The sequence below is a fragment of the Acanthochromis polyacanthus genome, chromosome 3 (genome assembly GCF_021347895.1).
Source record: "Acanthochromis polyacanthus isolate Apoly-LR-REF ecotype Palm Island chromosome 3, KAUST_Apoly_ChrSc, whole genome shotgun sequence".
Classification (NCBI taxonomy): domain Eukaryota; kingdom Metazoa; phylum Chordata; class Actinopteri; family Pomacentridae; genus Acanthochromis; species Acanthochromis polyacanthus.
In genome coordinates, this window is record NC_067115.1 from 3,507,006 (window position 1) to 3,715,405 (window position 208,400).

A 208,400-nucleotide genomic window follows, 5' to 3' on the forward strand; every position below is an offset into this window, starting at 1 on the left:
GAGGCGGTCTTTCTCTCTTCTTCTCTGGTCATTCAAGAATCTACAAGATGAATTACAAGTTAGACAGGCAGCACATGCAGGACATTCAAGGAATAAGAATTTCAGTTTCAGCATTAAGAAGATTTTTTATTATTTTATTTAGCTTTTTTTTCTGACAGCTGCAAAGTGACTAATTTCTATCAGCACCTCTGCACATTTGGGACACAATCGGCTCTGCAATTACTATGCTAATTTTAATAGGTAGGAGCTCGAAATAGCGTCCTTTTTTGGCTTTGTGTTGTTCAGCTGATAATATGTCTCCTACAGAGTATGGCGGCTTGAATCATTTTCAGTCCAATAACTGCTGCATTTTCCATCTCACTACATGATGAGTCTCCTCCCCCTGACAAGCCAGAAATCTGCCCTGAAGGCTTGGAAATAATAGCCCAAGTCCTGTGATCGGATTTTTTTCTCTCTAAATTAATCAAATGTGACATTATTAAAATGACATTATAAGAACTGGTCTTTATTCTCTGTGTGTTATCAGAACTCACTCCATCTGTTTCACATTCTCTCTGTATTGTCTTGCACGGTGTCAGTTCATGTGAATCTTGGCCTTTTATTATCTGTTGGCTCACTCATATTTCATTTGTCATCTATATGAAACTACACGAGGAAGCGTGATTTTTTCTGAATGTCTTCAGAAAGAAAACTACCCCTCATCCCTCCTAAACCTGTGTTTGCATGAGTCTTACCATTTAGAGCAGGCAGCAGGGCTTGTTAAGCCGCATTTCATAATAACGGTGCATTTTGTAATAAACGCCCAAAATGTAATAACTTTGTCGTTTCATTTCGTAATAAACTGCCGCATTTTGTAATAAACTGACCCAACGTATTTTGTCTCTCTCTCTCTACCCCTCTCCCTCTTTCTCTCTCTTCCTCTTTGTCTCTCTCTCTCCCATTAATAATAAATGTAATCATATAAATGTAACCATATACACAGTATGTGTTGCTGTACCTTGATGACGATCAGCAGGTAGCACAGGCAGATGACCAGCAGGGGGCGGAAGAAGGCAACAGTGCACGTGTACACAATAAGTCTTCCACACTTCTGCTGGTTCAGGCCACACGATACTGCCATTCCCATCATCCTACAGCACATCTGCAAACACCACCACTGGCAGCACCACCACAAAGGACCCTGTCCAGACTGTGCCACTGATAGCCTTGGCCACATGGGGGCACCGCCACCAAGAGGACCGGATGGGGTGCACCACTGCCAAGTATCGGTCCACTGACATCACAGTCAGACAGAAGATGCTGTTAAACTGGTTGATGGCATCCACTGTCATGACCACACGGCACATTAGAGATCCAAAGGGCCACGAGAGCAAAGCGTTCTGCGCTGCCAAGAAGGGCAGACCCAGCATAAAAAGCTCATCTGCAATGGCATTGAGGATGTAGATGTTTGTGACTGACTCATTCTTAGTGTAGTTGATGACAACATGGATAACCAGAGTGTTCCCCACCAAACCAACAACACAGACTATCCCATAAATAAGAGGGATGAAGATTCCAGCCAGACCAGGGAGGGATCCAGGCTTAGTTTTAGTGCAGTTTGGGCAAGTGGCGTTAAAGAGTAAAGAACCATTGGCTGGGTTGAGACTGAGAAGCGGTTCAGAGGTAGTGGACAGAAGCAGGAAATGGGAGTAGGGGGGAACAGAGTTGTTACTCCAGACAGCTGTAGGGGCTTCCTGAGGCAGCAAAGAAACCTGTGTGGCCTGGATGAGCTCCATTGTGGTGTTAAGGCATGTGAGACTTCAGACATTGGTGAGATCCAATCAGTGACAGGTCAGCAGACCTATGAAGAAAAGCAACATCAGTAAATTTTGTACATTTCATGCACAGAGGCAATCTGAAGGGCCTAATACAATAAAGGTGTAGACTGACATTTGACGAACTACAATCACTATTTTTTTCGTCAAAACTTTGACAGAGTTGAAGTGAAAGATTCTTAGAATTGTTAGGTAGGTAGGGGATGGAAACAAGGAGGCAATTAGCATAGCTTAGCAAAAAGACACACTGGAATGGGAAACAGACAGTCAGGTTCTTTCCAGAGTAGAATAATGTCTTTACTGAACCTCAGTAGAGCTGCATCATGTTTGTTTAATTTGTGACAATTTAAAGGAATGACTTTTTGCTCTGTTGGCAAAGGTTGGATCAATAATATTTGCATTCTCATATCCATGCAAGATAAATCTATATCCAGAGACGGTATAAGACAGACGTAGTGACTGTGATGTCACCCATTGGTTTAGAAGTTGTTCCACATTTGACATCTTTGACTGAAGCCTAGTATCTAGTGGATACACCATTGTCTGCAATTACAGCATTCAGCCTGTGTTGCTAGATCTTAATCAGCCTGGTACATCTGGATGCTGCAGTTTCACCCCATTCTTCTTTGCAAAACTGTCGGGCTGCAAGGAGATCATAAGAAAACAGCCTTTATCAAGTCCAGCCACAAATTTCCGCTTAGATTGAGATCTGAGCTCTGTCTCGGCGGCTCCAGAATTCCCCTTGTTGTCTTTAAGCCATTTCCGTGTACCTTTGGCTGTATGATACGGGTCACTGTCTTGCTGGAAAACAAGTCTTCTCTCAACTCGTAGTTCTGTTGCAGACTGCATCAGGTTGTCCTCCAGGAGTTCTCTATACACTGCTGCATTCATAAATAAATTCTGCTGAACAACATCTCTAACCTGTTAGAAATGGTTAGCTGACTCTGAAGAAAAGTTTAAACACAAGGAGCTGCGGTTTGTGGGGTTTATTGCTGGACAATATCTTGGATGGAATCAATGATTTCTTGGAGGCAGGCAACCAGCAAAAGTGCTAAGTGGTAGTTAAGTGTTATAAGGCTGTTAAAACAATAAAATAAAATGGTAGGACACTGAAAACAGGTTTTAAGTATAGCCACAGTCCTCTTGTCTGTAGCCTCACTTTCTCATATATCTTTACTGTCAGCTCTCTTGAATGATCATATTTGCATTTTGACATTTGTCAGATAGAACTTTTTAAGCCCGGCACAGAATTTTCCCCCAGGAAACTGAGCTCTCGTCTATGGGATCATTATTTTTAGACTCAAGTTGTTTTTTCTCACTTGATGTTTAGTGTCATGGTTTCGGTTAAAGTACATGCTTTTACAGACATGTGTAGAGCTTCTCCTCCAGGGTGACAAGTCCCTCCATGTCTAATGTATGATTGATGGAATGAAATGAAGCGATGGTAAAGCAATACATTTAGCTGCAACGACTAAAGATTGTTTGAAAGGAATGTATTTGTAAAATGTCATTGAGAAATGTTATCGGGTAGAATGAGGGCTTAATCATACATGAACACATTCTGCAGGAGATAGGTCTGCATATTTGCCCAGGTCAAAACCCAAGATGGGACATAACTACCAGATTCTAGATTGTTGTTTTAACCTGAAATGTACTCCAAGGTAAATATTCACATCTCACAATACAGGCATGGAGAAAGTCAAGCTCAACATTTGTTAAAAAATGAGACTTGAAGTTGTTCTTCCACAGAATGACTCTACAAAGAACAATTTGTGCTCTCAGGTTTTCATAATAGATGTCTCAATATGTCACGTTTTAGTTTTTCATGTTTATTTGAGAAATGTTCCTCCATTATTCTACTAAAAAAGGTTAAATAGTCCAAATACTCACAACTTCACTGTTGTGTTTCACCTCCTTACTCTCGGTCTCACTTCCAGCTGATAAATGTAAAACGTACAGGTTTGAATTTCAGAAATGTTTGTCATAATGTCTCTTGGATTTTCTCTAGTGTTGTACAAAGTGGCTTTAAAATTAGTCTGGGACATCTACACTTACTGTTTATTTGTTCTACTCCAAATGGTCTGTATTTGGTCAGATGGGATTTAAACTGGAGATATTTACTCACTTGCTGAAGCAAAAGGATTAAAGGGGAAACAGTCAGGGTAAGAATAAGCATAATCCAATACTAGCATGGCTATTAAACGATCAAAAACGGTCCACAAGCTGTCAGCATTTTTTTCTTTCCTAATCCTTTTTATTATTAAATTATTAAGCACTCATTCACCTTATATGAACAAAGACTGGACATGAATAGCTCCTGTGTCAGAGCTCCATCTGATTGAGCTCTATGCAAAGTGAGTGAGGCGGAGTCGATTTGTAACAGTATCAGCTTCGTGGTTTGTGTGTGAAATGGACAAAGCAAATGTCTTATTTGTATGAATGAGATTGTAGAAAAGGTGAGTCCTGGTCAGATAGGAAAAAAAACGGATACTTTCTGAAACAATTATTGTCACAGGACTTTGGTGAAAAGCCGACATGTACTCATACCTCCAAAGATACATCGTATTCAGAGATTTACAGATGAAGCGACAAGTGTTTGGAACACAATAATAGTGGATATTCTGTGGTGCTTTTGGAATTCTTTTTACCTGCTGTGAGCTTCAGCAACACAACCTACATTCAAACTCAACAATTTAGTAACTGATGTCTAAACAATACATTTCCTAACGGGCACCTTTTAAACATCAGTTCCCATGCTGCTACAGCTGTGACTTCACTGAAATGACACATTTTCAGACACCCTTTCTGATTTAAAACCAAGCCTCAATTGAGCTTTAACCTCTGTCACATTGCAGTGCCGATTAACCTCTCACACAGACAGAGGACCTCATGAGAGATGGTAAACATGCCTTTGAATGAATTTCAATAGCTGACTTTCCTGAAAGCGGTGCTGTTCTACTGACAGCATTGTTGACTGTGTAGGAGAGGCCTCTTCATGATTACAAGGTTGATAGTGGGGATGGAGAGATGTTTTCTCCTCACTGAAATCCTGAGTGATGCCGCTTCACACAAACAAGCTGCTCATTATATTAAGAGGCCACAAGGTCACCATTAAAACAAACGTGTGTTTGGTAAACAAATGAATTCATCCTGATTGCTCAAAGGGCCACTGATTGCTGTTACGCTCGATACGTGCAACTGGTTTTTGTTTTTACACTTTCATTTTTAAAGAGTAGCTTAAAGAGCTTCACCCACTTTATCTGCATATTTAAGAAATGCAACAGAGGAAGCAGTGACTGTAGGAGGTAAGGACTGGAGGTTATGTGGGGTGTGATGTGGAATGTCAGGGCACCCAGGGGAGACTGACTGGCCACCACTGAGTGTAGCATGGAGAGACAGGGCTGCTGCTATTAATACTCAAAACAGTCAATTAGACAATGTACAAATAGGGTTTAAAGTATTGCTTACTTGCCACTGTCAAGGACAAGCCAGACAACCAAAGTTTCAAGTCCAATCAGACAGTTACAATCAAGATCTGAACAGAAAAAGCAGGTTTTATTTCTCCACCTACATATTTTCCACAGTGAGAACACCTGATCATCACATCTGATGACGATGCCACGCAAAACCACAACTGCCAAGCACAGTTGTGCCCCTAATAATGGAAAATATGAGTACAGACACACACAGTTGGCTTTTGGATAAGCATTCACACACTGGAGGCTGAAATCCACTCCTGCACTATATGCAGCCATACGAAGAGGAAACTGATAAATACACTGATCTGCCACAATGTCCAAACCACCTGGCTGATATTGTAGAGTTCCCCTCCTCATGCTGGAAAAAATGGTTCATGGACACATTACAGCTTGAGGGTGTTCTGTGGTGTCAGATAGTGAACTGACGTCTCACTGTAAAACATTATGTTTCAAAATTTAGATATATTCCCTAAATTGTTTACCACTAATTGGTCTTTGTTACTTCCGGTCCTGTGTGGCCTCTGCTGATCATTCTGACTCTGGTGCAATTGTTATCCTCAGCATTAGATGTGTTGGGGTTGGAGTGAGGATTAACACCAATTTTTGCATCGTCAAAGGAGGTCGCTGTTGTTGGAGGGCAGTGTTTGGCCTGCAGCAGTGTTTCGGTGGATGTAACATCCATATGAATGTAGGACCCAAGGTTTCCCAGCGGAACATTCAGTTGGAACATAATGATCAGTGTTACTGTCTCGACCTGTCGGTGGTTTTAATGTTATGGCTGATCAATGTATCCAATGCTAGTGCATTTTTGGTTGTCTCAGATAAATGTGACATTTCAATGTGAATCATAATTAGGCCTGTCACAATTATTACAAAACCATCTGATCGAAATCATCTGAGCTGACAACGATCCTTCTGCATAATGGTCTAAATTGTTTCCATTCACCTGCATAAAATATTTTGTATTTGTTGAGAGATTTTTCACAAATTAGCTTCACCCCCACATCAGACCATTACATCCTCACAGACCTTTGCATTAACATTGTTTCTTTCTTTGGTTCTTCCTCAAAGAGGACAATTCAGTGCCATAAGCTTCATCATATATTTTGATAAAGAAGTCACATACATACATAGAACAATGTGTCTTGTGGGAAATCAGTAGATTACATGTATGTATGCACTTTTTATTTAGCTGACAAATGATAGAATCTTTTTTTTTAGAACAAGAGAAGATCGGTGGAACAGAGATACACCATCAGTTAATTGTTTATCCATCAGTCTTATTCCCTGAGGCAGTCTCCTTCCTCTCTTGCTGTTCAATTAACGGATTTGCAGGGTTTAGATCCACATGTCTGCCTTTACACGTCTCACTAAGACCAATGATGAGAGCTCACAGATTGGCCGGATGCTGATCAATACTTTCACAAGCTCCACATGCAGATAAAGACAAGACAAACGAACGTCACAGAACCATTTTGAATATAGTTTGCACATATGCGTAGACACGTGGATAAACATAGGGCTCACATTCACACAGTCACATGAGTCATTTAGCCCTGAATGAGGGATTAGAGACTTTACAGCATCCACAGTGTACACAAAGTGGATTTTTGGGAAGGTATACGCTACTTTCGAGTGTATTCCTGTTGACATGTTATACCACCGTCCTCCTAAACTCAATATTAGCAGCGATTATGTCCTCCTCCCACACAGCATGCAGAACACCGGCAGACCGTATGAATTCATGCCAAATTGTCCAGATGAACAGAACACACTAAAAAGCTTTGAAAGCAGCAGAGTGGACCAATTAAATAAAAAGCTCACGTTTCCCCCAGCAGACTGAGAGAGAAGCAGAGAGAAAAAAAGGGTCATGGGAGGCTGAGTATTCTTTTCTGTTTCACTGCAGTCCATTAATTTCAGCAGTGTGCCTCCAATTACAGGTGCAAGCTCAAACAGATAAAAGATTGGGGAAATTTAAACACTGGATCAACAGCGAGCACTGCAGCTGGTTTCTTATCAGACTGGAGTGAAGGGGACTCCCTCCTTCCACTTCTGTTTTTTTCCCTCTCCCATCTTCCCTCCTGCCCTCTTTATACCTCTTCTCATTTCTCCACCTCTTCTTGTTTCATTTCTCTCCTCTTTTATTAAGTCTTACAGTTAATCAGTTTTCTTTCACTCTTCTCTCTCTATGCTTCTCACGTCTCATATTTACCTTTCCTGCCTTTTTTCCCAGCTTTTATCCATCTCTCCACTCCTTCTCCTGGTCCCTTACTTCTAGTGATTCCCAACATGTGATCCCTCAAAGCAACTAACTGCCATAATGTTAACATGAAGAGGGATTTTTTCTGCACAGATTGTTGAAGTTAAATGATTTTTAGAGTCCCCGTCCAGTGATATAGAAGGAAAAGGTCCTTTTGTGACCCTGAAATTATCTTGGGGCTCCCAAAACCACATTATTCCTTCATCTCCACTTCCTTTTTCTCACGTGTACAGTGACTTATTTACACAGGAGTGGCAGAAAATGTGAAGGGCAATTTTCTTCATTTTTTGATCAGCAGCATGACTAAAACTAATCCTATCCAAACAAAGCAATATCTGACATATTGTTTAAGTGAAATATATTTTATTTCACTACTAAAGTTATCCAGAGAATAGCAACGTTTCTCTCAGATATGTGAATACAAATACCTCTGTGTAAAATTCAAATGAAAGTCTCTGTCCTGATAAGAAAACGGCAAAAGGAAAGATTTTACTGAGTAAATACCATAACTCAACGTCTCATTTCATCGCCATCAGTTAGTTCAGTATCATTGTCTGACAGTTTGAAATTAAAATGAGCGAGACAGAACACACAGCAGAGGCAGCCATCACAGTTTTGATAAAGACAAAGAATTTCCTTACCAGCATCCACTCAGTGGGTTTTCACCAGCGCCGTGTAGTCCTGCTCTCATTCAGCCCGATCTCACGAGGATTCGTGAAACTGTCACGTAAGTTTTAGTTTCGGTTTCGTGCGCACCAACACGATTTCGTCATGTTTTTCGTGCCGCTCACCACGAAATGCGCGCCAATGTATTTTAAACGGCGGACTTTTCGTGCCACTCAGAACGTATTTCAAAAGAATGTGTATATTATATTTTTAATGTAAAACCGTGGCGAATCCAACGCTATATTTTGCATGACATCGTTCCTAAACATAACCCTAACCATAACCTAACCATAACCTAACCATAAGCCGGTGGTACACTTACCAATTTGCATAGGAATTTCAAGAATGTCCGGCGGCCGGCGGCCGCAAACGCGATCACACAAGCAGTATATGCCGATGGACAGCTTAGATCGTCATGAATCCGCCGGTATAAACCACTTTCAGATGTGATTACCACAGCGAAAAACATTTCGTGGTGAGCGGCACGAAAAACATGACGAAATCGTGTTGGTGCGCACGAAACCGAAACTAAAACTTACGTGACAGTTTCACGAATCCCCGTGAGACCGGGTTGTCTCATTACATGTCACAGACTGTCTCGGTGGTCGCAGAGCTGCGTCTGTGCGCTCAGAGCGCATGATGAGCCTCCACCCTCCATCCCTGTGCGCACACTGCCAGGACCCTCATTGGCGAAACGCACTCCAGCTGTCACCACCTCCCCTTTACTCTAACACTGATTCTGGAGAGAATTACTGATGGGTTGGAAAAACCTGTTTATTTTATTTCTGCTCCCTCTAGGACCTGGAGCCCCAACTGCAGGGTCTCCTCTCTCAGAAACCGAAACTATGGTGAAGTATGTAGCTGCAAATCAGCTTATGAGATAAATGTTTCCAAACCAGCCATCAGAATATTTTACACCAGTAAATATTTGCAGAAGGTGAGCAGATGAAGGATGTAATTACAGTCATGAACAAAGGTTTACATCCACCTGTACAGACCATGTATACCAGAGCAGTCTCCTGTAACCTTTAATTTTCAAAGATGGGACCATTGAATCACATGCATCTTTGTCACAAAAACAAAACAGAAATCAAACAAACAAAAATGAAAACAATGGTACATTTTATTTCTTTTATAGATTTATTAAAGGTCTTCTAAAATATGACAGAAATTTTGAAGCAGTAGTTCCCCTAGTAACAAAACATCTCCAGAGCATAATACTACCACCACCATGCTTGGCAGTAAGCTTGGTGTTGTTGGGGTTAAAAGCCTCACCATCTCTCCTTTAAACATCTTTGCAATCATTGACACTGAGAGAGATTGAGACTTTAAATCCAACCTCAAAACCCACCTGATCAAACAAGCCTACTTACTTTTACCTCCTTTCCTTCTTCTCCTTCTGTTGTTTTAAAATTGCTAAATTTTCTTCTCTTAAATTTTAAGAAAAATTCTTGCGTTTTATACTGTACATTTGAAAGTGTTTTATCTGTGTTTCCTCTGTATGGTGACCTGAGTGTTCTCAAATGCACTTATAAATAAATTGTGTTATTATTATTATTGTGTCCAAAGTACTCAGTTTTTGCTTCAGCTCACCATAGAGGTCTTCTAGAGAACTCTGAAAAGCATTTTTCTTTGTCTGTGTGATCAGGAGAAAACTTCACTTGAACTTTACGGTGCCGTGTCTGCAGATCTGTTTTTTGGTGATTCTTGGTTGACTCTTGACCTTCTTGTCTCTCAGCAGTAGGTTGTGGCATGTGTTTTCCTCCTGATGGTAGCAGTGACATCACTGTACCATGCATGTCTCCTTAAAGCAGTTGTTACAGATGATTCTGTAATCTGTAGCTGCTTTGAAATGACTCCATGTGACTTTTCTTGACATGTTTAAGACATGATTTGCTTTTTCAGACCTTTTCTGAGCTCCTCAGACTTGCCCATGCTAGAATTTGTGGCTGAGTCTATTCAGTATTTCAAATGGGTTCGATTTAAATTTCCTCAGAGAATTCAGCAGCTGTAGTTATTCGTAATCACTCATGCCACCAAGAAAATTTGATTAATGCAATTTTTTTGGCATCACCAGAACTGATAATTTAAGTTCCTGTGTATATATTTTTCTTGTGGCAGATTTTGTCATCTTTCCAGAAGATGCATTGTATATCGCAGAAAATTCAGTTGTAGGAGTCAGTGGAAACTCAAGGCTGCCATGACACACATGGTCTTTACAAGTGCATATAAACCTTTGCTCCTGAGTGTACCTTTGAAACTAAATCTGACAATATGTACTGTAAATGTGTACACAGACCATACCCTAGTCACTGTAAGATTTTTTTTCTGTAAAATTACAGTTAAATACTGGCAACTGTGGTCACCATTCTATTGTATTTTTACAGTGGGACTGTGGTATTTCATTTAAACATTTAATTACTGAATAATTAAGTACAGTAGAATATGAGGTTTACTGTTTATTGCTATAACTAGACTTTCCATTATAATGGTGTATTTACCACGATAACCAACATTACCTTTAAATGTACTTACCTGAGAATTGTAACATTTTCTTCTTTGAATTCTATGAACACCATATACTGCAGACATACACAATAAATAACATTTTCTGCAAACAAACATTCAAGGAACGTTCTCTAAAGGATCCAAGAATGTTTGTGCTTTCTTGAATGTGGCTTTAATAGTTATGATTCAGTATTGTGTTAACACAATAATGTACACATTTTACACAGTGGGTGTGTATGGGACTGGGAGAAGGGTCTTGCACCATTTTCGCACTTTATTATATCATTGCTGTGTACTGTATGACGATACTTTGACTTATTGACAGAACAAGAAGATCTTGATCCTGACAACTTTGTACAACTACAGAAGGAAAAAAAAAACTTGTGCATTGCAGGGCGGGGTAAACTTCACAACCCCTCAAAACTTTGCATAGAGTTTCATGGCCAATGGGTTTGCTTTGATAAACTTTCATGAGGGTATTGGAGGCTCGTAGACCAATAGGACATCGTGAACACATTTAAAAAGGCACCGCTGTTACTGTAGTTCAGTCATTGGAGGATCAGTGACAGAGATGGCTCGTCTCACCTTTCTTCTCCTTCTCCTGTGGGTCGGTGGGTACTCAGCTGTTGTTTACAATCTACTTTAAATGCATTACAGTTTACTGTGTCACTTGTTTATTTTGGGAATGCCATCATCATTCTTTCTGAGATACTATGTATGTGTCTGTATATTTATGGAAAAATTACATAACATGTTAGATTAAATCAGTATTTTTAGGGGTTTTTTCTTTGAGGCCTATAGTGTTGTTCTGGGAGTGGGACTTTTTGTTGTCTTTCCAGAGTTTGTTTGCAGGTTAATATATTCATACTGACTGCATGTAATAACCAGAGGTACATTTATTATTGATTGTAAATATCTTCAAACTGTTGGGGTCCCTGCTGGACACTCACTTGTTTAATCCCCTGAAAGTAAATGTGCTGCTTTCTGAGTACAAACAACTTCTGATCTTATTCAAAGTCACCTGGTGGAGGACTTTCTCTTTCAGGTGTTGCAGTGAGCACAGTGGTAGATCTGCAGAAGAGAATCATCAGAGGTACACCATGTGATCGTCCGTACCACGTCAAACTTAGAATGACTTTTCCTAATGGGACTTCCAACTTGTGTGGAGGCTCTCTGATCAGTGAACGGTGGATTCTGACTGCAGCTCACTGCTTAAAGCCAGGAAGGTAAGAAACTCACATTATTACTGAGAATTCTGTAGCAACTGAACATAAATTCTATCTGGTATCTATGTTTTAGTGTTCTTGATGAGATAAACTATAATGACAGAAAAACTGGAATTGTATTGATGTGATTAAGCTGCATGTGTTTACTGTCTAATGTTTATCTTTAACTTCTACCCACATGTAGGACCATATTTGCATTTTTAGGTGTAGGTGCTGCTGCTCAAAGAGTAGAAATCACAGAAGATCCTGTGATCTACACCGACAACAACAACAGAGAACATGACCTCATGCTGCTGCAGCTACCTGAAAACCTAAACCTAAACCCTGACATTAAGCCTGTACCCCTTCCTCGCTGTAGAAATCAACCCAGAATGTGAGTTGTGGGTTTTTCTGCATAAAATGATGTGAAGCTGTTTATCCACAGGTGTAACAGATACAGACAACTAGAGCACTGCTGTAGAAAAGAACATTCTGCATTCGAGGTTTGTTTTGGATGAAAGAAAACATCTATGAGCCTTTTCTCAACATTTGTTCCAGGGCTGGGAAACACAGCAGGACAAATAAGACAACAATGTTTCCTAGAAATTAGGTTCAGTTTCAAAGTCAGACTCAGTGTCTTGATTTCAATGCATTTTGTAAAATGCTTAATATAATATATGACCTAATCCTTTTGCTTTCATTGTTTTTCTTGTGTGATAGTGATCGTCATCATAGTGTTGAGATAGCAGGACATGGTCCCACCGTTGCGGACTGGAATAATAATAATCAAAGGAGTGAGATGGTTTTGTCATTTTTTGTTCTACTTTTCATATATTAACTTAATAGTCAACCATACAAATGCTTCTTCTGCTTCCAATGTATTTTATGGAAATATTTTAAAATGATTTTTTATGTTGATTTCTCTAGTACCTGATGAAGTACCAGATCTCCACTGTGCAGACATCCCAGTTGTTGACTGTACAAACCACAGACATTATTTGCAGACAAATTTCCCAAACTTTTACCAAGACCATGGGTACCAAGACTGGTTCTGTGGCCAAAGCCCTAGAGTGGATATATGTCTTGTGAGTTTTGATAATTTTCAGATACATTAATGTCTCAGTAAATAGGGAAAAACTAAGCATATTTCTCTCTCTTCCAGGGAGACTCTGGTGGAGGAGTGGTGTATAAAAAGAAGATCTATGGTGTCATTTCTTTTACTGGAAATGGTGGCTTTGCATGTGCTCAACCAGCTGCTTTCATGAACCTCTGCAATCAAGAATACTTAAGATGGATAAAAGACACGATTAAAAAGCCAAAAAAAAGTGTGGTCTATTGTGTGGGTTAGGATAAACATTAAACTGAAGCTTAATCCTGAATATAATGCTTGGATCCAAAGAGCTATTGCCTGACAAAAAGCTTTAAGGTGTGACCAACTGTAAACAGACTGAAATGCTTTCATCATATATATGTTGCTTTAGATTCCATCTTTGCAAGAACTGTTTTGCTAATTTATCTTTCTGCACAGTAGAATTTGGTGGTCAAAGGTCAAAGGCTGAGTAGAGTCGAGTAAAATGCCAAAGAGGATAAAATGATGAAAAAGTCAACTCCACTGTGACATCTCAGTGTTCTGTGGAAACACTTTTATGATCTTTATTCAATGCCTTAACTTTGGAGCAGCAGCAGACATGGTGGTCATATTTCACATTTGATCATATATTGAATTGTTGTCACTGATCCTTGATGTCCATTTAAACTCTGGTGATTGTAGAGATCTTCTCTGCTGCCAGGTTGAAGATTTGTGTGAAGCATTTACACATTAGTAATTCTAGCTTCTTCTGCAGCCATGTTCATGTTTAAAGGCTTAAGTCTGTTTTAAAGCTGTCAACACACTGATATTAGATTTGATGGAGAAATACTGAATCTAATAATTCTGCATTCAGCCTAAATAAAAATGTATCTGCAAAAAAAAGTGTCTCAAATCCTTCATGAAGAAATTCACAGGTTGTATTTTGTTGTATGTTGTAAAAATAATGTTTAACTTGTCAGCTGCAAAACATTTCTATGTGAAGCTACAGTTTGATGTCAAAGTGGTGAAAATAGTTTTAAAGAAATGTGCCCTTACTGACATCACATTAAACTGTGCTAGAAACATACACCATAAAAATGTATGCTTTTAACAGTTTTAACTGTAATTTTCAAAATTCAGTGTTATTTTATAGATTTTTCCTGTTTTGTTAAATTACAGATAATTGTGAGTAAAATCACAGAAAAGCGCACTAATTTACATGTTGAAAGTAAAAAACTATAAAAAAAACAGGCTGCACAATTTTAATTGTAAATCTGTAAAAAAAAAAAAAAAAAAAGGTCTCACATTTTACAGACATTTTCCATTGTTTGAAAGAAAAAAAATAAACTTAGGATGTAATGATTCTGACACTGATTGATAATGAAATGTGAAAGTCAAATCTGACAAATGTAGTGTACTGAGGAGCAGAACATTCCAGAGAAACACACAAAGATCCAAAGATCTCAAAGCTGTAAATTTGATAAGACACCAGTTTAGAAGACAGTTAACCTAAAATCCACCTGCAAATGGAACATCTGCCAATCATAGAATAGAATAGAATAGAACAGCCACTTTACTGACCAGAACATACACTAGTTGGTGCACATCAGACTGAAATTTCGATGCAAAAAGCTCTCCATCGGACTGATAAAAAAATTGTTTTATAAAAAACAATTTCAATATATACATGTAAAAAATGATATAAATATCCATATAAATATGTATGTATAAATACACACAAACACACATTTTACAAACAAAATGTCAGCAATGAAACAATCGGACTGACACTGAAGGACTTGTGTCCATTTTGTTTTCCTCCTCACTTCTGTTGTGAAGATGACTTGACTGTTGGTCTTCGTCTTGTGTTTCACCTGAAACACTCAATATGACTGTGGATATAACTGTGGGATTCTATATTTTCCTGCTAGTTCCTGAAATCTGCTTTTAATTCTTGTCCTGAGGTCATTCAGGTCAGCAGCAGCATGACTCTGAGAACAACATACAGTGGTATGCAAAAGTTTGGGCGCCCCTGATAATGTTCAAGATTTTCCTTTATAAATCACTGGTTGTTCAGATCAGCAATTTCAGTTAAATACATCATATAGCCGACGAACACAGTGATATATGAGAAGTGAAATGAAGTTTATAGGATTTACAGAAAGTGAGAAATAATTATTTAAACAAAAGTAGACAGGTGCATAAATTTGGGCACCCCAACAGAAAAATTACATCAATATTTAGTGGATCCTCCTTTTGCAGAAATAACAGCCTCTAAACGCTTCCTATAGCTTCCAATGAGGGTCTGAAATCTGGTTGAAGGTATTTTTGACCATTCTTCTTTACAAAACATCTCCAGTTCAGTCAGGTTTGATGGTTTCCGAGCATGGACAGCCCGCTTTAAATCACACCACAGATTTTCAATAATATTCAGGTCTGGGGACTGAGATGGCCATTCCAGAACGTTCTACTTGTTCCTCTGCATGAATGCCTGAGTAGAATTTGAGCATATCTAAATGCTCTATATTTTATATCTAAAATATAACACAAACCTTCAAGGAGCAAAGATGTAATACAACACACAAACCACTTTAACTGTTTTAAAAGCATATTCTTTCAACACCAAGGCTTCTCCTGTTGTGGCCACTCACACACAAGCTAGAAACCAGTAAAATTAAGTGATTCTTTTCTATTAAGACATTTTAAAGGCACCTCAGTCCAGTGGGTAATTCTTTTTAACATTAAAAATTTAATCCTGGGTTCATGATAAACACTTCAAAGCTAGATCTTAAATTGTTAGCCATCTGTGAGTGTGTGGTTATAAATCCATGCAGCACTTTATAAGCATGGTGTCTAAATTTACTATAATGTTTTAACCTTTTTCTGTCATCACTTACGTAATTTTGTCAAAAATCTGCCTGACGTGTTTCGACAGAGCCTTCCGTCTTTGTCAGAGGTGTCAGATGCAGTTAAAAACCAGCTGATGTTCACTGGGGCGGTGCCAATATGTCAAATTTTGACAGGTCGACACCGCCCCCCCCCCACTGTCCCCTCGCCACTGGAGGATGTCGCTCCATGTGTGCGAAAGTAGGAAGGCCCCCTCATCCCGGTTCATGACCATTTCGGCCCGTTTCCTGATCTCCACTGCCTCCAGCGGTGTGTGTGTGTGTGTCTGACACACACACACACATATACATACCCATATTACAAACAAAATGTCAGCTATGAAACAGTTGGACTGACAGTGAATGACTTGTTGCCATGTTGTTTTTCTCCTCACTTCTGTTGTGAAGATGACTTGACTGTTGGTCTTCCTCTTGTGTTTTGACTGAAATCTTGAAGTTTAATCTGCATGTCAGGATGAAAAGTCAAAATGATTCAAGGTGGTAACTGTGAGATTGTATCTTGTCCATTTAGTTCCTGAAATCTGCTTTTAGTTTACAAAGATCAACAAAAGCATCTTTTTAAAGCTATTTCTCACTCAAAGCAAGACCTTGTCCCTTAAACATAGACATAAATTAAAGAACATTCTGTGAAAATCCCCTTTTTGCTCAAAAGATTCAAATTATTTGTCACAGAGACTTGTACAAATGCCACACAAAGACTGTACTGTTTGTCGCTATGCTTTATGTTTTTATGCTGAAAGATAAATCATCTCCAAGTCTCAGGTGGCTGCACTCTGAAGCAGGTTTTCTTCAAGGATCCCTCACTATTTACCTGCATTGATCCTTTCCTCTGTCCCTTCCAGTGTCCCTGTCCATACTGCTGACCAGTACCACCATAGAATGATGATGCCACCACCATGTTTCACTGCAGGGATGGTAGACCAGATGATGAGCAGTGTCTCGTTACTGAAATCCAGATTATTTCCCTTTCCATTGATCTCCTTTCCTGAATATTCAGTTGAAGCAGATTCTTAAAAAGTCCAGGTACTTCCAGAGTTCTATTTAACAATAACCAAGACCAGCTAAAGGTTTTGAAGGAGTTTCACAGCTTTGATCTAATCTTTGTCTCTGCCTAATTTTGTCATAAAGATCTACAGTCCCTTTTCTTCAGAAAAAGTTTGTTTTTTCTGCAATAAAATGTCAGTTATGGGACATAATATTCACAGGTGTAGGACTTTCTAAAGTATGTCCAGTCTGTTGAGTTCGTCACAGGTGGATTCCAGTCAAGCTCTACGTGACCAATAAAGCAAAAAGACATCTGAATAAAGAAATAAGTGAGGTGTTCTAAATACTTGATGAATCGACTGAACAGAGAATGGTTGACATGTCTTTGACTGAACGTCATGTCCTAAAGAACTGGACTGAACATCTGTGGTTGGACATGAAAACAGATCACAGTTCAGACTTTGAAGGAGGTCACTTCACACTGACCTTTCTCTAAGCCAAGTACTTTCTTTGATTTTTTTTGTCTGAAGTTTGTGTACGAGGTATATATCCAGTAGTGTAGCAGACCCTCAACAAGACTGACCTAAAAAAATCCAGATGTTGTTTATGTCACAGCTCCTGTTCAATGTCTGCCTTGATTTGTAAAGTTTGTGGTTTTAATGTGTCAAATGCAGTGCATTTTCATGTGGTGTGTGTTTTTACATTTTATCTGCATGAACTTCCTATGTAATCAATTCAATAATGGACAGCTAGCGCTGACTGAATTTAATTCCCCAGCTGGTAGGGCAGCGCTGACTATTTAACTGCAGCAGGACGACAGAAGGGCCAGGGGAAGCACGGACATGGGGAGCCCTCCAGGATACTCAAGAAATACAGAGGCTTGATACAACGCCCGCGAACAGCTAAGTAAAGGAAAGCTATCAAGCCTGAGCCCACGCTGGCGTGTGTATGGTTCTGCTTTGCTGGCATGGTTGGCTACTGCGGCTGCGGTGTCCTCCTTCCTTATTTTCAGGTCTGCAGATGCGAGGAGGACAGGACGAACCGCATTGAGTTGACCGGGAATACGCAGGAGCAGGGCGTGAGGGACGGCCAGGAACTAGACCGAGCAGCGCAGCAGCAAGGCGGAGCAGCGCAAGCCATAGATATACATAGAAAGGCTAGATAGCTTACAGACGCTGTGAGCCAATGAGGGCTGACGTCGCTACGCGGCGGCCATCTTACCTAGGGGCTGCCGGCTCACTGATAACATTAATGCCTATGGAGCATGTACTGTTTAATTAACCAGAGCTTGCTCACTTTACAACTGATTTTTAAACGGTTTGATTTGTTATAAACGCCAGAGATGTAGTTATGTTATTGCATATTTACGGATAATTATAACCATGGACTTTCATATTAAATTAAAAAAGTAGATAGTAGAGCATTACCTGCCATGGCTGCACACATACACACAGTGAAATTAAATCCTCAGTGTTTATGTTAAACATTTAATAGTTTGACATTTTATATTTCTAATGAATACATATATTAAATAAAAGGGGTAAGTTGACCCACATGATATTTTAAACTTAAACTGAACAAATAAAGTATGTACATTATATGAATTGTGATTCATATTGGTTCAATTTACCCCAAGGCTTTTGGTTCATCTTGCCCCATGGCCATCGTTTTGATAAAACCTAATTAATTTAATGATTCAGAAAGATCTTTTGCTAAATGATTCACATAGTTCTATACATTGAATATCACTAACATGCATAATGTATAAGTTTAGACCTGGGTCCATTTGCTTTAGCATAAAAATAATTATATATATGTATATTTCACTAATGAAACAGCTTTCAAGTCATGTTAAAACGAAGGAGTAATTATGTCTTTCCCACCTGTATAGAATTAATTCCAGGTTACATTGTAATAGTCCAAGTGGTTCACATGTCTCATTCACAACCTCTTGTTTCTTATCTAGCTAATACCCAACCGCATCCACACAAATTGTCATTTAGACAAAATATGTTGTTGTCACAAAATTATTATTGGTCTCATGGAAACCTGTATAATAATTGAAACTCCCAGATTGCAGAATTGCAAATGGCTGTAACAAACACACAAATATGCAGCGATTTTCGAAAAGAAAAACTGCAATTTCCACAGGTCTGCATGGCCTGAATCATAGCCACGTTAATAAGGTTTTTAATAAACCAAACCGTTTGTAAATCCTTCAAGTTAAGTGTATTTTTGTTTGTGTAGGTCTCTCACCTTCCATCCACTACTATAGAGCACTCCAGAAAAGTCCCCCTAGGTAAGATGGCCGACCGGTGACGTAACCGGCAAAAGTCCCATCAGCCATCTAGCCTTTCTATGGCTGTGTCCGAAATCGCATACTAACGTACTACTCATACTAAATGTGACGTCAAAATAAGTATGTAGTGTGTTCACATTGGATAGTGTGAATAGATTGAGTACGCGAGAAATACCCGGATGTATACTATGTCCGGAAAATTTTTAAGTATGCGCGGTGACCACACTAGTCATACTCAACCGCCCCATAATGCTTTGCGAGCTACCCACCGAAATGCAAGCCTCTGCGGGATATGTGGCCGGACCGCGGCAATTTTTATTTTATTTTATGTGGTTAAGTAGTCATCCTAATGACCCCACAGATTTGAGAAATAGGCGTTTTCTGACCAACGTTTTAAATTTGTCAGACGCCTCACAACGTACTACTGAATGCTAGCAGCTAGTTGCAGCAGCTCGCTTTGCATACAGAACAAGTAGCAGCTACCTCCAGTAGCCTGCAGCTGCAATTGAAACGATTCGCATAATCTGGCTAATAACTGCATGAGGAGTGCCGGCTTGAAATTACCACATTAATTATGCGACTGTTTGTTAGCGTAAAATCGACCTGAAGCCGGCATTCAGCCGAGATATTTGATAGCCGTACTTCCGGTTTTTGTTGTCGGAGGTTTGAAATGCATTATGGGAAACGTAGTAGTATACTACAGTGTGAACGGTCGGCATTCTAATCATACTTCTAGTACATAGTATACAGTATATACTCATTGAGAATGTAGTATGTAGTACGTTAGTATGCCATTTCGGACACAGCCTATGTATATCTATGGCGCAAGCAGAAACGAGGGGCGCGGTATGGAGGCCCAACTGTGCCACACAATGAGCATCATGTTAGCTATGGATCATTAAGTGACTTTCTTTATATTTTTTGGACTTTTTAGCATCTTTTAACTGAGTTTTTCGGTTTTATTTGCTTTTATTATATCTTGGTTTCAGAAATAAAATATATCTTAACCCTTTAAGTGCCAAAGTCGCAATATTGCGACAAACAACATTGCTGAACACAACAAGCCATAGCTTCAAATATAGTGCCTCATGTAGTTACTACTTTATACCAGGAGATGGCGGACATCCTGAACTTCAATCTGAGCATCATTTGTGGGCGTGTTTTCATTCAAAGTTTAATCTTGGTTTTAGAAATAAAATATATCTTAAATTAAACAAATGTTGCACTCTATTCTTTTTAACAGTGGAAACCCAATATATTGCTAGTGTTCTTTTAGCATCACCTGAACGGGTGACATATCATTGTTTGCTTTTGCTGCTTCTGTCAGCTATGAAACAGTTGGACTGACAGTGAATGACTTGTGCCCATTTTGTTTTCCTCCTCACTTCTGTTATGAAGATGACTTGACTGTTGGTCTTCCTCTTGTGTTTGGACTGAAATCTTGAAGTTTTATCTGCATGTCAAGATGAAAAGCCAAAATGACACAAGGTGGTAACTGTGAGATTGTATATTTTCCAGTGAGTTCATGAAATCTGCTTTTAATTCTTGTCCTGTGGTCATGCAGGTCAGCAGCAGCATGATGCTGTCTTCTGAGAACAACATACTGTAAATCTAAAATATAACACAAACCTTCAAGGAGCAATGATGCTATACAACACACAAAACATTTTTACAAAGATCAACAAAAGCTTCTTTTTAAAGCTGTGTCTCACTCAAAGTAAGGCCTTGTCCCTTAAACAAAGACATAAATCAAAGAACATTCTGTGAAAATCCCCTTTTTGCTCAAAAGATTCAAATTATTTGCCACAGAGACCTGTACAAATGCCACACAAAGATTGTACTGTTTGTCGCTGTGCTTTATGTTTTTATGCTGAAAGATAAATCATCTCCAAGTCTCAGGTGGCTGCACTCTGAAGCAGGTTTTCTTCAAGGATCCCTCACTATTTACCTGCATTGATCCTTTCCTCTGTCCCTTCCAGTGTCCCTGTCCATACTGCTGACCAGTACCACCATAGAATGATGATGCCACCACCATGTTTCACTGCAGGGATGGTAGACCAGATGATGAGCAGTGTCTAGTTACTGAAATTCAGATCATTTCCTTTTCCATTGATCTCCTTTCCTGAATATTCAGTTGAAGCAGATTCTTAAAAAGTCCAGGTACTTCCAGAGTTCTATTTAACAATAACCAAGACCAGTTAAAGGTTTTGAAGGAGTTTCACAGCTTTGATCTAATCTTTGTCTCTGCCTATTGTTGTCATAAAGATCTGCAGTCCCTTTTCTTCAGAACTAGTTTGTTATTCTGGCATACAATATCAGTTATGGGACATAATATTACAGGTGTAGGACTTTCTGATATAAGTTTGTCACAGGTGGATTCCAGTCAAGCGCTACAGGACAATTAAAGCAAAAAGAAAAGATCTAACCATGATTTACAATAACATGACGCATTAATAAGAAATAATAAGTGAGGTGTTCTGAATACTTTCTGAATCGACTGAACAGAGAATGGTTGACGTGTGTCTGATTGTGCTACATGTCCTAAAGAACACAAGTGAACATCTATGGTTGGACATGAAAACAGATCACAGTTCAGACTTTGAAGGAGGTCACTTCACACTGACCTTTCTCTGAGCCAGTTCATTGTGTCTGAGATTTGTGAACGAGATACAGTATATACCCAATATGTAGTGTAGCAGACCTTTAACCAGACTGACCTGAAAGAAATACAGATGTTGTTTATATCATTGTTTGCTTTTGCTGCTTCTGTCAAAATGTCAGCTATGAAACAGTTGGACTGACAGTGAATGACTTGTTACCATGTTGTTTTTCTCCTCACTTCTGTTGTGAAGATGACTTGACTGTTGGTCTTCCTCTTGTGTTTGGACTGAAATCTTGAAGTTTAATCTGCATGTCAGGATGAAAAGTCAAAACAGCACAAGGTGGTAACTATGAGATTGTATATTTTCCAGCAAGTTCCTGAAATCTGCTTTTAATTCTTGTCCTGAGGTCATTCAGGTCAGCAGCAGCATGATGTTGTCTTCTGAAAACAACATATTTCTGAAGTATAACACAAACCTCCAAGGAGCAAAGATGTTATACAACACACAAAACACTTTTAAAAGTGTATTCTTTCAGTACCAAGGTGTGTGTTTTTTGTTTTTTGCAGTAAAATTGCCCATGGTGTTCTCCTGTTGTGCCCACTCACACACAAGCTGTTAACCAGTAAAACTAAGTGATTCCTTTCTATTGTAAAGATTTTCTTTTGCAATGATCAACAGAAGCCTCGATTGAAAGACATTTTGAAGGTACCTCAATGCCTCAAATGTACCTCAAATGGAAACTAACTGTTTTCCTATCAGTAGTTTGATGCACAGAATGACCAAGCAGATCTTGAAACAATGCAACTGCACAACTTTGTGCATCTAATAAAAAAAAAAGCCCTCATGCAATGCAGGGTGGGGCACATTTGACAAGTCGTCAAAGCTTTGCACAAGGGTGGAGAATTTTGTGGCCAATGGGGTTGCTTTGATAAACTTTCATGAGGGTATTGGTGGCTCGTAGACCAATAGGACAACGTGAACACATTTAAAAAGGCACCGCTGTTACTGTAGTTCAGTCATTGGAGGATCAGTGACAGAGATGGCTCGTCTCACCTTTCTCCTTCTCCTGTGGGTCGGTGGGTACTCAACTGTTGTTAACAATCTACTTTAAAGGCATTACAGTTTACTGTGTCACTTGTTTATTATTATAATGTGACCACCATTCTTTCTGGACTACTATGTATGTGTCTGTATATTTATGGAAAAATTACATAACATGTTAGATTAAATCAGTATTTTTAGGGGTTTTTTCTTTGAGGCCTATAGTGTTGTTCTGGGAGTGGGACTTTTTGTTGTCTTTTTGTTTGGAGGTTAATATATTCATACTGACTGCATGTAATAACCAGAGGTACATTTATTATTAATGGTAAATATCTTCAAACTGTTGGGGTCCCTGCTGGACACTCACTTGTTTAATCCCCTGAAAGTAAATGTGCTGCTTTCTGAGTACAAACAACTTCTGATCTTATTCAAAGTCACCTGGTGGAGGACTTTCTCTTTCAGGTGTTGCAGTGAGCACAGTGGTAGATCTGCAGAAGAGAATCATCAGAGGTACACCATGTGATCGTCCGTACCATGTCAGACTTAGAGGAGTTGCTCCTAACGGGGCTTCCAACTTGTGTGGAGGCTCTCTGATCAGTGAACGGTGGATTCTGACTGCTGCTCACTGCCTCAAGCCAGGAAGGTAAGAAACTCACATTATTACTGAGAATTCTGTAGCAACTGAACATAAATTCTATCTGGTATCCATGTTTTAGTGTTCTTGATGAGGTAAACTAAAATGACAGAAAAACTGGAATTGTATTGATGTGCAGTGATTAAGCTGTATGTGTTTACTGTGTAATGTTTGTCTTTAACTTCTACCCACATGTAGGACCATGTTTGCATATTTAGGTGCAGGTGCTGCTGTTCGACCAGTCCAAATCACAGCAAATCCTGAGATCTACCGCGACAACCGCAACAGACAACATGACCTCATGCTGCTGCAGCTACCTGGAAACTCTGGCATTCAGCCTGTACCCCTTCCTCGTTGTGGAACTCAACCCAGAATGTGAGTTGTGGGTTTTTCTGCATAAAATGATATGAAGCTGTTTATCCACAGGTGTAACAGATACAAACAACTAGAGCACTGCTGTAGAAAAGAACATTCTGCATTCATGAGGTTTGTTTTGGATGAAAGAAAACATCTATGAGCCTTTTCTCAGCATTTGTTCCAGGGCTGGGAAACACAGCAGGACAAATAAGACAACAATGTTTCCTAGAAATTAGGTTCAGTTTCAAAGTCAGACTCAATGTCTTGATTGCAATGCATTTTACAAAATGCTTAAAGCTCGTGTCCAGAGTTTGAATCGCAGCGTCTCCCAAAACACTGTTGGTCCCACCCTTCCTCTGATTTCGCCCCTTTATTTGTGCACGCGCGCAAATAAAGAGGGGTGCCCGGAGTGCTGCAGCATCTTGCCTGTTTTGCCGTTTTCCACTCTTCTACATTTAGTACATTTAGTAAATAATAAAGGAATTACGTTAGAATGCTGTATTGAGTCTAACTTGTCCTAATACCAAAATAACATGAATCTGCTAGGACGAACGAGTAAAGTTTCAATATGTGATTACACTCGTGTATCCCTCTGGATGACGTTGTTTATCAAACTTAGTGCATTTACACGTGTATATGTGTTACATTGTTTATTTATTTCTATCTAGAGTTCAGAATTGCATGACTCCTCTGACGAAGAGTATGTCCCAGACGCCCCAACATCTTCCTCCAGAGGTCGGGCATCTAAACGAAGCCGTCAGCCGGGCTATGGAGGCCGTGGTCGGGGAGCGACGCGAGCACCCCGAGCCAAAAAACGTCCTGCAGTCTCTTGGCCTGACAAGCCGTGGGATTGGTAACTTTTCTGGAAGTTGCTGATCCCTGATGCTCTCTCCTCCACAAGCAAAACAAATGTGCGCGCGGTTGCGTAGTGCGTAGCTCGCCCACCTCTGCATGGACGTGCTTGCTGTGCGCGTAACCGTTGATTGACAGCATGACAAAGCGGAAGATCGAACTTGATTGGTCGGCAGCGACCGGCGCTTTTTGGAATAACATGGGGGTCTATGAGAGGAAGGCGGAGCTCAGGAATAAATTTTCATATCGCGTCATACTAACATTATATTATAGTATCGAACTAGACTAACACATTTAAGCTTTGTTAAACAATGATACATAAATTGAAAACAAACGGAAACTCCGGACACGAGCTTTAATATAATATATGACCTAACCCTTTTGCTTTAATTGTTTTTCTTGTGTGATAGTTCTGAGACTGTGGAGATACAAGGACATGCTGCCATCGTTGCGGGCCGGAATAATCAAAGGAGTGAGATGGTTTTGCAATTTTTGTTCTACTTTTCATATATATATATATATATATATATATATATGTATCTTAACTTAATAGTCAAACATACAAAAAGCACATACATGTACTGTATTAAAACCTCTTCTGCTTCCAATGTATTTTATGGAAATATTTTAAAATGATTTTTATGTTGATTTCTCTAGTACCTGCTGAAGTACCAGATCTCCACTGTGCAGACATCCCAGTTGTTGACTGTACAAACTTCAGACGTGGTTTGCAGAGAAGTGCCCCTAACTTTTACCAAAACCATGGGTACCAAGACTGGTTCTGTGGTCAAAGCCCTACAGTGGATATATGTGCTGTGAGTTCTGATAATTTTCAGATACATATATATCTCAGTAAATACGGAAAAACTAAGCATATTTCTCTCACTTCCAGGGAGACTCTGGTGGAGGAGTGGTGTATCAAGGCAAGATCTACGGTGTCATTTCTTTTACTGGAAATGGTGGCACAGCATGTGCTGCACCAGCTGCTTTCATGAACCTCTGCAATCCTGAGTACAATGCTTGGATCGCTAGGATCCGAACAACTGGATAAAAAGCTTTAAGGTGTGGCTAACTGTAAACAGACTAAAATGCTGTCATGATATATATATATAGCTTTAGATTGCTCATTTGTCTTTCTGCACAGTACAATTTGGTGGTCAGAGGTCAAAGTCGAGTAAAATGCCAAAGAGGATAAAATGATGAAAAAGTCAACTCCACTGTGACATCTCAGTGTTCTGCGGAAACACTTTTATGATCTTTATTCAATGCCTTAACTTTGGAGCAGCAGCAGACATGGTGGTCATATTTCACATTTGATCATATATTGAATTGTTGTCACTGATCCTTGATGTCCATTTAAACTCTGGTGATTGTAGAGATCTTCTCTGCTGCCAGGTTGAAGATTTGTGTGAAGCATTTACACATTAGTAATTCTAGCTTCTTCTGCAGCCATTTTCACACTTGAAGGCTTAAGTCTAATAATTCTGCATTCAGCTTAAATAAAAAATGTATCTGCAAAAAAAGTGTCTCAAATCCTTCATGAAAAATTCACAGGTTGTATTTCGTTGCAACCCGGTCTCACAAAGATTCGTGAAACTGTCACATAAATTAATCTATGGTTTCGTGCGCACCAACACGATTTTCTCATGTTTTTCGTGCTGCATACAACGAAATTCAAACCAGTGTATTTCAAGCGGAGGATATTTCGTGCCACTCAGAACGTATTTCAAACTAATGTGCTACAACCGGAAAAACGACTGCAACGACGGGTTTAATTTTATTTTCATATCTGAATATTAATCACACCCAGTGGTGTAGTCTACGTGATACACAGATATACGCCGTATACCCACTATAAATTTTCCAAATTTCCATATACCCACTTAAAAATGCTCAAAGATACGTATACCCAGGGGTGTAAACACGCAGGTATACGCCTTATACCCACTAGAAAAGGTCCTGAATTTCCATATAACCCTTTAAAAATGCGCAAACATACAGTGTCTTGTGAAAGTATTCGGCCCCCTTGAACTTTTCAACCTTTCGCCACATTTCAGGCTTCAAACATAAAGATATAAAATTTTCATTTTTTGTCAAGAATCAACAACAAGTGGGACACAATCGTGAAGTGGAATGAAATTTATTGGATATTTTATACTTTTTTAACAAATAAAAAACTGAAAAGTGGGGTGTGCAATATTATTCGGCCCCTTTACTTTCAGTGCAGCAAACTCACTCCAGAAGTTCAGTGAGGATCTCTGAATGATCCAATGTTGTCCTAAATGACTGATGATGATAAATAGAATCCACCTGTGTGTAATCAAGTCTCCGTATAAATGCACCTGCTCTGTGATAGTCTCAGGGTTCTGTTTAAGGTGCAGAGAGCATCATGAAGACCAAGGAACACACCAGGCAGGTCCCAGATACTGTTGTGGAGAAGTTTAAAGCCGGATTTGGATACAAAAAGATTTCCCAAGCTTTAAACATCTCAAAGAGCACTGTGCAAGCAATCATATTGAAATGGAAGGAGTATCAGACCACTGCAAATCTACCAAGACCCGGCCGTCCCTCTAAACTTTCACCTCGAACAAGGAGAAGACTGATCAGAGATGCAGCCAAGAGGCCCATGATCACTCTGGATGAACTGCAGAGATCTACAGCTGAGGTGGGAGAGTCTGTCCATAGGACAACAATCAGTCGTACACTGCACAAATCTGGCCTTTATGGAAGAGTGGCAAGAAGAAAGCCATTTCTCAAAGATATCCATAAAAAGTCTGGTTTGAAGTTTGCCACAAGCCACCTGGGAGACACACCAAACATGTGGAAGAAGGTGCTCTGGTCAGATGAAACCAAAATGGAACTTTTTGGCCACAATTCAAAACGATATGTTTGGCGTAAAAGCAACACAGCTCATCACCCTGAACACACCATCCCCACTGTCAAACATGGTGGTGGCAGCCTCATGGTTTGGGCCTGCTTTTCTTCAGCAGGGACAGGGAAGATGGTTAAAATTGATGGGAAGATGAATGGAGCCAAATACAGGAGCATTCTGGAAGAAAACCTGTTGGAGTCTGCAAAAGACCTGAGACTGGGACGGAGATTTATCTTCCAACAGGACAATGATCCAAAACATAAAGCCAAATCTACAATGGAATGGTTCACAAATAAACATATCCAGGTGTTAGAATGGCCAAGTCAAAGTCCAGACCTGAATCCAATGGAGAATCTGTGGGCAGAGCTGAAGACTGCTGTTCACAAACGCTCTCCATCCAACCTCACTGAGCTCGAGCTGTTTTGCAAGGAAGAATGGGCAAGAATTTCAGTCTCTTGATGTGCAAAACAGATATGACATACCCCAAGCGACTTGCAGCTGTAATTGCAGCAAAAGGTGGCGCTACAAAGTATTAATGCAAGGGGGCTGAATAATAACCTGGCAATAGCCAGATTAATAATTGTGTAGTACTTGATAGTACTCCACAATATCAATCTGGGACCGCTCCATGTAAATCCGTTCGGAGGAAAGTGGCACGGATTGGACAATGCAACAGTATGTCCCGCCTCTGACAGGTTTGTTTTTAGCCAATCGCGGCAAACTTTAATATCGTCATCGGGTTGCGCGCAGGTGCTATGGTGTGGTCAAAGTAAAACTGACTTAATAGCAGCATCTACAGGATCGCAGTGTTTCCCCTCCTATATGTCGTCGTCACACCCGGATATCCCGCCCCACACACGAATACTGCTGTGTGATTGGCCCGAACCAATTTGGTGCTGTACGAAAAGTGAAGGCAGGAGCGGAGCAAGATGGTTTCTTGAGAGATTTGTGAACTCACAAATATCGCGAGAAATCAACTTGCTGGCAAGGTTAGCCGAATAATATTGCACGCCCCACTTTTCAGGTTTTTATTTGTTAAAAAAGTTTAAAATACCCAATAAATTTCATTCCACTTCACGATTGTGTCCCACTTGTTGTTGATTCTTGACAAAACATTACAATTTTATATCTTTATGTTTGAAGCCTGAAATGTGGCGAAAGGTTGAAAATTTCAAGGGGGCCGAATACTTTCACAAGGCACTGTACAAACAAATCCTCAACCAGTGAGCTGCTGAATAACTCGACTGCTGTTAACCTCAGCTGTGTTACAGATTCCTTCCTTCTTAAATATGCATTAAAAGACAGCAAAATAATCATCTGATAACTCAGTGCTGAGCTGGTGCAGTTATATTTGTAATAACCTGTAAATGAAGTATGTGAAAACAGCACAGAGCATTAGACATTGACGTTGTGCGTTCACTTGCTGTAGCTCTGCTGAACATACTAAATCTTTGAATTGAACTAAGCAGTTTGAATCAACAGATTCAAACTCTGCAGGTTATGAAGGCCTGCATGCTGCTGACTTAAGTACCAGTCTGTCAGTGTGTATCAAGGCAGAAAAGTAGAGTAGAAAAGATTCAGGGGTTGCTTTTGTTTGTTTTTTTTGCCAGCACTGTTTGATTCAGTGAGCTGGATCTCGTAGCATTTCTGCATCACTTTCAACACAATGGAAAAGCGCATACATTCTTTAAGTCTCTTAAGTCTCTGTCTCAAACTAACAGATTATTGAGACTCACCAGCTGAAGTTCAGTTTGTTGCCTACAGATGTTTGCAGGAGAATCTTCTCTGAGTTTGTAGAGAGGATCAGTCACAATCTGACTGCAAGTCACACTGCATACTTTACTTCAGATATTTGAGCAGTCCCTCACAGTCATAGTATTTGTAACATTGCAGCCATCCTTTGTGTTCTGAGCTCCATCACAGTTATCAGAATATCTTCATTTTACTGTCTGTAAAATAGCAGTTAGATTATCTTCACACATTTACAGAATTTACAGTGTTCAGAATATCATAAACTAAACTTTTAGCAATTTGAACAGTTTAATATGCTGCTGTTGGGTTAGATTTCTTCCTTTATTTATGAGTGCATTATTATGCATTATGTTACTTCATGCACTGTCCAGTCTCATGCGTATGACAAATATTGCATGGGATATTTGCCTTGCATAATGGCCTTAAGATAATAACATGTATGCATATACATGTTTATCAGTAATTTAAGCAAAAATAAATAGTATGGAGATGGACCACTCTGACCTCTCCTCTGTTATTACTCAGCTAGCCACACAAGCACACACTGCTTCCTGCATTGTCTCTGAATGTTCACATTAGCCAACATTAGGTGGGTCATTTCACCTCATAGTTCTGAATAAAAGTCAAAAATCCTCTGAGTGACATACAGTAAAAAGTGTAAAAAGTAATTCAGCGCAGTGGGCTCACAATGCAAAACAACAATTACACAGATCATAGTTCATCTTACTTATTTCTCTGCTGTCGCTTCACAAAGGACAAAGCTGCTGATAAGTGACCATGACTTTGCATAAATGTGTAGAGTGTTGCAGCCAATAGGGTTTGATAAGGACTCAGGATGTGACTGGTGGCTTTGCAGGGGTCATTTGTTAACAGAAAGTTCTGCCATTACAGAGAGAACCACAGCAATGACGTGCCCGACGCTGCTTCTTTTATGTCTGTGTATCTGTGAGTATTCACCTATTTTATATGTCTATATCTAAATATACGTATATATAAATATATATTGAGATTTAATTCCTATTTCTTACTGTGGTTGCTGTTAATTGACCTGTAGGGTGAGGTTATAAAATGATGTAACACACTTAGCTGCATCAAACCTTTAAGAGGCTCTGTGGAATACTCCAACAGTAGATCTGTGCAGTATTTTATTCAACAGGTGCACATGCATGTCTTTGAGCAAGCAGATTATGCAATGTAGAAAGCTGCCAGTTAGAAAACATGTATGAACAATGACGAAAGCAGATGTTTTATGAGGAAAGAAATACATGTACCAGGTATATATTTTGGAGATTAAGACTGAATGTAGTCAGTAAATGTGTTTACAGGAAAATCTCACATGGAACTTATCAGCTGGAGAAGCGCTTTAAAGGGACATGTCAGAACCAGCTTATAACTACAGATGCTATAGAGACACCACATGGAAACTGCAAGGACTGTTACTGGTCAGCTTGGACTGGATGTGGTTTCTCCAGTAACTTTGTAATAGTGAAGAAGTTGTTTTAGGATCCAACAATTTCAACTGTGATCTTAGCTCCATGTGTATAAAAAATGACAAATAGCAGTTACTGGATTCAACTGCAGTTCTATGAGCACTAAGACATGAATGCATTGAAAGGGCAGAAAAGTGGCACTAGTTGTCCTCTGAGTTTACCAACCGCATTGAGATCTACATAGTTGTTTCAGCTCCTGTCAACAGTATCAGTTCTGCAGTAGGTACTTTTTTCTCTCCCAAAAATGTAAATGAAAAGTCTGGAGCACTTACGAAGGTTTGCTCTTCCCACCCCGTTCTTGAACTTCTTCATCACATTTGTTCATGTGATGACACTCATTTAGCTGATGTGGATGTCTGATGCTGAGCTTCAGATCAAAACCTACATTTACAACAGAAATGCTGGTTAACTTTTATCTCAAACATAAAATGACCTTTATAATGACTTTCTCAGGAGAGTCGTGACTCTGTTTCCATAAGTTGTAAATTATTACTAATTATAATTCTCCTATGGCCAGTATAATAGCTTCCACAAGAATTTGCATGACCTATGGAAGTCTTCGAGAGTCTACACATGCTTGTTCAGGTTCATTGTGTGGATACCGACTGACTGTGTATGTATGGAGACCTAAAGGCTATCCCCAACCCTGTGTCCAGACGGACTAGAAAGTAGTTTAACGACTGCACAGTTGTGGTATCTGCAGCTGTCCTCAACGGAGTTTAATCAAGTCTAAATACAAACTCCTTTTTTCTGTTTTACTGAGACTAGATTAGGAATATTCCACTGAAGACAAACAGCCACTGTTCTTTCTCACAGTCACCTGGTCCTCTTTCAGGTGTTGCAGTGAGCACGATGGTGGATCTGCAGAAGAGAATCATCGGAGGTCATGAATGTGAGCGTCCGTACCACGTCAGACTCAGAGGAGTTGCTGTTAACAGATCTTCCAGCTTGTGTGGAGGATCTCTGATCAGTGAACGGTGGATTCTGACTGCAGCTCACTGTGTGGAGCCAGGAAGGTAAGAAAATGACAGTATTACCGAGAATTCTGTAGCAGCTGAACCTACATTATATCTGGTGTTTATGTTTTAATGTTCTTGATGAGGTAAAATATGTTGAGAGGAAAATCTGAATTGCACTGACCTGCAGGGATTAAGCTGTATGTGTTTACTGTCTCATGTTTATCTTTGTAGGACCATATTTGCAGATTTTGGTGTCCTGTTAGATGGTGCTGCTCAAGAAGTACAAATCACTGCAAATCCTGTGATCTACACCGACAAAGACAACAACAACAACCACAGACAACATGACCTCATGCTGCTGCAGCTACCTGGAAACTCTAACATTCAGCCTGTAGCTCTTCCTGACTGTGGAGATCAACCTGGAATGTGAGTTGTGTGTTTTTCTGCAGAAAAGTGGTTTGAAGCTGTATTATAATAGATACTGACAACTTGAGCACTGCTGTAAAATAGAACATTCTACATTCCTGTGGTTTGTTTTGGATGAAAGAAAACATCTAAGATCCTTTGGCTGATAGTTGGGCCTTTCCTGAATGTTTGCAGTTAATTTTAGGGAATGCTTAATATAATATGATCCTTCTGCTCTCATTGCTCTTCTTGGTGTGATTTTGCAGAGTTGAGATTGCAGGCCATGCTGCCACCTGTGGAGGCCCGAATGACAGAAGGAGTGAGATGATTTTAAATTTTTTGTTCTATTTTCATAAATAATTAATAAATATTGAAAAAATATATGTATTTTCTTTGTTACCAAAACTGCTTTGTTCTTTACTTAATAGCCAAACATACAAACATTCATGTACTGTTGCTATTAAAAGCTCTTCTAACTGCTTCCAATGTAGTTTGTGGAAATATTTTAAAACTATTTTTCATGTCGCCTTCTTTAGAACCTGGTAGGTCACCAACTCTCCACTGTACAAACATCCAAGTTGTTGACTGTGAAGACCTCAAACGCACTTTGCTGGAAAAAGCCCAAAAGGTTTATCAAGTCAAGATGTACCAACACTGGTTCTGTGGCCAAAGCCCTGGAGTGGATATTTGTTATGTGAGTTGGCATTGGAGTTTTGACCATCTTCATACATACATTAATAACTCAGTAAATAAGGAAAAAACTAAGCATATCTCTCTCTCTTCCAGGGAGACTCTGGGGGAGGAGTGGTGTATAAAGACAAGATTTACGGTGTCATTTCTTTTCTTGGAGATCCTCACTATGTCTGTAGGAAAGCAGCTGCTTTCATGGACCTCTGCAATCCTGAATATGCAGCTTGGATTAACAGAACTATTGCCTGACAACAAAGCTTGAAGGTGTGACTAACTGTAAACAGACTGAAATGCCAATGCAGATCCCTCTCTCAGGAATACGATTTATCAGTCACACCTAGAGAAAATGTTATCACCTGGTGGTAACGTCCACTTGTATGGACCCAGGAAGAAACTGATTACAATTTGGAGGTCAGAGGTCAAAGGTCAAAGGCTGAGTAAAGTCGAGAAAAAATGCAAAATGATGATGAAGTGATGGCAATTTATATGTACAAGGTCAGAAGTCAACTCCACTGTGACATCTTAACGTTCAGTGGAAGCACTTTTATGGTCTTTATTCAACAGCTGAACTCCAGAGCAGCAGCAGACATGGTGGTCATATTTCACATTTGGTCCTGTATTGAATTGGTGTCCCTGATCCTTGATGCCCACTTAAAGTCTGGTGATTGTAGAGATCTTCTCTGCTGGCGGGCTGAAGATTTGTGTGAAGCATTTGTGCATTAGCATTTCTAGCTTCTTCTGCAGCAATGTTCATATTTAAAGGCTTAAGTCTGTTTTAAAGCTGTCAACATAATGATTAGATTTGATGGAGAAATACTGAATCTAATAATTCTGCATTCAGCCTAAATAAAAAATGTGTGTATAAAAAAAGTCTGCCAAATCCTTCATATAATATCACAGGACATCACCTCATGGCAGCAGTCCAGAAGATGCTGTGTGTCAAAATAAACTAAAACAATAACGTTTAACTTTTCAGCTGCAAGACTTTCTTTTGCAAAGCTACAGTTTAATCTCAAAGTGAAAAAAATAGTTTTAAAAAATGCCCCCTTGCTGAGGGCACATTAAAATGTGGTGCACAAAAACTGCCAGAAACATCCATCCATCCATCCTTTATACACCGCTTTATCCTCACTAGGGTCATGGGGGGTTCTGGAGTCTATTCCAGCTGACTCGGGTGAAGGCAGGGGACACCCTGGACAGGTCACCAGTCTGTCACAGGGCTACATATACAGACACACAAGCACACTCACATTCACACCTGCGGGCAATTTAGAGTAACCAATTACCCTCAGCATATTTTTGGAGTGTGGGAGGAAGCCGGAGTACCTGGAGAAAACCCACGCATGCACAGGGAGAACATGCAAACTCCATGCATAAAGATCTCGGGAAAGCCGGGACGCGAACCAGAGAAGTTCTTGCTGCAAGGCGAAAGTGCTAACCACTACTCTACTGGCATCACAACAGCATCCAACAAATTATGTTGCCTTTCTGTGGCGCCCTCTGTTGCCTGTTATAGATTACTGCATATTGGGTTGTCTCGTTCAGTTTACCCTGCAACAGACTGGCAACCTGTCCAGGGTGTCCCCTGCCTTCACCCGAGTCAGCTGGGATCGGCTCCAGCCCACAATCACGTGACTACCGAGAGCGAGGCCTTGTTACGTCACATCGCGATGTTTCGCGGGAATTTTGAAGGGGTGGGACATTTCAATCTTAAAGGCATAGGGGTCTGATTCACTCCTCAAATTGTGGGTTTTTGAGAGGAGGAGATTACACTAGCGCATTTGTCATTTTGACAGAAGCTAAGGAGAGTAAGGATTTAGTTGGAATTTAGTTTAGATATATCTAGTTGCATTAAATACATTAAATAACACACAGATACATATGCATAGATTCACTCATACACACACACAGATTCACACATGCACAACACACATTCATTCATAGACACACACTACACATATATGCACACAAACATACATTTTATAACGTTTTAAAACATTTATTGCAAGTACAAAGCAGTGTGAGAAGCAGTCCTGAGGCTTTTCCAGTTCTTTCCACTTAGATGCAGTTCTGACACATGACCAGCAGATGTCACTCTTCTGGTTGTGTCAAATGCTTGTGTCATTCTTGAAGCAGATGTGTCAAAGTGGTTCATTGCTTCATGAAGCTTCAGTTTCACCATCACTTGGTGGGACATTTCAATCTGACCAGGTCTTAAAAGGCATAAGGGTCTGATTCACTGCTCAAATTGTGGGTTTTTGAGAGGAGGAGATTACGCTAGTGCATTTACCATTTGTCATTTTGAGAGAAGTTAGGGAGAGTATACATTTAGTTAGAATTTAGTTTAGATATATCTAGTTGCATTAAATACATGAAATAACACACAGATACATATGCATAGATTCACACATACACAACACACATGCATTCATAGAAACACACGACACATATATGCACACAAACATACACATATAAATGGAACATTAGATGAGAAGAACTGATATTTAAATACTGAGACAGCATAGACAGTTACTTTTTCTGCATTAATACCGATTTTGTTTTAGGCAGAGAAGAAAATTCACTACTTTTTAGCAGGGATATTTTCTTGTAGTACTCTCTACTTTAGGTGTAGTGAGACAACATGATGGTCCAGGCAATGTAAAGAAACTAGATAAATGGTAAATGGTTGTATTTATATAGTGCTTTTATCCAAAGCGCTTTACATGATACATCACATTCACACACACATTCACACACTGATGGCGGGAGCTTCCGTGCAAGGCGCTAACCACGACCCACCAGGAGCAATTAGGAGTAAGGTGTCTTGCTCAGGGACACCTCGACACGAGCTCAACGGGCCAGGGGGTTGAACCGCAACCCTCCGGTTGTGAGATGGCCACATTACCCACTGAGCTAAGAATTTGTCAGTGTGCTGTAATGTATAGTAAATTCTGTATTTCCTGTATTTAAGGCTTATAGACTTAGGTCAAACCCCTGACAGTCAAGCTATTTTGCAAGAGCACCTTGTTCTTTTTGTTTTTTCTCAGTATTACGATGTTGTATTGTCAGCCATGTTGTCAGAGCTTTGGTGAAGTACCAAAGCCAAGTGTAATCTGCTGGCAGTGGGCTAAATAAATGTTTACAGGTGATATTGGTAAGTAATTCAAAGTGAAATAAAACCTAGTGTTGTATGCAATCATGTCAGTTGAACTACTGCATAATACTCCAGTTTGTAATATGTACATGAATGTAACTGTTGTCACGTGTTCACCAAGAAATACTTGAAACCAATGAAAAACACTCTTCTGCCTTCTTTCAAACCACTGTCCTTCCTAAAGAAATAAGAATTTTAATGATGTTTGTTCACTTTAAACACTTTCAGGTTCCAACAAGACTAAAGCAGATTGCGGTGCTCATCTCTGAAACCGACAGACCAACGCTGCCCTCTAGAGGTAAAAACACTACAGTATGAAATCACAGCAAAAAGAGGAGGGTGTTAGAAAATGTTTTTTTTATTCATTTCAAAAAAATAAAGTCACACAATGGGGAACCTTGTACTACCCAGCTTTTATGCAGTTACCAATGGTACAGATTGGGATGGCAGCGTTCACAATATGTAATATGTTGAAACACTGGGTGTGTGTTTTAAAACAAATTTCACAGTAATTTCAGATGCAATTTTACATCCATCCATTGATCTGTTCATTCTTCCACTCATCTGTCAGTCCACCCTTACTCAGGTACAATGTCTCCTATCCACTTCAGGTAGGGCGGGTTGCCCTGGTCAATAGGCAGGCTGATGACTTCAGCCACCTCATAAGGATGGTTAGAACTGGAGAGGACAATAGAAGTTACGAGTCAACCGAGTGCACAGACAGAGCAGGTAAAAATGAGTCTTCAACTCACACTCATCCACTGCAGAAAGGTGATCAATATAATGCCATTAAGCTGAAGTAAGGTGTATTTTGGCCAAAGATTAAAATGAAACTTACCGGACGTATTCGGCAAGAGCAGGCACCTTGGAACTTCTCGTTTTGATCATCTAGATGAGGAGAGAATTCATCAGACACTTGATGATTCACATTCTGAGTTTTAGGACATTAATGCTCATGACTTTTGACAGGTCTGATCCTCGAAGTCTGTCTCGACCCCCTTCTGCTCAATCACCTTTCCAAGCGATGCACACGATGGATGAGCAAGCTAGCATTGGCCACAGTTCAAAACAGTGTGACGTGTGAGTGAAGGATGTAAGACGCTATCATTACATAATCTGTCACCTCATTGAATCTCAGCAGACATATGATGTCATCAGCGATCTAAACCTAACCCTGTATAAAATTTAACAAGTGAAATGGACAAAAGATATAAGAATTTGAAAATAAGTAGCATCTAACAATCTTTTCTGAAATCAAAGCATTTAAGGTTTCCAAACTTAATGAGCCTTGACATCACTAACGTACCACTGTGGAAAGCTACAGTCCACAAAGAGCAGTACTGCCATTAATTTCTGTCTCTTCACACACTTTTAACAATCAATTGTAAGTTTAAGGACAGTCAGTGTGAACAAGCCATTTACTGAAACACCACTCATTGCTGAGAATGTGAGCTTCAGGGCTGACTCATTCAACAGAGAGTAAATAAAGAGGAGGGATGCCAGATTCTCATCTTTTTACACACTTCTATTTACACATCTTGTTAATATCTGTTATAATCCAAGAATTAGAAAAGTGTAGCCCTTCTATAGTCTTATTTGTTTAAGGTTGGTTCAGTTGTTGTCCTAAGTCTTTTATGTCTAAAACTGCAACTGTGTGTAAATTAGGTTATTTAGTAAAGAATAAAAAAGTATTTTTTAAATCAGTGACACTGTTGCTAAACTTGCACTATTATCTACAGTTGCTAGAGGCAGTCACACGTCCTCCCTTTCTGCACACTTTACTGCATCATAAATTAATTTTAAATGAATGTAAATGTTGTTTCTCCCATCTTTCCACAGTCAATAACATATGACAAAAAAAACCCAAGCATTTTATGCAAATTTATGAATACAAAACCCTCAAATCTTCAACTTATAAAAGTATTTTGATCCTTAATTCAGTATTTTGTAGAAGTGTGTCCATTACAGCTGTGCATGCTTTGGACACTTTGTTCAGCCAATCCTTTCAAGAACCTCCTCTAATCAGAGTAGATGGGCAGTGTCTGTGAGCTACCAGCTTCAGCAGGGCCGCTTATGGACAGTCAGAGATCTGTTCTGAAACACCTCCAGGATTGTCTTAGCTGTATGCTTTGGTTCGCTGTAGTGCTGAAAGATAAATAATCTCCTCGGTCTCAGGTGGATGAAGCAGGTTTTCATCAAAGACCCTCTGCCTTTGGCTGCATTCATCCTTTCAGCATCAAGTGGATTGACATGCTTTTTCCTCGGAGTGTCTTCCATCTGGCTTCTTTAGCATCAAGACCCAAGTGATGAAGTGTTGATGAGACGGTCATCTTTCCAGCAGGTTTTCCCAACTCAGAGGATTTCTCAGCCTCTATTATTGAGACTGTTGCAATCTTTTGTTGATCAAGGACTTATTTCTTGATTACTCGGTTTCACCAGATGGCCAACTGTAACTATGAAGAGTCCTGGTGGTTCCAAACTCATTCCATTTCACAGTTATTGAGGTCAATGTGCTCTTGAAACACTCAAAGCTTTAGAAACAGCTGCATATTGGCGCACAGGTGCATGCTTGGATAAGACGTCATCCCAGAAGTAAACAGACAGTTTCTTGGACTTCATGGCTTTGTTTTTGTCCTCACTGGTGTGTGCCTTTCTATTTCCAATCAGTTTGCCAAATGTGAAGCCTATTCACATCTCAAGGATTATGAATTTGACCACACTGTGAACTGTAACAGCAAAGGGTCTGAATACCTTGTAAATGACAGATTTCCGTTTTTGATTTTTAAAAAATGTGCAAAAAAAGTTTCATTATAGTCTACAACTGATGGGGGGAAAAAATCCATGTAATGGCATTAATAGTAACAGAGGTAGCTGTCGCCACAACAAGTAAGTTGGAATAGTACTAGCAGTGATCATACTTGTTCCATCGTTGTAAAAATAGGATTTAGCTGCATTTCAAATTAAATTTCACAGTGGACAATTACAAGAATTGGTCAGCACTCACCAGAAGCACTTCATTGTCCTCCTCAATCTTCCCCTGCCATTCATATCTGAAAACAACATGATTTCAGATGTAAAGCCGAAGTAGCGCATTTCAAATTCTGCTAAAAACAACCTGTGAATACTGAGATAACCGACACAGTCCAGTATAACATTACGCTGAAAAATGGCCATGTCAGAACTTACATAGATTTAATTGCTGGGACAACGTTGACACAAGCAGCTAGCTTTCTTTCCACAATACCCCTATGAGATAGAAGAACAAAATGAATCAAACACAACTGAAAAAAAACTGTCAAAAATGCTGAACCCTTTTGACTTCAAATGAATTCTAATCAAGCAGGACATCACACTTTCACTTTGTCAATTATTGTATAGAGATGTTAAAAAGATAAACAACAATAATCTAAAAAAGACAACCGTCTTGCTGAATAAACCACCTGGCCAAATCTTTAGCAACTGTGTCGTTTGGACAGGTGACGAAGGCGGCACAGTGTGTGCCCGACGTGTACGTCTCAGATGCCATGGAGAACGCCCTCAGTCCAACAGTCCTCAGCACTTGGAACATAAACACACTCAGCAGTATTGTCTGGAAGGAGAGACCACATGAGAAGATTAAACCCAACCCACAACAGGGCAACAACGGGTACGAATGACATTAAAACAAGGCATGGAATTTAACAAACATGCACAAACATCCCCACGTGAAATAAAGATTTGAGTCAGAGGCATGCACTCACCAAAATCAAAGCTTTAAAGGATCCACCTTGCAGCGTCTCAGCACTGGGCAGTCCAATGCGCATTGCCTAAGCCAGTGAAACACACAATGGTTAGTCAGTAGATTGAAGCATGGCTACAGAGGGACACAGATGTAAGGAAGCATGTTTGTTTGGTGCAGACCACTGTAAAAACCACATTAGCATTTTTACATTTGTTATGTAACTCATGAATTACCCATATCATCGTCACCTTCAGAACAATCACAATAAAATCTTTCAGTCTGCTGTGTCGGGCATGTATACTGATGTTTAAAAAAAAAGCAAAACTACAGAACCTGAAAGTGATAAGGGAGTCATGTTAATGCGTGAAATTAGGACTTTGAGGGTGTGGACCACAATAAAACATGTTGGCACAAATATGAAAGCAGTATTTCCATCAAATTCCATTGGGAAGACATACAGCTCACATGTTTCTGACTATGTCCACTACACACAAGCGTGCGCGCACACACACACTAATATATGATATATGATCATTTAACTGAACTTCAGCATGGGTGAACAAACTGTAGAAATTCAGCTATTTCTTCTCAATGAATCGTTGTTTGCACTAACTATGAAACTGTGCGGTCCACTGGTGAGTTCAGCCAGTAGTTAGCATGCAGCAGCACTAGCGTTAGCCGTTAGTCGTTGTGGTTTAGCGACCAAAACACTGAAAGAGCAACACTGCAAGACAAACTGGAACTGCTGGAGAAGTTTTTTAGTGTACTTGGGAACAACAGGACCTACTATGGGTATTTTTTTCGGAACTTACCTTCTGACAGCTGCCTCCCTCTGTGGAAGCGTAAGTGTTCCAAGACGGTTTTGATCCCTGCTTCAGCACGCCCACAATCACGTGACTATCGACAGCGAGGCCTCGTTACGTCACATCGCGCTGTTTCGCGCAAATTTTGAAGGGGTGAGACATTTCGGCTGAATCCCAAACCGCCCCCTCCACACTATCCCTACACACTACCCCTCCGTTTGCGCGTTCCCGCGGAGGGTCCTCCATATTAAGGGCCATCCCAAACCGCGTAGTGCGGAGGGAGAGTGGACTGTTCAGCCCTTAAATAGCGAGTCTGCATCGATGCTCACTCTGGACAACTTTTTCAGGAAGTGCAACGTCGAAATGGAGGAGGAAACAAACATATTGATGTGAGTTCCACATGCGTCCTTTATTTCTCCCACGCCTTTTTCACACTGACAGAACATCACAAAAAGAGTGGTGTAAAAAGATAAAACAAAAGAAACAAATCTTCTTCTCTGCTGACGTTTGATTTAATTGTGCACCCCCTGACACCTTAAAATTTGAACACAACTGACAGAATTCATTTATTCATTTGTTGTATTTGAAATGCCAGATAATAGGATTGGAAAACATGTGAGTGAAAAACAAGTGGGATGCTTTCGTCTTCTGGAAGCAGCAGCGATCCTTGTTAGTTGCAACCTGTGCCACAGCGCTACAGCCATGCACAGTAGGCGTCTTTGTGTTACCATGGCGATGACGTCTTCCGTTCTCCGGTGAGGCGACAGGGCATCCCATTCCTGACGATCGTATTTATACCCTCCCTCTTCAATAATAGGTGCCCTCCACAGCGGCGAGTGTGACTTCTTTTGGAGTGACACTCGGTCGTGGAGGGGGAGTGTGTAGGGTTCTTCTTCTTCTTCTTCTTCTTCTTCTTCTTCTTCTTCTTCTTCTTCTTCTTCTTCTTCTTCTTCTTCTTCTTCTTCTTCTTCTTGTTTTACGGCGATTGGCATCCAGCTTCTTGGTGCATTACCGCCACCTTCTGTTCCGCAGTGTGGACCAGGCAGTAGACTTGCAGACTTTCCTTTACCCGACCTAGCTCAAACTATCATATCTACAAACACCAAACAAAACACACACACACACACACACACACACACACACACACACACACACACACACACAAAAAAAAACAACTTCTAACTTGCACTCTCCCTATTTTAGAGGCAGTCATTTGTTTTTAACCTTTGGTTCATCGAGCTCAAGGGGAGAAGATTGGACTCTGTTCAGACAAGGGGATTGTGAACTTATTTGTATTGTGAATAATAACTATATATATATATATATATATATATATATATATTCCTGGTTGTCTATTTTCTCTTAAGCTTGGCGTCAGGTTTTACAACTAGGAAATTAACAAATATTTTTGGGTAAATTGTTAAAATTCTATACTAGCAATTAGTAAACTTTTTAAAGCACTGTAGCCATAAATATCACAACCACAAAATCAGACTTTTTCTTAAGTTTTCTTATTGATATTATTTGTAGTTATACATTTTTTTCATTATACATGATAACAAAAAAACACCTTAATTTCCCCACTTTTTTGGTTAGCTTGTTTGTTTTTTTTTCTTTAAAATATCAACATTTTACTACTTTAGTTGATATTCTGAGACGATGAAACGCTGATCAACTAGAGGGCAGCAAAGTGTAGGGCAGTGAAAGAATTGATTCAACTTACTGGGACATTTTAGCTTCAAGAGTTTTATTGTGTGGTTTAAAAAAAAGTAAATATGAAACATCCTACTTAAAGTTGCAAAGCATTTTGCTATATATATACACATACAAGAGATTCTTTTAACAGTGGCTTTCTTATTGCTACTCTTCCTCACATAAAGCTTTGGCTTTTGGAGAACAGGCAGCTATTCTGTTGTTTGCACAGTCTTGCTCATCTCTGCTGCTGAAGCTTGTGGCTCATTGGTGGAGTCATGGCTGTCTTGATGGCCTCCGTCACTAGTCTGTCTTGGATGGCCACTCATGCATTTCTTTTTAATGAAATCGACTGTAGACATTCAGCAACTTGTACATTTTCCTGTATCCATCTCCAGACATATTCCTTGCGTTAACCTTTTCACTTCGTGTTCTTTTGTCTTCACGGTGCAGTCACATCCAGGAGCCAGGTCACTAATTCTGAGACTTCTAGCACCAAATGGTTGCACTTATCTTGGATTAGGTGAGTTAATTACTTATGCCACCACATTTAATATTTTTCTTTAATTGACACTACTTTGCAAGGGTTAACCTTCCGACATAAAATAGCCTTTTTTTGTTCAAATTCTGGTCCCAACAGCCAACTTAAAATTACCATGATATAATGTTGAAAAGCAATTAAAGAGGGACACTTCCAATGGGGTGAATAATTTTTATACGTATGTACTTGCATTGATATATTTTTTTTTTTTAGTCAGCTACAGCAAGTGAAAAGAATAAGCTAGGGAGAGAAGGGAAGTAAACTTTAAGTTAAAGCAAAAGGGTAAAATAATGCATCAACAGAAGTTGTAAGAGTACCAGAGCACTATTCAAATCTATATAATTAGGTAAATATATCCCTGTCCAACCATTTAAATCAAACAATATTAATCCAGCTTTAACTGTGTTGACAATTATTTTAGTCATACTGAATAATGCAGCTGCATAAATATATGGACAAAATCTGAATTAAACAGATCTTAATAAATATTTTGACATTATTTTCTGACATAAATGACAGGTTTGCAACACCTGAATTGTTACGCTTTACTAATCAAAGTGCCCTGCTCTACCAGAAAACTACAGTTTACACAAGGAATGACAAGATAATTTTTACATTTCGATCGCACAGGGAGCTATCAACACAAGGACTAAATTGGGTTTGAAAAATAAAATACAAAAAAATCCACCTTAGCTGATGTAAAAGGTCTTTATAAAGTGACCTGAAATAACCTTATACGGGACCCTTGGAACATCTTTGCGTCTTTGTTTTACTCCACACACACTCGCATACATACAGCTCATGTATCATTTTTATGGAAAGAAATGTTTGTTTGGTTTTTTAACCTTGCTACATTTGATTTAAGGTATATGAAAGATCTGATTCACTTTAGTCACCTATAATATGGGACAGTGGTTAAAAATATGACCAAAGTTTTCTACAAGACCTGAGGTCACCAGATTCTCCAAGCAGTATGAGATAGAGATGGATATATAGATAGAATTATGCTAAATTGCTATGGAAAGCATGTAATTTGCACAAACACCGCGTAGTCTAACATCAACAGAATTATTACACATGCAGTGGCAGGAGACAACCATATGATGGCAGCTCTTGGACAGCAGACAGGACAGAAAATATCGTTTATCATCAGCTCTAGTAGTTACAACACACATCTACCATAAATCAGTTCTCATCAACAGAGTGCCAGAAATGCCTGTGATTGTGCCCACAAATGATGTTTGCTCTGTGTGTGCGTTTGTGTTATTCCTGTGCACAAGACAGAGAGCCACACTGTTTGATAATATCCACCACCTCCTTCACACTCTCCTGTCTTCACCCTCATCCTTAATAAAAAAATGAGACAAGCATGTCACACCTCCTAATATCCACACGCGCACACTCACACATGCGCACGCTCTTGACACGTGCACTCGGAACAAGACGGATTGAGCTGTAGCTGATGTGAGAGCTCTACCAGGAACGAACAGACGCGCATAAAGACGAAGCGAGAAGCATTAGAAGAGCTTGTCAAGCTTTTGCGAGAGCAATGAGGAGCGATGGAAGGAGGAGGGATATGTTGGTGGTGGTAGTGGGAGGGGGGGGGCTTGTTCCCATGGAAACTGTGCAGTCAGCACATCTGTACGTGTTATGCGCTGTCCTCTCTCATTGGCATCCTGCAGCCTCTCCCCACCACAGCTGGACATGACAGCATGCGCTCACATGTAGAGGACGCACACACATGCAAATACGTACAACTGCTTGCCCTGACCCCGTTGCCATGGTGACAATGGGGCTCAACTCATGGGATGTTATCTTAGTATATGAATCAATGCATATGTATGTCTGTGAGACCGAGGCCAGACATGCACACAAGTTGCTAGTGGCATCAGGCAAGTGTCTTGTCTGTTTCTTCACCAGATTTCATCCTTTTTTTTTTTCCCTCTTTCTCTTCTTCAACCTCTCTTTCTCTCCCTCTGCTCCTGTCTTTCTCCTTCTCTCCCTCTGTCTCTCGCCCCCTCTCCCTGGAAGCATGAGGAGAATCAATATGTTTTCAATTTGCAGCAGAGCCTTCCTCCTCTGCATTTTAATCAGGCTCCACTGGCCCTTTAACTTCCACAAAGAGAGAGACAGAGGGAAACGGAGAGAGACAAGAAGTGGGTAAAGGCGCACTTCAGCCAAAGGACATTTCAATATGCAACTAAGATGACAACTTAAGAACCAGTGGAGCATGTCCTGAAGAACATTTCTTTGCAGTCTCACTACAGGACATATGAGACGGACCCCTATAGAAAGCAGAAGTCTGGATGTCACATCCGGGCTGTCTGCTGTTCCACTGCAAGTTCTGTAAAACCAGCACAACGTCTCATTGGATGATCTATTCTCTAGTCTTTCTGAAAAGTGAAATGTGTGTTAGTGCTGCTTAGTCCAAATTGTCCATTCACAAACCCATACACCCTCTGAAATGTTTTGTGTGTGTTCTGTGCATTGACAAGGTGTCACTTTATCCCCAAAATCAAGTTTTAAATGAATCATGAGGCATCCGTGATTACAATTTTATGAGCACTGCCAAATTATTAAGGATCAAGTCAGATATATTTGAGCTTTTGAAATAGAATTTTGTGACTAAGATTTATGACGTGCGCTGAAGGCATCAGTCTGTCAAGCTGACAAAGTTGAACTCGATAGTGTTGGGCTTTGAAGGGGACGGCTGCTAAAACCAACATGGCAGGTTTTAAACAAACGCACAGTAGAATCATTTTCTCGACGGAGTGTAGAGCTCAAAATACTGTCGAGCAAGGATATGCTGCATTGCTGGGTTTGTTGTAATTGAGTTATCAGAAAGGTTAATGTGATTTGTGCTTTTTATGCGTTTTTTCTTTTTAGTTCTGCAGTGCAACTTGGATGTTCTGGTTCCTATAGATGCATAACAAACATCTGAGTAAAGCATGCTTTCTTGACACTAAAGTCTTTTTTTTCAGTGGATGATATAAAAACTTAATGTGCAGTTTTCAATCAGTTGTCATACTAGCGCAAGATTTGGATAAGTGAAAAGTAGATGAAAACAGTAGTTTGTCCTGTTGGCTCAAGCATGAGCTTTGTGCGTGCGATTGTATATTCTTATACATTCTCATTGTGCTGGTGTTCCCTGTTGCAGTTCTGTCTGGTGTTCATGTATTTGTATGTGACATTATGGTGTTTAAGTTGGTAGTTGCATTACAGCAAAAACAACCTCCAGTGTGACCCTTTCTATTATGTACATTCAGTCTTTATAAGCTCCTGTTGCTGTTTATCACTATAATAAATAGATTTCTCCACAGGGACTGTGGTGCTTGTATGACAGCCATCCTGATCTATTTGGACATATTCCATCTGAATCACTTCTAATGATGCTATGATCTGTTTTTTTTTTTTCATTAAGAAAGTGTAGTAAGTCTACATTTTTTCCACACAGAGATCAGAGAACATCAGTTATACGTCAGTGACTATGTAGCTGGTGAGAATTCAAAGTTTGAATCAAGGATACCTTAACAGTGGATGTTTCTTGCAGACATGGGAGCTTGAAGTCGGGTCCTTTGGATGGAATATAGACTTCTTTATGCTGTACACTTAATGAGGGCATGCATTGGTGTTACTTATGCAACAAAAATGTTATGCTTGCTATGTGTTTAGTCAAATGCTCTCAATTTAAGAGACAGAAATTTTGTCCAAATCAAGAATGAACCATTTCAGTGCTGGCATGAATATACTTGGACTTGTTAAGGACCTCCTCAAATAAAAAATCAAGTTTGTTTTTATTTTACTAGCATGCTTGGTGCAGCTTTGTTTACATGTGAGAAGATGCACTGCCTGGCCAAAATAAGTCCCCACCTGGATTTAACTAGGCGAATAGGTAAGGGCCTTCCATTGGCTAATTACTGCAGTGATGAATACGTTTCAGCTGCAACAACTTCTTTAACCCCAGCTGATGCAGTGAGGAGCTTCTCATTTCTTAGACAACCATGTTGGAAGACATAGCCTGTGGTCATGGAAAAGATATTATTCTCAGGAGGGTCAAATTTTTGGTCTTCATCAAGCAAAGAAAACAACTAAGGAGATTTATGAAATTACTAAAATCAGGTTAAGAACCGTTCAATGCATTATCAAAGCCTGGAAGGATTGTGGTGAACCATCATCTTTGAGGAACAAATGTGGTCTGAGTCCAGATTTACCCTGTTCCAAAGTGATTTGGGCATCAGGGTAAGACGAGAGGCAGACAAAGTGATGAACTCATGGACAGTGCCTATCAGCCTGTAGGGGTTAGGGTTATGACCTGGGGTTGGTCAGGTTCAGCAACATCATGTTCCCAAAGAATGAGATCAGCTGAACATACTGAATGATCAGGTCTTTCTATCAGTGGAGTTTTTCTTCCCTGATGGCATGGGCATGTTTTGAGATGAGGATGCCAGGATTCATGGGGCTCAGATTGAGAATGAGTGGATCAGGGAGCATGAGACGTCATTTTCACACCTGGATTGTCCTCCACAGAGTCCAGACCTCAGCCCCTCTGAGAATCTTTGGGGTGTTCTGGAGAAGACTTTCTCCAACTCTCCCATCATCAATATAAGATCTTGCTGAAAAATGAATGCATCTCTGGACAGAAATAAATGCTGTGAGATTGCAGAAGCCTATTGAAATGATGCCACAGCGAATGGGACCCCTACCCAAAGCTAACGGCTGGCTAACAAAATGATAGAGAGTGAGACTTTTTTGGCTGGGCAGTGTATATTGCAAGAGGAATAAGCAGTCTAAGCCACAGCTGAGAATTTCAACTATGAACCTGAAGTGTACTGATGCCAGGCTCAAAAGCACTGAGTAAGACCTCATACATTACGTGGAGTATGTAGCAAACCTGAAGAACCAATCCTGTCAACAGGCAGAGTGGAGCTTTCTCTGGCATCATTTTCAGTAAGCGTTTTGTTTGATCCAATATTGGCAGTAAACCACTTATTTGCTGTTGCACGATTCATCAAGAACTATCAAAAGCTCAAATATATTGAGTATCTGTATAGTATCATGTTTCATTCATCACTTACTTTTTTGAGTTATAAAAGGAAATGAGCATCTGTTTCAAAGGGTATTTTTGAAGGCACTAAATAATAGCAGAACTGTGAGCAGTAGCACAATTGCTGTAGAGACGATGCCAGTCAAAAGCACAAATCAGAGCAGTAGCAATTTCAAGATTTCTCATTGTTACATTTGTGAAGAAGACATTGTGCCATAACTGTCCCGTTGATCCAAAATTGAAGGAGGACAGATTTAAACTACCGAATATATCAGGTTTCAATAAAGTGTAACTCTATTTTTTTGGAAGCAGAACACATAGCAGAAGTTTAAGCCTGAATGTTGTTTGATGTCTTCGCTAATCTTGTATTTTAATACATTTTTTGTGGTTATTAATAGCAAACTTGCTCATCATTTCTAGAGATGCATCAGCTGGGACAGTTTTGTTCCCAACCAAGCAGTTAAAACACTCCAACTAGAAAATGAATTGATTAATTGAAATAAATTTTCTGGAATCAGGGAGCCCAAAATAATCCACTAGTGAAAGATATTGTCAGAATTTTTAATCGGAAGACGGTGCTTGCATTCACGCAGAAAAACTGGGCGAGTGTGTTACCTCCGTATCATCTGCACTAAGTATCAGTCGACACAAACCATGAAAAGAAAGTCGCTCAAAGTGAAACGTCAAGAAAGAAAAGGCCTGAAAATTGAAAAGCTGAGATGGGGAAAGAAATCTTGATTGAGAGCTTATCAGTCTCTCTCTGTCTCTTCTCCTCTGCCCCCATTAACACTGACTTCTGAGGAGGAAGGGTCGCCCTGGGACCATCCTCACTCACCCAGGAGACAGGAAGAGAGAGAAGTTCACCTCAGTAACAGCAGGGTCTGCGAGACGATACCTTGGAGGACTGAAAATCCACAGCAATTAGCCCGTCTCTCCCTCCTGCCTTCATCATACTCATTCCTGCACTTATCTTCCTATTTAAATACTACCCACGGCTTCCAGATGGAGGCATGCACGTTGTCTGGTGATTGGCTTTTTGACCCACAGTCCTGACCTTGAATGTGAGGCTTTTTGTAGGTCACAAGTGACTCATCATTTGGAAAAATGTTGATTATCTTTCGCAGCATTTTAGCCGTAGTAAGATTATGATTATATATGAAACTTTACAAGTGGATAAGCTGAAAAATCCAGTCACAAAGCTGAAAAACCACAAACAAGTGAATGCATTTGCCCAGACATGACCAAAATACAGAAACGAGAAGTCAAATCACAAGCAGAACAGCACTCCAGTTAGACTGTTGATTCATGCATGAACATTTTGGGTATAAATAAACAAGCATGCACATGGTGAGGAGCAGTCTCCCTTTGTGACTTCCTCATTTTTTGCTTTTGAGGATTCAGAAGCATTCCACAAATACTGAGGGCTGAGTGCAGCATTTTGACCCAAACTCTGAGATCTCTTTTAGTTAAGAAGAGAAAATATGCAAGAAATTAAAGCTGAAAGTTTCTGCATTGACAGCTATACAGATAACTGGGTCATTCTGTGTGTGAAAGTGGAAGGGGCTGAGAGATTTGGGTGAAATACCCTTTAAAAAGCTCTGTGTGTTTTGTGATGAGCGAATTAATTTTGAATAGATGATCAAAGCCGTAGCCGAGCAATTTATGCTATTTCAAAGAGAATGTATTTCGTTTTTGCGAGCACAATGAGCATGTTGCTGTTTAACCCTCTGGTAACAGCTCTTGATAACAGGAAAAGTTATTCTGACCAGGTCAGTTACTGTGAAGAACAAACTGGAAACTGAGAATAAAGCCGCAGCTTGTGAAGTGTAAGATTACAAAAAAATATTAACAGTTCCAGTTCTGTGCTTTGCAGAAATGTAACAGATTCCATGTTCTCTCTGACCCATTTTAATTCAGTGTACAGACTGGCTGTCATCTCAATGCTGGTCTAATTTGTTGAGGGTAATTATAGTAATGTCTGAAAATGAATGTGGATGTGATGTTTATTTAAATGATTTCATTTGAAACGTTTCCACTGTGAATGAGAAAAAAACAAAACGGAAGTGGATCAAATCAACAAAGCGAAAATTTCAGTCTTCCAAAAGTCCAGCTAGTGGATGAAAACTCTAAAGAGCAGTTCAACAAAAAGAACAGATGGACAAACAGATGTGGCTGCATCCAATCTGAGAAGCTTTTTGGTGTTTTGTTTTTTTACATCACTACAGCATGAAGCTCTTTCCATCAGCACTGGCACAAAGTTTCTCATTTTTCTCCCACTGAAAACGGCTTGTCCTCTGTGGAGTGCTGCCACAATGTGAAGGTGCTCTCAAAAATACATTCCAAGCTGAGCACTTTTATTTCTTCTCTCTTCCTCCCTCCACGTTGCTAATTCGCTAACCCACCACCTCTTTCTGTCTGGCTGTGACTTTGCTGGTGGCGCTGGAGCACAGTAGAGGAGGAACTTTCAAAGTAGGCCAGGTTGCAGCAGGTAACGCAGAGTCATTCATGCAAACTGGAAGCTTGTGATGAGAGTGAGAGGAACAGGACACCCTGGCTTACCCTCAGGCAACAAGGGGCGACGAGAGAGGGAAAGAAAGGAGGTAGAGGGAGGATAGAAAAGATATTTGGGAGATAACAAAATTTGTGTTAAAAAGACAAATTTAGAGAGGAGAGATATTACAAACAGGAGATGGAAGACAAGAAAGGAGCTGCATTAGAGTAAATTAGACGTGCAAAAATGAAACTTTTGTGCATGTATCTGCAAGATCTATTAAAAAATACTCAGATCTACATAAATTATATTCGCACTTCAAAACTAAAGCGCCGATCACATGCTTAAGCAGCCGCCCTCTGCACACCGTCACACATTCATACACAAATGTCCAAAAGCATTTGTGTCAGCAGAATTCCATTCAGTTCAACAGCACTGCTGTGATCAATGCAAAATAAAATAATCTTAAGTTGATTTCTGATCAAATTTGACACTTTAATTTGCTCGCTAGACCAGTTGCAAACCTTCTTAACAAGGCTGACCTTTCTAGGAGCGGCAACAAAGTACAAGTTTAATTGTCCATTGGAGGGCAGAGAAGCAAGCTGTAAACACAACATGGACGTATTATCTTATGAAGTTTATGTGGTGAACCTGTAGGAAAAAAGCTGCCCATTTACTCTTCTTTTCCTTTTATCTCTGGTTTGGTCTCTACTAATTTTCCTGAGAGGAAGGGGGGGTAAAATTCCAGCTTTGTCGATGCTACATGCTTCACTATATGCAGAAGCTAGTCTCTTATTTTGTTTGTCTGTTCTCTTCTACACTAAAGGCAGCACCTATTGAGCTTTATGCAGAAACTAGCTTCCTGCAGTGACAGAACACAGAGGCTGAACCAAAACAGTGCTGTGGACCACACAACATAAAACAATAAGGTGAAAGACGGTAAAACATTCCTTAAAAGTGTAGTGTGGTAATATAATGACTCTGGTTACTGGCTTTGGCAGTACTTCTCTGGTTGCCTGAATCACTGGATGTAGATTGCTGGTATTCCTTTCTTTCTCCTCCACTTTCAGACTCTATATGCTACCGTTCTACAATGGAAAGCAACAACAGCCTCCAGGCAGCAACTTGCATGCAAAAGAGTAAAGAAAGTTTGGCAAAGGTTTAGATCATGCAGTAAGACAACCCTGATAGCTTTTGTTGTTAAATTATCCAGTTGAATGACTGCAAATGTTCCTCCAAAACAATGCCACTGCTTTGAGTGAACATCATCACTGCATCCCACCAAAGACCACCGTGATTGGTTAAAAGAAATACAAGCACACCAGAGCTACGTTTTAGTTTTGTTCATTCAGATGACAAAATAATGAGGGGCAGCCAGAGCATTCTGTACAGCACCGTGTCAGTGCTAAACAATGGTCTGGCTGCTTTTCTATGTGGTTTGTAATCAGTCCAGCAGGAATGATTGGGGATAATGTGGTCTTAATGTGCTTGTGAACTAGCTGGAAAGCTTGTTGGATTTTGGTGATTGCAACAAGAAGTGAGAGTTCATCTGCCACTTTCTGTGTAACTGGTCCTGGAAAAATATGTGGTCATGTCCAAAATCTGACCTGTCATCACAAAATGAAAACACATTAGGGTTAAATTGTCCAGCACTGAAAATACAGACATCTATATACATATCAAGCATGAATGCGCTACCGAACTTTGCATTTATACTTTTTTTTTCGGTGCAAAGATTATGAAACTGTATGTGTTGCTGCATTGACTGTGTTCGTTGAAAGTCTTTTCAGAATGAAAATGTCAAAACAGCGGACAAACTGCTTGTGCAGAGTGAGTTCATAAGATGCAGCAACAACAATGCAGTAACAATGGCGTGCTGGTCATGATTAAGGGATTTTCTGTGCCTCTCCTCTCGTCTCTGGCCATCAGTAACCAGAGTGCAGCAGGGACTTGAGGCTGTGGCTGGATGAGAGGAGAGGAGGAGGAGTAGAGTAGAATGTTAAACATGTCCTCTAGACCCCAGAGGAGGAGGAGGGAGGGCGGCCAACATGGCAGACTGTTCTCTCTCTGCCTCTCTCTCTCTTCCTCTATGGCTCTGTCTCTATCCCTCTGTATCACTTTCTTCCTCCCACTCTATCATCTCTTCTTTGGAGGCTTTTTTTCTTCTTTCATTTGGAAACTGTTCATACTTGTCATCCTGTGTTTCTTTATGGATCTCTCAGATTTTGTTTGTCACTCTAATTGTAATTCACTGTGTATGAAATGTTGTTGGGCTTAAGGATGTGCGTCACTAAATGAGGTATTGCTCGTTTGAAACGGGTTCAACCATTTTTTTGTTCTTAATGATTGATAGGGCAATATCATAATAACATGGTGTACTTTCTAGGTTATTTCTGAAACTTAAGCTCAGTCACTTAACAAATTACAACATCTTTTGAACGATGACCTAAAATTGGAACATGCCAATTTTTGGTTATTTGAATGGGACTTTAAAAGTGCAGATGAACTAAATCACTGTTGCTTGTACCTAAAAGACCAAATATGTATATTTTTATTTTCATTGTTTTGCATTAACAACAAACACCAATCAGCCAAAGCAATGTCAGCCGAAGTTACAATGCAGGGTTTTGCTTGGAGACTTTGGGTTCTGGTATTCATGTGGATATGACATAACTAAACTCAGAAGCAACTTGAGGAACACGATAAAGATCCCAGTCTCCAAACACCCGAGAAACCAATCCAATGAAGCCTCTTCAGACTGCATGGGACCAAGCCAGATCCCCAGGGGGCCACACATTGGAACCTACAGGACCCCCAAAATCCGTTTCCAACATCCTAGTATCAAAAATCACAGCGTTTGTTCTGGTGGCATGAGAGAGCCATACACAGTATTAGGCTGCTGGTTTTAATGGTGTTGCTGGTCAGTTTAGTTTGACAGCAGGTGAAGGTCAGCAGCGGGTTTGCTTTGGCTCGACGTTTGAAAACAGGGGAGAGAGTAGGCTGGGCTCTGTCAAAGAGTCGAACAGTTACTGCACCTCTCAAACTCACAACCTACCTTGTTAAGTAACACCATCTTTGTTTAATGCAAGCAAAATCCAAAGTGCAATAATGCAGCGACTTAGTGGAGCAGAACATAAGGTAGCATGCAGAAAATCATGGGACAAAAACATGGACCTGTGCATTATCTGTACCTCATTTAATCTTAGGGTGAAGACAGGCTACACCTTGGACAGGTCACCAGTTCATCACGGGTCTACATATAGAGAAAGACAAACAAGCACAGGGAGAACATACAAGCTCCACAAAGAAATGTCACATGCTCAAATTCAAACCCAGGACCTTCTAGCTACAAGGTGAGAGTGCTGGGACAACAATGAATATGAAACAACAAGCACAATACGTCCCTGTTTGATGCATGCTAACCAGCACAAACAAATGGACATTTTGCGGACCATCGAAAAAGTACACTGGACGTATCATCTCCCACAAATGGTGCCTGTTCAGATTATATTCAGACTAAAGCTGCAGCATTTCACATTTATTTACAGTATCCCCCGGAACCATGCCAAAAAGAATTGTTACTTCAGCAGCAGTAATGTCTCAAACATCATCAGAAACATGCTGGATGGATGTAGACATGAACAGACAGGCTGATCCAGTAGCTACAGTGTGACTCTCATCTTATACATTCACACCAAGACTCCTGAACTGCTCTTTCAGGCCTGCACCGGTGGCAGCCTTGTAGCTAAAGCTCCAGAGAACAACTTTGCATATCAGAGGCTGCAAATGGCAGCGGGAGATAACTGTGAAAAATCTGAACTTTGGTACCTAGAAATCTTGAAATGTTGTGGAATAGGAATGGCACCTCCTCTGTGAGTTAGCCTTTGTGCCGCATAGCCCACAGCTATGTCGCTCCTTTATGTGTAGGATGTGAGCTGCATGCATCGGAAACGTCAGAACTCATCTTATCTGGAAGAATTCTTAGTGTCAGTATGTAATCACTCTCTTTAAGTAAAGGTCTCCCTGCTTATATTCAGCGCAGTTTAAATACATTTCACGATGGGCTCGCTTTTTGCTTAGTTGAAATTATTTCTTAGGATTCCTACTTTAACAGAGGTCTGTGTACCTACATTAAAGGGATTTTCTAACATCACGTCATTCAGGTTATTTCCCATAAGGACTACATCTCAGCCCACGGAATAGCAAACAGCAGCAGAATGTTATTTGTGGCTCTAGAGGACCTCCCCAAAGTTTGAAAAAAACAAAACGAAACACTGATCACATCATCATTATCATCTCGACTTGGCCTTGAGACGATCATTTGTGACTCATCTCTTCCTGTTGTTGAATATCATAGAGATCTGGCATGAACAAATTGCTCAAAATCCCCTCATGCTGGGTTCTGACATTTTTCTCTAATGCAGCCCCTTTTAGTGATTTTTAGATGACTAACACTTCAACATCAAATTACTTTGTAATTTCAGACAAAGTGGCTGTTTTTTCACTTGACCCAGCAGGGTGTTAAGAAACTGTGATATCTGATAAGGTTACTCCGGTGTTCCTTTTTCATTTTTCCTTTAGTTAACCATTCTTGAGAATAAACATCATCTTTTGAAGAAAGGCCAAGAACCGAAGTAACCAAAGCAGTGATCAATTAAAATACATGACGTTGACGTGATGCATCCATGAACAATGCACCAATAAGAGCAAAAATCTGCTTCTTCACCTCTTAGCAGAGAATAAAACGGCAGCCTCCCAGCCAGCCTGGCGCACTGAGTGTCTTTGTGTTTGTGCGTGTGCATCTGTGTCTATATCCCTGGCAATCCCCATGAAAATACCATGTGGCTACAGTGCAGCCTATCACAAGAGGGAGACAGTTGCCGTGTTTCTGGATGCACTGAAGGAGCTGTCCATTTCAGCACCACGGAGAGGCAGCAGTAACCACGGATGCGACTGTTCAAACACAAACAAAACACAATTGCTCAAGCTGCAGAATACATGTAGTGGTCTAACTGAAAATATATATCAATAATCCAGGTATTACGCTACATCTCCACTAACATGCACATTTGCATGCATAACAAAATGATCTTTAGGAACCCAAAGCACCCGTTACCATTTAAGTGAATTAATTCTACTGCATGTGCTGCAGAAGTCTTTGGAACATGTCTTAAAATGCATCTGAGTGGTTGTGACAGCATTAGAATCATTGTCTTTTCGGCGAGGCGATATGAAACATATGACAGAGTCAAGCATACACAGCATGGATCAGTGAGTTTTACAGCCTAACCCATCTATTTCTGTTCAAGCCACCCAGGCCCTTAACTGCTCTGTCAGGTGTTTTACGCTCACCGCTCACCCCTTTCATCATTTGTGTCTCATATCTGCCTCTCACTAGGAATTTAAAATACACATCAGCCTGCTGGAAAATAACACCCTGATGATAATAATTTGACACCTTATTGATCCCTGTCAGAAAATTGTCTCTTCTTTCTTGCCCCCCCCCCCCCCCCCCCCCCATCTAAGAGGGCAGATGTTAGAGGTCACACACAGAGAAGCACCCCTGGGGGTAGTAGGGAGGCCGTGATGCTACAGGACCCTTCAGCAGAGTGCACTTGGATTGCACAACTTTTGAAGCATCAGACACATGTGATGACCACTGACATGGAGCTGTGTCTTACCTACCAATCAATGAGTAAATAACAACATTAAACAATGAAATCTAATCTCAGATTCCTTTAGTAATTTAGGGCAAAAGCACTGCAAAAGTATCTACCTAAATAAAGGATTTGTTCTACATTCAGCTCTTATTTTAACAGTGTCATTGCTAACATTGAGGTCAAAGGATTTCCATTTTTGGGGACCTTCAGGGGCTGAGCGAAGATGGATAAAAGCCGACATCCCACAATGAAAAGGGTATATTTTGAACGATTTGTGGGGATTAAAATGCTCTCTATGTGTATTTAAATAGAGCTTAACTAATTTAGAGTGAGGCTACCTTTGAACCAACACAGATAGTTTGTGTTTTGACTGTGGAGCTACACGGCCTCATAGACCTCTCCAGCTCTTGTTGTTCTCTTATGTGTTTCTTTCTGCTGTTCTTTTCTCTGTCCTGTACCCTCACACAAACCAGTTAAGGCAGATGGCCACCCTTCCTGAGCCTGGTTCAGCTTGAGTTTCCTTCCTCTTGACTGGAAGTTTCTTCTCCCCACTGTTGCCAAAGTGCGGTTCAAAGAAACCTCTGGATCTGTTGAGTTTCTGCCTCTAAAATATATTTCAGTAAGGTCTTGATCTTACAAGCTTGATCTTATGTTTAAGTGCCTTGAGATGGCGTATGAATGTGTGAACTGGTGTTACAGAACTAAAACTAAATTGAATCAAAGCTTCGACTGTAGAGGATATATTGGCCGTTAAAATTAGAAATGTCTTCTTTAATAAATTGTAATATTTATACAAACTGGGAAATGAGCTATATAACTAGTGAGTTATTTAGGAGACTGCCTCTATAAGAATTAAGTATAAAATGTTATAATTAAGCCACTTTAGAGATTATTTTATTCATTTCAAGCTATTCTGTTTTCAATTGTTCATTTCATTACCAGACTGCAACTGCAATATGAGTAGATTTGTGCTTCTGACTGTTTTATTCTTATTTTATTGACTTTTTAATGCGTATTTTATTACCATTGCGGTTTTATATATATAAATCAGGCCTATTAATGCTGCCTCTGTGTTGAAGTGTTTTGCCGGTAAAGTTGCCTTGAGGGACTCTAAAGAAAATGATTTGACAAACAAGTTGATTGGGCTTTTTTCATCTTGAAGCCAGATAGTTTTTTTGTTTCAAGAATGAAACGCAGAGATTTAGATTCGTTAGGTGAACTGACTTGAAAAAGACATTTTTTGCAGTGCGCTTGTTTTTGCGTAAAGTGCTGCTGCTGCGCACGGAACATCTCTCTCTCTCTCTCTTCCTCGCTCTCTTCCTCGCTCTCTGGCTGTGTCGATTTTTTTCATCCTCTGCTCCTAACCATCATCCACCCCCTCCTCCTCCTCTCCTCTCTCCACTTCTATCTCAGCTCTGCGAAGAAGAAAAACGAGGAAACCAAGGATTGGTGTGTTGCTCGACTTGAAATTTTCTCATTTTTGCGCACATAGCCCCATAACGCCTGACAGCCTCGCCAAAATCGCTGCTTTTTTGATGATTTCTGATCATTTTTATGTGATGACAGTAAACGGCTGTGCGTGTCTGAGCGCTCGTTGTCCTCCGGTTGGCCGTGATATAACAGTCTAGGATCGTTTGGATGCAGGAGGAAGACGCTCTGACGCTCCGGGAAGCTTCGTCCATCCCTCCGTGTCCTCCTCGTTCCTGCGACCGGCTGCATGACCGGTGATGCTCGGCCTCTCCGCCTGGATGCGCCCCTCTCTCCGCGGTGTGCCGTCGGTACCGCTGCCCGTATCCCCCTATAGCAGATTTCCACTGTTGCCGGAGAAAGGTCTAGGGACCACATATGGAAACTGGGGATCAGAATTTTAGGAAAAAGGAAAACTAAGCAGGCTGTCGTTTGATTTTCATAACTTAATATATTTTCTCCTCCTCTTGGCTTAATTTTTATTCTTCTTATTGTTATTATTCTTATTATTATTTGGAGAGGGGGGGTTGATCGTCCCTGGTTGGTTTATTTTCCATCATCTCTTAAGGAATGGCTAGTTTTCATGGCAGTCATGGTACCGGCTGATATTTGCCATTATTTATCATTCTGTCCTTGCTTTTGGGGAAGCGCTTGACTGTGCTGGTTTGAATCTGTTCTTTCATTTCTTTCGGCACATCCGGTCCTGATTTTTCCTCAACATATTCTGGGCCCTGCCTGCCTGTCTGTCTTGCCTGTCTCCCATCACCCTCTTCCCACAGAATACATGTGATAGCCTGATTTTTCAGAAATGCCTGAGATGAACCTCCATAATTCACTGATCCACTGGGTTACATCAAGATAGTCAGCTCTCATCACTGAATTGTGTCATCATCTGTTGGAGGTCTCTGGTTTTGTTTCTATTGGGGGCTATTTTAAAGAAATCAGGCCGCCAACTGTGTTAGTCTTAACCACACTCCACCCCCACCCCCGTGTTTCTTCATCCCTTTTCAGTATGAATTAATTCACACTGCGTGCATGCGGCTGCTCGTCCATGTACAGGTGTGTGAAAGTTTAAGTCTGTGAGCGAGTGTGTGTCTGTGTGTGAGCAGGAGGATGACAGTGTAGGCTGTATGTGGCAGCCAATGTGAGGGGAAAAAGCGCTACATACACATCATTCCATACACCGTTGAAGCTGTGAGGATTGTAATACATGTTACTGCTTTAGTCGGCTCAGAAAGCCAAAACCAGGCCTGAAACAGCCACGGAGAAGCCGAGCGAAATCCTCCATCTTCTCATTATCTCGGCCTTTTTCAGAGTTTGACGTTTAGAGGCCTTCCAACTCAACAAAGTAGGCCTAGATCCCAGACCAGGTCTCTTGTGGGCTCTGCTAGAAGCCTGTGTTTTTAGGTCAACATTTTTTTTTTCCAGAGCAGGACAACTTACTGCCATTTGAGGACTAGAATTTAGGCAGCTGAGGGTTCTGTCGTCACCGCCAAAGTCTGTTTGACCCATCTGTTGGGCCAAACAGACGCAAAGCCACCTCAAATCCTCGACCTTATCTTAATTTTCACCTGTTTGCTGCCCCCACCAAAAACCAACCATACGATTTCCCCCGAGCTCCCCTAATTCCCCCGCCCCCCCAGCGGCCCCCCGCTACCGTCGTCCGCCCGACGCCGCCCACCCCCGTTTTCCGAGCTGGCGTGGCGACGCAAACTCACAAATATTTACTTCCTATACATCAAGAGGAAAGGGGGCCCCCTTTCGTGGAATGCGGCAACATGGGCGTGTTTGACCGCGGAGTTCAGATGCTGCTGACCACGGTGGGGGCCTTCGCCGCCTTCAGCCTCATGACCATCGCCGTAGGGACAGACTACTGGCTGTACTCACGCGGCGTCTGCAAGATCAAGAGCACCAACGAGAACGAGACCAGCAAGAAGAACGAGGAGGTGATGACGCACTCGGGCCTCTGGAGGACCTGCTGCCTGGAAGGTGAGCCGGAGATGCTGAAGAAGCCATACATACATGCAGAGATACACCAACACCACCCCGTTCAGGCACACAAGTGGATCGATGCCGACATGCCCACACACACATTCACACAGTCCTGCATTTGCACTCACATGCCTACACATACGCTCGCATGCCCACACGATTCTGTATGTACTCTGCTCTCTGCATCCATTTCCACACATTCAACGTTCACACGATCTCACATGGACACTGTCTATCTATCCATCCATCTGTCTATCCATCTATCTATCTACTTAGTCCTTTCCTGCAACTTGTGACATCTTCTGTTTTCCTGTGTCGAAACAAATGCAGCTTCTTCCTGAAAGATCATTTGGCTGACACGTCCAGCTGGGTTCATGCTGTCCTCTTGGTTCTGTCGTGGCCAGAGTGTGCAGAATGGTCTTTTAATTGTCCCAGCAGAGAGCAGCTCGGCCCACTTAGCAAACTGCCACACCAGACTACATGGGAGCACACATGGTCCAGCCAGGTGTACAGCCAACTCTAATGGCCACCAGTCCTGCTATAAGTGCATAATTGCTGCCATTTACACTCTGTCTGAATAAAATCAAGCTAAAAATATAAATAAATAAATTCACAAGGTTGTCTTGCCCTCCTCGCTACACTAGCTTCGAGGTGCTGAACTAAAGTGGAGGAAATGAGGAACAAAATCCACAATCCTTTTTCCATAGCTTAAGCTTTGGTAAAAGTGGTGTGAAGCTTCAGTAGTATGATTTTGTCAGTTCAAGAGTTTATTTTACCGTGTTTTCAGTGAAAATTTCGTCTTTTATGCAGGTAGTCGATTGTGTGCTTGTGTTGTTCTTGGTTCCAGTAATATAGTATAGTATAGTATAATAATGTCAGTATATACAAACACAAAACTAAGTTCTTACTCACAGTCTGGTCAGAATCTGGCTGTTGATCATACGAAATTTGTCGAATGTTGGTATGGGTTTTAACATGGAATGCTGGATATGGATTTTGTCCCTACTTTCTGATAGAGAATGGACATAGATCCAGTATAAAGGGAAAAAAGAACACTCATTTCATATACATATACTTGCGTAGTGAGTGTAAAATAAAGATGAAGTTCAAAAAACTCAAAAAGGATGAGCAAGTAAACTTGAATCCTGATTGCACCACATGCAACCTCCGTCAGGCTGAAGACAAATCACTGGGCTCATACCAAGTAATTCAAACGCTTTCGAGTTTTGGACATTTCTGGACAGTTGCATCACTGCGACTGGAAAAAAAAAACCCTGCTATTCTTGTGTGCTAGGGAGCTGAGATGGACAGAACTGCTTTAAACGGTATAAACGTGTCTTTGAAAATAAATGAGAGGGCAAATAGCAGTTGTTCAGAGAGAGATGAAAGCATGTGTGACCTGCATTGCGAGTTTATTTGTGGTCAAAGGAAAATTGCAAAATGTCTCTTTATGTGTGAAAGCATATTTATCGTATGCACGCATATACTCAAACACGCGGTGCATATACATAATTCTGCTTCAGTCACAGAGTACCAGACTGCAGATTCACCTGGTTCACAGGACAAAGCCATGTGCTGATGACACAGACTCGGTGCATTTGTAGGATTTCGCCTGTGACTGACTTGGTGATCCTTCTGTCTGAGTGAGATTGCCACAGCCCTAGCTGCTATTTTCGCTCTATATATCTCCCATATAGCGGTTTCTGATTGTCGTTTTGGGACTTGTATTGTGAATGACTGGAAATTAGCGTCTTAGCAGTGCTTATGATGCAGAATGACATGTTGCTGAGTTGGATTTTTTTCTCTGTAGTGTGATGTGTGTCATAATAAGCACCTGCCTATTACTCATGTGCTGTGTGTGTGTGTGTGTTTGTATGTGGTGTGGATGTTGTGACGTGATTCTCCCTGATTGTGACCTCACGTTGTCACATTGGTCGAGCCACGTAGCCCGATCCTATCACACACCTTGTTGTTCATCTTCACAAGGCCTCAACGTATCATTAAGAGCTATTAGAAGGCCAGTCACCTTAAAGCTTCCACATCAGTAATGCAAAAGCATGTAAGTGAAAAAAAATAGGGAAAACCCCACAGTCTTTACATCAGATCTAACATTACTGACAAACTGGAATTCAAATAAAGCACAACTCCTGCATAATTATGACAAAAATGCAGTTTGATTACCATCTTATCTTTGCCAGGGATCCTGCCATTTGACTTTATGACACAAAATTCTGATCTCATGGCCTAAATTAAGCCACTTCGTTAAAGTTTAAAACACCTTTTCCTCCATTTTAATCTTTGCAGGATCATACAGGTGCTTTTCTATACACTTATCACAGCCCATCATGAGGCAGGTAAAAGTAAACCCTTATGTCAGACAAACAGCTGTTTCCAAAGAAATTACAACAGAACATTCACTGACATTACTTTATTTGCTCTACATTTATTTGCTTAGCTAAGTTCAGTTTTCACATAAGCCCACTGCTGCTGAACAGATTGACACATTTAAGTGGTGTGCTTCTTCCCTTTTCCCTGCAAAATCTGTTTATTGCAAATGACGTCTGATTATTTAAACTTGTTTATCCTAGCATATGCAGCTTTTGTACTACAATATTTTGTTCTTACCAAGTGTGCACCGGTTGGATGAAAAGTTACATCATATAGGCTTTCATGTCTTTTTTTTACCAGCTTTCACAGCATGTCTTGGTTCTATGTGATGCAGGTTACTGCAGCTTTTGAGAAGGACTAGACAAACGAAATACATTAGAACTGGTTACACTTGTCTCCATCAGTTTCAAAATTGATTTAGCTTATTTATGTTTGTCAAGCTTTCTGTTGCCCCTGGCTACATTTTAACATATTGACCCTGTATGGGGTGAAAAGGTGCTTTGTGCGGACATTGTAATGTCTTAGTCATTCCCTTATGCAAGTCTAAGGTAAAGAAAGAAGAAAAAAGGTTCCTTTTCTTTTCAAAAATCAAAAAATAATAAAGTGTGACACATACTTAGACTTTTTTAGAGATGAATCCATTCGGGTAGATAACCTCTACCTAAAACCATATCTACAAGATGTAGTGCCTTTTCATATGAGTTAAACAAGGGCTACAAATGTAAAGAAGCTTCTATAATATGTGATGACCTCTACACACAGTGGAGGTAATAGCAAAAGGCAAGAAGCAGGACATTAGCCTGGCAGTAGGACCTACACGCTGATACATTTCATCATCTGCAGGCACAACTGCAGCAAGAAAAGTAGCCAACAAAGTAGCAGAACTCAAACTAACAGAAATAAATGATTGCTAATGCAAGGTTGTTCATAGATACGTGTCTTATCTGAAAAGTTTTGCTAAACACTGGCTATGCAGCCTCTGGAAGAATCAAGTTCCATCTGATCAGGCTGCCAGCACCGAGGAGCTAACGCCAGCTGTATGCAACCTGTGCAAAAGGGCTGTGAATAGGAGGCAACTGCTGGGTGTCAGCCTCACTCACCCACTTTAGTTTTTCTCATCGACAGAAAACAGGGATTTACTCCTATTGTGCACTTTGTGGTAGTGTTCTTTTCACCTGGCAGCATGAACCACTCTTATCAACGATAACACACAAACAGAAAGCAACTTGTTTCATATCACTGTTTCTGTCTTCTCCTTTGGATTGGCTCATTTCGTGCAGGTGTGATAAACGCTAGCAGTGATCAGCCATGTGTCTACGTTATGTAATCTTTTTTAAGAACAGGTCACGCAAATACATGTATTGCTACTTTCAGTGGTTGGTAGCCGGTCGAGGGACAAAATGTGTTTATCTCGAAGACAGAAAACATTAAAATCTTGGCAGATATCGCAAAATTGTGTCAGATCACCAACACATTTGTCGATGTGAATGCAGCCACGCCAACTCACTCCATGTGATATGCTTATTTTCCTTGCTAAGTGGCTTTACTTTTCACACTCTAAGCTTGCTCGGTGTCCTTGGCACCAGAGACTTGAAATGGTTAAGAGCAGGGAGGAATCTGAGAGAGATTCGGCTTGCTCCGTGTGCTTCGCCTTCAGAGCTACAGTTGCTTTATAGCTGTGTGGTGCAGAGAAAAGAATCAGAGGGAGGAAGAGGAAATTTGGGAGGTGTTGAGAAAGAGGGGAAAAAAAGAACAAGAGAGAGAAAGAGCAGGCAGGCCTGGTTTGCTGTCACACCCCCTCAGGCATCCTGTGCTATCTTTAACACACAGGCCCACGTTCTATCTAACCTATCTTGCCCCTGCTTTTAACATAATACGTCACGGTGTATGATTTTATTTTAATGCTTGGAACATGATGTGCACGATTTGCACATACTCGTGAGTGTCGTCAGAGTGACACGTTACAAAACAGCAAAGTTCACATGTGGGACTTTCTCGTCGGGCCTTCAGCTCTGTATTGCAGATCTGATTATGTGCTCTGCTTTAATGCTCAGGCCTGTACACACATGTGAGAGTGTCTGTGTGTGTGTGTGAAGCGGGCTGTCTCCGAATTGGAGTGCATTACGGCGATGACATTAATTATGCTAATAGCCAACAGCTCCAGTAGCTTTGCCGTGCTGATCGTCAACAGAGCCTCTCCACACTACCTCTTTATCGAAAGCTCCAGCTAGCGATATGCCAGGATATGGAGTAACTCATTACATGGAATCAGATTACAAAAATAATCTGCTGTTACAAAAGAAAAATGCAGACCACCTCTTTATCTAAAGCTCCGGTAAGTGGTTCAGTGGGCGGGGAGCACAAATGACATGTAATCTGGTTACTGAAGTAATCTGATGGGAAGAACAAAAAAAATCATACGATCTCTCATATCAAGCACCAGTCAGACCACTGTTGCAGCAAAACTGCATGTTATCTGATTGCAACAAAACCACCCACTGCTGCTTATCGCACGCTTCATGACTGGATATGTGGAACTTGGAATTATGATTACAAGCAGATTTGGTCAAAAATCACCTGATTATGCACGATCTGGGATCAGTGGGCTCCCAGACAAGAGAAAACTACACACAGACAAATTAAAGGACGTTTTTTAAAGTTATTTTTTGGCCTTTTGTTGATAACTAAGTAGAGAGGCAGACGGGAAAGTAGGGAGAACCTGCAGTAAAGGGCCATGAGCTGGAATCGAACCCAGGCTACCACGTCCGGGACTAAAGCCTCTGTTCATGGGTCACCTGCTGTTTGAGCTATCTGGGTGTCCAATTAAGTTGATTCTGTTCAATTTATAGCCTGCACTTGCACTGGTATAAACTGTTCGAGTGGTTCGTGCAACAGTTTTCCATGCACAAAATTTGACTAAAACAGAATACAATACCCAGTCTGAGACACAGAGCTTTAAATAAACCTCTAAACATATCTTTCCCCTGTGGTCACTAGCTTAGGTCAGAAGAAAGTTTACTTAAGTGGAACACAAGTCAGAAGTAACTAAGAACCACTGGAATGCTGCAGATCTGTGAGACTTTGCTCTCCTATAGTAACTTATAGAAGTAATTTTAAAGAAGGCAAAGGTCAAAGCCATAGTCCTTAAATAAATATGCTAAAATGCATAGCATGCTATTTATGATGGCTTACAGAGGAATGCTGGGTAAGGAAATAAGGGCCATTGTTCTGCCTCTGCACTGAGGCTTGCAAACAGTCAGCATCCAGCAGCGCTCTGTGGGCGTGCTGCTGTTGATACTGTAATAGAAGTGACTGACAGGTCAAGGCAGCTGTCAAACCTCAGCCGTCAATGCGCCGCAGCCACCCAACTCTTGGAAGTTCTCCTCAACAAAGCAATGAAACCTGTATGAAATTATTTTTAGCTTCTTAACTTATTCAAAGAGAAATACTGTTTTTTTCCCATAATAATTTTTGGCCTTGAAAAAGTCTAAACACACCGATTTTGCTACTGTCAGGAGGCACTGACAGGCGCTGTTGTTCCTTCTGCCGTGTTCTTTGGAAAATACCCCTAGAATAGAAATGCACTGTTGCTTTGACAAACATGCCATTTAACTTTAGGTGCTCTGCTTTTTTTTTTTTTTTTTTTACTAGCGGACATCGTAAGACTTTATAACTCGGTTTATCTTGAACTGATTTGAGTAAATTTGCGACATCTCTCCAACTGTTCATTTTTTCAGACATCATTACAGCAGTGCAGCAACTTGGAACTTATTTAGCTTTCTCATTGATGAAAAACTGAAAGGAAATAAAAGCAGAAATCCTCATTCTTTGCATTTCCCTAAATATTCAAATAGTGCCTACAAAGCTGCCTTTCCCAAATGTAGACCCAGTCTGGTAACCACTGACACCTACAGAGCAGCTACTTTAATGTTACAATGTTTAAAGTGTTATAGGGATACATACAAAGACTGGATAGGAAGAGTATGTTCGGCGTCTCTCTTTGTGTCCTAACTTTTCACACTTGCAGTATTATATCTGCTCTTAGTGGCATGCGCTTGTATAACAGTACCCAAAGTCCCGTCTCAGCCACCTGATATCAGCCATCACACGTCTCCTCGGACCCCACACTCTTCCATCCAGCAGCTATCGAGTCTGCTCCAGTTGGATTCACTCAGTGTGCCTGTCATCCTGGACGGATGGCCCCGTGTCGGTGGTCCAGCTGTGGAGGCTGGCTCCGGAGATCCAGCCTGTCGCGGACTTCCATGATGGATCTTGCCCCAGGACAGTCTCTCGTTCCTAGGCACAGACCGGAGCTGCCCTGGGGGCCCCAGCCTTGACAGGTGGAGCTCAGCAGGCTCTAAATGCTGCTATTAATCTCCATCACGGCGGGTTTGAGAGCGAGCGAGGTGTGTGTGACAGGAGATATGTTTCTGGGAATGAGGTGTGAGTGTCTGAGAGTGTACTCTGTGTATGTGTTTGTAGCGCCATTCAATTTTAGCTTTCATCACACTCAAAATCATTTTGCTACTGAAGATATCTGAACCCTTTGAACCTTTAAAAACCTCACCATCCTTAATAATTTCCATCTTGCAGTACTAGCCCAGAATGTCAAAACACAGGGTCCTATGTGTTGTGATGTATTATGTATGACTTGCAAGTTTATGCATGTATATGCCTGTACTCGTCATGTTGGGATCAAACCCTGTTAAAGACCCCCTCCAATGAAATCCCTTTTTTTTCCCCTTGTTAACACATCCATACAGTGTTTTTTTTTTAATGTACTGGAAGACATATCATGCCATGGCTGAGCATTTCCACCTTGAAGCTGCATTACAACGTGACAATCAAAAAAAACACAGATTTGTACATAAAACCTAAGAAACCAGTCCTGTCATCTTGCAGGGTGAGACTTTCTGCATCAGAGGAGAAGAAAAAATGTTCTGAAAAGCTGCAAAAGGAGAAATTTTGAGCTTTTAACATCGGCAACACATTATTAGTGGTTTGATGATATGATCAAGCCTGAAAGCTGAAGAGCAATACATAAAATACATTACCATTCTGATGCATCGACTTAGACGAGACACTTCATTCTTCTTCAGAATCAGTTTATAGTTCAAACATCTATGGCTGACTTTCTCCAATAATACAATTTGTCATTGTGTAGTGCTGAGTAGTTTTACACAGTTTGAGCAGAGTAGAGAGTGAGCAGACATGCTTGAGATGCAGGTCAGCAGTGGTGGAAACGGAAGCAATGGCAAATTTGCACATGATGAGGGGTTCACTCATCGGGTTTAGTTAGGTTTCAGTTTACACGACATTATTGGTTCAGTCTTGGTTTTATTTGTTTTTCCTTTCATGCTAAGTTAAAGGAAAACTGTGGCATTGTTTAAAAGTCAGGCAGCTTGGAAGTCAAGCAGTTGACCTTTTAGGCAAGAACTTTCAAACCTTGTGCAGGTTTGGGGAAAAAATGGAATTAAATGAATAGAAATCACCATTTTGTCCTCAGTGTGTGTGTTTATTTGCATACATGTGTGAGGATCCATTACATGGCATCTGGTATGTTGCCACCATGTACACACTTGTACCCACTTGTACAGTGTATGTGGGATAAATGTTACTATACATACATATATAAGTAATAACACCTACAACTCTGGACCACGCTGGCTTTTCTCAGTATTGTGACACCGCTAAGCTGTGTGTTTACTGTATGTATTGTCCCTGTGAAGTCAAGTATTTACCTTCCAGGAGAGCTATGAGTGACGTCAGGCTTATTCAAATACTCCCACCATGTCAGTAGTTTTTTTTTCTTGTGATTCTATCTTTCTGATGAAATCTAAGTAATACAGCATTGTATAAAAAAACATTTAACCCCGCACTGTGGACAAAATATGAAGAATGGTTTGCAAAAGAATAGTTTAATTCTCATCTCATATCTATTCATAAACTGATTTAGGTGAAAAATTTACTTTCAGACTATCATTTTTTTTGTTTAATATAGGTATACAATTTACACACAATTGACCTTAGAAAGTGAATCCTAATGTTGTACGTATTCCTCCCTTCCTAAATTTCTGTAAATCTGTAGCAGTAGCACAATGCTGGGTGTTTTTACTGGCCTCATTTCTCCCAATGTAAATACAATATCAAACACTATCTCCTTTGATTTTCAGATCTATTTGTAGATTTATGGTTACTTTTTTCACAATATTGTGTATTTTATTTTGAAATTCTGTTGAGAATATTGTATTTTTTAACTCTAATGATAAATGCATAGTAAAATAACATAAAAATGCATATGTATCAGAAAACGTATTGCTGCATGATTTCATGTAGTGAACATCAATTTAATCATTCATATTTTTTAATAGGTATGTTTTTACAGTATGCCTCACTCAATCCCCTGCTAACCTTCTCCTCATTAACTAATTAATGCAGTCGTTCCACCGTCTATTTGTGGCAGCTCTCCTTGTCCTCTTTCACGGCATTGTCGGGTATCTGTGGCCACATGACACTGCGTAACTATGGCGATGCAGCGGTCTGCTGGCAGCACAAGGCCGCCTGTCAAACAGGCATCATGGCCTCTCAATCAAACGGGCTGTTTACGAGCTCTCACACACCACCTGGGACTGACACACACTCCGCTCCGCACCATGGGAGGGCCATCAATCACACATGCACACATAAAACACATTTACATGCAGAAACATGCACAGATACACAGGTGTAGTCAAGACACAAGGACATGCAAGCATTTACAATGTGGTTAATATACAAGGTGAGATTCATACTAATGATCTGTTAGCCAACATATGCGTGGGTGATTGTTGTGTTGTCGTTATGTTTGTATGATTAGATGGAGGTCTAGTAAAAATGTGTTATCATGCTCTGGTAATAAACTCAACAAAGCCTGAAGATAGGTGCTTTCTAGTCAACCACTGAACCTAATTCAGCCAATAAAGGAACATTTTGGTATTTTATTTCTCTTTTCTTGGCTTGTTTGTTTCTGTGGATCTTTTTCTACTTTTCTACAGCAGCAGGCTACACTTCTGTATATACTGTATCTTTTCATTATTCAAACATGTGCATTTACATTAAACATACTTCAAAATACAGTTCTGAAGTAGGCCAGTATACAAAGTAATAGCTACCACTGAGTACAATGAGGTGATGACTGATTTAGTAGCCAGTGTTCTCAAAGGTGTAAAAAATAAAAATTCCGTAGGGCAGGAATTATATTCACATAGTCCACTATTTTTTAGATTCTCCACGTTTAAATTTGACAACTCTTTCTTTTGTTACTCCTATTCAATTTGTATAATTTCATAGTGTAAATCTTGTAACGTACACGCCGAGCGCAGGGTATCAAAAGCCTCCAGTGTTAATCTTAAAATTGCTTTTGAAAGCTGCAGCAGTGTGTCCGGTGGTGTGTTTGTTCTGCTGCAGATGCTGAAGTGTTTCACTAACAGGGTTATGCAACAGGACAGAGCTGTTAGCAGTCTGTGGTGTGACAGGAGGCAAGTGTGCCAGAGCGCTGTAGTATGTGCAGCGCTAGCCACTGACTGTCCTGCATCCAGGATGACTCGAGTGGAAGCCAGTGGAGAAAACGCTGCTCACAATTCAAAAACTGTGGGAGCTGTTTTACAAAGTAAGTTCCTGAATAAATATGAGGCCACAAATAGGCCATGTTATAAACTAGAGCAGTGGCTACCAAACAGAGGTTTGGCCACATGAGGGACTGGACAGTGATTATAGGAAATCTCTTATTGTGCTGGAAGATTTTTTTTTTAATAAAATGCTGCATAGTTTTCCTCTGTATGCTAATAGGAGAAGAGAAAAAAAAACACCCCTCAATTGTTCATCCCCTACAGATAAAGGCAAACTATGACTGCTTCACCTTATTATAAACATCTTATAGTGAACTGTATATAAAGATCTGCATTTTACAGTCCAGTAAACCATGTGCTGTGTTTTAAATGCTTCTGAGAATTTATCCAGATTACAGAACTTCTAGAGCTGGAAAGATATTTTTTTTAAAGCGTTTTCCTTTTGTGACATTGTTGCTTTTATTAGACTGTCAAGTGAGGAGGTAGACAAGAAACATGGGCAAGAGAGGACACGAGTCCTCAGCTGGAACCAACCTGAGGACAGTGCAGTAGGTTGGTATGTGCTGTAACCATCTGACTGCTGAGGCACTTTCACTGAGGAATATGCAACAGAATTTCTCCTTCAGCATTAAAGATGTTCAATTAAAGACCAAAAGGCAACATTTTTGACTAGTAAAATCATAGTTCTGCACACATCCTCTGGCAAAATGTAGCTGGAACAGGTGCTTTTCATTTTGAGGATAGCAAATTTCAGAGTGCAAGAGGGGGCTGGAGCACTCTGCTTAATTCAGTCGTTCATTGTGCAAGCAGACGAATGTTTTAACACTGCTTTGTCTTTATCAGAGTCAAACATTTCTGACTCTCTAATTCTCTTTTCATAGCCAGTCGAGTGTTTTATATGTACTTCTGAAACCTGGAACATTTGAGCTGTGATGACTAAATCCTCTGATTTCTAAAATTGATTCTGTCATTTTAAAAAAAGCACTTTTTTTCTTGTTGGACATAACGGGTTCTAATCACTTGAAGACAGTGGTGCCATCCGACTGCATATATTACCAGCCGACAAAGTATGTTGAAGGCAAATTCATGCTTTCCACATGTCCATGTCGACAAGGGTATATGTGATGGATATTTCATCATTTGAGAGGGGTGGGGTCTGCACAGACTGGACATACACGGAGATTCGCCATCATTCACACTTTTATAATTTAACATAAAAAAGTTGAAGTCATCACTGCTGGACTTCCTTCACTCTCACTTTCCTCTTTGCTAGTCCTACGGGAGGTGCTTTGGTTTGTAAATGCTTGTCATTCCCAAACACGTTGAAACATTCTAAATTCTCCAGAAGTCTTGTGCTACGTTTCACATCACATTGACTCAGCAGTCCAATCTTAAGCTTGCTCAGTTATCCCACAGACATCATACAGTTGCACTCAGTTTTTCAGAAACTTCCAAGGAGTGCTGTATGTTTTTCTTTGCTCAGTGTGAGGGCCTATACAGCAGACAGACGCATACCTACTGTAGTAAGAACAGAGCAACATGCACATGCACTGCTTCCAAAGTCTGCACCAGTCATGCAGAAACCATGAACTGGCATTAAATAGTCCTGTATTACAAGCAAAAACTTGCTACGACTAAGCATGTCATGTGCCGGGCTTCGCTCTAGAGTCATGCATCGTACAGTAGCAACAGTACGTCACGTTCTTTGTTTTACAGTATAGTAGGTTGAGCGCAGTGTAGCAGAGAGCTGTTGGCACCTCCACACAGTCTGTTTAACGCCTGGTGGGAGAGGTGCTGACAGGCCGACTGCTCCCTAATCCTACAGACATCAGGAGCCAAAGGGAATGACCAGGGAGCTCAGTGTGTCTTTGTGTATGTGTGGGCAGGAGCGATATGTATGAAGAGGCTGCACAGATGCACTCCAGAGCTGTCGTAATCATCCTTTAAGTCACATTTGCTGAATGTGTGTGCAGTCACATAGACATACAGAAGAAGGAATGCACACACAGAACATGTTTCTGGGGTCTACTTATTGCTGATCGGCAGATGAATGTCATCAGAGCGTGAGACTCCGCCCACCATCACTCACAGCAGAGCGACAGATTCACCGAGCTGCTCTGAGAGTGAACGCAGGGTAAAGCCGCAATGGAGTTTGTGTTAGTAGTAACATACGGCCACACTGATGGAGTAACAATGCTGTCATCTGTAAGCCACATGACTCATAAACATAGTGCCTGTGTGTATGTGTGTGTGTGTGTGTGTGTGTGTGTGTGTGTGTGCGCTCTCAGTCCCACTTGCCTGTAGAGTGTACAATACATTAACCCATTGATTATCCGATGAGCATGAGAGGGGGAGTAAAACAAGCATACCCCGACACACACAATACAAGACATAAGCACATTTTACACACACATACATACTTAAATTACCTTCACTTGTACACTAAGTAATTGTGTTCTCACTTACATCCAGTGTAGCTAATTGTAGGCTGAAGTATTGCGCAGGTCTTTTGGTGTCAAAATAGGAAGTGAAGCAGGAAAGGCCAGGTTCTTTCCCTGTTGTTAGAACAGCTCTGTTTGTAACAACTGAAAATGCAACTTTTGTGACTTTGCTCAACAGTATGTGGTGTAGTTTGCTTCACATGTCCAGACATGGGCAGTATCTCTTTTCATATTTCTGTTTTTTAACCTCATTCTGACAAACATTTCCATAATCCCCTTGTGTCGCAGGGTGAACATGAAGAGGCAAGTCCGTGAAAATGTGGAGGGATTGTGATTTGCTCATACATGTCTGTTGTACCAGCAGGGCGGAGAGAATAGAATGCTGGATACGATTTTATACATGTAGAAATGATAGATTTTAGTGTAGAACTTGACTTTTATGGTGAGTTTTATGGATTTGGATGTTGTAGGTTTCATGAGAGCTATAATCTGCTGTTTGATGTCTGTTTTTGCAGACTAATTGTGGTTTAAGTTTGTTGAAATCATTACGTTTTTTTAGTTTCTGGCAAAAAAATGTTGTAATGGATACTGATTTCTCTTATATTTCTCTCATATGGAAAGTAAACTTCACCTCACTAATTGTGGCATTAAATTATGGAAGTTAGTGGAATAGAATCCAATTTATTTTGTCTTTTATGGTTTGTAGTTAGTTTGCTGTTGCGTGTCGCCTGACGGTGGGATGTCTGCTTCCACTTGTCATCAGAGGCAGAGTTTAAAGGTCAAACTTGCAAGTCTAAGTGATGCATTACAAACATCCATACATAACATTATGACCACCGGCCTAATATTGTGTTGGTCCCCCTTACGTCGTCAAAAATGCTCTGAACCCGTGGTCCTGGACCAGAGGACCTCTCAGGGTGTCCTATGGGGTCTGGACCAGGACGTTGGCAGTGGATCCTTTGGGTATCTGGGTTGTGCAGTGGGGCCTCTGTGAATCAAACTTAGGAAGTTTGGAGGTCAAATCAACATCTTGGGTGATTGTTATGTTCCCCAAGATGTTCCTGATAGTTTGATGTTTTTACGATGTGGTGGGGTGCATTTTCCTGCAGTTGTAGGCCAGTGACATTTGGGATTGTTATTTGCATGAAGGAGTGTGCTTGTTCTGGGACAACGGTTATTTAGATGTCTGGGTTTTATCAACATGGATGCCAAAATCTAAGGTTTTCCAGCAGAACACCACATAGTATCAATATGATTACTGTTATTCACTTCACCTGTCAGTGGTCATAATGTCATGGCCGATGGGTGCATATGAACAGATGGTACCATAAACTGATGATTTTGACATTCATACATGGACACCAAAGGTCATCCACCTTTGTGGCCTTATTATTACAACAATCTGAAACTGAAGAGTTAGATTATAAAACTATGCATTCTCTTATCTACATTATTACATTTTCAAATGAATAACGATACATCAATATACTAACAAAGATGTAAATGGTCTGCTCTACAGCTGTAATATGATATGTATGCAGTTGCAGATGCTCTATTATGCGACACCATCCAGTAGATTGTTGCACTATCTGGCAGACACCAAAGGTATCCCACACTGGACTGTCTTGTTGTTGTGATTAAGATTGTGTAAGGATGAAATGATCTTTATACGTGTGACCTTGCTGTAGTTCTTTTGGTGCTCCAGCTCCAGGCAGCAAGGTGACACAAAGCTGGTTTTTAATCACCAGCTTCTAACTGAGGTGCACTGAAATTCCCTAAACGCTCCGGATGTACCAGTGTGTTTTCATTCTCAATGGAAGCAATGAACCCGTGGAAACTCCAGCCACTGTCTGTGCTTAAGACAAAACAAATAGCTCCGTAATCTGGTTGCTGGCTGCATTAGAGGCTCCCAGATGTTGTGGCACCGATCTCCACGGCACAGGGTGAAATGCAGCGCAGTGTCGGCTTATGATTCATCAGATCTTTATGGGCAGCAGGATGAGTTTACAGCTGCACGGCAGATGTGCCTAACTCACGTTAACGGTAATAGTGTAACATTAAGCAGGCTACGATGAACTCTGGTGTCTGCTTTTATGACTCGTGGTCTGCTGTATATCCCCAGCGTGTTACGGACTGTATAGTGGTGTGTGAGTCTCAGTGCATCTGGGCATATTTTGGTGATTTTGCTCTCGTTTCGGTGCAGCTGTCAGGATTTCTCGTGCGCAGATACATCAAATATGTTTGAGTCTGCCGTCCTGTGCTTTCTATAATCTAGATTATATTTGTTGGGCCTGACTGGCGGACCTTGACAGTGCATTTTGGCGAGTTCTCACTTCTCCCAGCGGTTCTTTAGAGGTTAAAACTGTAAAGGCCTAGAAAACAAATTTTCACCAACTTAGAGTGTTTTTACATCCAGCCTGTTTGGTGCTATTAGGATATACTCTGGTCTGTTTGCACACAGTTAATGTGGTTGTTCAGGCTGGTGAGAAAGCTGAGAATCAAATCCTGGTTTGGAACAAGCAATCGCACAGAAAAAGTCTGGCTGCAAACAGTCTATGGTGCGGATTGTTTGTGGTGTGAAAGCAAACGGCCCAAACAGAGCATTTTGTGATAGTAGATCTGTGATTTTAGCATACACAAATTCAAAAGCATGAATTAAATGTTTAGGATACTGCCACTGAGTCGATTTGTATAACCACTGAAACTATAAATAATTTTCAATATGATAACATGAGTGAGCATTACTGTCGACAGGGATTTTGTCCTGAACAATCAGACCACCGTTTGTTGTATTTGGATCCCCTGTGGACTTCATCATGTCCATTAAAATGACAGAATAAACCTACAATAAAGATTTTCTACCTGTAACTCGTAATCAGGTATTTCTTTGTGAGGCTTTTATTCCATCAGAGAACATAAGCATACAGCAGAGCAGTCAGACTGACCTGTTGTGTATTTACGGTCCTCTAAAATGAAACTGAACTACAGCTTTGAAAAGAAATATTTCTGTTTCAGCAATATTTTTTTCTCACATGTGGCACATGTACATCTTTTAATTTTTTTTTTTTAGTATTTATAAACTGCTTGCACCAATCAAAATGAGACATCTGAATAAGAATAGACTGTTGTTGGGTTGTTTGGTTACTATCAAACAAATCTGTTCAGTCCACTCCCACCTAGTCATGATGAAGCAGACTGGCTGGTTCTTAACTTATAAGGCAAGGCAAGGCAAATTTATTTATATAGCACATTTCAACAACGAGGCGATTCAAAGCGCTTTACAAAGACATTAAGAACAGAGGATGACAATTATTAAAAGAAAAACAAAAGAAAACATTTATGAAATCATTTAAAAAAAAGTCAGAACAGTAAAGAGATCAAAAACAGAAGTCAGAAAACAAGGGCAATTATTAAAAGAAAAACAGAAGAGTAAAAAGATCAAAAACAAGAGTCAGAAAACAGGGGCTGTTTAAAATAACTGTCTTAAAATAAGAGTTAAAATAACTGTTAAAAGTAACTGTCATAAAATAAGGTTTAAAATAAAATAAGGTTTCAAATAATTTAAAATACTTTAATCAAAAGCAGCTGAGAACAGGTACGTCTTCAGAATGCACTTAAATGTGCTGAGAGTTTCAGCTGATCTACAGTTTTCTGGGAGTTTGTTCCATATATATGGGGCATAGAAGCTGAATGCAGCTTCTCCGTGTTTGGTTTTTACTCTAGGAACTACTAGAAGATCTGATCCAGATGACCTGAGTGGTCTATAAGTAATAACTACAAAGGAAATCTTACAGAACTTTTCATTTAAAATTTCTTGGCCACAAATAGGACAACGGTGCCACTTTTACACATTAAAGTCTGTTTACAGATGTTTGAGAAGAAATGAAAAATGTCATAAAAAGTCCCACTTGTCTTCAGAGGAAAATGACCTCAAGACTTCATATTTGACAATGAAAACACGCATACGTGGATTCAGATTGCTAGATTTGTGACGGCTCCTGATCTCTGATGCTGTTTTCACTCAGCTACATCAGTGAATCATGCAGCCAGTTCGCTATGAAAATTCATCGTCAGAGATTTGTTTGTACATGCGCTAAACCACTTTATTCCGTCCTCAGTGCTTCGGCTCTCAGCATGCCGCAACGATCAGTGTTAACCTCTGAAGCGCAGAGAGGGTAAGTAGGTGGTGATTACTGTAGTTAGCAGGTGAGTGTTTTCCTGAACTGATCCTTCATATCCTCCAGCCTCTCCGACTGCAATGGCACACTTATGTACATGAAGCTAATAGTACAGAGGAAATTGAGGCTGAAGTAATCAAAGTAGACAATTATTCAGCATTAGTAATTTACTCAAATTAGCTTTAGGCTGGTGTGACAACGTAGTATCCGTGGTTTAGCCTTTTAGACATGTACAGAGATCTCTGATGGATCTTTTAAAGGTTTAATATCTAAGAGTTTAAAATTCAATTCAAACATTTCTTTTAAGCAAAAGGCAACTACAGATAATTTGGCTGTGATATAAAACAAATTCAGAGGGACATTTTTGTGTGGTAAAATGGCACATATTCTAGTTAAAAATCGTGGTTGCATGCAAAAAGAACGATTTCCACTCGGGGGTTTGATTCTGCAGCACTGATCGGCCCTGCAGGACTGAACCGGAGAGTCACAGAGAGACGTACAGTGAGTATCCGTAGAGTGAATCAGTTACTGAGACTTTTAACTACTCATTGATCAACTGCAGCTGCTAAATGACCCAGCAAAAGACTGTGCTTGTATTGGGCAGGTGGTGTGGTGTGCTGGTGTGTAAATGTAACAATGAGATGGAGTGTGTGTCGCCAGAACGCCGCTTGTACGCTCATCCATTGTTCTGCCGTTTGTTAAAGTTGCTTTAAATTGTTAAATTGCTTACACCCAATGCAGTCTTATCTATTTCTCCTCAAATAATCCCCTCACAGTGAAGTTAAATGGGCCTTTATTGAATACAAAGAAATGCAGGAAAAAGTGAACTTTAGAGGGGGAAATAATTGTAAGAATTTAAACATTTCGGTGGGATCTTGCCGGACGTTAAGAGGAGGGTTGACAACAATAAATCCTGAGCATCACATTTAGCTGATTGTATCTTAGCTTAACCAATAAAAGCCTTCTTAAGATTAATGGTCTCTATTATAAGAGAGCACTGATCGTGACATGCAGCAGCATAATTTACATGATGTGGAAATAAATACGTGTAACAAGTTAAACACTGTTTACACAAAGGTTAAGAGTGCATTTAAGAATGAGAAAATGACATAAATATGCATCACGGTTCATCAGTGGCAGTGATTATACAGAGCCAGTGTGAGTCAATCATAACTGCTTTGAATATATTTAGTGAGATCAGCTCGTCTTTTTTTGCAACTGATTCAAGCAAAAGGGAAACATACGCCCTGTTTCCAAGTTCAATACAGGTTGAAAGCAGGGCTATAGTTTCCCATGCTTTTTGGCAGATATAGATCCACAGATATGAAAGGAGCAGTCCAAGAATAGCTCGATAAATGAGAACATGCCGATGACTGTGTCTTCGGGTGGACAAGGCAGACCATCCAACTGGAGCGTATGACACGCAATGGTGAGTAAGAGACTTATTAAAACACGCAGTTTACTTGGGACGGACATCGAGTTAACGCTGCGATTTTTGATGTGCAAGCTAGATGTACTTTACTCATGCCAACTGGATGATGACATGGCTGAGATTGTGATTGTGCTGTTTGGAGGGAACGGGGAGCTTCTTCCCTGCAGCACAAACTGTAGCACATGAGTTGAGTCAGAATAAAGTGAAACGATTCAGCAGTTTCCTGAAGCCTCTCAGAGTTCAGGTCAGCGCAGTGACAGCAGCGTGTGGACACAAGATGGCCTCCAGCGAGTCTGCTTGTTTGGTGTTTTGCAACTCCGTTCAGACGTGCTGACCGACAGGTGACACATGCAGAAGCGGCTCTGCTTTGTTCAGTGCAGGTTTGCAGAAACGCTGCGTGCGTGCGTGCGTGCGTGCGTGCGTGCGTGCGTGCGTGCGTGCGTGCGTGCGTGCGTGCGTGCGTGCGTGCGTGTGTGTGTGTGAAGAATACATTTTGGTATGACTATATAAGCGTTATTTTCAAACCTCATTGTGAAATAAGTGTTAAAACACATCGGGACGGCCATCTGCTAACTGTATGATGGAGTGTCAGTTCTTTCACAGCATCACATGTTTACATTAGTGTGTGTTCTGATGCTCCAGACTGTTAGATGTTCTGTCTTTGCAAAGGCTTACTGTTGGATTATGTCCAACAAAATGTGACATGTCTTGAAACATGACACACTAAACAGCTGCCTATTTCCGGAGAAACTGTTTTTAATATTTTTAAAGGTTTCTTTGACAATGAGCGACCAAAAACAGAGATTTTTACACCTCATCCTTGTTCCATTGTCAGGTTGTAGAAAATCTAGAACAGATTTCAGTCAGATTGTATGAATAGCAACAAATCCCAAAGTGAGAGTAAGATGTGGATGTGGGGCTCAAGTCCTAAAAAGCTTTGCACATTTGAAACAAATACTCTGATCTGAGAGTAGAGAGGGAGAACTGCAGGAGGAGGACTGTATACCTTTAAGTTCTGGAGGCTTTTGCTTGTTGTTGTTTTGCTTTTTACCAGATTTCTTCCTATTGCGGCTTTAGAGGTTAAAAAACACTCAACTGTATTGCTGCAAGCCTGTCTCCACTAAATTATGTTCATATACAATTACACTGCATTCTCAGATACGTTTTGAAGTGCAGTTTCATCGTGAAGCAAGCATATTTTCAGACCTGTGATATTTTAGTTGCAGTTAGGAAGAGCCCCTGAAAATTACATACTTTAGTGTCATCTTTGCTCGTTGTTTACCTTCAGTTTTCACTTGCTTTCTGGTTTGGTTTAGGCAGCTTAACTACGTGGTTTTTGGAAAACAAAATCCTCCAAAGCTTCCTTTTCACTTTCTGTTTGGTTAAGTTTAGGAAACAGAACTTCTTGTTAGATTGAGGAAAACATTACCAACAAGTTACAAGGCTAAGTGCTTGTTGCCTGAAAAGAAAGGACAGTGACAAAATGAGCAGAGGATATTTGTCTTATTGCATCTGTGTCCGGTCTGTGACACTAAAATGGTACAAATGGGATCCTTTGCATTCAGTCGTGACAGAGCAGCTAAATGTGAAGAGTTGGGAGTGGAACCAGGCTCCAGCAGCTAATGTTTCTTATCCTCACTGTTTAATCCTGTCTCCCAAGAACAATGTAACTTCCTACACAGCTAAACTGCATTCTCACATTTTGAGGGAAGCCTATTTTCTGCTACATTTCATTTATTTCGAACATATTCCAATACGTTTCTAATCTACATATAGTTTCCATTTATTTTATTGCTTTACTGTTGCTTCTTTTCAGTCAAACTGTCATATATGAGATGGGGTGGGACAAACCAAATGAAGGAGAAGCTTCAAACATGTACTGAAAGGATCACATTTTAACCCAAACCATGATATCTTCCTAAACCTAACCATCTAGTTTAAGTGCGTAAACTTAAGCAAGCATCTTGCCTGTAGTTATCATTCAGAGAACATCAATCAAAGCAGAATATTTTTTTCTAAACCCCAGTATCACAGAGGAAAGTCCTGTCACTGACGTGTGCCTCATGCATCAACCTCCCAAATGTAGACTTTGTGTTTTTTTGTTTTTTTAAAAAACTGGAAGTATCTCCTGTAATGTCATGGATGCAAACATATATTTGCTTCAGAACAAAATCTCATTTCTTTCAAAACATAAATGAGAATGCTGTATAGGAGTATAATGTTGTAGAGGCAGGACTGCATTGCCACTTCCAATCTTTTGTTAACAATTAATTAGTAGGCTGATAATATCTTGAATTGAGGATATTTGTGCTGCTTTGGAAACTCATCTGGCCTGTCAGTGTGGTAGTCCCCATAGAAACTGTTTCCATGTATAAGATTTAGAAGGCAATAACAAACATGAGACCTTTTATGCAAAAAAAAAAGGTGCTAAGATGCAAATCTGACTCGATTTTTAAAGGTTCAGGTGAACACCCTCATGTCCTTGCAACTGTATTTATAAACAGGTCTCTTATTAAATATAATTCATGTCATGATTCTGAAAAAAACTGTGTTGCCTTTGCTGTGGCACTAGCTGGCGTTTTAATATGCTCCTTGTGATATTAAATGAGAATTATCCTGTGAACCTTCAACTGCTGTTGAATTGGTGTTTTGAAGCTGTAGTGAAGCACAGCTACAGGCTGGCCTCTTGGTTTCAAGATATTTATGGAACTAAATAGTTTATGAACTTTTAGGAGGGGCAAATATTTTTGTTTTTGTTTTCCAAGCACTTCGCCCTCACTCCCTCCCTCTGCCCTCGGTTCCTTCCTGCTTCTTGCCAAACGCTCAGGCATTTGTTGAATATTCACAGATAATTTTCGACAACAGAGGAGGCAGGGGCAGGAGGGAAGTAGAAGGAAGAAAGTAAGAGGGAGAAGAAAAAGAACGAACAGAGGAGGTGGAAGAAGAACAAGAAGGGAGAGAGAGAGAGAGAGAGAGAGGGAGGGATGGAGGTGATTTGGCGGATCCAAACTCTCTGCACCCATTGGCTTTTTCTTAAATGAAGAACTGGAGGCGAGAGCTGCAGCGAGGCGCGACTCAGAATACTGGATGCTCCCTCCTCCCCTCCCTCGCTCTCTTTCAAACCCTCCCACATTCTCAAGGAATCAATAGTCGCAAATTAATCATTCTGCCCAGAGCACTTTGAGAGAGAGAGAGGAAGAGAGAGATGGCTTGCATGAAGCAGCGAAGCAGCAGCAGTGTGCATAATCACACCTTCAGCGCGTTGAGCCTGATTAGATGTTATTCATTGTTGTTTCACTTGTTTGGGGATGAGTAATCATTGTTGTCATGGCGATTGTTGCAGCGCCCCCGTTAGACGCACTTTATATCATTTCAGCGAGGAAATATATCTCGCCTTGACTGAAAAGCCGCCAGATTGAGATTTTTTTTTTAACCAAAAATTGTACCTAAAAAGTGATTATATGATAACACAATACTCTATTGAAATAAAATGTTTTGCTAACAAAAGAAAACTTAAATTCTCAGTGACTACCTTCCACTCCAGTGTAATAAAGTGGCAGGTGAATTTTCTGTTTCATCATAGAACCAATCTCGTAGTTTCCCCATGTTTCCATTTATTTTTGCTAAGATAACCTGACCAGAAGCTTTATAAAGAACTGACATTAGAATTGCAATGAGTCTCTCATTCAGTTCTCAGCAGGAACATTCCTAATTTTATTCTCTAAAATGTCAAGTTGTTCCTCTAAGGCTCTGTGAAGTTGAAATATAAAAGGAAATCAGTCACTGTTGGAATCAACTGAAACATTTCTTCTTTGTCAGGAGCTCCCATCCCAGCCTGATGCGCTTCAGTCTCTGTGTCTTGTGTATGTTCCTCTGTATTTCTGCTGACTGTCAGCACACATTTCAAAGCAGATCAATCTATTGATTATTCAATCAATCTTTTAGTCTATAAAATGTCCAAAATAATGACAAATGTCTCTCATATGTTACCAAAGCCCAAAGTGACATCGTGGTTAGTTATTCAGATGAACCAAAAAGAGAAAATATATTTAAAAAACTAACTTTTAGCTATGGGTTAGTTATTGGTATGTTACTAATATGAGGATCAATCTATAATTGAGGGACTTTTGAAGTCAATGGGATATATCTTGCACACATTTTTAGTAAAAGTAACAAAACTAATGTTTTTTTATGATCATGTCTTTACAAATTCCGTAATTATTTGTTATGGAAACAATCACTAATTAATAAAAAATGACTGGATATCACTAAAATATCAACTAAATAACCGTCCAAATTTAATAACAACCAATTTCTAATTGGATAAACAGAAATAAAATGAACTTATTCAAAAATGTTTTGATTGTGTTCTTTTTATTAAGTTGAGATGATTGTGACAGGTGTTTGTTTTTTGGCAAAATATCAAATTTTAGATGGAAAATAACAAATTGTATCTGTGTCTGAGAAATCACTTTCAACAAAGTTACCATTATAAAAGCCCCTCTGTTGGAAGTGTGTTAATTCCAGGTCACATGACCTGCTCCACATGATGTCATTTCCTCCTCAGCTACGTAACAGAAGTCCCACAATTATATGTTGACCCACAAAATGAAGTCAAGTTTTTTGCTTTAATGGAGTCATAATACTGAATATATTAGTGACAATGTGAAACATGTATGTATTGAATGGGGAAAAAGCTGCAAATGATCTCAAATGCTTTTGAAATTATATCAGTTTTCAAAGTCATGTTGCACACTCCCAAGTTAGTCCATAAAGTGCTTCATATCAAATCTAATAACTTTATTGCACAGTCAGAAGAAAACCTATTTTCAAAAGGTTTAGCTGTGCAGATACATGTTTATCCCACTACCCCAAAGGAATGTCATTAAAGTCATGAAAGTTAGGCTTTCCTCCAGTTGAATGAATTTGTAAGTAAACCCTCAAATTTTGTACGGGTCACATTCTTCTCATACTAAACCCAGATCAGGTCGGGTCCGTTTATTTATTTGTCTGTCTGTGTGCGTGTCTGTGGACAGGATTTCTCGGAAACTACTTGTCGGATCTTCATGAAATTTTCACCAGAGGTGGCTCTTGGCCCAGGAAAGACTCCATTCAAATTTTGTGTTGATCTGGATAAGAATCTTCCCTTAGCAGAGGTCAGAAATCTCGGATTGCTCTTGTTGTTTGAGATGCACTTGATGCACTGGACTTCATAAGATGTAAAGCTTTTTAGGAAATGTCAAACAGAGCTTGACAAAATTGTTCCTTCTGCAGGATTTTTCAAAAAAGTAATGATTTCAGACCAACATAAATCCAATACATCTATCACAATCAATTGATCAAACTGTTATGAGTCATGATTGAACTGATTGTTGCAGCTACTGCGTCTAAAAACCTGCTGCTCTCATATTAAAGCGGGGTGTTTGTCTTTTAGTTCCCTCTTGAGATTTCTGAACCCAAATCAGCCTCCTTCAAACCAAAAAGGAAGTGATCTTCGGCCACCAACATTAAGCCGAAACTAGGTTTTAAACACACCCACACAGTTAGCAAAACATCCACACCAACACACAGTTTCCCAGCTTGCGTGACGGTATGTGTTGCTCTCTTTATGCTGGCTGCAAGCATATTACTGTGACCGACCCACCCAACCCAAACAACAAGTACTTCTTTTGCCTCAGGAGACTTTTCAGTTTTATTATCACGGCAGGAGAGATCATCTGTGTCCAGAAACGTGGGAGAGATGTCACTGTAGGGTGAGACGAAGAATTGCGCGGAGGAAAAGTATGAAACAAAGGGGGAATAAAAACACAGGAGGGAAGAGGAGAAATTGAGAGCATGAACAGTTGAGTCTATGTAGAGGCAGAGGGAGGAAAAGAAGGAAGAGACAAGGGGTGGAGAAGGGAAGGAAAATTTGGAAAAGGGGCAGATGGAGAGACGAGCAGAACTGATGAAGAAGAGAGAGTGCAGAGAGAGAGAGAGAGAGATGAGTAGGGAAGGAGAGGAGAGGTGAAAAAGCAGAGGAAGACAGGGACGGGTAGACATGTGCCAAACAACATCTGTGAAGGAGGTGGATGTGTACGGGAGAAAGCTTTCCAAACAACATCTGTACTGAGATCAACATCTGTAATGAGAAGAGGGGGGAAGAGAGGTGAGGCGAGAGGAAGGGCAGAAAGTGTGCTGAGGTGATGGCTGATGCTGCTTTGAGTGATTCTTAGTCATAGTCAATGTTGTTGACACAGCAAGCAAGTTGAAAAAGCAGACAGTGGGAGCTTGTTTATGGTTTATGAGCACAGAAACATCAGCTGATAGTGACCAACAACACTTTCACCTTGTTTACCCTCTTTGCTGATTTGGGAGAAAAGACTGCAACTGAGCTTTTTGGGAAACATCATCCATCAACACCACAGCGTCCCTAACTTTGCTGTTTGTTCCATCTACAACTATTAACACGACAGTTTCAGCTTTGGTAGCTATCAGTTAGCTTTTCACCGCCACTGAACAGAAGGATTGTGATGCTCAGTCTCTTAGAAATGATGTTAATGTATAATTAATGCTGCAACAAACTGTGTTTAGAAGAAACGCTTTGTTTTACGTGAATCTAACTAAACGTTTGTTAAACATAAAACGTTTCAGTGTCAGGAAGTGGATGTTGTACAGCAAGAGTAGATATTTTGACTGGGCAGTCAAAATATTACTTAATTGCCAAAATCTGCATTGGATTTCTATTTTCTAGGTCTGTCCATGGCATTTGAAATTGATTCAGATTTGGAATTGCATTTCAACTGTGTAACATTTTTAGGTAGGTTAAAAAAGAACACTTAAGAACTAAGTTTACTGAGTCCAAAAACCAATAAACTTCATAACAGCGTATCGAGACCAATGAGTCAAGTAAAACTAGAATGTGGGAATGTGAGGAGCAGGCGGGCTGGACACAGGAGATCTGGCTGGATGCAAAAGTACGTAAAGAAGTAAAGGATATGCCTGTGTTTCTTCACTCTAAGCTCCTCCTGAAGCTTCCTCCATCTTTACTCCTCAAGGTGCATTAAAGTAATTGGAAGATTATCCATGATGTTGGAGGAGGAATGATATCCGGGACACGGGAAGAGAAAGAACACAAAGAAACATCAAAGAAGCGTGAGGTAGCGTCATGACAGGGAACTAATTAGAGGAATGAAGGACAGAAAGGTAGGTGAGGAGCAGGTGACTGGAAAATGAGAGGGATTGACCGGGTGTACGATAGCAGGAAAGATTAGGGTTCTGCAAACAGGCAACAAGTCGGAACATGGACTGTAAGACCAACAATAATAATAATAATAATAATAACTTTATTTATAAAGCGCTTTCCGTCAAAGTGCTGTACACAGAAATAAAAACAGATAAAAATAAAAACAATAAAAACAGAACAATAAAAAAAGACATCAGTAAAACAAACAATTTAGGATTCATATGTAAGAGAAAACAAGTGGGTCTTCAGCTTAGTTTTAAATACATTAATGGACGATGCCTGCCTGATTTCAGCAGGCAGACTGTTCCACAATGTAGGTGCCCGGAAAGAAAACGATGTACAATGTCTGTGTCTTCTACTAAACTCTGTCGAGACTTTGGTGCCCACACTAAATTCAGCTGCATTTTGGATTTCTCTATACACACTGGCTCAGCAGAAATGAAATTAACATTGGAGACAGAAACTGATGCATCAAAAATTATGTTTCAGTTTTCTATAATGTCACAGAAATGGGAGTTTTTGTTCCATTTAAACTCAGTAATGGCTCCCTGATTGTGGATCTGACCTTCGTCTTAGCACTTAGTAATTGTTAAAGCAATTTAGACTTATTTAAAGTAATATTAAGTCTATGGTTTGGTAATTTGGGGGAACAACAACAAAAAAAGCATAAGGAAAGCCGATGTGAAAGTGCCTAAAATCCGCTTTCTTTCTAATAGCCTGCAGGGGGCGACTCCTCCGGTTGCAGAAATAAGTCAGCTTGTCTAGAAGTCTATTTGAAAAATGATCCTATTTCTCACTTGATATATTCCCTTAGTAAAGCTTTTCTTGGTGTGCATGTAGTCTTAATTTCTAATTTCCAGTCATCTTTAACACAGTATGATCTTTGCTTTGTAAATTTTAAGCCCATTTAAAGAAAAGTTAATGATAAACCAGGATATGCATCAGAATGTGGCTACCTTGTGAGTAAAGACTCACTACTATATGTTGGTGAGCGATCTTATGTTCCAAATCAGATCAGCTTCACTTGTCATGTTCGGTTTCAAACTCTAAACTCGAGGCTTCAGAGTAGGGGTCAACAAACCAATGGATGACAGATGGAAAGCAGCACAAGTATTTTTGTTGGTCTAGTTTGTAACTGGAAAGATATAATTTATTCTCCTCATAGCTCCAACTTGGTCTCTGTCAACCCCTGACAGTTATTTGACCTTTTGTTAGTGTAAAAATATAAACCGCCTGGAGACTGGATTAAATATATTGTCGATTTTGAGCAAGGCTTTGTTGAATTTATGGTAGGAATGCAGTGTTTACTGCCTGTAGTTTCTCACATTTCTCACATATTTAATTTTAATGAAAGCAGCAACATTTTATTTAAAAATTCTTTACATGAGATCGGTTTTTATTACATGTGTTTACAAACCTACAAACAAGTTTGCGCACACGGACGGGTGTATTTATGATTTCCTGGGTCCTTCTGACCTGTTAATGAAGTGTTTATAGGCTCGTACACTACCGGCGCTGGTTGCTATGGACCTATATGAGCTTTTGCACAGCCGTTGCTATGCAGGGAAAGACAGCGAGCGAGTGAGCGAGGGAGAGAGCCGGAGGCCCATGCAGTGGATGAGTCATAGCCCCCCAAGCCCTCCCTCCCCTCACACTCATACCCCCTGCTTTGCTTCCACTGACTCAATGGGACCTCACACACACAAACATGCACAGTTCGGCGTATGCATGCATGTGCACGGACAAAACACTCACGCAAACACACACAGAGCTCCCGGTGGTTTCTTACCAATCCTCTCAGTGGTAGCCAAACCTGTTAACATGTCTTCCCTGTGGATAACGGCTAATGGCTCATATTCATACGCACATACACACAGATGCAAAAACACACTTTTGCACATGCATGTGCAAACACACAGCCAAACGCACGTAGACATGCCTGTGGAGGTGCTTGTGGAAATGCGCAGCTGTGCACTCACAGTGTACAGATAAACGTGTTTACATGCAGGCACAAATAGATGCACACAGTTTGCAGAGATATACAGAAATGTAAATACACTGTATGTTCTTTTTCCAGATATATATGTGACAAACGCACAACCCGGACCACATTTTTCACTGTATCACTGCTGAGGTGTTGTCTGAGATAATCACTTCACCTCATGTCTGCTTACCGAAGAACTGTGACAGAACTTTGAAGTTTCCAGACGTGAAAGTGTGTAACTGAAGAAACAGATGCATGACAGCTGAGTGAGTTCTTCCTATGCTGAAGGAAATGAGGATATCTACCTGTAATTACAAGATTTTAGACGTGATTTTTACATCCTAATTATACTTTTAGACTCTGACACAAAAAATCTTTATCTATAGGTTAGAGCAGCTGGTGATGTGTTGTCATTTTCTGGCTTGTTTGAACTTATTGCTACGAAATCTGAGGTGCTTCTCTGGTTTGTGCGGCTCTGGAAGTCCTGAAAGTAGGAGAAGATCTGGACTCGAAAGTTAACATCATGAATTTGATTTGATTCAATGTCTTGTGGGCTTTTCTTGTGAATTTTGACTTTATACATGAAGTTGAAGGAGTATCGATTTCTGATTTTTTTTTTCTTTTTTGTAGTATGACCCCCAAGATATCAACATGAGATACAGAGAAGATTGTTGCGTACTTTGAGCAGCCCAGTGATTCCTGCCGTGTAGCCTGAGTTCATTATGAATGAAATTAAAATGTTTAAATGAACTCTCAGGTATACAGGAGCCCATTCAAAATACCCCATTGTTCTACTTCTTCATCTTCATATTTCTAATTACAGTGTTCAGTCACGGTGGACTGTAGCTGCTGAAAGGCCATGACAATGAATGCTATCAATGAGCATCAGGCCAAGCAGTGAAGGACCGTACCACCTCGTATGCATCGCTGTCTAAAGCCATATGCGATAGCAGTCTGCAGTTTAAATAGACTGTCAGTTTGATGAGGCTCACTTGTTTGAAACAGAATGATTGAGTTTAGGAAGTGGCTGTCATGCTGCTCACACTTTAATTATGTAAAATATGTAAGAAAATCTTCTAGTTAGGAGGGTAGGGGCAGAACTTTCATGCATGTGGCCGTTTTCATTAGACTGAAGTTTCCAGTTGTTTGCTTTCATTCTTACTTGCTGCTCAGGTTTACACACCAAAATCACGTGGTTAGGTCACAGTTTCTACAATTCTACAATTTCATTTAGCGGATGCTTTTCTCCAAAGCGACGTACAACACAAGCAAGAATTCAGACATAAGGAAATTTGATTTAAAGTATGATCCTTTCACAGCATGTTTGAAGCTTCTCCTCTAATTTTTTTTGGGTTATCACAGTGATGAGTCCCACCCCATCTCGTACATGATTGGCGGGCTTTAAAGGAGTAACAAAGAAGCAATGATTACATTTACGATACGTCATGACCAAACAGAACAGCACAAGAACACATTGCCTTTGAAACATCATCTAGACTGCTGTTTAGCTGAGGATGGAATTTTTGTGAAACATGGTCTGTTGACAAAACAAAACATCTCCTGATAAACTTCTACTATTAAATCAGAATTCAACTTGGAGTCAGAATTCAGATTCTGGCAAATCATGTAGTAGAGGACGAGTCCAACAGAAAATAACATGCCATGTTTTACCTCACTGAGGTGTAAAAAGCTGGTTTTCCTCTCCAAATTGCAAAGAGATGCAAAGCAGTTCTTCAGAGCACATTCTGTTGCATAGTGTGAAAAACAGTCAACAGGCAACAAGAAAACAGTTTTGCCTCTATTTAAACCTACACTGGGTAATTAATTTTCTATGAACCCAAACTATAACTGTTTCTCAGTGTGCTGTGGTGACTTGCACGCTAGCCATTTCAAAAAATTAAAAGCTAATTCACTTCTTCCACTGGGATCAAACTGTCAACCCTGCAATTAGTATGCAACCTAATCTACCACCTGAGCCTCAGCCATCACGATGCTAATCTAGTCAGCGCTCCTAATTTATGGTTATCTCTGGAGCGGTCGTAAACACGTGTTCTTTTTACACCTAGGAGAGAAAAACCGCTAGACAGACAAACTATGACGGACCAGCAGGTCTGTGACACATTTTGGCTTGACATTGTGATGCAGAATTTCTGGTCTCGGTTGGTCAAATGAGGCTTTATGTGACATATTTTTAGCTGTACGTCTTAAATGAAGCAGGTTTTGGGTGTGCAATTAACTATAAGAGCACCAAACAAGCAATAAAACCTGCAGATCATCACATAAAAGAAACGTAATGGTGCCCAGTCACAGCAGAACTCCTACTTCATATCTAGATTATATTTGTTATTTTTGAAGAATATCAACCAGCTTTGCACTGTGATTGGCAAGATGAATGTGCAAAATAAAGGATTCCCCATCCTAAATCTGTATAGCCAATACCAAGCAGGACAAAAATGCATACGTGAGGACAGAGAGGAGGAGATATTTGAATGTGTGGAGGAAAGAAAGGATGCTGGAAAGATGTAAGGAGGGAAGGAGCGAGGGAAAGAGAGAAAGAGAAGACCAGTGTTGCTGCTAGTATCTTGGTTATTTATAGTTTAAATGTCCTGGCTCTTTTTGCCTGAATTCATTGTCTGCCCCTCTCTGTCTCTTTCCTCCTCTCCCCTCTAGCCTCTCTGTCTCTCCCTCTCTCCTCTCCTCCATATCCCCCCTCCCACGCCCGACCTCCACATCTATCTCCCTCTTTTCTGTCTTTATTCTTTCCGTTCCCCGTCTCTTGGGTTGACTTCGCCTCTGCCCTCTCTCCCTCCTCTCCATCGCCATCGTTGTTTTTCCTTTTTTTTTTTTTTATCCTTTCCCTCCCCTCCCTTCGCCTTCATCTCGCCGCTCTTTCATTAGATATTGGGTCAGTGCTCCCTGCTCAGCTCACCCCCACCACCACCCTCCTCACCCTTCTCCACCCTTCCCTCCCCCCCTCAACCCTCACCGATGCCTCTCACTGGTGTGCCGTTTCTTTAGTAATGTTACACAACGGCCATCACAGACACACTGGGGGGCATGGAGTGGTAGTGGGGTGAAAGAGAGAGCGAGCTGGATGATGGGGAGGAAAGACAAGGGGATGGGAGACATGAAGGGGAAAACGGGGAGAGAGAGAGAGAGAGAGGGAAAAAAAAACGAGAACTTGTTGTTCATTGGTCATTGACCCACTATCTTGCCTGGACCCGCAGTGCCGTCAGTCAACCTTGGTGAGCTAATGGCTGATTGTGACCCATTTACTCTTGTGTTTTCCACTGAAGCGTACATATATTTTAATGTGGTTTAATGTGTGACATTGTGACCAAGATCAGTTTTCCATTCAACATTTCGGTCCGTCAAACAATTTCAGACGTTCATGCACGCGAGCCAACACATGGCTTTTCGTTTCGAGTTGCCATATAGCAGCTACGACCCATTCCGTGTGCTCAAAACAAGACCTCTGCTTCAATCATTTATTAGATCAATTGGCTTCTGCATTTGATTTGCACTGACTTTTTAAAACAAGACAATACTTCAGGATATATGAGGAGGTTTATTTCAACATTTTGAACATTTGCAGAAATGCATAAAAACTGATGACTATTCTGTCTTTTAAAAAATGATTCTTCAAAGATTTTTAGTGTGACTCAAGACTTTATTTTAGGTTTTGAGCAATCTTCTGAGTCAGACTATCTCAGTACCACAAGTTTCTCTTTTGAGCCAAAAGAAATGGCCAAACAACACTGTATGTGTGTGATTACCTTTTCAGTAAGACGTATCGGATGATACTGATGACATTCTGCCAGTAAAACTATTGAGGATCAGCCAACGTTTTGCTGCAACATTTAAAGTCACCACGCTTTGCTCTCCCCCCTACCAAAACAGCAATTTTGGGTCCTGTGGTTTGCAGGGTGGGGTCAGGTACAGGCTAACATCTCAGGCTCTTTGACGTGTTCCTCGAGTGGTTCCTTGTCAAGCGTGTTTCAGGTGTGTGGTCAAAGTAACGCCCACATGACTGCAGAGATGATCAGTGCTATTCTCCACACCTGTGGTTGTAATGTTGTCACTTATTGGTGTATATGCTCCCAGCTTCCAGTATCTGACTTCTGAAATGCTCAGATTGTTCTGGTCAGTCCTGATGCAGGTGAGCAGATTTTAATATTACCTTTAATCCTTTATGGACCAGACATGTGAATTTTTTTTTACCACATCTATTGCTACTGTTTTTCAGTCCTGCTAAATCTCAGCTAAAGCAGTGTTTTTATATTTCAAAAAAACACTTCGAAAACTCTGTTTTCTGCATGAGGAGCTGCTTTTTTTTCAAGTGAAGCAAGTCAAAGAAAGGTTTCTGCTACAACAGCTGTCACTGGTATACTTTGATATCGAATAAAACTTAAACACTTGATTATTGTCGGGCACGTTCTGTAGCTTCTTTTGTCTTTGCTCTCTAAGTGAATTTGTTGAAGTAGATTTGAGATGAACATCAGACATAATATCTTTGGAAAGGTTAGTCACAATGAATATTTTTCATGCACAGTATGTTTCCTGTCTGGCTGTGAAAATTTAACTGAGTTTTGACTGTAAAAAAAGATCAATTTTTGACAAATATTAACCTCACGCAGGACCTTTTCCTCGTCTCTGATGTCCCGCCCCTGTGGAGAGGGCTTTGGCTTGGTTCTGCTCAATGTCCTTGTCTGTTTCTCGAAGGCACAATGTGTCTGAAATGTAGAGGTAAATTACTGTGATGCACAGTGAATATTTTGTCCCAACCTCACCACAGAAATTACAGCACTGGTCAGTTATTTGAGGGGGTTAAAGAACAGCTGTTTCCATAGGCAGCCTCTTGTGGTCATGTGAAGAAGTGCGTTAAATATCTCGGGTGACTGGTGTTGTCACTGTCGCTCCTTTGAGACACGGATGCGACTTGTCACTCTGGTAACCAAGAAAATGGAGAAGACATTTTTTGCAGACATGACAGGACGTATCAACCCAAACTTTCCGAAACAAGTGGTTTTGTACCAAGTCTTGTGATTGACTTATGCAGACGCCACATCCACCTTCTCCAAAAGCGGAATTTTTAAACCCTCTCATTTGCAAACACTGCTGTTGTTTTGGGAGAATCCACCTGTTCTGTCATTTAGGTGTGAGGATGTATTTCACCTCCCCTTGTGTAATAGATGTAAAATGATTATAATGTAGTTTAAAAATATTAAAAACATGTTTGAAGCGGAAGCAATTTTAAGTAGTTTAAAAATATTAAAAACATGTTTGAAGCGGAAGCAATTTTAAGTTAAGTATGTAATTTTGTAGGAAAGAGTTCATTTTAAAAACAGTTAAAATCGTATTTACAATGTGTTAAATGTTAAAAATGATTATTTTTGGTTGTCATTTGTCAGTAGATGTTATTTCGGTGATCGTTAGGTCATGTCTAGATTTTGCGGTCGTCTGCACTTCCTGTTTTTGCCAGTAGGGGGAGTTTGTTGCCGCGGCTTGCCATTACAATATTGAATGAAAGCCAGCAACAAGTGTGTTTCTTTCGTTCATCTTTTTCCCCCTTCTGCAGCACGCTGTGTAGGGGTGTTACACTTGCAGCTGATGGAATTTAAGATGGAATTTTTCTGCATGGCTCATCCTTCCATCCATCCTGCAGTTTTGCTTTTAGCCTTTGAAACTTTGGGTCCCTCTGTCAAAGATACAAAAGTTTCTGTTAGTCACGTGGAAATCCCAAAGTTTTAATAGAAATACATATAAAGTGACTCTCATGTCACTTACAATAATTCTAGTGGATGTAACTGTTGCAGCATCTTGACTGCAATATGTCACTCATCACATTTTTTTTTAATCCCAGAGCTGTCCAATCCATTTCCCCCCTGCACACACAACTGACACACTATGTGCAATAAGGAACTGAATCTTGCACTGGACGGCACTTTACCACTCATCCTACTGCTCATGTGCACTAATTCTGTTTACATATTCATATTTTTGAGGATTTTTTGTTTTATTTTATTTGTATATAGTGTGTGATGTGTTTTCTATTTTTTTTTTATCTATAGCTGGGAGTCACCAATCGAAATGTCGCTGTGTGGAAACACAATGACCACTAAGATTCTTGATTAGCACTGGTAACTTTCTGTAACAAGCTAAAAATGGAACATATGTGGCTTTTTCATATAATGGGGAACAAATATGACATTTTCAGTGAAATGTTATCTTTAAAAAAAAAAAAAATTATTTTACAGGTTTGTATCCTAATCTGACATCCTGAGGCTCCGCTGCCCAACATGCTGTAATACAGAGGATTTTTGGAGGATGCAATGTAGAGCTGCAGAATGAGGGCAGGTAGCTGTTCCACATATAGCAGCCTGGTGTAATTTTGTACAGGACCAAACATCTGTTGCCTCGTTTATCAATGAGCTTTGCAGAGATGCTATCAGCTCTGTGAGTCTCTTACATTTCTGTCACCCTTCTGTCTCTCATATATCTCGTGTCTGCCTCTTTCCCTGTCCTCTCTCCATCTTTTTATTGCCTCGTTCTCCTCCTATTCTCTCTGTCTTTTCCTCTCCACCAAAGGAATTCATCAGGGCGGGAGGGAGAGGAAAACACTGCAGAAAGTTTTACCAAACAAAACTAGGATAGAGCAGTGGAGGGACCCGAGAGAGCGCTGAGGGATTTCTCAAAAGGGGGACAGTGTGGTTGTTTGCAGGTGGTTGCTGTTGCTCCCCATTAAAGCATGAATTGTTTATTAACTGTAACTGTTTAATGGCCTGACACTTTAGCGGTTCCATCTGCAAATTTACTTTAATGTGTGTGCACGCACAGATGAGGGTTTATGGTCTGCAATCAGTCGCAGACTTCTTTTATCCATGCGACTGTGCTCTTCCTCCACTATCTCCTTATATATCTTTTCTTAATTTGGTAATTTTCTGTTCTTGTTAAAAGTTATTTTTATTAGTTTTTTTTACTATTACGTTTCCACACAATCTAAATACAACTATTCTGTCATAAACTCTACTTTTATGCCAGAATTGAGTAATAAAGAGACCACTGAGTGCATTAATTTAAGGGCTTAGTTAAACTAGAATTTACAACTGAAGCATTTTTAAATAAAATCGCTATATTTAAATTTAATTGCCCACATCACTGGAATTTCTTGCTGAGATGCATTAAGTCTCTGTGGTGCTTTTGGTTGAAGTTAGACGTTGGTATACGTATTTGCATCACCTTCACACCTTTGGCTGAGAAAACGGAGAGCTTGCAAGCGCAAAATAGAGAACGCTATCATCTCAGTGGTGTCGCACCATCCAATTTCACATTAACCAGCTCTGCAGGAGTGGAAACAGCCCCATGAAAGAGATGCTGTTGGTTTGAAATGAGTAGTGAGACAGGAGGTGTATTGTTAAAAACACATTCCCTTGAATTAGAAGTACTCACTTACTGCCTGATTGGTAATACGAGTGCAGCAACATCATCAGTGAATTTGGTACTTTCTAGTGTGACCGTGAACACAGATCTTAATTGTGGCTCTGTTTTCACCACTTACATCCTTTCACAGCCAAATTGCTGTGCCTGTTTTGGGGAAAAGTGAGGTGGCTTAATTTAATGTGTTCTGAGAATCTGCAGCCCTTGTTCAAGGCGAGCATGCACTCACCAACTTGTAACACTCCTGTTCTGAGAGCGCTAAATGCTGGTGACACGGTGCAAGTCCTACTTTTAACAGCTGGGCTGCAGCTGCTCTACAGCTCTGTCCCAAAAAACCCTTTGCTGTTTTTTCACCTCTCGGAAATGATGTGAATATGTCCCATAGCAAATCGGATTTTCTATGTAGAATTAAAGGTGATGTTCATGCCGAGCTGAAGCAGGAAAAATTAACGAGAGGAGATGTCGGCAACTGTTGTACCAACTGTTTTAATGCTGCAGATAAGGAATGCACGATGGAAATGTAGCAGCCACATTATCAGTGATGCAGGCGTGCTGCTCTGCTGAATTACTCGCTGAGGTTACGTTAGCTTGTAAGATTTCATTTTTGTCTTAGTTGTTTAACTTTAACCATGCTGTTAGCAGAATCTATTGATATTTCTGAAGTAAATATGTGATATAATCCAGCGTTTTTCGTAGTCGTTATGATCATTCTTACAGTCGTGTTGGCTAAAGGGAATGGTCTGACATTTTCTTAAATGCACTTACTAGGTTTCTTAGGAGAAATTAAAAAAAAAAGGCTGTTTGCATGGTTGATATGAAAATTAACAGCGAGTTACTTTAACACAGCAAATCCAGGTAACAAATCCACCTACATGCACCTCCAGAGCTCACTAACATATTTAATAACACTTGTTTAGCTTGTTTAATTACTAGAGAGGTCAGGTTGGGGTTTTGCTGTGGTTTATGTATCAGACTTGGTCAGGTGCAATCAAGGGTGTCAGTTTGTTTTTAAAAGTGGGGGGGGGGGGGGATGGAGACCACAGCACTTTGAGAAAATGTTGAAGAACGGCGGCAAAATGCCACAAGCTGGGCTCGAACTCACAACCACCACACCAAAGACGGAGGATGAAGCTGTTAAGGTATCGGTACATGCTGGTAGAAGGGTCTGTGGGCCGCTATAGTACTAATTCTCCCGGGCCGAAATTTTGCCCCTGCACGCCTCTGGTCGGAGCTTCCACTTGGCACGGGCGCAAATTTAGCATCTGCGCATTTGTTTTTTGTTTTTTTTAACCTCACGAAGGTGTGCTGCGTGTCTGTGCAACTCTCGGCCGAGTGCGGATGGTGCGTTCAGGAGCGTCGGAATTTTCTATACTACTGAAAATAACTGGGATTACAACGGCTTACATGTGAAGAATTTGAATGTGTTGGAGACAAAATTACCCCTGACAAAAAGTGAGGGGGGGACACGTCCCCACCGTCCCCACCTAAACTGACGCCTATGGGTGCAATGACGTCTGCCGCACTAGTTGCTTATTGAGCCTCTCCAGAGTGATCCAGCATCACAACCGAAACCTGCACAACATTTAAACATCCCCTGTGACTCATATTCTTACCAGATCTGTACACTGTCAGCTTTGGATGAAAGCGTGAACATTGGTTTTGGATGCATCAGACCACCTGCCTCTGGCGCTTCCACTGATCAGCGGCGCTTTACTGTAGCTCAGTCGCTTTAACACTGAGGGAAATTGCAGTGATGAACTCATTTGGACAACAAGAGTGAACACCTGGTTATGGGATGGTCTCTGACCACCTGGCCGTTTTGGTGCCCTCCACCAAACTGCCGTGTTCTGCCAAATGACAATTAACCAGCCATTTGCCACCTTCTGTTTTGTGCCCCATGACAGCACTGCTGCTGTATTCTCCATGCTAAAAAAACAATAAAAAATCTAACTCGGAGGCTTTTCCCCAGCAGTAGACCCCAGCAGTTCTCTTTCTTCTGTCACAAATACACATCAAACTAATTTATGTGTTGTGTGTGAATACATGTGCCCGGCTGCTGATAGGAAAAGTAATTGCTTACTCTAAATTAGTTAGAGCAAATAGGGTGAGAATCTAATTCCACATTTATTACAATTATCTTTAATAGGTCTTTCTATTGTCGAACGTGCTCTGAAATTGTGCGGAAATGAATTGGGCTGTGCGGGTTCAAAGATTAAAATGAAATACAGCTCACAGTGAAGTCGTTTAATGAAGTGAATGCTTTTTCTGTCGCCTCTGTTCTCTGCCTCATGGAGTGGAACCCGTCTTCTCCATCAAACTTTTATTCCTCAAATGCGTGAGGAGTTCATTTTGGATATTATATTTACTGAATCGGTTTTGTTTAATGGACTTATTCGCAAACTTTTTCCAGTAACACCAAATCAATAGACCCGGATGTACAACAAGACAAGCTGAATGCCAAAGTAAACAAAACTGCAAAAGAAAAAATAAATACTTTATGTCACACAGATAAGGCTAAATTTGGCCTTATACTTTGATTCTAAGAGGGCAAAAAGAGGATTTTTTTTCTCCTCTGACCTGAGGTTTCCACCTTTTCATGGTCTATAACAGATTAAGTCATGAATAACGCTCTGATTAACTCTCATTTTGTTTTCTTTACTCGGAGTCACGACTTGAACTCTAAAATGTAGAATAAGGATACTGAATTTGTATACAAGAGTTACAGTATCTTTGCAAATGCTGAAATGCTTTGATGTACTACTTGCACAGCTGCGCCGAAAAAAAGTTTCTTGTTGCTGCGTTTTGTGATTTTATCCTTTTAACTAGTTCTGATTGGCTTGTCGGGGTAAAAAGGAGCTGTCCTACTGCCACAAAATGAGTTCCAGAAGAATGAATGCTGAAACAGACTCATAGGAATTCAGAGAAATTAGCTGCTTCTTTTATATCTGTATTATTTGGATCACCTGCGATACCATAGCTGATACTGCTGTGAGTCTGCCTATCCATCTGTGTGTGTGTCCTCACGGCAAAATTTGATCCTGGAAAGACCTACTATAGTGGGGAAATAAAACAAGCGCGTTTCTGAATTCTTCTGGCAGCGTTTCTATGTCTGACTGAGTTTCAGTGCTATGTCATATGTGTGTGGGATACTTTACAGGTGGGTAGCTGTGATGAAAATGAAGACATGTTGATAGACATTGGTGTGATCCCACTGCAGCATGGGTTCTTGTTAGCCACGTTAGTGACATGACTATGGATGGCAACGTCGGTCTGCCGGTCTAAAACCGTTCCATCTTTACAGCTGACTGACTGGAGTTGGATGAAACAGTCAGGTGTGTGCATCAGCTGCACTGTGAGCTCCTGCAAACCCTTTGTTACATTAGCATTCTTCACGGTGTTGGTTTCTACAGATATTTATGTGTATCAGCTGAGGCATAATTCCAGCGTTTATCCAAAGGTGTGCCATAAGAGCACAGTGCAAACAAACCTTTACCTCGACTTAACTTTAAGAGATAATAATTAAGAAGTGAAATCCTCAAAATACTATAATAACAGAATAATTGTTATATTGTTGCGTTAAACAAAATGTAATCAGTTAATAATCCTACTTTATGTATAAAGTAGTCTTATATTTCTCCTTTCTGATTTCTGTAAAAGGCTATGAAATATTTGAATTTGAACACATTGTTTGAGTGCATTTATCCAGTGCAAGACAATTTGACCTATAAAATAATGGAATTAATTTTCCAACATGAAAGGGGGTTCAGAGTGATCAGTGTTAAAAATTTTAAAACAAGGTTGTTGTTCTTCTTTTATCCTGATCTACATCAGAGACCATATCTTATTATACAGGATACTACTAAGATGTTTTACTTTCAACTAATACTTGAAATCCAAGTATTTTTTTCACATAAAATATTTACTGCTAAATGTATGACAAAGAAAGCTAAAGTTTTGGGGCAGGGATATTTTCGTTTAACATTTATTTATTGATGGAGGCCTGACAGCATTATTCAAGCATATTTAAAAATGCAAAACTGTTTGGCAGAAGCGTGTGCTGACAGAGGACTCAGTTACCCAGAAATTAAAGCTGGCTGAGAAAACTGGTTTCCAATGTGCCTTAAAAGCATGACGCTTCTCCTCCAACTAGAACACAACAAGTCCTTGAAAACCTCATAAGGGTTGAGTGTCCAAAGGTTAAATGTTGTTCAATGGTTTCCTGCAAGATTTTGTAGAATCCTATGTCTTCATATTGGAGAATGTGTCCAAAACACAGGTTCAGTTTTTAACCAGCCAAATAAATTCAGAGTCATGCTTTACTTTTACAGTTCTTCTGTGTTCATCACTGACGCTGGAAGGTTGGAGCAGGAGAGGAGCATGTTCAGTGCAGCTGAGGAGCCCGCAGAACACAAAGCAGTGTTTACAAAAGCATGAGAGGAGGGTGCCAGGTGCTCCTGGATGAATTTACATTAAAAGATCAAGAAAAGAAGGAAACACGTTCTCCACGCATCGCACTTGTAATCCACCGAGCTGAGCTGATAGCCAGCTTTGCCGTGCAACACGTCTCCTTTGAGGTCTCTGATGTTCATCCACCTTTGCAGCTGAGGGATTACTTTAATGGCACTTTAGCATACAGATAGACTGAGCCACAATTAGCATAAGGAATAAAGACACTATGCCAGGCATTTGCATAACACCCAGAGCTGGTTCAGAGGAGGGCATTTCTACTTCACGTCTCTCGTTCTGAAACACACTGTATCTCACTGAGTGGGTTAGGATGTTAATACTTCATAAAAGCATGTCTCCTGGTGTTTCATCACACTACATTAACTTATCCTTAAGAGCTAAGAGGTCAGCCAATAAGCAGGCTTCTGATTGGCTTGTGACAGCAGGGTGGGTCGCCAGGGTCTCATCTTATTGATATAAATCACCGGCTGGGGACACAATGGCCCCTCTTGCTGCGAACGTAAGTGGGTGACGGAGCCGTCCTGACCCCCGAGGTGCAGGTTGGTCTCAGAATAATAGTATCTGTTCCATGTTTAAGCAGAATGTATAATTTAACAGGGGCAATTTGGAAGAGCGACACTTCATTATGATGACTTGTCGAGAGGAAGCAGGAGGAGGAGGAGGAGGAGGAGGACAGTGGAGTTTCTTAGACGGGTATTTCACAGCAGCCAACAAAGGCGTTGTTTTGTTCTAAGCAAAAGATCAGTTGATGTCAGTGCGGCTGAAAAAAAAACAGCTATTTTAGCAACTGAAATCTCATAGATGTACAACAGTGCTGACAACAGTTGAGCATTTCTACAGTATGCATGTAAAGAGCTTAAATGAATGTTAAGCAGATTTATTTGCTTGCACAGGTTGTCTTGCTAACCTACAGTTTCACTTTATAAGGTACACTCGCGCAGTCCGGTTCTGTTAATGAGAGATTTTATGTTCTGCTATAAAAATCTACATTTATAATGAATATTAAAGGGTTTTTTGACAATGTCATGGAGTTGTAAATTATATCTTAGCACTGTTCCTGTGTTGTACTGACCTGCACGTTATTCAGAGGTGCAGGTGTATCTCATAAAGTGGCCACTGGGCGTATATGTCATGTGCTTAACCCATAAATCAGGCAAATGAAATACGCCGCGCAGCTTTCTTCTCTGTCGAGACAATAAAGCGCCTTCTTCATCTGAATTGCAGGAGGCATAAAGGAAGAAAGTGAGAGGAGTAGAGGAGGAGTGGAGGGCTGAGCCGCCAGCTCAGTTCAAATGGGAATCTGGTCTTTGGGGTGCAGGCGCATGTATGTATGTGAGAGACAGATAGGAGAGAGAGTGTGAGAGAGGGAGGCTTGTGTGTGAGAGCGATAGGAGAGAGAAGGAAGGGAAAATGCAATTCCAGATTACATGTGCTTGTGGTGCAGCGTGGGTGGGCATGTGTTGGAACGAGTGAGGGAGCGTGTGAAAGGGAGAGAGAAAGAGCAGCGATGGTGGAAAGAGAATGGATATGATGGAGTTTCTGCATAGCCGTGTGTGTGTGCCTGTGTGTGATTTGATGTGTTTGGCATATCGCGGGATACTCACATGAAGACACTAGAGCTCCAAACAGTAAATTAAAACCGAAACGCAAACAGAAAGGAGTATTTTTTATTAAAGTTGAGGGAGTGATGGTACCCATGGAGCAGCGTCTTCGCTGAATCTTCGACTTTGTACATCACCTAGCAACCACAGTGGACACCATTTTGAACGTTTTATGATACCATATGTATGTGTACATTAGACATGGAGAGGGAAAGCAGAGATAACACGCTCAGACTCACACAAAAATGCAAAGAAAAGCATGAGTAGACCTGAAGACATCTTCCAATATAGTGTTGTCTTGACAATCTGCAGTGACTGAATGAATACAGCTGAGTTTTTAATTTTTTTTTTCACGTAACATAAAGCAGGAGTAGGCATCTGTGACATCCTTTTATGCTAAAAGTGGTGCAAAGACAAAATTCAACACGATGGTAAAGGAAAACGTGAAAGTGAATGAAGTCCTGGATGATTATAAATGCCACATTTTGTGGCCAGTATCTTTGTTTTCATTCCTCGTACCTCGTGTAGCGTCGCTGACCCAGTTTCAGTTTCACAGAGGAGATTTTAAATTCTTTTTGTTTCCTCTGTCAACAGCACACAGATCCAAAAAACACCTGCTCTAATTAGCTGTAATGTCTAAACTCAAACCGCTCCAACAGTTGTGTAGCGGGTCCCTGCTTTGAAAAGCCACAAAGGTGAGAATGATCAGGACTACCTGTCAGAAGTGTCAGTGTCCTACAGATAGGACTCTTTCACCTAATAAAATACTGTCAAAGAAGGAAAACTGTAGTCCCAGCTGATGTTATTTAGCAGATATTCACTCAGATGCCATCACCATCAAGCACTAAAAGCCAGAATATTCGGTTTATGGGCGACACCATCAAAACACAAAGAGAATATGATCTAAAAGGAAAATGATGTAACTTAATAAACCATCTTTTTGTAATAAAAACTACAATTCTGTCTCCTGGAAATGACTTTTATATGACACAATTGTTTCCCAACTGACTGGACTACATTCAGACTAACCAGGAGGTCGTTGGGGTGGATGATGGACGTATAAAGCTCTTGACTCTCAGACCAAAGTAACGTTTAATCAAAAAACTTTTTGCCTCTTTTCCTCTGTCATGTTACAGAATGTTTTCTCAAGGACTAAATTTGTCTCTCCGCTGCCTCTCCCTCCTCTTCCACACCAGTTTCTCTTGCTCATCATTCAACGTCCACCTGTTTTGAGTCTCTGTAACCTTAAAGTGCCCTCTTTAGTTTCTCCTCCTCCTCAGCGTTTTGTCGCTCCCTCTCTCCACCCTCTGTCTTTCATGTCTGATTTCTCATCCCAGCCCTCTTGTCTTTTCACCTCCATCTTCCTTTTGTTCTTATTGGTCAAGTCTTGTTGCTGTGGTTCGGGAAAGATTGGGTTTATTGTCGCCGTGGACTTTTTCTGAGCCAGATCACAGTTGTTTTGTTACCTAAGTGTTGACGGGTCGAATTATGAGACATAAAAAGTCTGGATAATGCTGCAAACACTACAATAATATGGATAATGTAGTGCAGCATTGGATATTCTGTCCCAAAAAGAAATAATACAAACAGCCTGAAGACAACTACAACTTGCTAGATGCTGCAAATGAATATTGCTTCATATCTTGATAGACAATTCATTCCACTCAGTTGTGTGATTTTGTTTTTCAAAACATAGTTGCTGTTGTAATTTGGTTGTATTCAAATGTAATTTGTTGAAAACATGCAAATCCTGCTGCTTCATTCACTGCATAGCCAATTATATCACCTAAGAGACCTCTACTCATCAACACCTTCAACACTTTGTTACTACGACTCTAACCCTCTTGAGTGCACGCAGCACGATTCAAATGTATTTAACTTTGTAGTACCACTCGCATTTGCACAACAAACAATTACAGTAAGAAAGAGGGACAAAGGGACATTCGAACGTGAGGCTATTTCTCCCAAAAGCCCACACTGCTGTCTCTCATCACGGTCCTTTTAGGAACCGAACACAATCTCAACACGCAGCTCTACACACACGGTTCACACCGATATTATGAAATGATGAAAGCATTTTACAGGATGCTGAAAGGTTTCCGTGCCACTTCCTGGTGAAATATCTTCTTTAATGTTTCTATCAAAGTCTACCTGATGAAAAACACTTTGTTCGTCTGAGTGTTTGCTGAGGTGTATTAAAGATATGTAAATATGAAAAAGGCTGTTGTTAGAGTCCTGTCATCACTTTTTTCCTCACTTTTATGTGTTGGGCTTTGGTATGGAGTTGTTCTTTTCTCTGTAGTCATGACGAAAATACAGAATCTCAATGTTTTAGCAGTAAGTGCTCTCATCGCGATGAGAGAGACGGCCAGAGGGAGGCGATTGACAACAGGGCTGATGCTACAGTATGTGAATGTGTGTGTGTGTGCCTGAAAGTGTGAGACATATGTGTGTGTGTGTGTGTGTGTTTGTGCGTGCGTAACCGATGCCCATTTGAAAGTCGGGCACTAGTCTTTCGTCCTTCAATCGCCAATTAACAAGGGGCCATTTAATTGCAGTGGTTTGGGAGGGCATACAATTACCACTGGAGCTGAACCAAGTGAAACACACACACACACACACACACACACACACAATCTCTCTTAATGAGCGGCACTATCAGCTCCCCTTTCTTCCTCTCTATCATTTGCCTTTTGCTCCCTCTCTCCTCCTGCCTTCTCCTCACCCTCCCACCTGCATCTTTGATGCGTTACGTTAAACTCCTCCCATCTTCTTCTTCTCTCGTCGGTCACTTTCTGTCCCATGTTGTGTTTCCTTCAAAGCTTTTGCCTAAATCCTCTTCCTCTTCTTACCGTCTTTGTCTCAAATGCTGCATCTAACCTACTTCTCCTCTTCCCTTTTCTCCATATTTTTTTTTCCCTCTCTTGGTTCCTCTCTCCCCTTTCCCAATTTCTTCAATCTCATCTCTGATTCTGCTTCATCTTGTCCTTCCGTATCGCATGTCTTTTTCCTCATGATTTCAATTTTTACTGCAGTCATGTGACAGATTGACATTTAACTGGAGACAAATACACATGTGCCTATGCAATATTGGGTTTTATTATTTTTGCTACAAATGGGTAATTTTCTCCTGTTTATTCTAATGTCATAACTGTGTCTTTCTTTCTTTCTCATGCAGGTTCTTTTAAAGGCATGTGTAAGCAGATAGATCACTTTCCTGAGGATGCCGACTACGAGGCGGATGCTTCAGAGTACTTTCTACGTGAGTCTCTCCTTTCATACATACATATTTCTCTGCACATCTTCACCCACTTATGTGTTTTGTATTTCATAGTCGGCTTGTATTTATCCTTGGAGCTCCCTTTTTGAACACCATATCTAAAGTGTTTAGCATATAGGGCAACATAACTTGTTTTTGTAATAGTAACAGAGTAATTTAAGATGATTTTATGACTGGAATCCAGAGTCCCAGTATGTAAACAGCATCCCCACATCATTAAACTGCTGTGGAGATAAGCATCTGCAGAGAATTCTAAGGTTTCCAAAGACATCACATCTTGAGAAATATGTAGAAAACAAGTGTGACATAAAATGACTGAAATGTTAACACTTCATCAATCTACAGAAAAGACAGAACTAGGAAAAATCAGGCTTTACCAATAAAGAGAAAAGGAAAAGCAAAAGTGCTTGGGTGAAGACAAGGAGTGGCTTAAACTGAAGTGGAGGATAAACTGGAGAGTGGAGTGTAAAGTTAGAGGAGGAGGGGTAAGAGGTGCAAGTTGAAGGATGAGAAGGAGGTCACTGATGTGGAAGAGAAGAAGGAGGGAATGGCAGCAGAAAGAGTGATGAAGTCTTTGAGAAGACACATTCTGGGAGGTGAAAGAGGACAGGAGGAAGGGTATCAGAGGGAAGCAAAGGACTAGGAGAAGGGAAGGTTGTGGAGGTGAAGGACAAGGAGTAGGGTACCAGTGCAGTGCTGTCGCTCTCCCAGCGGCTTGCCAATTAGGACACTTTCTTCTATAAATACTCCAGGCTCTGCTAAGTGGGTCACACCTCTCCCTCTTCTCCTTCCTTCCTTCCATCCATCCCTCGCCTCCTCCCTCTTGCTTTCCATCCATCTGTATGTCCATCTCCACTGAGGCCTTCACGCCTGTCTGACAGCTGGTGGATGGAGGCCGTGGGGTGGAGCGGGAGATGGTGGGGAACAGGACAGAGAGGGAACGGAAGTTGTTGTCAGGTCCACTCAAGTGTTGTTTAGAGAGTTTGTTAAAGTTTTTAATCTCGCTGGTTAGAAGACGGATACACTAGATATACAAATGCTGGCTTTCTTTGCGACTCCTCAGTGTAATATTTTTAAGAATGTTTTTTGCAGCCATTTGGGTGAAATTCCAATCCAAATCATTGAGCCAAAATCCCAAACAGAGATAAGACACTGACGAATTGCTGTGGATCTTTTGCAATCTTGCTTTTAAGTGGAAGATTGAAGCTACTATTCATTCTGAATTTATGATGTGGGATAAAGTTTTTGTCTGTAGCATACCTAATTTCAATTTGGCTTCAAAAGCCGCCTTGTGCAGGAATGCACTGCTCCCAGCGCTCCTGCCACGCTTGGAATGTTCCCTGAATGTCCTGTTCTGTAAGGGCGTCAAACACCATCTCATGCAGGCTGGATCTCCTCCAGCGTGTCTAAATGACGACCCTTCAACTTCGCAGAAAAGGGAGAAATTACCAGAGTCAAATCTAGCAATTAGGGTTGGTGAGGAGGGATGATTTTGTTGGTGCAGCCAAAATCTTGTGAGCGGACACGTTGTCATTGCACCAAAGTTCAGGTCTCTTCTCTGCATGCTCTCACTCAGACAACTCAGGACATGACAGTAGAACTTGTCATTGACAGTCTGACCCTGGGGAAAGAATTCACGATGCACAATGCCGTGAATGTCAGAGAAAAAGACAAGCAGGCTCCTGGTGCACCCCTGACCTGATGTGCTTTCACTGTGGCTCTTCCACTGCAAAGACTACAGTTTGGTTTTTGGGTCACAGACATTGACGCAACTCCTGTCACCAGTGATGATCCTGGTCTTGAAGGTTGGCACATCATGGGCCTGTTGACAGAGGTTGTTCCAGACAGAAGGAAATCATGGAATCACAAATGCACACCTGAAAGACAAAATTCAAGCCCAGATGTTGATCACATTATGTCCTGCAGAGGCTCTCAAGTGTTACTGCTCACATCTGCTGCACACGTATGATCATGGCGCACTTTGTTTACACACACCTCGCATAGTGATCTGCACACTGGGATGACTTAGCCTGGATTTCTTCCTCTCCATTATCTGTGTCTATACTTAAGACTACACATGGTCGACAACTTTCAGTTCCACCAGGATTGTTGTGTTAGTCTTTGTTTGAAGCGCTACCATTAACAAGCCCAAACCAACAATATGTCAGTTCCCACTAGATCAGTATGCCAGTGATTTTCCTTAATTTTCTAAAATGGCTCAGCTGGTCGTGAAAACGTTTGAGAAACAGTGCATTTATATTCAGCAGTGGATTGCATGTGGTGTCTCGACAAAAAAAAAAAGTTTGTCTAGCAACGCTTATTGCCATGTAGAAAACAGTTTCTCCTGGGTTGCACATGCACAAAGTTATATTTGGCTGTTTTTTTAAATTAGGTTTTCATTCATTAAGGTCAGATTCAAGTGGCTTTGGTGGATAGCTATGAACAGCATGGATTTGATGTGTATAGGCAACACTTCTGTGTCAGGTCCCTAATTGTATGTGACTGTGACCATCTTGCACTCCTTCTGTTCCTGCTCTGTTTGCTTTCCGAGCACTTCTTGTGAACTGCAGGATTTAATTATTATAAATGCCCTAACGCACTGACTCTTTTACTCTCTGCTTTTGATTTTCTGTAATCTTCAGTGATAGGGGGATCAAAGCCCATTCTACTGTTGCACTCACTGCACTCTGAGTAACAGTGTCAGTTAAATTACTGCAACAACAATGTAAAGAGTGGATGATGACACCTTTTGACAGATGGATATGATGCAACATTTGTTTATCAAGGCAGGATTTTTTTTTCCCTCTTTTACTGTGCTTCACATTGTCATGCACATTCCCATCAGGAAGCTTCTGTGCAGCCGAGTTGTTCAGTTGGACTGGGTGGATGCCTTGTTGTACAGCCGCTAGGAAATGAGACATCATTCCTCTTCAAACACCTTATGTTTCCTCTACTATTCCCAGACCACCTCTGCCACCTTGAATTTCAATCATGCTTTTTTAAAGTGAGAAGCAGGAGATATAAAAAAAAAAAGATTCTTGGGGGGACTCAGTGAGATCCTAGTGTTTGTTGACTACTGGGTTCCTGATACCCTCTCTACAATGATGAATGTACATCCTCAAACAGCAGTTATTGCAGGGAAATCCATCCTGAATCATACAGCACAGGAAGCCTAATCAGTGATGCATGCCTTTGACAGTCGTCATACCTAATCTAAAAAATAGGTCATTTATCAGTGCTTCCCAGTTCCTTCTTCACAGTCTGTAGAAATAGGGTGAGCGTGTGCAAGATACTTACAGTATGTGTAGACAGGATGAAGTCATGCCCACATTCATGATTACCTTAGTATAATACCCCTGACCTAAGAGTGACAGTCAAATGCTTACAAGTGCACTGCAAAGAAACCCATCTTCATTCATCCTCTGCTTTACCTTATTAACAGCAGAGTGCTGTGTGTTGATGTTAGGAAGGAGAAAGCAAACAGCATCTGTTGTCTTTAACTAAGATGAACTACGTGGGACAAAATGAGCAGCAATGGACAACAGCTGCTGAGACGTTACTGACCGTGTGTCCACAAAACAGTGTCATGCAGGAGTTGTTTCTAGTCTATGGGATTTCTCTAGATTTGCATTTTTAACTGCTTCAGAACTGAATTGAGTGTTTTCAGATCCACATGTTCAGCTCATTTCTAGAGGAGACAGTCAGAAATGTCACAATTCTTCAACAGTACTAACATTTAGACCACTTGTAAGAACTGAAACAGCAGTAGACCAATATTAAATCAAGGATGGAAGTCATCATTCATTTTGGACTCTTTACACACTCTGTCTCTCTACCATTCCCTCTCTCTTTCCCCAAGGGCCTTTTCGATCTCTCTCCCTCAGTCTCTTGCTCTCTGAGCTGTCTCACCCCGCCTCCCCCACCAACCCTCCTCTCTCTGGGTGAATTCGTACATGGTTATGTAAGAGAGAGCAGTCAGCCTTCGTTCTGCAGCAGTTGTACTATCAGCTACAGCCACAGAGAGAGAGAGAGCACAGAGCCACCACCCCAATCCTTCACTACAGCATAATATAGAGGACAGAGCTATGATTTACCTTGTTGGTGTACACATCTAAAACCGGAGGGCAGAACTATCAGTGCAGAAATCCCACAATCTCTCATTTTGAGTTGAATGCAAAATATTTCGTGTTTTAGGTCAGATTTTCCCTTGGTCTCCTCTGGATCAGGTCTCTCATTTTTAAAAAATAATTTATCCAATTCAGTTCAAATCAATTTTATTTCTATAGCACAGATTCACAACATATGTCATCTCACACCATAGTAAGGTACAGACCTTATGAAACAGAGAACAGAAAACTCAACAATCCAAAGTTGCCTTTAGAGTGGGGAAAAAAAACCCTAGAAAAGGGAGGGGGGAAAACAACTTCACAGAACCAGGCTCGGGGAAGGCGGCCATCTGCCCCGACCGGTTGGGTGATGTGAGGATGCATGAGTAATTTAGCTCCATTTTGGACAGGATGCAACATTCTTGAAACCATGAAGACAGTCACTGTGTGGAGTGGAGTGCAACTGAAGCTGCACCTGAAGTCACAAGCTCTCCTGAAAGCAAAAAATACACAATGACCTAACTTTCACATCAGCCTGCTGAGGCTCTGTGATGTCCTACATAAAACAGTTCTTCATGTACAGCCTGCTGTCCATCGTGTCTTTTCCACTGTCTATTATTGCAAATGAACTCCTGCTATCTTTGAAACCAGAGCTTATATTTGCTTTATCACAGATGTCAGTGTCAGTGTGTCTCTTGATGTCATTAGATTGTATTTACATGTACATTTACTGTTCCAAAAAAACAGAGGAAAATAAGATTGTGACTAATAATATTTATTCAGAAATGGTATAAGATTTTACAACTGAAAAGGTGTTGAGTTTACAACGCATGAATGTGTGTTGAATGGCAGGCTTGTGCTTGAGTAACATTGGAAGTTTGTGTATTGCTGGTTTAAGTTTAATCTTGTCACGTATATTATTCACAAATTTCAGATGGGTTACTACAACTGCTGTGTGCTTGCAGAGTTGGAAACTGCGAGAAGGGAAAGGGTGTGAAGTATATAACACACAGTGTGTGAGTATGTGCAAGTGTGTGAGCAAGTGTGTGAAGTGTCTGTGTGTGTTGTGTCATGCATGGAGCTGATGAATGGGATTAGATATGGCCAACAGCTCAGCACTGGCCATAACTGGCTTGAGCAGGGTGCAGTTACACACACACACACACACACACACACACACACACACACACACACACACACACACACACACACACACACACACACACACACACACACACACACACACGTTGTACTTGTATATTTGTGGGAACCCTCAGTGAAAAAATATCCTTGTTCTTTACATCAAACATCAACCAATCTCAAACTTCAACTCTATTAGCAAGAAAAGCACACTGAGAGCACAGTACTCTGTCAAGGCTGCTCAGTCGTTGTATGATTTATGACGGATAAGTCTGCAGTAGAATTGTAATCATGTGATTGCCAGCAGTCAGCTGATGCAGTGTTCACTTGTTGTCATAGTTACAGTGATGCCATGCTGCTATCTCGCAATGATACAGAAGCCTTTAACAAATCCATAGATCCAGACTATAAGCCGCATCACTGCTGAATTCTGTTGAGGCTGTCCTTGTGTCATTTCTGACCTTCCCTGAAGATTTCATCCAAATCCGTTATTTCGTTATTGAGTAATGTTGCTAACAGACAGACAAACAGACAGACGTATGCCGATAGTCGCATAACTCCGCCACTTTTTTTTTTACTGGGCAGCAAACATGTTTATTTCTTTTGTAAAGCTGGACATTGTAACATGGGTATCTATGGAGATTGACTCACTATGGGAGTAGGTTGGGACTTAAAACCCAGTCTTCTGGTTGAAAGCCCTTTGATTTTTGACTCCTCCATCCTCCTTATGAACATTTTGTTGTTATCCTATGATGTAAAACAAAGGCCAAAAAACATAGGCATATCTCTATTTTACAGCTTTTGCTGTCAAACTTTGCGCTCTGGACTGAGGTGTCTATTACACAGCTGGAAGTGAAACTGTGCTGTTGTAGCTGTACTGCTGACACCGCTCAGCGCTACAAACCCAAACAAAACTTGTATCAGAGAAGCTTTCAAACAGACTTACTGCCCTCAGCACTTTGTGAAGATGCACGAAAGCAGAACACTGAACAACTGGTCAGACTTAGCATGCCCTGCTCTCTGTAGAAGAAAAGATGGTCAGTACACAAAATAACCGCATGTAGCACATGCAGATGTCAAGAAGTTGTTTACAGCTGGATGGGAAGCGGCAAAGATAAGAAAAAGCACCTCCTGATCTGGTCTAATGGTTCTTACCAGAAACCAGTGGATTGCTCCCTCTGGGTTTTAGGTGGGACAATGCCCCAAGTGAAGTACTTTACCTATGTCGGGATCTTGGTCACGAGTGAGGGGTAAATGGAGTTAGAGATGGACAGTTGGATTGTGGCAGCATCAGCAGTAATGGGAAGTTCCACTAGACTGTCATGGTGAAGAGGGCTGTAGGGTGAAGCTCGTGAGTGTCCAACATGAGATTCCACCAAAGGATGGCGTTGGAGGTTTTTCGTGAACACCAGAAGGTGACTCTGAGGTAGACCCAACACTGGCTGAGGGGGTTACATATTCCATCAAGCCTCAGAACAGAGGTCTAGATCCAGTATATACCGATAGAAAAGCACCCAGGAACATTGTGGAACTACATCTAAATACTCATCAATCAAAGCCAAAGTAAAAAAAAAAATCAAAATTACACATGTATGGTAACAAAATATGTTGCATATACAAACTAGCCATTTAAAATCAATACATTATTGTACAATTACTTCTGTTGCTTTCATGCTGTAGCTGAATGAGATCAGTGAGCTCTATTTAAAGCGTGTATTGATCATGTTTTATAAATTGATCAAATGTTTTGTAGGTAAAATAACAATCTACAAAGTGAGAAAATGGTGTCAAAAAGAAAAAAACAACAACATATTCCTATGAAATGCAGTGCAGTAGAAAATATACAAAAATAAGTCAGTTAAACTAAAGCTGAGTACATGTAGTGTTAATTTACACCTGTGACCTTTAACACCACTTTCTTCTCAAAGCACAAAAAGCCTTATGAAGACCAGCCAAAATATCCTCATAACACAAACAAATCCTCACTAGAAAGGTCTAAAGCCTGGTCCTTACAAAGATAGAAATGCACACATACACGGTCCCGATTTGTTCTGAACACTCCGAAGTGGAGGCATTCTGTGCGCAATCCTCCTGTTGCTATAATTAGAACGCTGAATGCTCGTACATAATGCTAATACTTCGGATCGGGATGCTAGGAGACACGTGACGTCACCCAGCGATGACGTCATCTGACTCGCTGACGTCACCGCAGCTATTTTGGGGCAGCCGAGTTGTGACATGGAGGCATATCACGATGTACATGAGTAATACGGCATGATAATGACTGGCACGCTGCGCAAGCTCCCCCGTGTGTGTGTGTGTGTGTGTGTGTGTGTGTGTGTGTGTGTGTGTGTGTGTGTGTGTGTGTGTGTGTGTGTGTGTGTGTGTGTGTGTGTACTATATTCACAAGAAAACACACACGCATGCACAAACACACACGCAACCACGTGTAGACACACATCTGCCGGGTGCCGTGCGTGTGTGTTCTGATTTCCTTCTTCCTCCATTTAGATGAGATGAGTTTGTTGTCTAAAAAAATGATTTTAGTGGTGGAGATGTTTGTCAGACTGGCATGGACACACACACACACACACACACACACACACACACACACACACACACACACACACACACACACACACACACACACACACACACCACACACACTCTGATAGTTATTCCCCTGTAGCTGTTTTGCTGAGTTCCCAATACCACATGTTCTTTGCTGCTGGGCTCTCCCACGTGGGCGAAGTGTGTGTGTGTGTTAGAAGTTAGATGAGTGTGTGTGCGTCTGTGTGGGAGACAGAGAGAGTGAGCAGATTGTTCCTGCTCGGGTAGTGTACAGTGTGTATGGGAAACACCCCACTTTGGAGAGTGAGCGAGTGAGTAGGTGGGAGGCTGATCGATGAGTGTGTTCACTTTGTAGCTTGTTGAGTTAGCGTGTGTGTGTGTGTGTGTGTGTGTGTGTGTGTGTGTGTGTGACAAGGTAATGGGGGGTTGCTGCACTGTAGATTGTGTCTGCACATTATGCGTGTGTGTGTGTGTGTGTGTGTGTGTGTGTGTGTGTGTGTGTGTGTGTGTGTGTGTGTGTGTGTGTGAACCCAGGGAGCTCCCATGGTGGTGTCCACCCCCGCCTCTATAATTCAGCCACAATTACAAGGCTCTCCTCTGCTGCAGCTAATGAAACCATAAGTCAGCCAGAGACACACATATAAACACACACCACTGCAGCAGAAGCAACCAAGCAAAGGGAGAAATGAAGGGAACATGAAAGTATAAAGCAGAGAAAGGCAACAAAAAGAGTTGTGAAAGTGGGGAAAGGGGGTGAGACTGTAGGTTTGTGAGTGTGTGCGCCTCCTCTGTGTATCTCACATTGTTCTCACAATGTTCCGATGTAGGGATGACAGGATGTCTCACATAGAGTTGTTTTACTTTGTTAATTTGCACAAACATGTCAGAGAAAACTCAGAAGAAAAGGAGCTTCTTCCACCTTCTGGCAGACTAGGATTTGTGAAATGAAACATCACACAGTTGATAAGTAGTTAGAATGATCATTAACTGCAGACGTACGTTGTAGGAATATCATCAGCAACAGTGTCATCATGGAGATTCTCCACTGCCTCCTCTGAACAATTGTTTCTCTATGTACAGTAATAACATAAAGCCTTCACAGCTCCCCTCTAATTTAAAACAGAAATAATCTTGCAACAGGGAAATATAGAAACAATATTACAAACCGCTTTCATGCTTATAATTAGCAGACTGGTGACCCGTCCAGGGTGCATCCGAACTCGTAATTATGAGCTGAGATAGGCTTTATGCTCCTGCAGTTCTGTGTTGGATAAGTGGGTGTAGATAGTGGACAGACTGATGGATGTAGATAATCAGCTGTGGATTCTGTTGCTTGCAATACTCACAAACTGGTTGCACATTTTACAACTATTATTTCTCTGGTTCGTAGTGATGTGAATAGTAATTGCACTGACATGGAATGCAGCTATAATAAATTGCTCCATTTTACTTTTCGTATTCTTTTGTTTGCTAATTCAGAGCACTGATACTTTATACGTTCGTCCATCAATTGTGGCTTTGTTGTTTTATCTTCATTTCCACTCAGTGAAGAAAACAACTCCTACTTCCTGTCTAAAAAGACAGCAATATATTTATGTAATATTTAACTATAAGGTGTTTTGTAAACAAATAAAAGTTCTGTGCACGTTTAGTGATTTTAAACAAAATGTGCAGCTTATTTATATTTGAGGCCTGACAAATATGTCAAATGCATATTTTTCTAATAAAACATTTATAAATAAAATTTCATTAACATTTTTAAAGTGCATGCTTTCCATCATAATTTTCTTGTTTGAGGTGCATTATATATTTATATAAGATTGTAAATCAGTGGAAGAGTGTAAAACCAATGGTAGAAATGTGTACATATCTGTTTGCATGCACATACCCAAGAAAAACAAAGACACAGATTCATTCTCTGCTCTGTAGCGCTACAGGAGACCAGAAATTCTCCAGAGTACCTTTAAGTACTCAAGTGTTTTGGTACAGCATTAAAGATTTATACTTCAGAATCAAGAAATTGACTAACAGTAGTAGTAATTAGCAGATTTATTTTTGCCACAAAACTCCCCATCTTGCACAGCAGATACAGAAGATGTTTGTGAAAAGTTTGACTCGTAAGAAGGTGCTACATGGTATGTGTGGTATGGTGTGATGGCCTCCAGTTTACAGAGATGATCAATCTACGAGCGGCAGTTTCAATCCTCATCGCTGCCTCGAGCATACGTGACAAAAAAACTCAGAACATACTGTAGATGTCTCCTGCCACTGAAACTCATTCACTTTCAAATCCACTCCCCCCGTCTCTCTGTCTGTGTGCCCTGATGTGCTTGGTGGCAGGGTGCGCCTGGAGGCCAGCACATTTAAAAATTCTTTCTTTTCAACTCCCTGCCTTCTGCTTAAAGAAAAAGTGCACAGAGAGAGAGAGAGAGAGAGAGAGAGAGAGAGAGAGAGAGAGAGAGAGAGAGAGAGAGAGAGAGAGAGAGAGAGAGAGAGAGAGAGAGAGAGAGAGAGAGAGAGAGAGAGAGAGAGAGAGAGAGAGAGAGAGAGAGAGAGAGAGAGAGAGAGAGAGAGAGAGGCAAAGCAGCTTCACAGAGAAGTGGAGGCCTGCAGTCTTCGCCCTTCTCTTCGCCTTTTGTCTCATCTTCTTTTTCCTCTTTTCCTTTTGCATTCTCTTCTTTATTCCTACTCATTTCTCTATTTATCCCCCTATTCTCCTTGTGTTTTGTCAATCTCAGCTTTCCACCAAAGTTGACTTTTATGTTTCGTTCTGTATTTGTGCTTCTCTTTGTTGAAGTCTCACATCCTTGCTGCAGCCACTCACTTTCCCGCTAGCTTCTGTACCTCAGCATATTCTCTCACTGAGTTTGGTTTCCTATCCATGTTCACCGTCGGAGTAGATTGGCGTTTTGCCATATTCAGACAAGAGGTGATGTGAAGCAATATCATTTGATTTAATTTACGTAATGTAGGATACAAAAAAACAGCTTATTTGAACAGTTTTGTAATGCAACAGCATGCATGTTTCTGTCACTGGGTTCTTCTATGTCCTTGATACCCACTGATGATCTTTCTTTCTACTGTTGTTACGGCTGTGAGTTAGTATGATAAAATTAATAGGCCCTTGAGAAGAGATTGTATTCTCAAACATATCAAAGCCAAAACCAGATCTGGAACTTTCACCCATCTCATGCATCTGATGTTACAGTGCAGCTGTCTAGCTCCAGATGTTACAATCTGACTGGCAGTTAAACCAGGCTAAATCAGTCACTGGGTAAAAATGAGAAGCATGTGTGTGTCTTACACACATGCTTAAATCAAGAAAGCATTATTTAGAAAATGGCTGCGAACACTACAAACTGTTTTATGTGTCGTATGTTAAAACGCAAAGCCTGATGGGTGTAACAGCAGGAACTAAGGTAGACGGGGCTTAGCAAACAGTCAATAAAATTTTGATTACTAACACAACCTTGCTGCCATATATTATGTGCTGTCCGATGCTGTTTGTGCTCTGTGTATGTCTCCCAGTATAACAGAGAATATCTGGCAGCAGTGTGTTCACCTCCAGTGAGTGATAAATCATGTGTAGTACAGGTGTGTGTGTGTGTGTGAGACAGAAGGCATTTTTGCTTACTCTTTCAAAAAGTGTGTGTGTGTGTGTTTACAGTATGTTCCTGGTATGAGGGGCTCTCCACCTTGAGGACAATTTGCTCTGACAGCACATGCCAATAAAAAGGAGGAGATGAGGTTAGAAGATATTTGATGGAGGAGGGGGAGGGGGAGGAGAGGGCAAATCTTGGTGCAGTTCCAACTCTGAGGTCATCCTAAAGGCGACATGTTGTGCTTTTCCTTTTTTTGTCATAGTATGATGTTACAGTGTCAGGTACATAATACGGTAAATGTAAATCAAAGCACTCCCTGTAAGAAACTTTGAGTTTTTTTAGAACTTTTTTTTGATGAACAGTCTTAAAATATTGACATGCATCATGATTTTATCTACACTTTTTTTGCAAAGCAGTCTACTTGAGTCGTACTATAGGACTCCGGCTTATGAAAAAAACCAATGGTGCAGTGACATCCTACAAAGTGATTTGGTGACTAGCTACTTATATTAACTCTGTTTACATATTTATATCTTTCAAGTGTTTTTTTTTATTTTATTTGCATGTAGTGTGCCTTTTCCTACTTTTTTTTTTTACCTATGGCTGGGAGTCACCAATCGTAATTTCGCTGTGTGGAAACACAATGACAATAAAGATTTTTGATATTTACAAACCAATCCAGGCTCCACAAATATGCTTCATTTACAACTAAACTGCATTCTCATTTAAGAAGTCTGCATGAGAAGGTGAGAATGGAGGCCTGTTTCTGCAACTGGAGTAGCATCTGGAGGATCCACAGTCTGCAACTCAAGTTTCATTTTCACCTTACTTTTGGTTTTTACTTGCTTTCCGCTTAGGTTTCAGCACCAAAACTATGTGGTTGTATTTTGGAAAATATCTCGCACTGGTCGACAATAGGAAACATATCGTGGTTTGGGCTGGAATGCAACCAATCCACAAAATATTTGAAGCCTCTCCTCCATTTTCTGGGTTACCAGGGTGAAAAGTCCCATTTAATGTGTGATAAGTTGGCTGGAAAGTAGTGACAGTGAAGCAATAAAATAAATAGCAAAGATAAGTTGATTCTAAATGTATTTGTGATATGTTGCAAACTTAATCCAACCAGTTTTTTCTTAAAACACAATTGAAAATGCAGTTAAATTGTATGGAAACACAGTTTTGTACAAACCGGTTTGTTCCTGACATCAGATGTTTTCCAGTTCATTCAGCATTTTCCCACACATGCATATGTCAACAACAATACTATGAATGTTTCGAGAATCTGAGTATAATATTAACAAATCAATGGTGAGAGTGTTCCTCTGTAATGTTTGTTGATGCTCTCTGCTTTTGTATTCCGGATTGGATTCGGGCTCAGACACATGGATAGATTTAAAAAGTTGCCATTTTCAATCAAGAAAGAGAATTTGTATTAGGTTTACAGTTTGTTTTCAGAACTTACATGCTGCCCAGAGGATGAGGCGGAGCTTATGAGTACTGGGTGCTGCCACTCAGCAGGCTTCCAGCAGCTGGCCAATCAGAAAGGAGTACACTTTTAGGCAGGGGGAGCTTTAACCCTTACAAGGCCATATTTCTGGAGAAGTACATACACTAAAACATATATTAAAACCACCTAATCCATAAAAATATCGATCAAGTCTTGCGAGGTCTCATTGTCGTAGACGTTTGCCATGTTGAATTTCGGCCGGTACGCGGCCCCGATAAGAGCTTCGTAAATGCGGCTTCGTTATAACGGCTCATACGGCTTTATCGTTTGAAATAAGCGAATTTAGGGCCAATGTTTACATCTTACCAAACATACGGGTGTGTGCATATTTTATGTTAATTAGCAATCATAAACAGGTCACACTTGTTGAGCCGAGAATGTTCGGTTTCGGCTGTGTGTACGAGTAAGCGTGAACCGAGTATACTCGGTCCTGGCTTTTTAAGGGTTAAAGAGCCCAGAGCTAATATTGGCCTTTTCCAGGCCAAGACTAAAAGAAGAGCAGCATAACATTTCGTATGAGAGATATACATCTTTTTTAAACTGTGAATCATGCAGAGCTACTCTAGTAGAGTCCCAGAATAAAAATATAGAGCTGGAAATGAGCATAACAGGTCCTTTTTAATATTTGATCTGCGTCAGTGAATGAAACCACCAGCAGCTATGCTAGAGAGATGGAGAGAGATATAGGATGGAAAAGGCAAAGAAAAATAATATCAAAGGACAAGACATGTTCTTTCACTCAACAGCTATGAAGTTTCTTACTGATCTGGTGACCTGTCTAATCTTAATTTTGCTTAAGTTCATTAGGTAGAGTTCAACAGGGCATGCTTGGGTTGTAATCAAGCATTTAGCCACAATATCTAAACCACTTCACCACAACAGGAGTTTGTGGACAAGTACAATAAATACAGGAATTCGAAGTTTAACAAGAAGATCTTTAAATTACGATGGTTGTTTACAACTGAGAGTTTGGGCAGTATTTTAAAATCTGCCTTCAGACTCCTGACTTCATGTAGTTGTTGTGCCATCAGACTTTTAAGTGACTTTTCTATATTCACATCAGCAATGAACTGAAATGTTTTTCACCATTGTGATTATGATTGACAGTCTACCTTCAGCTGGACATAAACAAACACAAAGTTTCACAATGAATATGGATACAGTGACATACTAATAAAAACCCTTAGCTTCAATAATCACAATATCTTCTTTAAGAGAGACAGAATGATACAGGAAAGGGTTTCAGCACTAAAACGACCAAAAGTTGAGGAATGTGACATTGGTCGCCTCAGAAACCAGATCAAGCTCCGTGACCACTGGAGCGCCATGACAACCCTGAGGCCAATCAGCAAATCAGCCACGCAGAGGGCAAACAGACTAATGGCTGATGGACAGACTGATATGGGGGAGAGAAGGAGGACACAGGCAGACAGAGTCAGTGAGATGGAGCGATAGAGTGATGGAGGGAGGGAGACATGCCATCCATTGGAGGAAAGATCTAAGATACAAGGGAGAAGAGGCATAAAAGGGGTAAAAATAAAGAAGAAAAAATGTTGTTTGTCTTTTGACTGAAGTTTGATACCCAGTGACACAAATCATGAATCTGTGAACTAATGAACAAGTACACCAGGGAAGCAGTCCTTTCTCATCCAAAATAAAGTGTCGACTTTGATAGATTATGGTTGCAACACATACAATTACAAGTTATTTCTCATCAGTGTCTTACAATCACAGATACAAGGTGTTCCATCCATGGCAGCTATTGTTTGGTCATTCTGTCGTCATGCTATTGGTAGTAACAATCATATCTTAACAGATGTCCAGCTGTGCACATTGTGACACCAGTATATTTTGTCTTGATGTGTCTATCCAGGCGCTGTACGAGCCTCCAGTATCTTCCCTATCCTAAGTGTGATCCTGCTCTTCATGGGGGGGCTGTGCATTGCCGCCAGCGAGTTCTACAAGTCACGCCACAACATCATCCTTAGCGCCGGCATCCTCTTCGTCTCCGCAGGTACGAAGGGAAGAAGGGGAACAAATGAACAAAAGGGGAGGGAGAGTTTAAAGACAATGGCAGATGGGAGGTGTGAGAGTAAAAGTGGGAGGATGGATGGAGGTAAAAGGGAGAATTTAGGAGGAAGAAGAGGAAAATAGAGTAAGAATGAACAAAAGACGAAAGCAGGAGAAGAGGATTAATTGGGTGTATTGAAGGACTGATGAATGTGGAAAGTTAAAGGCATTAGAGGAGATTTAATTTCCTACGACTTTGAACGTAGCATGCGCATGCGCACATACAACCTCTCCCTCACCCCCCTCTAACCTCCCCCCTCTTAACATTTACGAAAAAACGCCCCCCTCCAGAAACTTGCGTAGGACTCGTGAAGTTGTCTTTTACGGCTGGGTCCCCCTGAATCTTTATCTGCCATAATGTAAAAAAAGATGAGCAAAACAAGTCGCCAGCTAACTACGAAGCTATACCAAAGCAACACATACACAAAACACGTAAGTCCAAGGCGTACGTAATCTACGTAACTAGGCCTGAGCCGGAAGATTTTTGATTGACAGGAAAGGGAGCAAACCAAACGCCTCGGTCCGAGCGCGTTGATTGGCTGATGTTTTTCAGGTCCTGCCATGTCCACAGTTATTTTTTTTTAAATTTTTTATTCTTTTAGAGACCATACATACAAGTCCACTAAAGGTCAGTATATTCATTTTATGTGAATCAGACAAATTAAACAAAAAAACATCCTCCATAATGCCTTTAAGAAGAACAGAAAGACTAGATTGTAGAGGAACAGGTAGTGGAGGAAAGAGGCATATCAAGAAAATAAAGTTTCTGTTGGAATCAACATTTGTCAACACTGTCAAAGTAATGGATGTCAAAGTAATGCAAAACCTCATAATGCTGATATGGTAAAACTGGTTGGCAAACGGGCTAACTGACACATCCAGCTGATTGTGGCATTTTTGTTAGTGATGGTTTTGGATACATGTTTGATGAATCCAATATTCATGCATGAGCAAATATTAATTTAACCAGATTTGATGTCAGAATACAGAAATAAAGCGAAGGTTAAGGGCATCACAGACATCCGACTGACTGGATATTAATGCTTAAAGCTTCCATCTACCAACAAATTACCTCTAAATCTGTTTCTATGTCAAATAAAAAGCAAAAAATTGTCATTCACTTGTGTGGAAATATTAATAAAAAAGCTACACAGAGGAGGCCGGAAGCAAAACAGAGGTAAAGAAAGTCCATGTGAGAGCACAGTATCAAAACATCTGAAACAGGTCACAAATGTCTGGGCTGTGGAGCAGCTGAAAATGAAAATGTTTTAATTTGGAGACATCAGTAGCCCTGATCGTGCTTGGTGGCCACCAGATGAAGTGTTGCGCGGTGTTTGATGTGTGTGTAACATACAACAATTGCCTCAGGATGAAGCAAAGGAGACAAAGATAGTGCAGGTTGCCATTTTGCCGAAGCATTTTTGTGTGTGCAAGCGTGTACTATGGTTCTAGGCCATGGCCTACTGTGCTGCGCTAGATAACTAGTTCCCCTCCAAGTCAGAAGTGAGAGATGCAGTTCTCTGTTTCTCTCTCTTTCCCACTGTCTGTGTCTGTCTCTCTCGCCCTGTTGCTAGGCTAAGAGGAGGCCACTGGGATTACACTCTAAAAATAAGGTGTCCCTGATACTCTTTTGCTCTGATCCGTCTCAATCAGGCCCTCTCAGTCCTCACATCTCAGTCTGATTTTCCATGTCTTCATACAGTATTGTTTTCACTGTTTATCTTTGTCTTTTTGTCTGTCTGTCTGTCGGTGTCTATTTTTGGCTACACACAGCCAGAGTGCTGATGTATGATAAGAACGACAGATGATCAAAATAGAGGGAGGGGGAAGAGGGAAAGGGAGATGGAGAGAAAAGGTGAGACAGATGAGAGAGATTGACAGAAGATGTGAATTTCAACACTGTTGGAGGTAGAAACAGCTGGGGAGGGTGAAATAGAGAAATGGGATATGAGAAATAGAAGCGAATCTGTCCCAGTTTAGGAGAAAAAAAAAGAAAGTCAGAGAGAAAAAGAGAGAGAGAAAGTGCTGGCTGTCAATAGCCACAGTGGAAACATGTGGTCTGTCAACTACAACAGATTCTATTCACATTAGCACCTTTGACACGCAGATCTAATAAGTTACTAATTAATTTGAAGCATATTTTGGTTCTCTGTCACTCTCATTGATCAGCTGTCTTCGTCTTCACTGTGAAGGACAGCTTCTTGGCTGCTTGGCTTTGTGGACAACAGCAACTGAAATGTAAACAAATGGAAAATCGTATACATATATATTTAGTATGCATCAATTAATTATAAAAACCAGTGTATGCATCCCCTTATTATCATCCTAGCTGTCATCCCTGGGGCTACAAGTATTAAATGATGTGACTGATTATTAAATGTGCTGTGCTTTCAGTGAAGCACTAGTCTACTAAGTGTCAAAATAATGACAAATCATCGAAAGTCGTCTTAAGCTCACAATGCTTTGATTTTTTTTTTTAATTAACAGCTTAACAAGAAATTAAGCTTGTTTCAATGGTGGATGGGCTTAATTGTTTTAGCACTTTCATCCAAATCAGATTGTTTCACATTCACCTTTGCACAGTGCCGGCTAAACCAACAGTTTGGGGTTCATTGGCAATACTAGAGTTGATCGAAAAGTTACAAGACTGCAGTTATAGAAACCTGAAACAGTACCTGATTTACATTTGACCACCATCTCCTTCCAAGTAGTTACCTTTTGCAGTAATTGCTTACAATGTTTCTGCAACACTTGTACATGTTGCATGCACAGCACAATGACACAGTCCACAAACGTTCTCAAAACCTTCTGATTAACCCTTGTATGCAAACTGGAGGAGCTGGAATTGGATTGTTAACTGATGCTGCAAAAAAAAAAAAAAGATTTTTTTCTTCTGATATGTCTGCCTTCAGGAAACAGCCATATGCATGTGCACTAAAGTCCAACATGACAAACATTAGTGTCTTTTTTTTTTTATCAAACTAGCCGGCAGTCATTGACAGCAAATAGAAACAAATGCAAATTGTGCTCAAAATAACTCAAGTACTGGGAGACAAAACTGATGTTGTTGTAAGCACTGCAAGTGGTAACTGCTTGAGAAATACTTTCCCTTTAAGACTTTTCAGGACTACAAAGCCCTACAGATATATATATATATATATATATATGTATATACTTGACTTTTAACAACAAGTAGTACTTTAAAACATTTAGAGGTCCAGATCTATCAAGAGAAAACAACATTCGAATTTGCTGGTACAACTACCAACCCTGCAGTTAGTGGACAACCTTCCATACCTGCTAGGGCACAATTACCCCACATGAAGTGTCCCAAGATACCAAACCAGAAAATCATGACCTCTGCACTAAGACCGTGGAACTGGCTAAGATTCAGGTTTCAGAACAAGTACATAAGACATACTTTCTGATGACAGTGAAGATTTTTAGTTGTTCTGAATGGACAGACTGCAAAATGTTGCGTAGTGTGAAAATCTGGCATTCAGAGGGAACAGTTAGGAGGAAAGGAATGCAATATTCTTTTGGGAATTGGGACACTTTGTTGGGGCATTGGGTTGTATAGGAAAACTGCCACAAAATAGATGCGCTAACATCAGAAAGATGTAGCATCATGAGGCTTGCCTTCCTTTTAATTGTATGAAGAGAAAAGTTCCATTAAATCAACAGAATGATGTTGTGACTTTTTAAAATTCATTAGAAATTTCTTTAAACAGTGATGACTTTGGATGTTTAATGTGTGGTCCGATTTGACTGTGGCTGTATTTTAGTTATGATTTAATCTCCCTCCTCTTTTTCTATACCAGGCCTGAGCAACATTATAGGAATCATTGTGTACATATCAGCCAACGCTGGAGACCCTTCCAAGAGTGACTCCAAGAAGAACAGCTACTCCTACGGCTGGTCCTTCTACTTCGGCGCCCTCTCCTTCATCATGGCTGAAATGGTGGGCGTGCTGGCTGTGCACATGTTCATCGATCGCCATCGGGAGCTACGTGTGGGGGCCCGAGCCGCTGACTACCTCCAAGGTGCGGCCATCACACGCATCCCAAGCTACCGCTATCGCTATCGACGCCGTTCACGCTCTTCGTCCCGCTCTACGGATCCCTCGCACTCTCGCGAGGCATCACCAGTTGGCCTCAAGGCCTTCGGGACGCTGCCCTCCACCGAGCTGTCCATGTACACGCTGCCCAAGGGCCAAACGGGCACGCCAACAGCCACCTATAACTCCACGGAGAGGGACCACAACTTCCTGCAGGTCCACAACTGCATCCAGAAGGACCTGAAAGACTCAGGCGGTCACAGCAACACCGCCAACCGGCGCACCACACCTGTATGAAACTGACAGATGGACCACAGACACTAACAAAAATCAGTGGGACTTTGGGGGGAAGCAGCAAAAAACAGATCATGGTGTTAGGAGGCAGAAAGAGGAAGAGAAGAGGGCTTAGATGGGTAGATTTAGTAGTAAAGGTTAACCGACAGAGGGGAAGTTCTGAGCAGCACCTCAGATAATCACTGAGTTTCTGCTTAAAAAAAGGAAACGGAGTAAAAATGCATAAAAAAAGAAACATGCATGATTTTCCCATGAACCATTGTTTAACAAGTTTTGAACATGTTTGTAAAGAGTTGAGGGGGAGGTCGGGGAAAGATGAGTTGGGAGGGGAGGGCCTTGGGGATGCTGGGGTGGGGTGGGCGGTGGTTGTCTCCGGGCTTTGGATTAGCGGAGTGGTGGGCTTGGCCAGACTGCCCATTTAAAGGCAAACTTTATATTTTTTACTCTTCCTCAGTCTGATCAAAAGGGGGCTTAATCTGGCCCTCAGCCCTTCCTATGAACCTGCCCTCGAACTTCCATACCACAAGCCCCCCAACACACACACCCTAAACTTCCTTAAACCCCACTCCTTTCTTTAGTTGCTGTATCTTCTTGATTTCATTCTTTATTCGCATTAATACTGTGAACCATTGCGGTGTGGGATTTTAGCAGGGAGCAATTCAGGCCGCAAAAAAATAAAAAACAAGAAAAAAAACACATAAGTTAATATATGTATTGATTATATATAAATATATGAATATATATGTTAATAAATCATGACTAGACTTCCCTGGCGCAAAAAATATCAACAAGAAAAAAAAGTAACTTACAAGTGAAACTAAATCAAGTCGTCATGGAAACTAAACCAAGACGGAGGATTCATTGTGACTGGCTCACTTGAGGGGCAAAGGCTTCAGCCTACTTGATAAACTGATATTGGTTAGTATTAGACACATTATCACATTCTTTTACAACAAAAAAAAGAAATCTTTTGGCCTTCCGCCGGACCCTGGCAGCCATCTTTGTTCAGGGTCAACTAGAGGTAAAAGTTGACCTCACTTTTTTTGTTTTTTGGCCTCATAAAGGACTGGAGTGAAGAGAGAACTCTGGGTAATGGATGATCTCTCTGCAAACTTGAAGATGACTGTGGACAATGAAACGTCACTACTGCCAAAGACACAAAGTAGTGCGTGAGAGAACACGGCTACCAGCGAGCTGAAGCTAAGTGACTCCAAAAAATTAAGAATTTACATGCATGCTAATCAAAATCATCCGATCTGCTTTTAAGGAACCTATGTTTTGAACAACTGAACAATGATGCCATGTAAGGGCAGTGGGAGTGACAAAGTAGAAATTAATGTTACAGTACTGTGTCTATTTCAGTTTTTTTCTTTTTTTGTTTTGAGTGGGTATTTTGGGTGGGGCTTCGTTACGCTTGAAACAAAAAACGTATCAAGGCTTTTTTTAACAGAAGAAAATCTCATCATGCCTTTTCATTTACTTTTACTTTCTCTGTTCCTTTGAACTCTCACACAGCCTTAGTCTTTCTTTCTCTCATTTTTCTTGGTCTTTGGTTTCGCGTTGTGTTGTTGTAAATGAGAACTTTAAAAAAGCGTAATGTCTTTCAAGGTGCCAAAACTGAATGATTCTGAACTTGGATGCATCAAGTCCTGATGACGAATAAAAATTGAACCCCTCCCCCGTAGGGAACTGAATGAGTCTTTGTTGTATCATATTTGGTCTTGGAAAAACTGGTCAGCAGGTCCGGTTAAACCAGAGACCATGTTAGGATTGGAGGCGTTTTGTCAAGAAAGAGACATAGCAAAAATGAAAGACAATTTTTTTCAATGAGGAAGATAAGTTTGAGTAAGCAGGTTGATAGGCTGGTTTCTGTCTTTCATTTTAGTCTGATGGTGACTGAGATGTAGCACAAAGTTTAGTGAAACAGCAAAATGTTTGGAGCTTATCTATAGAATCTGACTGGATGGAATCTCAAAGCATTTGTGCAGTTTTAAACAAGGCAGCGTCTAAAATGAACAAATGGTCATCTTATGTAAATGTAGGTGAAGGCTTCTAAGCAGTTCCACAGAGTTTGGGGAAAAGAAAATGAAGCAGTTTGCCTGAATTTTAGTTTTATTACCTCCGCCAAGGAGGTTGTGTGACACCCGGCGTTTGTGTGTCCGTCTGTCTGTCTGTCTGTCTGTCTGTTAGCAAGATAACTCAAAAACGCCTGGGCAGAATCACATGAAATTTTGAGGAGATGTAGACTATGGTAAGAGGAAGAGCTGATTTAAGTTTGGTGGCAATCCGGAAAGGATCCTGGATTCTGGATCACTTTGATTTTTTTAGTATGTGGTTTAGTATGTGGTCCAAAATATGACAAAAACATCATAGGTTAGTATGTCGTCCAACAAAGTGGAGCAAGGTGTCCAGATAGCTCAACTGGTTAAGAAGGTGATTTGTAAACAGAACTGTGTCAGAGATGCAGGTTCGATTCCAGCTCATGATCCTTTACTGCATGGGTTTCCTGTTTTCCTCTCTATCCTTGGCGGAGGTCTGCGCTCTCTGAGTGCTTTTCTAGTTCCATGTGTGTTCAAAATCTGTGATGAATAACAACACTGTTCTTCCAGGGATTTCTCTTTTCCTTGCCTCCAACATTGCACATGTATCAATGAGATACCCTCAGTGATGAACAAGATGTGGCAGCTGTTGCATCTATGGTACACTACTATTTGCAGCCTTCGCATTTTGCTAATTGCTTCATTCCAAATTGCGATTTCAGTTTGAAAACGTTTCGTTTTCAGCTCCAGTAGATAGTATATTATCTATTGAACCAATGAGTTGCAATGCCAGTGATTAATCATTAATTGATCACAAACAATTGCAAGTAGTTACTTTGATTAAAGCAGATGTGCGGTGCAGAATTGTCTTTGCTGTAGTACCTGGTTGAAACTCTTGCTGTTTAATGAGGCGTAGGACTGCGGACTTCGTTTAAAAAGTCCAGAAAAACTGCTATCTTGGGACAAGTCCTCACCGTCTGTTTATGGCTTAAGATTTTGTCGGGCTATTAATTGCATACAATGAAGTCATTACTAGTGGGTTTAATTTATAAATAGAGGAGTTGATTGTATCTGTTATTCAAATTCTCAGCAGACGAGAATTTTGCTGTTGTCTACAGTGTTCCTTCACTGAACCTGTAACACATGTGGATGGCAGAATCTTTTTCGGGACTACAGATGTCTGTAGTCCCGAAATGCTGGATCTGGAAACTGAAGACTCAACAATGCCAAAATAATGCTGTGAATCTTGACATTCCTCAGCGAGTTTGAGTAACACGGGTAAGTAAAAATCTACAGATTACAGCAGATTCCATCGGGCTGGAGTTACTAAGCAACCGTTGGCTGGTAGTTGGTTGGTTGTGTCACATGGTGATGCAATTTTTAAAAATACCATGCACAGCTGGTGTAAAAAAAAATCTAAATTTAAATTTTTATGTATGTCGTGCCGATGTCCTTGTAACAAATGCACCATCATGCATATGTCTGGTGTGGCCCTACCCAGCCATTCACTGACTGTAGTAAAAATGAAGTGTTGCAGCATCCGCTTCACACACAGACCGTGCACGTAATATGTTCAGAGTAGCTAGGCTAAGTGGTAAAGGAAAGTTAGCCTGTGGAAGAACATTCACCTTATAACATGTATTGTTAAACCTTAGGCGATTAATGATTGTTAACATTGCAGACTATTGGTTAAAGACCTATAACATGTCTATATGGTGCTTTTTTTATATTCAGGAAAATGTATTGTGGTTGAAATAAGTTGTCTATCTTGAAGCTGCAGTGTACTGAAAAAAAAGACTCCGATTCAGACTGACGGGGTTTCATACTGAACAAATCAAAAGAACAAATGTTGTTAGCTTCCAAGGTGGGGTTTTCTGCATTATAATTCTTTTTCAGAAAAGGTTTCCAGTTCAAACTTGTGTAGATAAATTAATCCAATATTACTTGCCATCATTTTGCGTGGATGGAAACAGAGATGTAGGAGAGCTGGTGTGCTTGAGCTGCAGTAAATGGGGAAGGATACATACATAAAAATGTAACACTCCTGCTTATGAAATTCAATACACAGAGATGAGTTTGAAGGGGTTTAATCAGTGACCGCAGAGGTATTTTAAGGAAACTTTTTGTCATTTACATCCCTACTTTAAATGCCAAGACTGTTAAGTTTAAATGCTAAATGGCATGCTCCTTATTCTGCCGTACTACAGCTAACAAAACACCGTCTGTCCTTGGCTTGTATGCTGCAACACAAGTTTGTTTATGTTGTGCCTCAGCGCACCAGCTGGGTCAGCTGTCAGTCAAATACATACACCAGTCCGCCCACTCAGCAGCTTGGATGGTAAAGGCGCATTTCTGATTTGGTCGCGTTGGGTTTAGCGATCAAAGACGCAGCACAACATTAAATTAAATGTGTGCCTCCTTCAGGGTGCAAACAGTGTTAACAGCAACATGTTTATTACCACTTAGTTGTTTGTGTGCTTCTTTCAGATTACTCAGCGATCCACGTATTCCCTCCGTCTCGTCCTTGTTCGCCCCTTTCAGGGATTCACTGCCATTCATTCAGTTTCTTATCTTCACTTCCATGTTCACACACTCACAGCACTGTTCATGTAGTCTGTCTAATCCCTCTTTCTCTCACTCCTTCACACATTTCCTTTCTGTCTTCCGGTTGCCTATCTGCTCTCTGTCTGACCTGCGATTCCAACAGCTGTGGAATGAACATCAAACTCTCCGACATCAGCCTCGATGTCCTGCATGCTGCATGGTCCTCTGTTTCTATGTGCTGTCCCTCTCTTTATCTACCCCTCCCACCCTCCCTCTCCTCCCCTGGTGTGCTGATCAAAGTGGCTGGCATGTCTCTCTGCAGTACTGCTGTGATCACTGAAGAGAGGCGAGTGAGCGAGGGAGGGAAGAGGAGGGAAGGAGGTGAGAGAGAAAAAGGGAGTGGAGCAGTCCTTCAGCCTGAGTCAAACAGCGCCACACTGCCCCCGTCTGATGTGGAGGTACGTAATGATTTTCTCATATAAGACGTTCGCACTCGGTGACCTCGCCAGAGTGCAGGAACATAAATCTTCCACAGCAGATTGTGTTCACACCATGAGACTGGAGAAGGACAAGTTTTGGTGACTTTCTTATGGACAGAATATAACAGGCCTTTCATTCATATGACTCTTCACTGACATATGTGAGATGTGTGCAGTGCCACAATGATAATAGTGTTTAACGATCATACAGTCTAATAGATGGATTAACAAATAGCTAACTACACTACAGTAGATTATGGCCTGACTGCCAACACATAACACCTCAGTCATTTATAGCTAATGCTGCTGTCCTGCTAGACTGCTAACATACCTTTAAATGAAAGAAAACTCTCTTTGAATTGACAATAAACAGGCAAACGAGAATTATCAGATGAAGTGTACCTGGCAATCAGTAGCAAACTACTACAACTTGACAGTTTTATCTATAATTAAACAAGACAGAATAAGGAAACAGAAAAACTCAATTTCTGATATTCCTTTGATTCCACTTCACAGTAGGCAGAGTTTATTACCTTTAAACGGAGTCAGACTAGCTGTTATCCTGTTTTCAGGCAAAGCTAAGTTCACCTGCTGAAGAGGTCTGAACTTTAACAGACATAAGAGTGACATGAGTTTTCACTGAGAAGAGAAATAAGCATATTAACCATGTTGATGAAATATTCATTTAAAGAGGAACGAAGGAAAATGTTTGGGAACGACTCATTTACTATCGAGTTTTTAGGTCTTCCCAGGTAGTCTGCCATCAGCAGCATGTGTGGAAAGTCTCAATTAGGTTTTCATTTTCAAGGAGTGTTATCCACAAGCCAAGGTCTGTGTACATGCAAATGGATAGGCCTACGACCAATCAAAGCAACACAATGTGTGTACAAAAATGTCTCCAATGAACCGTCAGTGAGGTCACCCATTATTTTCCTAAAGATCGTTTTTTGAAGCTAAGTGTGGCGGCTCTGGTCTTCATCTTGGCCATAAACGATTCTTGTCTAATTTAACAATCAGCAAAGAGGAGGCACGTGAGCGGAGCTGAAGCAAGTCCCGTAAACATGTCTGGGTCATGAACCGCTTTACGACTGTGTCCACCTGTTACTCAGAGTGGTCACACCCTTAACTGTGCAAAACTTAAGCCGTAATATCATTTAAATGGGAGAGATGTAAAAAATTCACTGCCTGTACAGCCGTCATGAACGCTGAAAATTAGCTGTCGAGACTGAAACTTTTTTTTGCAACAGGCAGTAAGCATGTTTATTTCTGCTGTAAATTTGGACATTTTGACATGGAGCTCTTTAGGGACTGATGCTTTTGGAATCAGCCTCAGGTGGCCATTTGAAGAACTGCAGTTTCTCTGTTAGTCTCAGTTTTCAGACCTGAAAGTTGCTGCTTGGTCTCGATGGTGCTCCAGTATTAGACGTTAGATAAACTGCTGTGATTGGCTCAGTGCAGGCAAGGTTGGGTGGTAAAGGGGCCTTCTGCCTGAGTAAATGAAACAAATAAAGCATGAGCTCCCGGATCAATCTAATTTTCAGGTGTATTTGTTGTATATTAGTATCATAAACCAGCGAAACTATCATCCTTTGCTGGCCATTTTACAATTTGTGCCAACAGGTCGGGTTTTACAATAAATCTGTTGTGGTGTTTTATGGCACATTACAGATAGTTATCTCAAATCTTGTATCACAATTCATAAAATATCACCTGCAGGTTATCTAATTAATATAGAATGCAAATGCAAGTGCTGCTATTGTACATTATTTCAGGAAATGATTCCACAGTTGTGAAGTGGCATATAATACTGGAATAAAACATTTCTGTTGTGGCACAGACAAGCTCGGAGGCGTTGTAGCTGATTATTGTCACGCTGCAGTTCAGAGAGGAGGGCAGCAGATCTGGGGGAACAGCTGCTGTGTCCTCCCTCACCTGCAATTAGCAAGCTTTTTAGGTCATGGACAGTTAGGGGCTATGGAACAAGCCATGCTTAAATACACACCTACGCACAGCAGGAGAGAAAGCGAGACCAAGGTTGAGGTCAGTCCTCTTCAAATTTAGTCAGATTACTACACTGCAGTGTGTTTGAATAATCTGAATTTGATCTGCAGGATTTGCAGATTTTTGTTTTGTGTGGCATCTTGCATGGGGAAATTGAGCAGGAAATAAATTGCAAAAGAACACATGGAAAGGCACACAACAAATGCATGATTTAAAAGCTAGAAGTGACCAGACAGACAGACAGACAGAGAGCTGATATGCAGGAAAAGTGCGACGGGACAGAAAAACAGCGAGTGTAGGTGGAAGATATGAGCTGGAACTCTTCGCCCTCTGCTCGGGCTGTGTCATGAATACAAAACTCTGTGTTAGTGTTTGTTTGGATGAAGAGCACTGCAGTGAAATATAGCTGAAATAACGTCCTGAGGTCCCAAAGCAGGCTCAGACCTTGCACAAATTTGATGTGTGGAGATGAACAGGTTGGTTCGCTGCTGCCAACTGCAGTTATCAATTCTGTAATGCAGTCCCTGTCTGATCGCCAAACATGCTTCACGCATTTTTATTAGTTATAAAAAAAACCTCAGCAAGCGCAATCTGAAAAATGTGAACATACTTTTTCGGTGATTCAAATACAAATTAGTTACGTTTTTTTCCAAACAAAACAATTAGTGCTCGAACTTGAGCTCAGCTCTTAATAAACCTGATGATAATAGGCTGTGAAATGATAAAGACATAAATCACCGATCGATATCACATAAATGTTGGCTCATGCGTCGAGGTTTTGCAGTGTCTGCAGACGTTGACCTAGCTCACAGAGAACTGGGTGCACCACTCAGCTGTACAAAATGTAGGGCACGTGTAGGGACACAACATCTAGCACTTGAAACTTTGATGCACGCGTTTGAGCAGTTTTCAGATTTAGATTCAGAAAACTTTATTTGTTCCCAGGGGGCAATTAAAAAGGCACGTAGAGCAGGAAGTGCAACAACGACGTAAGAAATTGAGTAAAAAACAAGAAATTAGAGATAAGTAACATGAATAAAGAAATGTAGAGCAAGTAATAGAATGAAAATAAAATCAAAAGAAAGAAAAAAAGACCAAAAAAACACAACTTAGGAACATACTAGTGCAAATATGAATGAACAAAGTAGGTGCAATATGACAATGAGGTAAATACAAGTTGTATGCATCAAGGTTTTAGAACAGTTACTAGCTGATCATCTACAACTTACATATAAACACATTTCTTAAGTGACAGTTGGTGGCCTCAGTTTTAATGCAAATATGGTTACTAGTCTGTGTACAGCATTTCTTTACACAGTTTCTATAATGTTTTCCAAATTGCACTGATAAGTATGATATGAAATGGCCCTTTAAAAAAAAAAAAACATTCATAAGATGAATCTAGCATGCAGGCTTTCCTGGTGTTATGACACTGACATACATTCACGATACAGTACATTTATGTATGCCAGCATTGAGGCCCAATAACCCCAGACATCCCATGACAATGATCAAACCGTGACAAGGCACGCTGCTGCATCTCTGCTCGTATATTTTTGAATAGCAGAACATTCACCATCATACGATAACCTTTAATGGATGCCATGCTGCTTGAAAACTGCAGCAAGAAAGGTTTGCGCAGTTTATGAAAATATGATCGCGTCCAGCTTCACTTCTCTCTGACAAATGTCCCTCTCGTGCTCTTTTAAACTGAGTATATTCATATTGGTGTTGGGGATGAGAAACCTTTTTGTTACTCGTGAAAGAGCACAGCAGCAGCAGCAGCAGTCTAGCGGTTCAGTGCTGTACGTGATAAAATAGAAACACTCATGGCATGCTCTAAAAAGTCACTCACCCACATACAAGTCTCAATGTGTAAGCCATGAAAAGTTGTAAAATATTTAAAAATACATTCTAACTGTTCGGAACATCTCAAAATAGACCTCTTGGCTTTGCAGAGGAGTGACAGTGTCCATGTTTGCCCTCTCTTGTGGCTAAAGGGTGAACAACGGTTGTTCCTGTTGCGTTACAGGTCTATTGCCGACATGTTCTGAATACTAATTATTGAGTGTGAATGGCTGTGTTAGGTAGGGACTGATGATGGAGCATACTGGAGAGCCACAAGCTTGACATTTCTGCGATCTCTGACCACCCGTTTCAATATCTGTGGAAATGAAGAACTCTCTCCCAGAGCAATAAGCAACAGCCCACACTCTATCTTGTGGTATTATTAAGTGATATTCTCAAGGCATGATGCTTCATTTAAATTGAATAGAGGATGGAAGGGATGCTGCTGAAGTTACACCTTTATGTGTGTGTATGTGCCCATGTCTATCTTTGTGTGGACAAATCCTAGCTCAAAACCCTTGTTGTGAGGACCCTTCGGACTGCTCACCACAGCTTCAAAGGGTTTTTTAAGGAAAGTATTATGCCATCGACTGTCCTCACAAGCACAAAAAAGTGTGTGTGTGTGTAATTATGGGCTCAGCACTGAAGAAGCAGCTGCAGCTGTCTGTGCGCCACACATTACAGACATTTATGTGCATGTTTTTTAACGTTATTGCCGTTGTTTCCATGTGAAACTGTCACGTAAGTTTTAGTTTCGGTTTCGTGCGCACCAACACGATTTCGTCATGTTTTTCGTGCCGCTCACCACGAAATGTTTTTCGCTGTGGTAATCACATCTGAAAGTGGTTTATACCGGCGGATTCATGACGATCTAAGCTGTCCATCGGCGTATACTGCTTGTGTGAACGCGTTTGCGGCCGCCGGCCGCCGGCCGCCGGACATTCTTGAAATTCCTATGCAAATTGGTAAGTGTACCACCGGCTTATGGTTAGGTTATGGTTAGGGTTATGGTTAGGGTTATGTTTAGGGACGATGTCATGCAAAATATAGCGTTGGATTCGCCATGGTTTTACATTAAAAATATAATATACACATTCTTTTGAAATACGTTCTGAGTGGCACGAAAAGTCCGCCGTTTAAAATACATTGGTGCGCATTTCGTGGTGAGCGGCACGAAAAACATGACGAAATCGTGTTGGTGCGCACGAAACCGAAACTAAAACTTACGTGACAGTTTCACGAATCCTCGTGAGATCGGGCTCTATATTTATACGCCTGGTGAAGGGAAATACAGCAAACAAGCAGACATACCAGAAAACACATTCGGACACCCTCACACACACATTACAGACACAAAACAACGAGGAGAGAAAGAATGAGAAGGATAAAGAACCTAATTGTTATAATTATGATCACCGTTACGGCCACCGGTATTGGTGTGCCGTTTTGTTCTGAGATGGTGTTCTGTTGGGCCTTTGTGTCGGAGAAATTTATGTGTGGGTTCAGCTGTGGTTTTTGCAGAGTCTTTGGAACCCCAGCTGCCAGCCATTTCAGCTGATGACACAGAACTGATGACGACCTGCACTGCAATCTGGTTCTCCCCGCCCTTCAACCTTCCTGATTGGTCCACCCTCCAGCTCCTCCTCCTCGGACCAATCCGAGGCAGCCAGGCACCACACCTGCAAACTATATAGCTGCCACCATGCCATTAGTCGAGGTGGCTGGTGGTTATGACCAGTCCACCCCGGTGCCTCTTCGTATTGTGGCTCTGTGTATTGTTGTTCTGTGTGGTCTTTCGGTTTGTAAGCACTTGTGATGGGTGCTACAGACAAGTTCGACCTTTCTGTTGGCGGCTTTAGTTTAGTGTGGAGCCCTACGTCTCAGTGGAGACTGAGGCTCCAATTCGTAGTCTGCCAACTGTGTGTAGGAGCCACTTAGCATTCTGAGTATTCGTGAACTGTGCGTTCAGTATGTATACTTATTCAGAGGCACCAGTTTTGCTTAGTTTGTTTTGTGCACATTTTGTATTAGTTTTTGTTCCTGGTAGTTCAGTTTGGCTAGGGAGTTTAGTTGTTTTCTTTGTGTTAGCTAAGTTACAAACTCTGTTAGCCCTCGTTATGTTTTATTCCGTTCTTTGTTTTAGCAACACTCACCAGTCTTGTGTTTCATTGTCACTTTTACGTTCCTTTGCTACAAAGCAATAAATCCCTTAACCTAAACCAATAACACCTGGTATTTTTGTTGCATCCAGCCAACCCCTAGCGGTTGGATCGGAACAATCACCCACTCAAGGAGTACAAAAACATTGTGCTGCAATAACAATTACAAGTTGCCAAACGCAGAATCTGTAAAGAATCTCATTACAAATCGGTTTTCATTTCACAGGAATAAAGTTTCAGAGATTTATTCTTACTCTTCTGTATGTCATCTAGTAACCAGATACGTTGTGATTTTCAATACGTCCTCCATTCGAGAACAAAGGAAGAAAATTAAATTCAGTGACTGCATTTGGACTCCGCATTTCCGCAACAGAATAGAGGCTCTCTTATTACATGCTGCAGTCACTCTTTGTGGTGCATAATGAGATAAAAACCATTGTGTCTGGCTCGAACCAGTGTGCCCTCGTTTGAATGGTGGCAGCTGGTCTGAGAGGCAGGGAGAGAACAAGGACGTGGCTTTGACCTGGTTTGAATGGGAGAGCACTAATTAGAATGGCGATTGCTGGATGTTTGCGCTGCATCTGGGAAGCGACTGAAATGATGTGAGAGGCCTGCAGCTGGGGAGTTAACACAACAAGAGACAGCAAGACAGACACACAGAGGAAGATATGGGACTGGAAAAAGAGGAGACAGAAAGAGGGTTGAGAGTTTTTTTTTAAAGCAACATAGAGGGTAGGAGATCTGCATGGTTCGGTTGCTCGTACCGTCGTCTCACAGCTAGAAGATACTTGCTTTGCGTTACTGGAGTGGGATCTTTCTGTGAGGAGTTTGCATCGTCTCCCTGTGCCTGTGTGGGTTTTCTTGAGTTGTCCCACTTCCTTCCACAGTTTAAAAACATGCTGAGGTTAACTGGTGATTCTAGATTGTCCGTACGTATGAATGTGAGTGTGCTTGGATGTCTGTCTTAATGTATAGCCCTGTAATAGACTCCCCCTGATAAAACCCCTCCAGGGTGTCCCTTGCCTTCGCCCTGAGTCGGTTGTGATAGACTCCAGCCCCCCGCAACCCTAATGAGGATTAATCGGTGTATAGATAATGTATGGAATACAGTGTAAAAACTCATTTGAGAAGGAGACGAGTGAAGACAGAAGGCAGACAACACAAAGTTGAGACCAGAGGGCTGGATTACGAAGCGAGATCAGTGGGTTATCAAGGTATGTTGATCTGAAAGTCAGAGTTTTCAGTATCATGAAGGTGGCTCACTTCTTAGCTCACAAGATCTCCATGGTAACATACGCTGCAGAGCTAACTTGGGCCAGAGCAGGTTATGTTCAGCGTTTCGGCTTTAAATCGGTCATAAGAACAGACTCCCTGCAAAAAAGGAGTTTCCTGACATTTAATTATGAGCAATAAAGATTCTCGGCTGAGGGAATATGTTTTATCTGCAAACCTGCTGAGCTGTTTGTTACTAAAACCATTGAATAAAGCAGTTACACTATTCTACACTGTATGCATTACGTTGCCATGGGAACCTATATGTATTTAGTTGGTGATGCAGAAATTGTATAAATAGGTTTATTGTTTGTTTACTCTGCCGGTACTGTGACTGACAGAACACAGATTAGAACACTGATTAATTACTATTTATTATAGAGAATATTCAATCAGTAACATTAGTTTCACTTTGATTTGGCCACATTAAAAGTGATTTCTTGCATTATGGGACAGTGTCAGACCAATACAATATCATGTTTAAAGACAAGAAGTCTGAAGCTTAACAGCTCTAATGTTCAGCTGTTAGTCATCAATAATTAGCTGCATTGATCGATAAAATAAATATATAACGCACTTTTAAAAAGTATTCTACCGGAATTTTTGTCTTGTATCATTTGCAGTAGCATTGTTTGTGCCGTCATATATTTTATAATCCTCATTATTCTCCACTAAAACAACCTGTTGACTGAAGCAGCTGCACATAATTGGTTTATTTTACGCGGAAGAAGAATCAAGTGACGTGTTAAACGCCCACTTTTGTGTGACCAGATCTGAAGCAGAAAGTCTGACTTGACAAAGAAAATTAAAAACCACCTTTGTGATACCTGTTAATTCTGACCGGGGTTTTTAGTTTTGAGTCGGCTTACACAAAGAAAGCCTGACTATGCCAAACTGGCTTCATGGTACATCTCTCAGGAACACGACATTGAGATAGAAATAAAATACAAAAAAAAAAAAAGGAAGAAGAAGAGGAAATAAATAAAGGTGAGCTCAAACCTTTGTCCCAGCTAAAACCAGAAGCAATCATCGAGAGAGAAGAGAAAAGAGAGGAGGCATCGATATTGCTCTTTCCTTTGCAATAAGCTGGAATCTTACTGTGGTTCTGGTAATCACCCAGCCTCCGCTATGAAAGTAAACACCACTATCTGTGTAGGGAGGGAACAAACAAAAGAAACAACACAACTAAATGCTGATTATGCCACAAAGACAACTTTATTCGTGGTTATATAAAAATATTATTCCACATGTAATTTTTAGACTTGTTCTATAGTTTGGGTGGTACAATAGAAAAAAGTTATTTTGTTTGTTTTTTACATGTAGTATTATCTATCTAAAGCTTTGACAGCCATCAGTCTAAAAATTCTCTGAATGAAATCTTTTGCCTGATGTCCCATTGGTGAAAGGTCAAGGTTTGTGTGTGTGAGTGGGAGGGAGGGGTCTAGCCTGGATTAAGGTTTTGGATGGTTTCACGGCGCTCTTGGTACAGAGAGTGAAAGGCCCGGGCTAAACTGAGAAGAGGTGCGTCACAGTTTTCCATCTCCTTCTGTAAGAGACAGACAAAAAAAACACATTAATTAATTGTAACGGCCATTTCCATTCACAGGTCATCATCCAAATGTAGGAACTGTTAATATCCGTCAAAATATCCCCTGCTATGAATATGAGAACACAGTATAATGTGATACACTCACAGCCGACGTCTCATGGTACTCCAATCCCTGGCTCTGGGCCCATTCTTTGGCCACAGATGCCTGTACCTCCCTTCTAGCAGACAGGTCTGACTTGTTGCCCACCAAGACACCTGAAAAACACACAAATGAGCATGTATTAATAAACGGAGTTAGTAAACTGTGCCATGTATCATTTCATTACCTTAAAAACCACGCACATTTTTCAAAATGTTACAGTATAGGACACAACATTTCCAAGGCCAAAATTAAAACACTGCAATGCATTCAAAATGTTTAAAATGAGCCTATAAAATGATGTCACAACCACTATGCCATAAATTGCAGAAATATGCCTGGTTATGCTGATCTTATTCTTGCTGAGTATTTTTGGAGTTTTGTTGGGGTATAACTTAGAGGATGTGGGGTGAGGGTGGTGGAGGACAGGTAGAGAGAGGAGGTGGTGAGGGGAGCTACTGTTGTCCAGCTTGAGATGAACATTCAGCAGCCTCCTCCACCTTCCTGTTTCCTCTTATGAAACCAGCTCCACAAACTATTTTTCTAGCTCCTGCAGGTGTTTAGCTGTTTTACTCATTTTTCTTCTCCCTGTCCAGTTCTTTCTTTTCCTCCTCAGTTTTGTCATTTTCCTTCTTCATCTTCTTCTCTTCTCATCTTTTCTTCCCTTGCTCGATTTTTGTTTCGTATTTAAACAAGAATTAGAAGAACTATAGAAAGGTTGAACAACTAATAAAAGCAGGAGGAGAGGATATCTGTAATTCCTCTGATGAAGTACCTCAATCAGCCACCGTCCTCAGTGTTGTGCTCAGGTTTGACATTTACATCTTTTTGGGTGTCCTCCAGTGTAGCAGCCAGGGAGGTAGGTGGACGTTGGACACTGCTGGGAACGATCTGTGGTCTATTTATGTGGAAGCTGGGAGGCTGATGACTGACGCCAGGGTTCTTGTCTTCAGTATCCACTATTTACAACACTAGTTCTAAGGGAGGCCTAGAGCAAAGAGGGGATGCTGCAGAACCTCCCAGGGTTTGATGTGCTGATCAGCCTCCAGGTGAATCATCCTCATCAACAGATGCTGATCGCTGTGGCGTTTCTCTTTCCAGTGCCTGCTCAAGGTCGTCAAGGCACCTGAGCATGAACTTGGATATTTATGTCTAGAGTCTTATCTGGTACTGAATCAGTTTTGAAACAATCTCTGTGCATACTCTGTTGCCAGCTCCATAGCCACCAGTCTGAGAGACCACATACTGATTACTCTTCAAACAATATTCTTAGCATCACCGCTGGTACTCTAAATCAGACCCTAAGTTTGACTGCTAACACTGGACACACCAAGTCATAGTCAATAACTCTGCGTATGGACCTCAGATTGGACAGGACTGCGGCCAGCTAGTATAGCTCTCCATCTGAATTGTTTCTGTGCAGCATGTACCTATAAATGCTTTGATCAAGAGTTCAGACTTGTGCTTGTGCAACAGTTGGCTCCCCTATACGTAGGTCTGCCCACTCCTTCCTCAACCTTGTTTGGTCTGTGCCTCTTTTCTTTTCCGTTAGCTGTTTTTTTTTTTTTTTTTAGATGTCTTTGTTGACTCCACATGTGTGCTGCTTGTCTTTTCCCTCTGCACTGGTAGGGACATTCTTAACCCAGTGCTGTAAGGTTCTGATAACCCCCAGCTTATATTACAGTAGGTACTGGTCTGTGTGTGTAGATAATTTAAATTAAGATATACTGAAGAACACCCTAACTAACAGCTCATCTACCCATTGCATTCAAGTAGAAAATTTCTAACTTTCTAAGCTTTGCATTTCTGCATGAATCAGACTGTGACAAGCACTCATTCAATCCTTCTAATTTGCTTGACACTGCTCAGTAATTGCTTGTTTGTCAAAATAATTTTTAACAGTGTGGAAGCAGGGATAATGCCTGATAACTCCTCCAACCATGATGATGCCTTATTATTAGATTAAGATGAAAGTTAATTGATCCCTCAGATGATCAACTTGAACTCTGACCAAGTGTTGAGCAGCTGCAAGCACAACTGCTCACGAGACTGTATTTGTGCGTGTGGATAGTTTTACACTCATGGATGCTACTTTCTGCACTCGTGTCTCATGTGAGCATTGGGTTTCCAGATTAACTAAATGCTTTGACAAATTTGACAATTTAATCTTAACTTCAGGACCATGAATCAGTTTTTTCCCAGAGCTTTCAGTCACTTAAGCAGATAAATAGAAACTCCATAAAAACACAGTAAACTTCATTTTCTAAGCTAGTATGTGGATCCTACCTAATTTATTTATTTATTTTTTTAATTTTATTTCTGTTAGCCTAGTGATGTTTCTTTGTTCTCTAGGGGATGTTACCTGGAATTTGGAGACCCTGGCAGTGGGCACGGACTCTCTCCATCCAGCGGCTGCAGTTGGCAAAAGACTGCTCACTGGTCAGGTCAAAAACCAGGCACATCAGTGAGGGTTCACCCCACTAAGAAAAGGAAGGGTGGAGAGAAAGGTTGTGCAGGTTTTTATATGTAGAGAATGAGGAGAGTGTGACAAACACACAGAGAGGCAGGGTTGGCATCACAACAACTTACTTCTTTTTTTTTTTTTATATCCGTGACAAAATAAATAACACTTGAGTGGGTTTTCTTTGTACTTTGAGGACTGAAGGTCTGGATCGTGGCATTCACTAATTTCATTTAAATGGAAAAATTCCACTGGGAAAGTCTCACCATTTTCTCACAGGCTTCCACTAATGTCTCCTTCCCTGCAGAGTCTACGATGTAGAGCTCCTGAAGGAGAAAGGCAAGAAGAAACAGGAAGGAAAAAGGTTTTCAAGATGGGGATTTAGTCAAATTAACTGCTTTAAATGTCCTGTTAAATGTCCTGTAAATAATGTATGGACCCCAAACCACATTTGGGTGCCTAATAAAGTAGACAAATATATCAGCTACATTCAACATACTTTAGCCTATACTTAGACCATTTTGTTCAGCAAAGTTGCAGATCAAGTTTTAAGCAGTGTAGAGGAGAAGAGGAGACAATGGCTAGACTCACCACACTGTCCTTCGTCTCTGGGATGTTGACACATTTCATCAACAGCTCCACTCCTGTTGTCTGCAAAACAAACACAGGTGAGATTTTAATTACAAAATCTTTTTGTAATGTTAAGCTAAACAGGCCTCATGAAGTGTTCAGGACAAGGCCTTTCTCTGTAATACAAACTAATTCTGTCTGCATGCTTCTAAAAAAACCCTCTGCCTTGTTGTTTTTCTGATGAATTTTCTGTGTTTTCAGCCACATTTTTAATGTGTAGATTTTGATTTGTTTACCTTTATTCCAAACATGCAGTTGCTCAAATTGCATTATGGGCGTGGCTGTCAAAATAGGAGAAGAGAAGAGAAGAGAAGAGAAGAGAAGAGAAGAGAAGAGAAGAGAAGAGAAGAGAAGAGAAGAGAAGAGAAGAGAAGAGAAGAGAAGAGAAGAGAAGAGAAGAGAAGAGAAGAGAAGAGAAGAGAAGAGAAGAGAAGAGAAGAGAGAGAAGAGAAGAGAAGAGAAGAGAAGAGAAGAGAAGAGAAGAGACGAGACCTTTGGTTGTCAGAGAGAACACAGCAGCACAGAGGACAGTCTGCTGTGATGTATGGCTAATGTCAAAACATGAGCATCACTAATTAGCAGCTTGGCTTAGCTTAAAAGCAGCGTCACAGCCCTGATGTTTAAATCCTGACCAAACTGTCTCTGTTGCGTCTCCATTAATCTGAGTGTTATTTTTCTTAATGTTTCAAAGATTAATGCTTTTTGTTGTTGTTGTTTTCAGGGTGACAAGGCATAGTGAGGGTCCTAATGATTAATGAAAACCTAATACAAGCTTGACAGCTACCACAGGCAGTTACCGTGGTCTGGCTCCAGTTTTTCTCTGCTCATTTTTATCAGATCACTGGGATTGCCTACAATCTGTTCTCTTTTCTTTAATTTTGCTGTGTATTAAATGGGAATACATGTGTTAGTTAAACAGATGAGTGGTTGTGAATTTTTAATGAATAAATACAGGTGATTTGGAAGAGAGTGACCTGTTAGTAGGTAAGGAACTGGTAGGAAAAGGTGACAATAATGTGATGAATCTGGTCCTAAGAATAGGGCTGGATAACCTTTGATTTATGCACAAGTACTGAAATGATACGCTGAGTTTTTTTGACGGGATTTTTTGGCCATGTAGAAGCAGGAGATGTAAGAAACACTCTTGAAAGTAGGTGCTATAAACACTGCAATGAAAGATGCCATGATTTGCTAATTTATATATTTTGCAGTCAGAGAGCTGTTTACCCTAAAAAACAAACTAACATTTGCAAAATTTGGATTGAACTTTGAAGGACCTATATGATATAAGACAACGTAAAATAAATCTGAAAGCCAGACTAAAGTGACTTTTTTGCATGGTGGAAGCAGCAGATGTAATTTGGAGTACAAAAAGTAGTTACTTGAACTTTGGTCAAACTGTCTCGATGTAAGAAAACTGCAGGATTTTCTTACATCAATAAGTAGCTGAGATTTTATTTATTTATTTTAGAAATTAATACAGGGCAAATAGAGTTAGCTATAAAAGAGATAAAATGCAGACAGTAGAGAGTGAGGAGGGTATGGATTTATCTTTGGTCTCCTCACAAATGCACCTTCTTTACAAGATGCAAGATCTAATAAAGTCCTAAGTGGACTGGATAGTTGCAGGCTGCCTTTCCCCTCCATGTATTCACTGGTATGTGATCAGTGGCGACCTTGAAGAAGCAAGTTGAGAGCAAGTTGAGGTTTCTTCACATCAGCATCAAACTCTAAATTGATCTGATCTCCTGAGCTCACACTTAACGAAGCATGTCAAATGCAGGAGGCTAAACCCATGAAAACACACACACAGACACACAGACACACACACACACACACACACATACACACACACACACACACTTTTCACACTCACTGCCTCTGTGAAACACAAATACACACACTTACACACACCTCAGACCAACATTTACCTGATTTATACACAGGCACAGTTCATAACAAGCATCCGGTGGTACGCATACACACATACAGACCCTGCTGCAGTCCCACTTCAGAGCAGCCTAATGAGCTAGTGTGATGCATAGGAAGCCTCTCGCTGGAATGTCAATGAGGGCCTATTAGTAACAAATAAACTTGGAATATTGCTAACAGGCCGGCTGACATTTTCAAAGGAGGACGTGAGCAGAATGGTTGACAACTTCCGCTACCCTTCAAAATCAAAAGTTGAAGAACATTAGGGATTGCTTGGGCATCTCCACAAGGAATAACTCTTCACAGCATTGGTTTATTTTTCATATTAGTCCCAATGGAGGAGACACAGTGTGCACTGTTTCTATCAGTTGTGAAATCTTACAGACAATCCTATCCATTGCAAGGCAACAATATAAACAATTAAGCAAAAATAACAATAAAAAGGAAATTAGGGTCAAAGCAATTAGAGTCTAAATTAAATGGTTAATCTCCCTGAGTAGGAATATGCTTAACAAATTTAATGGCAATCTGCAGATTAGAAAACGTCTTATATCTTAACATTTAGTCTGAGGATGGCGTGAAATAAAAGCTCATTGAATGTCTCAAAAGGAAAAGGTTCATCCTTTTGGGGGGGGACCTTGTAATTTTTTTGTCAAACTGTCCAATTAGATTTTGATATTTCTTGTTCAAATGTTGGATTTCTGGCCAAAATGTGCCCAAATTTTATAGCTTCAATTATAGAAACTTGATTTAATTACAACATGAATATACATTCTAACTCCTGCATCAAAAATTCATAGTGAGCAGCTTCAAAGTTTTAGAGAGTGGAGTTCCTTTTGCATGAAGCACTGGGTGTCAAGTGAGTTAAAAATATTTCAACTAATATCAAGCAAGTAGCTGGCTTCAAATAGGTGTTTAAACAGTTGCATAGCAACAGCAGAGACTGTGGCTAGCACTTTCCCATGAGCATTTCTTTCAGTGCATCCAGCTAATAAAGTGCTGCCCACTGGACACAGAGCCTTAATTTACAGGAACAACTACAAACCCGAAATTTTCTCCACTTTCTTTCAAAATGAAATCTCTGCTCATTTTCTTAATTGTTGTATTGCACCGACATTTCTACACAATTCTGTGTGTATTTCATTTCTCAGGATATTTTCATAGTATGCAGTGGTATAGACATGTGAAGGCTCGCCTGGAATTCAGCCTGTACATATACTAGGCCAGTGCAAAATAAAAATGCAGTTCTCTTGCTGCCTCTTTCTACTTTGTTAATACACTGCTAGTCCAACACGAAAAGACAGACGCAGCATCGCAAACAAGCGGGTATAAGCCTATGCAGTATGGAGAAACTCAACACTGTTGTTGTACTGCGTGTGTGTGTGTTTGTTTGTTAAGTACCTGTTCTGGTGGCTTTCCAGAATCCTCCTGTATTAATTATCGACGTTCCTGTCACCTCAGAACCCCCAATACTGCTGACACAGCAAGAGCTGAACAAACACACACACACACACACACACTTGGCTCTTGTCCAGTATTTTACTCACCAACCTATTCTGTACTCTAACCAGCTGCACAGCTTAGCAGTACACCCAGTAAATATGTGCAGGTTGTAAAGGAATGATCATACATTACAGCGTCACTACTCTATACTCATATTGACTGCTTGCACTGCTTCTGCATTCACTTGCTTTTGCAATGCATGTACTTTGTCTGAAGTCCTTGGAACATTGACTGAAGGAGCAAGTGAGCAGCCATAAACCAATATATCACAGAGTCAGGTTAATGACACGGTTCCCTCCCTCCTGCAGATTAGCATAAATAATGCAGATTAGCTTTTTTGCATCAGCATTAATTGGTACTTTATGCTGTTGTGCACTACAGTGATTCCTGTAGCAGATTTAACAGACCTCTGAAGGTCCTTGAAAAGCTTGCAAGAAGTTCCACTAAAGAAGGTGCATATATAATAAGATCCCGATTATCAGTGATTATTATTAATGTTTATCATTTGCGATGGCACACAATTATGCCTTGGGTCAGGGAGGAACAGCTGAATATTAACTAAATACTGCAGCACTGTATAGCACACAGATCAGGCTATTCCCAACATACTGCCGTCTATTCTGTGCTGGCAGTGAACTAGGATTAAACTTTACGGACTGCTCCTTCAGTCCTGATTTAAACCTTTAGTTACCCAGCATGCATATAAAAATAAAAGCCTGTGGCTAGTCATAGAGCACAGCCCAATCTCTAAATCCCTCAACAAGTTGTACAACTCCATTCCTCTGCTTCAGCTGCATGATGTGAATATCATATATCCTCATTGTTATGAGGCATGTTATGCAGAATACTGCACATACACATCAGTATACTCGGAACTGAATGCCCTATTTCTGCATTGTGTGACAGTATCACATGAGAGGTCAAGCCATTAACCTTGTACTGACTAAGCATCAATGCTCTTACCATGCTGTAGTTCTTCTGGAAGAGTGTGCCATCACTGTAGAATATATGAGAAAGGGCACTTTTCCCCACTGCAGCATCTCCTACACAAACACAGGTGACAAGAAACATAGAGAGAAATAAAGTAATCCCTAATTTTTCACTGTATGGTAGCACATAAGTGAGATAATAACATTAACTTCTTTGTCAAGCACTTCAGTAAAACTAGCAATGCCACAGTTTGAATATGCATGGCTACAAGTCCAAGTAACAAATTTCAAACCTTACTGAAGTAAAAGTGTGTACTAAAAGAAAAATTCACTTAAGGCATAAAAATCATTTATTTCACCCTAAAATGTCAGTGTTCTATTTGTGTATGTATGTACATTTTGATATTATTATTCGTGATGCATCATCACACGAGCAGCATTTAAATGTTGTAGTTGACTGAAGCAGAGGTAGTTTATCTAATTTCATATGCTATAATTTGGCCTAATTTATTATATAACAATTCATATTTATTATATAACTATGTAAGTACAACTGTCAGATAAATGTTGTGGAGTAAAGAGCACAAAATATCACTGAAATGAACTCGAAAGAGACAGTAGCAGAAAATAAAATGCTCAGGCACAAGTACCTTAGAATTGCTGGCAGAATATGAGAGTTTGTATCGCCAAACGTAACATATATACACACTGTCAGATTTACCACCTTTTTTGTTGTGGGTTCTACCACATTTCTACCATTTGCAGTAATTGGTTGAGTAAATGACAGTCATCTGAGGCATTGTAGCTATGTGGTATTGAAGAGTTGAGAGCTGAATTGTTCGAAATTTCACACTGAACCAACATACAGAAGTCCTTTTATACATTAAGGAACGTATTAGACATTTATTTATCTGCAGACCTTTAAAACACTTCCTTTCAACTGACTGGAGTTTTTTTTTAGCAGACTGGTTAGCATTAGCCCTTGTACCGTTAACCTTAGATAGCAGAATGCGCTCAATTTCCAAAACCTTACCGACAAGCAGACACCTCGCCCTCAGTTTTACCATGAAAGCGTACAACTGCGACACACCCTAAGTAAATTCTCCCGTTTCACCGATGACGCCAAAGTAAAGTGTACTGCTGTTTTAAGCTATCTATGCGTCTAGATTTTCTTCCTTGTGCCTCAGCAACATGGACACAACGCGTCTCTTAGCAACGAGCCACAGCGGGGTTACAATTGGTCCAGCCAACGAACACGTGCCCCTCGTAGTTGTGCTGTCATTGGCTGAGTATGAGGACGTAAGGCGGGTGGGTTCTGGCCATTTTCCTCCTGAGTTTGTCTGTCAGGCACGAAAAATTACATAACTGTAGCAATTGTATAGCATGTCGGAAGGAAACGGTAGTATAATTACGAGTATTACTGACTGCCTGAAATTGAACTGATGTATGGAGGTACGAAGGACCTCGCAAGTTTGGGAAAAACTAGGGTGACACCACTAGAGGGCGGAATTTGTTGCACCAACATCTCAATTTAGTTATGCTGACACGGACTGAGCAGTTTTGAGCAGTTTTAGATGCTTTAGTATTGCTTTTAAATGCAAAGTCAGCGTGTAACAATAGTTTTCAGAGAGACAGACGTGCCCTGATATAGGCCAACATGTTTCCAGAGCACACGGAGGCCCTTCTTGGTGATATAACTTGGATTAATTCAATATCATGCCAGTTGATTCAACATGTTTTTCTCGCCGTATTTTCTTGTCCACTTGAAAGAAAGAAAAAAGCGCGTGACTCCTTGTGGCAATCCTGTGAGCGCACGCGCGCGCACGCCACAGACAATTCCGCGTGCTCGCAATGTTTTCTTTCTTTTTTTTTTTTTCATCCGAGGCGTGACAACGGAGGCGCGTTCACGTAGTCGCCACCGGCTCCTGCGCTGAAAGAGAGGCAGAAAGCATCATCAAAACACTGGCGAGCTGCTTCCTCTGCCCAGATATCAAACACACAGCTGGGAATTTAGAGGTTAAATTACAAAAAAAAAAAAAAAAAAAGTCGGCGGCGAGAGAGAACATTGGAGGTTGTGCGCCAAGGAGCCTGTGAGGGACGCGCATCCATCCGTGCAGAAGCAGCCGTAGTAGTGGCAGGAGCAGATTCGACTGTTTTCCCCGGTGCTCCACACACCCTGTGCCTTTGAAAACAGCAGCGGGGAGGAGAGAGGGACCAGAGAGGAGGCTGTTCAGAGAGGAGGAGGACCATGGACGGGATGCAGGCATACGGAGCCGGGAAAGCCGGAGGAGCCTTCGACCCCGTCACCTTCCTCCAGCAGCCTCAGACCGTTCTCCGCATAGTGTCTTGGGTAAGCGACCGATTTGTAGCAGAAATAAGTTTGTTTTTAGCTGCAGAGTGGCTACACAGGTCTCTGCTAATTAAAATTATACAGAGCACAGTCTGCATGTCAAATGTGTTTGGCCTGTCTTGTTATTTGTTTATTTAAGGGCCCATGAAGGCTTCATGTCAGTGAAAATGAAGATTTATGCAGAAATTGCAATAAGACACCACAACATGGAATTTTATTCTATTAGAAATATATTTTATTGTCAGTATTCCTGTCATTTGTTTATAGACTAGTCAATAGGCGGACAGAATGAGTCACTGTGCATGACATTTACTATCCACAGATAATACATTAGTGACCAAATAATGTTTTCTAATGGGCATAGTGAGGACACACAGGCACACTCAAAGGATTTCACAACGAATAATTTCCTAATAACAGCCCACTCTCCGTCCCCCAAGGAGGAGAGGCACTAATGAAAAGGAATAGCAACAGTAGGGGAACACTTTTAAGGTGCATTGTAAACAGATGACAACAAAAGTACTCAAAGTCTCTAAAAGTCAGAGTGGGCACTAGACTTCCAAGTGACATTTTGGTGGATTTTGGTCACAGTCAGCTCTAAGGGAATATCTTGAATTAGTTGCATTTTTGCATCTAACGTCACAGTTAGAAGAAGAGATGGATACACTGTAAGGTTTTTTCTGTTTTCTTGTTAAATAATTGACAGCGATTTTCAGTTACAATGCTGAAACATAAATATAGCTTATCTATAAGAGCGTCTGGATGTCCCATATCAATATTGTACTTATTTGTGTACAAGTACTCCATGATAGCATTCACTTTGGAAATAATTTTCTAATTTTGTTCAGAAATAAATGCACAATTTCAGCATTGTCAAGTGATGAATGGTAAATATTGTGAGCAAAAATAATGATAGTAGTCATCAACAGTCATTACAATCACTCTTTAAGTCAGCTGTATTTCATTAAATGTTTGCAAAAACAAATGATTTTTTTTCAATGTATCTTTTGTATTCAGCAGCCCTGCTAACACGTTTGATAGTTAAGGTAAAGATTATTATTTATGGTCTCTCCATTTTACCGCAGCAACTCTCAAAGGTAGGATTATTTCTTATTTATAGAACTGTGTCTGCGTGTCCTTAAATAACAGCAAAAACCTTTTTCAAGATGACGTAAAGGATGAAGAGGCAGGTAGATTCAAGCACAAACCCTGCTTTTGCTTCACACTTATAGTGTAGCTCATGTTGTTGAAAACAGGGCTGACATACTTGATAATTGCTTCTGTGTAACAAAAATAGACCAAACTTCCTGATGTGTTTATGTAACCTCAGATTAAAAACAAGAAAAAAGTTTATGGGTTGTAGTTGAACTTTTTGTGCTAAGTGAAAGGAATTTGTTGTCCCTTGTGACTGAATCTACAGGTGTGACTGATAGCAGACAGAATGGTCACATGGAGCATGAAATGTGTCTTTTAAATTTAAATCACATGAAAAAACTAGACTGAGTGTGTTAACCCCTGAACTCTGAATAACATGTGAAGGCAAGTCATGTGGTTATTCATCCATCCATTCTCTATACACCGCTTTATCCTCACGAGGGTCGCGGGGGGTGCTGGAGTCTATCCCAGCTGACTCGGGTGAAGGCAGGGGACACCCTGGACAGGTCACCAGTCTGTCACTGGGCTACATATACAGACAATCACACTCACATTCACACCTACAGGCAATTTAGAGTAATCAATTAACCTCAGCATGTTTTTGGACTGTGTGAGGAAGCCGGAGTACCCGGAGAAAACCCACGCATGCACAGGGGGAACATGCAAACTCCATGCAGAAAGATCCCAGGCCCACCTGTGGTTATTCAGCGAGCCATAAAATTATCTGGTATAATCGATTCAGCTATGAGGGCAGATTTTTGAAAGTAGATAACCATACGGACATACAGTACACCTGTCAAACTAATGTAAACGCTTTGTGTATCACTTGACTTTATTTTTATACAGTGTAATGTATAAGAGATAGAAATTGTTTCAGTATTATGAAAAACATTAATTTAGACATATTGATCCTGTTTATAGAAACACTGGTTTGTCAGTCTTCCAAACAAATCTTTTGTCCTGCATTTTCAAAATAACTCAAATAACTCAGTAGATGTCTTTATCCAAAAGTGGACCAAACATATTTTCACTGTGACTTGCAGCTCATGATTCTGTAAGTATTTTTAGTTAACTAAATTAGCTCTAACTTGATTCCTTGCGCTTTGTAATATCACATAATAATGAACACGTCCTTCATAATTTCTCTGTTTTCCAGAGTCCATGTTTAAAATTCTTTTTCGTTCTGTTCAACCAACAGTAAAAATAGGAAAAATATCCACTAAGCAATAGTCATAAACTGAGATTAACGGAGAATATGTTGATTACCAGACTAAATGTCGACGTGTACAGGTATGGCGTTTCCCTTCATCGAATGCCCCGCCCTTAGTGTCACCAGAGCAACAGCATGTCTCCATAGTAACAACCGAAGTCTGAGGTTGTGATGTTTTGTGTGATGGTGTTAATACTCAGCCTGCTGCAGTGTGTGTGGGAGGAAACCATCAGCACTTTAAACATTCGTTGATGGGGGACGTCAAATGCGTTTTCGTTTGGAGAGGGGGACACCAGCAGCAGGAAAGACAGAAACCAGTTTATGAATGGTGGCAGAGGGATCTCTCTGCTGTCTTTTTTCTCTCTATCTCCCTCTTCTTCTGACTTAAGAGGGCTGAATGTGGAGGTGATAATGAGTGTGTGTATGATTCAGCCTCGGAGAGTCAGTCCTACGTGTTTGTGATGATGCATGATGGATGGAGAAGAGAAGAACAGTGAACACAGTGACAGATGGAGGGAGAGACCCTTGTGTGTGATCATTTTCTAAGTGAAAAAAATTAATAATTGAATCTGTTTATTGAGTAAACAAGGTCAGACTCACTCGCAAAGTACAGATGACATCTTTTGCCTATGGTTCTACTTTGATCCGTGTTTAAACAGCATTACTTCTGACTTCTTTGATCATTGCTTTTTTTGCTTTGAGGGGAGTTCCTTAAATTCTGCCGCTGTTCAAGGATTTGGTTTATCACCAGAGCAACTTAAAACATCCATCAAATCCTTATGCACCTAAATGTGCTGTTTAGTTGTGCCTTGTGCTTGACTCTGCTAAAGCAGAAGCATTACTATTTTCTGACGCCGACATGCCCAAAGCAGCGTTTCTGTCTGCCTGCGGGGGGAAAATGCAGATCAAAGTTCACCACCTAAATCTGCAGTGACACTAAAGAGAACCTGGTATTTGTGTGTATTCTGTGTGTCGTTTTCCTTGAAAGAGCAAAAGGGTTAAAGCAAATACTCGCTAGCTGTTCGTATTGTTTATGCAGCATCTACCTGTGTCATAGATAGTGGTAATAGGATTCCCTCAGAGTTCATCAAACACTTCATTCATTTCCATGAAAATGTGGAATTTTCAGCATTATATGAAATACAAGTGACATTTTTCAGAGAACTATAACAACTATGAACTGCCAAAGAAAGCTCAAATGCTCTGTTATCTCTTTTTTTAAATTAAATTGCTCTTTCGTTTGAAACATGGGTAAACATTTTGACTTTGGCTGTGGTGGTGATTAGCAGGTTGAGATACTTTGTAATCGGTGAGTAACTTTGTGATATTAGTAGCACAAACACACACACTGTAGCACATTCTGTCAGCTCCATGTTAAACAGGAACACTCACACACAAACACCCACTGTTTGTTAGCACCTACATGTCACAATTCAGACACAGTTTGAAAGCTATTTTAAGATCTAAGTTGCATATTTGCATTTTGTAAATCTGTTTTCTGTGTACAGTAGTTATCTGTGAACATAATGTGTGCAGATTTTTGCATTAAATATTCAAAAATGAGCCAAGAGCAACACTCTTTCAGATAGGGTAGTTTAAACATTTTGGAATTGGGCCTGTCAGCGTCAGTAACACCCTAAACTCCCTACTGATTAGTCTACGTTCTGCAGAAGGATAGATTTTATTGCGTTTTGTGGTAAACCTCACCTAGTTTGCTCTCTTAAGTATGCATATAAAAACAAAAGCTGTTTTCTGGCTTTGCTAGAAATCTATCCTGATTCTAATCAGAATCTGAATGGCCTTCCTTGCTTCTGTCTGATGTGCATGTACAAAACGGAAACTCTAGTGTCAGTGGGTCACTGAAGGAGCAGTAACTAGCAGAGGAAAATCCTCAGTATATATGCAACGCTTTGGAAAGGGGTACATTACGTCATCATCAAAACATCACCTAAATCTAAAGAAGACTTTGCTCTTTAATGCTGTCACTTCTGTAACTGAAAAGCAGTTCAGTTTTTGAATTTTCTACCAATCAAAATAGCCGCTGGTTCAAGTTCCGTACGACATAAATAATCTATAAGTGGCCTTTCTTGCTTTGGTTGTATGTAAAATTTCAGTGCACCCCAAGGCTGCATTTCTTTTGCTCAGTGTCACATTATTGCTCGTGGTAATGCAGATGGTTTTGAAAAGTATATTGTGCATTACTTTATAATCAGATTGCAATTTGGACCAATAACAACATACACTCGATGATATTAAAGAAATAATTTGCATTTCTTTGCTGGAGAGGTTCTGGTCTGAAGTTTTAAACGACACCTAAAACACAAGCAAGACGTTCACAAAACAGTTGTAATCAATGGATGAGTCAGTTTTGCAGTCAGAGGTAGAACAGCAGATAGTTCAGATGATGAAGGAGTGATGAAATGAAATCACAGAGTTAAAAGAGGAAAAGGTGCAATGCTGTTCACATATATTATTTCATTATCACTATGTGAAGACTTGCTACTGTGTGGTCAAAGCTTTTGCGCAACAACAGGATACAACAAAGAATAGTGTTCTCAAGATTAAGTTTAGTCAGAATTTAATGTTAAGTTTCTATCGGTGATCACTGTGTGGCAATACTGAAGCAAGGTGGAAGAGTCTGTTAAGAACTTTATGCATGAAGGCTTCATTGTTTGCAGTTGTGATTAATATTGCAGCTTTCTCAATATCACTGATTAGAATATAAGTATCAAAAGGTATAAGTGGCACTGTGAAGGAAAGATTTTTAACCCCAGTGTATGTCTAAAATACTCCAAGTCTTTAGATCAGGGGTTACCAACTATATTTGCCAGAGGGCCAGAATTTTACCGGACAGTCACTTTGGGGGCCGGACCCTCAAACAAAAATTAAATAAAAATCGAATTTTGGCATAACATTATTATTTGATGTTTATTTTTTATATTTTTTCCATTTCATTACAAAACTGGAGGCATTTTTAGCCTTTATGAGTCAGTGCTCCTATCACCTGTACCACAGTCAACCACTAGGAGTGATAGAGATATTTTGCCTCATCTCAAGTCAACTTTATTCACAGAGCACTTGAAAAAGAAACACCGCAGAAGTGACAGGAAAAGGCCTCTTAACACGGGTAAAATGGCACTCTCTAAGGCCACGAAACGAAAAGTTGATGTGGAAAACAGATCCTTTAATAATGACTGGACTGACTGATTTAATAGTGTGGACCACATGATATTTTCTCTTTGATCCTCACAATTTTGGAATCCAGTCGCGGGCCGGATTGGACGGTTCGGCGGGCCGGATTCGGCCCGCGGGCCGCCAGTTGATGATCGCTGCTTTAGATGATTGTAGATCAGGTTTTTAGCTGCACCTTGTTGTCTGAGAGGATCCATGATTTGACAGCTGTCTTACGCATTGTTGTAATCAATGACGTTTTGATGAGGTCAGTAAGGCTCCTCATCCCTATCCCAGTCACCAACAGTTGCTTAATGTTTGCCTTTTTATGTTCCTCAATAACCACTTGCTTAAATGGCTTCACCCTTGATACTGTACTTCCTTGGATACTGAGCAATACACCTGCCAAGTGTGGAGTAAATGGATGAACAGTTGCCAAGAAAAGTGAAGAGCAGATGCACACATACAGGGACTCCTTTATTTATTAGTGAGATAGGCTAAAGCACAGAGAGCTGATATGATCCTTTTATGTGCATTTACAAATCGCAGTTGATTTATTCTGGTGGAAAAAAGTAGGTGAGCAATCATCCTCATTCCAGATTTTAGTTGTGACTGGATCATGAGCACTTCTGTAAAATGGTTGCTACAGTTGTTTTCATCTGCATAAAATTATTTTTTTTTTGTCTGGTTCAGATGGCTTTGATTTGAAAATGCATACACAAAAAATGACCCTTTCAGTTTCACTTGCTCTTGCCATTCAAAGACCATGCCTGTAACTGAATGAACACCAGTCCAGATTGCAGTTTGAGTCTTCCTTGATTCAGTTATGCTCAGCTTTACAAGATTGAGGAACCGTCTGTTTCTTTGCACAGATACAGCTTTGTGTTTTGGCCTCATCTGGTCATGTTCTCACTAACTGCCACCCAATTCAAATGGAAAGATAATAAAGCAAAAAATAGGCATATTGCAAAGAGGACAGTGTGTATGAATGACTGACGAGAGAATAGATAGTAGCTGTTTTTATATGGGTGCTGCTGTGCCCTAGACTTGTGATTATGTCTTGTCTGTCTCATTGTGTACCCTTGGTACTGCAGTGGCTCTCCTTGAATTGTACTTTGACAAGGTCTCCTGTCTCACTCTCTCTCTCTCTCTCTCTCTCATTACATGAGCAGCTGCTGCCATGGTGACAGCAGCAATCAGGTATCCCTAGTCCAGGCCAGCGCTCTGCAGCAAACAATAAGCCCACATACAGCCTCACACACGTACACAGTATATTATATCCACAAGGAGTATTATGCATCAGCTAACTCACTTCTGACTTCTGGTGAATTTCACTCCTCACTGTCAGCTTCTTTCATAAGGTAGTTTTCCTGATCATTGGTTTTTGTTTACTTCTGAGAACAGACCAAAAACTAACAGAAAATCACAGATTTTTCAGAGGGTGGTCTGATTCCAACTCGTCTGTCAGCTGTGTTTTTTTCATCTGCATCTGTATGAATGTATCGTACTGCTGAAACCTTTTTCGTCACTGCCATTTAGAAATTTCTGAACATATTTTTTTAATTTGGCTAACATTAATCTAAAACTTTCAAAATATTTATTTTAAGGTCAGGGATCAAAGTGGAACACAGCCACAAGTGAAAAAAGAATTCTGAGAATTCTCGTTATATTTCTCAGGAGACCCTGTTCTTACGTGGCTCTAATCCTTTTATTTTTCATTAAACTGTGCTGTTTCATTTGTTGAAATCACAAATGAACAAGGTAAAGAAAAGATGTGTAGGCTGGAAGGCTCAGTGGCACATACTTAATGTGTCAGAATGCATCTCGAACCCTTGTCCCTCCACCTTTCAAACCTTGGAATCCCTCGCAGGTCAGCCAATAATTTCTTTAACTTCACAAAACCAGCAGTCCATCGTAGATTAAACAGTGCTTGACCTGGTGCACTGGAGTGCTGAAAGAGACAATGTCTGAAATTTGGTTTGAAGGTGTCTTCATTTTTTTTTTTAGATCTACCGCTCCTACTTTTAATGAGCACAGATGCAATGATGGCAACAACATACAGTAAATGCCTTCTCTGAAAACGTTTGCTGACCTATTTAAATCATTATCGTGTCTTGCATCTTTCTGTTACAGCAGGTTTTCGAGCAAGCTTTTTAGTTTGCCAGACCACCAACTTCCATTTAGGAATTACATTTCAAAAGTAATTGAACAGCTGACTGGTAAGCAGTTTCATGACCAGATTTGGCTATCACTATCCCATTACAAATAAGTTTTGAGTTGAGTTTAAATGTTTTTTGCATTTTGCTCATCGGACATTTAAATATGCGGCTCAAACAGGTGTTGATGTAAGCAAAGGAGGTCAACTTTAGGTTGAAAGAAGAAAACAAACCTATCAGAGAGAGAAGAGATACCTGAGAGGCAGCCAAGTTAACAATTTCATACATTCTGATATAGGAAGGAAAGCACTGATGAACTCAACAACATCAAAAGACCTGGAAGAACACAGAAGACAGAAGTCTTTCCTTGGTGAATAAAAAATAAAAATAAAAATCCCTTCATAGCATCTATCCACACTAGAGTCCAATAGTAAATATTCTGCAATCAAGAGATGTGTCAAGATGGAAACTACTGGTGACACACAAAAACCAAGCTTTAATAGAATATATGTGAAAAACTTGCCCAGTTCTAGTACAAGATTTGTTGGACAGATTAAACCAAGATTAAATCTACCAGCATACTGGGAGCAGAAGAGTCTGGAGAAGGAGAGGAAGGTCATGGAGAAGTCAGTCACCTGACATTAACTAGCATCTTGAGGGAGTAAACTCAACATTACCAAAACAGACATCACAGTTTGCAAAGTGATAGCAGCTGTTTATTTGACAAGTTGTCTCTATGGAGTGTATGTCCCGTCTCCTAGGTCTGAACTACTTCTTCTGTCTGTGTGATGACGTGTGTGATGGTTGTGCCAGGATGTCAGTAGTCCATGACGTAGTTGCAGCACAGTTTTGATTGTACAGCTGTTACTGTAAAACTCACTTACCAAATACATTTTTTACATTACGTGAAACTAAATTCCCCCCAAAAAAGGCAGGTTCATAAAAAATGAATTAAATGATCTAATTTCTCAATCTTAAAGGCTGAATTTTGTGCAAAGACAGAACTTTTTGAAGTATAGCCATACTTTGGACTCATTAAGTCTTGAAAAATGTGTCAGTTTCATAAATTTGAAGGTGAAATTTGCTTTTCCCAATAGAGGAGTGGGTTAGTCGATAAAGACGATCACTGACTGACTTTTTCAGTATTTCATAGTATTTAATTGTTATTTTTTTAATATGAGCACACTATGAAAACGTGCCACAAAGAGTAGGACTGCGCTACACCAGGTCATCTGTATGTGTGTGTGTGTGTGTGTGTGTGTGGCTAGTGCTAATACAGGATTTTGTGTGAGGTACAGTGTGTGAATAGCAGGGTGACATGAGGCCCGGCTCAATTGTCTGGTTGTTACAATGAACCCAAAAGGCCTTTCAGCCAGCACAACAGCAGCTTTAAATCATTCACAAACAGCCAGACTGAACCGATATGATTTAAACATGGATAGCGGCTGAGCTGGATGTTAGTGTGTCTGTGCGTGTTGTGTGTAAATGTAGCAATCACTTACATGAAAGAATTTCTGATTTAGATTTAGAGAAAGGAAGAAAAGAAAGACATATAGGCGAAGGGAGCAAAAGGGCAGCAAGCTGAGTTATAAAAGGGAGATTCTGGAGGAAACACATACATTCACGCATGCATGCACACAGTTTCACAAGCATGTGCACACATACATATACACACACTTCTGGCAATCAGCATCCTTAATGTGTAATTTGTGAGTGACCCTCATATGGTCACAAGATCAGAGACCCATGTGATGTTCTTCACAGTGCCTGCTTTCATCACCTCCAGAAGCCTTGTGATCTGTCTTCAGATCAGTGGGGCGGGGGAACCTCTTGCTACATGCACACACCTAAAGAAGTCATATACCAATGAAAAAAAACAAGAAAAAGGAGTGGAGGAGGGTTTGCGATAGAGTCACATCTGAAACCATATCACATGCTCCACCTTCCATGGTTTCTAAGTAAGTAAGGAATGCTGAGGTGCAGTGAGTTCACCGCATTTCATTAGCTGTGCATGTTTGTATGCATTCTGTATGTGTGATTCAGTCTTTGTTCATAACATATGTTTAAAGGGGAACTTCGTTTTTTTTCAACCTGGGGTCTGTTTTCATGTCATTTCATACATGTGAGTGATGGAGAAATGAATTTTCAACATAGCTCCAGTATTTAGCCTGGCAGGAAGCTCAGCTAGCAGCTCAGCTAGCAGCTCAGCTAACAGCTCAGCTAGCGAAAAGTATGGGGCAAGAGGCCCCCCCGCGTCAAAGTCCGCCCTAACGTGCTTTTTTCCCCCCACTGACCGGCTCGGATAGTCTCAACGAGTGTCCCAAAACCGGTGTTTTGGTGTGAGCTCCCACGCAATTTCGGAACGAGATTTGCTTTCTAGCGTCCTGAGCTTTGTGCGTCAGTGTGGGGATAAAAGCACGTTAGGGCGGACTTTGACGCGGGGGGGCCAGCTGCCCCATACTTTTCGCTAGCTGAGCTGCTAGCTGAGCTGCTAAGCTGACTGCCTGGCTAAATACTGGAGCTATGTCGAAAATTCATTTCTCCATCACTCACATGTATGAAATGGCATATGAAAACAGACCCCAGGTTGAAAAAAAACGAAGTTCCCCTTTAAGAGCATATATCTAATATGGTAGGGCACACAAAGCAGAAAACTGACACATCCTGCAACAAACGTTTTCAGTGCATATGAAGGACAAGTTGCTCCAGACTCAACTGGATTTCTACTGGCAGCTGGAGAAAAAGCTCAGTAATTCAATCTGCCCCCCGCCATGTGACAGCAAATATAATTGTGATCCTGAAGACGAAGTGTGTTTTCAGTTGCAGTGAAGTAGGTCATGTCAAAACCAATCTGTGTTTCAATAAGAGTATATGGTGTTTGTGTCACTGGAGCAGGCAGAGAAAACGACAGTTTGGAAAATAGAGGCACATCGAGATAGGGAGTCCCTGGTGTGGAGTTCATTTCCCTGTGGAGTTTCTCAGGGGAGCATCAGAAAACCAAAATGTGTCACACCACTAAAAACTAAAGGCCCTGCAGGTCCTACTGTCCTTGTTATAGACACTGTCAAACTCCATGTTGCATCAAAATCAGAAACAGTGCGTGTCACAGATGTACATGCCTCATAGTCACTGTAGAGGTTCATAGCATAAAGCAAACCGCCATCATAATTCATTAAATATTTTGGAGCACTTAGGTCATTAAGAAAGTCACCAGCATTTTAGCCAGCATGATGTTATAATACACAGCAAGGGTTTCATTTCCACCGTCCGTAAGACTTAAAAGCAGTGCCGAGGCGTTTCATTTTTCACTGTGCCTAAGCTGAATGAACAGGTACAAGTATCCTGAGGCATGTTTTGCTGTCATTCCTATCTGTGCCGCTTCTGCTCTCTAATGTGCTCACTGTCTGAGTTTCAGGCAGCTCATCAACACACACACACACACACACACACACACACACACACACACACACACACACACACACACACACACACACACACACACACACACACACACACACACATGTTTGTACTTCTATCTTAGTGAGGACATCCATAGGCGTAATGCATTTCCTAGAGCCTTACCCTAACTTTAACTATCACAACTGATGGCCTAAACTTAATCCTTACCCTAACCCTAACCAAACCTCAATTCATACCTGTTCTCTAAAAACAAGTCTTCACCCTCAAACATGGCTGTTTCAAAGTGAGGACCAGCCAAAATGTCCTCACTTTGTAAAAATGTCCTCACTTTGATAGTTAAATGCAGAAAATGATCTTCACAATGTAGCAAGTACAAGAACACACACACACACACACACACACACACACACACACACACACACACACACACACACACACACACACACACACACACGTGCGTGCGCGCGCGCACACACACACAATGACAGTAAACCAGGTGAAGTGAGGATAGCGTGTTTCTCTATCTTGTACTTTTGTTGTTGGTTGACAAAAGTCCCAACCATTAAGACACTGGATTGGCAAAGTTCTATTTTTATGAAGCAGTTTTTTGTTTGTTTGTTTTTTGCTGTCATATTAATCAATTCAGTGAAGTTAGTGAGAAGAGCTCTTATTTATGCAGTGTGAGAAAGGTCAGACAGGGGCAGAGTATCCTTGTACATGACAGACGCACTTTGCATCCAAATTTACATCCCTTCTTCTCAGCTGCTCTTGAAGTATTCTTTTGCTGTGAGGTGCAGCGCAGCGTTGGTGAGAAAGAGAAAGATAATTTAGAATTTCTTTTTGGAATTTCTCATAAATGTGCCAATGGATAGATTCAGAACCCATATCGTAAGAAACTGTAGAACAAAGAACCACAGTTTTGTAGTGTCACATGTTTGTACATTGCAAAGTAATCACATTATGAAGACAAATCAGATTTCTGTAAAGTAATTTTTTCACTCATTTTCAGATTCCTGCTTCTTGGCTGACTTAGTAATGAAGTTCCGATCATTTTACAGTGTACTACATATCAAAACAAACAGCAGAACTTGTCCTGTGTGATTATACTGCATGTTGCTCTTTGTGTCAATTGTAAAGTAATTGGCTCTGAAATCAGAAAATTGACAAAAATATGTGCATACTTCAGTAATTAAAACATTGCCACCATTGCCTGTCAGACACTGAGCAAATGTTGTTGTTTTTTTGGTTTGTTTTTTTCTAAATTTTAAAGTCATACAGTGCCCCACCACCATGGTTCTGATATTCTGATTCCAGGCAGTCTCTCCTTCACAATTATGAAAAGACATTTATACAGCCAGCATTTTATGGTGAGATGTGTGTACAAACAGCAATTTAATAGATTTCAAATCCTCTGGACAGCTTGTTCTGAAAACAAGAAACAAAAGAAAAAGTTTGTGGAATTTCTTTGAAAATAGACCAGGACTCATTGGGTTTCATTCGGTTCATACACCATGTGTTTTGTAAACCTGTACTAAAATGTGCCTTTCTGTTTTTAACCATCATAACAATCAATAATATACGCATGGTAAGATACCATACATGTCTATGATTATAGTAGATGAGGAAAATATGTGATATTATGTAAATATATGTATTTTTGTGAATAAAATATACACACAGACCACTTTTCTTCTCGATATCTTGCATGGATCTTTAGTATTAGTTTATTTCGTGACCGTTCTGTGCAGACAGCGTTCCGACATTCTTCCGACATCATGTGACTGACTTTTGTGCGTCCGGGTTTGAGCATGCGCGCGTGACTTTGTATTTTCTGACCTGAATCGTGAAGTAAGCCAGCCATGTAAAGCAGTGGACAAACTGTGCGTGCGTTTGAGCTGTTCAAGGCTGACTGTGTGTGTCGGGGCGCGCTCATTTTTCTCAAGAATGCTTGTGGGCAGAGCAGGGCCAGTAACGAGGGGAGATGGGAGAGGATGAAGGGGGAGGGAGTGAGCAATGATGCAGCCGCTCTAAAAATAGCACCGCCTCCATACCCTTTCTGCCCCCAACACTTTCCTTCGTTCATCCCCTCCGCAATCCCTCCATCTCTTCCGCCATCTCGTCATCGTCTCCCTCCTTAATGAAAAACACTGCAGGTGGATGAAGGAGGGGATTGTGGTGTTACTATCCTCCTCTGTACTTCCCTCATTTGGAGTGCATGAGATGGGCCAGAGTGCAGAGCAGCAGAGAGTGGATGGAGTGAGGGAAAGGTTGCGCATGATTGCCAACTAACTGTTGGAGTTTGCCATCAAGACGCTGACTCCAAATGTCAGCTTGTGTTTCCTCTCTGCACGCCGAGAAATCTAAAGATATCCACTCAGATTATCTATAAAGTGGGCATAAATGATGGGCTATTACAGCTCAATAGGATAAAATGGTCGAGTATTAACATCTATACCATAATACACTGAGTCACTTTTGTTATTGCTCATTTAAACAACTGGCTCAACGATCACTTCACCAGGCAGTACATTTTACAGCTTTCTAAATTCACTTGACTGTGCATACTCTCTCTGTTTATGCACACAGAAACCCACATTTGAATGCAGTCAGCAGAGCTACATGCACACAGTTCACAGAGGCTAATGGTACTTTGCTTCAGCTAATGTAGCAATTGCTCATAATGTGAGCTGGGTGCCGTCATCATGCTGTACATGTGTGTCTTAGAACACTGTGCAGCACTTTTATTTTTCAGTAGAAGGGAGGGGAATATCTTGAAAGGTACTGATTTACTTTTCGGGGATTGTGACAACTCGATTTTGCACTGTTGCTTAAACAGCTAAGATGGGAAGTCACTTATTTACCCTAAATACAATACAGTTACAGGGAAAGATTACATTGAGATCTATGACTTGAACTATCTGTATTAATGGTAGTATCAGTTGATTATTTTCAAACTATAATAAGGTCCTACACTCCAGAAAGTAAGATTTCAGTATGTTTTTTTATTGCAAAGCATGTGTTACGATGTTTTCATGTTTCATTTGTGCTCCTCCCACAGTCCAGTAACATGCTGAGGTTCATTGATGATTCTAAATTTTTTGTAGGTGTGAATACGAGCATGATTGTTTGTCTCTGTATGTAGCCCTGTGATGGACTGGTGATCTGTCCAGGTGTCCCCTGCCTTTGCCTTAAGTCAGCTGGGATAGACTCCAGCCCCTACGCGACCGTAATGAGGATTAAGCGGTGTATAAATAATGGATGGATGAAGTCATTGTGAGATATGTAATGTAGGCGGCTCCCCTTGTTCTGGGGACAAATCTGGTTTAAACATGTAAAGTTGAACTCTAGGGTTTTGTTAACAGCTGACAGCTATTAGAGCAGAGCTACAGTATGCAACCAGTGATTCTTTCCCTCAGTTTTGCTTGGGTAGCTTTTGACAGCAGCAGAAAAGGTACAGCACTTTTCCACTGCTAAAACTATTAACTGCAAAAATTTTGTGGCTCAGTGTGGTGGCTCTAGCCTTGAATCGAGGCAGTGCCTGATTCGTCCAAAGTAGCAGCTACTCAAAAAACTGGCAAAGAGGTGGAGCGTGAGCCACAAACTGCCCATTATGAGTATCGGCACCAAATTTCATGTCAATCCATTCCTATCCCACTTTCAGCTTTGTTTTCAGCTGCATGTTACTGTCATCAAACACACTAAACAGCTGGCATTGTATAACCTACAATAAGTGTGAAACTTTGATCAGCATTTTACTTCATCCACTAAGGAAAATCGTTAAATGTGCTTTTTTTTTTAAAGTTAGTGGACATCGAGTTGAGTTAATTTTCTCAAAATATGTTATTCATGTTTTCATCACATGGCTTCTGTGCAGTTTTTAGCTAAAGGTGCTGAAATTTTATTCCTAAAACTATGCTAAATACATGTCACCAACACAGAATCAGTGCAACGTGACTTGATTTCAAATTTTTTTCACTCCACAGAATGAAATGTATTTTATCTCGAAAAAATTCAGTCTTGAAATAATGAAATCTGTGTCTAGTAGACTGAATGGACTTATATTCTGCTTCAGCTGGCACTTTAGATGTTGAGTACTCAATGTCAGTGATGAAATCGTGGTTTCCCAAGCGTGGACCAGACAGTAGAGAGAAAGTGAATGATTTGAAAGCAGATAAAGAAAGAAGGAGTTGACGAGAAAAACTGTGCTGTAATCCCCATCGTGACTGACATCCCTGTCTCCTCCAGGCCTGGTTGCTGGCCTTCATGATCGGGGCTGTCAGTGGAAGTACAGTCTATTGTGTATTCTCTCTTTGCAGCGCTGTCTTTTACTGCGCAAACACAGACACAACAGCTGGGTAAACTATCCACCAACCCTAGGTTCACTCCAAGCTTCCTGGCTTTCTTTTACTCTTTCAATCACATGCACAGACCTACTCTGAATCCATCACTCACCTCAGCAAAGTATATACACAGACTGCCAACAAACATAAACACGCTCAGCCTCGATCTGATCCAGACAGGAATGGCTCCCTGGAGGTTTGGTCTGGGGGTTTGTCAACTGGATAGAGTTGTCTGATCTGCTGTTATCAACTGAAGTACAAGTAGACTGGTATGCAGCACTGCAGGGTGGAATCCTAACACTGTGGGTGTTTGTGTGTGTGGTCTAATATTTATGATATTTATGGCCTGGAGAAGGGTGTAGCTGTGATGCTGCACTGTAGAGAGGAGAGGAGAGGAGAGGAGAGGAGAGGAGAGGAGAGGAGAGGAGAGGAGAGGAGAGGAGAGGAGAGGAGAGGAGAGGAGAGGAGAGGAGGGTTCGATGGTATCTTAGTAACCTGCTCCTGTCATTGACTCCATTTTGTAGCCTTTTGTCTCCACTCCTTAAGGCAGACAGAACTGGAGAAGAATATAAAAGACAGGACAGAGGAGAGAATGGTAGGAGAGAAATGCAGACAGGAGATGGATCTGATGCTATCATGGTAACCTTGTCCTTTTATTGGCTTCATTTTGCCACTGTCACCATTCCTCCATCCACCTTAGACCACCACATAAAGGATTAAACCTCTCCAGCACATTCAGCATTACAGCAACTCAACACAACATTAATTTGACGTCATTGTCAGAAACCATGAACAATACTCTTTGTGCCTTTGAAATAATAGGTTGTTGTGACAGGGACAGTGTAAGACAGAATGTCAATGTCAATACTAGAACCTGCTGATGTGTTAATGTCACATATATTTACTATACAGTATATGTGATGTGTCACGGACGAGGTGGAGAACCCAAGCAGACACGACCACGGCAGGAGCAGGCTGAACGAAGGTTTATTTAGGACAGGTGGGGGGTTAGTGGGGGAATTGTGAGCCAGGCACAGGTGGTCCGAGGGCGAGGAGACAGAGGATGCAGGAGGGGAGCCAAGGAGAAAGTCCGGCGTGAGGCACGATGCAGAGCGGGAGCCGTGGAGGGGAACCAAGGAGGGACGTGGTGCAGGAAGGGAGCCGAAGAGGGAATCCAAGGAGGGACACAATGCTGGAAGGGAGCCGAGGAGGGGAACCAAGGAGGGACGTGGTGCAGGAAGGGAGCCGAAGAGGGCATCCGAGGAGGGACACAATGCAGGAAGGGAGCCAAGGAGGGAATCCAAGGAGGGACACGATGCAGGAAGGGATCCGAGGAGAGGATCCAAGGAGGGAGACGATGCAGGAAGGGAGCCGAAGAGGGAATCCGAGGAGGGACATGATGTAGGAAGGGAGCGGAGGAGGGAATCCGGGAAGGGCTCGAGGTAGGCAGGCGGGTCGGGAGATGATCCAGGCATCAGAGTCACTCGACAAAGAAGAGGACAACGGTCGTTAGAAATCGACACTTAACAGCGAACTATGAAGCGCGAGAGGAAAACTAACTGCGTCGCAGAGTCACTTGCATAGCAGAGTCAACGATCTCGCAAAGTGTGGGTGCAGGAACCAGTCTTTTATGGCATGAGGAGTAATCAGAAGATGAGCCCCAGCTGCCCGGATCCTGGGGAGAGACGCTAATCACCAAGTGGAGGCAGCCGTGAGGCCGCTGTGATGTTCGTTTTTATGATGTCCTTAAATATTATAGTCAGGACAGTTCCGATAAATTGAAACATATTATTGTCTCACATATTGCCCTTCTTGTATCGCATTTAAACCGTGTGTTCTCTTGTATTCTTCTCTCCAGCTCTTCTCCATCGTGATCTTCGGTTGTATTGCTAACGAGGGCTACATCAACAGCCCCAAAGAGGTGGAGGAGCACTGCATCTTCAACCGCAACCAAAACGCCTGCAATTATGGCGTCTTCATGGGCTCCATGGCCTTTCTCTGCTGCGTGGCCTTCCTGGCTCTGGACGTCTACTTCCCCCAGATCAGCAGCGTCAAAGACCGCAAAAAGGCTGTGCTGGCTGATATTGGGGTGTCAGGTAAACCCATTTTCTATGCATATCTCATATCTTTCAATAAATAAACAGAGTTAATAGCTTTTCACCCGTAGGTATCCTCACAGTGGTTTTGACCTCAGTGTGGTGACTCTAGCCTTCACTATCATGGTAGTATCTAACTCCTCTATTAACTATTTGTTAATCCAAAAATGAGCAAAGAGGTAGAGTGTGGATTGAGGCAGACCATGCAAATATCTATAATTATCCATCCATAATTATACATAACTCTGGGTAAGTTAAACAAGCAAGTTGCATAAAAATTCACCCTGGGTAAAGTTATCAAAAACAGGGAAATAAGCCATTGAGACCAAAGCCGTTTTTCCTACCAGGTTGTTTACATGTTTATTGTGCTGTAAATTTGGGCACGTTCACAATGGGGTTTACATGGAGTGCTTTGCTCATTCGAGGAATTACAGTTTGATTCATTTCTCATCCCCAAGGTTGCTGCTTGATTGTATTTGTTTTCCTTCATGAATTTACTTCCCACATACACTCAGCAGAGCAGAAGAGTACAAATAGTTTTAATGCAGCTGGAACACATTCACAAAATGCCAAACCCCTTTTGATGAGTCAAACATACCCCCAAATACAAGCAAACTCAAACCAATTTTTACATTTTATAATTTATCTCTGCGTTTATATTTCTATGAGATATTAGTTGTTGTACAACTTCTTTACTCGAACTGCAGGACTCGTTGTAATCCTGCAATTTAGTCACCAAAAACGTCAAGATAACTTCCACTTGAATGAAGTTGACACAACATTGATTCACTGTATGCTTATCCAAAATTAGTTATCAGTGTATTATAAACAGGAACATGCCACCCGTTTGGAGAAGCAGGCAGGAAGACCAGCACAGAAACTAAGCAATAAACTGGTGTGGGCAGAGTTTACAGAAAAGCACATTTCAGCCTCCTAAAACCTTCAAAACTGCTCTTTTAAAGAGAGATAGGTCATGTTTGGTCTCGGCCTGAGACTAATTGCAGGCATTAAAGATAAAAGGAGGAGATAATAATATAATTAAACACATTTTTTAATAATAAAATGGCATCAAAAGCTCATATCTAAGAAAATGCAGGTACAAAGATTTTCTGTAGTAACGTGAGCTGATCAAAAATTGGCAGCTATCAGTTCCTCCTGTGTTAATCAGGATAATGGTAAGGTGAATATGAGATGCCAAACCCATGTTAAAACATTCTCTTTAAAGACATTATTGGTGTCCCACTATGCACATTAAAAAAAAATGGTTTAACACAAATTAGTGGATATTTCAAGATATTTGTGTTTTGATTTTTAAAACTTTTAATGTCCAACCACCTAGTTGATAGATATTGCATCCATTTTCACATTAGCCTCTTAATCATCGTGTACATCAGAGGAGTTGACTCGTGTCCCTCTTCCATTTGCAATCCTACTTATTCACACCAGTTTGTGTAATGGGATGGAAACCAACAGTCCTTCAGTTTTGACGTCATGGTTCGGAATGTTTTTGGTACAGTTAAGCATTAAGTTGCTTTTTTTCTTTGATTCGAATGGTGCCACTAGGAGGTGGGTTTGTACTGTTTTGCTTTTTTTTCTTGCACCACTAATACGGTCTCAAATGAGTAAGCTCAACATAAAAAGCGCCACATACCCAGCTACATATAGCTTTCATCTAATTCCACTTTGCCCATTTTCCTTGTAGTTAACTGAGGAACTGTAGTGTTTGCAAAGAGCAGGCTTTGATGATAGTGAAGGGTCTTCAAGTCCTCATTGGTAGGCTCTCAACATAACCTTGACAGTGAAACACAAAGTTTCAAGTTAAGTTTCACACACACTAAACAGTTGTGTGCACAAAAAACAAATCTGAAACAAGTTTTATATAATTTCTGTAATATCTTATGTTCTAGATTTTAGTGGAAAAGTATTCTAACCCACAACCCAAATATATCGTTACAGTGGCACGTCCAATGTTAGACCATTCATGAAAATGCAAAACTTTGAACCCATTTTCTCAAAAACTACAGAAAGTGGGTTAGACCACTCCTCTTCCAAACCCTTCATATATTCAACACTGCATGTTTTGTGGTGGATGAGCATTGTCAAGATGCTCTTCTTTTTTGGTGTTTGAGTTTAGGTGAAGGACAAATGCATTATTATTCCCTTTCTTCAGTGCAGATCTCAACAGCTGATCAATATTCCCGACCATCTGAAAAAATGTGAGCACCAATATATGAAAATAAACTTGACAGACATTTGTGGTGAGGTTTTCGTCATAACAAAAGGAGAGGAGGTGTGTGAGGGATAATAAGGAGACAGGTACTCCTCTGGCACTAACAAGCCTGTGAGGCATTGTGCTTTGGTGTCTCTGACAGTGGCTTCCTCTGCTTCTCTGCTGCACAGCTACTGCAGCGGACTCAGACATAATGACAAGATAGTCAAGCGTTGAGTCAGTTAATGAGGTAGTTTCTGTCACAGACAAGATTCTCCTTCCATGTTTTCATCGCTCACACACTTTTTGTCTCTCTCTCTTTCTCTCGTTCTCTACCCATATCCATGTTGTAATACAAGGTGGTTTGTACATTAGTGAAACAAGGGAGCAGCTGGTACCCTGATCGTGCCTGGCTGTTTCTGATTAAGCTTTATATATCCCCTCCTCACCACACTTCCTGCTCTCCTAACATCGTTCTCCGCTTATGACCAACCAGCATAAAAAGAATCATAATATGATGTTGTAGATAATACCTGCTGTTAGACGCAGGCGCTCCACAGGGTTCAATAGTGGGTCCTTTGTTGTTCTTAGTTGATTTTCTCTGTTTTTTCAATGCTGTGCTGATGATATACAATTTACTTCTCACTCTCGCCCTCCAACTATAGAAGTGTAGCTTTTTTTTGAGTGACTTTCCTGCTGTCAAGTTAAGATCTTTAGTTATATAAGACAATAAGGATTAGATAATTTGCTTGAAATATAAGAATGTAATAAAATTATTAAAACAAAAGTTCCTAAAACTGATATTGTTATACTTTTCACAATAAAGTAATGCTATATTCATTTTCAGTCCTAAGTTTCACATTTTGTGGTTTAAGAATTAAGAATTGTATAGACTGAAAGAATGACTATTAGAATGAAGTTCAGACATTGAGCCCCATACAAACTTAATGATACATGACATCATGTCCTTACTGAGTGGCTGATGGGCTACTTGATTGAATTCTAGGTCAAATAAATTCTGCGCACCACTAAACCTTCCTCTTCACTCTCTATGTCATGGATTTCCAACTAAATCCTGGTTTTATTTTTTGGTTATTCTTGTAAATATGCATTTTACATTACGCTATTATTTAATTCTCAGTAAATACACTTTTTTTCAATGTTATCATGCTTAGTATTTAGTATTTTATTGTTTTAGATATGCTCTTTGCTCTGTTGAAGCGGCCAGCAGGAGATGGGTCATCGCTTACAAAAGAGTCGGGTTCTGCTCAAGGTTTCTTCCCATTATAAGGGAGTTTTTTCTTGCCACTGTCACCTTAGGGTTTGCTCTGGGGTTTCAGGCATATGGGTTCTTTAAAGGGTCTTGAGACAATTTGGACTGCAATTGGCACTATTTACATAAATTTGAAATGAAAGGATAGCCATTTAATTTTGTTGTACTTGTGCAATGATGATAAACGTATAAATTAATATTTTAGCACTGAGTCTCTTTTCTCTCTCTCACTCTCTCTCTCTCTCTCTCTCTCTCTCTTTCCAGCGTTTTGGTCCTTCATGTGGTTCGTGGGTTTCTGTTTCTTGGCCAACCAGTGGCAGATGGCCAAGCAGGAGGAGAACCCCCTGAGGGAGGGTGGAGACGCTGCCCGGGCTGCCATCACCTTCTCCTTCTTCTCCATCTTCACCTGGGTAAGTACCTCTGCAACAGCAACATTGGGTGGTAAAACTCATGTTTGTTACATTGCTTTGACCCATGTAGAGACTCACCACCTAAAATAGTGAATTTCCCTTCGTCTTCTGCTTGCCAATAGAGCCAGTGAGCTGCATTAATGCCTTGACTGCTGCTAGCGTATGGATCCATGTTAGTGTACATGTGAGCTCACAGATGTGTGGATGTTTTTCCAACAGGGCGCCCAGACGCTCTTCTCTATGGAGAAGTTAAAGAATGTGTCATTTGAAGAGGAATACACCAAGCTGTTCCCCCCTCAGCCTCATCAACCTTTTGTCTGACTCAGCTCTGTCTTTTGCTGTATTAACCCTCTGCAGCAGCTCCCACTTCACTCCTGTTACTTCACTGTACTTGTTCAAGGGCTCCCGCTAACATCAAATACTGCTGGAAGTGAGCACATTTGCCATCGGGCAATAAGAGCAGTTGTAGCATTGCTGTTGCCAGTCAGATGCTGTTTACTCTGCTTGCCTACCATAGTTTTCAAAAGTATTTTTTATTATGACCCAATGGCATTAGAATTACTATCATGTATGTGCAGGTGGGTTACCAGAATTGTTGATCTGTAGAAATTACTCCATTAAATTGCCAATTTGCAAATGTCTGACCGAGAAAATTGACTGTTTGCAATTAGGTTTCCTGCCTGCTTGGATTTTTAAATGTTCCTCTCAAATAGTAATTCATATAACTGCAGAGACCTTTTCATTCCTAATAGAAAAAAATGCAGTTAACAAGAGCATGCAAACTGAATATCAGAATATTGGGTTATAAAATGTTAAGTTATGTCCTCTCTCTCTTAAAATTAAATTGTCAAATATTTAATTTGGTTTTTTTAGCTTTTTGTACTTTGAAGCAGGCAGGCTAGTGTTTGTTACTGCATCACCAAACCCAGAGCCCTTAAACAAGTGCTGTCTCACTTAACATGGGGGCCTTCTTGTAAAGCGCTGTCTCACTTTACAGGAAGACAGCCATGTCTTCTTATCATTAACATAATAAGCCTTCATGTGCTTTGTCTTGTTTTCTGTAGGGGTCAAAATTGTTAAGGTGACAAATAAAAAAAAATACCGTAGGTCTGTGATGCATCACAATGCATTGCTCAGTGTTTGTTTTTGCAGAATCTACTTTTGAAATCCGTTTCTTCAGTCTCCTGGCTCCTGTTGTGCAGGATTATGTGTCCTCCAGTGGCAAACTTAGGGGTCAAACAAACAAAGGGGATCTAATAATCTGAATACAGCTTCATCTTTAAAATAGAACAGTAACAATATCTTATCTACCTTCTGACAAGAAAGTAAAGAAGTATATTTTTCAGCCAATTCCTCTCATGTCTACAGTTTTATAGACTAATTTTTTTATTTTTTTATTTTTTTCCATTCTTTGAATTTGTCATTAGGTAGATGTGTTAGTGTAAATTTTAAGGGGCAATTCTTAATGGTGTAGTTTTCCAACACTTTAATTGAAATATAAACAACCATATTATTGCATATTCATGAGGCTTTATCTTAAGCAGTTGCATGTTAATAAGTTGAAAATAAGTTGCTGAGTACTTTAAAGTAGGCATTCTTAATAACAAAAACTCAGAAAAATTCAGGATTCATCCAGTGCGATTAATCGAGTAGTTGTCAAGTAATAAATGGTCACCAACAATTTGAATAATCCAGTAATGACTTGGACTCATTTTTTAAGCAAATTTTTTTCTCTGATTCCAGTTGTTTAAATGTTAATATTTTCTGGTGTCTGTGTTCCTCTATGACAGTGAAGTGACAATCTTTGGTTGTGAACCAACCAAGACATTTGAGGTCATCTCTTTGAGCTTTGGGAAATGCTGACCAACATTTTTCACCATTTGCAGGCATTTTATAGGCCAAACAACTATTTGATTATTCAAGACACTCATCAATGGTGAAAATAATCCTTTATTATTTTGTCAAACTTAGACTACCATAACTCAACATTTTCTAAAAATGTGCTCATGAACTTATTTTCATTCTAGACAATCAACCAGCCTTTTTGAAAATTTAATGGGCCCGAGACATCGTGATGCATCATACTAAAAGAGTCAGAGCACTGTCTGTCTGCAACATCTGATCAGCCAAAAGTAAATACAACTAACTCATGTAACTTTCCAAAACTATGAACCAACTCTACTCTCTCTGTGGCTAGTTTTTTTTTTTTTTTTGAGTGTTGGTTGCTCTCACGGCATCTCTCACGCTTTTGAGCCGCTGTTGCCTCGAAACCTTTCTAAATTAATGAGAAAAGTGAGATTTGTGCCGTTTTCCACTGCCTGGCCTCAGTTGTTTAGTAGTGCACACAGACTTTCTTTAATTGCACTGTGACTATCCCACTGTAGAGCGGAATAACGCGGAGGTGGTGTTTCTCATTACGTATAAATAACCCTCTGACTTCTACCTAAATTATTCACTCAATCGATCTAATAAGCTGCACAAGCTTTCCAGCTAATTAATAAATGTTTCCTTCTCTTTCTTTGTTCTCTCCCTTCTCCCAACTCCTCTGCTCTAACACCGCTGCATCTCTGCTTTTGCCCCCTCGTCCCTCTTGCTCTCTGATCATTTGTCCCACACTCCTAAGGCGGGCCAGTCCTTCCTGGCCTTCCAGAGATACAAGCTGGGGGCCGACTCAGCCCTCTTCTCCCAGGACTACACGGACCCCAGCCAGGATGCAGCCGGAGCCCCCTACACCTCCTTGGGCGGGGACGACATGGAGAGCCCAGGGGGAGGAGGCGGTCAGGCCAACAGCGACGGGGCCTTTGACGGCACTTCAGGCTATCAGCGTCAAGACTACTGAGATGTTGGGAGCAGATAGATGTTGGATCTGGATGAAGTTGCCCAAAGTTTCTAATTTGAAGTCGTATCTGTATTGTTTCTGTCTCACTAACAATCAAACTGACCCAATCTGGGATCAGTAACTGGGTTAACTCACCAAATTGCTGTTTTGATGTAATGATGCAAATGTGGCCCTGAAACTGTTGTGTGTGCGAAACGGCGTCCATGTAACATTCAAAACTGCAAAGAATACTCTTATTAATAATGATCAGGATTGTATACAGTTGAAATGAGGGAGGCAGTTTGCAACCAGACAGTATTTAGTGTGGGTAAATAGCAAAAATTAAACCAAACAGTCCGTGAACATGAGATAAAGTTAACCCAGTGGTTTTTGCTACATGTTTTGTATGCAGCAATCACAGGGAAGACATTAGTATGAATTATTTGGCTGATTTCCATCTGTTCATGTAGGATGGATAACTGTTTGTCTCTTTGTCAGAAATCTTGGGCATCTTTTCAGATTTTGGAGGTGTGGGTAACGGCTTGGAACAGGACAAAATCTCACTTAGGTGTCTGCAGTAAAATAGCATCAGGAGGTTCAAGACATCCGTGGGAAGGGGTTGTGGGAGACAGAAAGATGCTGGGTTCGACTGCAGGTGTTGGGGAGGGTCGGGGTCTAAGAAACAATGGGTCGGGATTCAGGGGTTTGCAGAAGTGGTCACCCTGTAGCAGATCAATGCTTGTGACCACATTGCCTTCATGTTCTGAGATCTGCTGTCAGTCAGTGAAATGACTTTGCTCACCCTCAAACACACACGCACACACACACACACACACACACACACACACACACACACACACACACACACACACACACACGGAGAGCCATAGCACAGGTTCACAGCGTATCGATTTTGAACAGATCAAAGTTTCTGCTGAGAAAAACTCCTTAGTGGTGCATTACAGAATATCAGCATAGACAAACAAGCAACAGTGGCATATCTGGCAACTAATCCCCTCAGCTGTAAAAATGAGAGTGTGCTTGTGTGAAATCTCTGTTTTGTTTTGTTGTTTCCTTGATGTGTGGATGTGGGTGTGTTTTCTTGTTTCCCTGAAAAACTTTGTCTTTCCTCAATTGTTGCCTTAGTGCTGACTGCCAAGCAAAATCCTACAAATACAGGACAGCATATACCCAACATACACATTATCACAGTTCTCTTTCAGAATCTTTAATGAAGAATTATAGCTAATTGAATTTTTTCCTGTTTTAGTCCTTCAGCACGTAAAACCAACGAATTAAACATAGCATTCGTCATGATTTTAGATCATCCTAAATTACACATACGGTTTATAAGCAGGCCAGCAGGAAAGCTGTGACTCTGAAGTGTTTATTTATGGAGATATTCACTTTATTTCAGTAAATCTACAGATGCGACAACCATAAACATCCTCAGTATTTCTGAACATGCATTGCTCCATTTTCTTAAACAATAAAGTATAACTATCTCTCTATAAATATGTAAATCTATAATTCAATATATTATAGTGTTTGAGAAAAATATGCTTTATTTTAGGGCATTACGCTAGCTCTGTATAAGAAAGAAAAGACTAAAGAAAGAAGACCTATGATGTGTTGAGTGTCGTTGTGATAAGATATATGGTGAGGTTCTCCATACCTCATCCTTTATGTTGCTTCAAGGGTAAGGAGATGTTTTTATTTTGGGATAACAATACTAACTACAAAAAATACAGCAACAAAAAAAAAACATATTGTGACCAAATTATTAAAGTATATATACACATATATACTTTCAACTGTACATCCGTGTAGACGTAGAAATGTGTGTTCTCTGTGAAATCAGTTTAAAACAGCAAAGTAAGGTTCCAGAAAAAAGACTGTGTACAAATGTATGTTTTTGATGTGTTCAATTTTAACCAATAAAAATAAAGAAAAAATAAGATAACGATATGAATGATTTGTCTGGGGTTTATGAATGCCACAATTAAATTTTTATTACCTCCTTTTGTAATCTCTTTAACTGATGAAGTCAAAAGACATGAGCTTAGGTAAGTGAGTAATGGTTTAGTTTTCACCTAAAGAGGTGGACTGTGTTAGAGAGAAATGTTTACAGTTTTTGCTTGTTTTCCAAAATAGTGTAAGTTTTCAGTCCGAAAAAGATGTGCTCACAGTCCACTAATGATGACACCCTGAATTGAGACACATCTTCTTCCCCTGGCAAGACTTTAACCTGCAAATGCAGATTTCACAAATCTTTTGATTTCGTCAGATCACAAAAAGTTGTTCTTGATTATCTGTTACTCGTCCTGCTAATCTGCTTTTGAAATTGCTGACTCTAACTTAACCATAATGCAGATTTATTCCTAATTTCTAATCAAAATGTGCACTTTAAAAACCTCCAACATAAGATCTACTTGGTACATCACCCAAATGTACATTTATTACTATATGGTCACTAATTTATATGAGACAACCACATATATTCATTAATATTTGACAATCACATTTATTTTTATTTTATTTTCAGTTATCAACTGTTGGAGTTTGCTGTGAGTTGTAGTTCATATTAAGCCCATATGATGGCGGTATTATCAAAGAAATCCAGCTTAGCAACAAACTGAAAGTTGTTGTTTTATTTTCCTTTTTTGAAAATTGTATTTAAATCAACTGAATTGAGAATTGTACTGCACACACTTTAAAAATAGTAACGTTCTTTTTTTCATAAAAACTACAACAGTTCACGAGTTCAGTAAAGATACAAGGATGCTGCCTTCATAACTATCGGAAATTGAGAGATTAAATAGGATCTCATCGACAAGTTATGACGAGAAAAAACAGTTTGATATCTAGACCACTACATTTAAAAGACAGCACAAGATCTAAAATCAAATCAAATGTGATTTAATTTTAAAATCAATGGATGTCATATACTTGATCCGTTTATGGCTTCGAAATTGGGAATAACGACCTTTACAATGGCTCTTGAACGCAACGATTCACGTCCAACATGGCGGCGCAGCGGAGGAATTTCATGCAAAGCGTAAGTGAAAACCCAGCTGGTTATCACTCTCACTAACCTGTAAAGTTTCCTTTGATCTACTCTTGACGACTGTTTTGGTCTCAGTTATCTCTCCCGGGGAGTCGTCGTTGCTTGTCTGGACTCTTTTAGCCTATTCATGCCGTTGAAGTGATGCTAGTGCTAGCTAAATTAGTTGAGCTCATCCAGTGTTTTGCTAACAATTAGCTAGCTACCGAAATCACACTAATGCGACTTACTACAGTATGTAATCACCAAAGACAGGCGATATCACAGGAATTAGGAGGATATGGTCGATGCTAACTTCGCATTATCAGCCGTTTCTTTCAGATATCACGTTAAAGTGTGATGAGAAGTAGAAATGACTAACTAGCTACTTCAAAAACAGTGAACTAATGACTGACTGTAAGTTAGAGTTAAAATGACCAGGTGCTATTTGGTTAAACGCATCCTTGAGAGAGGGAAAGAAAAATGCTGTTTGTGGCTGTGAATGACCCACTCTTCGGTCGATCTCAAACTGGGCACATCAGACTGGAGGACTGGTTCCCAGTGACTCCATGAAGAGATGGTGTTGGTCTCTACAATGGCAATAGAGTATTCAGATTTAAAACAAGCGGTCTTTTATCAACCAGTAGACATCGTTCAGGGAATTTACACAGACTTCAATAACAAAGTTTGAAACTAAGCGGATCTTCCTGTTACACAACACAGACAGTAGCATATAGCGTTGGTGATGCTTTCAGGTAAGCCAGACCAAGGCAGTTTCATGCATGTCACACGTTTCTTTACTACTAAGTTCGCTGTGCTTTGCAATAAACTGCAAACTGTAGTAATATCTGCATGGGATAGCAACAGCACGCATTGAAATGTGCTTAAAAACAATGTAAAACACACAATAATAAAGGCAACAAAAAGTAAAAGAGGACCTCCTGTCCATCCAAAACAGCAGAAAGTAGACACATTTTTAGCTTTATAGGTGGAGAAGATTTTGTAAATTGCCCTGATTCCATATTAGACAAACAAATTAATGCTATTCTGATTTGCATGTATGCAGATATATTCTAAATGGTGTATTTATTTGGTGAACTCTGTTTCAAATTTTGATGTTTGCATTTTTTAAAATTTCTAATAATATTTTCTATCTTCTAGCATTGCGAGAGGGTTTCAAGCAGGAATTATTGCACCATTTTATAGGGAAAACACAGATTTTGACAGATGGCCGTATACTAGTTTAGCAAAAATATTTGTACAGAGAGTTAGTCAATTCTGTCTGAATATCCTGGATGAATGAAACTGTACTCCTGTGGTGTAACCTCAAGCAGATGTAAGCAAATATTGGATGAATATATTAACGTGAAACATACAGATCCCTACTCTATGCTTTGATGTATTTATACATTTTTTCCCCCCTCATTCACCATTTCTGCCTTAGCCGCATCAGAGCTGGACAGATGACCTGCCTCTGTGTCAGATGTGTGGGGTTGGCACAGCACCCAACTGTACGTACGGCTCTGATGGGAAAGGAACTCAGAGCCACCCCAACGAGGACGGACACCTCAGGTTCAGGTAAATACGAGCTTTGAGGTTATAGCAATTAAAATCATGCCAAGTAGGGCTGAACAGTTAATTACAATATTACTGAACTCTCATTATGGGCGAGTACAATATACAAATCACATTTTAAATTTTAAATGAAGCACAGTGGTGCACAAAAATCCTCTGGTCTATAAATTGTGTTTTTCAGACATAAGAGAACAGAGTTTGTTTGGTTTTTTTTTGCTCAAAACTCAAACAAAAATCACATCATTGTTCTTTTTGTTTGAGTGTCAAAATTACCGTTCCCAATTAAATTGTGACTCCTATGGCAGTTAGACTTTTTTGTGTGCTTTTCCTCAGCCTTGTGTCACTTTTGGATTGATAACCCCTGAGGAGGGCTCCACAGCAGTGATTCGTATTGTTTTCAGTGTTCATTATTTGAGAATGAATGTTAGATTAAATTAAGCCTCTTAGGTGCAGCATGTTGAAACAACTGTCAGCTGGCAGCATTGTGATATTGATGGTGCTCACTTTAAGAAGAAGCCTCTCTTGGTTGGATACTTGTTCACCCAAATATCCATCCGCTCATTTTATGGTACAACGTGTGTCTCTGAAGTGGAAAGTCGCCACCTAGATAAGTAGATTTCTGAATTAAATCAATGTGAAGACAAATACAGCACCCTCCATAATTATTGGCACCCCTAGTTAAGATGTGTTCTTTGGCTTCTCATGAATTCATTTTTTTTCTAACTAATATAGGACCACAATGAAAAAACGAGGAAAATCCAACCTTTAACTCGAGTGCATTTATTCAGTGGGGAAAAAATCACACATTAAGAAATAATTATTTTACATCAAATCATGTGTGCCACAATTATTAGCACCCCTGATGTTAATACTTTGTACAACCCCCTTTTGCCAACAAAACAGCACCTAATCTTCTCCGATAATACGTTTTTCTACAAATTTCAGTGTGAGAGTTTGCTTCTAAAATAAAAATTTAATTTATTTTATGGCTTCCAACACATCTTAACCAGGGATGCCAATAATTACAGAGGGCGCTGTATTTCTTCTCACGCTGGAAATAGGGATGGGTATCGTTAGGATTTTTACGATTCCGATTCTGATTTCGGTTCTGCTTATCGATTCCGGTTCCTAACGATTCCTTTTTTCGATTCTAAAATAGTAAAAATAAATGGCCAAATGTTTATTTAACCAAAGTAACTTTATTTCTTTACCTTATTAGAAAATTATTTTATCAGTATTCAAGTAGATATAAAGTCAAGTGCATTCAGAACATTGCAGCTGCCTTAAATTCAAAATAAAAGATCCCTCAGAAATCTGGGAAATAAAAAAGTAAAGTGCATCCATGTGCACTGTACATCCTGCACAGTGCACACAAGTCAAGCTTGTATCACTAGCACTTGTGTCGGGTGATGCCCGCAGTTTATCGAACACTGTGCAGTCTTTCAGCTCGATGCCATGCAGTCTTAAATGTTTTGTCAAATTTGACGTGCAACCTGTCTTGCAGCTAATTAGCGCATTGCATATATTGCACTTTCCTTTTTCGTCGCTTTGTTTTACAAAGTGCAGCCATACTTTGGAGCGTTTTCCAAACCCACGATCCATAGTTAGTGGCTAGCCGGTTAGCATAGCCAAAGCGTCTCCCTCTAGACGGCGTGACGTAATTACGTAATAGACGTGGTCTCCTCACGCGGTCTGGTCAGACACGACGTAAGGGAATACAGCGGATGATGATCTAAGAAATATTATGCGCCCAAGAACCGAAAAGCAGAACCGAAAATAAATATTTTTTTCGATGCTCGGTGGCCACCATTTTTTAATTCGGTTCCTACTCGGAACCGAATTTCGGTCCCCATCCCTAGCTGGAAATGTTTTTAGCCATGTCTTACGTAATGTCATTTTGCTTCTTCATTAAAATACCAGAAACAGACTTTTTAGTACTGAAGCACAAGGAACCATTAGTGCCACATCTTAATGTTTCTCTAAAATGTCAACGTTCGTTTACAGCATTAGCAAGCAAGTTTATTTATATAGCACCGTATACACTGAGGTTATTCAAAGTGCAGACAAAGGTCAAATAAAATAAACAGATAAAATACAAAACACAGCAAAAAAAGATTAAATAAAATATAAACAGACAAAGAAAAGTAAACAAAAAAACTATACAATAAAATAGACTAGAAATAATTCAAATTAAGTTAATAGAAGTGCAGGCAGTTTAAAGTAGACTTTATAACAGCACTGATAACTTGAAAACAGTAAAAACAATCACCATCTTCACTTTACTACAAATCTAATTCCAAGGGGAGATAATTCCTGCAGAATCAAGACTAGACGGCGCGAATGATCAGAGTTTTGGTCACCCCAAACCAACCAGTCTCTGCACATCCTCGAGACCCTCCAAACTTGTATGCAACAAACTGTCTGACATATTTTGGTCCCACACCATTTAGAGACGTATAGATAGTAAGATAAGTGGGTCTTAAACTTAATTTATACTTAACAGGAGGCCAGTGCAGGGATTTCAGATTCAGAGTAATGTGTTCTCCTGTCTTACTGTTTGTTGATGTTCTAGCAGCAGCTTTTTGATAAGTTGCAAATGTCTAATGGACCCATTAGAGAGTGCATTACAGGCCTCTACGCTTCAAGTAGTAAAATCATGAATTGTTTTTTTTTTTTACTCTCTAAATCTTGCTTGAACACAGAGTTTTACGGTTTGGCTATGCTGCAGAATTTCTCTTCCAAAATCTTCCACCGTGGGTCTGAGTAAATTATGTGTGTGTGTGACCGTACCTCAGTCATCAGTGAAGTTTTCCAGTTTGTGAATGCATGCTCATGAAAGCAAAAAGCAGGCACAATCACAGGAATGCTGAGTGTTTTACATGTTTCTGTTGTGGCTGCAGGCATGTCTTGTCTTATAAATAACTGATTGTCATTCATAAGTTGTTGCTTTTGGAGTAGATTCTGGTGTTTGATGGCCAGCAAATTTAGTCATGTCACCACATGAGGCAGCAGTAGTGATGCTGTGCGGTGTTTATTATTAAGCACTGAAGAAGCTACACACCCTGTCAAAAGTTTTGAGACAAGTTCTCATTCAAATAAATTAGAACCCGTCTCAAAACTTTTGACAGGGGGTGTACATGTGTCTCTCTGATATATTTGGGCAAAAATCAACACTGAAGGATTTTCAATATGTTGTATACAAATAGTCTGGTAACTATCAGTTTCTATTAATATATTTAGTTGTTCTCAAACATGACATGTCGCAAAATTCCAAATTATACACATCTAAATGTTTCGTTTTACAATTTCCTTTCACACAAAACATACTGCGCCACGAAGAGCACTGAGTAAACGATGTTTTTATATCCAAATGTTTACCGTCTTTCCCCTTTGAAGTTTGCTGTATTTTGTCTACCGATCAGAGGCGAGGATGGCTGTTTCCTGTACGGGGTTTTTAATGGTTATGATGGCAGCAGAGTCGCCAGTTTTGCTTCCCAGTGTCTGACGGCTGAACTGCTGCTGGGCCAGCTAAACTCCAGTCACACAGACAACGATGTCCGCAGGATCCTCACACAGGTCTGTGTCTGTACGCCTGCCTGTGTGCTTCTTTTACATGCTTCTTGATCGAAGTCTTCATGTTTTAGAAGGAACAGGAAATAATATTTTTACTCTGTATGGGAAGTTATGACTATGAAAGGAGCAAGATTTTTTCCAGTGTGTGATCTGACCACATATAGCTGTATGAAATTACCAGACATAAGAGGCATTATGGCCTCTGAGATTTGCTCTAATCACAGTTTTGCAAAACTATTTCCCAAATAAATAAATCCAGATATTATAATAAGTAGAGCTCTGTTTAGGAAATCTTAAGTTTATTGTTGCAAAGTAAACAATATAGAGATACATGTTACCAAAATGTAAGCAAGTTATTTCATGAATAAAAAACAACTTCACATGCCTTTAGGAGCTAAGTGTAAAAAGAGAGGGAGAAACCATTAACTTTGACCCTGCTGACGATTGAGCAAACAATGGTAGGCCAAACAGATCCCCACCCACCCTCTGGAAACATCCTGTGTTGTAAAATCACAGGGCACCGGGAGCTGGAGCACTGTTGGAACAGCTGCATTTCTGTCACTGCCATGTGTTCCTGTTGAGCTCTGCAATAGTTTACTGACTGAATCTGTCTTGAATTGTTTCTTTAGAGAGTTTCAGCTGCAAACCCCATTGCTTCACTTTCTTTCGGGCACTTAATTATTTTTCTCGATCCATTTCAAAAATGATTTTAATAAAATTAGTTTGCCTGAGCATACAAAAAGTGACAGAAATAGAATGATACTAAGAAAAGTGTGAGACTGGTGCAGTTTTTAAGGCAATCTGACCATCTGATAAACATTATTACTGAGTGTACCAGCAGCTTAAGTAACCTCTAAATCCAGTTATCACATAAATGACAGATCGGGTTATAAATAAATGGTAAATTGTAAGTAAAAATAGAAAGTAAAATGCCAAATTTTCAAAATATATGTTGATAATTATAGGTGCTAACAGAGTGGTTTTGAAAAACAGGAAGAAGAAGAAGGATCTGTTTTCTGAAGAAACTGAAGGGGATTTCTCAAAGTATTATTTATAGTGTTATGAGAAACAGACTGAGAGCCCTGTTTGTCATGAAGTCAATCTGTTGAAGTAATCACTCCGTATCAGGGATGTCAGTCTGCACATCTAACATGAACGGTGTTTGCAGAGCTTCATAGCTCTAACAATATGTGTCCACAGTCTGCTTCCAGTAGAAATCAAATCACAGAGGACAGACGAGCTGAACTGATGAACAGGCTGGCGAGGCTCCCTACTGTAGCGCATTGTTTTCTTATGGTAGCAAGACTAAAGTTCTTTTTGTGCACTGTGAAGCTGCAGAGTACGGTTGCTTATGTGCTTCACCAGAGCAGTGCAGGGGAGGTTTGACTGTGGACAACGCTTGCCATCACATTTTTATTTATTGTTTTTTTAAGTGGCGTTTGGACCGTGGACCCCTTTCTTTTTCAAACCGCTTAGAAAATCACTTTGTATTCCTCTCCTCAGATTTATGTGCACTGGATTGTAACAAAACAGCAGAAAAGAAGGCAGTTTGTGTCATTTTGTAGTTTAGAATATTAAGAACATGTTTCTGGCATAGATGTGTGGTCGTCATATTGCAGACTGACTGAGTGATCTGGACGTATGTTCTTGTTGCCGCAGGCCTTTGATGTGGTGGAGAAGAGCTTCTTTGAAACTATAGACGATGCTCTGGCTGAGAAAGCTCACCTGTCCAACTATCTCCTACCGCACAATGAGGTACACACACACACACACACATATAGATAGTGCAATGCGTATCGACAGATTTAGCTGAAAATTGATGAGATGAGTTCACCGTGGGTTTCCATAGCAACCACAGATTGCAGCATTAGTGTGTCAGCCATTGGAGAATGAGCTCGCTAAGTTCTAATTGGACCCATCACTCTGTTTCATTAGATAAGCCCGTCTCAGTTTTCCTTCTCTGTACTCGGCTCTCCCTGATCTGCTGCCTTCGCCTCTCTCTTCCCCTCGCCTATTTTCACCTTCTCTCAGTCTTTAGTCCTTTGTTTTTTTGTGCCTCACACACCGTTATATTCAGTACTGGTGTCATTACTCTTCTGGGAATATTTCAAGATAACGTTGGTCACTTTTTGGTGTTATTTCACCAAGAACAGTTAGGCATGATCTCCTTTGGTCTGTTCTCACTTTTCTTGATTTCTCATCTTGCTATTTCATGCTCCCTATGGGTTCTTACTCATCACTTATCCTTTTTTTTTCCCATCTCGCCTCCTGCCTCTTCCTTTTCCCTCCTCCACTAATCTTCCCTCACTTGTTTCCACTTGTGCTTTTATTACTCACCTCTTTTTTTTCACATTTTCACTTTGCTGCTTTTCTGCCATCAATCTGCCTTCTTGCACTGATTTTTCTTACTCTGTACTCCTCCCACTCGCTACATTTCCTTCTCCCTCTCCCATTTTTCTCTCTCTCGACGCCTCTCGGACGGTCAGAATGTGTCATTCCACCAGCTTTCTCCTCAGAGTCAGAAGGTGCAGGAGCGCCTGAAGGAGCTGGAGCAGGAGGTGTCGGGAGGCGCGATGGCCGTGGTGGCGCTGATCCTCAACAACAAGCTCTACATCGCTAATGTTGGTAGGGATGCACATGTGTGTAGACAGACTTCAGATGTTTTGATAGTGATATTGCTCAGGTTTGCATTACAGTACTTACATTTTACTGCAGAGCCATTTTAAGCATCATAAGCGATTGGTGAATATGTGACCGCATCCAATAGCTGCTTCAGAATCTGCTTTGCGCCAGCAGATGTCAGACTTTACACAGATATGTATTTAAATACTGACACGACAGCTCAACCACAATGTAAAACATGGGTCAGTGGGCTGTTGTTGGCATACGGAAAATTGGGAATTCAAAGTTAATGAGTACTTGATAAGTCTCAGTTAAATATTAAATTCAGTGTCAAATAGAGTCACTGCACTTGCACATTTACATAAGTTAACCACGGCTTGCATTTTCTATTTTTTTATTAGTTTTTTTTGTTGTGGGGATTTTGTAGAGCTTGTAATAATGAAATAACGATTAATGTAAACAATATTTATGTAGCAAACAAAAGCAGCGGCAGAGCAAAAGAGGCAAAGCTGATGTTCCTTCGTTTGCGATTTCGTTGCAGTTAGCTACCTTAAAGAGACGCAAGTGGCTGTAAAAACAGACATCGAGGTAATGGACGTGCACATGTAGCCTCCATGGGACAAAACCATTTAACCAGCACTGAAAAGAGCTTAAGATTCCAAATAGCAGGTTTTATTTTCTGGTTTGGCCTTGGAGAATAACTGAAACCGGTGGGGCAGATGCCACAAATGTTACAAACTGGTACATGACATCATCTGGCCCTCAAACCAGTGCTGTCAAAACAGTGCTGTCAAGCTCCCCTTTTAAGCCACGAAGCCCCCATCTCATCAGAGAGGACGCTGCTGCTATTTTTAGCAGTGCAAGCTAATGCTGCATGAACAGCATCAGCTCCAGGCATGACTGGTCCAGCTGAAGCTTTTTGCCTTATTTGTGCTTTTTAATTCACAACTTTCTGTAGCTTTTGCATTTAGCACGCTGCCCCATGATAGTTAGCAATCTTTTAAAAAAAATATACTGTAAAGGTCCACTTAAGGAGCAGTTTTTTGTGGAGGCCGTCTGATGCAGAAAACAGAAGAGGTGACGCAACAGCAAAGCCATCCTGCCCCTCTGATACAATCATTAGCCTTTCTTTGTGTTGCTTCTATGTGTCAACATTTTAAATGTTGTTTAAAATTATGAGGAAAACAAATTCACTGCTTTAAAAGATGAGAATATTTTAAAGGACCTTCTTTGTGTCCAGGGCGACGTGCACACTGCCCAACTCAGTGAAGTGATGCTTCCTGCACAGTTAAAGATGGTCATGTGCCTACATCTTTTATTTTACAGCCAGTAGTGACTTGGGAAGGCCAAACCTGTACACAAACGCACTGTTTGCATTGTTTTGCAATGCCTCTGAAATGCATAAGGAAAAAATATAATAGACACAGAATTCCCCGTTAGCAAACATGTGCTTTACACATTGTGCAAAAAGTTTATATCTAAAGAGATCGAGAAATTTGTTCCCGCGGGATGTGTTTTCTGTGGCCTGCAGGGACATGTTAGAATTATAATAACGTCCTTTGTTCAAACATACCTACAAGCTTCAGTCACTGTAATTTTATTCCTGTTGCCAAATGACATTCTTGCAGACTTTATAGCTCGGTTCTCTGTATGTTTCCGTGTGTGTGTGTGTGTGTGTGTGTGTTCAGATTCCTACCTTACAGCTTTAACTTTAAAACATAAAAAGCAAAAGAAACGTCTTTCATCAATATTGTACTACGGAATCCGCAGGCCCTTTTGGATCTTTATATGTGAGGAAGTTCAAATGAGACAGTGGGAGTCAGACATTCCCACAGACACAGGAGCTCTAAGCAGCCGCACTCATTTCTTAGAAGGATTTCACTTTGAGAATGATCAAAGTTAATGCCAAGACTCCCGCTGCTGCATATTGAGATTGTTATTATACAACTGGAAACTTTTGATATTCCTATTTCTGCTGTATTTAATCAGTAATCAAGAGTATGAATCTTACTGTAGTGATGCCCTCATTCAAAGTGAGATTAAGTGTTTGCTAACCCCTTAAATGCAGTGTTTTAGATGTTTCTGTATTTTTTTTTTACATCTTTAATTCTTGGGTAGGCAGAGGAAAAGAGCCCCTCACCCTCACTCTGGGTTTCATTTTCTTTTGTCCTCAAGGACACAGTGCACTGCAAAAAAAGAGGGGGGATAGTAATTAGTAGTGGGTAGAAAGGGGGACCGTTCTCCCCACTGGCTCTTTGTGTGAGGGTCAGGAGTTCAAAGTTAACAGAACATGAGTCCCAGGGCAGCTTAAACATAAGAGTAAGTGTGCTCAATAAAGCACTCCCAGCTGTGTGTTGATGTGGAATTCATTTGACAGTTAAGGTCATAGAACCCATAATTTGAGCTGGGAGTGGGAGTGTGTGGCGTGGGCCAATATGTGAACGCTCAACATCAGATATGGTTAGCTATTCTAGCAGCTTAACAACTTTATTTTTGCACTTATTAACATGGAAAAATGCTTAGACAATGAGTAGATGGGGTTTGCAATCAGTTTTAAACTGCCCGATTAACACACGTGGTCACATGGGCCCCTGCCAGTGTAGTGGTGCTGATTATATGGTCTGTGAATTAGAAGAGCAGCATACACAGCTCCAGGCGTTTTCAGAACACACAGTTTGGTTCAAGATGGGAGTGATCTGGAACTGTATCAAGCTTCTGCTCAGTGGCCCAGAAGTATTAAAATAAAAGTGAGTTAATCGTTGATTCATTCCTGGTCACTTTTTGTGTGACTTTGTCGGCAAATAATTCATATGTAGCTTTTCAGCAGTACTACAGCATCTTAGCTGATTAATTGGTGATGATTTTGACCTGTCAGTCAACTCAAGACAACATCAGTGCATGTCTGTCTCTGCATCATTGTTGTGTGCAAAAATTAGAAAGTTAAATGTGTTGTGATTATGATCAAGGGTGTTTTGTTTTCCTTCAATGTTAAAATACAGTGTCCTGTTTTATATGCTAAACCTTTTTGTCATGAAGTTTATTAATGTTTAATTTACAGTGAAGATCCGTTTGCTTCACAGAGATGAGATTTTACCTTGTGTTGATGTTGACTCACCTTAAATATATTTGTGGTTCCAGGTACCAACCGTGTCCTGCTGTGCAAGTCCAGCAGTGACGGCCAGAACCAGGTTCTTCAGATTGGTCGACCGCACAGTACTGATAATGAGGATGAGCTGCAGAGACTGGCTGCATTGGGTAAGATGCACAGATATGTAGATGGTTGTCGGGGAAAGATGATGGAAATGGAAGGAGGATACGTCAACTAGGCAAAAATCATTAAACCACTCAAACATTATACACCGATCAGCCGCAACGTTAAAACCACTGACAAGTGAATAATATTGATTATCTTGTTGCTTTGTAATGTTTTGCTGGAAAGTCTTGGCTCCTGTGGATGTTGCTGTAACACAAACCACCCATCTAGACACTGTTGCAGTCCAAGCACATCCTCCCCAGTGGTAGCAGCCTCTCCCAGCTGGACAATGTGCCAGGCCACACCAAAAACACTGCTCAGCAATGACTCAGGGAGCACAACAAAGAGCCCAAAGCTTTCAGCTGGCCTCCACACTTCCCAGATCGAGCATCGGTGGAATGCAGGGAAGTACACCCAAATCATAGAGGCCCAACTCTGCAATCTGCAGGATTCCAGAAACACCAGTGCAGACACCTCAGGGCGGCTGCAGATGTGCTGTGCTGGTGCTCCAGTGCATCAGAGCTGTTTCGGTGCCACAAACAGGACCTATGTGGGATTTGGCTGGTGGTGCAGTCGACATTCAATAACTGACTCTGTTGTAAACTAACATTTCTGACACTTAGAAATTATTATTATTATGCAGAGGTTTAAACAGAGAACATTGTTGCAGGAATGTCGCATTCCAAATTCAGGTGCAGTTCAAATATACTGGCAAAATAAATCACAATAAGAACTGCTCTCAGAAACAGTGTCAGTATAATAACCTCGGTGCACTTGTTTAAGCGAGATTTCTTTTCCAGATCATTTTAGGAAATTAGTGTGTTTTATTTCTGTAGATGCTGATTACATTTAATTTATGCCCTAATTAGATCTCAGCTGGGGCAAAAATTAGAAATGGAATGTTGAAGCACGCTGGGCATTTAGAATTCTGAGTCGAGTATGCCTTAGTACACGACAGGATGGATATTTCACATGGTCTGGTAGATGTCCTCATTAACAGGCTGTCTCTTTCTTTTTATACTTCACTGAATGCACTGCTCTGTCTTTTTTGGCAATCCACAAGAAGGAACTTGAAGGGCGGTTGGAGAGCGCAGTCCTCAATATGCACTATATAAAGTGCAATATTAAAGAAAGCAATCAGAATCTGCAGCAAAATTTTAATTGTCCTTCCTTTGCCCGTGCTTCACGTCTGCACCACGCTTCATTCAACCTTAGCTCCTGTGGATGTTATTGTCAAATAGCAGCCGGGTAGTTTTTACATAATGTTACTGACAGACAGACAAACAACAATCAAAACACGGTAACACAATTTACTTTGGATTTTTAGAAGATTATTTGTTATTTAAATAGCTTTCATGCATTTATGAATAGATTTTATGTTAGATTTTTCTTTTTTGGTTCTGTCAGATGGATAGAAATTTAATCTGGTCACATAGGCATTGAACTATTAGGTTAGCACAGTAGCAGAGACACCTTAGCTCACTTTATATTCCTTGCGTTTTGTGCAGAACACAGAGCTTGACACATATACGCCCATTAGTGCAGACTAAATGCCACAGAAATGCGCTGGGAGCCATCCATCCATGGCGGACAGCCAAGCTAATGGCCCTGTAAAGAGAGTCGTATATGTAACAGAAAATATATACATTACGATTAGCTTAGCGGAAAAAGCATTAGGTGCAGCGTGGCACCTGTAATGGATATAATAATGGATATAATGGTGAATTAGCTGCGTTGTTTCTCAGCATTTCACAGCACACCATTAGCGCGGACAGAACGCTCCGTCTCTCCTCGTTCTCTTGCTCCTCTCCGGTTTGAAATCGCATAATTCTTCTGTTTTTCAGAATGATTCTCTGAATGATTTAAAAGAAATGACAGTCATTCCATTCACCCAGGCCAAGGTGACCCCTCCTCTCATGTTTTCATCCACCCTCAAATGCACATATGCATCCCTCTCCCCCTCACCTCCTGCTTCTACTTGTGGCTCTTGTCTTATTGCTTTATCCTCCCCTTCCTCGTAGAAAAATATGCTGCCCCGCCCTCTGCTCTCCTAATCTCATCTCCTATATGTCCTCACTTTCTGCTCCTCTTTGTGTCCCATCCTCTCTTCCCTTCCTCTAGGTGTGGATTCGGCTCGTGCAAGGCAAGCGGGGCAAATTGCAGGACAGAGCAGCACCAGGAGGCTCGGAGACTACCGGGCCAAATTTAACTACAATGAAATCGACCTGCTCAGGTGAATTCACAATATTGCACAAACCATAAGTGGGGACATCGGGTTCCTACTCTTGTTTTTGTTTGGTTTGCTCCTTGCCCTTTCTTCTCCTTCTACTATGTGTGAGTTTAGTCCGTTTATCAAATTCAAAATCCCAAACATCTTGAATCGGTGAATTGAAACGCACAGCAGCTGTGAATGCATCTCTTCCTTTTCCTTGCTCATTGTCTACCTTTGTAGCATGTTATTTGTGCATGTTGGCATGAAAGACTGTGTATAAATTAGTCAGATGTATTATACCAAAAGATGGTACAAAGTCAGCTGGAGGTTAAAGTAAAAATAAAACAAAACAATAAAGCTCGCTAATAAATACATTTTATTTAGTTTGCTGAATTTAGAAACAAAAATCCAAAATCAGTTTTGTGTTTTTATGAGGAGCTATGTGCTGCAGCTGTTTGTTGGCCAGACTTATTCGAGTCTGTTGCTTCCCACACAACAATCGAACAAACCAGATATAACATGACATTTAATAATATTTAAAAGAGCTGGGAGGCAGGCTAGTTGTCACCCCCCTCCCTGCTGCCAGTCTTTATTTTAAACTAAGTTTCTCACACACAGGATCGAATTTTAAATTGTGCATACAGATGGGAAAGTGCTACAAATTTTCTCATATGTCTCTCAGCTGGAAAGAAAACTCAAGGGGAATTATGGCCGCTCACGAAACATTTTAAAGTAGTTTTCCTTTCTGACTTACTATCAGTGTGTGTACTCAGCAGTACCTGGACAGTGATGGCTCTGTCTTCACTTATGATCAGATCTGACTCTGTTCCAGCATCTCTTTTACCACAGCTGAGCCTCTTGAAATTCCATGATCCAGGGGCTCCCTCTCCCACACTTCTCATTTCCTGTTCTCGTCTGCGGTCCAGGCCAAGCAAATCAGTCTGAGATACCTACAAGTCATTCCAATTGTATTTCTCAAGAAAACCCACAGTGGAATCTTTGTAGAATTTCCTCTTAATGCCATCAGAGGGTTTGCAGGAAATTTGATGTGGACCAAGTGTAAGTGATTATTTGAATGTTTGAGATTAGCAGGGTTTATTATATGTGGGTCAGGCACACTTATGTCACTTCTTCATGTCAGGTCCTACCTCTTTCTCTTTTCTGATGTCTACAAGTGTCTCGTCCCGTCTTGACTTTATTTCCTTTAATTGAAATGTCACAAATTTCTCTGCGGCTCCACTTGTGTCTCTTGCTTCCCTGCTTGTTCTGATCTTTTGCTCTCTTGGATGTTAATTTAACCACAGATCTATCTATCTTCTCCTGTCCTCCTCCACGTTAGTGCGGCCAAGACAAGGCCAATCATTGCAGAGCCAGAGATTCATGGCAGCCTGTCTTTGGATGGCGTGACGGGGTTCTTGTTGCTGATGTCAGAAGGTCTAATAAATGCCCTTGAGTCTGCCCACGGCCCCGAACAGGCCAATCAGGTTAGTGCGTTCATCTCGACATCATCATCCCACCTCAGCGACTTTGCATCCATTTTTTTAAGTGTTCAATCCCTGCACTAAATGTTTGTTTTCCTTCGTTTTCCAAAACCACCTACGCTGCATTTTATCTTTCTTTAACCTACATCTGTTCTCTTTACCTTCCTGTCCACTTCCGTCTTTCTTTCCCACACCTCCTTCCATCTCCTCCTACTTCTGTTCTCCTTTCAGTGATGTCATGTTTCTGTTACAGTCTTTTTCTGTCGCAGTCCGCTGCAGGTTTCTTTCCTTCATTTATGCTGTTTTTTTCCCCCTGGCTTCTTGTTCTTCTCATGTCTTCTCACCTTTCAAGCCTTTTAATTCTCCTCATCTTCCTCAGTTCTTTAACTCCAGCATTAATCTCTCTCTCTGACCCCCTGTCTCCTGTGCTGTCCATTGTAGGAAATTGTTGCCATGGTAGCAGCAGAGCTGGCCCAGCAGACCAGTCTGGAGGCAGTGTCTCAGTCGGTGGTGGAGCGGGTCAAGCGGCTCCACCATGACGTCTACGTGTCTGGGCGTCAGAGGGCGGCCTACTGTTCCCGGCACGAAGACATGACCCTGCTCATCCGCACACTCAACTACCCACTGGCCGATGCAGCGCTGACGCCCACACAGGGTAGGCGTCTGCATTCTGAGATTTGTTGACTTTTCATGCAGAGTCCGTCGAGGGAACAGACCTCTGTACCGGCTACACCAACGCCATGTTCCTCATTTAAAACTTTCATATTTAAAGTCAGATGGGAAATGTATTATTCATGGAGAAGCTTGAAAAAGGTTGGCCAATGCTTCCAACCCATTTGACTTGTATTCCTTTAAAACCAAGCCAGCTCATAACCCCTGATCAAAGGTTGCATATTTCTGTGCATATCGTTAGGCAAATGGTAATTTTTCTTCTCGTCTTACATTTTTAAGCCACCACCAAAGAAAAACTACCAAAGATGAATGTTTTAAAAAAAAAATCGGGCAAATCTAAGCTCACTTCAAGCTATCAGTTTTCAATGACGGACTTCAGTGTCAGATACGTATTTAATCAACATTTAGTTAAACACTGGATTGCATTTGGCAGATAACCAGTTTTACATTGGGTATCTGCCAAATGCAGACTGGGATCGGGCCAGAGAAACTTTATCAGCGCACCGGTAAAAATTAGAACCAAATTGAAAGTAAATAAATGACAAAAGAATCTCGTTGGATTGTGATTATACTTAATTTTTGTGGTTGGTTTATGAGGCATGGATTAAAATGAGTCCTGCACTGAAAACATAAGCAGTGGAGAACGTGCACTTTACAAGAGATCTTTAAAAATGTCTGTCTACATCTGTGCGGTCGGCCTTTGGAGAAAGAATTGAGTGGCGTAGCAAAGATTACCAGTAAGAGTCAAAATAACAAGGACCAAGCAGAGAATACCAAGGTAACTCTAGGTTCCCAAGATGCCCGTTTTGTGGTGAGCCTGCACACTAGTTTCAGTGTTTTTCCTGGTAAAGAGTACTTGTATAGAAGTCAAACAAATGGTGTGCGTCATACATCTTCATTACAGAACAAGTGAGCGGCAGCCTTTAACTTAGTGTTTGTGGAAGCTTCTCAGTGGCTCTGGAATGAACAGGCTTCAGCATCTCATGGTACTTTATTTAGAATATTTTTTCTGTGATCCCTGCGCTTCTTTCAGGTGGTCGTATTTACCCCGTGTCAGTGCCCTACTCCAACAGCCAGAGCACCAGTAAAACCAGTGTCACTCTTTCACTGGTCATGCCCTCACAAAGTACCCTCACCAATGGAACCAACACTGCGTCTACCCTGGAGGAAGGCACGCCCACGCCAGGGTAAGCTTTAAGTCTCCTGCTAAGAATGCTTTGAATTAGCTGAATTCGTGCTTTTCGACCCTCTGCTGTTGTGTTTTCGCTGTACAAACCACTCTCTCTTCTCACCGCCGTAGAGTGGGTGCTCTGGGTGAGCTTTATTCTGGCTCCACACTACCCCCCCCTGCTGTTACGTTTATTTTGGGTGTATTTTAAATAAGCAAGATTCTCTACTCCCTCATCCCTCCCTTGCTATATTTATTTTAGGTAAGCTTGATTTTCACTCCCCTGCGTCCCTCCGCTGCTTATTTATGTGTGAGCATAGTTTTCACTTCCCCATAGTTCTGCTGCTGTGTGTTCTGTGTGTCGTCTCACGTTCCCTTTCACAGGCTGGAATGAAAAGACTTAAATACAGCTGGAAAAGTATTGTAATATTGAACCTCCTCACACACAAAGTTTATACCATACGCAGCTGTTGACGCATATAGACAGGATTCTCTTAGTACTCAGTCATGTTGTGTTGTGGAAAATGTACGTTTTTTCTTATTTTATTATCCCCCGCCTCCATGAAGTGGAAAAGGGGGATATAGGTTTGGCCTCCGTCCGTCCGTCCGTGCGTCTGTCATGAAGGGGACAGCTTTTCTCGGAAACTATTACAGCTAGGATTACGACATTTAGTGTGTAGCTTCACACCATGGACACTTTGATCAAGTTCGAAAATGAGACCTGTGCGATAATATTTAACAGAGTTATGGCCCTTTATCACTATTTTGGATATAGACTCATAGACATCACATGTGGCGGGGGATATTGATGACCATGTCGTCTTGTTTTGCATTGCATGTGCAGAAAGCCCACCATTGCTACTGCTAACACTGTGAAAAAAGCAGGTTGCCATAGTAACATTACATATCAGTGCCAGTAAAACATTATTACAGCACTGAAATGTCAGTTAAAGTTAAAAAAAATGCAAGTATAATCAGAAGCATGTACTGTGATGATCAAAGTACTCATTGCAGAGAAATGTCTCATGTGACAGGAATACTATAATAGAGTGTATTGTATCATCATCACCCATGCATTACTGTAAACAAGATTTTACTGTTATAGTAAGCTGGACTGCCTGGTCCTCAAAGAACCAGAATTGATGAGGATTTTCTGAATAAGACAGATGATACCCAAACCTAGCAATAGGTGGTAATTGTATGAAGGCATGAGTTAATTATATGTGAGAGAACATGAATGATTGACAGCCACTGTTTGCATGTTTGAAATGAGCTTTTACCCTGTCAGATTTCTCCCTTGAAGCAGCCGTTAGTGTATTAGAACTGAGCATGATTAGTACTCGGTGTGCAGCTTCACATTTTACTTCTAGCTGCCGCTTTAGACCGCTGCATGCGCACATTTTCGTTCTCCTTTTCTTCCCTCTGCTCAGTCACCCTCAAGGATTGCCTCTCCATCTCTTCTGCCTTTATGAGTTCCACTCTGTTCCCGTCTGTCACTCACTGTCTGACTCACATCTATATTTCTCTTCCTTATGGGCCCCGACTTGCCAAAATCCGCCCTGCGTCCTACGCTCTGTCCTTGCCTCTCCTCTTTCCACTCCTTCAGCACGTTTCACCCCACTACCTGCCAAGCTTCCGTCGACATCCTGCAGCCCATAATTGAACTCCCTCTTTCCCCCCTTTCCCCCCGCTCCCCTCTCCCTCCACTCCCTTCCTCCACCTCCCTCTTTTCTCTCTCCACCACCCCTCTTCCTCCTCCACGTCCTCTCCCTGTATCCACTTCTCTCCTTTGTCTCTCCACCCACGACACGGACCCCTTCCCCTCCTCCGGCACCCCCACTTCCTCCTCCTCCATTCCCACCCTCATACCCGTCTCCTCGTCTCCCTCCACCCTCCCCCACCACCCATCTTTCTTCTCCTCCTTCGACTCCTCCACTCTCCCCAGCAGTCAGAGCCCCACAGCCACCCTCCAGTCCACCAACACCCAGACACAGAGCTCCAGCTCCAGCTCGGGAGATGGAAGCCTGTTCCGTCAGAGAGGGAGCCAGGCGGCGCAGCCCGACGAGACGGGCAGGGTGCCGCCCTACGTGGACTTCACCCAGTTTTACCGTCTTTGGGGAGGCGACCACAGCGACAGCCAGAGCACCCAGGGAGGCCTGGGACCCCAGTGAGGAGGCTGCAGGGTGTCATCTGGAAAGAGACAGACTGGATTTTCTTGCAGCAAGGAGGCACATGGATTGTGAAGGGAAAACCCTTTTAAAAAGTGTTTGGGATGACTGGTGAAATGCTATTAATGTATCATAACTAGACCTAAAGGTGCATGGGAATACAGGAGGAAAGGACAGGGGTTCACACCATCCTAGTAGACGGGGGATGAAACAGTGAGCCAGGGGTATTGATGTTTGCCCCTCTGTGATATACAAAGGGTTGTGAGTGAATATATGTATCCAGATTGTAGCAATTACTGTCAGATGTTAACGCAGGAAAACAGGAAATCATGGGATTTGTGGAGCTGAGCATAATTCTATACTGTAAGGCCTTAGAATGGAATGAATGGATGCATTTAAAAGTACTTTTTTATTTGTAATGAAAATATATCTCCAGATTAAGTGACAGATTCTCTGGGCTTTACTTTTTCCAAACAACTCTCCCATAACGCGTCACTTTGATGTCCCGTCTTCCATCAGCCTTTATCCTGAAGATCCAGTGTTGGGACTCGTTACTAGAACACCTTTTGGCTTCTTCTAAAAGTCTACGCAGCAGGCCTTTAACATTGATATTTTAGTTTAAATGTAATCAGAATGTTGGCATCTTCTTGAAGAAAAAGAATTCTTAGAATACATCAGTACATGTGGTATATTGCTTTGATGTATAGACACTGTAAACATTTTGAAATTCACACTGCATTGGCTGAAAAAGAACTTTGAGTCACTATTATTTTGCGCATAAGCTCTCTGTGTAGAGCCAACAGATGATACAAACTAAATAATGCCTGTAAGAGGAGAACTGTAAGATGACAAAAAGACACTGGTCTTGGTGGTTCACGAAGAGGAATACAACAGGAGATCCATCACCAGCCAGCCTGGAATCATTACAGCCTGAAGAAGAAAGGAAGAGGCAGAAAACGGAAGTCTCACTGATGTAGTAGAGATTTCCACAGCTCTATTTATTATTCGGTAAGTATGACAGCACCTGCAATGACTTGAGGCCACGTCTGGTGTGTTTTCGTTTCGACTTAGCCTCAAGTTTCAAAGTCATTCAGATAGTTGCACCTGCCAGCATTTCAGCAGAGAAACGGAAACTTCCAAACAAGCTTCACCAATTAACACTTTAAGATTATTATATATTATCGGGCAGATTAATACATGTTAGTGTTGGTTTTTTCTGGAAAGAAAATGAGCCACAAGCCATTTTTTCCCCTCATAACTTTGTTATTAGCTTTAACCGATGTGTGTACAAGATGCACCACTGTGGCCTTCATGGCTAGACAAAAAAACATCAAATTAATTAAGGTATCTTCAAATTCCAATTTAACATTCAAAGCTGTTGTAACCACGCAAGTCATTCAGTTCATTTGTATCCAGCTACTAAATCTGATGTCTGATCCTGAATGTCGAGGTTTTAATGGATCGAAATCAAGACTTTAGTGGCCGTCTAATAGAAAATGAATTCTAGTGAGAGAGGAGTTTGGTATAAGCTGTAGCATAGCTGCAGTGTTGCATCCTTGGCTATGAAACATGTTCTGCTCTCTCAGCATGATAAGGGAGAGGAATAAAAGAGGAACTGCCTGACAGTCCAGCATCATGGCATTGATGGATGGGGAGTGTGGAGACAGCAGACTGTATTCATAATGCAGTCAAGTAAAAATATGATCGACAACCACGTAAGCGACGAAGGTGGGCAGGGTGTGCAGGAGGAGCTGAGTGATTGTTGGAGCAAATGGAGCCATCCATCAAAGTCCAACTGAACCATCACTCTGGTTTTTCTGTCCTTTGTGCTGCCACGGCCTCACAATTAATAACCAGAAGCTCTTTTAGATCTAAAAGGTTTTTTTTTTTTAAAATCTTGTACTCTCAGTGACTTTCTAATGACCTAAATTACTTTCAGAGTGAGACAAAGGGGTTGTTACATTCAAGAAAAGTTGTATCTGTTTTCAGATACTCCACCTGTGTAAGATGTATAAACATGCAAATCTGCACAGAAACAAGACAGACATCAGAGTGACTCTCCTTTTTGATTCAAATAAGTGAAAGTGTTCCACCTGGTAATACCTTGTCATGATATCCCCTTGCCTGTGTGCATATGTGAGAAGAAAAGCGTTGCTATTAAATTTTATCACCCTTCAGACAATCAGCACCCTTATTCTAACAGGCCAGGTAATTATCTCATTCCCTGAATTAACTTCATACTTATTAACTTCTAATTGGTTTAATCGGGGTGGTGATTAGAAGATATAAAGAAGGAATAAATGGAAGCAAAATCACGTTGAGTCAAACCTTCAAATCTCCAGTATTGTGCTGTAGCTGAGAGTTATTTAGTATCATAACAGACAGATGAATGTGGGGGAGGAACTGGTGCTTTTTTTGTTTTTGTTTTTCCCTAATTCTTGAAAAGTGGGTTCAGTTAACTTTCTTGGAGAAAATGAAGTGATCTGTAAAGCCTCGATTGTCCAATCACGACATTTCTGCATTGTTCCAAATATGAGAAGTGATTATTTTTAATGCTTTGCCACAGCTGCTGTTGTTGCTGCTTATTTTTCTTAATTTTGAGGTTACAGTGTCTCACCCTCACGGTTCTGTTTCTGACAGATTCAATCTTTCCTACACAATTATGCAACGATGGCTCTGCTGCCAGCATTTTATGGTGAGATACATTTTATTAAAAAGAAAAGGAAAATTTCTTCTTAAGCAGTTTTTTCCTTTGATATAATTTGTATTTAGCCAGTATAAAATATTGTGTAAATCAAGTATATTAAAAAAAAAATAAAGTAAAAGGATGCTGTATGTCTGGTTTTCTCTAACAATGACTGTAATAAGAAGCTATCAGTAAAGATGATGAAAGTTCCCCGTAAACACCCTGGGGTTATTCGGGTTAATGAGTGAGTATAGTTAAATAATTATTGACATTTGTTTCATGTAAAAACAGAGCATTTTTCACATACTACTTTATGCATTTCAGGGAACTTTTATTTCCTAATGTCACTGTTATTTCCCAGATAGATTAGAATAGATAGATTTAGGCAGGCTTCAACAATAAAATACAACTTATATCAAAACACACTTAAGACACAAGCTCATAACATACAGATGTGTAAGAGAAACACACGCTTCCATGAATAGAACTGTTTCTGCAAGTGAGCTTGAATAAACAAGATACGGATAATTGGTTGATATAATATCAGGATTGTTTTTCAGTGATCCAAAGCTGTGAACCAGGAGCTGAATTATGCGTCATGTTTGTTGGTGTTATTTGCATTTTTTAGAGCTCAGGTTTAAAAGCAGGAGCTCTAGTCAACAGTTGTCCTCTGTTAAGATTATGATTATCTAGTTTTCATGAACAGAAAAAGACTAAATCAAGTGGCCCGATGAGCAGAATATTATGCTTCCTTCGAGATAAAGAGATCTAGTATTATCACTCCCTATGTTTACTTTGCTGCTCGTGTTTAAATTTAATATCTTGCTTTGTCTTCCAGATGGTTCATACACTGCGTACTCACACATCTCTACTTGCTACTTTACATCTGACTAGTTAAAAGATAATAAAACTCTTGATTTTCCTCCGTGGGGCAACAGAGGAGTGCACACATTAGCTGATACCTTTGATGAAGACGGTCCAGACACTTTTGTGGACGTTGCTCGGCTCATTTTTCTTCTCTCTTCAATTACAATCAGCCAGGAACGTGTACGGAGTTCCACCGATGGGAATCCTCGCATCCCTTATACACAATAATCCAAAGCAGAATGAACTCCTGGTGTGAATGTTTTTTTCTTGGGACTCCAGACTCCAGGCGCCTGACATCCAGCCTCTCTCAGTTTCTCTCAGTTTCCATTTTACCTCCTCAGTTCACCCAAATCAAATGTGTGCAAGGATTTGTTTTACTCCTTGCAAATTATTTTTATATAAAGACAGGACCCACCATAGAGTCCACATTAATGACATGGTATCTTCTGATGGTTTGATGGTTCTACCAAACTTTTAACGTTGGGTTTTTTAGGTGACGTGCGTCCTACTTTATGACGAGGAATGTGGTTAGAAAGATCAACCCTGGTCACAGTTCCATCCCCTATTGAGACCTATTGAAACTCGAAAATATGAGCACATTACACCTGTGATAGCCTCCCTCCATTGGCTCCCCGTGCATTTTAGAGGTTGATTTTAGGGTTCTTTTGTTTGTTTTTAAAGCTTTAAATGGGCTGGCCCCTCCCTATCTCTCTGAGCTGCTCCATCCTCATACCCCCTCACGAACCCTCAGATCAGCTGCTTCTGGAGGTTCCAAGGTCTAGGCAGAAGCTCAGAGGAGACAGAGCCTTCTCTGCTCCCAGATTATGGAATAATCTCCCTTTGCACATCAGAGAGGCTCCCTCACTTTAGGTTTTTAAAACAAAACTTAAGACCCATTTTTATTCACTGGCTTTTAACACAGCTTGAGACTCTGCTCTTGTTTTATTGTGCTGCTGTTTCAATACGTGTATGTTTTATTTTATTGTTTTTAATGTATTATTTATTGCTTATTGTACAGCACTTTGTCTCAGCGGCTGCTGTTTTAAAAGTGCTTTATAAATAAAGTTGAGTTGGTTAGAAGCCTTTGTGGATATTTGAAGCTGCACTGACATATCCAATCAAAGTAAACGAAGATGCAAACTTAACTGAGATGTGTCTGTTTTTCTCTTCCTTGGGCTTACACTTCTATTGCCTCTCCTTCTCTAAGCGCCGATCGTTTATGTATTTAAATGCCTCATGCTCTGTCAACCTGCCCTCTAAAAACACTGTGTGTGTCATAGTGCTGTGCTGAAGTCAACGTATATTCACAGCGTTGAACACGACCTCCTGTGTTGTTGTGATGGATGGTTGCAGGAGGAACAGGACGTAAGCAGCGTGGCCTTGGATGATGACAACCTCTGTTCTCTTCGGTTGCAGCGTAGTAAATGCTGTTTTTTCAGGTAGGTATCTGACTCCCTGGTACTATTCAGCCTCTTTGTCTTTAACAGAGACCCAGGCTGTGTAATAAGGTGTGGAACGGTCACGCTACCAACTCCAGGATTGTATCTGTTATGTTTTTATGTAGCTGAATGAGCTTGAAAACCACCGCTGTCGGATGCATTAGTAGAAGAATGCAAGTGAAAATGTAGACTACATCGAATGGGAGAGGTTAAACTTTATTGTCCCAAAGCACATTTGTCACACACAGTGTACAATAAACTAGTCTTTTAAAAGCAAATGTATAAAACATTGTACATGTATACAGTAAGGAATAAACTAAAGCATCATTACAAAGGATGGCTTTTGAACATTTTGCTGTTTAGGACTTTGATGGATGGCGACACAAAGGAGTTCTGAAAGCAGTTAAGTCTGCACTGAGGGACTCTAAATTATTTTAATTGTGAGTTTAAAGGATTGTAGGTATAAATGGGTTTGCATTGTATGTAGCATAAATAAATCAGAATGTGTATACATACTTTTCAAATGTCTGGGTCCCACTCAGGCAATTTCGTGTTTTCCCTGAAAACTCATACTTTTTCATGTGCTAACATAACTCCACAAGGGTTTTCTAATCATCAATGAGCCTTTCAACACCGTTAGCTAACACAGTGTAGCATTAGAACACAGGAGTGATGGTTGCTGAAAATGTTCCTCTGTACCCCTATGGAGATTGTTGGAAATCAGCCTATCCTACAATTAAACAAACCAACAGAATATGTGTAAGGCTGTTTCCGCCCAGTTCTTTTGATGGAGTAGTCAGGAGACTTCTTCTTAAAATCAAAAGTATTTATTACAGCAAAATTGAATGTGCGACACAGAGCTCTGGGCCTGAATCCTCTGTCCCTAACCAACAAGTGTTCAGTCAGTTCAGATGGAATCAGACTGCTAACTGTACCTGACCCAGTCTTCTTATACTCTAACAGTGTGTATAGCTGTCTATCTAGGCTGGCCGCCCCCTCCGGTGCTGCGTTGGTCCGCTCTCCTCTGTCACAGCTGATGTTTTGTCATTATCGCTCTCGTAGGAATGACTTCACCGCTGCAAAGCAAGATTAGAGACTGCACACACAACAAGCTCATGTTCTTTACTGATTACGGCTTACATCAAAAACTATCTGTACCTTTATTATCAAAAACTGTCTGTACTTTGATTATCAATCACTTTATGTCTTGATCATCCTTGCATTCAAACACATGAGTAATAAGTAAAATAAAGCTGGACTTTTCTTCTTTCTTTCATTGCAGTCACATCGTGGTAATGATGCTCTTGACCTTCCTATTCCTCAGAACCAATACAACTCTTTAATATGCACACTTAGCAAATTATAAAACACACCATTTGCCACAAGATATTCCATTAAAAATCAGCCGTTTTCTGCTATTTCTGATTCCTTTATTGTTATCTTCATTGGAAAGAAAATGCTTTTCTTTCAAAAATAAGGACATTTCTCAGTGAGCCCAAACTTTTGATAGTGTATATTTCTTAAATATATAAACCTTGTGTCCTAGCATTCACGTGGATGTTTGACACATACCACCCACCTAAATATTACTGCATGGTAACAGCACTACCAAACAACCCAGGCCTCCAGCAAGACAAGAATTCCACAATTTCATTGAGCAAGTGCTTTTATCCAAGGCGTCGCACATCTAAGAGTAGATACAACACAAGCAAGGATCAGGAGAAAACTGCCTGGATAAGTGCCATAAAACAAGTTCAAGTGTGCGGTGCTTCACAGCACACCTCAAAAACTGCTCAAGAACAGTTTGAGGAACACAACCAAGAGCCCAAGCTGTGGACATGAAGATTCTGAGGGATTCAGATAAAGCCCCCAGCCTCAAAACTATAGGACTCATTGGACACTGTTAGGATGACCGTTTTGCAGTTGGATTAAACAGGAGGTTTGAGGCGAGGTAAGATGCAGACCAACCCGGTGTTAATTCACCAGCATTCACATTCAAAAAAACACAAACAACAAAGGTGATTAACTGGTGTGTTGTGTCACTCCTTTCATCTCCCCTGGCTCTAACTCAGCTGCCAGTCTTCTCTAGCCATCCCCCTAATCAGCCCCTCAGGCCTACCAACATAAGGGTTATCCAAAATAATCAAACACAAGAATTTCACAAAAATACAATATGTCTTTAATTTTAACTACGAAAACAAACATTTAAACTGGATATCTATTTCCTAAAATGACTCCCAACATCCTCATCAAGCAATATATTTATTGTATCACCTGAAGAGATTTCTTGTAGCCCTCTCTTCACCTACACTTGGTTCCTCCCGGAACATTTAAAAAGAAGTTCAAGGCTAAGGGGACTCTTTTGGCTGGAACACCTGCAGTGACAAAAGAGAGGTGAGTCATGTCACACTTTTCAATTTATACATTCTTAGAACAACGCCCCATACCCACTTCAACAGGCATTCAGTCATACATTAAGTCCAATCACTTAATCATTGTACTAAAACTATTATTTTCTGTCTTAAAGGCCTCACCAGGGTTTTCACCCAAAGCTGCCAGGAGAAGCCACCAAACAGCACATGACTGCACATGCCAGCCTCAAACCCACACTCAATAAATCCACGAGAAACAGTGAATGGTTTGTGCCTTATTGTAACTTGAATGTGAACTCCATGTTGGTAATGAAGCTGACCTTCATTACAGACACGCTGCCACAGGACAGCCCTAGAGGCCCCGTGTCCATTCCATGACGGGTCAGAGATGTGTAAAGATTAGATCAAAATTAAATTTTTCACTCTGTTTTGTCACATACAAGTAAGCTTAAGGGTTTTTTGTAGATGCATGTATGTGGAACACATCCAACATAGTGCAGAAAAATCATATAAATCAAGTGTGTATGGGAAGCTATTATATACAAAAACCTTTAAAAAGCTTACACCCTGTACACGCCCTGCTCAGGATTGTGTGTCCGAAGACAAAAGAAAAGAAAAGAAACAACGGGCATTCAAGGTCTTATCATGTTTTCTTTACAATATGTTATGGTGTTATCAGCTCTCATTGTGTACCATGTGTTTAAAACAGTCTGTCATGTTTTCAGGGTTACTGCTCGTCACTGCATTATCTGTCTAAAGTGTTTGTTCTACATGTAAAATCAATTTTAAGTCACTTTAAATAAATATGGAAAAGTACAATACTTGTCAATCAACAAAAGAAAGAAAGAAAAACGGTATGCAATCAAAACACTAATCTAAGGCTGTAAATTTGAAGATTAAATTTGGGTCAAATTATGTCCATCAGCCTTTATCATCTGTTCAAGTGTTTAGCATGGTAAATCTAAAAAGGAAACTATTTTTCTTATTTCTTTTACTACAACAGAATTTAGTTTTCAGGCATCATATCCATTCACTTTATTAGTAGTCCCTGCTGCTCCTCTGACTTGCATTTTGCTGTTTGTTTCAAGCAGCCCATCAGATGGCATCGTGGAGCCAGATATCCAGAAGATCTTCAAGTAGCAATCAGTGGCTTCAAGTTTAGGCTCAGCGACAGGGTGTCCAAATAATCAGCACTCATTGTGTAATCTGAAGCTGACACCAAGCAGTATTAAATGTTGGGCAAGACACGAGATGCATTCTTGAGCACGTTCTTTGTCCAGTCAGCAGATGCATGCCATTATAAAAAATGAAAGAGGAAGAGGACAGGCAGCTACGGCTACGCCACTTATTAGACCGTGCCCTCTTTATTATTATTCTGCGGTGTAGAGTTCAAAGTTGGCAGCGAGGCGATGGACCTGCTGCTCTGTGGGTGTGTTTAGGTTGTAAACACAACCAGTGAATTGTAATATCTGCTGTACTTTGTCACCACAGAGGGTTATTTGTTTGTTCAAACAGCACTCACCTGAGTTTTCTCACCTTTCCTGGCAGAGCTCACCTGGAGGCAGGCTGTGGTTTACCCAGAGCTGGACTGCTGACTGCGGCTGTATTAACCCATACTGGATTACAGAGGAAAGGAATAGCACTGTGAGAGGTAAATGCATCAGACTTCATCATTTAGATCGGCAATCTGAAGTAGGTGTGTGCAGAAGGAAGTGGAATAAGTGTTTGTGTGAAACAGATGCATATGTGACAGCACATCTGCCACTACTCCGGTAGAGTCTGAGAAATCCTGTGATCTTTATTCTGTCAAGTGTTTTTAAGTTCTTGCTGTGAGTGTAATTAGGTGTGACGCTTTGTCTGTGAGAGTAAACACTACCGCTGAAGCATTGTTTACTCTTTTTGTCTTCTCTTTGTTTTTTACACACATCTGGTGTGTTAGTAGCTGTTATGGGATTTGTTTTATTTAAGAAATGTCATACAGTATAGGTAGTTTTTCTGTTTGTAGCACCTTTGGCTACAAACAGAACATATAGAAAGAAATATCCATGAAGTGCACTGACATTCAGCATCTTGCACAAACAGGAGCAATCGTCTTTAACCGCTCAACACTCTACAAAGTCTGCTGGTCAAATCTATTTCATCGCAACAGTTTTTTTCTTTATGCGAAGGTACCCAACTCTCAGCAACGCAAAATAGAAAATAATCGTTTTTCCACTGTCATAAAGCTTTTACCTATGCTGAAGTCCTTTATTCCACCTTACTTAGATTAGATTACAAGATGCCTTTTACCTTAGAGAAGAAAAGCATAGATAATGTGCCCTTACACACACACACACACACACACACACACACACACACACACACACACACACACACACACACACACACACACACACACACACACACACACACACTTTCACCTAGAAAATTACAGAATTCAAAATTCAAATCTGCATTTTGGTGTTTCGTTGCTTGTTTGAAATAAAGTTATCAGTCCATTCTGTACAGCTGCTACAAAACAAACCAATAATCTGAATAAACTGTGGATTTGTTTAACACAGGATCTTCTTGCAAGCTGTAACCACAATTTAACATCCCAGTCTGTCACCAGAATGAGCAATAGCTGCTTTAGTCCACAGTGGAAATTGCATTATTTGGCAAAAAAATATCTATATTCTTGTGAGATATTAATGTTTTTTGGCAGTCTGTTTTTGGAGGCTTCATTCCTTGCAAATGAAAAAAACCTCCTGAACCAAACCGTGATGTTCTCCTAAACCTAAACAAGTGCTTTTGTTGCTTGAACTTATCCAAACTGTAAAGTTGGACAACAACGGAAACGCAACAGCAGCAGAAACTGAAAATGCAAACACCAAAGTGTAAGAATGCAATTAAAGAAGGTGCGTGGATAATGGCGCCACCGCCCCGTTGGCCTCCTTAATGGACTTTGTCGCCCATTTCATATGAAAAACACAGTGAACTAGTGAGACATGAGCACAGGCCAGTAGAACAAAAGAGCTGCTTGGTTACTTAACGTGAGTGTATTAGAGTTGTAATTTTTTATTTAATTGAACTTAAAATGTCTAATTGAGTTCTTATGAGTTGTGGCATTTTGAGTTAAAATGATTAGTTGAATAAACAAGTAACTAAGAATTCACTCAATACATTAGATTGTGTTTATAAAAAGGAAAACTCTCATGTAAGGAGATGTCCAAGGATGCATTCTCATAGAGCTAAAAACCTCCACAGACACTGTGTTATTTTTGTAGCTTGAGAGAACAGACATGACTTATTCTGTTTCTATAGTACATGGTAAATCAAAGCTTTGGTTATTTCTTTTTATGATAATCAAAACAAGTCCAACCATGACAAAGATGAGGACTAAATTCAGTCCCTACTCCTTATATTTCTTCTAAAAAGCTCACTGTAAGCAGGGGTTTCCTCATAGACTGTCTTTGTAAGCTCATAATGTTAAAGGGAAAGTTTTTCAATTTAGAAAACACAAAATGAAAACAGGTCTGTACCCATTTTCTATGTGACAAGTTGATTCAAGTAAATATCTTATTTAGGTTAAGTTTTTTTTTTTTAATTTTTCCCTCAACTTCAGTGAATATAACTTAGCTAGTTTTATTCCATCACAGCACATAAAATGATCAACCAAAGTTCACTTGGTTCACATTGTTATGGCACCAGGGGAGTGTCTGAAATCATTTACAGTGTAGGCATCTCACAGTTTTACAGCCTTTATTGTGAAACCAACTAGTTTTAGGTTGTGGGTCAAAGTAGATACGACACAGTTTGATGTGAGGCTGTGTTGTTTGACCATCTTGTAATGGACTCCACAAAGGTCCAGGTATGAGCTTTGGGACTTTAGACACAGAACAGCAAACATATTCTAATGTGTTGTTGGTCTCTGTGTGTGCTGCCAAGGTATGGACTCCTCCTCAGGCGCCCTGCGGTGTCTGAAGCCAAGATGTTGGCAGCAGATTCTTTTGGTGCTTTAAGGTTGGGGTTGTACCCACCACAGATCAGGCTTTTCCTCTCCTCCAGCTGCTCCTCACCTGTTCGTGGTGTCGGCAGGTAGCCACCACTGCTGACCAGAAGCATCCACCAAGCGGAGATGTTCTGACCCGGTTGTGTGCCTGGAACAATCTGGCCTTTGTTGAAGTTGTTTACTTTGTTTTCACCCAACCAGTGATGAACAGAATGTTTATTTACCGTCTAATATGAGATGAACGTTATTTATTTCATCGTTGACTGACTGTAACGCTTTTGCTCAAATGTTGTCTTTTCTCTGCATAGAGCATAAGAGAACTAAAGCTGGCCTTTTGCTTTGAACTTTGGTTGTGTTAGCGTATCTACTCTGGTGAGTTCCCATCTCGTGGTGTTAGAGCAAAGATAGGCTTGCAGTTCTGTAACCCTATCCTTGCATGTTCCAGGTTTTGATTTGGCTCCATTTACTGCTAAAGCAAACTTCATAAGGCTTCTGCTCCTGGTGTTAGGGACAAAACCTCTGTCACGCTCGCAGTGGAGGATGCTGACAGGCTGATATCAATATTTGATAAAAGGCAGAAACAGTGTGAGATGTGGGTCTCTCAACCTCCCTCCAACGGTTGCTGATTGCTCAGAGGGAGAACAAACGGAGGCTTTGAGGGTGAAGATCTCAGGCTGATGTGAGGGATGTTACACTCTGGGAGGCCCAGCATCCAGCTGTATTTACTGTATGACTAACAAGCTGAGGGGTAGCCAATTTCTCTCACTTACTCATGCAGACTCTCGTTAAAAAATAATGCATCACAGGTCATTGTAAGTCTGAACTGTACCACAGCTGCCAAATAATGAGCACCTGGACTTATTCTCATGAGCAAACCGCTCCTTCCAGGCCAGAGGCTGAGAAAAAGTGACCCAGCCGTAGCCTGATACTAACCCCGAAACAGTCCCCTCACTATGAATCATGTGGCAAATAATCACAGTCGTGTAATCATTCGTTGTAGTGATTACTTTGTGAGATACAAGTTTGACAATCGAGTGCCAGAAAAGTCGGGTCCTTTCAACAATCTCAACAAACTGTGTTTCCAGTGCAGGAACAAAAGAATCGTTAAATATTAAGGAGGGAGGTGCTATTTGCACAGTGGTTATTCAGCGTGACAGAGCAGCACAAAGGCCACATTGTGAAATAAATGAGTGGTGCCTACTGCAGCTACAGCATCAAAGCTGCACAAATCATAACAAACATTCCGGTGGAGTAGCATTTATCTCCACAAACTGTCAAAAGCTCGAAACCTTCACAGACCTGTGCGCTTGGGTTCCTTGAGTTTGAGCAAAAACAACAAAATCATGTGGAAAAAGCAGCAAAAGTAGATCTTATGGAGCTTGTTGGGTCTTTTGTCCCGAAGCAGTCTTTTGACCCTATTTGAATCAGTGCCTTTAGATGGAGGATGATCTTCTCAAATAAATGAAATAAATGTGACTTTTTGTAGTAATTTGTGTAAACTAAATACATCAAAGAACAGATGAGTCAGTACAAGTAGAATCAAGGGTTCCAGATGAGGCGCCAACAATGAAAATCTTGATAAGGAGCGACAGATAAAACCTGTTTTGTTGAACCTTTTGATAACTAAGTTATGCGTGATTCATTGTTCATGAAGAATGTAGTCTCAGAATACCAAGATCACCACCACCCTGTTGTTTATTAATAAACTTATGAAAGGTTGCCAACACACCATCTTAAAAACAGGACCTTCTGAACACCAGAATTCTTATAGGACTTATGTCATGCTCATAGTGGCATTGAAGTCTAGAAGTCTAGGCATCGCTGTGCCTACGTACAGTCCCTGGTTGTAGGCTCATTTATCCTGTTCTGAATCTTAAAAAGCAGTCAATAAATAGACACTTCTATTGTAACAGTGAAACTACCAAACATGACAAGCAGGATTTACAGGAACTTGCATTTGTTTCAGAATCTACTTTTCTGTGATAGTGTAATTAATCAGGTGCTGCGCCTTATAGCTGTCAAAATACTAAGTCATAGGTGCTCCTTGAGGATTATAGTGTGACTTTTGGCACGCTATAGTCCAAGTAACACATGACTGCTGGAATTAGGTCAGTTTAAAGACTATTTTTGTGTAATGAAAGAAGTTTTCTAATGTTTTGTTTTAGCTGACGTCATGATTCAAATCAGGAAGTATAAAATCAGCAAATACAATAAACATTTTCTTTAATTTGATCCCAAAACTAAAGTACAGATATTTAAGCCCTGCATAGTGGTAATGAGACTTTCGCTCTTCAGTTATGAACACACCAGTCTGCTTTTTCTGTGCTCTTGTATAAGATCCAATGACTTGTTGTCTCAAACGAGCATTGGGGTATTAATTCCAATGACATCTGAACATAGAACCTTACAATAATTTTTACTTATCTTGGTTTGATTTTCACCAAAACTAGGTTGATATACAATTTCATTACCTCACCTAGTTTCTGTGTCTGCTCTTGATCTGCATATTTCATAGAGAATACACATAAAATGATCATTGAGGGTGCACGTACTGCGTGTTAGAAAGTAGCATTGCTTCTGACTTACTGAACAGTCTGTCTGTTTACCTTCTACCCGAAAAAAATCAGCTACTTAAAGGTGTAGATGATCCAGGAATCTATAAGGGCAACAACAGATTATCTTCAAATTTAAACAGCTTATGTTTATCACCTCCGTCTATCACTCTTTGAATTTTTCTTTGTGGAGCTCAAATGTATTACTACCACAAGTGTTTTTGCCATTAGAAGTAGAAAAGGAAATCATAGACTCTCTCTTGTGGCAGCTCCAGATTGCTGGAAAAGTTCTGAAATAAATCAGTTTGTCTATATTGCAGCCTTGGCCTTAAAATCCTGGACCAAAGTAAAGTCTGCAGAGGACTTATTCACTCTGTTAAAGGCCTCCTCTGAGTGTCTAGAGACTCTGTTCATCTGCATCAAGTCCAGAAACCCTCTGATAACATCAGAGGAGCGACTTTTGGTGCATGACAGTTTTTGATGCAGACGCATGCTGTTGGGGATGAAGAACTGAAAAGATTCAGCACTTCTCCTCGTTTGTAACGTGCACAACCTGCAGTCAAACAGAATGGAAATCAGGTGCATGTGGCTTCATTTGCCAAAACAAACAATGAGATCGATTGCACACTGTAAAAACACATGCCACTCCAAGAACTCAATCACAAACTTAAGGCTTCAGGGCTGTGCTTAACACGCGCACACACAAAGCTCAAACTGTGTAAACGGTCTCAGTGCCAATGTTTGATTCCAAAAAGAAGCGATATACTGTTCAGAGTTAAACTAACCAGTGTGACAAACAGGAAACAGAAAAATATTGGCTTCTAAATGCATTTTTCCCATGCAGTAAATGCAGTTTCTAATTCAGATTGTTTACATTCAATGGTTATCTGTGCTAGATCTGTAGTTACTGCCACATCCTGGAGGACACACAGTGTTTATACAGTTGTTAGACATGCTGCAGCAATAGTTCCACATTATAGATCAATGCATTAATGATCACACCTAAAAAGAAATTGTCATTGTGAGCTTTCACCTTTCATTGCGTTGCATATGCAGGAATTTCCCCCTTTTTCCCCTTTGACTTGAGCTTCTTGTCTTTTTAAATTTGAAAGCAACTGAAGAAATCTTTGTGCTAATTCTAGTTTTCAAAGTGTTTTTGTTGGTTAACTGGTCAAACCACGCGCAGATGTCCTTTTCTGGTTGTGAATAAAATATCGAAGTATTGAATGGATTACTGTGATGTTTGTTGCAGAGGCTGAGGATGACCAGAAGTTGAACATCGCATGCATCCAACGTCTGTCTCCCTGAAATGTGTTGTCCAAGTTGTCGCTGCCCATGGTGCTGAATCCTGCTTGGAATACGATGGTGTCACTTTGGAGATGCAGGTCAGTCTGTTCTCTTTGTGCATCTGTTTTGTTGTATGTGTGGCAATGTGCCTTTTTTTGGTCAGCTTCTTTGTTTGTTTTTTCCCCAAAGACCTTTCTGGTTTGATGTTTATCAGACGGGACAGTATAGAGGAAGAGTGGAAATGGGTAAAGATTTGCCATCCAACGCTGGTCACTGGCTTGGATTCTAGCTAAGGACCAGGATGTAGCTTAACTTCTGGGCCATTTGAGCCTTCACAACCTTGAGTTTTTATTTGATCTCAGTGCAACTGATCCGTCAGCAATTAATCCTTGTTTAACAGATCTAAAAAAGATAATAGATCTTTTTGCTAATCCACTTGTTTTGTGGAGGAACGTTTATCCAGATATGACAATGAAGAGGTTTACATGAACCATAAAGAAACCTGATTATTCACATTGCTGTGAACAGTGACTGTTACTTTATGCAGGT

The 208,400-nt window shown here is 40.6% G+C and overlaps 8 protein-coding genes across 11 annotated transcripts; 5 read left to right on the forward strand and 3 right to left on the reverse strand.

Moving 5' to 3' along the window:
* Positions 1 to 698: 698 nt before the first annotated feature.
* On the reverse strand, positions 699 to 8,250 carry LOC127533276 (somatostatin receptor type 3-like). Its single transcript, XM_051945899.1, is given in 4 exon segments — positions 699 to 707; positions 998 to 1,076; positions 1,078 to 1,840; positions 8,195 to 8,250. Coding segments are annotated over 3 exon segments (786 nt in total). The 5' UTR covers positions 1,776 to 1,840; positions 8,195 to 8,250.
* Positions 8,251 to 11,289: 3,039 nt separating this feature from the next.
* On the forward strand, positions 11,290 to 26,194 carry LOC110972896 (kallikrein-6-like). 2 transcript variants are annotated; one of them, XM_051945753.1, is made up of 6 exons: positions 22,796 to 22,869; positions 23,297 to 23,477; positions 23,667 to 23,843; positions 25,088 to 25,149; positions 25,335 to 25,492; positions 25,570 to 26,194. In XM_051945753.1, exons 1-6 carry the CDS (start codon positions 22,833 to 22,835, stop codon positions 25,726 to 25,728), a joined length of 774 nt encoding a protein of 257 aa, XP_051801713.1. In that variant the 5' UTR covers positions 22,796 to 22,832; the 3' UTR covers positions 25,729 to 26,194. The 2 variants fall into 2 exon arrangements, with proteins under 2 accessions (XP_051801714.1, XP_051801713.1); XM_051945754.1 differs by lacking the exons at positions 22,796 to 22,869; positions 23,297 to 23,477; positions 23,667 to 23,843; positions 25,088 to 25,149; positions 25,335 to 25,492 and adding exons at positions 11,290 to 11,338; positions 11,773 to 11,953; positions 12,138 to 13,017 and having other exon boundaries at positions 25,570 to 25,692.
* Positions 26,195 to 31,143: 4,949 nt separating this feature from the next.
* LOC127533277 (kallikrein-8-like) lies at positions 31,144 to 32,180 on the forward strand. Its single transcript, XM_051945900.1, has 3 exons — positions 31,144 to 31,195; positions 31,627 to 31,807; positions 31,982 to 32,180. The coding sequence occupies exons 1-3, from the start codon at positions 31,144 to 31,146 to the stop codon at positions 32,178 to 32,180; spliced, it is 432 nt and encodes a 143-aa protein (XP_051801860.1).
* Positions 32,181 to 36,339: 4,159 nt separating this feature from the next.
* Positions 36,340 to 41,067, reverse strand: LOC110962115 (protein CutA homolog). Its single transcript, XM_051945755.1, has 7 exons — positions 40,533 to 41,067; positions 39,740 to 39,805; positions 39,440 to 39,588; positions 39,186 to 39,245; positions 39,004 to 39,049; positions 36,838 to 36,887; positions 36,340 to 36,677 (listed from the first exon to the last, which is right to left on the reverse strand). Exons 2-7 carry the CDS (start codon positions 39,800 to 39,802, stop codon positions 36,578 to 36,580), a joined length of 468 nt encoding a protein of 155 aa, XP_051801715.1. The 5' UTR covers positions 39,803 to 39,805; positions 40,533 to 41,067; the 3' UTR covers positions 36,340 to 36,577.
* A 17,827-nt stretch (positions 41,068 to 58,894) lies between these two features.
* Positions 58,895 to 124,491, forward strand: LOC110962114 (voltage-dependent calcium channel gamma-2 subunit-like). The gene is made up of 4 exons (XM_022210008.2): positions 58,895 to 59,407; positions 103,349 to 103,432; positions 118,250 to 118,390; positions 122,268 to 124,491. The coding sequence occupies exons 1-4, from the start codon at positions 59,197 to 59,199 to the stop codon at positions 122,798 to 122,800; spliced, it is 969 nt and encodes a 322-aa protein (XP_022065700.1). The 5' UTR covers positions 58,895 to 59,196; the 3' UTR covers positions 122,801 to 124,491.
* Positions 124,492 to 136,329: 11,838 nt separating this feature from the next.
* ift27 (intraflagellar transport 27 homolog (Chlamydomonas)) lies at positions 136,330 to 146,017 on the reverse strand. Its single transcript, XM_022210007.2, has 7 exons — positions 145,316 to 146,017; positions 144,317 to 144,396; positions 139,880 to 139,939; positions 139,555 to 139,614; positions 139,190 to 139,307; positions 136,834 to 136,943; positions 136,330 to 136,685 (listed from the first exon to the last, which is right to left on the reverse strand). Exons 1-7 carry the CDS (start codon positions 145,347 to 145,349, stop codon positions 136,581 to 136,583), a joined length of 567 nt encoding a protein of 188 aa, XP_022065699.1. The 5' UTR covers positions 145,350 to 146,017; the 3' UTR covers positions 136,330 to 136,580.
* A 169-nt stretch (positions 146,018 to 146,186) lies between these two features.
* On the forward strand, positions 146,187 to 172,858 carry LOC127530181 (synaptogyrin-1-like). Of its 2 annotated transcripts, none has more exons than XM_022210005.2 (4): positions 146,187 to 146,632; positions 163,943 to 164,180; positions 167,927 to 168,072; positions 168,292 to 169,151. In XM_022210005.2, the coding sequence occupies exons 1-4, from the start codon at positions 146,531 to 146,533 to the stop codon at positions 168,391 to 168,393; spliced, it is 588 nt and encodes a 195-aa protein (XP_022065697.1). In that variant the 5' UTR covers positions 146,187 to 146,530; the 3' UTR covers positions 168,394 to 169,151. The 2 variants fall into 2 exon arrangements, with proteins under 2 accessions (XP_022065697.1, XP_022065695.1); XM_022210003.2 differs by lacking the exon at positions 168,292 to 169,151 and adding an exon at positions 170,696 to 172,858 and having other exon boundaries at positions 146,194 to 146,632.
* Positions 172,859 to 173,894: 1,036 nt separating this feature from the next.
* On the forward strand, positions 173,895 to 193,102 carry tab1 (TGF-beta activated kinase 1/MAP3K7 binding protein 1). 2 transcript variants are annotated; one of them, XM_022210001.2, is made up of 11 exons: positions 173,895 to 173,948; positions 175,378 to 175,511; positions 178,931 to 179,084; positions 180,741 to 180,836; positions 181,568 to 181,706; positions 184,842 to 184,958; positions 187,078 to 187,189; positions 188,508 to 188,652; positions 189,091 to 189,304; positions 190,355 to 190,508; positions 192,435 to 193,102. In XM_022210001.2, exons 1-11 carry the CDS (start codon positions 173,916 to 173,918, stop codon positions 192,658 to 192,660), a joined length of 1,524 nt encoding a protein of 507 aa, XP_022065693.1. In that variant the 5' UTR covers positions 173,895 to 173,915; the 3' UTR covers positions 192,661 to 193,102. The 2 variants fall into 2 exon arrangements, with proteins under 2 accessions (XP_022065693.1, XP_022065694.1); XM_022210002.2 differs by having other exon boundaries at positions 192,438 to 193,102.
* Positions 193,103 to 208,400: the final 15,298 nt, after the last annotated feature.

Excerpts from the sequence above, each read along its gene's own strand:
- LOC110972896 (XM_051945753.1), top strand. The coding sequence starts at position 22,833 with ATGGCTCGTCTCACCTTTCTCCTTCTCCTGTGGGTCG. Across the intron at positions 23,844-25,087 it reads TGTGGAACTCAACCCAGAAT|TTCTGAGACTGTGGAGATAC; the intron begins GTGAGTTGTGGG and ends CTTGTGTGATAG. Across the intron at positions 25,150-25,334 it reads GGGCCGGAATAATCAAAGGA|TACCTGCTGAAGTACCAGAT; the intron begins GTGAGATGGTTT and ends TGATTTCTCTAG.
- ift27 (XM_022210007.2), bottom strand. The coding sequence starts at position 145,349 with ATGGTAAAACTGAGGGCGAGGTGTCTGCTTGTCG. Across the intron at positions 144,397-145,315 it reads GGCGAGGTGTCTGCTTGTCG|GAGATGCTGCAGTGGGGAAA; the intron begins GTAAGGTTTTGG and ends GTGTTTGTGTAG. Across the intron at positions 139,940-144,316 it reads TCCAGAAGAACTACAGCATG|ACAACAGGAGTGGAGCTGTT; the intron begins GTAAGAGCATTG and ends TTTGTTTTGCAG.
- tab1 (XM_022210001.2), top strand. The coding sequence starts at position 173,916 with ATGGCGGCGCAGCGGAGGAATTTCATGCAAAGC. Across the intron at positions 175,512-178,930 it reads GACGGACACCTCAGGTTCAG|AGGCGAGGATGGCTGTTTCC; the intron begins GTAAATACGAGC and ends TCTACCGATCAG. Across the intron at positions 179,085-180,740 it reads TCCGCAGGATCCTCACACAG|GCCTTTGATGTGGTGGAGAA; the intron begins GTCTGTGTCTGT and ends TTGTTGCCGCAG.
- LOC110962114 (XM_022210008.2), top strand. The coding sequence starts at position 59,197 with ATGGGCGTGTTTGACCGCGGAGTTCAGATGCTGCTGACCACGGTGGGG. Across the intron at positions 59,408-103,348 it reads GAGGACCTGCTGCCTGGAAG|GTTCTTTTAAAGGCATGTGT; the intron begins GTGAGCCGGAGA and ends TTTCTCATGCAG. Across the intron at positions 118,391-122,267 it reads CATCCTCTTCGTCTCCGCAG|GCCTGAGCAACATTATAGGA; the intron begins GTACGAAGGGAA and ends TTTCTATACCAG.
- LOC110962115 (XM_051945755.1), bottom strand. The coding sequence starts at position 39,802 with ATGCGCATTGGACTGCCCAGTGCTGAGACGCTGCAAGGTGGATCCTTT. Across the intron at positions 39,050-39,185 it reads GTCCCAGCAATTAAATCTAT|ATATGAATGGCAGGGGAAGA; the intron begins GTAAGTTCTGAC and ends TGTTGTTTTCAG. Across the intron at positions 36,888-39,003 it reads AGGACAATGAAGTGCTTCTG|ATGATCAAAACGAGAAGTTC; the intron begins GTGAGTGCTGAC and ends CTCCTCATCTAG.
- LOC127533277 (XM_051945900.1), top strand. The coding sequence starts at position 31,144 with ATGTCTGATGCTGAGCTTCAGATCAAAACCTACATTTACAACAGAAAT. Across the intron at positions 31,196-31,626 it reads CATTTACAACAGAAATGCTG|GTGTTGCAGTGAGCACGATG; the intron begins GTTAACTTTTAT and ends GTCCTCTTTCAG. Across the intron at positions 31,808-31,981 it reads CACTGTGTGGAGCCAGGAAG|GACCATATTTGCAGATTTTG; the intron begins GTAAGAAAATGA and ends TTATCTTTGTAG.
- LOC127530181 (XM_022210003.2), top strand. The coding sequence starts at position 146,531 with ATGGACGGGATGCAGGCATACGGAGCCGGGAAAGCCGGAGGAGCCTTC. Across the intron at positions 164,181-167,926 it reads GGCTGATATTGGGGTGTCAG|CGTTTTGGTCCTTCATGTGG; the intron begins GTAAACCCATTT and ends CTCTCTTTCCAG. Across the intron at positions 168,073-170,695 it reads TCTTCTCCATCTTCACCTGG|GCGGGCCAGTCCTTCCTGGC; the intron begins GTAAGTACCTCT and ends CACACTCCTAAG.